The sequence below is a fragment of the Panthera onca genome, chromosome F2 (genome assembly GCF_046562875.1).
Source record: "Panthera onca isolate mPanOnc1 chromosome F2, mPanOnc1 haplotype 2, whole genome shotgun sequence".
In the NCBI taxonomy this organism is placed as follows: Eukaryota; Metazoa; Chordata; class Mammalia; order Carnivora; family Felidae; genus Panthera; species Panthera onca.
This window is the reverse complement of record NC_138356.1, coordinates 21,541,959-21,830,316: the sequence shown is the minus strand read 5'-3', so window position 1 is coordinate 21,830,316 and position 288,358 is coordinate 21,541,959. Positions and strand designations below refer to the sequence as shown.

Here is a 288,358-nt window from a genome sequence, read left to right as displayed (position 1 = left end):
ACCAACATACCAAGGCCAGATGAAGATACTACAAGAAAGGAAAATTACAGGCCAGTATCCCTGAAGAACATAGATTTAAAAAATCAACAAAATATTAGCAAACAAAATTCAACAGTATTTTAAAAGGATAATACACTATGATCAATTAGATTTATTTTTGAGATACATGGATGATTCAACAACTGCAAATCAGTAAATGTGATCTACCATATTCAAATTAAGGATAAAAATCATATTATCATCTTAATAGATGTATAAAAAGCATTTGACAAAATACAACATCCTTTCGTGATAAAAACTCAACAGATTAGGTATAAAGGGAATGTGCCTCAACGTAAAAGTCATATATTACAAGCCCACAGCTGACATCATATTCAACAATGAAAAGCTGAAAGCTTTTCCCCTAAGATCGGGAACAAGACAAAGATACCCACTCTTGCCACTTAGGACTGGAAACATAAGACTGGATATCCTAGCTAAAGCAATTAGGCAAGAAAAAGAAATAAAAGGCAGCCAAATTGCAAAAGAAGTAAAACTGTCTGTTTACAGATGACATGAACATTAGTAGAAAACCCCCCAAAATGGTTAGAACTAATAACCTAATTTAGTAAAGTTGCAGGATACAGAATCAATATACAAAGATCAGTTGTATCACTAACAAGGTACTATCAGAAAAAGAAATGAAGAAGATAATCCATTTACAATAGCATCAAAAATAGTGAAACACTTAGGAATAAATTTAACTAAGGAAGTAAAAGATGTTCACACTGAAAACTATAAAACATTGAGGAGAAAAAATTAAAAAGACACAAATAAAGGAAAGATGGTTTGTGTTCATGGATTGAAATAATTAAGATTTTTTAAATGTCCATATCACCCAAAGCAATCTACAGATTCAATATAATTCCTATCAAATTTCCAATGGCATTTTTCATCAAAACCGAAAAAACAATCCTCAAATTTGTATGGAACCACAAAGAAAAAAAAATAACCTAGAGCCAAAGCAATATTGAACCAGAGAAACAAAGCTAGAGGAATCATATATTCTGATTTCAAACTATTTTACAGAGCTTTAGTAATCAAAATAGTACAGTATTGACATAAAAAGAGACATTGATCAATGAAACAAAATAGAGGGCCCAGATAAACCTATATCTACATATGGTCAATTAATTTTTGACAAAGATACCAAAACTACACAATGAGAAAAGGAATGTCTCTTCAACAAATGATATTGGGAAAACTGGATATCCATAGGCAAAGGAATTAAATTGGACCCCTATCTTACACTATACACATAAATCAACTCCCAATGAATTAAAAACTTGACTATAAGACCTGAAACCATAAAATACCTAGAAAAAAACATAAGGAGTAAGCTTCTTGACATTGGTCTTGGCAGTGATTTTTTGGATTTGATACCAAAAGAAAAAGAAATAAAAACAAAATAAACCAGTGGGAGTACATCAAACTAAAAAGCTCTTCACAGCAAAGGAAACCATCAGCAAAATGAAATGGTAACCTATAGAATGAGTGAAAATATTTGCAAACCACATATCCAGTGTGGGGTTAATATACAAAATATACAAGAAACTCATACAACTCAATAGCTATATAACTAACTAAATAACTAAATAAATTAAAAAAGTAACCTAATTTTAAAATGAGTAAAGTATCCAAATATTTTTCCAATGAAGACATCCATATGGCCAACCATTACATGAAAAGTGTTCAACATCACTAAACATCAGGGAAATGCAAATCAAAGCCACAATGGGATATCACCCCACAACTGTTGGAATGGCTATTATCAAAAAGGGATAAATACATATGGTGAGGATGTGGTAAAAAAGGAACTCTTGCACACTGTTGAGGGGAAAGTAAATTTGTGCAGCCACAATACAAAACAATATGGAGGTTCCTCAAAAATTGAAAATGGAACTACTGTATGATCCAGAAATCCCACTTCTGGTCACATATCCAAAGGAAAGGAAATCACTATCTCAAAAAGATATCTGCACTCCCATGTTCATTGCAGCATTATTCATGATAGCCAAGACATAGAAGCAACCTAAGGGTCTACCAGTGCATGAATGGATAAAGAAAATGTGACACAGGGGTGCGTGGGTGGCATTTAGTTAAGCATCTGACTCTTGGTTTAGGCTTAGGTCATGATCTCATGGTCATGAGATTGAACCCCATATCAGGCTCCACATTGGGCATAGCACCTGCTTAAGATTGTCTGTCTCCCTGTCTTTCTGCCCCTTCTCTGCTCACACTCTCTCTCTCAAAAACTAATCAATTAATTAGTTAATTTTAAGAGAGAAATTGTCACACACACACACACTGGAATATTAATCAGCCTAAATAAAGAAGGAAATCTTTCCATTTGTGACAACATGGAGGGCATTATGATAAGTGAAATAAGTCAGGCAGAAAGACATGGTATCACTTATATGTGGAATTAAATTGAAAAAAGTTAAACTCATAGAAACAGAATAATTTGGTGGTTTCCAGGGGTTGGAAGGTAAGGGGCATGGGAAGAGGTTGGTAAAAGAGTACAAACTTGTATTAATAAGATGAATAAGTTCTAAGGATCTAATGTATAGTATGGTGATTATAGTGATAATACCATATTTTATAACTGAAACTTGCCAAGAGAATAGTTCTTAAACATTCTCACCAAAAAAAAAACCATGACTGTGTGAAGTGATAAATATATTAATATTAATTAACTTAGTTGTGGGAGTCCGTTCACAATGTATATGTATATCAAATCATCACTTTGTACACTTGAAATATATCATAATTAAGTCTGTCAATTTAACTCAGTGAAGCTGGGGAAAAATAAAAGTGTCAGGAGTGCAAAAAAAGTAAATGAAAAATATTTTGGAAATTGTTAATGTAATTATATTTAGCATTCAGATACTATTACAACATCACAAACATCATAATATCACAACATATTGTAAATACTATCTCCTATCTGTAGTTATTAAGCCAACTAAGTACTTTGTGTTGCCTGTTGAGTTTGGCTTTGGAGTACCCCTTACATGTGTGAGAGGGACAATCCGAGAAAAAAAGAAAGATGATTGTTCCTGATGCAGAGGATTAGAATAACTTGTTGCAGCTCAGAAAGGTGCCCCTTGGAAAGGAGGTGGGAGATGTAAGCAGTGATGAACATTTGTTATGAAAGATGGAGAAGAACGTGGAGGAAAAAGCCATAAACTTGAAAAGTGTGTGAGTGTTTTGAGATATAAAGATTAGTACCAAATTTTTGACTTACAGTAAATGACTATAGGAGCGTTTGGAAGCGGCCCACAGGGGAAGGAGAGAGAACAGGGGGGCCCACAGGGGAAGGAGAGAGAACAGGGGGGCCCACAGGGGAAGGAGAGAGAACAGGAAACGTAGAGGAACACAGTAATGATAGAGGGCAGTGCTTGGGCAGAGTAATGGGGGAGAATTGCCTGGAGAAAGGTTATTTCGATGCAATAGGTGAAAAGTTATATGAATAACTACCTAGAGAAGATCTGTGTAATGGCCTCTCATGATGACATAGCAGTGGTGATCATAAAAGGCATAATTAATGAGTTTAAATCCCAATTGCATAGGACCCTCCATTAGCTTTACGTCACAGAGAAATGTTCTTTACACTAGAGAAAATATAAAGGTGAAAGTATTCCAAGATGGGAGGAACATTTATGGATGATGACAAGAAGGCTAAAATGAAAGACTGTGTGGTGTTTACAAATTCAGCAGAGGTCCAAAGGAATTTTTAAGCCGTTTTGTGATAATTGTGGCAGACCAGTAAGAATAAGACTAGAGATTGTATTGTGATTGAGTAAATGATACACACACACCTACACATGCAGATATATGTGGGTATGTGTTATGTACATGTATGTGTACATGTGTCAGTGACAGAGACAGAGAAGAACATGTAGATGTCAAGAAATGCGTGGTTTCATTTACAGTATATCATGTCTGGAATATCTGCACTAGAATTAACCTTAGAGATCATCTCATCCAACATTCTGTGTCATAATCCATGAACCCCTCCTCAACATTTCACCGAGATGGTTGTCTAACTGCTGCCTAGCATTGTCTGCTGAACATGAACTCATTGGTTTTACAAGGCAGTCCATTCCATTGTCCCTAGAAAAAAATGAATAAATGTGGCGGGAAACACATTTTTCTCTGTCCTTGTGAGACTCACCACTCTAGCTCATCATTTTGTCTTCTTAGGTTATGGGGCAGAAACCCTGTGTCTTTGATCTAGATCTATGCTGTCTAATGCAGTAGCCACTAGCCACATATGGCTACTAAATACTGTAAGCCCCAAATTGAGATACACTGTATACATCAGATTTTGAAGATTTAGTGCAAACAAAAGAATAAACATATTTTATTAATAAGCTTAATATTGATTATATGTTGAAATAATAGCAATTGGGGTATATTGGGTTTATTAAAATATAGTAGTAGAATTGTCTTTAAAAATGTGGCAATTAGAAAAATTCAAATTAGACAAAATTACATAAAAAACTTAAAATTATACACATTATATTTCTGTTGGACATTGCTGGTCTGCATCATATTTACAGCCAGTTCTTTTGTTGGCATATCCTCTTTTTTTCTTCTAAATTCTAAGTTTCATCAGGTGACATGATTAACACAAAACCTAAACGTACAAGTTCTTTAATTTCTAGCCAGACTTTAATGGCCCTAGAACGACTTTCCTGTTCCCTAGAGACTACGTTATTTAGGTCAGTGTTTCCCAAACTCACAGGATCACCAGGTGGCCTGGGTTGCTTGCTGAAGTTGTGCTAACTATATGCCTCTTCTGACTCTACTGAATCAGCTTCTCCTGGAGCAGCCCTGTGGCAGCCATGTTTGGTAAACTCTGCATTAGGGAAGATTCTACAATGGTTTTCATTTCCGTAAGACAAAATGTGAACATTTTTTAAACCTTTCACAACCAGTTAAGTCCTATCTTTGCTTGACTGTCCCCTTCTTCTTACCTCATTCATACCGTTATCCAGCTGCCCTGACCTACTTACTACATTCTTTCCTGCCTCGAGTTTGAATTTGTTCCTCCACTTACCTGATATGCCTCCTCCCTGACCCCCCCAAGGCTTGTGCGCTCTACTCACTTTTCACGACTAGCACCTGTAAATAGCTTTCCTTCACATTCTCCCCATTCTTGGCAAAGGTAAGTGCTCTCTACTCTGTTTTTCTACTACAAGAATAAGCAAAGTAAGCTGTACATTTAAATCACCTGGGAACTTTAAAAAAACTAGTGAAGCTCTGGTCAAATCCCTAAAATTTTGACTTACTTAATCTTAGGAGGGTTGTAGAAATTGGAATTTACTTCTAAAGCTCCCCAGGATACCAGTTGAGAATCACATTTGGTGGTTTGAGCACACTCCTGCTTCAGAGCTTTACCGCACATTATTGTAATTATTTACTCACATATGTCTCTTCATCCTAGACTGAGCACTGGAGAATATGGCTAACATCTTGTTTTTTCTGTGTCACAAAGAAAAATGCTCACGTACTTTTTGAATGAATAGTTTTGTGTACTTTACTCATGTGAGTTGGTGAGTACATGAAGGAGGAAACAGAAAATAGCATATGAGGGAAATCATTTAAATGTATTTTGAAAAATCTTAGGAGAGATACTTCTCTAAATCCATTTGTTAATAATATGGAATATACTTGCAAAAACATGATCTGGAATATATTTCCCATTAGAAAATGGGCTTACTTATAGGATTAGTTTATTTACTAAAAGGAAATTGGATATGCAAATTGAAAATTACCTTTGTATAATTAGAAAAAAATAACTGAAGTTAATTGGACAAACAAGAAGGATTTTAATGTTTATTTATTTTGGGGAGAGAGAGAGAAAGACAGAACATGAGTGGGGGAGGGTAGAGAGAGAGAGAGAGAGAGAGACAGAATATGAAGTAGGCTCCAGGTTCTGGGTTGTCCGCATAGAGCCTGACATGGGGCTTGAACTCACAAACCATGAGATCATGATCTGTGCTGAAGTCAGACGCTTAATCAACTGAGACACCCAGGTGCCCCAAACAAGGATTTTGACCCCGTAATATTATATATATATACATATATATGTATATACATATATATATATATATATTTTATGAGCAGTATTGGAAAGACAAATGAAAATCATAACTAATCTCTACTCTTAAGATACTATGAATAATACAGTCTTTAACATAAATATGATAAAAACAGTAAAAAGGGAGAAAGAAAAAGAGCGAGAATATTTATATTTGAAAAATCAGTGAATAGTTTAAAGGATTCATTGAAACAAAAATAGCAAAAATAAAGGTATAAATAGTGAGCTCATGTATACTTAGTTTAATATGGAGAAAAGAGAATCAAATCACATTCACAGATGTTTTAGAGTTTTATGCTGATGAAGACAATGAAGATCAGTGTGGCCAATTTGGAGAATTAAAACCCACTACTACAAAATTGTAAGTTAAAATAGTTGAAAATGTGTTGAAAGCTGGTATAGATACAAAATGAAGAGGAAATAATTGAGTTAGGTACAGGTTTTGGAAAAATGAAAAGCAAAAAATACAGTTAAAGAAGTGAAATATATATATAGGGATTTGGTCACATCATTTAATTCTACAAGGTTTTTGAGATTTCTCCAGCAAATTTCAGTTAATGGGAATTGAGTTACGAAGCCAAAGGGCATGTCATAATGAGCATGGAAAAACATTGGGAGAAGTCCCAGACTATGTCAGAGAAATGTGGAAAGTGTCTCACTAAGCCTAGAGTAGGAAAAGGTTTTTGAGCTATGTCCCCTCCCACACCCAAAAAAAGTCTCTGTGAATGTAAGAGTATTAGACAAGCTCGTCAGATAAAGTCATTGTTTTGGAATCTTAAAGCTGGAGGATACCATTGAGATATCAATTTAGCAATTTTACAGATGATAGGATCACCACCAACAGTTGGTGACAGAAACAGGATTAGAAACCAGTCTCACTAATCCCAGCCTCGTTCTCAAATAAGCAATGGTCAGTGAGCATGTGACTGATATCACACTATTTAGATGCTAAGTGAACACATCTGGAAAGCGTGAAGAGAAACAGGGGAGAGTGATGACTTTCTCCATGACTGTGTATATGATCCCCACAACCATGACAGGCATATGAGAAACCAGTGTAATGCTGGCCAGGAGAAAGTGATATCACATCTGAGGGTGAGTGAAAACATAAGATGATGTTGCAGTGCTAATAATGAGTCTCTCTCTCTGTTCTTTGTTTTACCCAGGTTGCATTTAGTAATTTACTTCAAATACTTTTTGGGGAGCTTGTGAGCCAATCTATTGACTCCATTGTCTCTGTACATACCAGCCCCTTCTCACCTTTGCATCCCTCCTGATCTAGTTCAGCAACCATTAAGTCATCATTTTAATAACATTCTTGCTAGTATTGTAGAATCCTCTTGCCCTTCTTTTATGTGTGTGTTTTGTTTTCTTTTTTCATCCATCTAGCTAAATCCTACCCTTGTAAACCCATCTAATCCATTATCTTCTTGCCTCTGTGCTCCACGTATGTTATTGAGTTCCTTCACTACTAACATCGTCATTTTGTATGTCATAAAATGGCACTTCAAACTCAACATTCGCAAGATTGACTCAAGAGCTTTTGCTCTGAACCTTCAAGACTTTAAGTCCTCCAGACTTCTTTATCTTCAGTGTAATTCCCACTTATGATCCAGTTGCCCAAGTGCCTAACCTTAGGGTCCATCTTGATACTACTTCATTCATTATTATCCATATCCAGTCCATCACTAGGAACTTAATGCTTTTTGAGTTGACTAAAGGAGCTTTGAGTAGGTATATTTGAAGCAACATAATCCCTAATAGCCTTCTTTAGTAGTATATTCAATAGTTCTTGGTGGTTGATGGAATATGGCTGCTGATGAAGAAAGCGTATTTTCAATATGGAAAGTAATGGACTCTTAAGAAGTCTTTAGAATTGCAGTAAGGGTTTAGGTGAAAAGACAACAACAAAACTACTGAATTCTTGTCCAAATAATTAATGTTGAAAGTGTCAGGAAGTACCATTGTGATTCCTAACATGGGTGTCCTTACAGACTTGAGGAGAAAAATTTCAAAGTCTGTGTCCCACCTCAGACCACATAAGTCAACACGTAAGAGTTTTGACCTGATAATCAGTTGTTTTCTTATAGTTCTCAGGTGATTCAAATGTGTAACCAGGGTTGAATACAACTGATGAAAGCTTTTTAAACTTCCATTTTCTATGCTTAAAATACCTTTTTGTTTATATCTTCTAGTTTGTCTTGTATTTTTTTTTTTTTTTTTTTTTTTTAGTTTATTTCTTTTGAGAGAGAGAAAACGTGAGCACAGGTTGGGGGAGGGACAGAAAGAGAGAAGCCCAAGCAGGCTCAACACTCAGTGCAGAGCCCAACACAGGGCTTGCTCTCACACATGAGATCATGACTTGAATCAAAATCAAGAGTCAGATGCTTAACTGACTAAGCCACCCAGGTGCCCCTTTATTACTTTATTTTTTTAAGTAAAATTTCAATATATGCAGCTAGCACAAAGAGTCACTCCCTATCCTGAATACTGCAATATATGCACAATTAGGCACTCACTCCAAGTTTATAGTTTCCAAATATTGGATTTGGCTTTAACAGAATAGGAGCCTATAATTAAGAGGTAAAATGAATCAAACTCAAGTCCACGACTAAATAAGGGTAAAGCATCCTTAGTACATATGCTAATTGTTGGTGAAACAATCTCTTGTTTGTGACTTGATATTGGAAGACTAAAACCTTCATAGATCAGAAGAGGTAATTAATAAAGATGTGTCCACTCCACCAACCGACAGTTTTCCAGATGAGGAACCACACAATAGCTTTCTCTGTAAAAGGTAAAGGTATACAAAGATATATAGAAATGATTTTAAAGAAGAACCTCGATTATTTTTTACTTTTTAAATGTTCATTTCTGAGAGAGAGAGAGCAAGAACGTGTGGGTGTGTGAGTGTGGGAGGGGCAGAGAGAGAGAGGGAGACAGAGGATTGAAGCGGGCTCTGTGCGGAAAGGGGAGATCCTGATGCAGGGCTCGAACTCCCCGAACTGTGAGATCATGACCTGAGCTAAAGTCAGATGCTAAACCAACTGAGCAACCCAGGCACCCCAAGAAGAACCCTGATTATAAGAGTGTAAAATAAGGAAATTTGGAAAAATAAATAAAAAAATATTTCTAGTAATCCTGTAACCAGGTTGATGTTTCATATATTTCTTTCTAGGGTTACGTCTATCTGTGTGTATGTGTTCTTGTGCATATATAACTTACAGATTTGTCTCCTATCAAATATAGCTCTATCTTATGCTTTACTTCACAACATTTCACATGTAATTAAATATTTTCTAAAGATGTGATTTTAAGTCGCAGTGTAATATTTAATCCATTTGTACCAAATTTATAAAGTGTTCTTCTATTTTTTGGATATTTTGGTGGTTTTATATGTGTGCTATTACACTTATTCCTATAATGAACATGTGTACATTAGGAATTAGTCTAGATGTGTGATTACTAGATTCAAAATTATGTGTGTTTTGAAAGCTATTAAAATTTAGCGCCAAATCACATTCCAGAACAATTTATCAATTTATATCCTCCTCATCAGTGAACAAAACTATCTGTAATTTCACTGTACCCTTACTCCATTAAAAATATGGTTTAAATTCTTCCCAATTTAATGTGTGACGATAGTATTATAGTGTGCATTTCTCTGATGATTCATGCAAATGAGCATTTTTTCCGGTTTACTGTTTGTATTTTTTCTTTTGCATATTTTTAGTTCACGATCTCTGCTTACTTGTGAAATCATTTTAAGGAAATTGAAAAAAAGCCTTAGGGAGACGTAATTCCATTTTTATTTATACATTTGCAGTTATAATTTTGTAGTGAATCCAATAGCACAGATTGCAATCTCTACCCTGCTGAGGTCCTCTGTGCGCATCTTTGTAGTTCTCTTTGTATGTATTAGCATCGAATGGCTATGAATTACCACCGTTTAATTCAATGCAATTAGATAGAACTTCTCCTACAAATGTGAACTGAACAATAGAAGTGCAGATTCAGATTAATCCGAATAGTCTAGAAGTGCAGACAACGAGGGATAGTTGAGAACAAGTGTTATTTTACTATGGGGTAATGTCGGTCATTGTGAAACAGTTCCAGTGAGAAGAGGAAATGTCACGAAATTCACGGAGCGCACGTGGGGAGGCCTTTTGAAGAGGTACTTCTGGCCTTTTGCAGACTTTACAGTTGCTTATATTTCAGGCTTGTTAAAGAATAGATTGGAGACGATGACAGGTTGCCATTTAGCAATAGTTTAAAGCAAGATATATTTAGATTGATGGAAAGCTGGAGCCCCCAAAGAGGTGGAGGGCCCGGTGGTGAGTGACTGACAAAAGATAAAGAGGGCTACGGACTTTTGTAGTGGAGAAAGCAAAAAATCTGGGCCTTTCACTGTGCCATTCTGTGTAATATATGTAATAAGACAGAGTGACCAATAATGAGGTTTCAGAGCATGTCAGTTCTACCAAGCGCACAGCAACGTAGATGCTGATTGCCTATTTTTTTTTTTTTTTTTTTTTTTTACTTTTGATGGCTATGTTAGGTAGATGCTCAGTGCCTGCTAACTAAGAAGAAATTCAGCTTATTATCAAGTTAAACTGTTGCTTTCAGATAAGCTGCAAGTGGCCCGGACAGGAACATTTTAGAAAGACCCGCCAAAGAAAGTATACTGTGAAATACTTTAGCATTGCTTTTAACTTCTGAATGTCTGGGGCAAAAGCCATGCCACCAGCGATCAGTGTTGCAGAGGTTCACTCTGAACGAGCATCAGGTAGGTGGGAGACAAAGCAGTAGAGTCAGAGATAACCGCCAGTCCTACAAACAGCAGCTGTCATCGTAATTCGACATTTTTAACGTTTATGTTGAGTGCGGAGTGTCATCATAATTCGACATTTTTAACGTTTATGCTGTCTTCTTATCCACACTTGCAACATAATACAAAAGAGCTAAAGTTTATCATGGGCTTCAATATGGAACTTTCTTGAGGTAGGGGGTATACTTTTTAATTATTTGAACCTGAGAGCCAATGGATGTTTAATAAATAATAGTGCAAAATAGAGCGTTAGATGGTTCATGTAATTCTGAAGACTTTTCAGAAATAAAGCCAAATACTTTCTAAATATATATATATATATATTTATCACGTTCTCATGTCTGATACTGATGTAGTTCAAGCTTACCTGTTTCGGTCAATTGTATTGTCCTTGTGTGTGTTTCTAGAAAGGAAATGAGTGAACTGAGAGTAAAAAGGAGGTTATGAGATCAAATGAAGGCCTATACCACTCGCATATTTCTTAATTTTCTGAAAAGTTTAGACTGATTTGCAATGGCAAACATCTTAAAGCAAAATACACAGTCAGAAAATGAACCTAAATATCAGTTTAATATTGTTACTTAAAAAAAGAATCGGTTCCTAATGTTTACATTCTTACTGGCATTAGATGTCAAGCCAGACAAAAATATCATTTTGTTTCAGCATATCCTAAGGGTAAATCTAAAACATTTTACTTAACCGATAGCTTTTTTTGAAAAATGTTTCACTGGATACCCAGTGTTTGATTTTCTGTTAATACAAAGTCTCCATTTCAGCTACTGATTTCAGCTTCTGTTCTGTTAAATCACTACACAACATTTAAAAGCCAGTCTCTTTTCTCAGCACGAATCATTCGGTATAGTCACAAACAATAGAAGAGCGAATATGGATGATGGTGGATTTTCAATTGCTGAAATCAGCTAGATTCTGGAAGCTCGTTCAGAATCTCTCAGAACACACACGCATAGGCAAACACATACGCACATGCACACGCACACACAACATAAAAAATAAAATAAATAAAAGCAAATAGAAGTATTATACTATCAGCAATGCTAAAACATTGGGTTATTTGGTGAAAATCTGGAGACTTTTTTTGATAGAGTCTGATTTGAGTTCCATGTCTCTCCAATCTCACACATGGTTTCAATTAACATCTCTAGCTCGTGGAAAAAATATTACATTTTAAAATTGTACTGAAAGCTACACATTTTCCACAAATAGATTGGTAACGGCCATCTTGAGGAATATTTTTCTAAAGATTGTTTTACTATCACTACCTCTCACAGTGTAAAATCTGGTTGATGGGGCAGATAGTCAAATCCAACTTCAATGGTGACAGGTATGATGCTGTCTAAGAGGAGAAGTCCGGATGTGTAATTCTCTCTGACTTTTCTGACTCTTCTGTGTAGATCTGGGCTATGAGCAAAGACCAGCTGGTTCTCACCTCCTGTCAGTCCTGTGTGGCAGCATCTCCTAGCCTCACATCTTCATCTTAGTTGACTAAATTCTCAATGTTGGGTTCTCTATCCTTAGTACCAAGATCTTTCTTGGTCACTGTCTCTGCTCCCTTTTGATCAGTGATCTTGTGCTCTGTTCTGGCAAATGGTCCTTAATTTCTGACTGTACTTTCCACCCTTGAACTAACCTCTCTTGTTGGCCCTCGCTACTGAATCTGTGTTCCTGTGTGTCCTTCCTTAAAACAGTGAATGCTTCACTGGGCTTGTGTTTAGATCCAACCCTGGAGGTCTATCTCTACTCCCATTCTGATTTATTTGCTCATAAACCACTTCTCCTTTGTTAGAAAGGAATGTTGGCCTTTCATTCTGTGCTTTGAAGAGAACTCACTTATGTATATAAGTCACCTAAGTTGTAGTAAATTAATGTGATAAGAGTCACCTAAGCATAAAATGGGCTGAAGAAACACAACTACTTATTCTTCTCCTTGAAAATTAATACAGAAAAGCAATCATTCATTTAACCAGTAGATATTTGTGGCAAACACAGTTCTGTCACATATGTAGAAATCCAGGTTATAGAAGCTTTTGGCATAAAAAAAAAGATTGCGTGTCTCATCTTCCTAGAGAAAACAAACAATCTCGTTAGTGTGTCTAGAAAGCTGTCTATTTTCTCTCCAAAACTTTAATATTCCTAATTTTTTTTTAATTCTATTTTACCTAAGGACAAAACTTAAATGAGATGTTAAGAAATCTTTTACCAAGGGGTCTCAGAATTTGTCTGAGGGTTTGAGGAGGGACCCAGTGGGAGTTAGAATAAAGTCATTCAGGGGTATGTCAGTGCAAACACTAAATATGGACACACAATTTACTTTGGAGGATGGGCCTGGGGGCAAGTGTCCTGGGAAATAGAAGTGCCAGCTGAATGGGCACTGTGTAGGGCTGTGTGTGAACATTATAACATGGTTTTCTTACAGGTGCATAGTATACAGTAAAAATAATTCATTTCCCTCAAATCTCTGACTTGTTTTGGGCCATAGGTTTTCCTCTCTAAGAGTTATAGAACTGTCCGTCAATTGTCCCAGCCTAAAAATATCTTCTTACCTCTCTATCCTGAACCTTTTTCTTGAAATTGTGTTTTAATACCTAGCATGCTATTCTGTTTCTTTGTGGCAGATCCTACTATAAGTCACCCATCTAGAATAGTCTAGTAGATAGCTGGGTTGTTGATAATAATTGCTCTATGGTACATAAATTCTAACTAGTTGAGAATATATAATCTAGTGCCCTGTAGTGGTTCTCCTTTGGCTGTGAGCATAAAGCATGGGGGAATAAAACATAAGCTGTAATACAGATTTAAAAAAGTATTTCAGAGATAAATCATTATGACATCTGTATTGGCCATGACATGTTAAATGGGTACACATGTTTCCACTTTGTATATGTTAGCCCTGTGATTTTGGTCAAGCAGTCTCAAATATCTCAATTTATTTATTTGTAAAATCATGACAGTTATAGCTTCAACTGCATAATGATATTGTAAAGATAAACTAAGTTAACACACACGGAACCCATAGCAGAGTACCTACCAGAGTACCTAAATTAATACCCAATAAAGCATAAATTGACAATCTATCAATTCCAAAGTTTTGATGAATGTCAGAAAGTGTTTGACTTTCAAAATCAATACAACCTTCTTCATAAAATGGTCTACATTGTATTATAGCTATCCAGGTAAAGAAGCAGACCCAGAAGCTACATACATCTGATAGATTTCTGAGATACAGGTTTACAGCTCAATCACTTTGTAGTCAGACGTTGAGAAGGGCAGATGTATATATGTTATGATAGCTTATACAAACACGAGACTAAGATTCTGTATCTAGGGAAGCAGTTCAGTTGCCTCAGGATTCAAATGTCTTCAAGAGAAAATGTCTTTTTCCCATGAGACCCATTGATTAATGGTTCAGTCTATTTCCGCAGAGAGCTGTTGTGAGAATTAAAAAGATGGTACATGTAAAGAGCTCAGCGCATTGCCTTGCTCATACTGAGAGCTAAATAAACATTAGTGATTACAATTTATCTCACTTTCTCCCCATTCACAACAAACTACAAGTGGGCTATTTTATTACATTTAATTAAATATTATAAAGATGATACATGGACAAATTCATTAACTTGTCCATAATTGCTTAGTTATTAAGTAGAGGAGCTGGGTTTTGGATCCAGAAATGCCTCACTTAGAAGTCAATATTCTTTCTTATTCTCTGTATATATACTCTACTATGTCACTCCAAGTTCATAGATTGAAAGCCACGGTAGGGGCTGCTTGAGCAAGATTGCTCCGTTACTGTTCCACTATTGTTTCTATGGCAGACAGATAGAAATTAGCCTTCCATTCTGATTTGGGTGATTTTAATGTTCTTTTCTATGTATGTGACTCCAAAGCAAATTGCAGGTGTATCTTTGTCCTCACTACTCTCTCTCTGGCATATACACAATATTAACCTCATATGAAAACTCCCATTTGTGACTGTGATATTACAGTTCATTGAATACAATACAGGTGATTTAGGCCCCAAATATTGGAAGTTCCTTTAGCTCTTCCCTCTCCTTTGTGTATATATACTTGGGTCTCTTTTTCGTCTTATTAGTGGTTTTGATAGATGCCAGAAAAAGTCGGACTTTCGTAATCCACATAACCTTCTCTGTAAAATGGTCCGCATATGGATTTAAGTGGGCTTCCTCCTAAGCTAACCATCTGTGTATCTAGAGGAGGGTGCTTTTAGTTTGTTCTCTCCATGCCCAGGGACCTTAACAGGAACTTGCAATACATGGACTTGGTTCTTCTTTTCTTCTCATTTATACACTCCTGGTTTCTTTGTTATCTTTTCCCTGGGCAACTTTAACCATATTCACGTTGTTAACTACCACTTAAAAGCCCGTAACTCGGGCACCTTGGGGGCTCAGTCGGTTAGGTGTCCAACTTCGGCTCAGGTCATGATCTTATGGCTCGTGAGTTCGAGCCCCGTGTCGGACTCTCTGCTGACAGCTCAGAGCCTGGAGCCTGCTTTGGATTCTGTGTCTCTGTCTCTGTCTGCTCCTCCCCCACTCACACTCTGTCTCTGTCTCTCTCTCTCTCTCAAAAGTAAATAAACATTAGAAATAAATAAATAAAAACCCATATCTCTAGTGACATCCAGACAGAGATGACCAGCAGGAACTTGTATGAGCTCCCAGTTCATATCTGGATACCTACCGCATATCCTCACCTGCAAATCCCACATTTAGACTCAGCAGGTCTGAACCTGAGCTCATCATCCCCACCCCTAAACCTGTTGCCTGCTTAGGTGTTCTCATCTCAGAAGATGGCCTGGTCTTGATATGGTGGCCCAAGACTTGACACTTGCCATCCTGTATTCCCTTGTACCATTTCCCATGTCTACTTAGTGATTGAATCATTTTATATGACTTCCTCCAAAACTCCTCCTCATTATGTCCCCTTGTCTTCGTATACACCAGCCCTGCCCTACTTCAGTCCCTCATCACATCCTCTCCTTGTCAAAGAGCTTCCAAAATGATATTTCTATCAGCACTGCCAGAACAGTGTTTCTAAAGCACAAAACCGATCATGTCATAATCCTGTCATCAAATCTTCCAATGGCTTCCCATGGTTTTAAATATAAAACTCAAACCCCTTAGCTTAGCATACAGGTCCTTTTGCATTTTGGCTTCTACTTTCAAATCTTCAGCCTCCAGCCAAGAGAGCAGTCCCTCTCTTGTTGCCTCACACCTTCATTATTTTCACAGGCTATTTTAATCTGCCTCAAATGACCTTCTCCTATTTCATCTAAACAGAAAGTGCCTACTAACACTTCAGAGTTCTATACCAGCGTCTCCACCCCTGGAAGGCATCTTTGACTTGGCTTACACGGTCTCTAAAAATAATAAGGATAATAACTAACATTTATTGAGGACTTAATACATGCCAGGCTGTGTTCTAGGCATTCTTCATGTCTGAATCCATTTAGTGTTCATAATTACCCGGTGAGATGAGTGTATTCATAAGCAGAGCTAAGACAGAGCTGGTTTAGTGGACGAGCTGAGAATCTGCCTGGTCATTAAGCATAACACCACTGGCAATACTTTAGTACTTGCAGGTGCTTAGTGAATATTTGTGGAATGAATAAATTAACAAATGTACTTGAAACTGAGTTAATATTGTTATGGATAGGATTGACACACTCCACTAAACCTTACAACTCTGCTTCTGTGCCATTGACACCAGAGTGAATGGTAACCCAAGTAATTCCATGAAGGCAAGAAGTGATCGAGCCCAATGAGTATTTATTGAATGAATTCATTGGAAAATATGAATCTATCCTGAAGTATAGTTCCCAGAACCATGGGCAAATGGAAAGACATTTAACGGCACTCAAGGTCCTGGGATACCAGCTCGATGACCAGCATCCCAATTAATACATAACTGTCCAACTTTAGCTTAGAAAGCTACTCCTAAGTTTATTATATACCCCCTTTTCCAACTTATAGTATGTGGAGTAACTACTGGGTCACAATTTTTCCCATTCAGTGGAGGCCAAACAGGCTCAAAACTCAAATCTTTTTTACTCAAGGTTTTACTCCCAGACTCCAGGTTTATTAACTGCTCTGATCTGTAAGATCCATGAAGACATCCTTTGCACCTCAATATACAGATTTGGCTCTTCCTTGCAAGGTTGGTCACACTGTTATATATATTGAACCAGAGATTTGTCTTCTGACATTCTCCTTCCAGCCAGAGCTCTCACTATGGCTAAGCTAGTTTCAGCCACATCCCTGTGTGTCCTATGCCCACGGCAGCTTCTCTTGGGCCAATTATAACACTTGGACCCTCCACTGGGATGCCCCCTTACCTCTCTCTATCTGTATGCACTTGCCACAGTCCAGACGTCACTGTAACAACCCTCACATCCTCACGAAGTCACCACCCATCATTCCCTCTGTGTTGATGAACCCTGACAGCACTTCCTGCCTATTTCACTCATATTAATCTTATTAAATATTTTAAGTATCTATAATTCTTTCTTGAGCTCTTATGATTCTTGGGGACAAGAGTTTTGACTTATGTCTATGACCTTCTTCAGTGTCAAGCACAACGTTTGAATTTACTTACTTTACTTATGTATTTACGTTATTTATTATACATCAATCTATAAGTCATTTAGTTCATCATAGAGTGTGTGGTTGTAATCAAGTTGGTTGGTTATGAGTTGCACATAATCTTACACATTTAAAAAATCTGTGCATTATCATATATATTTTAGAGATGGTCACACTGAGATTTCAAGGATAAGTCTCAGGTTCCTAGTAATGAGACTGTTCTTTCACAAATTTGTTTATGGTTTTAAAGCTGGCACTAGGGAGAGCTAGAATTTGAACTCTGCTCTTTCTAATGCAGTATACTGATATTTTAGTAGAGGGAATAAATAACACAAAAATATGTACTTGAGCCACTAGAACTTAATTTTTTTTAATTGTGCTAAATATAAAACTATCCCAATATAAGAAATCCTCACTGATACAAGAAAACAACAGCTTTCCCTCAAGCTAATGAACATTTTAAAAAATATAAAACATTGGCAGCTTAAAAGCATATTATATACTTGATATATGTACATATATGTATATGTATATATGTGTACATGTTTATGTATATATGTGTGTGTACATGTGTGTATGTGTATGTGTGTACATGTTTATGTATATGTGCGTGTTTATGTATATGTACACATGTGTATGTATATGTGCATATATATGCGCATGTATATGTATATGTACATGTGTATATGCATATATGCGTGTACATGTGTATATGTATGTGTACATGTGTATATGTGTGTATATACATGTGTATGTATATGTATACATATTTTTATATATGCACACCCGGAACTAAGCATAATATAAAATCATACATATCATAACTATAATACTTGAAAATGCACCAAAGACAAAATATAACATCATCATACTATTTATTGAAATAGCTTACAAAAGGGAAATAATGTGGTTAATTTTAAAGTCCCCCTGATGAGAGGTACTATATTGGAGTCGGGATGACCTCTCCTTTATTAGTGTGAATTTCCCTTCAAGGCAAACATTTTTCAATCAGCACTAATTTGCATATAATCTATCAAGAGAGAAGTGCAAAATAATTTTGTTTAAAGATTTCCCTTTGTTTTAAGTGTCATTAGCAGTCCCGACTAATTCGATTTTTACAATCTCATCAGGCGCTTTTAGAAAATCTCTCTGAACTCATCTGGAGGATGCATTTATTCCTAAGTGTCCCATATTGCATTACAGCACCGCGGAGAGGCACAGCCACTACAGATGTTTATGTGAAATGCAGTTAACACTCTGCCAATTTAGTTTTTATAGGGACACAATCAATTTTTATTCATTTAAAAACCAGAATGCTTTCTTTTATTGTGCGCAGCCTCTCCTGATTATAGAGCTAAGCAAATTATTTCTCTGTTTGTACTAAATGGTACTATTGGGGAAGGGCAGTGGCGTGGTATAAGTGTACCATATATACATCAGGCAAATAAATAACGGATCTCTCTTAGGGGTATGTTCCTTGCAATGGATTCTTTAAAACTTTTTTTTTTTTAGTTTTACTTACTGTAAATACACAATCCCATGAAATGTAAATCGTGCGTTGGGTAGTGTGTGGGCTGTGTCATTTGATCTTGCATTTCCACAGAGTTTTATAGCTCATAAGCTCTTCTTATGTATATTATCTTGTAACACTTAAGATGCTTAGGTTCTGTTGTCAAGACTTTGGAATATTCAGGTGTTTTCATTGTTTTGCCAAAAGATTCTTCGAGCTCTGTAGATTTATTGCACTACAATTTAAAAATGCTTTATTAAATCTATTTTTTTTTTCCCATTTTTCTTTCACCAAGAGAACCAGTGCGAATAGCTTTTCAGGTTGAATTAGTGCCATAACTTATCTAAATGTATAAACTTTTCCTTCTGCAAAAATCTTCTTATCGCTGAGGTAATGTGCAAAAAATGTCCCCTGAGAGACAGGTTTACAGAAAACTGAAATGCTTTGTTCTATTACTCATGCATGATGCATTATTGTATTTATTAAGGAAATGTTGGAATACCTATATTGTGAAATTGTGTACTAGCTGTTCAAGCATATCACTTCTCAGGGTTACAACTTGTAACCTAAACTACTACCCAGAAAATTATTAATATCCCTGGGAGTAGTAGGCATGTAAATATTTAAATATAAATTTAATGGCAACTCCATCCTTCAGTTGATTGCCTCCAAAATCTCAAAGTTATCCTTGATTCTGCTTTTCCCCTCATACCCCACATCCAATCCATTAGCAAAATCAGTTGAGTCTCTACAAAATACGCCAAGAATTGACCAATTCTCAACAAATCCACTGCTACAATTGTGGTGCAAGCCACCACCATTCCCCAGTTGGGTTCCTGAAATAGCATTTTAACTGCCTACTGCATCTGCTTTAGTTTGTTTTCCAAAGCCAGAAGTGTGCTCCTTAAAATGCAAACCAAATCCTGTGTTTCCTCTGCTTAGAACCCTCCAGGGCTACTCGTATCATACAGAATAATAGCCAATGGCCTTCAAGACATTGAATGATTTGGCCCCAGGTACCTCACCAACATTACCTCTTACTCTTCGGGTCTCACTGACTCTGCTTCAGCCTTGCTGGCCTCTGTGTAGTTCCCCCAGACTCACCTAGCACACTCCCACCTAGGGCCTTTCATTTGCTATTTCTTTTTTCTGGAATATTCTTGCTCCCCAACATCGCTGTTGCTTGTTCCCTCTTTAGTTTCTGGCCTTTGTTTTGTTAACATGGCACTTTCTTGGTGAATCTTTACTTTCCCTTTCTCCATTTATTTATTATTTATTGTTTTAATTGTTTAATTTTTATTTTAGAGACAGAGTGTGTGAACTGGGAAGAGGGACAGAGGGAGAGAGGTAGAGAGAGAATCTCAAGCAGGCTCCATGCTCAGTGCGGAGCCTGATATGATCTCACGACTGAGAGATTGTGACCTGAGCCTAAATCAAGCACTCCCCAGACTCCCCTGCTTCCTCTCCATTTCCATTGCAGCTTTGTAAGTTGCCCCAGGGAACTGTCCCTTGTATTGTACTGATTACCATCTAAATACTGGGTATTTTCCTTGTTTCTTTGGTGCATCTCTTCCTATTTAAGAAAATTTTTTAATGTTTCTTTATTTTTGAGAGAGAGAGCCTGAGAGAGAGTGAGAACGAGAGTGAGAGAGAAAGTGGGGGAGGGGCAGAGAAAGAGAGATTCACAGAATCCAAAGCAGGCTCCAAGCTGTCAGCATGGAGCCTGACGCGGAATTCGAACCCATGAACTGCGAGATCATGACCTGAGCTGCAGTCAGACACTTAACGGACTGAGCCACCCAGGAGCCCCTAAAGATAAGCTTCATGCAACAAGCATTTTGTCTGTTTTATTTAAATCTATCCAAGTGACATTGGAGTATTTTCTACTTACTTAATTTCTAATATTAAAATATTCTAGAAACTCTTGAAATCTTCCCATTCTTTTTTTCTCTATTCAAATCTTTCCCCCACTCTTTCATGTGTACAATAGACTACTATTTTCCAGATACCAGAAATCTGCAAAAAAAAAAAAAAAAAAAAAAAAAAAAAAAGCAAAACTCTAAGGGAAAATGTCCAAATATATCTATTTCATGCTTTCAGAAGCCACAGGAGCTTCAGCTAAAGGAGTGCGTCCTGCACAGGGCAGGCAGTTTGGTGTTTGACCATGTGGCTGGTTAATCCTAGCAGGAATATGAGTCTCTTTAAGCTTGCCTTTGACTTACTTGTTTCCTGAAACAGAGAAGGGAATCACTTTTAGTTTCAAAAGCTTTATTACCAGGCACCAGGCATTACTCTGGAGTAAAAGATAATATAAGTAAAAAAAAAAAAAATCTATAGCAACTAAAAAATGAAAACTCAGAATAGTGCCATGGTAGCTCCTCTAATGGCAAATTGTCTTCCTTCAGTCTTTGTTCAGTCTCAGTCTGGTTGGTTCCACACATTTGAATAAGTGTTTCAAAAGCATCTATCCTAGGCTGGATTATGCCCAACCCAAATTAATATGTTGAAATTTTAACCCTCAGCCCCTCAAGATGTGACTGTATTTGGAAATAGGACCTTTAATGAGGTAACTGAAGTCAAATGAAGTCATCGGGGCAGCCCTAAGCCAATTTAACTGGTGTTCCTATAAGAAGAGGAGATTAGAACACAGATAGGCATAGAGAGCACACTGAGGAAGGACCACGCAAGGACAGAGCAAGAAAGCAGCCATCTTGCTCAGAAAAAAGCCAAAAATGCCTTGATCTTGAACTTCCAGCTTCCGGAAGTGCAAGAAAACAGATCTCTGATGGCTTAAGCCATCAGTTTGTGGCATTTTGTTATGGTGGCTCTAGAAACTAATACCGCACCCTGTTGATGAATGCTACATGAGGATGTATGGTGGCCACAGGCCCTTCCTTCTGGGATAAGCCACTCTGAATACACACTGCATCAGCCTTCTTGTTAAGCAGTTGCTGGGCAAACAAGCTTTGCTGGATTCTAAAATGTAATTGTGTATATTTACTTTTTTCTTTTTATTGACATATTTTACATTTCTTTGTAGAGCACTTGTTCCAGGTCCTAGAGATACAAATAAAATAAAATAAAACAAAACTGAAACCAAACATATTTTTTAACCTTGAGAGGCTTACGCTCTCTTAAGGAAGACAGAATGTGTGTCGTCCATAGAAATAAATGTGGCAACAATTCAAACAAGGAAGCAACTATGAGAAACTCCAGTGATATTTAAGCCAAATCTTTTTTAAAAAATGTGTGAGACCAAGACTAGTGCAGTAGTTAGAATCGTATTCCATGAAATTCAAATAGCACACAAATGTGTGGAGGCTGATAAAATCTAGAAAATCTGAATAAATCAGACCAGTTGAATGGCAGGGACATATCTCCACAGGTTGTCCCATTTAGACTTCATGAAGTAGTCATAGAGGAGCCTCTGAAAGCTGTGATTAGGTGAATGATATATCCCAAATAATATTTTTGGAAAAACAATATGGTAGAAATGTGTGGGATAATTTTGGAGAGGGGATTGGGGAGGCTAGCCTTTGGACTCCATTTCAGTAATACAGGCTAATACTATCCAAAGTGATATCTTGAATTTCCTCAGAAGAAAAATTTCCTCAAAAGTTGGGGCACCTCGGTGGCTCAGGCAGTTGAGCGTTGGACTTCGGCTCCAGTTATAATCTCACCGTGTGTGAATTCAAGCCCTGCATCAAGCTCTCTGCTGTTAGTGCGGAGCCCACTTTGGATCCTCTGTCTCCCTCTCTCTCTGCCCCTCCCCTACCTCAAAAATAAATAAACATTTAACAAAAAAAAGAAGGGACTAACAGTTAAATAAGTTATATGGTGGGGAGTCTGGGTGACTCAGTCGGTTAATCCTCCAAATCTTGGTTTCGGCTCAGGTCATAATCTCACAGTTCCAGGGTTCGAGCCCCGCAGCTGGCAGCACAGAGCCTTCTCTCCCCGTCTCTCTCTGCCCCTCCCCCATTCATGCTGTCTCTGTCTCTCTCAAAATAAATAAATAAAAACTTAAAATCAAAATGGGGTTGGTAGAGTCATGCTTCTAAATATCCAATTGAATTAGTCATCCACTGACTAAGAATTAGTTCCTAACTAGGAATTAGGAACTTGGTTTGTGGGCCCAGACTGGAGTGGTGGAAAAAGGAAAGTAAAAGAAAAGTATTGGGTTCAAGAGACATTTTTTTTTATTAAAAAATTTTTTTATGTTTATTTTTGAGAGAGAGAGAGAGAGAGAGAGAGAGAGAGAGGAGGAGGGGCCGAGAGATGAGAAGACACAGAATCTGAAGCAGCCTCTAGGCTCTGAGCTGTCAGCACAGAACCTGATGTGGAGGTCAAACTCATGAACAGTGAGATCGTGAGCTGAGCCGAAGTCAGATGTTTAACTAAATGAGCCACCCAAGTGCCCCGGGTTCAGGAGACATTTTAAAGGAAAAGCGAGTTGATGTGATCTCTTCTACATCAGGTGAGAGGGATGCTCATTGAATGATGATACAGTTTGGAGGAAAGGAGGCAGGGAGATTATTCTCCCCTTCCTAACCAGAATATAAACCCAAGGAGCAATGACTGTCTCTAATTTCCTTTCTCTTTGTCTTTGTACTTAACAGAGAACTGAGAACATGACCCACATACAACAAATAGGTATTAATAGATTTCCTGTAGTATCTGAGTTAATACTAGGAAGAGGACTATTTAGACATTACATTCCAAGCTAGCCATAACTATCAAAGCTAGACTAAAAATCCTTATATCTTAGAGGTTTTGGCATGTCTACCTTGACTCTGCAATGGCTTTATCCACTTAATGAAAACCAAGTTCCCATGCTCCATGGTCTTCGGCTCTGCAGGTTTTGTTTCTGGGTTCATCTTCTCTCCCAGTTTATTTCCAACTATCCATCTTTTGGCTGCTCCCTGTATTCTCCCGCTTCACCTTTTGGCTCTGATCTTAAAATGACCTAGGTAGCGCTCTACAAGGACTCTGTTCTCGCCCTTTGGCTTCTCCGTTGCTGGCCGCTTCAGGAGCCTTTGCAGCCCCAGCCCCAGTTGGTTTCAGGGATAACAACCCCTTGGCCAGCATCCCAGATGGGCTGGCTCCAGCCTCCCCCTAAGGGAATCAATTATTTACCACAGGTTATTTCTAGGCATGACTCAACTGGATGTTCTTAGCCCAAATCGGGCATGATGATGCAGGGCACTCTTCCAAATAGTATTGATTCATGCTTCCCATCTTATTCTTATCTCTCCTCTTTCTTCGGATTCTAATATAGTTTCTCAGTATTTATTTACCTAACTTATTCTGCTGTCCTCCTGGATTCTCAGGATCATCTTTGTACTCAAGTTTGGTTCACAGGTTGCAAATAGAGCCTTGCAGCCCTGCTACTGACCGCCTGTGTGACTCTGAACAGCGTGGTAACCTCTTTGAATATCACTCTCCTGCAGCTGTAACATACGGATAAAAATGATCTTAGATGATATCTCCCTGATGGGGACAAGAAAGATCAAATGAGGTAATAAATGTAAAGGATTCAGCAGAGTTGCCGGTGAATAAGTTGTTTGCTAAAGGTCGGTTATTACTAGACCCCTCAGAAAAGACAAAACCTGTGAGTTAAAGTTTTTATTATAGGATTAATATGTTGGAAGTAAAATATATTTATTTCTTTCGAATTCATACGTAGCTCAAGCCTTACCAAAAAGCCCTGTTTCATGGGTATTTTCAAGTTATTTTTGCTAGCACTAATTTACTTGCGTTTTAAAGCCTGTCTGTCTCTCTCTATGTATAATAACGCAGTCATTGCAAAAATAAATGATCCTTTATAGATTTTAATCTATTATATGCAGTTTAATATTTTAACTTTAATATGTATAATCCTATTTTCATAAGCAATTCCCGTGGAACACTTGATCATATTGATAATGCCAAAATGAAACTACAGTATGGTTTTTGCCCAAATGATTAAAAAAACTTAACCTGGGAAGTACGAATAATTGCCTTATTTATAGTTCACTACTTTTTTATCAGTAAGAATATGATAATAGCCGTAATACATGAGAACCATCTTTATGCAAAATATCTCATTCACAATATATATGTGTATTGAATCATCACACTGTATACTTTAAGCTCACACAATGTTATATGTCAATTATATCTCATTACAGCTGGAAAAAAAATTATCCTAAAAGGATAAATTGGGTAAGGAATCAGAAATCCTCTCGGAAAATTCCTGAGTCGCTTTTCCATAAAATAAAACGATGCATTCTTGGCTCATCACCTCTACCTGTCTATTCAATAAACATGTTTGAGGGCCCAATGTTATTGAGAGCCCGCTATGAGTCAGGCTTTGTTTTTCAAAACATTTATGACATTTTGAACAGTTGATCATATCAGGTAACTGATCTTTGACAAAATTCTACTTTCATACTGGTATTGATGATTTCTTTGCTTCTTTTTCAACCACAAGATAATTCTACATTTCTCTTATTTACAGGTGCTTACCAATATAGTGTATTCTTTTTTTTTTTTTTTAATTTTTTTTTCAACGTTTTTTATTTATTTTTGGGACAGAGAGAGACAGAGCATGAACGGGGGAGGGGCAGAGAGAGAGGGATACACAGAATCGGAAGCAGGCTCCAGGCTCCGAGCCATCAGCCCAGAGCCTGACGCGGGGCTCGAACTCACGGACCGCGAGATCGTGACCTGGCTGAAGTCGGACGCTTAACCGACAGCGCCACCCAGGCGCCCCCCAATATAGTGTATTCTTACCACTCGACCCAAAGTATCTAAAATACAAAAAAAAAAAAATTATTATAGAGATGTATTTGGCAACATTCTTAAAATGTGCTTAAAAATATAATTTTTTTCAAGTCAGCTTAAATGTGCGCTTGCATGATTAGACATCTTTAATCACTTACTAAAATGAAAATAGTTTGGCTATATTTAAATGCAATTTATTGGTTAAAATCTGATGGGTCTTCCTATATAAGTCTGTAAAATATTTCCTATTTTTTCAAGGAACTAAGTATTCAAATTCCTTTGTTAATTTCAATGGGCTAATGATTTCAAGAAAACAAAGGAAATGTTTAAAAAATGATGGCTTTGACATTCAGGACAAATTATATATTCAAATGAATTTGGTGGAACGAAGCCATCTGAGGCATTGCATTTCAGCTGTTCAGAAGTGATTTCTCCTCCTATAGAAGGTGACCAAATACTTCCATCAAAGGGACTAATACCAATAACTCACTTTCAAGCTCAGTTTTCCTGGGCCTCCCTGCAGACAGGAGCGAAGGCCTCTGGAGTATTCGGGTTCAGTGAAACCTAGTTGAATAATTGTAGAAAATAAACACCCCTAGGAAGTATGGAAAAGGTGAATGGTAGTAAATGTTATTAAACTTAGAGATTTCAGCTTTCTGCCTTGTTTCTCCTGGCATTTTTCAAAGGAAATGCCACAATGGCTCTGAGGTTTTTTAAGTCACATGCAGAACTTGCAATAGTATTAGAAAGGAAAGCCATTGTGAAATAGAAAAAGAAAAGAGCAGTTAGGACACTTTAATGAAGACTTGAATGCACCTCAAATGAAAACCAGATGTTCTTTGTTAAATTTAACAACGTTTCTTATTCTGATTTGCAGTAACTGGACGAGCCAGTGGGGTAGAATTGGCTACAGCAGGATCTGGTTCTAGGAAAGTTTGTGTATTTCTTCTTGCTCCATACAGAGTATTTCCCCCATTTGTTTTTGTTTTTGTTTTTGTTTTTTGTCATTTAGATAAGAATGAGCCTTTGAAAGTAAGTCGTGAAGATTGATTTTATTCATGTATTTTGCATTACTAGTTATTTCTATACAAAGGAAGCTTGGTACATTTTAAATTCATGGGATAGTTTTAGTTTTGTTAACTTTTGCATAAATCTTATTCTGGCATTTCATTAGGTTTTTTTTATTCATCATTGCCACACAGCATGGTGGGTTAGTATTAAAGTTTCAGAGCAGTAACTGATGTTATACGAAATACATTCTAATTAACCCCCATCCACATGGAAATATATTTATCCACACCTCCCCATTAGCCTCACCCTCCAAATAAAACCCCACTAAACAGAGCTTTTTCTGGGCAATCTATTTCAGTCCACCGATCAGTGGTACTTTCTTCTGTGTGCCAAAAATTTGCTATCCTATCTTAACTGATTCATTCGATGGAAACACGGTCCGAAGCCAATGCAGACTCACCCACATGACCATTTCCTGAAAGTCATATAAATTATATAGCTACTCCAGCTTTCACAATCTTTGAGATGCACTAGGTTTCCCTGACTTTTGTTTTTGGTGCGTGTGTGTGTGTGTGTAAGTTTAGTGTATATATTGAACTATGCCTGGCATTCTACGTAACCATATATGTGCCAAAGACTACAATGATGGAAAGCAAGAAAAAAATAGAGACAAGGAGAAAACAAATTGGGGGTGGGAGGAAGTATGGATAAATTATTCAGTGTACCAACATGTTATTAATTTTTAAGTCAATGAGTGACCTACTAGGAATTGTATAAGGTGTAAGAGACGACACAATCTTAGCCCACAACGAGATAGGTATGTGATTTATTCAGTCACCTTCAAAGAGACAATTCAAACTGAAATCAGTTGCTCTGAATGGAGGTATCTTCTTAAGCATTCCACGTCTTTTTGTGTCTGTGTATATTTTGGTTTGACGCAAGGGAAATTTATCCTCTTTTGTTTTGAATCTTTATTATTTAAAAAGAAAACCCTAAACGAAACCATAGCCAGGTCATCAAGCAGCAGGGGAGACAATAGAAGGAGCTATAAGCAAACAATGTAGGAAGGAAAGCATCCACAAGCTGTTGTAGTTAGGCAGGGCTCGCCTTGAGCAGGCTCCCATCTGAGCAACACGAAGGCCAACCTCAATATCCAACAAGAAATGGGAAAAAAAACGCAAAATATTTGCAGTGTATTGAAAGGATAAAAATCATAGCTGCAGAGCCACTTCTAAGTTTCCATCAGTCACGCTGAAGAAGGGAAAGGGAAAGATAGTGCTTCAAAGGAGACCGGCTTGATGCTGTTAGACATCACATACGTTTTCAGGCTGTGATCCTAAGTTATACTATGATACAATCCATTTCATGCAAATATTAGCTCAGGTCTGCAAATCTCTCATTCCGAGTCTTCTTTCTGTTCATTTTCTTTCCTTCTTTAGACTTAATAGATAAATTCGGTGTTTTAAATAGTATAGAATTTTCGGTCATACACAGAAAATAACTTGTCTTAAAAACAACTCCATATTTGAGGGAAAAAAACCAATAACAATAAATCATTAAGAGCCCAACCATTGCAATGTTGAAGGAGATTCGATTTGGGAACCAGTATTTCAAATTTATAAAGGAAAATGATAAGTCATTGATCTTATAGATCATGAAGGCTTTTATTCTTGAGTCAACCATATCTGTACTTTGCAGACCTAGTTGTTTAACCTGGGTTAGGGGGGTTGCTGGGGAAGCTAGGAGACAAGGGGGAATAGATCTCAAGTGTCCCACGTGGGTGTTTACCTCCACACCTCATCCCCCTCAGTCTCTAAACTCGTCCTTTCATCTGAGCTCCTGTGAGATTTCCTTGGCAAGATCCTCTGGCAAATGGTAAACCTTGTACATCAAATCCATCTTGTTTATCTGCTATCCTGCCACCCAGTTGTGATTCCTTCCCTTGCTTAGCTCTTACAATCTAAGGAGGCTTCGCAGGCAGATGTTAACTCTACTCTTCTTGCTAATGTCTCCACGTGAGAATGAACAGATTGCAATGAAAGTTATCTTAGAAGTTACACAATCACATTATTAAGAGCTACTGTTTGCTTCCCATGGTTAAATTCACAAGTTACCTACGACAGTTTAGGCAATGCTAAAGCATTTGATTAACTTTAAATGCGTACTTTGGTTATTATTTAACATTATGAAGTATTAACCAGAATGGACGATAACATATTTCCTTTCTTAGTCTCATTCCCCTAATCCAAACATCCCGGCAAAACAAACATGAAGTTGTATCATCAAATTCAGCCTTACGAGGTCTAGTTCGCTTTCATCACATTTCTGCCCTTTCAGGCCTCCATTTAGCCTGGAGCTGTTTGTCCCAAATTTCTTTTTAGATTATTTGCACCTCATTGGCAGTGCCTCCTATCAGTGCTGGCCTGTCCATCAATTCCCTGGAATATGGTCCTTCTCTCAGCCTGTTCTAGCCAGCATGCTTGCTTAGAGCTAGAACACTAAGACCAGATTCCAGGGATACCAAGCAATAAGTACATTCACCTACACACACTCACACACACACACACACGAAAAATATTTTTTTATAAATTAAAAAAAAATTTAAGTTTATTTATTTTGAGAGAGAGAGCGAGCATGCACACGCACACAAGCAGGGGAAGGGCAGAGAGGGAGGGAGAGAGAAAATCTGAAGCAACCTCATGCTATCATCACAGAACCCAGTGCAGGGCTCTAACTCAAGAACAATGAGATCATGACCTGAGCTGAAATCAAGAGTCAGACACTTAACGTACTGAGCTACCCAGGTGCCCCTAATGGAGAACTCAGTTTTTTAAAGAGGATACCCTTGTATGATCTAAAAATATCCGCATCTGGAAAGGAATGAGGTATTTGTGGATTTTAAGCTCCTCAGAGGAGGGGCATTTCCCACTAATCAGTTGTATACAGAACATACTTTTCCCTTTGTGCATGTATTGTGAACCTCATTTCAGAACATGTAATAATTAAAAGTGATTCTTATGTGATGATGATGATGATTATGTGAAAATTTCACATGCTTATTGAGAAATAAGGATGTCATCGTTTTTAGATTTGTAAAATTCATTAGCGTATTTTGTTTTCACAGTTTGTGTTTTACTGTTTCAAAAGTCATTTGCTTTCTCAATGGCTCCCTCATCAGAATTTTTTTTTAAGTATGCATTCTGGAAACAATACAAAAAAATGACTCAAGAAAGTCTTTTCTTCCTCTCTGGAGTTCTACAGCGTTTTCTTTAAGAGTTTTGGTGACAGTTCCTATAGAAGCCTGTGTCCCTGCTCCCAGTCAAGAGCCTAGGAAGGTATGGGAACCTGGCAGCCATAGGAAGCCATCCCTCAAGCCAGGGCAAGAATAGACCCCCAGAATGTCTCAAAAAACTACTTACCTTATACAAATTAAAATGAAGAACCTTAACATAAGGGCAGAGAGTTCAAAGGGAACGAGCATCAATCCCGTAGAGCTGAGGAAGAAAATGTACATACTGCAAACATACTTTTCCTGTGCAGGTGACATTTGCCACTTCTGCCATCTTGCATGTTCCCAAGGAGAATATTTCTGTCCCTAATAATTTTTTTTTTCTCTAAATGGGCTTCACGTTATATGAAGGTGAGTCTTGGATTTGGAGAAACTTACATTTTCATGTAAATATACCTTATACAACAGAAGTTCGTGGATTTAAATACCCGAGATTCTTCCTAGGCAAAGCATTTTAAAACATCTTAAGTACAATGGTAGAATTTTAATTTTAGAACCAACAATCTTGCCTATTTTATGGTATTCCTTATAAATATTGACTGAATCTTGATTGTGAAGGCCTAAGTATATGGTAGGACTGAGTATATTAACCACAGATCATGAACCTCTCATCGTTAGAGAAAATCTGACTGCTTATGATTCCCAAGAATCATTCCTTGGTAACATTCTACTACTGAAAAATCTTTGGGTCTGGAATAGGTGGTGCTTGGGGGGTACTTGTAACAAGCAGGTGGTGCGTATCTTTTAGGTACTTTCGTCAAACTTTTTGTTTTATATTTAAAAACAGCAAGAAGCTTGCAACTTCTGTAAGGAGGCCTTTTTCTAAATATATGGGCTGTTGCTTGACATCAGCCTAAGGTTATCAAAGAAATAGAAACATTGACAAAAGAGGGGAGCAACGTCCAAACAGTTCACCTTGCTAGAAAGCCATCTGAAGCTGTTACCCAAGACCTGTGTCTATTCAATTGCTTTCAGGTTTTGCTTCATTCATTTTCTGGGAACATTTGTACTGTAGACAGACATATTTGGGAATGTGTGCCTTTGAATCAGGAGTTCTCGATCATTTGCTATTAACTATTTTATGTAAAAAAAAAACATTGTAGACGTACAGGAAGGAAAATAATTTTATTAGACATTTTCAAATAGTGACATTGTATATATATTTTTAAGGTATATTTATTTTGAGAGAAAATAGAGAGAGAGAGAGAGTGAGCAGGGGAGGGGCAGAAAGAGGAGAGAGAGAGTCCCAAGCAGGCTCCGCACTGTCAGCACAGAGCCCCACAGGGACTTGAACTCAAGAACTGTGAAATCATGACCTGAGTCCAAATCGAGTCAGATGTTTAACTGAATGAGCCACCCAGGGGCCCCCATATATTTGAAGCACGTTAAATGAAACCACCAAAGGAGACATTTATTCCTTTCTTTACCTGTCATGAGCCACTAATCCTATATGCAGAGATGCAATCTGTAACAAAGAAAATGGAGTGAGCTAAATAAAAGGCAAGGAAATGCTATATATTTGTCGAAAATTATTGCTATTATTTGGATGTCCTAAAGAAATAAATTGAATTTAGTTAAAGATTTCTCTTGCAAATTTGAAGAATAAAATCAGATAACATTCCATTAGAATGGGATGGATCATATAATATAAAGACAAACACATTTCAAGAACAGTCATAAAAGCAACATTCTAATTAGGAACATTGAAATGAGGGACGATCCTGTTCGTACTGTTGATGTTGGGGAAAATGATTTCAGATGTTTAAAACTGTGCTATTGTCACTATCTAAATCCAGGCTTTAAGAATATTTTTGTCAATCTAGTTTTGTCCTGTGGAAGACTAAACTTTGTTATTGAGCAGAGACATACCCCTCTCCCCAACCACAGTGTAAAAACATAAGACTTTTCCAAAAAATAGTATTTTATAGTGTCTTATAGTCAAGGGGAAAAAATACCTTAAATTAAAGTTTCTGTAAATCTCTGAGTTTAGAGTCTTCATGTGTAAAATAAGACTAATCATACTTATAGTATTCTTTTTTTTTAATGTTTATTTCTTTCTTTCTTTTCTTTTTTTTTAAGTTTATTTATTTTTGAAAGAGAAAGAGACAGACACAGAGACAGAGAGTGGAGGGGTGGGGGCAGAGAGAGAAGGAGACACAGAATCTGAAGGAGGCTCCAGGCTCTGAGCTGTCAGCACAGAGCCCGACACGAGGCCTGAACTCACAGACTTGCGAGATCATGACCTGAGCCAAAGTCAGGCGCTCAACCGACTGAGCCACCCAGGGACCCCATTATAGTATTATTTCTACTAAAGGGAGGTGTCTACCCTGCGAATGCACTGACACCCACAGTCAAAAACAGCCCCTAATTGTGAATGGATTAGGGGTGAGTCTGCCTAGGGCATTGTCCTTACTGTGCCTGAGAAGCAGGAGAAGCAAATTTTCTGCCACCCGGATACTCCTATTCCCGTTACCAAAGACCAATAATCAATTTAGAAGTTTTGGAGAGAGAGTAGCCCTAGAGAATAAATCCCTTAGTGTCCCCAGAAGGAGAGAATATATTAGAAAAGTTGCTCTAAATATATTCTGCCTTTCCCCGCCAAAAGCTCACCAGATTATCACTGACTTCTTTGTAAACAGAACAAAATAAAGTTGGGAAGCTTCCTTATCAAAGCAGAGTAACCTTTTTTTTTCCAGTCATTCAAAAGAAAAGATAAGAAATTTCCAAATAGAGAAGCCCCATCTTTACAGTAAGTGAAGCCAGACATTCAGACAAAAAATATCTGAAAGGAGGTATCTAATCACTACAGAAAAATTACCTTTTTTAAAAATTGAGAATTCCGGGTAATTACTTGTCTTATTTCTGCCCAACATACCTACAATATTGATGCAGCGCTTTTCAAATCTCAGGATCCCTTTGCTCCCTGTCACCCCCTCGTCCTGCCACACACCGTGCATACACGAACGTACGTGGACAGCACAACCCGTTGTTCCTTTTTGCAGGTGCAGCAGCAGCAGCTTTTGAGAGCGCACTGGCTCAGTCTCAGGTACCTTTTCGACATCCCATAAGTCTTCATTGAAGGTTAGAGGGATGGGAGGAAGTTTGGGGGAGGCCAAGTGAGGAGCCGGGTCAAGCCAATTCACGTATTTGTGTAACCTACGGTTGACCGCCACCCCATCAAACAGCTGTTCAAAGAGCTGAGTCATTAATTTCCTCAACTTTTTAGGGCTTTCTCATCCACACATTGCCCCTTCACACACACACACACACACACACACACACACACACACGAGCTTGTAGCGATCAATACAGATTTTGAGAAACATTATTATGTCACGATCATGAAGAAAACTTCTTTGGCAGGTTTGGCGTAGCAAAAACAAAACAAAACCTAGCCTGGCACTCAGAAAACCTGGATTTTCTGTTTAGTTCCACCTTTAAACAGTTGGATGGTCTTGAGGAAGTCACCGTTGCTGGCCTTTAGTTTCCTCATCGTAAAATGAAGTGTGACTAGGAGGTGTCGTAATTCTATGATAAATTCCCATCCAGGAGAAAGATGTGTCAAAGTTTCAATGGGATTCGTGGCAAGCAAGCCAACAGGAAAGGAACTGATTGATCACCCCTGGGGACTGAAGCAGTGACCACGACTCATCCATCTCCTTCTCCCTGATGAAAACAAGGACTTTCCCCGTAAACAAGGTGCCTCTTTTCTGAGACTCAGGGAGCCCCATGACTCAGGTTTCAGGGGCTAGACCATTTGTCCAAATATAGACCTACTACTCTGAGGCCATTGGGGTTAGTGCTGTGCTGTTTTGAGTATCAGCTTGGACACAGTCATCACAAGAAGTTCCGTTTAACTTGTTAAAAAATCAGGAGTCTGCATGATCTGTACGTTACGTTTGTTATCTGCCATGTTATTGGTAGAGACAAAAAAAAAACCTGTCCGGAACAAACTGGCTCAAATTTTGTGGTGATTGCACCTTTACCTCTCATAAAATAATGACTTTAAAAATAATATTTGGTAGAAGAATGATGCCTTTTATCATTCATATTAATTCATAACTGATCACCTGTAACTGAGATAACTACTTAGACTACATTGTCCTATTCTAGTCCGGCTAAGTGCTTCTGGAGACTTGTAGCACAAAACTCTGCTCACTCAAAAAGCTTGTTAATGGGTCCCTCATGACTCAGCTATCAATTTTTTTAGTCTCAGATATACATGCTGTATCCATTATTACTCTCACTGAGAGCCAGATCTGACCTGACTGTACAGCAGCTTATGAGATTTTCATTTATTTTCATTTTAGTAGTAGATCAAAAGTAGAAATAATGGTGCCTAGAAAAATGTGTACTTTGATAAGAACTTCCCGTGTGATATTATACATGTATTTACTTTGTCTTCTAAAGGTCTTTTTAATTTTTTGCATGTTTTCTACCTTTAACATATCCTAGGTTGTTTAAATGTGCTTTGTAAGCAATGATAAAATGACAAGTTATCATTGATCTGTCCTTTCTTCCATCTCAGAGGGATTCATTAAATAATGCATGCACCCCTGTGAATTACCTTCTTCACTATAGTATCCCCAGACCATTAGCCAAATATAGCAACATTAGCATCTTTCAACCCTTAGAAACCCTTTTGGCTTTCATTTAATTAAATTATCCCATTATGAAAACTCTTATAATGAGATTAAATTTAATTATTTATTAGACACTTATTTGCACTAGGGAACCTATCAATTATGCATGGTTGAGCTAAACATTTTTCAATCCATCACCTTTTCTTTTCAAGGAAGGTGCAATTTATTAAGTACATTTGGGACACTGTATCCTGCAGGCCTTAATGGGAATAAGTATTTGGCCTTCTTAAAAGCTACTATAATAGGAATTAAAATCACTATGTCTGAAAAACAGACAAGAGAACTGCTGTCAGATATTTTAGTGCTGCAGAGTTCCAGTTTTGTGAATCCTTGTAATATAGTTTGTAAGTCCACCTTAGAGGATTTTTCTACTATTATGCACTTATCAACTATCTCGTACATAGCTGAAATTTTACCTATAGGAATAATTAATGGGACTAGAAAGGTATGCATTTCAGTCCTACAGTTTTGAAATAATCCTATATTGAAATTTTAACATTAATATCTTAAATGGTGAGTTTTAGAAACTTTTATGAAAAATTTCAAAATATGCAAAAGTGGTGCAAAGAACCACCGGACGGACCATCTCTCAGTTGCAACAGTTTGGAACCCATAGCCAATCAACCGTCAGCTTCTATCCCCTTCCCCCCAGAAGCAAATTCGAGACCTGATACCATCTTGACAATCTTTATGAAAGGAATATTAAGTGTCTCAAAGGTGAAACTTTTTTTTTAATAATAGAGGTGTGGAGTTTTTAGTGAATGCTATCTGTGGTAATAAATGTCAATTCATGGCATGGGTCTTCCTATCAGGTGTCACCAATATGTAATCGATTAGTCTTCTGGTATGATTTGTGCTGTATCTCAAGTCAGGATAGTAGGAAGAACATGGTTTTATAACTACTATATATATGAAATTGATATATGGGTATATAAATATATAACTGATATCCCTACATATAGGAAACTATTCTCAAAATCTTAATCTGGAGATGACAATTACATACTGCTTGAGTATGTGCACTTTATAACTGTGTTGGAGTGTGTGTTAGTTGATATCATATATATGTGTATGTGTTTTAAAACCAATACGTTGGACTATTTTAATAGCGCCCTAATTGGCCTCCTTACTTCTACCCTTGCTAAATGTTTGTTTTCCACACAGCAGCTACAGTGTGGGAGGAGCTGTTATATCACGACCCGCTCAAAATTCTCCAAGATTCTTTATTTCACTCTGGGTAAAATAAAAAGTCCCTGTCATGCCTCCAGAGCCCCACATAATCTGATTCCCTAACCGATTCTCTGGTCTCCTTTCCCACCAGCGTCGCCTCTGCTTACTTCGCTCCAGCAACAATAGCCACGCGGGTTCTCAGACACCTGAAGCATATTCGCACCTCGAGAGCTCCCACCTGCTCTTGCCCAGACATCTCCGTGGCCTACTTTCCCACTCGTTTTCGCTCGCTGCCCAATTGTTATCTTCTCAGAGAGGCCTTTCCTGAACGTGCCATACAAAACACCACCTCCCTCCCTTGGCTCTCTATCCTTAGCCCTGCTTTGTTTGTTTTCATGCCACTCATCACCATGTGACACACATATTGGTTTATTTCTGCCTCTGCGATCGGGAGACGATTTTTATGAGAGAAGGCACCTTGTCTTTATGTCGCTCTCTCCTGCATCCCCTACACCTAGAACAGTGCCCGGCGTATAAGCAGGGTAGGTATTCAATGAATATTTGCCAAATGAGTAAGAGACAATAATCTACTCAATTTTCTGAGATAATGTATATGTTTGAATATTCATTACAGTGCCATGTTTCCAGGTAGCACTTTTATATGGAGAGAGGAGACGATAAAGTAGAGGGGTAAATTAAGACCAGTTTGCATCACCAGCGTTGTAAGTCAAATGTAAGGCTTTTAGATGTTATTCTGTAAGTCGAAGTGCTTATGTGGTCAAGGCAAAAATTAGATTTAGGCACAACGGGAGGTGGGGGCAAACTGAAGAACTCATGACCCTTCAAAAGAGAGTGGCAGAAACAGTTTGTATGAGACTCTGGGTCTAAGGTTGATCTACTTTGTAATTTTTTTTAAAGTGGAATTTGAGGGGCGCGTGGGTGGGTCAGTCAGTTAAGCATCCGACTTCGGCTCAGGTCGTGATCTCGCTGTTCATGGGTCCCAGCCCCGCGTCGGGCTCTGCACTGACAGCTCAGAGCCTGGAGGCTGCTTCGGATTCTGTGTCTCCCTCTCTCTCTGCCCCTCCCCCGCTAGTGCCCCCCCCCTCAAAAATAAATACACTTAAAAAAATAAAAACAAAAATAAATAAAAGTGGAATTTGATGTGAAATTTCCCAATTAAAAACAAAACAAAACAAAACGGTGTGAATCAAATTAATCATATCCAGGAGTTGCTATTTTGCAACTTTGACACTAAGTGTTGGGGACCTAAAAAGAATGACTCTTTAGGTGGCAGAATGGGGAAGACATTTGTCCTTAGGAAAGTGAGTCAGGTATCGCTGCGAAGAGTGGACTCGCCTGACAGGAGCCGAAGAGTAATAGCAATAATTTTCAACAAATATATAGCATTTCCTTGCCTTTTATTTAGCTCACTCCATTTTCTTTGTTACAGATTGCATCTCCGCATGTAGGATTAGCGGCTCATGACAGGTAGAGTAAGGAAAGGAATAAACGTCTCCTTTGGTGATTTCATTTAATGTGCTTCAAATATATGGGGGCCCCTGGGTGACCCATTCGGTTAAGCATCTGACTTGATTTGGGCTTAGGTCATGATTTCACAGTTCTTGAGTTTAAGTCCCTGTGGGGCTCTGTGCTGACAGTGCGGAGCCTGCTTGGGACTCTCCCTCTCCTTCTCTTTCTGCCCCTCCCCTGCTCACTCTCTCTCTCTATTTTCTCTCTAAATAAATAAAATAGGAATAATAGTAGTACTTCATTTGGTTATCACGAGAGTTTATTGAACCGATACATTAGAATTGTATGTGGCACGTGGAAGGTCCTCAGTGATTATTAGCTTTGTTGTTGCTTCGTAAGGTCGATAGCTAAAGGCTACTGTGGTAGATGAGGTGAAAATGATGGAGACGTGCGTGGTCGTGGTGTCAGAGGGGGTCGAAGTGATGAGATTTTCTGAGCAATTGGGTGAGGTAAAAGGAGGCATTCAGGATGACTTTCTGTTCTCCAGCTTAGGAGAGCCATGGCCTAGACTTAGAGGCTGATTTAGGTCTGGGAGGGATGATGGTGATTGGAAAAAGAATGTGATTTGAGTTACATCTAGACACAAGATAGAGCTATCTTTTAGGCAGTCAAGATAAAATGGGTCACGGAGGTAGGGCTAAAGGAAGGTTTCTGAACCTCAGCCTTGTTGACAATTCTGATTAATTCCTTGTTGCGGAGGACTGTCTGTACGTTGTAGAAAGTTTAGCAGCATCTCTGGTGTCTCCCCACTAGATGCATATGGCACTTCTCAGCTCTGATATGTCACTAAGCATTAACAAATGCGCACCTGAGGGGCGAAAATCATTCCCAGTTAAGGAGGACAGGACTAAAGAGGTAAACTTTGGACCCACAATGTTTGTCAGGTGTTTTTTAAATTTTTACATGACTGCGATTAACTGGGGACATTTTAAAATACGGATACTGATTCAGTAGGTCTGGAGTATACCTGAGATATTGCATTTCTGTCAAGATCTCAGATGATGCTGAGGTGCCTGAGTGGCTCGGTTGGTTAAGCGTCTGACTTCCGCTCAGGTCATGATCTCGCTGAGTTCAAGCCCCACATCAGGCTCTGAGCCAAAGAGCCTGGAGCCTGCTTCAGATTCTGTGTGTGTCTCTCTCTCTCTGCCCCTTCCCTGCTCATGATCTCTCTCTTTCTAAAAAATAAAAGCATAAAAAATGTATTTAAAAAATAAAAAAGATCTCAGGTGATGCTAAGCCTGCCAGTCTGAGGACCATATTTTGAGTATAAGATTATAGATGAAATCCTGGGATCACCCAAGAAGATTGGGTAGAGCAGACGTTTTAACCCCAAAAAAGTGGACTTTAAGGGGGATATGAATTAGGCCTCCCAAATGACTATTTTCTTCCTCTTTTTCAAAAAAAAATATTTTTCTTTTACATCTCCAATATTTTTGTTAGAGTAGCATTGTATCCTTTTACTCCGGATCACTTAGAGTCCCAGCAGAAGATAGAATTCCACTCAGATGACACAACTGAAGCGCATTTCATAAAGGAAGTGTTTCCACAGATGTAGGCAAGGTTAGGGAAACCCATAGGAATATTGAGGCATCAGAAAACTGGAAACATTGAGGAGGCCAAAGTGCTTTGACGAAGGCCTACTGAGGGGGCACTGTAGTCCTGGGAGGGTGCAGCCCCTGGCAGAACCAGACACAAAGCAGGAGGGAGCAGGGAAGAAGCATCCCTACTTCTGTCTCCTCCCGCTCTCTGATCATCTTATTGGTGCTTCCTGTCGGTAGAGTCCAGTTTGAAGCCTGTTGGCATGGGAGCCTGGGGGGTGCAGTCTGTAGAGACCAGCCTCCTGAGGCAAGAGAGAGCAGAGCGGAGTAGAGAATAACTAACGCACACTCCAAACAAGTACAAAATGTACATACCCAAGCCACGTGTATTTGTGGCCCCCACAATATGCCCCCCACATTATGGTGCGAGGCATAGCTTCATACACGTAGGGATTAAATGAAAGCTCCTGCGATTACGAGCATAGAAATTTGGCCTTGTTTGTGTTGGCTCCAGCTTTAGTCTAAAGACATCAGTGAAAAAAATGACAGAGCTCAGCTATCTTTGGTTCTGCTTTCATTGCTGACCCTGCAACAAGGAGCCCCAGGGCTTTGTGGACGAGCCCTGTCTAGGGACGCATGAAGTCAACGAAGCTAAAAAAAAGCAGCTTGTGTGTGTCCCCCTGAAAGCGTACCACGCGAAGCGGAATTCCTTGATGAGAAGGAGTCTCAATGTTAAAACATTGGGCTACCTCCCAAACTGACGTTTGTCCCCAAAAGATGGGCCAACTTTGAAGTCTAGCAGTAGCGTCTACGTGATTCCAGGCTTCCTGCTTGCCAGGCCTGTGCATTTAGGCTAGCTGTTTAACATCATCCGGTACCAATTTTCTCGTCTGTATCAATGAGCATCTCTAAAATAGCAATAATAGTAGTACTTCATTTGGTTATCGCGAGAGTTCATGGAGATGCTACATTAGAATTGTATGTGGCACATGGAAGGTGCTCGATGCTGTGTTGTCGCTCCATGAGGTTGCTTGCCCTGTATCCAAGCAAAGGTTGTACACCTCAGTGAGAACTTTACATTAAGTGCTCTGGAAACGGTCAGAGAAGCAGAGGAAGAAAACTGAAGTGGTCTCTTTGTCAAAGGATATCGCCTACAAAAGAGCCTCTGATATTCATCTAATTCCCTTCAGCGTGCCACTGGGTAAACCTGTGACGCCTGTCAGGCACCCAGTGTTTATGGCATTAAGGGAAAAACAGCAGAAGGGCTTTCTCTATTTTTTGTTTTTTTGAGTACCCAAATACCTGAAGGCCACAGGTATTCGAGGGATCAAGGCTTTTAAGCGCTTAACCGTGATATATGGACACTTTATTTTCCCTGAGGGATTCTACCCTCAGAATCTTTGACCAACGTTTTGATGTAGCTTGGCTTACTGTGTGGACAATTTTGAAATACACGTTTGAGGTGAATATTTCGATTCAAGAATCTGAAGGAACTCTTAACAACGCAGGAAATTGGGCTCCCTCGCCTTTCTGGGAGAGCGGACGGCAGGTGGGCTTTCGTGGGGAACTTTGAGTGCCGAGGGAGCGTGTCTGGAGGCTCAGACGAGAGTGAGAAAGTTCTAGCCGTTGCTCTGCGGTCAAAATGAGAAAGACTGCACACCCTGCGAAGATGAGGTCACACGCTTCGTGACCTAAACTGATATATGAGTATAGTGGCCCAGCTTCTGGCCCCAAGTCAGGATAACGCAGAACGCTACCCTCCTTTAGGGGCAAGATCTTTAGCCCTAGTTATTAGCTCCATGAAAATGCAAAATCGACTGAGTAGCCAAAAATGACACAGACATACTAGATCATGAGCCGCACTGCGATTTTTGTCAAGCTAAACAAAAGCACTGACATTTACTTTTGAGCACGATTGGGTTGCTTTTTATTTTGCATCTACAATATACACGTTTCCCTTTTTATAAGGAAAATGGCTATTTTTTATTTGTGACATGAAGATTGTTTTACGTCTGCATATTTGAAATAAATTTCCAATGCAATAAAATAAATGGCATACCAAATTTTGTGCGTAGGTGTTTATGGGCATTTTATCCTAGGGAAATGGCCCATGCCTTTCATCGGATTCCCACAAGAGTTCATGACCCAAAAAACGGTTAAGAACAATTGGTATAAAGTAAAATGAGAAGCAGAGCTAGGATAATATACTGAGCATATGGAAGGCACTCAAATACTTGCTGAATATCCAGAGGCAACTGGAGTTGCTAATGCACGAGGCTGAGCAGTTCCTGTCAGAGTAGCAGGCTGCTGGCCCGAGGTGACACCTGGGGCTGTCATCACCACCACTATACAGGTGCGGGAGACTCCTGAGATCAGAGATCCAGAACCCACTTGTATTGACATTTTAAAGGTAATCTCTTTGATTTTTTTGCTTATCTTTGATACTCTTCTACTCTTTAAGCTCCAAACTACTCCCTTCTTTGTCTTTCCATTTTTGTCTTTCCATTTTGGTCCTTGTCTCATCCTGTAGAATCAAACTATAGTTCTTTTACCTATATAACATTGGCTTTGGACTATGATTCAGTTTTTCTCAGCCTGACTCTGCTGCCTTGCACAGGTTCCTGTTACCCTCTTAATTTAGTCCTGGAATCCCCACCCTAGCGTTGGTCCCCAAGGAGTATTCCCACCAGGCTTTGTGATAAGGACAGAGGAGGTAGAGGAGAATGAGGAGAGAGGTGACCTTGAAATCAAGTGTGAGATTGCCAAGACATAGGGATTAGCTAACAGGGTCAGGTACAACAGGAATCCTGATAGCCACTTAAAAAGATGCCCATGAAGTCAGCCCATTTGGTTATTGGTGACTATGCCCGAAGCAGTGTAAGTAGGATGTTGGGGGATAGAAGCCATGCTTCTTTTGAATTTTTTATTATGGAATATTTCAAATATAACGTGATAAACCCCTATGTATTCATTACTCAGATTTAACAGTGATCAGCTTAAGGCCTTGTCTTATAGAAGACTCCATCCTTTGTTTTAATTTAGAACACATCTCAGACTTCGTGTTGTTTTATCCATAAATATTTCAGTATGTATCACTAATAGATAAGACCATTTTAAAAATATACAATTATCATACTATTATTGCTCCTAAAATCAATAAATAGAATTTCTTTGTATCATCAACATATCCAGTTGATGCTAATTTATATAATTGCCATTTTCCATAATTTTGCATAAATGTCATAAATTGCTTTTTTAGAAGTTTGAGTCAAAAAAGGTCCATGAACTGAGATTGTTTAACATTTTTAAAAGCTATGTTTACATTCATCTCTTTCTCTTCATTTATGGGTATAGTTGTTAAATTGAGTCATTTATTCTGCAGAACTTGCCACAGTCTGGATTTTGCTGAATGTATTCCTGTGCCGTCTTGTAATATTTTCCTCTGTTGACCATATTTCCTGGAAATTGTGGTTGGCTCTAAAGTTTTGATCAGGGGAAATCGTAATTTAAGAGTCAAGGAATGAATGAAGTTTAGAGAAAGAGGAGGAAGCAAAATTTGACTACTTTTACAGAAAGTTTGGCTGTGATAAGAAGGAAAGAAATAGCTTAAAAATTTGAGAAAAGTTTTCTTCTCTTCTTTTTTTTTTTTTCTTTGTAAAGGGCATTTGGAAAGTTTGTACATGCTTGTTGAATAATAAAGGGAAAGATCCAGAGGATAGAAGTTTAAGATACAAAGAAGATAGACACTTATGAAGCAAAGGCCTGTAAGATAATGGAGTTGGAACTTAGCAAGTGGCTCAGCAGGTATTCACTTATTCACCCATTCCAATTGTTTTGCCTGCTGTGTATCAGACACAGTACTAGGTGCTGGGGGAATGCAGACAAGTTAAGAAACAAAACTTACCCTACATTTAAGGCCCTTCTTTGCTTAGGTGCTAGAAGAGAGAGCACCATGCGAACTGGTAAAGAAATGAAGTGTTAATACCAATTTTGTAGGTGGCTGTACCAAGAACAGTGGGTAGCTCAAAGGAGGGTGGCATCCAGTCTTGAACTCTGACTGGTCCCCTTTCTGTGTGTGTTAAAGAGATAGCCACCCAGAAAAGGGCTGGAGAGGAGAGAGTAGGGATGAGAGTCAGGAGAGCTTAAGGAGCCATTGTTCTAAATGCAATCTCTTGCTGAGAAAAAACCAAAACAACACAACAAAGAGCTGGCTTGGAATAAACAATGAGTTTTTTAAAAAGTGAAGGTAATAATGATAGAATATCCAGTCCTGGAAGAGGGGGCCTATTTAAGATCATTTGCATTCCTGGAATGCCTCACAAAATAGCACGTTGGCACCTATCCACTACTCTTATTAATAAGAATTGGCCTACATCCTAGTTTTGTTCAGGCGTCTCAGACTAGACTCTAACTAAAGAGGTGGAGCCCTGGAGGTGGGTGTGGCCGTGTAAACTAAGGGGAAGTGTAAGATCCTTTCATTTTCTAAACTTCTGGACCTTGACATTGTTTAATTCTCTCTCCCTTTACTTTGCAATCTATCAGTTGATGTGTTCTGTCAGCTCTACCTCTAATAACAATAAACTTGCTTTAAACATTTTTAATTGCGACCCACAGCTGGAATTTTTTTTTTTTTTTTTTTTTTTTTTTTTGCCACAGTCCAGTACAAACCCATGTGTATATATGAATGAATATCTATATGTCTGAAAAGCATTTATAGAGTGATACCTTCACTTATTAGGGCTGATGCCCTCTGATGTTTCATGTTCTATTTCCTTTTTCAAAAACGTTAACAAGTCATTCAAGTCATTTCAAGGCCCATATTATATACTGTGACCAACCAGTGGTTCGAAAACACTACTCCCGTATTTCTCCTTTCTCTTCTTGCTGGAATTTTTAAAATAACTCTCTGGGGGCGCCTGGGTGGCTCAGTCGGTTGAGCGTCCGACTTCAGCTCAGGTCACGATCTCGCAGTCCGTGAGTTCGAGCCCCGCGTCGGCTCTGGGCTGATGGCTCAGAGCCTGGAGCCTACTTCCGATTCTGTGTCTCCCTCTCTCTCTGCTCCTCCCCCGTTCATGCTCTGTCTCTCTCTATATCTCAAAAATAAATAAACGTTAATAAATAAATAAATGAATAAATAAATAAATTAAATAAAATAAAATAAAATAACTCTCTGATATGGACACCTCCAAAATCTCCAACTCCTATTCCGAAATGTTACTGTTGGGGCACCTGGGTGGCTCAGTCGGTTAAGCGTCCGACTTCGGCTCAGGTCATGATCTCGCAGTCCGTGGGTTCGAGCCCCGCGTCGGGCTCCGTGCTGACAGCTCAGAGCCTGGAGCCTGTTTCAGATTCTGTGTCTACCTCTCTCTCTGACCCTCCCCCATTCATGCTCTGTCTCTCTCTGTCTCAAAAATAAATAAACATTAAAAAAATTCAGAAATGTTACTGTTATTTATTTATTTAATGTTTATTTATTCACTGTGAGAAAGAGAGAGTGGGGGAGGGGCAGAGAGAGATGGAGAGAGAGAATCCCAAGCAGGCTGCACACTCAGCACAGAGCCCAATGTGGGGTTCGATCCCATGACCCTGGGATCATGACCTGAGTCGAAGTCAAGAATAGGATGCTCAACCCACTGAGCCACCCAGGCGCCCCCCCAAAATGTTACTGCTTTTTAAGTGTACATTTATTATTAGGTCACTTTCTTAAATATAAGAAATTCCTGATAGAGCTGAAGTATATTAGTCCTTTATAATGTGGACCCCATTGCCATTTTCAGTTTGTCTTCATAGTGCTTCTTCCTTCCCAATCACTGTGCTGTAGTCAAACTGACTTACAACAATAGGTTCCCCACGCAAGTTTAAGAAATGATACAATCCACACATGCTTAAAGAAAGAATGAGTAACCTTCCCTCAACCTCCTTCCATTCCCATCCTCTTGAAGTAACCAGCGTTAATAGCCAGAGGTGTATACTTTCTTTTTTCTTTTAATAATTTTTTAAAGTTTATTATTGAGAGAGAGAGAGAGAGAGAGAAAGAGAAAGAGCACGCGAGCGCAAGCTGAAGAGGCAGAGAGAGAGGGAGACACAGACTCTGAAGCAGGCTCCAGGCTCTGACCTGTCAGCACAGAGCCCAATGTGGGGCTTGAACTCACAGACGGTGGTAAGATCATGATCTCAGCCAAGGTCAGAGACTTAACCAACTGAGCCACCATGGCTCCCCAGGGGTGTATACTTTCATAACTTTTTCCACCCTTTTTTAAACAGACATATTTATGAGGTTTTATTTTTGTTTTCAAAAATGGTATTGTAGTATGCACATTACCCTGTAACTTGGTTTTTTTATTTAAAAAAATTTTTTTTACATTTATTTCCTTGTGAGAGACAGAGCACTAGTGGGGGAGGGGCAGAGAGAGAGAGAGAGAGAGAGAGAGAGAGAATCCAAAGCAGATTACAGGCTCTGAGCTGTCAGCACAGAGCCCAACGCGGGGCTCGAACTCAGACCACATCGCGAGATCATGACCTGAGCCAAAGTCGGATGCTCAACCGACTGAGCCACCCAGGTGCCCCTAACTTGTTATTTTACTTGAAAATAGATATCCCTTCAGCTTTAGAGATATGGCTGTATTTTATTCTTTTTAGAAAAGGCATGTGATTATTTCGTACTTACAATTTACCCCTTTACTTCTCTACTAGTAGGTGATCAAATAGATTCGATTTTCGCCATTGCCAAAAAATTATGCTGTGCAAGCCCTTTACGTAGTAGTCCCTTTTATTTCAATAGGGTGCATTCTCTTTTTTTTTTTTTTTTTTTTTTTTTTTTTATTATTATTATTATTTTTTTAATATATGAAATTTACTGTCAAATTGGTTTCCATACAACACCCAGTGCTCATCCCAAAAGGTGCCCTCCTCAATACCCATCACCCACCCTGCTCTCCCTCCCACCCTGCCCTCCCTCCCACCCCCCATCAACCCTCAGTTTGTTCTCAGTTTTTAACAGTCTCTAATGCTTTGGCTCTCTCCCACTCTAACCTCTTTTTTTTTTTTTTTTTTTTCCTTCCCCTCCCCCATGGGTTTCTGTTATGTTTCTCAGGATCCACATAAGAGTGAAACCATATGGTATCTGTCTTTCTCTGTATGGCTTATTTCACTTAGCATCACACTCTCCAGTTCCATCCATGTTGCTACAAAAGGCCATATTTCATTTTTTCTCATTGCCACGTAGTATTCCATTGTGTATATAAACCACAATTTCTTTATCCATTCATCAGTTGATGGACATTTAGGCTCTTTCCATAATTTGGCTATTGTTGAGAGTGCCGCTATAAACATTGGGGTACAGGTGCCCCTATGCATCAGTACTCCTGTATCCCTTGGATAAATTCCTAGCAGTGCTATTGCTGGGTCATAGGGTAGGTCTATTTTTAATTTTCTGAGGAACCTCCACACTGCTTTCCAGAGCGGCTGCACCAATTTGCATTCCCACCAACAGTGCAAGAGGGTTCCTGTTTCTCCACATCCTCTCCAGCATCTATAGTCTCCTGATTTCTTCATTTTGGCCACTCTGACTGGCGTGAGGTGGTATCTGAGTGTGGTTTTGATTTGTATTTCCCTGATAAGGAGCGACGTTGAACATCTTTTCATGTGCCTGTTGGCCATCCGGATGTCTTCTTTAGAGAAGTGTCTATTCATGTTTTCTGCCCATTTCTTCACTGGGTTATTTGTTTTTCGGGTGTGGAGTTTGATGAGCTCTTTATAGATTTTGGATACTAGCCCTTTGTCCGATGTGTCATTTGCAAATATCTCTTCCCATTCCGTTGGTTGCCTTTTCGTTTTGTTGGTTGTTTCCTTTGCTGTGCAGAAGCTTTTTATCTTCATAAGGTCCCAGTAATTCACTTTTGCTTTTAATTCCCTTGCCTTTGGGGATGTGCCAAGTAAGAGATTGCTACGGCTGAGGTCAGAGAGGTCTTTTCCTGCTTTCTCCTCTAAGGTTTTGATGGTTTCCTGTCTCACATTCAGGTCCTTTATCCATTTTGAGTTTATTTTTGTGAATGGTGTGAGAAAGTGGTCTAGTTTCAACCTTCTGCATGTTGCTGTCCAGTTCTCCCAGCACCATTTGTTAAAGAGACTGTCTTTTTTCCATTGGATGTTCTTTCCTGCTTTGTCAAAGATGAGTTGGCCATACGTTTGTGGGTCTAGTTCTGGGGTTTCTATTCTATTCCATTGGTCTATGTGTCTGTTTTTATGCCAATACCATGCTGACTTGATGATGACAGCTTTGTAGTAGAGGCTAAAGTCTGGGATTGTGATGCCTCCTGCTTTGGTCTTCTTCTTCAAAATTACTTTGGCTATTCGGGGCCTTTTGTGGTTCCATATGAATTTTAGGATTGCTTGTTCTAGTTTCGAGAAGAATGCTGGTGCAATTTTGATAGGGATTGCATTGAATGTGTAGATAGCTTTGGGTAGTATTGACATTTTGACAATATTTATTCTTCCAATCCATGAGCAGGGAATGTCTTTCCATTTCTTTATATCTTCTTCAATTACCTGCATAAGCTTTCTATAGTTTTCAGCATACAGATCTTTTACATCTTTGGTTAGATTTATTCCTAGGTATTTTATGCTTCTTGGTGCAATTGTGAATGGGATCAGTTTCTTCATTTGTCTTTCTGTTGCTTCATTGTTAGTGTATAAGAATGCAACTGATTTCTGCACATTGATTTTGTATCCTGCAACTTTGCTGAATTCATGTATCAGTTCTAGCAGACTTTTGGTGGAGTCTATCGGATTTTCCATGTATAATATCATGTCATCTGCAAAAAGCGAAAGCTTGACTTCATCTTTGCCAATTTTGATGCCTTTGATTTCCTTTTGTTGTCTGATTGCTGATGCTAGAACTTCCAGCACTATATTAAACAGCAGCGGTGACAGTGGGCATCCCTGTCGTGTTCCTGATCTCAGGGGAAAAGCTCTCAGTTTTTCCCCGTTGAGGATGATGTTAGCTGTGGGCTTTTCATAAATGGCCTTTATGATCTTTAAGTATGTTCCTTCTATCCCGACTTTCTCAAGGGTTTTTATTAAGAAAGGGTGCTGGATTTTGTCAAAGGCCTTTTCTGCATCGATTGACAGGATCATATGGTTCTTCTCTTTTTTTTTGTTAATGTGATGTATCACGTTGATCGATTTGCGAATGTTGAACCAGCCCTGCATCCCAGGAATGAATCCCACTTGATCATGGTGAATAATTCTTTTTATATGCTGTTGAATTCGATTTGCTAGTATCTTATTAAGAATTTTTGCATCCATATTCATCAGGGATATTGGCCTGTAGTTCTCTTTTTTTACTGGGTCTCTGTCTGGTTTAGGAATCAAAGTAATACTGGCTTCATAGAATGAGTCTGGAAGTTTTCCTTCCCTTTCTATTTCTTGGAATAGCTTGAGAAGGATAGGTATTATCTCTGCTTTAAATGTCTGGTAGAACTCCCCTGGGAAGCCATCTGGTCCTGGACTCTTATTTGTTGGGAGATTTTTGATAACCGATTCAATTTCTTCGCTGGTTATGGGTCTGTTCAAGCTTTCTATTTCCTCCTGATTGAGTTTTGGAAGAGTGTGGGTGTTTAGAAATTTGTCCATTTCTTCCAGGTTGTCCAATTTGCTGGCATATAATTTTTCATAGTATTCCCTGATAATTGTTTGTATCTCTGAGGGATTGGTTGTAATCATTCCATTTTCATTCATGATTTTATCTATTTGGGTCATCTCCCTTTTCTTTTTGAGAAGCCTGGCTAGAGGTTTGTCAATTTTGTTTATTTTTTCAAAAAACCAACTCTTGGTTTCGTTGATCTGCTCTACAGTTTTTTTAGATTCTATATTATTTATTTCTGCTCTGATCTTTATTATTTCTCTTCTTCTGCTGGGTTTAGGCTGCCTTTGCTGTTCTGCTTCTATTTCCTTTAGGTGTGCTGTTAGATTTTGTATTTGGGATTTTTCTTGTTTCTTGAGATAGGCCTGGATTGCAATGTATTTTCCTCTCAGGACTGCCTTCGCTGCATCCCAAAGCGTTTGGATTGTTGTATTTTCATTTTCGTTTGTTTCCATATATGTTTTAATTTCTTCTCTAATTGCCTGGTTGACCCACTCATTCGTTAGTAGGGTGTTCTTTAACCTCCATGCTTTTGGAGGTTTTCCAGACTTTTTCCTGTGGTTGATTTCAAGCTTCATAGCATTGTGGTCTGAAAGTATGCATGGTATAATTTCAATTCTTGTAAACTTATGAAGGGCTGTTTTGTGACCCAGTATATGATCTATCTTGGAGAATGTTCCATGTGCACTCGAGAAGAAAGTATATTCTGTTGCTTTGGGATGCAGAGTTCTAAATATATCTGTCAAGTCCATCTGATCCAATGTATCATTCAGGGCCCTTGTTTCTTTATTGACTGTGTGTCTAGATGATCTATCCATTTCTGTAAGTGGGGTGTTAAAGTCCCCTGCAATGACCACATTCTTATCAATAAGGTTGCTTATGTTTCTGAGTAATTGTTTTATATATCTGGGGGCTCGGGTATTTGGCGCATAGACATTTATAATAGTTAGCTCTTCCTGGTGGATAGACCCTGTGATTATTATATAATGCCCTTCTTCATCTCTTGTTACAGCCTTTAATTTAAAGTCTAGTTTGTCTGATATAAGTATGGCTACTCCAGCTTTCTTTTGGCTTCCAGGAGCATGATAAATAGTTCTCCATCCCCTCACTCTCAATCTAAAGGTGTCCTCAGATCTAAAATGAGTCTCTTGTAGACAGCAAATAGATGGGTCTTGTTTTTTTATCCATTCTGATACCCTATGTCTTTTAGTTGGCGCATTTAATCCATTTACATTCAGTGTTATTATAGAAAGATATGGGTTTAGAGTCATTGTGATGTCTGTATGTTTTATGCTTGTAGTGATGTCTCTGGTACTTTGTCTCACAGGATCCCCCTTAGGATCTCTTGTAGGGCTGGTTTCGTGGTGACAAATTCCTTCAGTTTTTGTTTGTTTGGGAAGACCTTTATCTCTCCTTCTATTCTAAATGACAGACTTGCTGGATACAGGATTCTCGGCTGCATATTTTTTCTGTTTAGCACACTGTAGATATCGTGCCAAGCCTTTCTGGCCTGCCAAGTTTCAAAGGAGAGATCAGTCACGAGTCTTGTAGGTCTCCCTTTATATGTGAGGGCACGTTTATCCCTTGCTGCTTTCAGAATTTTCTCTTTATCCTTGTATTTTGCCAGTTTCACTATGATATGTCGTGCAGAAGATCGATTCAAGTTACGTCTGAAGGGAGTTCTCTGTGCCTCTTGGATTTCAATGCCTTTTTCCTTCCCCAGTTCAGGGAAGTTCTCAGCTATAATTTGTTCAAGTACCCCTTCAGCACCCTTCCCTCTCTCTTCCTCCTCTGGGATACCAATTATGCGTATATTATTTTTTTTTAGTGTATCACTTAGTTCTCTAATTTTCCCCTCATACTCCTGGATTTTTTTATCCCTCTTTCTTTCAGCTTCCTCTTTCTCCATAACTTTATCTTCTAGTTCACCTATTCTCTCCTCTGCCTCTTCAAGCCGAGCCATCGTGGATTCCATTTTGTTTTGCAATTCGTTTAAAGCGTTTTTCAACTCCTCGTGACTGTTCCTTAGTCCCTCGATCTTTGTGGCAAGAGATTCTCTGCTGTCCTGTATACTGTTTTCAAGCCCAGCGATTAATTTTATGACTATTATTCTAAATTCACTTTCTGTTATATTATTTAAATCCTTTTTGATCAGTTCATTAGCTGTTGTTATTTCCTGGAGATTCTTCTGAGGGGAATTCTTCCGTTTGGTCATTTTGGAGAGTCCCTGGCGTGGTGAGGACCTGCAGGGCACTTCCCCTGTGCTGTGGTGTATAACTGGAGTTAGTGGGCGGGGCCGCAGTCCGACCCGATGTCTGCCCCCAGCCCACTGCTAGGGCCACAGTCAGACTGGTGTGTGCCTTCTCTTCCCCTCTCCTAGGGGCGGGATTCACTGTGGGGTGGCGTGTCCCGTCTGGGCTACTTGCACACTGCCAGGCTTGTGTTGCTGGGGATCTGGCGTATTAGCTGGGGTGGGTAGGCAAGGTGCACGGGGGCTGGAGGGGCAGGCTTAGCTCGCTTCTCCTTAGGTGATCCACTTCAGGAGGAGCCCCTCTTCCGTGGGCCTCTCGTCTGCGCTTGACTCCGGAGACTCCCTTCTGCTAATCCTCTGGCGGTTTTCTGGGTTCTTTAGGCAGGTGTAGGTGGAATCTAAGTGATCGGCAGGACACGCTGTGAGCCCCGCGTCCTCCTATGCCGCCATCTTCCGGCACTCTCAATAGGGTGCATTCTCAACAGTGGGGTTGCTAGTCACAGCATGAACAAATTCTGATTTAATAAATACTATCAATTTACATTTGTGTAAATGTATATGTATATGTTGTGGCATTTTCTTTTCTCACCAGCATCATATGTGAATTTCCATTTCTTCATAACTCCACCAGCACTACCTGTTACCTCTTGCACACGTTTTGTTTTGTTCTTTTTTGTTTGTTTTTGGTTCATTTTTTTGTTTTGGTTTGGTTTGTCAGTAAAGGTGCATTTCTTTTCATATGTTTAGTGGCTGTTTGGATTCCCTTCTCTACTGTCTGCTCATATTCTTTGAACAGTTTTCTATTGGATTGCTTTTCTTTTTCTAATCAATAGATGGAGTTTTGCTTATTTAAGATTATTCACCCAATTTCTGTCAAAAAATTTTTCCAGTCTACCATCATCTCTGACTTTGGTTATGCCATACAATAATTTAGACCTTTATGTAGTCAATTATGTTAATCTTTTCCTTTACAGCTTTGGGTTTCCTGTTTTGCCTAGGAAAATCTTACCCACTAGACCTTGTACAAATGATATTCTAGTTTTCTTTTTAAATATTTTTTAAATCGTTTATGCTTGAATTGTTAATCCATCTGGAGTTAATTTTTGTGTAGAACGTACAGCAAAATTTAACTGGTTTTTTCCCAGCCAATTATGCTTCCACTGTTTATTAAATAAACCCTACTTTCTTCACTGCATTGAAATGTCACCTTGGTCATAAATTAATATGCACTTATACTTGGATTTATTTTTGGTTTTTCTTTTGTGTTCTACTAATTTCTATGTATATTCCTATGCCAAAAGCTTACTGTTTTAATTAGAGTAATCTTATAGTAACTTCTATTACTTAAAAAATTAAGTCCTGCCTTAGTCTTCAATTCAAAATTTTAAGGGATATTCTTGAACATTTTAAATTTTCATATGAACTCTGAAAAAAATTTAACCCATCACCCCCATTTGAGGTACTCTGCTTTGAATTACATTATTGTATATGTTAATATTTTTAAATTTTTATAATTTTAGAATATTAGGCCTGCTTATCTTTGAACATGTTATATTTATTCATGTGTTTGGGTCTATAACATTTCATAGTAGTTTAATATTTTCCATATAAAGCCTTATACTTTTCATAGTAAATATGTTCTTTGGTATGTTTTTTGTTGCTATTTTGAATGAAATTTTTTATTTCAACTAGGGATCACTCCCTTCCCCCATTTTCAGGTTATTGCTAGTAAACCCTGGACTGATTCATCTTTTTGAATCTGACAGAGAACAAGGGTACCAATAGTAGAGAAAAAAAAAAAAACCTTGCCTCTCACTGAGGTCTGGGGAAGTAGATCACAAAATATGGTTCACTGAGGAAACCTAAGAGGTAGTAACCTGACCATTTGCTACATAAGGTTTTCAGATGGCCCAATCCTACCGACTCTGTAGAACTTGGAGGGAACCTACACTGGTGGGCAGAATAATGCACAGCTGCCCCTGGTGTGGTGGAAAATGCCATTACTTTACAAGGCCAATCTGGGAGCAGTGACTATCTTCCAGTGCTTAACAGGAGGGCAATGATCGCATAGTCCTCAAAAACATAAATATTGACATCCATCGTTCACTCATTTGTCTCTACTTGAGAGACCTTAATAACCTCTGCATAGATGTTAACCTTTGCATAGATGTTAAGAGAAAGCAAAAGACATAAGCAGATAAAGAAAAAAATGTAATTTATTTAAGTGGGACTTAGTAAACCCAGGGAAGACCAACAAATTGAAATCTGTAACAGGTGGATCCCAATGAAGTACACCTTTAATAAAAAAGCAAAAAAGAATATCAGAGTTGCACTTGGAACATAGAAAAGACTTTATGAAATTCAAAGCCATTGTTAGTTGCTAAGAGGTAAACTGAAGAAGAAAGTATACACTTCTGGATACTTAATTAGTGGCTTGAATATCAAGTGCGAGAAGAATCTGACTACATAGGATAAAAATAGATGGGAATTATAAGGTAAAATTTGAGAAATTTTCCAAACCTCAGATATCTAATAAAGCAAAGTGCTCCTATGACAAAGCACTCAAATAGATAAGGAAAAAACCTTCTAGAAAAGGATATTTATTGAAATTTGATTACAGTGGGAAACTTTAATAAGCATCCTTCTAGTAAATAAAATAATAAGCAAATAAATAGATTATGTGAATCACATAGTTTGGAAATGTGAATTAGTAGAGCATATTTATATAAATCTTTTTACCTTTTTTATTTTCGTGGATTGAATACTTAGCAAATATTATATAATTGGCCACATAGAAACTTTAACAGAATAAAATAATCAGTTTTAAGTGTTGCAATATCTGATCATTATCTAATAAAGATAGACATAAATAAAAGTAGACAAAAAGTCTCAAGTATCAGAAATTAAGAATCCATTTTTAAATAACTCCGAAAGGAAATAAAATCAAAAGTAAAAATTATTAAGAAAGTAGTAATAGTGGGGCATCTGGGTGGCTCAGTCGGTTGAGCATCTGACTTTGGCTCAGTTCATGATCTCATGGTCTGTGGGTTCGAGCCCCACGTCAGGCTCTGTGCTGACAGCTCAGAGCCTGGAGCCTGCTTCGGATTCTGTGTCTCCCTCTCTCTGTCTACCCCTAACCCACTCACATTCTGTCTCTGTCTCTCTCCACAATAATTATTGAATGCTTACTCAATGCAAGCACAGTTTCTAAACCTTTTAACCTGGAGCATCTCAACCTTTAGAATAAGTCTTAAGAGTTAATGTATATTATTATTCCCATTTGCAGAAGAAACTGGGGCTTAAAGAGGTTAAGTAACTTGCTCAAGTGAAAGAGAGGACAAGAATTGAAATTCAAGGAATGTGCACTCTTAGCCATCATACTAGAACACCTTACAGCAAAACCTGTATAATAAGCTGATATGCGTATACTAATATGTTTCAGAAGGAAACCTATAGCTTTAAATAATTTTATTCTGAATAAAGTGTGAAAATAAATGATTTACTTGCAATAATGAGAAACTAAGAAAAATAAACAAAAGATACTGGGATGATAGTAATTAATAAAGGCTAAAGCTAAAGCTAAGAAAATTAAAGAGAATAACATTGAAAGTCTGCTTTTTGAAAAGATGAATAAAATAGAGAAAGTTTTGCTATGCCTGATATTTTTGGAAAGGGAGTTAAAACAGTAACAGTGAGATGCAACCACATACATGGAAGAAATAGACGTAAGAAAACATTTTGTTTGTTTTCTGTAAATGTATAGCAGTATGTTTGAAACTTTAGTAGAAATCAGCGATTTTCTAGCAAAATAGGAACCAAAAGTATTGAGTCAAGAAAAAAACCAAAAACCCTGAAAAGACCAAAAACCATAAAGCAGAGTAGCAAGATAAATAAAGGTCTGTGTTTTAAAGGTCATTAGTACTTCTGAAGACAACCAAGATGGAGTGAGCCAACTATGGCCTATCTCCCTCGCTGATTACAAGGGAGACTGGATAAAACATGAAGAGCAGCCATTTGGAACTCTGAAAAGTAAATAAAAGCGGGAAGATTGGAAAGGGTAGGCCAAAACTCAAGAAGTAAATTATATGGGTGTGAATCCCATTTTCTCTCTCTCTTTCTTTTCTCGGGGCTTTCACTTTGAGAGTGATCATCTAGCCATGATTCTGTAGCTACAGAGATATCGGAAGCAAGCACAGAGAAAAACCTCATCTTTCTGGCCAAAGAGGGTGGAGGGAAAACCTTCAGGATGTTTTTCTTCCTTTCTCTTTTTTCATCCCTCCCTCTTGATTGCAGCCCCAACGGTGAAGATGCAGACCACTAAAACGCAAAGAAACCCTGTCTTTCTGTCCAGAGGAACTGGGAAAACAGACCCCTTTAGTCTGAAAAGTCTGGGGGATTCCCTGTTTGTTTGTTTTGTTCTTTTTTTCTTGCTCTAATCTCTCTGCTTTGATTCATGGTTAGACCCCAGTCAAGGAGCTGCGGCTGCAATTCTGAGAGAAACTATCTTTTCAGCCAGAGGGTACGTAAAAGAGACCCCTGAGCCGTATAGCATGGTGGGATCTGAGGAAGTAGAAAGCTGAAAAAGAGGACTCCCTAATTCTGGGTATGAACTGCAAACACCCTGGGCTCAAACCTGAGCTGTGCATGCCTAGCAAAGACCAAAAAGAACATAGCAAAGGATTTAAGAATTGCTTTATTATATGACACAATAGCAAAGGCTTTGAAACCTAAACTGACTTTGGGACCACCACCCACAGAACAGAAGATAGAACTTGCAGTCTGAAATTAACCAGATTCATTGTCTCTTAAAACAAAAAAGAAATCAACATTCTCCCAGGATCCAAAGTTTCACAACATCATAATCAAAATATCCAAGACAGGGGTGCCTGGGTGATTCAGTGGATTAAGCGCCTAACTCTTGATTTCGGGTCAGGTCATGATCTCACAGTTTGTGAAATCAAGCCCCGCCATGGGGCTCTATACTGACAGCATGGAGCCTGCTTGGGATTCTCTCTCTCCCTCTCTCTCTGCCCCTTCCCTGCTTACGCTCACTCTCTCAAAATAAATAAATAAACTTAAAAAAAAAATCCCAAGACAGAATCCATAATCACCTGACATACAAAGAATAAGGAAAATGTGACCATTTCTCCACAAAAAAAGACAACCAATAAATACCACCTCTAAGTTGAGATATTGGAATAGTCAAGGATTTTAGGGAGGCAATTATAACTGTGTTACATAAGGTAAAGGCTGTTAAGATTAATGGAAAGATAGAAGTTCTCAACAATGTAATAGAAACTATTTTTAAGAAGATGAAAATTTTAAATCTGTAAAAAACAATATCTAAAATTTAAAAATTTACTGTGTTGTCTCAACAGCAGAATAGAGATGACAGAGGAGAGAATAGGTGAACTTGAAATATAAACCAATATGAAAAACAGGAAGAAAAAAGATAGGAAAAAAAACTAACAGAGACGTTTATGAAAAAAAATTTGATACATCTAGCATTTATGCCATTGGAGTTCAAGAAGAGGTAAGAGAAATTGGTGCATAAAAAAGAAATGAAGAGAAAAAGCACCATATGAAGTGGCTTTGTCTTTAGAGAAAGAATAATTACAATAATTTTAAAATATTTCACATCATGCAAAAAATGGTAATTTGTCCTATTCATTTTATGAGTTTATCATTAATATTAAAACCTAAATTTTAAAAAGGACAATTTGACCAATTTCACTAGTAAATGCAAGATTTCCAAATACTGAAAGGAATTTGATTAGGAAACCAAATCTAGTAATGTATTAAAAGCAGTGTACTCCCTTACCAAGTCAGGCTTATTCAGGAATTTAAAAATGTTTTAACATGGGAAATCTATCAATATATAAGTCATTAATCCAAATACTTAAAAGAGAAAAACCACTATGAATATATCACTAAATGCAAAAAAAAAAAAAGGCATCTGATAGAATTCACCAACATCTAAAGGATATATTAAATAATGCTACAAAAAATTAAGCATCAACTAGGGAAAAGATGTACGCAAAATATAGTTAAGTAAATAGAGGGATAGATTGGAAAATGCAGAGAATTGAATATCGGCCTAGAAATCTTCAAGGTTTCAAACTGCACTGTTGGCATTACAGTGTTAGAGAAGTCTGGTGGACAGCACGAAAGCCCTACAATGACCGGAGACCAAATGATTAGAATCTTGTACTAAAGGTGGCTTCAAAAAGATTTTAATGTGAATCTGTCACTCATACATGGGCCAGCAGATATTTTTTGAATCCGTTTTTTTTCCAGGTGTCAGTATCTTTTGTTTGAGGACTTTTTCATAACGTTGATTTTCCAAAGCCAAGCCCAACAACTGATTTGAACAACACTATAGAACAAATGGACCTAACAAACATATACAGAACTTTCCACCTAAGAGCAAAAGATCGCACGTTCTTCTCAAGCACCCACAGAACATTCTCCAGGATAGGCCACATGTTACGTCATAAAACAAGTCTTAACAAATAAGGTCAAAATCATTCTAAGTATCTTTTCTGACTACAATGGAATGAAAGTAGAAATCACTAACAGAAAATGGGAAAATTCACAAACATATGGAAAATAAACAACATACTCTTAACCATTGATTAAAGAGGATATTAAAAGGGACGTTAAAAAGTATCTCAAGACAAAGAAAACAAAAACATAACATACCAAAGACTGTGGGATGCAACAGCCAAAAAGCAGTACTAAGAAGGAAATGACTACATTGAAAACGGAGAAAGATTCAAATAAACAATCTAACTTTACATTACATCTGTTTGTAGATAACATGGTATTATATGCAGAAAACCCTAACGACTGCACACACACAAAAACTGTTACAACTAATAAATTCAGTAAAGTCAAAGTATACAAAATCCATATGCAAATAGCAGTCACATTCCTATGCACAAACAACAAACAGGAAATAAAGAAAATGATCCATTCACAATAGAATAGAAAGAATAAACTTCTTAGGAATAAAGTTAACCAAATAAGTGAAAGACTTGTACACTGAAAGTTATAAAACATTGATGAAGGAAATTAAAGAAGACATAGATAAATGGAAAGGCATCCCATTTTCATGGATTGAAAGAATTAATGTTACTAAAATGTCCATACTACTTCAGAGCAATCTATGAATCCAATATGACCCCTTTCAAAAGTCCAAAGGCATTCTTTACAGAAATAGAAAAAAAAATCCTAAAATTCATGTTCTGTTATAAATGCAAAATTTGTTATTCAAGATAAATAATTTCTGGAGATGTAATATACAGTAATCTGACTGAAGTTAGCAATACTGTATGATGTACTTGAAGTTTGCTAAGAGAGTATATCTTAAGTGTTTTCACCAAACAACAGCAACAACAACAACAGAAGGTAACAATGTGAGATGATTGATATCTTAATTAGCTTGATTGCTCACAATGCAGAAATACATCAAAATGTCAAATCATTTACCTTAAATATTTAAAAATTATGTTAATTATACTTCAATAAAATTGCGAGAGGCGAATGTCAAACCCAGTAAGAAAATGTGAAAACTCTAGATTGTCCCTCTTTGATAAAAGCTGCTTAAGGAATATGCAGTCTGCTTGTCCAACTCATTTTCTGAAAATCTAGCAAGTGCTCATGGTTATATCCAGAGTGTTTAATATGTTTCATTATAGGGGATTTCTGATGCATTATAGGTCTCATTTCACCTGTATAACTGTTTTTTTTAAATTGTTGTTAATAATTAATAGAAGAGAGAACATACACCCTGGCATTTTACTCTAGAGATTTAACCATATAATTACATATAATTTGCCCTATTTTAAAATATTTATAATATATTCATACTAAAGAAAAAGATCAAAAGTAAGAACTGTATGCTGAATGGTAAATCCTGCTAGAATAAAGAGAATAAAAACTCATGAGAGAGGTGACTGGGTGGCTCAGTCGGTTAAGTATCCAACATTGGCTCAGGTCATGATCTCACAGTTCATGAGTTCCAGCCCTGCATGGGGCTCTCTGCTGTCAGCCAAGAGCTAGCCCACTTTGGATCATCTGTCCCTTTCTCTCTCTCTCTGCCCCTCCCCTGCTCATGCTTTCATGCTTTCTCTCTCTCTCTCTCTTTCTCTCTCTCTTAAAAATAAATAAACATTTAAATTTAAAAAAAATCATGAGAGTTTCCTGGCAGAATTTTTTTCTCCTCATAAAGATGGGTAGGGGAGGCAGGAGAGATTTTGCTGTTTCTCTCTCTCCCTTTTCTTTTTTTCTTTCTTTTTTGTTTGTTGGTTGGTTGTTTTTGTTGCTTGATTGTCTCGGTAAAGTCCTGAGGAGATTGGCAGGCATCCTGGTGTGGAGAGGTGAGAGGAGCCCAGAAGAAGAATGCTCTACATGTTTTAGTCTCTAAAGGGACTTGTGTGTCGGAACTGGCTGGCTTCCCAAATCCCCTGGAACTAGCTGGAGGCTGTGAAGTTGCTAGCATGATTTCTGATAACCAGGACCAGTCTGCATAAGACTTAACATATAACTCAATTCATTTCCAAGCTGATTTTGACTATCATTCCCGTGCTTATTAAAATATACTTTCTCTGATCTGAGCTACTGTGCCAAGAAAGACCTGCTCACTTCCTCTTGCAAATGTGTCCTAGAGCTTCAGTATCACAGAGTGTCAAAGGAACTGCGTGTTTGTTTAATGTGGCATTAATTAGAAAATCGGATAGTATTATCGTTGTCTCTAGTTCCTATTCCTAAATAGCTGAGACTGAAGCTAGCTAGAGATGATCAGTAGAGTCCCAGTTCCAGAAAGTTTCTTCTATCTTTCTGCCTCTGTGTTAAACTATAGATTAACCATCATAATCATGAATACCTTGTAAAGTCCTTCATCGACAACTGAATACGTATGGTTGCCCTCGCCATCTAACCCATGCCAACCTCTGCTTTCTTTTTCTTAGCACAACCAAGCTCCTTTACATTTGCTAACATTTAGCATTCGCTAACTCTATTTCCTGTCTTGCCAATCATTCCAGACACTTAGAGTTTCTAGCTGTAATTACCAGTGGCCTTCCTCTTGCAAATTCCATGGACGCTTTTCAGTCTTCAACTTACTTGACCACTTAGCTGTATGACCTTGAGGATCACCGGTATCATGATGAAGTAGGAATCGTTCAAATTTTGAAATGTGGCAGGACTAGGTTTGAATTGCGGGGGTTTTAATTCCAGAGTGATCTGGAGCAAGACTGTACTTTTTTGGGGGATAGTTGAGTTTTATGACTCGAAGAGGAGTGCAGTACAAAGATAACTAACTTTAGGACTGTAGACAGTGTGTAAAGGTTTAGCACAGTTACCTGCTTCTACTAACTGTACAATACCGCTTATTCCCATCTTGAAGCCTCACCACATATTTTATCAGGTCTTCTACTTTTCTATTGATTTTTTTTTTTTTTTTTTGTCTAAGTTATGGTGTTTCCGTAGGCTTCCATGTTCAGTCCCTGTTCTTCTCATTATACACTCACTCTAAGTGTTCTCTACTGCGCTCATGCTTTAACCGCCACCTGATTTCTAAGAATTTTCTAAAGTATATTTTCAGCTTAAATCTTATCCCCAAGATTCAGACAACTGAAAATCTCCACTTGGATATCCCATAGGCACCTCTAATTTAGAGCATCACCTTCCCTAAGACCTGTTCCTCTTCTTTATTCTTGGTTTCTTTGGACACTACCACTATCTACACTGTGACCTAAAAGGAGAAATTTGTGAATTATTGACATTGCTTCTCCTGAGCTCTACCATTATATAAATCTTTCAGTTTAACAACTTACCTTCCTAATATTTTTCACATCTCCCTTTTCTTTCAAAGTGTTTTATCTCTCTCTCTCTCTTTTTTTTTTTTTTTTTTAGTCTAGGTCCTCGTGACTCAAATGGACAACAGCTGCAGTCTCATAGTGGTGTTTCTACCTTTTATTTGTCTCTCTTAATTCTATCCTTCACAGCCTATCAGGATGATAGTAGATGGCAACGTTCCTTCTTTTCTTAAATGTTGTCAATGGCTCACTGTACATTGCGGAAGATGCCATGTATTTCTGGCTTCCGTCCCTTTGCAAATGCAGTTTCATTTGTCTTTCCCAGTTTGCCTGAATGACTTCCATTCTTTCCATGTTTAGTTCTAGCATCACTTGCATTACGTAGTCACTGGCCATCATATTACCAATCCTCTATGGCCCCCAAATATTTTCCTATACCTCTCTAGCAGCCTTTAATAAATCTGTCACATTATGTGTTCTGCTTGCCTATTAGATCATGAGCTTTATGAGGGCAGGGAACATCCTTCATTTGTATGTGTTCTCAGCACTTGGCAAAATCTGGCCCACACAAGGGACCATAAGATATTTGTTGACATGAATTGAACTAAACTTCATCTGCCCGATAAATTCTATGTTAAGAATTATTTCACAAAGCCATTAGTAAAATGATACTAGATAGTCGGATTTACAATAAAAATTTCTGTTTACGGTTATTTTTTAAATCCTTATATGAGATTATCATGAAATAGAATAAGGTCGCATCTCTTTCTTTTTAAATTGTTTTATTCTTGGCTTCTCATCAACATTCATTTATGTTGGCATGAGCAAGCAATTTCTCCCTTCATATTCATTCTGTCGCTCACTAACATTCTAATTATGTTTATACCATCCTATATTTTTCTAAATTTACCAAGGAATTAGATTGTAACCAATGAAGGAAAACAGTCTTTCCTACTGAAATCTGAACCAACAGTATGAACCTTAGTGACTTTGGGTCAACCATTCTGCCTTTTAGACTAGAAAACTCAATCAGCAATTGTAAAATCATGGTCCACAAATACTGTCTGTTCGAAACAACGCTGGTCCATAGACTGTTTTAAAGAATATCTTTGGGGAGCTGGGCGGTTCAGTTGGTTGAGCAGCTGACTTTGGCCCAGATCAGAATCTCATGGTTCGTGGGTTTGAGCCCTACTCAGGTCAGGATATCATGGTTCGTGGGTTCAAGCCCCATGTCAGGCTTTGCGCTGACACTGCAGAGCCTGCTTCAGATTCTTTGTCTCCCTCTCTCTCTGCCTCTCCCCCGCTTGCTCTCTCCCTCTCTCTCTCTCACTCTCTCAAAAATAAATATTATGACAATTTTTTAAATAAAAAATTATCTTTAATTATAACACTGAAAAATCAGAAACTTTCTATGAACAAATGTAGATTTTTGGCTTTCCCCAAAACTTAGAAGATCTGGTAATAGTGAATGCATATTCCTGCTTAACGACAACCCATGTGGGTTGAACAGCAAATGACCCATTTGTGAGAGTTTGTACCACCCTATGGACCTCCCCCCACCCACTTTTCTTTTACACATAGTCGTTCCTGAAAGCATTGCAATTCTCTAACCAACCTATTTTTCATAGGTGTTGACCTTGGTCTGGGAGACGGTGCTGATCTTAGATGCATGGAAGTTTCTAGATTTGTGAGCTCAGGAATTCAGAAGGTGATAAAAAAAAAAAAAAAGAAAGAAAGAAAAGTATGACTGGAGAGTTTGATCAAATTGAGAGAATTGGCATCCCTGAAAAACAGAAACTTCTAAGTGGTGTGAAAGTAATACAGTTAAGCATATTTTTTACTATAAAACCAAAACAAGTAGGAATATACTTGATAGCCACCTAAATGGTGAAAAGTTGAGGACAGATTTTCAAAGCATTAAATGGGGATTTATCCACCTGATCTCTATTAGTGTTAATGAGAACCACACTGCTCAGTGCTTTGAATATTCCTTGTAGGTGTTTCTCTATGAATATTTATGCAATCAGAGGTAAAATGCACAGCTAAGTATAACCCAGATAGATATTATTGAATTATAGCAGAGTTTCAAAATTTTCCAAATTCCAGTTTAATTTAGAAGCATTTCTTTTTAAGTGAAAGAAAATTGAGGGAACATTATAGTGCTGCATTTTGAAGAGATTGGATTAAAAGTAAAAATGTTAAGTTTCACTTCTGACACTTTGTCCTTAGCCTCTCTGAGCCTCAGCTTCTTCATCTGTAGAACAGTTATATTAACTGGCCTTTCTAATCTCAGGATTGTTGTGGGACATCTGTGAGATTATATGAGGGAATGTGTTTCATAAATTTTAAAAAAGCATATATAAACTCTAGATTTTGCTATTTAGTCAGTAGACATTGTAACAGATATAATGCTTTCTCTGCTTATTTTCACAGCTCTTGTCTTCCTCTGTACCTACATTTCTCCTGTTTTCTATGATGGCTAGTGAGGGATTGACCCTTATTCTTTTAGGGTTGTGGAGTGTTCTATCATACTGAAGCCTGGCCTCATCCACTCGACCACTAGCCTGCGCCTAGATGTCCTGAATATGTTTCTCATCACTCATTTTGATTAAATAATTCCTAATTTACTTTTATATTTGAAATTGAGTGCTCACATTATATCTAGAAACCATTAGCTTCACTCTTCAGGTACTAAGTTAGATCTTTTGCAATGTATTTTAATAATTTCAATCTAGGAGGGCCTATTGGCTACAGTTGGATATAGAGGTAGATAGTACTGACTTGAAATTACTGCATCAGTGAGCATGTCATTCTGAGGACTATTAATTATCAGATCAAAGCACTGTGAGTCAATGTGCCTTCATGGTCAAAACTTGGATTTAAGAGTAAGTCGCGTTTCTTACTCCAGGAGAATTGCCATCTCCTAAGAGAAGTATTCAATGCTGATATTGCCCTTCACCTTTCCAAGACACAAAAACACTGTATAAAGTATAATACTAGTGGAAAAAAGATGGATGCTGGTGTTTTACAGTCTTTCATTTACTTATTCATCAGCAAACACTTATCAGGCAAATATGACTGTGAAAGGACCACGAGGAGGCAAAAGCAGAAAATAGTTGCTGCTTTCAGGAAGCTTATGTTCTAGGAAAGGAGATGGAGTGTCCATCAGAACAGCAAGGGGAAATATTCCTGATCCAGGGATTTGGGGGAACAAAAGAAATCCCATGGAAGGACCCCAACCTGGCTTTGGTTGGTAAGAGAAGACAACCCAGGGTAGGTGCCACCTGAGGTAAGTCCTGAAGGGTGGGAAATCCCAACCTAAATGGGCAGTGGGATCTGGGAAAGGATAAGTTAGCCACATTCTGGATCTTACAATGCTTAGAAAAGAAGAAATCTACATGGAGCGGTTAAACTCTTTAAAAAACTCTAAAATTGATTTGATGGGAAACAGACACACCAATCCAAAATATGCGCAGGCTGATAATTAAGCAACATGAAAAGAATCAATTACCATGTCAGACAGTGTATCATCAGAGGTCTAAGCCTGTCTCTTAGTAAGGTTGGGAAATCGGATACAACTCTTAAAGATCTAGAGATTATCAATGTGGAAAACACTTAATATTGTAGTTGCTATCTCTGAGATGCAGTGAATTTTTAAAATTAAAGTGTAATTAACATACAATGTCATATTAGTTTCAGGTGTACAATATGATGATTCAACATTATAAATTGCAACTCTAAAGAATTAAAAAGAGGTGGCTCTGTCAGTCTGGCGTCTGACTCTTGATGTCAGCTCAGCTCATGATCTCACTGTTCATGAATCTGAGCCTTGCGTTGGGCTCTGTGCTGACCTGGTGGAGCCTGCTTTGGAGTCTGTCTCTCCCCCTCTATCTGCCCCTTCCCCACTTGTGTGTGCCGTGTGCATGCGCACGCCCTCTCCCTCTTGCTTTCACTCTCCCTCTCAAAATAAATACACTTAAACAAAAAAAGAATTCAAAAGAAAGTAGCATAAAGTAATACTGTGTCCTGAAATACATGTGAAGTGAATATAAAATTAAATTTAATATACTTACAATTTAAGATGGATACTTTATCTCTGACATAACTTTAACCATTGGGATGATCGGGATACTGTTTAATTTAATTTCTGTCTGTTGAGGTAGCGAATCTTGAGACATTTTTTATGTAACAATTTTGTGTATATTTTAACAACTTGTAATGCAAAGTAATTCAATACTCTGCATAGTAATTTGTTACCACCGTGTAAGTACTATTTCATTTCAGTGTAATATAATTTTAATTATGAAAATTAAGCTTTTATCTACTTTCATCTGGTTTTCATTTCTTCATTTTTATTATGAGATCCCTTCATAAATATTATGTAATTCATCTGCGGTGCCACTAAAATGTCTAGTTTTCCTCTAACAAATGGAAGATCAGATGGTAGTCTTAATATATGCATTCTGTTTCTTCTCATCTTGTATGTCATTAGTGAAAATAAGGATGGTCGTGATGTATAATGAAAATGCAGATTCATGACATGATTAGCTTGATGTAAAACAAATTTTAAAGTGCCCCAGGCTTTAAAGGCATTAATCTGGATCTGTGCCCGTGTTGTGTATACAAAGTGCTTTTTATATTATAAGAGCCTAGAATCAACCTGTTAACTAAAATACCCATAAATCCCCGAGTGACACATAGAGGAAGACAATTATAAATGGCGTCTGCATACCAGAGCATGTGTGGTGGGGGCAGTGTATGAGTGTGTGTGTGTGTGTGTGTGTGTGTGTGTGTGAAGAGAACTAGAAGGGAGGAAATATTCAAAGCAATTTTACAACCAAAGTGTCAATGTGTGTCTGCAGGACTAATACTCACAGGTGTAGAACCTTGGCTCTGGAGATAATACCATAAGAATAATTTTTTTTGAGAGAGAGAGAGAGAGCGAGCATATATGTGAGCGGGGAAGAGGCAGAGGGAGAAGGAGAATCTTAAGCAGATTCCATGCCCAGCATGGAGCCAGACATGGGGCTCAATCTCATAACTGTGAGATCATGACTTAAGCTGAAATCAAGAGTCCGATGCTCAACCAACTGAGCCACCCAGGAGCCCCAAGAATAAATTTAATAAAAGATCTTTACCTTAGCCCTGATAAAAATGAATTCCAGTTTTTTGCTACCTTTCAAAAAACCCAAACCTTACCAATCTAGTTGCTCCTAAATCACTGTGCCTTGTCCCAGGCCTCAACCTGACCCTTTCTCTTCCTTCTTTCTCCTGCATTTTCCCAACATCCTCATGTAGCCAATTTCCAGGCCCGTGTAAAATAGCACATGGGGTTAAGGGAAGTTTCATCTCACGGCAGGGAGAAGATTGAGCAATCTTATGGACTGGGGATAAAGCAACATTGGTGGTAGAAAGAATTTTCTTTCCTTCTGTTTTCGTTCCCACTGAAATTTATCTGAAGGTATACTATGGCCCTAATTTGCTCTTTTTAAATTTGGTATCTAACTGAAGATTTCAAGGACATTTCCAATGACAGCGACAACATGAAAAAAGGCGTCTTGAGGAAAAGCATGTGTGTCCAGGGAAACTATAGGGCGTTTAGGGCTAGAGCGTAAAGGGCAAGCAGGTGGTCCTGGGGGACAAATAAGAGAAGCAGACTTCAGGCTAAGAATATGAGTTTTCTTGGTACAGATTGCACTTGAAGTGTTTATGGACATAAGATTATGAGAGGAGGGGGACCAGGGTGATGCTGAGCTGAAGTCTTATAGATGGTAGGAGGTGGAAATTCCAGGAACAGGGAACAACACAAAAATGTGAACATGTAGGTTGGGTTTGGGAACTACTTGCATCTCTGAACGGCTAGAAGGAAGCAGGTGTATGCAGCAAATGAGGGCTCCAGGCTGGAGAAGGAGGCTTACGCTGGCCCATCCAGAGCCTCTGCGAAAAGCTGGAGAGTTCAAATTCCACCTTCAAATCTATGAAGAATTTTTCAATGACAGAGATGATGAAATTTACACTTTATGAGGACAGTCTGGCAGTATGGTCAGTACCATGAGTAAACTGAGTTTGGAGCCTAGAAGATGTCATCTGCTAGGGACAGTGCTGTTACAATTGATGCACAACTCCGAGGTGAATTCAAAGTTGACTGTATCTTCCATAACTCATTATATCCTGCTTCCAAGCACATAGTAGCAAGACAAAAACTAACAACTACAACAGCAACAACAAATATCTCTTAGATAAATAGATGATCCTTTCAAGGCATAAGCCCCAACAGATGGTTTGAATTCTGTGGCACTCCTTTGCTTCTCCCTGGGGTGATCTATGTGCCTGGTGGTCTATTCACATGCCAACTTGGCCTTTGGGTAGGTGTAGCTATTGCTTCTCTCATACACGTGCCATGCTGGGTGTTGTCTATAGCCCATGCAGAGATGTCCTTGTCCTCTTGATCGCTATGAGCCCTGCTTAGAAGGGGGCCCAGGCATGGTTGGTCCTGTGTTGTCCAGTCCAGCATCATGCTAATTCCTTCTCTTCAAGTGGTTCATCCCCACAGTGGCCTCCAATCTCAATGACCCATCTGTGGCCTCTTCATTGTCACAAAAACCTCTACTTAGCCCATCAGGTTTCTCAGCACTTTCACGCCCCCATTGGAGACCCAGGAATTCTTGGCTGCCTTCTGTCTGCCATATGGGGGTTGGTTTTCATGCCTGCGGAAAAGGCTTTTGTATATAAGAAGCAATTTGCATATTCCCTTGTGTTTTAATATAGTGGTTTATCACACACTTTACAAACCTTATTTTACTTATGAATCTGCTTATTTGTCACAAAATAAGAAAAGTTACTTTCGCTTATTTGTTTAGTTTAATTAACTCACAGATTTAACCAGTTGGATCTTATTTAAACATTAACTGCTCTTAATTAAATTCCCTTAGCCATTTCAAATTATGATCTCTGGTCTATGATTTTAGGATGTGGGAAAAGTTTCTGAAATTCTAAAAAGTCAACAAAGAATATGCAGAGCAGCCCAATGATAATAAAATACCTTATTTCACTGGCCTTCAAATTTTAAAATATTAACAGTAAAAGCTTCTGATTTCTTCGTTTCTTAAACATTTTGTATTTTTATTGTAAGATCTAACCCCTATATACTTATTTACCTTTTAAAATGGATTTTTTAAATTCCTGGAGTTATGATAATCTTACTAAATCCTAAGGGAATTCCAGGCAAGGCTACTGGTTCTTGGTTATTGACAATTTGACAAATTTGGTTGAGGCATGGGACCTAGTTCTACCTTCTAAAAATTCAAACCTGAGCCTGTGATTTAGGCTTGGTCCTCCTTCTTAGACCCGTCTCCTTTTGAGCCTGAAAAGCCTTAATGAGTTGCATTAATTTCCATTTCTAACAACGAATGCCCAGAACTGGAAGGCTTTTTTCTCTTTCCCTTCCTGTCCTAAAGGGGCTTCCCTTACATCATATCTTCCCTTATCCCTAGCCTCAAAGTAATCTAATGGGAGAACGACTTTGGAGAGATGAAGGAAGCCACAATTGCTGAGAACGGAAAATTTATCAGGACCTATTTCAGGCTTCTAAAAATAGGTCTGTGTTATCAGAGATGGTGCTTTGGTTATCACTGCATATAGATATATAGTAATTGAAGTATAGAAGGGAATGAGGTCGCACATGAGAAAATGTCTGAGAGAACATGGAGTTTAAGAGGAAATGGAGTCAGTAGAGAAAAAGCAGCCTTCAAAAGTGACCAAGATGAAAGAGTGAGACAAATGAAGGGAAGAGTATCAAAAGAGAGTTATGTGGCAAGGGAGAGCATTTCAAGGAGGAAATGTGCAGCAATGTGAGATGCTATAACCAAGACTAAGCTAAGATGCAACACTCATCACACAAAAAGAAAAATATTGCACGATTCTACTTATATGAGGTAACCTAGAAAAGTCTAATTCATAGAAACAAAGTAGTAGAATGGTGGTTGCCAGGGACTGGGGGAAGAGAGAAATGGAGAATGAATGTTTAATGGGTACAGTTTCAATTTGGAAAAACAAAAATATTCTGGAGATGGTTGGTGGTGATGGTTGCACAACACAGTAAATGTACTTAATGCCACTGAATGGTACAACTGGAAATGGTTAAAATCACAAATTTTATGTTATGTGTATATTACCATAATAAAAAAATATGCTACAGTTAAGACAATTAAGATGAAAACAAAAATGTGTGCATTAGTTTTGGCAATATACATGTGATTGGTAACCTTTGCAAGAGGAGCTTCAGTGCAGCAATGGTTATTTATTGCTGTATTACAAACCATCCCATCATTTCATTTGCTCATGATTCTGTGGACTGGCGAGGCCCAAGCTGGTGGCCCTTCCACTGGTACTGCTTGGAATCTCTCCCAACTACGGTTATAATACCAACAACATTTTTCATAGAATTAGAACAACTAATTCTAAAATTGGTATGGAGCCACAGAAGACCCTGAAGAGCCAAAGCAATCTTGAAAAAGAAGAGCAAAACTGGAGGTATCACAATCTGAGATTTTAAGATGTACTGCAAAGCTGTAGCAATCAAGACAGTATGTTACTGGCACAAAAATAGACATATAGATCAATGGAACAGAATAGAAAGCCCAGAAAAAAAAGCCCACAATTAGATGGTCAATTAATCTAAGGCAAAAGAGGGAAGAACATGCAGTGGAGAAAGATAGTCTCTTCAACAAATGGTGCTTTTGGACAAAAGCAACAAATGGAAAATTGGACAGCAACACACAGAAAAATGAAACTGGACCACTTTCTAACACTATACACAAAAATAAACTCAAAATGGATTAAGGACCTAAATGTGAGAACTGAAACCATAAAAGTCCTAGAAGGGAGTACAGACAGTAATTTCTCTGACATCAACTGTAGCAACATTTTTCTAGGTACGTCTCCTCAGGCAAAGGAAATAAAAGCCAATGTGAAGTATTGGGTCTATATCAAAATAAAAAGCTTCTGAATAGCAAAAGAAACTATCAACAAAACTGTAAGACAACCTACTAAATGGAAGAAGGTATTTGCTAATGTCATATCTGATATAGGGATAATATCCAAAATATATAAAGCACTTATAGAACTCAACACCAAAAAATCAAATAATCCAATTTAAAAATGGGCAGAAGACATGAACAGGCACTTCTCCACAGAAGACATACACATGGCCAACCAACACACGAAAAGATGCTCCACATCACTCATCATCAGGGAAATACAAATCACAACCACAATGAGATACCACCTCACAACTGTCAGAATGGCTAAAACAAAAAACACAAGAAACAAGTGCTGACAAGTATGAGGAGAAAGAGAACCCTGATGCACTGTTGGTGAGAATGCAAACTGGTGCAGCCACTGTGGAAGACAGTATGGAGGTTCCTCAAAAAACTAAATATAGAATTACCATATGACCCAGTAATTCCACTACTGGATATTTACCCAAAGAATACAAAAACACTAATTCAAAAAGATATAGCGCCCCCCCCCGCCATGTTTACTGAAGCATTATTTATAATAGCTAAATTATGGCAGCAGCCCAACATGCCCATTGGTAGATGAATGGATAAGGATGTGGTATATCTATCTATCTATATATCTGTAGATATATAATGGAATATTACTCAGCCATAGAAATGAATGTGGTCATTTGCAACAACATGAATGGATCTAGAGAATATAATGCTAAGTGAAATAAGTCAGAAAAAGATAAATACCATGTTATTTCATTCATGTGGAATTTAGCAAACAATACAAATGAACAAGGGGAAAAAGAGAGAAACCAAGAAACTGACTCTTACCTATGGAGAATAAACCATCAGAATAACTGATGGTTACCATAGGGGTGGGGCATAGGTGAAATAGGTAAGAGGATTAAGGGTACACTTAAAAAAAATGGTGGCTGGAGCTGAAATGTCCAAGATGGTTTTGTTCTCATGTCCAGTACCTTGGTGGGATAATTGGTAGACTGGGACTTCTTGTCCACCACATGGGTAGCTTGGACTTCCTGAATGGTGGTTACATCCAACGAGTCAGCGTTCCCAGAGGACAAGCCCCAAGGTGCAAGTACAATCCTCTGCTTGCATCATCCTTACTAATGTTCCATTTGCCAAACCCAAAATTAGTCTTTTGGGGAGGCATGGTTCAATGGGAGCCACCAAAGTAACAGCCTACTATGTTGAGACAGAAGCCAGCCATAGATGAGAGGTAGGCTAAGAAGAAAAGAGGAGTGAAGACACTTACATAAGGCTGGTGAGTATGCAGAAACATGAACGAATATACAGCCACAGGAGTGAACATAGCATTCTGGGATGACAAAGGAGGCTGGTGAGGTGTGAGTGGGTGGGGGAGGGGATGTGTTACATACTTTGACTAGATAGTAATGAAAAGACTTTCAGTTCACTTTCTATTATTTAGATTGTAATTATTCAGGCTCTTTGTGTTTATGTCATGTTATTGTATGAGCAAGAAAGCAGAAAGAAGAAATGAATGAAGATGAAAGTCAAATCAGTGGTGTTTATTGTTTATGCGGAGAGACTGGAGTCATCTTTAATTTCTTTCTTTGCCTCAAACCCACATCCAATCTGCAAGTCCTATTGGGTCTAATTCAAAAATATGCCCTAAATCTGACGACATATCATCATCTCCCTAGATAAAACCCTAGTCTAGATTACCACCACTTCTCACCTGGAGTATTGCAACAACCCCCCTTTGTCTCCCTGCCTCTCTTCTTGCTGTCCTCTTGTCTTCCCTCCACACAGCAGCCAGAGGGATCGTTCTTAAATGTAAATCAGTAAATCAGACACTGTTCTGGTCAAAACTCAATTATAAAATAAAATAAAACAAACAAAAAACATTGCTAGTAATTTTATATTATGCCAAGAATAAAATCCGAGCTCTTTAACTGGGCTACAGTACCCCATGCTCCATACCCAACCCGGGTCCTGGTCTCTCCTTCTTGTCCACTGTCCTCCACAATTCTTTCTTCCCTGCTACTTGTCAAGCTTGCTCCCTTTGAACTTGCTGTTTCTTTTCTGTGGACCACATCCCCCCCACCTCAAGTTTTTACAAGTCTATCACATCTTTTTCTTTTGGAGTTTTAAAATTCATTTTGTTTCATTTTAATTTTTATTCAAGTAAAATTGATACACGGTGTTGTATTAGTTTGGGGTGTACAATATAATGATTCAACAATTCTATATATTATTCAGTGCTCATCCTGAGAAGTGCCCTCTTAATTCTCTTTATTTAGTTCACTCATCCTCCCATCCCCACCTCCCCTGTGGCAACCACTGGTTTGTTCTCTGTATTTAAGAGTCTGGTTTTTTTCTCTTTTTTTTTTTTTTTTGGTCTCTTTTTTTTCTTTGTTCATGGTCTTAAATTCCACGTATGAGTGAAATCATATGGTATTTGTCTTTCTCTGACTGACTTATTTCACTTAGCATTATACCCTCTAGGCTTATCCATATTGTTGCAAATGGCAAGATTTCATTGTGTGTGTATATATATATATATATATATATTCATATATATATTTCATTGTGTGTATATATATATTCATATATATATTTCATTGTGTGTATATATATATATATATATATATATGTATACACACAAAATTGACTATTGTAAATAATGCTGCAGTAATCATAGAGGTGCATATATATATTCAAATTAATGTTTTTGATTTTGGGGGATAAATACTCACTAGTGGATTTACTGGATCATAGATAATTCTATTTTTAATTTTTTGAGAAACCTCCATACTATTTTCCACAGTGACTGCACCAATTTACATCCCCACCAACAGTGCAGGAGGGTTCCTTTTTGTCCACATCCTTGTCAACACTTGTTTCTTGTGGGTGTTGTTTTTTTTTTTTTTTTAATTTTAGTCATTCTGACAGGTGTAAGGTGATATCTCATTTTGGTTTTGATTTGCATTTCCATGATGATGAGTGATGTTGAGCATCTTTTCATGTGTTTGTTAGCCATCTATATGTCTTCTTTGGGGAAATCCACTTAGGTCCTCTGCCCATTTTATAATTGTGTGTGTGTGTGTGTGTGTGTGTGTGTGTGTGTGTGTGTGAATCATATAAGTTCTTTATATATTTTGAATATTAACCCCCCTTCAGATATATCACTTGAGAATCTTTTCTATTCAGTAGGTTGCCTTTTGTTTTATTGATGGTTTCTTTCACTGTACAAAAGCTTTTTAACTTGGTGTAGTCCGAATAGTCTAATTTTGCTTGCATTTCTGTTGCCTGAGGAAACATATCTAGAAAAATGTTGCTATAGATGATGTCAGAGAAATTACCTTCTGTCCTATCTTCTAGAATTTTTATGGTTTCGGGTTTCACATTTACATCCTTAGTTCATTTTGAGTTTACTTTTCTATGTACAGTGTAACAGAGTGGTCCAGTTTCATTCTCCTGTATGTTGCTGTCCAATTTTCCCAGCGCCATTTGCTGAAGAGACTAATTTCTCTATTGTATATTCTTGCCTCCATTGTCATAGATTAATTGGTTATCTAATCAAAGGTTTAATTCTGTGTTCTCTATTCTATTCCATTGATCTATGTGTCTATTTTTGTGCCAGTACCATACTGTTTTGATTACTAGAGCTTTGTAGTATAACTTGACATCAGTAATTGTGATTCTTGATTTGGGGTCTTTTGTGGTTCCATAAAATTTTAGGATTATTTGTTCTTGTTCTATGAAAAATACTGTTGGTATTTTGATAGGAATTACATTAAATCTGTAGATTGTTTTGGGTGGTATCAACATTTTAACAATATTTATTCTCCCAATTAATGAGCATGGATTATGTATTTTTTCTGTCATCTTCCATTTCTTTTATCAATGTTCTACAGTTTTTGGAGTAAAGATGTTTTACCTCTCTGGTTAATTTATTCCTGGGTATTTTATTATTTTTGATGCAATTATAAATGGGATTGTTTTCTCAATTTCTCTTTCTGCTGCTTCATTATTAGTATATAGAAACGCAATACGTTTGTGTATATTAGTTTTGTATCCTGTGACTTTCCTGAATTCATTTATCGGTTCTAGTAGTTTTATGGTAGAGCCTTTAGGGTTTTCTGTATATAGCGTCACATCATCCATGAAAGTGAAAGTTTTACTCTTCTTTACACATTTGGATGTTTTCATACCTTTTTCTTTCTAATGACTGTAGTTAGGACTTCTAGTACTATGTTGAATAAAACTGGTGAGAGTGGACATCCTTGTCTTGTTCCTGATCTTAAAGGAAAAGCTCCTAGTTTTCCACCATTGAGTATGATGTTAGCTGTGGATTTTTCATATATGGCCTTTATTATACTAAGGTATGTTGCATTAGGTTTGCTAAGATTTTGTTGAGGATTTTTGCATTTGTGTTCATCAGAGATATTGGCCTGGAGTTCTCTTTTCTTGTGTAGTGTTTTTATCTGGTTTCGGTGTTAAGGTAATCCTGGCCTCATAGAATGAATTTGAGCATTTTTTTTCCTTTTCCATTTTTTGGGAAAGTTTGGGGAGAATAGGTATTAACTCTTCTTCAAATGTTTGGTAGAATTCATCTGTGAAAGCATCTGGTACTGGACTTTTGTTTGTTGAAAGTTCATTGACTACTGATTCAATTTCATTGCTGGTAATCAGTGTGTTCAAATTTTCTATTTCATCTTGATTCAGTTTTGGATGGTTGTGTTTCCAGGAATTTATCCATATTTTCTAGGTTGTCTAATTTTTTGGCACATAACTTTTCATAATATTCTCCTATAACCCTTTGTATTTCTGTAGTGTTGGTTGTTATTTCTCCTTCATTTCTGATTTCATTATTTTTTTGAGTCCTCTCTCTTTTTTTTTTTTTTTTGATAAGTCTGGTTAAAGTCACCAATTTTGCTTTTGTTTTCAAAGAACTGGCTCCTGGTTTCATTTATCTGTTCTCTGTGTGTGTGTGTGTGTGTGTGTGTGTGTGTGTGTGTAAGTCTCTATTTCTGCTCTAATCTTAACTATTTCCTTTCTTCTACTGACTCTAAGCTTTGTTCTCTTTTAGTCCACCACCTTTTCATTATCTATGCCTCAACTCACGTGATGTCTCCTTAAAGAGGCTTTCCTCTGCTAATTAACATAACGCCCACCTCTTCCCCCATGTCCTTTTCTACCAAATTTTACCTGAAATATTTCCTAGTACTTGTCAATAAGTAATATACATACAAAGGATTAGGAAAATGCCTGGGGGTTTTTTCATTTTTATTTTAATCAAAATTATATACAGATAATTTTGCAAGCCAAATAATCTATAAAAAATTATTGTGGAGAAGAGAGTCTTCTACTTAACTTTCATCTTTCTCTGCCTTTCCCAGATAAAATCACTTCTAACTTTTCAGCTGAATCTTGCTATATTGTTCCCTGTTAATTTTTTTTTTCATTTTTAGTTGTTACCTATTGACTTGTCACTGTGGAAGACGAATATTGGCTCCTTTTTCCTGGCCCTCCCACCCAGCATATACAAACAAAAACTTTGCCAGTTTTGCTATCCTCCCAATATGGATATTTCCTGATTTTTATTAGATGACTTTTGACATTTACATCACTCCATCTACATGTATGCTCTGTACAACAGCTGTATGTAGTATTCTATAATGTCTTTTAATAATTCAATTTCATATTCTCCCAAGATTGTTAAACTCTTCTTTCCATATGTTCAGATGTATCAACTCTTCTATCAATTTTTTCATCTTGAAAACTCTTTTGGTGCCTTCTGACCTCCTCTTTGGACCGCCATGCCTGGGGCAGAGCTATGATCCTAGAAATTCTCTTTATTACCAACACCAGGGATTCGATTCTTTCTTTTTCCTGTTTGGTTTATTTATTTCATAAAGGAGGTTTGGCTCCCAAGTTTCAATAGAGCCTATTTTCTGTTAGCTTCCTGGGAAAAGATAACGTGGGAAATAAACTTTTTAAGACCCACATGTCTGCAAATATCCTCAACTTGATTTAAATGCCTTCAATTTTCTTAGTTGTTATAAAGTTTTTTAGGAAAAAAAATTCTAAGTTGAGAATTATTTTTCCTTAAGAAATTTGAAACCACTGTTCTATTACCTTCTAGAAATACAGGTTTCAATTAAGAAGTCTGAAGTCATATGATCTATTTTGTCTGCGATCTATTTTTTTCTCTTTGCATGATTGTATGGACGACCCTTTCCCCAAGTGTTTTGAAAGGTGTCAAAAATGTGCACTGTCTTTTTAACAAAAAATTCATTTTGTTGGGTATTCATTGAGCTCTTTCAGTCGGAAAACTCATATCCTAGGAAATTTTTTTCATAATATTCTCTTATTTTACTGTTAATTTTCTCTGCTTGTCTTCCAAAACTCCAGTTATTTGGATGTTGGACCACCACAGTTTCTTATATCTCCTCATTTCCTTATGGCATTTTCTGTTCTTCTCTCCTATTTTCCAGCTCTTTTGCTCTATTCTCTGTGAATCTTCCTCAGTTTTATTTTTTCAAACCTTTTGAATCACACATTTCTGTTATTCTGCTTTTTATTTCTAAAGGCTCTTTTTGGTGGTTAGATGTTTCTCTTCTTTTTTTAAAAAAAAAATACCATTATTGTTACTTTCCTATCTTGTTTCCTATTTTATTTCTCTTCTGGATATTAATGAGGGTGTTTCATTTTTGTTTTTCTTGCTTTAGCCTGACCTCTGTTTCTTCAAGTTGCTTTTCTATGTTCATTTGGTTTCTACATTTCTTGCTAGAGGCTTTCCTCAGACACAGATAACCCTTGACTGTTGGCTCCTATGTGCAAGTGGGGCGCCTTAGAATTGTCCATTGTCTGGGGACTCATAAACTATAGTTTTTACTGGAGGGCAATTAGGCTGGGTCCTTTCTTTGAGAGACCCCAGGTGTAAGTTTCTCAAGTCTTTCCTCTTTGGCTGGTTAGAATTCCTAGTGAAAGTCTCTTTTTATCTACTGCCTGGATAACCTAGATTTAGCTGTTCTAGGAATCTGAATGGGAAAAGGTTTAGTGGAGGGAAACAGGGGCAGTTGTCTCAGAATCCAGTGTGTCCCAGCATCCAGCATTCTGCAAACGGAATCCACCTGTTTTCAACACGGTACCCCTTCCTAAACACATTCCAGGCCTTCTCTGTCAGTCCAAGTGTGCTTGTTTTACTGACTGTGCAGAGTGGCAAAGTGAATCTAACTGCTTCTTACACGGATTTGTACCCTCCTCCTTTTTGTGCTTCTTTTTACTTCTACTTCCCAAAGTACTTGGTACCGCTAATTCCTGAGACGTCAGGGACTTTGGTGGTGCAAATTGGATTGCTTTTCAGCTTTCCTCACTGCCAGCTTGGGATTCAGCTTTCTTGGATCTGCTAAGCCAGTTACTAATGGCCTGCCTATTTTTTCACCTCTAATTTTTTTTTTTTACTATTTTCTTATTAGCTGCCCTCCTCATACTTTATGCTTTATGCTTTAAAAATTCCATTTACTGTTGCTTTAGTAAAAGGAATTTACTAAATGTACTAAAAAATTCCATTTACTATTGCTTAGTTTATAGAAAAAAAAGCAAAAATGAATGTATATGCCCAGTTGGCCACCTTTTAATTTATTTATGCTCTTTTATGCACACATGATAAGTAGGAATTCTCTCTGCTGGTTTACTGCTTCATCTCCTAGTGCCCACAGTACCTGGAACATGCTAGATGTGCATGATAAATATTTGCCCAGTAACTGACTGGCTGACAGGCCCACTAACTAGCTTGGTTAGTTAAATTTCGGAACGGCCTACAATCCCCAAAATTTTAAAATGACAATGTTGGAGCTATATCTACAATGAAGTATTTCTGAAAGGCAAAGATGTAGGATTTCTTTAAAGGTATTTTAATTCTATTATGTATCCCTTTAAATTTTTTTATTAATCTTTCTGGATTTTTCTATTGAGAATTCAAAAGGGAAACATGAACTGTTTTGGAGTAAAGTGTACTTTGGGAGGAATATGTTAGGTAAAACTAAATGTGTCTATGATAGCTTCTTTTTAACTGAAACTTGACTTTTGATTTCATTTTCCTGTCTCACTCAAACATATAGGCTATGTGGATACAGTGGTTTCAGGTCTCTTCTAATTTCTTTTTTTAACGTTTATTTATTTTTGAGACAGAGAGAGACAGAGCATGAACGGGGGAGGGGCAGAGAGAGAGGGAGACACAGAATCAGAAGCAGGCTCCAGGCTCTGAGCCATCAGCCCAGAGCCCCACGCGGGGCTCGAACTCACGGACCGCGAGATCGTGACCTGAGCCGAAGTCGGACGCTCAACGACTGAGCCACCCAGGCGCCCCTTGGTCTCTTCCAATTTCTTAATTTCCTTAGAATTTTGTTATTTGCTATTGACAGGATGGCAAATTCTTGGCACAGATTCAATGACTTGATTTTGTTCTGTAAGGTATTTTAAATATATTTTGAACATGAGAATGAGATTAACTCCCCTGTGATGATAATGCCCTGCCAGTCCACTTTAGAATTTCTGGGGGGGGGGGGGAGGGGAGGGGCAAATATAATAATGTGTAAGGAAAATAAGGAAAAACATAGAAGCAAAAGAAATTCAGGGAAATCATTTTTCTTGTACAAACCAGGGCCATGTTCTGTCAAGTAGCCAAATGTGCTTGTATTAATTAATTTGAGTAACATTTACTGAGCACCTGCTTACTATGTGTACCTACTTACTTTATGTACCTACTTATTATGTGTACTGTGTTAATATTAGAAACCCACCATGCCCTCATTCTACACTTGCTTAATAAATTGATTTGAAATTCAGTTTTCTTTGCTATTTTACTATCCATGGGAACTTTACCCTTGCCGTAGGTGCGTGACCTTCTTAAATCCATTTCATAGGTAGCTTGTTTACAGATTATAAGTTGAGAGTCTAACACAGAGGAAACCTGTGCTAAATGTAGAATTAGAACTTGAATCTTCAGTGCATTTTTATTTTTTAGTCCAGTGAGTAGTACCCTTAGATACCAATAGATAAATTTTGGTAGTTCTACAAATTTAAGGAAAAGCACAGCATTTAAACTTTGAACAGTGATAGATATAAAACCCAAAAGTACAGAATGATGTGGCATCTGGTGCTTCAGGAAGGTCTTAATGTGAAATATCTCATTTACAATATCTTTTTTTCAAAATAGGTCATTCATTGGTTAGTAATAGGCATGATTTGGAGAAACTGTAAATAGAGAGCTGAGTGATGTGGGTCTTCCTTTTAAGTAGTCTTTGGTTATTCATCATGAATCAATTTATTTGTGGTGAATTAGGTTTGTTTTGTTTTGTTTTTCGTTATTTTATTTTTAATTTTATCGAACGCAGTGACTCCCAAAAGAGACGTATCTACTAGTGATGGTACTGTAAATTTAAAACATAAAATCTGCATATCTAAAACATGCTCTTTTTCCTTTAGAATTTCTAAGTTATAGACACTCATTCTTTTAAAAAAGCCTGAGATTCTTGAACTGGTTTTCTGATTATTGTCTCGAATAATTTCTTGTTTTCCTTCTTGTTTTTGTCTTGTCCCTCCCTTACTTCCCCTTACCCTTCTCATCACTCTCTGGTGGCGAGGAAGATCTGTCCTCTCAGGCAAGGGCGGGAAGGAAAGTGAACAGCTCTCCCAGGAGGCCAGAGCTAATGGGAGTTTTGTGGATCTTTCAGCAGGGCTGGTCAATGATAACCACGCTGTAGAGGTCTCTCCTACTGTCTCTCTGACCTCTTGGTAAACTATTTGTTTTTCCTTGTATTGATTGAAACACACACACACACACACACAACTAGCCACCCAGTCTATAGCTCCCTATCACCCAGGATATTGTTTTTAAGAACTATACACATTTAAAATACACGAATTCAGAAAACTCCAGATCCTTGACTTGATTTTACTCTGCAATGCAGGTAAACCGATCACTGATGATGTTCAAACAGAATCCTTGAAAGAAGCAGTGGATGCTTCCAGACTTCTATTTTTTGAAAGAACATGAATCACAAATTGTTAAAAATCAGTAGAATACTCCAATTATTAAACCATGTGAAATGAGTATTCTTATTAATTGTGACCGTCTAAAGACTAAAACACGTTCATCTTTCTTACCATGTTGGTCCTTAAAAGGTACTCTTTTTCAGTATTTGAACAAACTGGAGTTATTGCTTTCCTTAGTATATAATGCAGGATCTATTTTTTTTTCCTTACCATACAGCATTCTAAAGTAAAATTCAAGGATCCAAGGCAACTTGATTGCCTGCGGGTATGAATCTTTACAGTAGAGAGAAACCTCCAGGTTGTATACCTATTGACATTGCTTAATAAAAACATCTAGAATAATGGTGCTTCTGGTTGTGTTTCCAATAGCAATGTGATTGCAGCACAGTGTGGATTAGGTTACGGCTCCTTTGAATTCTGACCTTCTGTCTAAAACAGCTTTAGAGGTTACTCTTTTTTTCCGATTTGGGAGACTGGAGGGGGAAAATGTTAATGCTGCTTGAAGGAAGAAAAAAATTCTCTAGGTTATTAAGTTTTGGTTTTTTATTTTTCCCCTTCCTGGCAATTCCTTTGTAATAATAATAGAGCTTCTTGATTCTGGATACTTAAACTATACCTCCAAATGCATAAGGACACTTGGAGTACATTTCGAATGTAATTATTTCCTCATGAACAAATCAAGTGTTTATGATGTAATAGCTATTAAGATCAAAGCATATCACATTGGATAACTGAAATTAGGAATACAAAGGGAAAGAGATGGATAGAACTGTAAAATAAGTTGTCCATGTAATTGCTTGTGGTAGACTCAGACTCTTAGTGTCTCCTTTTTATTATAAAGAAAAAGTGGGGAATATTTATAATTCTTATTTTAGAATGGCAATTCACCTTTTTTGATAAATATGAGGACACTGTATCTCCTGATTTGATCATTTCAGGTTTAAGGATTCATCATATTGTTTTCCCTATTGGTCACTTAATGTGTTTTTATTTTCAAACCTGCACCCTGACTTGCAATGTATAGTTGTGCATAATCATATGTTGCATAGTGATTGTATCTATTCTATATTGAATGTATCATTTCGATATATATATATATATATATATATATATATATATATATATCATTTCAACACATGACACACCTTTCTGGATTTATTAACTTTATTAGGTGTCCTTTTGCTCCAAAATGATGATACAGCACACAACACACCGATGTCCCAGTTGCCCAGTGTTTAGTGGGAACTTTGATGGGGTTAGAGAAGTGAGGCAGATTCTAAAACAAATACCAGGGAGAGGGCATATTTTTAAAACACAGGATTCATACAGATAAACTGTCACGTTATTTGTTAAAATAAATGAAGAATGTATATAAAACGCCTCGCATAGCGCCTGGCGTGTAGTAAGCGCTCAGTAAATGTTAATTTCCTTTCCTGTTCCATGAGATAGTCATCGTTTCTGAAGAATTTAAAAACTGTGAACTCAGCTGTCGTGAAACCTGGAAAACACAAAACAAATTTCCAGATCCTCTTACATGTATTGGGAGGTGCTGACAAGATTGGTTTTGCCCATGGCTTTGAGAAAAAAAAAAAAAAAAGGTTTGAAGAGGAGACAAACCTGGGTTTTCTAGGTTACTTCATGTCAACAGAAATCCATTTTGAAGTGTGAGAAAGCAAAGGAGTTTATTGCTGAGAGTAAGCTTCCAAAACCAATTATTTACCTATTTTTGGCAGATGGAAGAAAAAGTAACTCCTTTTGCCATTTCAGAAAATCAGTTGATTTGAAAATAGGAAACCTGGTATGTCATATTTTTTAAAGAACCTATATCATCCCATTCCCTTAAAAATCTACCAGTGCCCTTGTTATCATTATTTGTTTCAATAAGTGCACCTCAAAGTTTCTATTAAGAATAATAATATTTTAAAATAACATCCTATAGGCAGTCATTACTACATAGGATAAGTTTCCCACCCTACATAAACAAATTGTGATTATTCATATGTAATAGCCAATGTACTTATTAGAGGACCAGGAAATAGATTATATTTCCACATTGTGTTGTTATAAAGACTAGAATATTTATTAAAATAATTTTCCATGGTACAGTGAATAGTTAGTAATTGCCTCCTTAAATTTACTGTTAAAAGCTATTCATGTTGGAGTTTGAATGGAAAACATTTAGCAAAATACTGGTTGACATTCAGTTTGGCGGATTTAATATCATTCTTAAAATAAATAGAGGATGTTTTACTTGGTCGTGTTTCAGCAGAAGGCTACTGGGAGCAGGGCCCTCATTGTAGGTCTCGTGCCAGTGGGGAAAGAGGAGGTCATGGAAGTGACCACTCCAAATGCCAGCAAGGATCGTAACGCCAGCCATCCAGACATTGTTCCAATGGTTCCATAAAAAAGCCAGGAATGTAATGCCATGGCATGGGCCACGAGAAAGGAGAGTTATTTGGAAGCAAAGGGACCAGAAGTACAATATTTTAGAATACTCTGCCATTCCACTTTAAACAGTCTGAATCACAAAATGTTGATTTTATTGATCAGATATACTTGATTTTACTAATGTGGAAGAAATAATAACTAGGATTTCACGTTTGAAGAGAAAGCATTGGTCTTTAAATGCTAATGATGTTTTCACAACTTACTATACCATTATTGTTGAGAAATAATCTGCTGAGAATGGTAGAAACGGAGATAACAGATGGTTGATAGTAAATAGCGTGCATCCTTAATTCTAAAATTATTAAAAGGTAAACACGAATAAAGGAAAAACAACTGCTGAATACCTCTCTTATTGGAAACTTCACAATTACTCAAGATCTTTATTGTTGTTACGGGAATGGAAAGAGCAAAGGAATACTTGTCTTCATTCATTTTCTCTGTTCATTTGTTATATTTAATTTGATTAATTAACTGCTTACTCGTGTAGTTTCAGAAAAGTTCAGTTACCTTTTCGATTGTTCTAATGAATTCCTTATAACTGCCCTAGTCTTTTTATTTTTTTTTAATTGGGGTCATTTGTTTATTTTTGTAACCATGGCTTTATTTAAAATTCTGTTAATTGGGAAGCAATAACAACTTCTCTCAAAATTGAAGACTTGCCTATAACCAGGTATGCATCTAGGCAACAGCTTGTTCTAGAAGATAAAACCTGTTTGGAGAGACAGCTTGTGAAAGACATTGTCTCATTGAGGGTACTCAAACACTTTGTTACAGTTGCCTATTACAAGTGTTTTTCTTTTCCAAATAAAATGATATATTTATTTTTTGTTTTAATGGGAAAAAGGCATATTAGAATTTCTTTACTCCTATTCATTTGTTTTTGTGTTGAAATTTCTTCAGGAAATCTCAGAATATAATGCTTTCTGCTATTACCTCTACTATTTACTAATGGCAAATTTTCAGCAAATGTTTCTAATTTGTAACGTATATGACTTTTTTTAGGGGACACCTACGTCCTTAAAGTATATGGGTAGGTTATATAATTATAGTTAGTGAAAATTTAGAAATAGGAAGTCAACAGTATACTACAAACTGGATCTTATTAGTAATGGCTTACATATTGGCTATTTATCAGAGAATCACTTATTTTTGGTGTAAGTTGTATGGTTGTTATTGCATACTTGATATTCAGAAGTAGTAACCAGACACAAATCTATGGATAAGCATGTGATTGTTTTTAATCCACCTAATTTTGCTTTAGGAAAAGGAAACCATTTAAAATTGGTATATCTGCACACGGATATTTCTTTTAGCCAATGACTAAGCTCTTTGTTACATAATTATGAAGCATGACCTGTGTCATATTAGTGGTCATATTACCTTCATCATGCTTTTCATAATTTTCTTCATAATTACATGCATCATTTCTTTAATGGTATCATGTTTGGTTAGTTATATAAATAAGAATAATTGAATTTCAATATAAAAACTAATGTAATATGATAAATTTGATTATAATACAGGCAAGTAATTTATATATAAAAGTCAGATACTTTACATGATATTCCTGCTGTTCTGACTTCATTTAGTTTGTGTCTTCTGGATTTGCAAATATAATCTCCCATGGATCAGAAAACTAATATTTTACCCTTTTACATCTAGAATAATTTTTCAGCTATGGGAAGCAGGGGTACAATAGCTGAATGTAAAGTTTCAAGCAAGGTTGAATTCTCCAACCAGCACCTCAGATTTTTATTTGATGAACCTTAGAAATAAATATGATCGCAAAAGCAGTTACTATGTGGGTGCTTGACATCATAGATAGAATTAATGTAACATTACATTTTATTTCACAGCACTAGAAACCTCCATCATGTGCTGTGTTTTATTTTCTGCATCTATACTTTAGTATATTGAGTAACTGACACTTCTGGTTTGAGAAAGTGCTGTAGGTGTAATGTAATTCTATTTCTGCTGCATATATGAACAGATCCAATAGCCATCAACTGCTTTTTGACCTAGCTTCCCAAATATGGCAGACGACTAGCCCATGATTCCTTGCTGGCACCACACAAAATGAAATCCTAGGTGAGTTTGCAGTTTAAGCTGCCTCTTAGGTTTGACAAAGCGTTCCTTTCTGAGGAATTTCGATTGGCACCTTTCAGGGGGCAGTAAGGGAGACAGTCCATACTGAATTTTGTTCCTTAGAAGCTTTTTGTTGTGGTTGCATCAGAATGGTGCTTTCGTGTACAAATTAGCAAAGCAAAGGTAAGACTGTATCTGTTTTATTAGTTGATGATCTGGAAATGTATCATGAAATCATTCAAGAATTTGCTGTGATTTTAAAAATGTTCTTTCATACCAAAGCAAGAAACTTTTAAAAGAGGTGCTTTTTACTGTTAATAAAAGACCAAATACGCAGAAGAGTATTTATTATCGGTGATGACAAAACAGTTTTAAAGAAAATCCAGTGGGTATAAAGATTTTACTTTAGAGTACAGAATTGGTTATGATGCGTGAGTAGTACCAAAATAAACATTTGTATCTGAACTATGGTAGAGAGCTGGGGGGGGGGGGGGGGGGGGAGGAAAAGACAAAAATATAGAATAGGCACATAAGTGATACCTCCTTTAAATATCTGAAATCAATGTAACGGTTATCACCGATCTAATAACTGAAGTCCTTTATTTGTCTAAAACACGAAAGGAAGTAAATATCTTAAACTGAAGTTGCAATTTAGTCATAATAGTGGAGAGCTCAACTCTCCAGAAGTGTTGCGGATTATCATGCATAGATTCTGAGTTTAGTTAGAATTTTTTAAAAGAACAAAATGTAAAGAAAGAGTTCTAGATGAAATCAATCTTTTCCCAAAAATGATTTTCAAATATCAACACCCAAATATTATCAGGTTCATATCCCCCCCCCCCCCCTCCATTGCTCACGTAACCCTTGCCCCTCTTAGAAATCACTGCAGAATCATCATTCAGGCTTTCATTGTTAAACTGATAATAGCTTACACGTTTGCTTGTTTTCTCCCTCTACGTGCTTAATATATAAGTTGCCATTCTAATTCTTTTTTCTAAATTTTCCCAGACCCGTTAGTTGTTGCACTGGGGGGGGGGGGGGGGGGGCATTGCAAAGTATTGATTCCCCAAGTTTCAGGGCCTGAAAAAAGTTTTGGAAAAGTATAAAAGATAACGTGTAACTACTCCCCAAAGCTCGTAATTGGTAGCTGCTGGAGCAGGAGATGTGTGTCGACAGTGTCTCCGAGAACTTACTCTCACACAGCTGTTTATTCAGATAGCGTGGGGCGCGTTCATTTACATAATAAATTTTTTTTTTTTTTTTTTTTTTTTAAAGCAGCAAGGTTGAGTCAGACGGAGCAGTGCTCCTCTCAATTGTTGCATTTAAACCAATAAGGTTAGAACAAGAGAATAGCTGTGGTTTGCGTTGCAAAAACAAAAAAAAAGCCCCGAGGCTCCACGGGCAGACCTACAAGGCTGCGCAAACAAATCGAGGGATGAGATTCTGCCGTTTCTTTGTCTAGGGTTCTCAGATGCTATCTGCCGCCGCTGTTTGGTGGGGAAAGAGCGCAGGGCTCACAGCGGCTCCTAAACAGATCGGTGGGAGCTGATGGCTCCGAGTTTGGGGCGAGGTAGAAACTCTCCAGTGCCACTTCCGACTTTAAGCCTTCCTGTTGCCGTCCACTGTGGCGGTTTTCTTGCTGGGGAAAGCGTTCTCGCTCAGTCGCTCGGCAGCCCGAGCCTGCAGCAGCGGCCAGGCGGCCGTCCCCGCGGCCGGGCTTTCCCCTGCAGAGGCGCCCCGCTTCCAGCAGCGCGGGGCTCCGCCGGGAGCGCCTAAAAGCCCGCACGCGTCCTTCCCCGGGAGCAAACCTACCCAAGGAATGGAGGTCTGCTAAACCAGAACGTTCGAAGGAGCACGTTAAAAACTGGTGGACGCAGCAGATGTAAGCGCTGTAAGTACAAGCTGACGGTTTGAAAAATTGTAGGGACTGACAACAGCTGTCCTGTGGGCAAAGCCCAAGATACCAGGAGCGCCGTGAGTAATTGTTTGGATTTGTTTTAAACTAAAAACATGAGGGCACGGGCAAGATTATGACACTTTGGACCTGGGATTTTATGAGCCACAGGGTTCCATCACAAAAGTAGAATTCTTAACCCCCCTGTTAGCTCCGCGACTGGCATCATTAAGAGACAATTACAAATTAATTGTTAGCAATTACTGTGGTTGTGATCTATGGAAATAGAGTACACGGCTGTATTCTTGCAGGGAGATTACTTCATTATCTCTCCTGAATTGCTGCACAAACCTCAAATATTCTTGAGCGATATGGAACAAAGCGATAAATACCTATGCGTAATCTCCATTGCAACACAGATAACTTTTCCTCCACACCTTAGGTCGATATGAGAAAATGAGGGAAGAATTCACATTTTGAAAGCACGACAGATAACAAAAATAAATTGAGACCACTTTTTAAGGAAGGAAATCCTTTCGCTTCAATAAACAAATTTCCCCCACCTTATATGAAACAGGCTCGTCTTCTAAAGGTGAAATAATAAACATTTGCTAAATTAATATACTTTTCGCTTATTGACACTTTAGATGACTGGAATGGACCTTGAAACTTAAAAGAAGATTCTTCAACTTTTGAATTACCATTTAAAGTATTTGTCATTCAAAATCACTATATTGCTAATGGCTCATGGGCTTATATTTCTTGGGAGGAGTTTTTGAACACATTTAAGTCTAGCTTTTGCAAGAATTCAATAAATTCAGACCTGCCATTGAATTTAGACAAGTGTTTTCATGTTGCATTTCTTAAAAAGACAAGGGTACAAAAAGTTGGTGGTTAAGCACAAAGTGTAGTTTTATAGAGTTGGGATTGTGTTTTGTTTTGTTTATGCATCTTTCAAAGTAGCTTTTATTTTAGGCTTCTGTGAGTGTTTTCGCCCACCATTTGGGGTTTGAGCACATGCATACATGAATAGTCCTGCATTATCAAATATTTGATATTTGACTTTCTTGCTTGCTTGAGTTCTCCTAAGGCCCAGAGTGTTCAGTAAATGAACAAACAGCCATGGGTTTTCAATCCTGAAAATTCTTCGTGGTGACAGACAGAGAAGCCTGATTGAGCCACTGTTCAGTTTTAGAGTGCCAAAAGGAAGTCAGCTGCTATGTGAGTTTCGTACACATGATAAATGATTTTCTCAAAAGAAAATTTCCATTTGAATGTGAAAATTCCTATTATAAGAATACACTGGGAAGAGGAAAAAAAAAGACTTGCAGTGAGAATAAAACCCTCTCTTCCATTTAATCAGATAGCAAAGGCATTTCATTCAACATTTTCAATGAGTGCTCATTTTGAAATCAATCTTTTAAAACTATGGTGGCATCAGTGTCATTTAAACACTTGTTTTTGTTTTCACGGGGACTCGATGTTGTCATTTTCTTCAAACGAGGTATGTCAAAGAGGAATACAGCCTACTACATTAAGTTCGGTAACAACATTGGAGCATTCATTTTATGGAGTCTTTGATAAAGAAGGAAATAAGTGTTAACATTTAAAAGACATCTTCGTCTTCTAGGAGTTCATTTTGATTTTACGTTTAGATTTTTATCACAGCATTGACACCGGAGTTAGAAATATTGATGGAGGGAGATTTTACCAAGAATATACTCTGATGAAAAAGCAGATCTATGCCTAAGTCTCCTTCTTATAAAATACATTCTGATTAGAAAATTGCCATTGTCTTTCAAATTTGGGAGTACTCAGGTTGATCTGGGGGCGGGGGGGGGGGGGGGGGGGGGGGCAGGGGGGCGGGTGGGCAAAAGCAGCCTGCCTGCCAAGTCTATTTATTTAGATAAGTTCAGTACTTTCACTTTGAAAATGTCTTTTTAGTTTTTTGGGGAAAAAAAAGTTTTAAATTATAGCCATTTTATAAAAATTGCTTCTAGCAAGCAAAAAAGCCTATGGAAAACCCATAATTGAGACAAGTACCTACATTTTATTTGCTCTGTGCTGCTGAGATTTAGAACCCCTTTCCATTTACAGTTTACTTTTCACAGAACATTATTAACTTTTTGGCTTCATACATGATCTTCTGTCAGATGCTTTTGATTTGTAATTTAGCAAAGTATAATAAACAGTGCAAAAGTCATGAATTTTGCTCTGCGTCCTGAGCTCTGTGGTAGGGAAAATGTGATAAAATGTGTACCTTAAGTCTTGTTTGATGATCTCTCAAAGCAAGTTTGCCTTCTGGAAATAATTTCTGGGGTTGAAGAGCATGGTATTAACAGATTTAATGTGGCTATTCAATGGATTGGCGAAGTACTATGTGAGGTTTAACAAAATGAGAGAGACAAATTGAACATCAACAAAAGTTACATCTGTGAAGAATTATAAATTTAATTAGAAAAAAGGCAAACTTAAAAGACCTCATTAACTAATCAGAAGTCAAAGTTACTAGTTTAGGATTCTTGAATTTAAATTCTACGACGTTCTGCTATCTTTTTTCCTCTTTGTATTTCTGCAACTCTCAGTATGTATGCTGCTGTGGGTATTCTATACAAAGAGTTTTAAAAAGCATTAAAGTGAAGTGACTTCATTGTAATATAAGATGACTCTTTGTAATGGTAGGGGAAATATTTTTGTACTCATAGGAACATTTGAATTAAAAATACCAGATTAGAAGAAGACAAGAAACGTATTAAGTTTATGGATATGAAGCAGAAAATATGAGCTTACTGAATGCCTAACAGCATTTTCCTGAAAACCATGAAATAATTTTTTTTTTTCTCTTTTGAGTGGAAATCTGCCTAATGAATGATTTTTGAAACACACTATGCTCTTGGACCTTGAAAACACAGAAACTTCCAGCGATATTGTCAAACATAAGCGAAAATCAACACCAATCAGAAATAGGTGTTCTTTTTAGATAAGTCATTATAAGAGCATGTTTCCTTACTGGCCTGTAATCTTGTACTACACATAAAAAACTAAAAGCATGTGAAGTGTAGCATTTTGTAAACTGTAACTAATTTTGCTCACATCTGTGTCTAATTGTTGTCTGCATTCGCATTCTTGAGAGTAGATTTATTTTTCCTGGACCACGATGTGGATTCAGCTGACCAGCCTAAGTGAGGATTAGTTGTTTTAAAGTTATTTTGATTAAAGAGTCATTTTTAAATACAGTAACACACAACACATGGTTTAAATAATCCTTGAGACACAAAAGAATATATCTGAAGTATACTTAATGAAATGAAGATCATGGATATGGGCTTTCAAAAATTGTAGTATATGAAAGTACAGTAGAGACTGAGTCAGGGCAACAATAAAAAAAAGTGCAAATGCATTTTTTTTCAGTGAGAAAACGTGGTAGAAAAATTCTTATGTTGAAGTGCATTTTTAAGTTTGACTTTGCAATTTAATGATAGGTTCAACCACAAATATAAGGATAATCAAACTTTCAAAGTATACAATGAAACCAAAATTATATTTCCAGGATTATACTATCTAGCCAATGTTAAAATAGGAATGTATTTTAACATTTAACAGAAAGTGTGTTTTACATACTCTTTCCCACAATTAGGCCAAGAGAGTTCTTAAAACTAAGCTAGTTCTCACCTATAATTTATTCCAGGTGTATAAAAGCAGGGGGGAAAAAAAGGAAAAAAATTTATCCTCGTAGATTACTGCAGTTTCTAGAGGAAAACATTTAATCTTACGTGAGAACGTTAACAAAAATTGCAGCCGCCTGCTATCACAAAATGATATATCTGCAGGAATTGAAATTAAATTTTCACTTACTACTCAGGCGTCTGTTAATGATTTTCATCCTGCATGTACTCTAGAAACACATACCTAGAAATTTCACATAATGTTACACCAAGGGATCTAGACTTCAACAGTGCACTCTTCGTGCCAAAAAGGTAGAATTCCTCAATTTCATAAATCATAATTAGAAAATAACAGGACTCAATGGCAGAAATTTGCTTGGATCACTTTAATGCCATTTGAGATGCTTCAGTTCTCATCTTTGTTCTGTAGCCCTAATTGATGTCAGTTCAGGTTGAATGAAAATGCACATCAAAGATTTGGAATTCGGAGTCATTTTAAGTGTTTTCCAGAATGCTCTCTACTGCGAGGCGTTAGTCTGAGCTTGTAAACCAGCAGCCCACCCTCACCTGAGCTTATCACCTGCTGGCAGTTTGCGCTGCCTCTGGAGGAAGGGCAGTAGCTGGCAGAGCCTGCCTGTGAGCCTAAGTTAGTTGGTTCATCTGGAGACAAAAGGCACCAAAATGCTGGCTCCCTGGGACATTGAACTGATGATTAAGCTCTCTATTCTCTTGGTTGAAACGACAGACAATTAAACGGAAAGCTGACTGCTTTTTCTGTTTTAGCAGGCGATGGTGCATAAGCAGTCACTGAATTTCAAATTTGCATGAGTACATGAGCACACGTCACTCAGTGATGTGATTTTGGGGTATGAAAACTTGCCTTTGCCATTTAGAGTGACATTTTTCAGCATTGCCTGAAAGTTGCCCAGAAGCTGTTTCAGTAAATGCTACATGACGAATAGTAAATATAGGAGAAACCACCATGGTAAGGAGGAGAAACTGTCAGGAGTCAGGGGTGGGCGGGAACTCTGTTTCAGCTGGTGATAGCAGAGAATGGACGATCTTCCGAGGGTGCTGGAGGGTTAATTCTTGAACTGCTGTGAAACACACTCATTTTGCTAATAGCTATTTTTCTCCAAGCACCTTTTCCAAGCTGCCTGGGCAAGGCTGCTTTGCATGTTGATTGGGGGAGGGGTAATCCCGTTTGCAGCTGTCATAGGCCAGTGATGAATCACTATCCCGTCATTTGGCTGCCTTCCCCCTTGACAAGGGGAGGAGGAGGGGAGACCTGCAGGAGGAAACAACAGTGGAGACCTCAACTTCAAGACAATATGCCTTTCACTGCTGCAGTATCCTCCTTTTTCTCTTTCGGTTAAAAGAGAGCATTGTCGTTCTCAGCCATGTGCTCTGTATAATTAAGAGCTGACACTGAAGCAGAGTAACAACAGCTTCTAATTTCTTACCCCCGATCACAGGTGCAAACATCTCAAACCAGTTCAGATGTTGCTGTTTCCTCAAGTTGCAGGTAAGGATATTTGACATTTTTAGAGATTACCTTTCTGTGACCCATATCTATTTTTGTCTAGTATTTCTTAATTATTTCTATTAATAGCAACAGCCTCTGTTGGAAATTACTTAACAATTTGTGTGTGTGCGCGCTTGTAAAAAAATTTTAAGTATGTAGAAAGGGAATAGGAGCCTGGGTTTGAAAATGATTATGGGCTATAGTTTCTGGTGTTAGGTAAACTGTGAATGTGTAATGTGAATTAGGAGAGAAAAGTTGGATTGTAAGCCATTTCTAGTTTGATTTAGAAGATTGGGGAAGTAAAAACTCACTTTAGAAGTTACAGGGTTCATATTAAGCTGCTTTAAAAACTATTTACAGTCAGTCTAAATGCAACCTCTAAAGTAAAATAACTAGCTTTTATTAACCTGGTAGGGGGAGGAACACTCTTCACTTCAATGGAACATTAACACCCCCCTCCTTTTTTTTTTTTAAGAAAAATACATAGGTTTAAAATAAAGTGAATGGGCCTTAGATTTTTTTTTTTAAAAATTGGCTGTCAGAAAACAGAAGGGTATCTAGGTGTGGTTTTAGTCGCTTTAAATAAGCCCCCCTCCTCTCTATGAAGAGAATATTAAATATACGCGGATAGCTCTGCAATTGTGAACGTGAGTGGCGGCTTTACCATCATTTTATAAAATCAGCAACTACTGAGTCTAAGAACTTGGGGGCAGGGGGGGAGTATTTAACCTTTTATATGGTAAAAATGCAAAAGTGCAGCATTGAGGTAGAATTGTTATTTCCCTGAATAAGTGACAGCTGAGGTATTCCAAGCGCTAATGCTCCCAGGGCCTCACTGTATGTTGGCCTTATCCCTTTTCAATTGGGCACGCTGTATGTAATCCACAAAGCAAACAAGTGAGCCGACATCATAATGTTTTAATGCTGCATTTGTTTCAAGGGAAACAGAGGAACAATTAAGCAGTTTGCCAGAGTAAACACATGCATCAGGACTATCTCTTTCCCTGTCACTGCACTACGGGCCTCAAGTGTTTTATTTGGTTTGGAGACCCATTAAATTACAATTGGGTGGTAAATTATAAGGGAGTACTGGTGCTAATTTATGAAACAGATTCCATAGACAGTGACGCTTCGTCCTTTTATACCTGTTTACATATTTGTCTTTTACAGAAATAACGCCTCTGTTTTTTCAATTTAAAAAGAAAAGCATGACTGCATTTTTTTTTTCTTTGGAAATTAAACTTGACGTAATGGTCTCACTGTGATTTGATGAGCTGTGTAAGAAAAAAAGATTTTTCAAAGCGCCATGTGAATATTTGGTTAGCTAGGTAAGGCCAAGGACACCTTTGAGCACCGCATGTTGGGAGAGCATGACTGAAGGTAAAATGTAAGGTGAACTGTTTGGAGTCTAAGAAAACAGATAACAATGGGACTTTTGTGTGAATGTGTTTCAAAGGTGTCAAGTCGTTAGCGCATTAAATACTAGTGTTATGAATTTGGTACATCTGTCACACGGAAGGCTTCTTGTCTTTAGGTCTATGGAAATGCAGGATCTAACCAGCCCGCATAGCCGTCTGAGTGGTAGTAGTGAATCCCCCAGTGGTCCCAAACTCGATAACTCTCATAGAGATAGTAATCCCATGACTCCCAATGGCACCGAAGGTGAGTGTCTGCCTTCTCGCTATTTGCTTTGCACCTTGTTTCTTCGTCCGCGTATATACTTTGTTATATACAAGGGGGTTATGATTTCAGTTGTCAAACCCATGAAACTACTGTTCTAGTTCCCATTTGGGTCGTTTGACTTGTGAATCAGTGTTCATCCTTCAGTTAGGAGCTGCACAGTACTAAATTATTGTAACATTAACAGACTGGTTCTATTTGGCATAAATGGACACACACGTATATGGATGGGTGCATAACATTTTTAACCTTTGAGTGTTTTTTAAGCTTCTTGTTGATGACTCTTCAGAGTATAGTATTTGCATTGTTCTCTGAGCAATGAGAATTTGCAATTACTTCCTTTCCCTTTTGATACTAAATATAACAAAATGGGTTTCAATGTAACATTGGACTGGATTGTTTCTAAATACCGGTAAAATTGTGTGCCTGATGTTCTTGTGTCTCTGACCATTGAGATATAAGCAAATAACAAAACAAAACAAAAAGCACCCTTGTTTACAAATATACAACCTTATTTGGGAGCTACATGAAATTTATTGTCTTCAGGATTAGATAGTATACCTGAATAGTTGTGTTACAATTATTTTGTAAATTAATACATATTAATATTTATGTAAATTTTATGTAAACACCTACTTTAGTCCATAGATTCCTCAGTCTAAACAAGTAAGTAAAGCTATCCGTGTGCATTGTGAGCTGTTCTGCACATTTATTTAGGTATTATGTATAATTTTAAAACTGTAACATATGCAAGTATGTGTTACATATTGTATTTATTTCTACTTTAGCCTGTTGAAAAATTGCTGCTTCACACACGATATTTTTGCTTATTCCTTACTAAGCCTCAGGACCTTAATGAACTTACAGCATAAGTTTCACTAGAAGTTCAGTGAATTATCCATGTTAGAATTCCATCCATCCATAAACAACACCCTTAACCATCATTTCCCAATCGCCATGGTGATCTTTTATCACAGTTCTTAAAAATAAACAAAACTAAATGCCATATAATTGTTTGGTGCAGTATTCCAGCACGTATTGGTGAAGCCTTTTAAAACTAGGAATGTTAGGACATTTCTGATCCTAGAAAACATATAAAGTGAATTGATTCTGATATTAGATACCTTCATTTCTATACCGACAGTGGTGATTTTTAATGTGTAAATAGTCTGTATTTTGCTTTTTGAGTAAATACGTTCGTTACCAGCGTTGCTGAAAAATGGTCACTGTCAAAAGTAGAAACTCTGCTGATCGAGCAAAAAATAAATAAATAAAATAAAGAAAAGAAACCTCTGAATGAAGTTGGCTCTTCACCTCAAACTCTTCCCATTTTGACAGGCAATCAAAAAGACACTGAAATTATTTTTAGGAAAGCAATTCTGGTATTGAAGTAGGTTTCGTAGAGCAAATAAAAAAAAATTCCTTTTTTCTCTCCTTTGGGATTTGGCTTCAGGTGGAAGTGTGACTGCCACACAGTGTAGGTTGGGCGTGTGCAGTCTGAGTGTAGGTCCTTCGGGTGGGGGGCCCCAGGCCGGTGTCCTCGTGCAGGTGGCTACTGACAGGAGAGTCAGAGGGGCCACAGGTGCAAACCTTAAATAGTCCTCATCACTGAGAAGTCCAAATAAGACCATCATTTAGAGTAACTTAAAAATAAAGAAGACTATGTCTAATCATTTTTGCTGAATAGAATTTACTAATACGTATCGGTTGGAGTAATTATGAAATAATGCATAGTGGTAGTTCACATACGTATAGACAAATGAGGTGGGGGTGAGGCATTTTCATTTTGTCATCATTTACTGGCAGATTGTCTCCTACAAAATAAGAACCATGTAATACTGAAACAGTCTGTGATGGGGACCGCCCCCTAGGAAGGCTTTGTGTGAATGACGTGTGGTTTGTTTTTTAAGGACATGTGGAGTGGTTATATCTTTCTAACAGTTTGTTTACCTTTAATAGCTTGATATCAGGTCCATATTCAGGAATATGTGTCTTCTACCATTTTTGCATAAATGGTTCAAAAGAGTACGATATTGTAGGTAATTGTGGAATCTGCTGAGGCAATCTGGCAAATACTGCGAAATTACCACTTATCCAGAAAAATTCTTAATGATCTTATGTTTTAGAAATGAATTTTTTAGACCTATTTCAGACAAAGGCAGTTACGCCTTTCGTTTTGTTTTCAGGGATCTTACCTGGGTTTACTTTGTAACGGCTATGGTAGTTAAAGTGGAGTTAGAAGGTACCAATATAAAATAAATTCTCCAAAGAATAAAGGGAATTTTCATCATTCTGCTTGGAGATCCAGTTTTATTTTCATATATAGTTTGGAAATACGGTTCTAGACTTGCTTTATGATCCATGTTGCATGCCTGTTTAGATGCAGACTCTATCAGAAAGTTCTGAGTTAAGTTTGTGACTCAGTTCATCAAGCTGCTTACGCGTTCTGTAACGCATTTGTTTCCTTACCCCCAGTCACCGCTAGAGGAGTGAAGGTTAAAATTAGTGAGCTCCTAGTGTCTGGCAAGCTTCCCTGGGATATAATCCTTATAGACTTTCCTAGTCCTTCTTTGAAAGTCTTCTTTCGAAACTAGTACTGTTTACCAATGAATTAGAAGAACGAAAAACAAGAAATTCATTTAAATGTAAGAGAGCATTTAAAGTATCAATCATCTCCCCTAACTCCATGACAAATATTTTTAGCTCTATATGCCATGATTTATATTTAAGTGACTTCACTGCAACTGAGTTGAAGCTATTCTCCTTAATGAGGTCAACAAAACTTCCATTGAGTTGACACAGTTGTTGGCTTTGCCCGCGTTTATATAGGTTGTCTTCTCAGAGCCATTTTTTACTTCCTGCCCCCACTTGTCCCTATAATGAGGCTAAGAAAACATGAAAATCTCCTGTATCAAAAACCATAACTTCATCTGAAGAACAAACAAGAAGGGAAGGGAATGGAGAGGCCGAGATATTAAGTTTCTTCTTAAGTCGGCTGCCAAATTATCATAAGACTCAATGTTTGTAGGTTCTGTACTCACAGGCTAGTGCCTATTTTCATGGTTCATCTAAGGGATAAAGACAGACAGACACTGAGCTATAGCCTCAGATACTGGGCTTTTTTATTCCCCAGATGAAATGTTCTTCAGTTAGGATGGTTGTTTACTGTTTCATGCTTCCAAAGTTTCAACTATTCGTATTTTACATTCTATTCCAACCTCTCTGTGAATCGTTACCGTGGTTAACTGTTGGTTTCTCACAGTTTATAAACCTTGGAGATGGAAAGCCTAGATAGGTAAAAAAACAAAACAGCATAAATGAATGCCTGAGTTGCACTGAAAAAAAAAACAAAAACAGAAGTGATATGTTTCCAAATGAAGTAATAAATATTTTAGTTACTCTTAAACAATTACAATTTGATTTGGAGGAGACTCATGGATAGTTATGAAAACTATGAGCAACTGTGGCTTTCTTTTAACTGTTTGGCCTATTTTGGGGGGTGGGGGGCAGTTAGTTTTCCAAGACAGGATTGAAGAGAAATTTCTTATTAGATTGTAACAGCATAATTTTTAAGACCTAGGCTTCTTGCTGGTGGTGCTCGCATTAGATCTATATTAAAGCACCGAATCTGAGCGGATTCCTAATGTGTGGATATATGTCAAGCCTGTTGACGTCTGTGTTGTATAAGCGTGCAAAGTTGTTGGGAAACCTTCCTTTGGAAGGATTCAGGGCCGTAGCAGTAAAAGGAGTTTTATTTACGTACCCAATTAAGGCCTTGTTTGCAAAGCAGTGATTCTTTCCATCTTTGTTTTTTCTCGTTGTCTTATTTCCATGGGAGCCTAAGATTGGTCGGTTCATATATTGCTAGTTTGAGTGTTTATTTTTGCTTGTCTGGGGAGGAAGAGTGGGGAAGGGCAAAAAAGAAGCGTGAGCGAGTGGAACTGAGAGCTCTAATTCTGAGTTTTTGCTATTGTGAATTCAGATTCAAAGTCAAAAAGAAGCTTAAACTTGTCTTAAAGCAGATGAATTTGCCTTTAAGTGACATAACACCAGATGCGGTTGAAATCTTCACTACAAACAGGGTTTCAGGAATTCTGATGGTAATTCAAATAGTAATTTTGAATTGGTATATCAGATTCCCAAGGTGATAAGAGATACAATCTTGAATTAGGTGGCTAAATTTTCTGCATTTTAAAAATGTATTTAATTGTGTATTGCATATTTTAGGATGATAGCTTAATTCAATTTTGTATTACCAGGAGCTATTTTAATGTTGTTTTATCATTTCTACAAAGCTCAGAACACCAACAAATGATCTGAATTTGTTTTTCTCGCTGCAATTTGAATTTAGTGAAACATAGTTATATGCAACTGGAATATTTTTAAGAAATCTTATTTATAAGAAATATGTAAGCTGGAGCGAATGTGTATAAAATTATGGTTTGAGGCTGCATTTTAAAGGCCTCATTTGTATATTTGTGGTCAAATATTCTGTTGTCAATAGAAACATGGTAATCTAATTTTATTATTGTTTACATTCTGCACATGACTTACTTTCTGCAAGATTAAGGGACATTGTGAGTAAAAGGATTTCTAAATGACATTTTTAAAGTTTGCCTGTAGCCACATAATTGGTCTCTTATAAATTGTTCACAAGGAAAAGCCATGAAAGGATGAACAAAATAATTTTAGGATTTAGTATTTGCCTATATTGTGTCCGAGAAGAGTTTTCACATGCCTGTTACTAATTAATAATGATAATGGCTAATGTTTATAAAGAACTTAATGTTAGTCTTTATGCTGACCATTCTCCATGATTTGTTTCATTAATCTTCAGAAAATTCCTGACATCCCAGTGTGATGGTTAAGACGCTGGGTTTGACTCCCAGCTCCACGATTACTAGCAGGGTTAGCTTCTGTTGGGCTCAGTGTCCTCGACTGTAAAATGGGAATCAGAGCAGAAAGCTCGCTCAGGCTTGCTTTGAGGATGATAAGTAAAACCTGGGGCACACTTGGAACTTCCTAAGTACTCTGTATTTATTAACTTCTGTACCATATCTAGACTTGTATGGTACTATTACTGTTTTACATACAACAAAACAGAGCGTTACAAACTTCAGTGCCAAGTTTAAAGGCACAGGGCTTATAATTGGTACCACTAATAGCTGACCTAGTATTTGAATCCAGTTCTGAGTTCAGAGCTTGGGTTTTAAAATCTCTGTATTAGTCTGTGGAAAGAATACATGATTCCCATCCCCGGCCAGTGTCTTTTCTGACACCTTTGTACTAAACACTGGTGCCTTCCCCTTCCACATGGATGCCTTCTCAACTGGAGAACACCATTCCCTAGCAAACAGTGGAGCTGTAAAACGGCCTATGGCAGAGGCTTTGATGACGAAAGGACTTCATTATGAGGCCATGTCCCCAGGGCAGTTATATTCTGGTCTTTAAGTTCTTGTGTGCGTGAGTGTAGGAGATTTCTTCTTGGTGCCACGCGTGCAAAGCATATTGCATCAATAGGTTAAGTTTTAGGGGATTGTCTCTTACTAGTTTTCAAAGCTTTAGAATTAATTATAATTCCATCAGCCGTCTCTCTCTGTTGGCTTCCCTGGGATCAAACAGAGATGGGAAGTCCTCTCTGCTTTTCATTACAATAGTCATTATTATATGCACATTTGGATTGGAGCAGTATTACTGTGAAATCTAAAAAGCGGTCACAGTTTTGCTACTGCTCAGAGTAACCATTTTCTACCTCAGAAAATATTCTTAAGTGGATGGTAAATTTGGTCACATTTCTCTTAGAGAACCAGGCTGTGTTAACTAAGCAAAGCTCAAAGAAGCAGCTTAAGTGGCATTTGTTGGGGGTTCCATAGAAACAGTGGTTACGGAAGCCAGGATATGGGAGCACGGGTGCTATGTTCTAGGAGCAGCAAGTAGCCGTTCAGGCGGTGTGGCCGGGGGAGAGAGGTTGACGGGGTATAAGAGGCGAAGTCACAGGATAAAGGGGTGACATGTGTAGGGCCTTGCCCATTGGCAGATGTACTATCGCTCATAAATAGCTTTGGTAGGAAGAATAGGAACTCCAACGCTTATTGCCTGAAACTGTGCTCAGAGTACAGAATCAGGCTTCTTGATAAACGGACTCTATGTATATAGTATTCTCTTCTTCCCCAATACCTCACAGTTCAAGAGAATCCGAGTTCTATGACATCTCTTCTCTAGCTGGGCCAGAAGTTAGGTAGCATCAGCAATCTGTACCTCCCTTAGAACATCCTATCTTCTGGGAGAAATTCCTGGTTCCCTCCAGGGAGATTGTGTGAACCGTTAGTGAGTCCTAGTATTTAGGCTAATTCTGAATTCTTCACTCATGGATTCCTTGCTTTAAGTGATTCCTAATTTCTTTTGATGGCCAAAGATGCCTTGGGGGTGAGCTGTATATAGATAACGTGATGGGTCTGTGTGTGCCCACTTTGCTTACTCGGAGTAAGTCTAAGAGTGACTCATTTTCCTCTTTTTGGCTCCAAGGGTACAATATAATAGGAAAAAAGACAATTACAAATTTTCCGATTTTATTTTGGGTAGGCAAAAACATCTGACACATAGCTGTCTTCAGTGACTGCTGAATAATCAAGGACTTAGGCTGAGGATTTATGTAAAGTTTTAGGACCCCTCTTATAAGTAAAAGGTTGTTGTTACGTTTATGGTAATTTGTTGGTTTTGTAGATTTTTTTAGTTTCATTTCATGCCTGAGACATCTCATTATACCGAAAAAAGGTGGATGAACTCTAGCAAACACATTCTAAGCTGATTTATTTATGTACTCCCTTTAAGGCCAATTGGAAACATTATTTTTCTATGAAATGAATCAAAATCTAAAATGCTTACCTGTTTTATCATTGCATTGATTACTGATCAAGGGAATTGTGAGTGGAAACAATACTTTTTTAACAAAATGAGGACTATGAAATGAATTGCCTAAGTTCTTACTGTTTCTTAAGCATATCAAGAAATAGCATACCTGATTTTATCTGCAAAAGAGTTAACTTTTATGTACCTAATTTCAAAGAGTTTAAATAGCACAGTACTGTGCTGGAGAAGAGAATCAAAGGCACGTCAGACCGATCTCAAAGCTCACATCCTTCACGCTCTGAAACATGGGCTCCCTGATAGCCAAATAACTTGGTCCTTACTGACATAATTTATCTGCCCTAAGAAATTTTATGTTACCCTGTCTAAGTGGATGAGTCATTGAAGGAAATACATCGGTTTATATGTATGTTTCACTTAGTAGAGTCTCTAGGTTCCTTAAAGGCAAGGATAAACCTGTTCACTACTGTGTTCTCGGCATCTAGCAGAAGGCTTGGCTGTGATTAAGCAGTCAACACATATTTGTTGAATGAATGCCCCGTATGACTAAGCAGATAATGCAGGAGAGTGATTATAAGAGACAAGAGTCACTCATTTTATTTAAAGGCATTAATAGATTCAATAAGTATCTAAAGCCTCGTTTTCAAAGTTTGAAAATGATGATTTCACAGACCAATTTATATAGTAATTATACAGGCCATCCATTCAGAGAACATCCACAGTCAACATTGCTGCTGGTTTTTAATTTGATCTGTAGTAACTGACTTGCATTTGACCTGTACTAATTAATTAATTTATTAATGACAACTGCTCTTGGACTTCATAGTATTAAGCAATGATGAAGCAACTTCCCCATAGTCCAAGAAACACATGAATTATATAAAGATCAGACAGTTAATACACTTAGATTTAGTATCTTTACAAGATGGTAAGGTGTCATGATTGGAGCTGAACATTTTATTTTTTTAATTAAAAAAATTTTAATGTTTATTTTTGAGAGCGAAAGAGAGAGCACAAGGAAAGGGCAGAGAGAGAGGGAGACACAGAATCCAAAGCAGGCCCCAGGCTCTGAGCTGTCAGCATGGAGCCTGATGCAGGCCTCGAACTCCCGAACTGAGAGATCATGACCTGAGCCGAAGTTGGACGCTGAACTGACTGAGCCACCTAGGTTCCCCATAAGAGGTGAATGTTTTAAAAGTGAGGAAAATTCTGGGGTGCCTGGTGGCTCAGTTAAGTTTCTGACTTTGGCTCAGGTTGCGATTTCACAGTTGGTGAGTTTGAGCCCCATATCGGGCTTCGCTTGCAGAAGACAGTGCAGAGCCTGCTTGGGATTCTCTCCCCACCCCACCCCCTCCCCTGCTTGCATGTGTTCTCTCTCTCTCTCTCTCTCTCTCTCAAAATAAATTTTAAAACTTAAATGTGAAGAAAACTTGCAAGGACAAGGATATATACATACTGCAGTGAAAAGTCTCTATGTATGTATATATGAAATAAGAATATATATCACACTGTATATCCACCATTACATCATTCACTCAAGAAAGATTTCATGATTTGTGTCTAGAAATTTACCAGATATCATCTTGCCAAGGAGAAGTTTACAGTCTGCTGGATTTGCAGACCTATAATCAGATGACCCCTATACTTTATCAGTAGGGCTATATTCTGCAGAGAGGTGGGGTCCTAATTATGACTGGGGTGATCGAGGATGGTTTATGCACACAGGTAGTACTTAAACGGAGTCTTGAAGAAGAGGTGGAAAAACACTGGGTGACAAGCCAGGAAGGAAGAAAGAGCATGGATTGTTCAGCTGTAGCAAAGACATCCCTAGTCCCAGGGGTGGGGTGTGTGTGTGTGTGTGTGTGTGTGTGTGTGTGTGTGTGTGTTTAGAGAGGGACATGCACGCAGTGCGTGCCATGGGGCTAAGACAGTAATCACCCAAAGCAGAGGAGGAAGAGCCTTACGTCTGAGGTTCAGGAGTTTGAATTCAATCCTGTGGGAGCTGGATGATTTGGAGGCTCATGAACAGGAGCGTGATATGATTGAGTCTATGCTTCAGAAATGCATCGAATGGTATCTTGAAACTGTATTCAAGGGATGGTGGATGGTGAGAAAAAATTCTGGGTGAAAAGCTAGGAGGACCTTTTTGTCTGAAATAATGTACTTATTTATATGCTATTATTTCAGTTCAAATTTACATCTAATGCTTGCCTTAAGTGGAGAATGCATAATATTAAAAGTATTGAAAAGCAGTATTGCATGGTGGTGAGAACGTGGGTTTTGCAGTCAGACTAACTCTGGCCAAAAAAAAAATTCACCGTTTTGCTATTTACTAACCATGTAACGTGGGTTTTGAGAGGCAGCAGAGCAGGGGTTTGAGAGAGGGCTCCGAAGCCTTGTTGTCAGCTCTGCCACTCACCAGCTAGCTAAGTGTGATGCTGAATAGTTACTGAACCGCTCTGTGCCTCTGCTTCCTCGTGGATAGTAATAGTACCTGACTGGGGCGCCTGGGTCGCTCAGTTGGTTAGGCATCCGATTCTTGATTTTGGCTCGGGTCAATGATCTCATGGTCTGTGTGATCGAGCCCCACATTTGGCTGTGCCCTGAGAGCGTGGAGCCTGCTTGGGATATTCCCTCCCTCCCTCCCTCCCTCCCTCCCTCTCTCCCTCCCTCCCTCCCTCCCTCCCTCCCTCTCTCCCTCTCTCCCTCTCTCCCTCTCTCCCCCTCCCCCCTTCGTTTCTCTTCCCCTCCCCCGCTCTTGTGGGCATGCACCATCTTTCAAAATAAAGATGAATAAACTTAAAAAAATAATAGTATGTACCTGTAGGTCTGCAAGGATGGTTAAATTAATCGGTGAAGCACTTAGAACACAATGTGACTCCTAGGAAGTGCTTAATATTTACTGGTTATTATTATTACCATCATCCTCATTATCATCTGTGATCTCTGAACCTCTGCTTTGTAAAATGGAGATTGTAGTTTTATCATGGTATTATGGCAATGTCTACTTAAAATACTAAGCATAGTCACTAGCATCTACCACATGTATTCAAACACTAGCAGCTATTATTAAATAATTATAAATGTTCCATTAAAAAAAAACTCTACTGGGACTGGCTACTGGGTCTCCGTGGGTGGGAGAGGATATTTTCTCCTCTTCTGATGTCCCTCACATTATCCAATGGCTGTTTCAGGTACTCTGAGTACCTGGGTTACCTAATAAGTACTTGCTCAGTTAATACGTAATAAAGGTAGGGTTTATGTCTGAGTATCCCTGCAAATGGGTGAAGAATGGGAAAATATAGGGGAAAAAACATAATCTGAGATGTAAATTTGGTAGGTTGATTACATTTTAGGCAAGTAAACCATTTTTCCAGATTGATATGATTGAGGTTCTGAGTCCTAGCCAGCTCATCTGCTTCCAATCTTCATACGCTAGTTTATTTTACCATCCGCTAATTTGCAACATACACTGATACACTTTTATTCAATGCCCTGGCATTCTGGGACTTTTCCTATGGCTGTGCTGCTTTTGCTGATTGTTCAGATTTCCAGCAGAGCGATGATTAAGGATGATCAAGGCCTAATTAGAAAATGTTTGACTTTGTACTTTGCAAAGATTTCGTGAAAGCTATGGTAAGTCAAAGAAATTTGAAACTACTTGCGTGACCTTGGGCTAGTTGCTCAAACACCTTGAACCTGCAGTTTCCTCACCTTTGAAAGGTGATGATTATCATATTTCCTAAAGTTGCCATGAGGAGCAAAGGAGGCATTGCTTGTAAAGTACTTAGCACAATGTGTGACCTATAGTAGGTACTCCATAAACATCAATTTCTATTTAAAGTCTTCCTTTTTTGTTCTGAAACTCTACTGAAATATTGCCTAGGTCATTAATTGAGAATTCTTAATTGAGAATCTACTGAAATATTGCCTAGGTCATTAATTGAGAATTCTTAATTGAGAATCTACTGAAATATTGCCTAGGTCATTAATTGAGAATTCTTAACTGAGAATCTACTGAAATATTGCCTAGGTCATTAATTGAGAATTCTTAACATAAGGGCAGTCTTTTTGTACTGTTGTGCCATGCTCCATCAGTATAACACACTAAAAATAGATCCCACTTTGGAATCTGAATGTAGGGATTTGTTAAAAGTCATTAAATGACACGTTTCAGGTCTGTGTACTTCATTATATATAAATGTTAGTTAACAGAAAGAAGAACCAGAAACAAATACGAATTCTAGCTAATGGTGTGAATGGTGAAGTATTGAGAAGAAATAGATGGTATAAGCAACTTATTTTAAAAGCACATGAAAAATAAGATGGTTTTATGAGAAATAGGTATGGAATAGTAAATATAGTAATATGTGAATTATGGGATTTAAGCTGTTGGTTTATGGCTGTTCACTATATACTTCTTTTAACTTTTCTAGATGTATGAAAAATGTTATAATAAAACATTCATGAAAGAAGTGAGCCTACAATACTTAGGAAGGAAACATTTATTTATTTATTTATTTTTCATAAAGAGCTATTCCAGATTCTAACAGAAATACAAAGAAGTAAACAATACTACTGCTGACTTAAGGAGTTCACAATGTAGGTGGAGGAGATAAGACTTTTTGAAAACTTAGCCCAAACTAAAAGGTCCTAATATGTCAATTGGATTATGAAGCTGAGAATTTTCCATGTGTGACTTAGCCATCTCCAGGAGTTCTAGAGCTCGTACTGAGGTCAGCAAATTCTTTTGTGCCAAAAGCGTTGTCTGTAAGATGAGGAAATTAACAGGCCACGTATATAGTTAATTCTTTTCACACGGGACCTTCTATTTATTAAAATGCACATTTTCAGGTCTGAAATTTCACAGTGGGTTTTTGTCATTATGCACTTGCTCAATCAACAGATTAAAAATAGACTGTCATTCGTGTTCTGAAATACTTTGGTGTTAGAAAGAGGGCTTCATTCTCAAGAAGGTTAGAAGCCACTGATCCAAACAAAAGTGCTCTCAGAGTTTGGAAAAAAGAGCTCTTCAGCTTGCTGAGGTCTGGCCAGGCTTCAAGAAGGAGGTGGAATCTGAGCTGAGTGTTGGGAAATGGGTAGAATTTGAATAGGTTGAGAAGAGATGGAATGCATTCTAAATGAGGGACCAATCTGAACAAAGGTAGGATAGTTTGGGAGACCGTGAGGAGACCAGTTTAGCTGAAGAAGGAATTGATCGTAGATAAGGTTGGAAGGATCAGCTGGAGACAAACTGTGGAGGACTCTGAATACTAGACTGAGGAATTTGGACTTCATCCTGGAGCCAGTAGAGAAGCCACAGAATATTTTGAGCAAGGGATTGATATGGTGAAAGTGTTTTAGGTACTAATCTGGCAGCAATTTCAAGGATAGATTGGAATGGGGGAGAGATGAACAGTAGTCCGGAGGCTCATGCAGTCTGCCCAGATTTTGTGTGTCAGGAATCTGAGCCTGGGTGGCAAGAATGAGAGTTTCAGGAAGGGAAAGTGAAGTTTCAGGAGACATCTCAAAGGAGCCGCCCTCCTCTACCATGTGGCATTTCTTTTACTAAAAAGAGCCAATGGGTCTAGACCTCTACAGAAGCCGTTGCACAGTGCTGCTTCAATATGGTACACATGTCACACTTGCTGTGAATAACAAGTTTTCAAATTGACTAACATTTCTTATTGGCCATGTATACAGTCAAACGCTAAGTTTAGTCTATGGGTGTTGATTTGACTTTCCTGAGGTTGTATAAGGTATGATATTTTGAAAACCTAATACTTTTTCTATTTTCTACCCTCTTTTAGGCAAAAGAGGATGGCCCTAGCTTTAAAATTTTGGTGATCACCAGATGCCAGACTGTAGAACCAATAGTCACACCTAAAGGCACACCTCATTTTCCCAATGGGAACTAACTAAAGGCAAAAGCACTTGTTTCATGGACATATACGTTGTTAGGTAAAGAACAAATAGTTAAATGGCTACTTACAATATTTAATTTATTAACTCAATTCTGTGTCTTTGAAGTGTCATATAAAATCTATAAATTTTCAAATATTACTATTTCCCACTTTCATATTTCATGTGGTAATTTTATTCACTCTCTTCACATAGGCCTTTGGTATCTGGTATCCCTTACTGCCATCTTTTTCAGTCATTTGACCTAGTTTCCAAAGACCTATGTGTCCACTTCTGCCTCATGGTTTGAGTAAGCATACTCATTAAATCTGTGAGTGATACAGCCATTGAATCCAAACGATACCTGAACATTATGGTGGCTGTGTATTTATTTTGTCCCACGAGCTTATATTTGTTATCTGTACAGCATAGTCTTGTGCAGTGTAGCTTTTAAAAGAGTTCTTTTAAGGCCTATTTATAGCAATAGCTAAGATTTGCCTTTGGGTGGATATGCCCCATGCATTATTGTTAATTTATCGCTCTTTCGAAGGATCCAGGCAGGGTCCTCTTTTAATATACAAAAATTCCAATGGTTGATACTATTTTATGTTAGTGTGTCTTCTCCAAAGAGTACTTCATTCAAAATAACTTAATGACGTGCATCCTGCAACTGAGAGGCTTTATAAGCACCTGCACATAAGTTGATTGAGTGATAATTTGGGAGGAAATAAATGTCTCCTTATGTTTGAGCATATATAGTATAAATTGCCCTATGCAATGTGTCTAGTAGTATGAAGCCAGTTGTAAGTCAGTTGTACATTTTTACCTTTATTTATTCCCTCAATGAATATTGAGTTCCAACTATGTGTCACACATTGTATCAAGTTCTGTAGAGCTACAAAAATATGTAGTTCTTACCGTAAAGACATTTATAATATATTAAAATGGATAAGACTGAAACGTAAAATGAGGTAGAATAGGATGTATTTTCTGAAGGAGGTATAAATTCCCATTTAGTAGCTCATGGAAAAGAAAAATCAGTCCAGAGTAGTAGGTCAGGCAAGACTTCACAAAGCAGACAGGACTTTGGTTCAACCTTTAAGGAATTGTGTAATTTAGTCAGATGGAAGTTTTATAGAATGTTTAATGTTGGAGAGAAAGACATTAGCAAAACCATGGGTTTGAGGATGCGTTAAGGATCTCAGTAGGCCAGTTTGGTATAAATGTTGAATATATACAGTCCTGTGATTCATGACCTGTAAAATGGGATAATGGTGTCACACAGAAAAGTTAGGACAATTAGATGTAACCATGTATTTTATAATACTTTTATATTCTTGTAAGTTAGTATTTGTTAAATAGAGAAGTAAAGCCAAAAAAAGGAAACAGCTTGGTGTTAGAGTGTAGGGGGGTGGGGCTTAAAAACATGAGAAGGGAATGTAACTTAATAGCTTAATTCAGGAGAACATGGAGAGCTAAAGACCTCAGAGCAAGGAGTGACTCCCTCAAATCTAAGCTATGGAGAGATCAGTATCTCTGCTTAGAGTAGAAAGAGCAGGGGCTGAAAGGCCAATTATCAACTTTTACAGGAGAATAGATATAAGATAATTAGGATAGTGGCTGTGAAATTAGCAAGATGATTGGGAAAGATTATAGAGTGGTGGCAATTATAGATGCGGCAATAGGGTGCAAAGTGAAGGGATCTGGGAGAAACTGGGGTGAAAAGGAAACTTTCATTCTAGATGACATGACCATTACAGAGGGACAAAATGAATATTTTATGTTGGAGTAGGTTGAGTTTCACCCTGATCCAGATGAGGGTGTTCTGTAATTGGGATGTGGTTCCCATGAAAAAGATGTGCAGGTAGATAGATATTTGGGAGTCATGTACATGAAGATGATTTTTTTTTTTAAATGTGTGGCAAGGAAAGGCTAGAGAAATAGGTAAGAATGGCATAGAATTATAAAACCACAGAGCAGGCAAAGGGAAGAAGATCCAGAGAACAAGAGAGATACGAAGGGGAAATGGGGGAATGTTGCGTGTTGTATTGGTCAATGAAAAAAAAAAAAAAAGAGGAAAGCCTATTCTGTGAAAGAATTAAGGAAAATCAGAATTGGGAATAGTTTGACCTGGGCAATTAAAAAAGTCCTTTTAGTAAAATAACAGCTATAAAGAAAGGGATGATGGAAAGGACTAAAGACAGAGTAGATGATCCAGATGATCTACTCATCCAGAGTAGATGATCCAGGCAAATTTGTAGGAAACTTGGTGCTGAGAAAAGGGAGAGAAGTCTCATGGTTGAGAAAAGCCTTTTAAAAATTAAGGGAAACCTGCTTTTTTATTATAGTGGACATATCATGTTATATGAGTTTCAGGTGTACGACATAGGAATTCGACAAGTCTCTACATTATGCTGTGCTCACCACAAGTGTAGCTGGCATCTGTGACTGTACAACACTATTAAAATACCAGTGATTATATTCCCTGTGCTGTACTTTTTATTCCCCTGACTTATGTATTCCACAATCGGAAGCCTTTATTTCCTACTCCCCTTCATCCATTTTGTGCATTTCCTTACTCCCTTCCCCTCTGGCAACCATCAGTTTGTTCTCTGCATTTATGGGTCTGTTTCTGCTTTGTGTTTTTGTTTCTTCTTGTTTTTTAGATTCCACATGTGAATGAAACCATACAGTATTTGTCTTTCTCTGACTGACTTATTTCACTTAGCATGATACCCTCTGGGTCCATCCATGTTGTTCCAAAGCAAGATCTTGTATTTTTTTTTTATGAGTAAGTAATACACACACACACACACACACACGTATATACACATACATGTATATATACACACATATTTATACATATATGCAGTTTTGATATGTGTGTATATACACATAATGTATATATGCATGTATGTATAACACATAACACATCTTCTTTATCCATTCATCTATCCATGGACACATGGTTGCTTCCGTATCTTGGCTGTTACAAATAATGCTTCAATAAACATAAGGGTGCCCTATGTTTCGTGTTTTTGCTTTCTTTGGGTAAATACCCAGATGTGGAATTACTGGATCATATGGTATTTCTATTTTTAATTTTTTGAGGAACTCTCATACTGTTTTCCACAGTGGCTGCACTAATTTAGATTCATACCAACATTGCACGAGGGTTCCCTTTTCCCATATCCTCGCCAACACTTGTTATTTGTCTTTCTGATTCTAGCCGTTTGGACAGGTGTAAGGTGATATCTCAGACTTGTCTGTCTTTGTTGGTAGAAGAGAAGTAGCCTCCTGAGATGGAATTATTGAGGATTCTGGGAGATCACATAATGGAGTTTTGTGGCAAAGACAGTATGGAAGTGGCAGTAAGAATAAAAATGTAAAAGGTTAAATCCTACTACAGGAAAGGAAACCTCCACTGAGATTAGCCAGTAGGAATCAGAGATGTTGCAGGAAGACCACGGAAAGATTGAATGTAGCTTTAACATGCTTTGTCAAATAGTTGGTTAGGGTCATGTACTGAAGAGGATGGGGCATGAGGTGAGGATTGGAGGCTTGAGGTAGGTAGAAAAGACTCCATAGAAACTATTTCGGGCACAATAAATGGAAAAGGGATGGTCAAGAAAAAGGATGAGTCAAAGAACATGGAAGGCATACATGTTAGCAAATTTGGTCAGCGGGCAAATTGTGGCCTCCTCTTCCATGCTCCACAATCCAGAATAGCAGTTGAAGAATGAAAAATAAGGACTTGCCAAAGCGAGGATTAAAGCCTGGCGAAAAAGATGCTTGGTACGAGATAACACCGGACTCTAAGGTAGCAGCTCTTGGTTCCAGACCGGGCTGGTGAAGTTGGAAAGACATGACATTCTCATGAGCAAGTCTAGTACCAGTGCACAAATGAAAAAGGTAGTAAGGATCCATAAAAATTAATGCAAAGTACCTGGTTTAAAGTAGGGGCTGAAAGTATATCTGCCATCATCATCAGTAGTAGCTCCAAATGCCTTTCTCCTGGGAATACTACCAGGGAGCTATCTCAAATGAAGACTGTTAAAAGCACCAGCTTTGGAATTATCAGCTGAATTTCAATCTAGCTTTGTTATTAACAGTATGAAAAGTTATTCAACTTCTGTGTATCTCAACTTCCTCATCTGGTAAGTGGGGGAGAACATAGGAGAGGGTAAAAAAAAATGCTTAGAAATCATTTAGCTAGGTCCAGAGGTCATACTTTTGTAGTCACTTTATCATTAAAGTGTCTCTTTTAATTAGGAGAAATCAAAGTCTTATGGGGTACAATCTATTATATATGAGCTTCACATTAAAGTTAAGTTTATCCTTTGAAAACTAAATTAAGGATATAAAGTCAAGCAACTTGCCTAAGAGCCAACGCAAGGCCATTTTCCTCAGGATGGCCAAAATCAAATTCAATCATACAGTAAAATCAAATCAAGGTAACTTGAATGTAACTTAAGAAGGCAGGACTAATGATGATTATAGGAGAAAACTTACACAGTAGTCCCTCCTCATCTGTGGATAATATGTTCTAAGACCCCCAGGACATGCTTGAAACCATGGACCGTACCAAACTCTACATACATACTACGAATCCTAACTGCATTCCTGTAATGTAGGGGTCATTTAAAAATTTTTGTATGTGAGATAATTAAGATCAGAGCTCAAATAACTTTTATAAAGTCTTAAAGCGGATAACTGGATTCTTTGACTCCAAAACCAAAGCTCAAAGATGTTGATAGATGAGAGTTTGTGGCAGCCCTGGAGGGTAGCACATTGCCCTGTACAGTACAGGCCTAGAGAACATGACTGAGCAAAGGAGTTGCAGGGGGGGAGGGGGGCAGGGGGTTGTGAAGATGAAAGAGGCAAAGGGGAGTTTCTGAATAATTAGAGAATATTTAAGGACTTAGGTCCTTAAAGTATCAGAAGATTGAAGACTGGAGTGATGAAGACAGACTCTTGAATGGGGGCAAAAGAGAATAAAAATTGCTGTTTTCTACCAGACTGAAATCCTGTAATGAAGGAAAATGTACAGTGGAGATAAAAGAATCCTACAGTTACTTAGAAGAGAACAGAGGATTCATAGATTTTTCTTTTCAGATAGGTGGCTTAGATGGGATGATTGTTCTCAGATGTGACACTACCTTAAATCTGTAAGAGTTAAAAATTTCAGGAGGTGGTATTTAAATCTCTAGGAGTTAAAAAAAATTGAGCCTTGGAGAGGTGATCTATTCTGTCATCTATGGCATATTTATAAATCCGATAGCGTGAGTGAGGATGGGTAGTTTGGTGGCTGGAGATCCCTCTTGTCTTTTTAACTTTCTGGAAGGTGTATGCTTGGCAACAACAACTCGGGAGGTGGTCTCTCTTTATTTGGCTTTCACTCAGAAACTATTTTACATCACAATAAATCTTCAGTCTCTTTAGCATTGGGTCCCTGGTGATCAAAGTATTCAGTTCCAGTACCTGATAAAATCATGAGTATCTTGGTAGTTACTTTATATACATCCTCTTCTTTTCAACAGTGAGCCTTTTAAAAAAAATTGGACTCATTAGGAAAAGGGAGTCTTTATTCCTTAGTATATAGATGGGTATATTTGAACAATGGCAGAAGCTAATGTACTTGGGGCCTAAAAGAAAAAGTATCCTCCTCCTTTCCTTCTTCGTTTTAGTGGAATTTCAAGTATAATTTAATGTGTCTCCTGGGAGTGAAAGCTATATTCGATCAAGCTAGTAATATGGAGAATAGCTAGAGTAAGTCTTAGGGGTATAAGAGTGGGAGTGGTTTTGGTATAGTAAGCTCTCGCCAAGTAATTTTATCATCCAATCTGTAGAATCCTAGATCTTAGATTTGGTAAAGATTTCGAAGTAATGTGGGCTAACACCCTATGCACTGGAAAATTTTTTCTTCACCATTTTCTCAGGCAAGTGAATGAGGAGCTTCTACTTGAGATCCCCTAGTGAGTGCATTAGCCTGGGAGTGTTCACACTCTAGGAGGATCCGGACTGCTGGGGTTTTACTTCCCTCTATATCCACCATGTATGGCACTGTGCCTCAATTTCCTTGCTTTGTTGTAGAGTAGTGCTAATTGTTGAGAAGTGCCACATATTGTCATTTCTTCAAGCCTTGGGATTGAAAACATGCAAAAATAATTCCCATTTCTGCCGCTTACTATGTGACTTTGGACAATTTCCTAGTCCCTTTGCTTTCAATTTTTGCATGTGAAACAAGGAGACAGTACCTAACTAGGGAGCTTGTAAATTGTGCTCTGAGACCTCCTTGGAGAATTCTTTAAAAGGATTAATCATGACGTCCATAGTCTGACAGTAGGAGGCACTTCATATGACCTGTTCCCCTTGGGCCTGATTGTAGTCTTTGATCAGTATATGGTATTTGATTTGGAGTTCAGATCCCTGTGGTAATCTGTCCAGTACAGAGTGAAATAGAGCTATTGCTTTATAGGTACAGGGTGCTGTATGAGTTGTTCTTTCAGGGAGGAAAGCTAGGATGTGGACAACTGGGTAGGAAATTTTGGAGCTGTGTACCAGTAGTAGAGGACCTACTTTCCACAATCTAGGGGAGTATAATGGTTATGAAGAACAAGATCATTAGGTTGCCTGGAGGTGTGAAGAGAAAAGGGAAATACAGGCCTGTGTCAGAATTTAATAGCATCAACTAAGACTTCTAACCCCAAACAACTGGTGGAAAAATGAAAACTTCAGTGACACTATTGTTTGGTCTACACGAAAACAATCCGTTGCAGTGATTCCCATTAGACTTCCTGGTTTTATTTTTCATGTGTTTAGAAGCAGCCTAAATAATTAATTTTTTGTAAGTGACTATCTACTGCAACTATTTATGTTATCTATTTGAAAACCACTCATTATGTATTAGTAAAAGATTCAAAGGTCAAAGAGGGTGAATTTGTTATTTTCCTGATGTTTATAAGAAATTGTTAATGTTGAGAGAAGGAAAAGCTGCATTTTCTCCATCATTCTTCCCCATTTCAGAATGTTTTTACTTCTAAGGGAAGCCACCCCAAATATTCTCTTGGTAGGACCTTCGTTTTGGGAAACATGTTATTGATTTTTAAGTAGCCCCTAAGGTCTTCTTGCCATTTTTCTGGAAACCCATTAGTGGGGTTGTAAAACTTCCACAAAGTGGGCTAGGCAAATCTCAATGATAGCACTTCACTAGCTGTTTCTAAGGAAAGCAATAATAGTCTCTCTTCATTTTTTTTTTTTTTAAACCTAAATCTGAGGAAAAAGGCAAATGTTCTGAGGTGTCTGGCTTATCTGTTTGATAGGGGTCAATAATACCATGACTATGTCAGTGGAGTGGATTGCTTTCAATAACTCACAGCATAAGTCTAAATGTTTTTAGTTTACAACCCCAAGGGGCTTTACTAAAGATCATATATGTTTTTGACAAACGGTCTGCAATTGGTTTTCTTTTAGAATGGAAAACTTAATTTCTGCTTCATTTACATTTAGTGTGGTTTTGGTACCAAGTACATCAGATATTGATAAATTGGCAGCCAGATACGACTGAGTGGTTGTAATGATCCATTAAATTGAGCACTCTGTTTTTCAGCTATACTGGATAACTAGGAGTGTGTGTGCGTGTGTGTGTGTGTGTGTGTGTGTGTGTTCACACACGTAAGCATGTGCCTGTCCTTGAGTATCATGGCTTTTTGGCTCTGTTTGGTCAAATGGCTATATACCCAAGGAAATAACTTCATGTCCACATCATATAAATGTTAAGATATAAGTTATTTGTTAATAAGCATTTCAATAAATATGTAAGGTAACACATTTAGCTACTTTTAAAGTGTTTCTGTTTTTAAAGGATAGCTTGACACAATGGATTGTTAACTTAAGGAGAAAACAGTTAACATGCGTATGTTTTGTAAAAATGCTATTACAAATATTAATCTGAATTACATTCAAATACTAAAAGACTGGCTTTTAGAGTGATTTTCTTGTAACTATTTTGAATGTTATAACTTCTCCACCATGCCTTTACAAATAACTATTAATTGGATATATGATGTATGTTGTTTATTTTGTAGTTAAAACAGAGCCAATGAGCAGCAGTGAAATAGTTTCAACAACAGCAGACGGGTCTTTAGACAATTTCTCAGGTTCAGGTAAGGAATATATATTAGACTTTCACATTAATACAAAACATAGTTTTTCTTAGTTTATTGAAACTGTTAGATATATCAAGTATATATCTGTGTGTATATGCATGTGTGTATGTATTATATAAATGTAATAGAGCCTTATGCAGAGTCCCATTCTTGTAATTCTCTTTTTATCCAATGTTATGAAGTGTTTGCTGAAAATATTGATATCCTATCAAGAAGACAAAATCAAAAGGGGTTTTGTTTCTTTTCTCTTCTACTAAATTATCTTTAGGTTAGTGACTCCTTCCCTTTTTCTCTCATTTGTATGATTTTTCTAATCATGCATATTTAGTTAGGCAAAATTTTGCTTCTGATACTCTTTAAGGAGTCTTAGAAACTGTCCTCCTGTCATGTCAACTATAGATCTAATTAAACACTTTATAAAGCAGCTTTCAATCCTTAAGTTAGTTTTGATCTCTTTCACTTTAACAAGGCCTGCCTCCAACAAACAAGTTTCACATCTTTGTTAATGAAATTACTGATAGGAAAGTGATTGTGATATTAAAGTAACTGTGAGGTTGTGATTATGTATTTGCCAGATTACCAGATTGGACTATTTCAATAAAGAAATTATTTCTATCAGAAGTAATTCTTAAATTTTTAACCCTTTTTATATTATCTGCTGTGTTTTTAAAACCTCTCAAATGGAGATGCTATATACTTACATAAATTTGTGATTGACTTACTCCAGCTCTCAGGATCACTTATTTAATACATACCACAACTAAAAGGAGTTCTACATAGATATAGCATGAAATACAAATGTATAACTTTTATACTTAGGATAGATACCAGATGGAAGCAATAAGGAAATAACAAAAAGGTGTTATGCCCATGAGTTCTTTTACAAAACACTTACTAGAATCCAACTTAAACCAGAGAATGTGCTTGGTGCCATTATGGATTCTTAGGTACATGAGGGTGGCCCTGGTTTGAGGCTTAGTGAGGTGAATAGGTAACCAGATCATCACATTACAGTTTGATTTCCAGAGGGAACCCAAGAGATCCCCAAGAACACCTAGGAAGGGACCCAACAGAGACAAGGTTGGGATGAGGTGGGCAAGAAAGGTTTCCTGGGAGAGATGATGGCTTCACTCAGCCTTAAAAAATGAGTAGGAATAAAGCACATAGGGTAGGGGGAGGGAGAAAATATGAGGAGGGGGAAGCTGGACAGATGGAACTCCATGGGAACAGACCAAGACACAGAGGCACAGAATTTAGAATTGCCAGTGGTTCAGCATTCCTGGTGTGTACAGTTTGAGTGATGATAGCATGCTGGACAGGGTCAGGATAGAGTCTGACCAGGCTTGCGTGTTCCACATGATGTTTGCGTTGTGTCCTGAGAGCAGTAGGAGACATCAGAGAAAGGGGGTTGCATGGTTGTGTTCCCATACAGAATCCAGACTATATCAGGAGTGAGGGGGGCTTGAGAACTGAAGTGGAGAGACCAGATAAAATCTTCTGGCATTTAATACCAGAGAGGAGGTGCTGGCAATGGTGTGGACAAGTGATGCATTAAGATGTATTTGTGAAGTAGAATTTATGGCTTAGTAACCAATGAGCACAAGGGGTGAGGGAGGCAGAGACAGGTTAAGGTGACAGAATGCAAGACAAGCATGACTGAGAAGGAAAGGTGGTACCTTCCCTCTGGGGCATGTCGAGTGGGAGGTAACATCCACTCAGAGATGTTGGAGCTTGGGAAAGATCTAGAATGGAAATTTTGGAAGCGTGCAGAGAGTTAAAGCTAGTGGGCTGAAACAGCATTGAAGACAGAATCCCGGGAAGACCAATATGGAGAGATGGGCAGGGGATAAAGTGAAAACACTGATTTTTTCAACTGGGGAAGAAGGAAGAGGATTGAGTTGCAAGTGAAGGCAGGGAAGAATTTCAAGGAAGTGCTGTCTATGTGAGAGATTTGGATACAGCTATTAAAAATAGGTTTGAAAAAACTGAACGGCATGAGGAAATGTTAACTATACCAAATAGGTATACCAAGCAGGTTACAAAAGAGTAACAAAAGGTTTTGTACCAAGCAGGTTACAAAAGAGTAATATGCTCCGTATAATCCATTTATTTTTAAACATTATGTGTCTTTGTACATGGGTATACAAATTAATGGTGGTTTTCTCTGGATAATAGAATATAATTTGAATTTTATTCCTTCTGCTTTTTTTCAAAAATATATTACAGTGTATGTGTATAGCAGTCATACTTTTTAAAAGTAGTAATTTTGAAGTGCAAGTTTAAAGTCATGTACTGGAATGAGAGAAGTTTGTTTTTAAGTATCTGTGGACAATAATATTGCATTGCTATTTTTCCTGATATTGATAACCTGTGATAAAGGACTAACTTGTTCTTAAATATATACACTGAGGTAGTAGCAAAGGGGCATCATTCTGCAACTCCAAAAAAAAAAAATGAGATATACATATTTATACACACGCACTTATATAATGAAAAAGGGACTAGAGGACTAAACTACTAAGACGTTAGCGTTTAGGGAATTGTGGTAAACAATATCTGGAAAATTTTTTCTACTCTATTTGCAACTTTTCTTCAAGTGTCAAGTTATGTCAAAATAAAATCTCAATGAGAAGGGCACCCGGATGGCTCAGTCGGTTAAGCATCTGACTCTCGGTTTTGGCTCAGCTCATGATCTCACTGTTTACAGGATCAAGCCTTGTGTCGGGCTCTGCACTGACAGTGTGGAGACTGCTTGGTATTCTCTCTCTTCCTCTGTCTCTGCCCTTGTCTCTCTGCTTCTCTCTCTCTCTCTCTCTCTCTCTCTCTCAAAATAAATAACCTTTAAAAATAAAATATCCATGAGAAACATCAATAGATTTAGCCTACAGCAGTTTCAGTGAGTAGTGATTTACTTCCCCTCGTGCCCACTTGCCTGTATGCCCCATTTCTGTTGCCAGCTTAGTTCCTAGCAGATCTAGGTGGTCATAAGTTCAGGGAATAAATGGATGATTTAACCAATAAGGTGAGGAAGTGGAGACAGGGAGGAGAAAAGTGTCTTTCAAGTACGTAAGCGGTGAGAGGAGAAGAGAAGGTAGTCCATTAGAAAGTAAGATACGGGGCTGAGGAGGACATTTAGAAAGTCAGAGTGGTTTTGGCTGCCGACACAAACTTTACAGAGGTAGGGGTGATAGGTTGAGGCAAAATGGGGGTAACTGATGGAGGTCCCTGCTGGGACCGCAGTGGCTTAAATCCAAAACAGAAGTGGATCGCCTTAGAGAAAGGAATAACTTTTCCACAGAAACATCCGGAACAATGGAATGGAAGTTAACGTGCGTGAGTTTGAAGTGGAGGACGGGACACTACGTTAAGGGAATTCCTGTCTGATTCTTCTGTTCAAACCCTCCAGTAGCTCCCATTCATCTCTGAGTAAATGCTGATTCTTTGTAATAGCGAAGAGCCCCATCAGACCTATTGCCTGCTTCCCACTAGTCCTTCAACATGCCAGACATGCTTCCAGTCGGTGCCTTTGCCGTGACCGTCCCTCTGCCTGGGGCACCTCTCTGTACACCTACCTGCCTGACTCCTTCATCACCTTGTCTTTGCTCTCATATCACCTTCTCTATAAGGCACCCCGACCACCCTACTCAGTGTTGCAAAACTCTCACTGTAGGCTTCCAGTCTCTCTAACATGCTAACCACCATAACACAGCCCTTTGCAAACTGTATCATTTACTTGTGTATTAGTTTTATTGCTGGCTTTTCACCCCACCAAAATGTAAGCTTGTGATGGCGAAGATTTGGCTAGCTTTGTTCATTCGTATCCTCAACACTTAAAAAGTTAGGCACTTAGATATTTGCTAGATGAATGAATGGATGAATGAATGATGGCTTCTACTTTTTCCTCTGAAGCAACTCATTTAGAGCTACCAACTCATTTGATAGTGATAGGCTTGTGAGCTTGAAAAGATGAGAAGAATGAAATAGATGCCATGAGGAGTTGGGAAGCCCGAGGCTGCTTGGAATATAAAAGAAGGTTGGCAATAGAGCCCGAGTCCAAACAAAGGTAGAACGATGAATGTGGAGCCTTTATGGCAGAGCAGTTTTTCTCTACAAGAGTTTTGCTGCTCAGGTAAAAATGATATTTAAGGATTTTCCGGTAAGGCAGGGAAGAATGTGGAAGTAAAAGGACTGGTATCAGTAAGAGTTTAAAATAATTATTCATGTAGCCTCAAAGTTTTTTTTTCTTTTTTTTTAAAGCAAAGGTAAGGGATAACAAATTGAGAGAAAATAGGCTGTCGAGGGGTCCTGCATCTGTGATAATGTTGGAGAACAGATGAGACTAGAGGAAAGAAAATTCTGGAAGGAGAGGATGTTTCTTCCTTAATCTCGAAACTCAGTGAGACCTCTACCACATGCTTCCGTAGTCAGTCCTCTGTACTTCCTTTCTTCAGCCTTCATCACTACTTTTTAAATTACTTTGTATTGTCATGATCTCACAGACCGTGAGTTCGAGCCCCGCGTCGGGCTCTGGGCTGATGGTTCAGAGCCTGGAGCCTGCTTCCAATTCTGTGTCTCCCTCTCTGTCTGCCCTTCCCCTGTTCATGCTCTGTCTCTCTCTGTCTCAAAAATAAACGTATAAATTACTTTGTATTATCTTTCCTCCTGCTAACCCATAGCACTATGAGAACAGAAATTTTATTTGGCTTGCTTACAGTTATAGTCCTAGCACCCATCATGGAATTGAGCACATGGATGCTGGTCAGTAAATGTTAAGTAAACAAATAAATTGGTTGATGCTGTTGTGGTGCAAGACTGTGGAATGGGGGGGGGGGGGGAAGGTTCACAATGTGGTCTTGAGCTTGATGGTTGGAGTAGAAGACTAGAGTTGAGGCCTAGATGGAATGAGAGAAGTGTTGGATACATAACCCAAGACAACGTTGGGACTTGTTAGCGGATATAGTCAAATATTAAAGTTTTTGATAAATGTGAGGCCACGTTTAGGAGGTGGGTCATTCATGGAAGTTTTTAAGAATTGCCATAAATCTTAGAAAAGGAAGGCCTTATGGGAGAGCAAACAACAACGATTTGGAAGAAAAAGCAGTGAGGATATGTTTTTCAGGTCTCTTGTAATATCTGGAATCTGAGAGAATGAGTAGGATCTACTTGGAAGAAGCTCTGCAGGAGAAGCAAGGTCCTTGGAAAAAGGCTTAGCAGAAGGTGAAAGGAAAGTTTGGTGAAGAGACTGAAGCTATAGGGGATCTTGTTTTCCATAGACTGATTCTCCATGTCGCACAATGGAGAAGGGGATGGAGTACGCTAGGGATTTTTTCCTTCCTTCTTTCTGTCTTTCTTGAGTGAAAATGTAAAAATCATGGCCTGCTGGAGCAGTTGTGAATGGGACTTAGGGTTTATAAGAAAAAGAGAAGTCTGGAGAAAGCGATCTCTGAGCATTTGACTCCAAAACGGTCTTCACCCTGTGGTCACTACTCCTGCTTCCTTCTCCATGATGACTTCATTCACATCTCAACCTTGGGTGTCTTGAGGCAATAGCAAGGATAAAGAGGAACTGGAGCCATGCTGACATTGGTAGTAGCCGTCTCACCTCTGTGCCTCAAGGAACCTGAGCATCTTAAAGCATTAAGGAGGCAATGAAGCTCCCGCTTTTCCAGGGGAAATACCCAGGTATCCTTATATGGGGAGACCGGAGGAGAGCAGGTGATTTTCAAAGGCATGTTGCCGAATTGAAAATGGCAAGGTTACTATGTTTTTAAAATTCAATGATGTTCTGCCCATTTACTACTGACCACTGAAAAGCAGTATTTTAACGATCTAAATGTATTAAGAGCAATTGAGGTTGAAAATAATGTTTTTAGGGATTACAAAATATCTTTGCCGTCTGTTTCTTCCATTTCCACAAAGTCTAAATTTGTTATTAATTGGTTAAATGAAGTGCCAGTTGATAATATTGATCATATAATATAATGTTGATCATATAATCAAATAATCATGCAATATAATGATCATATAATATAATGGTCATCAATATAATGTTGATGTCTGGTAGTGTTTGAAAATTAGAAATAGGAACAGGAATGCTTCTAGAGGAGAAAGAAATGTCCTGGATGAAAAATAGGATTTCTTTGTCTTTTAATTGCTCGTAAAAAGATGTAACTTTTTGGGTCTGACTCCTTCATTCAACAGTTATGTGTGGAGCACCTACTGTATAGGAGGCAATGTTCTAGGTGGTGGAATTAAGGCAGTGATGAAGTAGATGAGGTCCCTGCCCTCAAGGAGTTTTCGTTCTGTGGGTGAGGCAGGTAATAAAGAGCTAAGTGGTAGTGAAAGTAAGTAGGCTACAACAGAAATGAGAGCAGATCAAAGCATACAGCGAGGAGTGGCTGGGGGTCTCTTTTAGAGGGACGGCCTCTCTGAAGGGTGGGCATACGAGCAGAGATCTTAGGGAATAAGTTCGAGTTTATGTATGTATGTATTTTATGTAATTTATTTTTAAGTTTGGGTTAATTTAAATGTAAGAGGATAATGGGGCTTAGAGTTGGGGACAGTTGTGACATGATCCAATATATGTTTTTAAGAGATCAGCATTTGTTGTGTGGAAAATGCTTTATGGGAGAAGAGGGGAGAGGAGGGTAAATAGAAACAGGGAGACCGGTATGGCCATGGCTGAGAAGAGAGAGGACTGTATTAGCCCGTGTCCTTCTTAGAAGAGCCACAGAGGCGGGACTAAATGTGCCAGGATTCCATTAGGGGAAAGGAGTGGAGGAGAAAGAGAGGAGCGTGAGGCTGTGGGTGGGGAAGGGGGTTCCTGACCACCATTCCCCGGTAGCCATCACATTGATAATTGCAACAGGGTGGTAAACGAGAGCAGGGAGAAGTTGTCAAGTAGAGGGCATTTTCTGAAGGGAGAGCTGGCTGAATTTATGATGAAATGATAGGAGGAAAGAGAAGAGTCAAAACTTTTGGACTTTCAACTTGTCCATCTGAGTGATGTTGTTAATGAGATGGGAGCAGTGAAGGAGGAACTGCTAATTTGGGGATTTCTGTTCACCTTCTCAGGAGATTCTCAAGCTTAGGTCCTCCCCTCCCTTCCCACAACAAAGATTTAGGGAGGTTCTTTAACTTCTAGGTTAGAACAAAGAGAAATAATGGCATAATAGGAAACAAATGTACTAAAACAGAGGCATTAGTTGCCCATACATTCTCAAGGCTCTGGCATGTGTAATTTGGAGCTTACTAATGGTAAAAGAACCATTTTATTTACCTTGATGAATGATCTGGGAGCGTTCTTTTTGCTTTAGGGTGTTCTGGTCCCATGAAATTTAAAAGTAATCAGAATTCCTAAATTGTTTAAAAAGTTAAAGGTGTTTTAGGCAAGTAAGAGGAAAAGTACTTGAGGTATGACTTGGAAGATTCTGGACTTTAGTCCACACAAAATTGTAGGGGGCTCGGATTTAGGGAAATCCCCCAAAATAGGGCTTTATTATATGGCGTTAAATATTTAATCATTCTAGGGGCACATCGTTAGGTAATTAGTAGCAAGATACCCAGGCAACATCACAGCTTCTTATTCACATGTGTTTTGTAAAGGGTACTATTCACAGGTGCCTGGGTGGCTCCGTCGGTTGGACGCCTGGCTCTTGATTTTGCCCAGGTCATGATCTCATGGTTTGTGAGATGGAGCCCCGTGGCCCCGTGTTGAGCTCAGTGCTGACAGTGTAGAGCCTGCTTGGCATATTCTCTCTCCTCCCTCTGTCTCTCTCTCTCTCTCTCTCTCTCTCTCTCTCTCCCCCCACCCCCCACTTGTGTTCAGTCTCTCTCAAAATAAACTAAAAAAAAAATACTATTCACTCCAAATTATATTGCCAAAGGACTGAATCAGATTTATTTTGTATGTTTACACATAACTGCAAAAAATTTAACCATCCTTCACATCATCAGAGTTTTAAAAAAATCTACTTTGCTTATGACCTATTTCTTCACATTCTTCATATTGTTGATTGATTTCTTCCCACATGCCAGGCCCTGTCGGGTGCCAAGGAAACAAAAGAGAGCAAGGGGTCCTTGGCCCCAGAAGCTCATGGTTAGCAGAGGAAGTGAACATCTATACACATGTTAACTATAATGCAGCGTGGTTAAGTGCTACATGGCCAATGTTTACGGCACTTCAAAAAGGTACAGAGAAGAAAGATATTATCCGAAAGAGAAGATGATGTTTGAGTCCCACTGGAGGAGTGTTTGTCAGGCGGGGAGAAGGCCTGAGAGGGCAGAGGGTCTGGTCTGAAGAGCCCCCCGAGACGAAGATGAGCACGCATGGCATGTGTGGGCAGTCCTCAACTCCAAGGAGGCTACATATTACTAAACCCAGGGGAGGGGGGATGATTGAATCTCTGGACTCTGCCAAGAAATTTGGAACTTTTCCTAAGGATAACACGAGCACAGTTGAGAGCTCCTAAGCTGGAACATGGACATAAAGAAGTTTCCATTTAAGAAAGATCACTGTGGTGGCAGTGCAGTATTGCGTTCAGGCCCGCAGATGGGACACAGGGAACGTGGCAGAGGCTAACGAGAGCCGGGAGAGGGGAGCGGGGATGGCGTGTGCAGAACAGCTCAACAGGCAGTATCTGGATTTGGGATGGGTGACTTGTGACTCATGAAATGGAGGGAGGGAAAATGAGATTATTCTGAGGTTTCTTGTTTCTTCACAGGAGGTCAGGAAATAGTATGTTTTGATGGAAGGAGTCAGGCAGTCGTGGGTTCAAATACCACCTTTCCCATTTATTTGCTCGAATGTGTTACTTAAGTTCTATGCCCCATATGTAAAATGGGGACAGACAATCGTGTTGTGTGGACCAAGATCAAAGAGAAGAGTTGGAACTTCAGTCTGAGCCAAAATTAAATTCTGATTCCAGAACCTGTGCTCAATTACCACACGCTGAGCCCCGCCCCCCCCGAACCCCGATCTCTTTCTTCATGTGTACACACCTATCCTCTACATTCAACCTTAAAGCTTCACGGAACTCACCGCACCCTGTGTAATAAGCCTGATACAGTCTCTTCTGTTATTCTGTTTACCTGTGAAAAACTTCTGGGTGCAACCTGTGAAGCTGAGTTTGTGATCATGGGTCCTGACCCATAGTTTGAAAAACCCAGGGAGAGAGCTGGGCAAGAATAAAAGGGATTTCTGTGGCTTCCACCATCCGGTTGCATTGCGTTTTTGTTCTGGTTTAGTTATTTATTTTTTAAAGTCGTTTTGAACTGTGATTGTCCAGGGAAGGTATTCCTCCTCCAGCTACTCTGCCGGGTATATCTACTTTGCCCTTGGTCTCTTTTCAGGCTTAGCAAAGGAGAACAGGAAAGGCTGTAGTCGAGGATGACCTGGGCGGGTGGTAGTCCTTGTTGTCCAAGTGTGCTCGCACTAATCCCTCCCTTCTATAAATTGCAATATTTAACTAATCCCCCCATGGCTATTTGTGTGTCAGCCTCCCCACATGTGACAGAACTTGTCTTTGCGTGTTTGCATCTGCGGCATCTAGCTCGGCGGCTGGTGCGGAATAGTGACTCAACACGTGCCCGCAGGTCGGGGCGCACCAGCTGAGTTGGCCTGCCCTCGCTTTAATGCGGACCCCGACTCTGCCAAACTGAGAGCCACGTGGCTGAAGTCTGGCAGCTGGCATGCAGCAGTGGTATGAATCTGGATCTGCGGTCACTGCGTGAGGCCGGCTTGCTTTACAAGGAAAGGATCATTCCGGATCCAGATTCTGGTCCAACTCTACTGCTGTTCTCCCGAACCCAAATGGAAAACTGAGCTTGAGAAGTATACGTGGACTGATGTGACGTTATGAAAAATGTATCAGACTTTGAGCGCATGGAAGCTTTTGGAAGGATTTTAATACGCAGCATAGTTCATAAATAATAGAGCCCCTGAAGACTGTGATTACTACTGGAAGAAGAAGATGAACCTATTATATCTTGTAATTGTACCCAAAGACTATACATCTTAGCTAGGTAGAGGGTAGAGGATAGGGGTATTTACATATATTTATATGTAATACATGGAAACACATAGAGCTGTGGGTATATATATGTGTGTGTAATATATATTGTACATAAAATCGCCCCTATTTACAATAAAGCTGAGAACTACCATTTTAAGGCCTTATGTTAACAAAAATGGATTTTTGTTTTAGTTCAGGACGAGTGTAAAAGAATGGCAGAGTTTAGTGCATTTCTGAGACCTACTGAGTAACGTATATGTGATTAAAAAGAAATGAAATTCTGCTTGAATGTTTGAATAACCTCTTTAAATGACAACAAAAACATTTTATTTTTTTAACTTAAATAACTGAAGTTAAGCACGTTTCACTGAAAAAGGCCCAGGAACACTGCCTCAGTACAAGAAAGATCAGGCTTCGCTTGCAACTTGAGAAATTTAAGAGCGCTGTAGGAATGCATTTTTACTAAAAAATGTTGCTAAATTCACGCAGGCAAATGAGGAGCGGCCCCATTTCTGCTCACCTGGGAGAAGATTAGACTGCGTTTCCCGTTAATCCAGGGTCAGGTGTGTGTGTGTCCCTGAGCGCACACAATAGGCCAGGTGACCTTTTGGTCCCGCCCAGCCCTGCAAATTCACCCTCGTCCCCGCCCCCCTTTGAGCGGGCCCTTCTGCACAGTGGCCAGGACTCCTTGTCCTCTTACCCTGCAGCTGCCAGCTATTTCAGATGATTGTGACCACTTTCTAAGACCTACTCTAAACTTAGAACCACTTCATCAGTTCCCAAAGGTTGTTCCGTAGATTTTCGCTTGGGTTGATTGCATGAAATTGCCGTTTTGGTTTTTTTTTCAGGCCCAAAAGGTTGAATGCTGGCCATTTCGTATGGGCTACCTGTCGTTCAAACTAGATCAGCGCTTTATGCTGATTTCGTATTTTGCTTTGACTGTTATGTGTTCTTTTTCTTTTTTTTTTCCAGCAATTGGGAGCAGTAGCTTCAGCCCAAGACCAACTCACCAGTTCTCCCCACCACAGATTTACCCTTCCAAGTAAGATGTATTTTCTCTCAATAAATGCCTTTTCTGAGTAGTCTTTTACCTTATTTCAAGTCGTGTTTTGTGCCCACATGTTACATCTTGATTTAAACTAAAGTGCATTTCACAGAGCCGTAAATGTGTTGACACAAATTTCTTTTGAGCGTCACCTAGAAGAGATACTGAAGTTTTTCAGTACTTTGTGTATTGTATTTGGAAGTTATACTTGAAGAGACTGTCTTTAACTGCAATTTGTGATATGGTTGTTAATCAGTTACCTTGCATGTTTCCATCTAATGCATGGGCTTTCTATTTTCTGTCATTTCTGACAAATAGCAGACCATACCCACATATTCTCCCTACCCCTTCCTCACAAACTATGGCTGCATATGGGCAAACACAGTTTACCACAGGAATGCAACAAGCTACAGCATATGTCACATACCCACAGCCGGGACAGCCGTACGGAATTTCCTCATATGGTGAGTAATCCCGTTACTTCAGTGGTGGGATCTAATGGGCATACCTGTGTGGGGGGGCAAGGTTCATAGGAGTGGTACCTAAAGACTGCCATCTTGGGCCGCTTTAGAAGGTGTGATCACCTTTTGTGTCTAAATTCTTCATCTGATTGTTTTCAACGAGCCTTGTAAGAAGCGGCGGCTACTTCTCTGGAAGTCGTCAGTGGCAGATAGATTGCGTGGTTCGTATGCCGTCTTGCTCTCCTTCCCTCCCCCCCCCCCCCCATTTGTAGCTCAACTTTTAATTTGCTGCTTGAGCACTTGGTTGTGGAATCCAAAGCATTTTAGTGCATATTTGAGATAAAACTTCTGTGAATGAAGTCTTTTAGGGTAAAGATATGTTTCCTATTTATCAGATACCTAGCTATGATTAGGGAAGTACAAACAGAATTCAACAAATCCTTGCTCTGAACGTGAGGCTGGTAGTACTTTTAAATTTCAGCATTATCAACCATTAGGAAAAGTGATCTATATATCACAGCTTGGGCTGCCCTTTGAAGAGGCAAAGCAGGAAACCTTTAAAGCTCACATCCCTATTTGTTCCTTCCCACCTGGAGATTACCTTTATCTTGGTGTAATTTAACTCCATTGTTAAAGGGTCAATACCTGTAAATTAAAAATAAATCCAGCAAAACCCCAAAGTTTAATTTTAAGAAATCTTAGAATTTCAAGATACCTTTTCTTCAATTGAATTGCAATCGCAATGTTAAACACATTGCACTTTGTTTGAGTAGGAAGAATGTGAATTATTAACATTTCCTTAAGAAAAAAATCTAGCGATCAAGAAAACATACATGGAAGCTTGGAGGAAAGGACTGATAAATATATCTGTGCTTATAGCAGTATATTGAAAGAAATAATGTTCTTTAAGCATTTCATTAATAATTAGAAGGCAAATTACTTTATTCCTTCTTATTTTCTACCTTTACCCCAAACCAAATCGACTATATATAAATTTCTTATAAAATATACCGAAATTAAAATGTAAATTATATATGATTTCACCCTTTATGGTTTCATTTCAAAATTACCCAGAACTGAAAGTTATCTAGCTAGGTTTTTTTTTTTTTTTTTTCCCCTAGCTAGGCATTTTTAAGCCAGATTTTAGAAACAACCATAAGATGGACTTCCTAGAATTGCCTTGCATTTCTATAACTTTTATGCAAGATTTCTGAAAATAATGGTAGATATAGATCAATTTTATCTGCCATCAACTCTTAACCAATTCTTGTGCTAAATGAGGAAAAAGGACCTCGGATTTGAATTACATAGCTTCAACACTATGATGTGAGTTGAGGCAGTCCCCAGTTTATATTCTCAAAATGTATTTGTAACCTGATTATTTGAAGTGTAAATGTATCTTCTGGTGCAAACAACCTGAAAGTGCTGGAGGCCTACCAGGCCTGCCAGGAGAGGGTGCCCTTCATGCCATTGCCTCGACTGCCACTCACACAGCAGCTCTCTTGTTCCTTCTGCTCTCCATTCAATTATGGTAGGGCCCTTTGCCACTTTCGGGGCTGTGGTCTAGGACCCTTCCAGTACTGAACCATCAGTGGATGTCCCTATTGTCTGAGATAATTGTTCCAGGAGCAGAGATTCTGAGGTTCAAATCAGACCTGGTAGAGTAAGGATAGGGATTTTAACGGAAGAGGTGGGGGTCGGGAGATGGTAAGGGCAAGGCTCCATGTCGAGGGCTTTGACCCCAGGGCCATCTGTGCTTATAAATCTCCTGAGTCCTCAGCATTTTCCTGATCACTGTCTTCCTTCTCTTTTGGGGCCTTGAGTACAAAGAGATGCTCCCAGTGCTTCTGACCAGGCATTCTATTTTTCCTGGGCCAGCGCATTGAAAAGTACGACCGCCATCTCCCCTCTGCTTGCTTGTGAAGGAAGAACACGTAGGTCAGGGTTTTTAACTGCTGATAGTCAAGGTCCAGATGGTCTTAGAAGACTTTCTCCCAGGACTTGTGCCCCCTGGCTTTTTACTTAGACCCTGTAAGAAAAGCTAGGCAAATCTTATCATAGTGGGAATAATACATCAGTGGAGAAGAGAGCTTAACGCTCTTCTCTGGATTGGCATAGAGCCGAGCAGTATGATGAGTTTGCAGGCTTGTGGGTGGAAGCCCGGGAGACAGGTGCAGCTGAGGGTGTTTTCTACCTCTTCCTGCTTTTCCTTATCTGTTCTCATCACAAAGATTGAGCCTCCAGGCTAACACCAGAGGTGGTACAGGAAGACTCAAAGCAGATTAATAGAACCCCCAATGGAGACAGAGCAGGGGGAAATCCCTGTTGGTGACCACATGGAAAGAAAGGGAGTTTCTTGAGCCATCAAGCCACCTGGCCGAGTCAGGTGTCTTTCCAGGGACCATTAATAAGGACGGGTTTGGGATTGCCTGTGCGGGGAAAAGTCACATTTTGTTAAATGTTAAGCTTCTCTTAAGACATAAATGTTAAGATCATCATGAGGCTATGTAGAGATACGCCAGGAATTACTGTAGGCTCTCTCAGCCAAGAGTCAGATTCTTCCACTGCCTCAGGAAAGTTACCTAACTTCATTCTACTGATGAAATTCCCCTAAAATGGAAATAAACTGTGAGACTACTGTGTCTTCTAGATCCCAAAGATATCATTTATCTTAAGTGCAAAGTGAAATTATTCAAAAATGTGGATTCGCTTGGCAGAAGACTTGCTCTCTTCCTTCTGTGGAAATTAAGGACCCTTGTTAACTTTCATGACTGTCTTTAATTACAATCCAGCGCTGAGCCCTGCACAACAGTACTGCCAAACCCAAGTCCTAAAATTCGGATGTCAGCCTGGCATTCTGGGAAGTATTTGGAGGCCACAAACACATGATTTTTATATTACAATGATAAAAAAGAAAGCGTACTTTAGGCTACACTTAAAACAATAATATTGGAATAAATACTTGAAACTATCAGGGACAGAAAGGGAATTATTGGTCAGCTTTACTTGTTTGTAAATCACTATGCTGTTCTATATGATACAGTCCTTTAATATCCTCCTAGCTTCGTGCTTACTTTCTGGTGGGATCGGGTGTTTGGGAGGAGATTTTCCCCTGTGTTGCTTAGTTCTGTGCCCAATATTGTTTCCTCTGACTTCAAAATGAATTGAGTGCTAAAATCATCTTTGTGGCAGAAAGAGTAAAGAAAAAAAGGAAAAAAATGCTGTGAGGCTAAAGACTCTAATCTCCTCTTAGAAAAGAGAATTTTGTGCTCCCCGGTATGTCATTGCTGTGTCGGTGCAGGTAGGGGATTGAGCTCGAGCTAGCTCGAATAAAGGCTCTTTTGCTTTTGCATCGGACTCGGCCTCTGGCAGTCTTTGGGGATCACGAATTCTGGGCATAACATTTGGGGGCTCGGCCCGGGATCCCCAAGACCCCCGAGGGACCCCTGACCCGGAGAGCCTGACTGGCCACGGTTAGTGTCTGTTCGTTCTGTCTTTTCTGTGTGAGCTCATTTCTGGAGTTCTGGTAGTGCTCGACACGGTCTAAGTGGACGCACTGGAGGACCACGGGCCGGGAGTTTCGGAAGACGTTCCGATTCTCCCTTCTGGAGGGACGTGGAATCCCCTCATCGGTTTTGGAGGGATGTGGAATCCCCTCAAAGGTCTAAGCTAGGTTTCAGTTTTGCTTCCATGGAGTTGGACAAAAAAAAAAAAAAAAAAGAGAATTTTGATTTTTGACACTAATCTACACAGTGACTTTTAGAACAATCTAGTTGAAGTTTAATTATGGCTATTACTGGATTCTAAAGGAGATCATCTTTTAACCTCTTATAAAACAACAAAACTAAATCTAGAAATCGTATCACTGGAGTTGAATTTTATAGAAAAGGTAAATCGGAAAGACAAAGGACAATGGGAACAGTCACTCAAATCTGTAATACTCCTGTTTTGTTTCGTTTTGTTTTCATTGAAGTTCTAGGTTAGGGTATTGCACTCTAAGCTTGCATACCTTTGGTTATTGAGATAATATTGGGAAGCATCTGTGACTGAACAGTTGTGGGAGTGTTTGGGGGGGGGTGTTTACCAGCTTTTGAAATGAACATATAGATAAGCTGTCATTAACTGATTTAGGTGCATTGTGGGCAGGCATCAAGACTGAAGGTGGATTGTCACAGTCTCAGTCACCGGGACAGACGGGATTTCTCAGCTATGGCACAAGCTTTGGTACGCCTCAACCTGGACAGGCACCGTATAGTTACCAGATGCAAGGTCTGTATACACACTGACACTAGCCTTTTCATTAATCCTGGAGTCCAGTAGTCACCTTCTAAAGTAGAGCCCTGTGTTCTGTGTAGGTAGTAAATGATGATAGAAAGCGACTGGACTTAGAGGCAAGATCCCTGGTTCTGCTTTGGCTCATCACTTACCTATTCTCTGGGCCTAAATTTCCATATTTATAACCTCAAGGGGTCAGACCGAATCGTCTCTGAAGTTCTTTTCAAAAAGCTCTAACATTCCCTGTGACGTTGAAGTTTTCTGCCTCTGCCTCTATCAATTTTAAAAAAGGAATGACAGGGGCGCCTGGGTGGCTCGGTTGGTTGAGCGTCCGACTTCAGCTCAGGTCATGATCTCACAGTTTATGGGTTCGAGCCCCGTGTCCACAGAGCCCAAAGCCTGCTTCGGACTCTGTGTGTGTCTCTCTCTCTGCCCCTCCCCTGCTCATGTTCTGTCTCTCTCTGTCTCAAAAATAAATACAAACATTAAAAGAAAAAAAAATTTTTAAATAAAAAAGGAACGACAAACCCAAAGTTATGATGTAAGAGGCTGGAGTGTGATACGTGCTCAAACCGCTGGGGCGTGGCATCACCAGCCAACCTTTATAAAAGGGCTGTTTTCTTCACTGTCATTATCGTAGCTCTAGAAGTACAGTATGTGATATGTGTTAACTCAATGACCTACCAATGACCAAGAGATTAAATTGACAACCACTCAATGCATCTTCAAGATACTGCTTCCAAAGACCAGTCCCTGGGCTCTAAGTTTGAAACTATAGACCAAACATACCGCAAATGCAGGGCAGATCAAAGAAGAGCTGAAAGTTTAACGCTGTCAATACTGTTCTCAGGAACACACAGGCATAAATGTAACTGGCAGATTATTGTCATGCAAATGTGTCTGTAAAATAATGGAAGTTCTTATAATCTAAATATTCTCCTAATATCTTTTCACTACAAATCAATTTAATCCCATTCAACCTCTTAATGATGGTGCCAAGCCACAATTCAGTTAAATCCCTTATCACTACTTTTTGATTGAAGGCATTCTTTTTGTAGTTTTTATCTCTTTTATATCTTTTATTCTTCATTACGTTAAAATAGTTGTTTATTGCAAATAAATTAGAAAACAAGAAAAATAATGTTTCATATTTACTATTATGACTTTAATATTCTTCCAGATATGTAGTATTGGACCATATTGTATAATATAGTATTGCAACCTGTTTCTTTTCAGTAACAATATATTGTAAACATATTTTCACATCAGTAAACTCGATTCTATAGCATCATTTTAATGATTGCATCGTTTCATATATATATCTTATTTAATAATTCCCATTTTGTTAGAAGTCCAGAGCAATGCCATGAATATTTTATGTGCATTTTTAATTATTTCCTTTGAATAAATTTAAGCCTGAATTGCTAAGTAAATTTTTAGACTCTTTTACAGATTTGTTATGTATTTACACAAGGGCTGTGTATTAGCATGTACACATTGGGTAATATCTTTCTTTTTTTAATTTTTCTTTTTAATGTTTATTTGTTATTGAGAGACAGAGAGACAGAGCACGAGCAGGGGAGGGGCAGAGAGAGAGGGAGACACAGAATCCAAAGCAGGTTCCAGGCTCTGAGCTGTCAGCACAGAGCCCGACGCGGGACTCGAACTCACAAACCGTGAGATCTGGACCTGAGATGAAGTCGGTCACCCAACCGACTGAGCCACTCAGGTGCCTCTGGGTACTATCTTTGTAAAAATTGTCATTTTAGTAGGTACAAGATTTTATTACTATCGTATATATTTTGTAATTGAGAAGATAATCATTTTTTCTTCCATGGCAGTGTTTTTCTTTGTCTTATTATTTCTTTTATTAAGATTTGTAAACTTTTATAATATTTCATAGGTAAACTTCCAGCTTCTCATTTTTTAAACTAAAACGTAATGGGACCAGATCTATTAATCTTTTCATACTTGTTTTTGCCTTTGGTATAAAAATACCTGAATTGTAAAATTCTGATATATTTGGTAGCTACAAAATAAAAGCTGGCTTACCCCAGATAATATGTGTTGTTAGAGGGATGTTACTTATATGCCAGATTCCAGAACTTTTAACTCTCCTCAAAGGAAGAATTATGTTCCTGCATGTGCTGATTATTTGAGTAAAGGGATAAAAAGAAAAAAAGAGTTGAAGAGATCGTGTTAATGAATTCAGTAGTCCTAGACTGTAGTAATGAGATGAACCATAACGCAGACAAGGCCTGTTTGCTTCTGGAGCTTGCGTTTGTCAAGAACAGAGTCTTCTGAGAACTATGGGAGAAAAAGATAAGGCACCACAGCCTATTCTCCATAGAGAAGCAGGTCCTAAAGGTCGGAAGGAGGCATGTGAGGTTTCTCGTGAGAGGAGAGCTTCCTCAGTGCGTGTGGTTCCTGGGCCCAAGCCCGTCTGCAGCCTCTTGGTTACCCATCCCCAATGAGCTGAGCAGAGAAGTTTTAAGTGTTTAGAAACTTTTATCGGTCCATAGTAAATCTCAGGTTGGTTAAATCAGGTAATAATTCTAAGAAATGGGGCTTACACTCTCTCTCGTTTTTTTTTTTTTTTTTTCATTTCATTCCATTCCTTTGTAATACCTTACTATTGTATTTTGCTAAATTATCAGTCCTGGAAGGATTAGGGGGAAAAACTAGTCTTGCAATTTCGGAGAGTTTGAGAGATAACATCCTTGAAAGTTATCTTTATTCTTTCTCTAAGATCAAAAGCTTATACAGCCGAATGAGTTCCTAAGAGGACTAACCGACTGTCAGAGTATGAACATAGTGTGAGAATAGAGAGAACGTGGAAATGAAGGAGGAGGAAAGAAAGTTAGTTTGGAGAAGGAAAACTCTTGATTTTAAAAAAGAAAGAGGAGAGCCCGGGTGCCTCAGTCGGTTAAGCTTCTGACTCTTGGTTTCAGCTCAGGTCGTGGTCTCACAGTTCGTGAGTTCGAAATGCACTGACAGCACAGAGCCTGCTTGGGATTTTCTCTCTTCCTCCCTCTCTGCCCCTCCTTCGTCCCTCTCTCCTTCCCTCTCTCAAAAAAAGAAAGACACGTGCAGTACCAAATATAGCATTGCCTCTCTACCCATATTTTCCATTGCATCTGGGCATATTGGATATTGCATTAAAACTTCTTTGTGTTTTTGTGCAGCCTTTGGTGGGATGGCCTTTCCAGGGGGATTTCAGAACCCATTTTCCATGAATGAGATATTATTTTGTATGGGTATTTCTATAATGGCCCTTGACTCAATTTTAGATGATTAGATATAATACGACTTCCACATATCAAGCCAGATAATTATATGCTATTAACTTGAAACATGCTAGTGTGGCGATGGTAATGATATATAATATGCTATAAACCTCTTAGGGCCAGATTTGGATAAATACTGAAATTCTGATTAATATGTATTTTTATAAGTATCAAGTGTATTATGAAAAATGCTTCACTATTATTAAATGATATTGTGTATCCAGTTGCGGGAATCTATTAGTCTTTGAGTGTTTTTTCAGTACATCTTTTTTTAATATAAAAATTTTTATAATGTCTTAAATTATTTTCAACATTATCCCAATTATTTGATCCTTAACGAATAACAGCGATTTCTGCTTAGATCAGTCTTATAGCTATTAAACATTCTTAGAATCCTAGGTAAAACTATATGTATTTTAGTGGTTTGGGAGTGTTTTACCTAGCTTTTTTCCCACGATCTTTTCACCTTTAAAATATAAGGTATGATCATCAGTTATTCAGAGATTTAGCTACTAGGGTTTCATGATATTAAAATTTCATAATTCTAGAAGACATGTTCTAGTAACTCAAATGACTCATAAACTGAAACGTGTTATGCTTACTGTGTTATGCTGATTCATTGAAAGAAACTATGGTGATCACCTCTTGGACAGATCTGCCTCCATCAGGCATAAAGGGCTAGACTAAAGGCACGGTGACACCTTGCCGTCTGGTTAATGGAGTAGGTTCTAGGGGCACCTGGGTAGCTCAGTCCGTTGAGCATCTGACTCTTGAATTCACCTCAGGTCATGATCTCATGGTTCATGAGTTCGAGCCCCACATCCGGCTCTGCGCTGACAGCGCGGAGCCTGCTTGGGATTTCTTTCTCTCTCTCCCCCTTCCCCCACTGGCTCTTTCTCTCCCTCTCTCACAATAATCAAATAAACTTAAAAAACATTGTGTAGGTTTTAGAGTCAGGTTGCCTGTTGAAGAGCCCTGCCATTGCTGTCTGTGGGCCTCCACAGGGCTTGACCTCTCCACATCTGCCCTTCCTCTTCTCTCGGGTGGCGATGATATTATATACTCTAGTAGTGGTGGAGTGAGATTTAATTGGGATTATCCAGGTAAATCACTCTGACCAACATGTATGTAGCACATGGTAAGAACTGAAATGGTTGTTTTCATTGTTACTGCTCTCATTGTGGTGGTGATGTGGTTCCTATTTATTACTTACTAGTGGTGTTATTATTTAAAAAAAAATTTAATGTTTATTTTAGAGAGAGAGTGCAGGGGAAGGGCAGAGAGAAAGGGAGACCCAGAATCCGAAGCAGGGTCCAGGCTGCTGCCAGCAGAGAGCCCAACGTGGGGCCCGAACTCACAAACTGCAAGATCATGACCTGAGCTGAAGTCGGACGCTTAACCAGCTGGGCCACCCAGGCACCCCAGTAATGTTGTTATTACTGTCCAGCTTTCTCAAATACTTAAATGCTCACTCCCATTTGCAGGAGAAAAAAAATATATGTGCAGCCATATATATATAGTATGTATATAATATACTAAAAGTATGTATATATGCATATATAAGCATACATATATATGTGTGTGTATATGTGTATATATTATAAAACCAGCAAAGAGAACTCTAAGAACCCAATAACCATATAAGCATAGCAAAAAAAAAAAAAAAAAAAAAAAAAAAAAATCCAGATCTAGCTAATGTCCTGGCAAAAAGGAAAATCACTATCAACACAGATCAGGCTGTTTGTACATGATCCAAAAATTGGTGGAGAGACCAGAAGAAACAGCCAGGAACCTGAAGAAGAAAATCAGAAGAGAGAAACGGCTGTGCTGCTGACGTGGGTGGCAGATGTCAGGGAGGAGAAGCAGTGAGTGCACAGAAGGGCTGCTGTGAAAGACAGGAACTTAGTTCTGCAGCGGTGGGAAAGAAGGAGGCATCATCCAAGTGCTCACGCCTCTGTAATCCCTCAGTCATAGCTCTACTTTGAGCAAGAAGAACTGGTAGAAAAAGAAGAGGCAGCCGCCACATGAACGGCAAATTGTTCAGTTCAGAAATCAAAATGAGGAACGAAGATAGGAACGTGACATTCTGCTACACAGAGCTGGAATACTCTAGTACCCGTGCAGCAAAACGGTTAATGTTCACTCTGCAGGGATTAGTGCTGAGGGCTGTTGTCTCCATCCATGTGAGGACCCTGAACGATGACTTTAAGGGATAAACCTGAAAACGCCAAAGGATGTGTCAAAATGGAGAATGATTTTAGAACAGTCAGACCCTGCTATGTTGTAATGCACTTAAATCATAGTACCAACAGGGAAGCCTCTCAGAGAATGCTACAACAATCTAAAATATAGTTGCCTATAGTGTATATATTCTTGAGGACAGATTTGCTCTTTAGATAATTGAGACCTTGTGTCACACAAATTCATGTATAAGTATATACCAGCTCTAGGAGAAAGCTTTTTAGAAAGTACACTTCTGAGTGCTATTTGTACTTGAACACTTTTATGACACTTGAGGAACAGAATTAGTTGGTAATTTGTGGGTATTTGCCACTTCCAAGCCTTGGGAAGTATGCCATACATGCTGCCCATGTTTGGTCCAGGGGATCCTTCTGGATCCTTCCAGCTCCAGTGTTCAGCACTTCTGTCGTGGTAGGCTTCTGTGGATCCTGCATGTGCCTCATTTTAAGACAAACAAGGGCTGAATTTTTGTTTTCTTTTTGTTTAAACTTTTTTTTTTTTTTTTACTATTTATTTTTGAGAGAGAGAGAGCATGAACAGGGGAGGGTCAGAGAGAGGGAGACACAGAATCTGAAACAGCTCCAGGCTCTGAGCTGTCAGCACAGAGCCCGACGCGGGGCTCGAACTCACGGACCGCGAGATCATGACCTGAGCCGAAGTCGGACGCTTAACCGACTGAGCCACCCAGGTGCCCCTGAATTTTTGTTTTCTATGCACTGATACTAATAGCCCATGAAGTAAAACCTCATGGATTGGGAAGTCTGATTGCTTTCCGTTTTGCTGTAAGGTCGCTAGAAAATTCTGTTTCTGCTTTAGTGATCTCTTTTTGTACATCCAGTGAAAGTTTGGAAACAAGTTTAAGAAAGGACAAGAAAATGTTTCTGTTCATAGACCACTATAGGGTTCACCCCGAAGAGGTAGAATCCTTGCTTTTAGCGTTGATACTTCCCTGCTCCCAGGGTTAGCCTTCGTGTTTCTGGAAGACGTTTTGGAAGGGTGTGAGGAGGTTTCCCTTCACAGGCCATTGACAAACTTTATGCAAATGAGTTAGCCGAATGGATGAATATGTATGGAAAGCAGGTCCCTGGCGACCCTGGGTCAGTTGTGCAAGTGGCATAGACAGTGTTTTCAATGCTGCTGGCCAAAGGGCCCCGACAGCCAGAGTGAGGCGTGGATGTTGTGTGTGTGTGTGTGTGTGTGTGTGTGTGTGTGTGTGTGTGTGCGTGCGCGCGCATATGCGTGTGTGAGTGTGAGTATGGATGAGTGTGTGTCCATGTAAAAATCCTCTTAGAAGAAACTGCTTCAGCCTTTTATTTACTGACCACTTTCACAGAATATCTGCCCAGTTTGTCACACACTAGTTTTTATTCACTTTTTACAAAAGTTTTATTATTTCTTTGTTCTGAGAGGGAAAGTATGAGCCGGTGAGGGGCAGGGAGAGAGAATCCTAAGCAGACTCCATACCAGCGGTGTGGAGCCCTAAGTGGGGCTGGAACTCACGAACTGGGAGATCATGACCTGAGCCAAAACCAAGAGTCGGACGTTCAACCGACTGAGCCACCCATGTGCCCCATTGACATTTTATGTATAGGAAGCAACTGACCTGAAATCAAACTTTTACTTAGATTTTTTTTAATGCACGTTCCAGAGCTATTGCTGGCACCACCTTTCATTTACCCCTGCGTTCCACACAATATAGGCTCCTACTTCCATCTCCCACAGAAAACAAGAAACTGTGTTCGTAATTGTGAGGCTGAGTCACATGAAGAAAATGACATTTTGTTTGGCAATTTATTTAAGGTAAGGACCCACTAAAGACTTTCATGCACGAAAAAAAAATAGATTGGGGTAGAATTAGCTGAGCCTCAGCTTTGAGGAAAACCCAGCATCCCATAATAACTTAGTTCTATTCTAGATGGTTGCAAGTAGTGATCCTCTTTACTCATCTCTTCATCTCTGGTGTCTAGTAATAGGTCTAAAATAGATGAATGTTTTTTTTAAAGGTGGAGGGGTCGATGCCACAAAGAAGGTTAGAGATTAAGATTCATCAGGACCCTAGTTCCCTTCATTTGAAGAAGTGAATTTGGAAGTTAGCCTAATAAAAATCTTGGTTGGTCTATGATCATAGTTTGTTCAAAGCAGTCTTCCTTTGTGTTCATACTTCTAGAAGGAGCCGGTTGAGGGCATCCCAGAATGGGAGGTGGGGGCATACAGTGCCTTTCTGAGTGTTTCTGAGTGTTTTACCGCCCCCAAACAGCAATTCAGTGTGGTGCATTCCTTTCCTTCTGCACTGGATCTGCCATGATAGATAGGAGGGGCCACGCAGACACACATGCACGGAAACTAGAAGGCTCTGGAAACTTCGCTTTGTTTATTTTCCTTAGGCTTTATTGCTCTCACTTAGAGAGGAAGATAACACAAGTTCTAACTGCCTTTTTGTATATTATGTTGTTTGTTCTGTTAAAGAGATTGGGGTTCAAACCAGTGAGAAGACACAAAGGAGGGCAAGCGTTGAAGAGTGTATGGCAAGGGGGACCACTGTGCACCTCTCTATGCCTCACTTCTCTGGGGCTCATGATCCAGTGGAAATGATCTAATAACAACCCAGTCAGCGAAACTGTCCTTATTTCCTTTGTTCTGCCTGTGCATAGCTTCTCACATATACAGCCGAAGTGTTTCCGTGTATGAGGCATTTAGAACCTCAGAATTGCTTAGCAAAATGTTCTCTGAAAGGTTTTTTCATTGTCTGTAGACCTGACATTTTTCACAAGGAAAATTAGCAAACTCCAAGATGCATGACTTTCAGAAAATGAATCTTAAACCTTTTGTTACAATCTGCGTGACAAAGCACTTGAGATTTGTACTTCTTGACATACAGTGACACAATACAGTTCGAACTGAAGAATCACTCTTGTAGCCTGCAGCGATGTTCAAAATTTCTCCCTGACGACTTTGCCGGTCTACTCACATTTATATTTTAGTTCATGGCCTTTTTGCGTTCTAGAACTTTTTTTGTGCCGAAGGTGATTTTTTTTTTTTTTAAGTAATATTCCATTTCGTTTCTTTTGGCATCTTGTGTTATTTCAGCTAATGGGTACTGAAAATGGTATCAGATTTTTTTTTGAAATCCAGCTGCAGCAGTAATCAGTGGTCAGCACCAAATGTATTTTCTATAGGAACTGTTAGAGGATATAGAAATAGATCAAGAAAGGTAAACGTAAAGGCTCTGCAAGCTTTATTACCTAAGTGAAAAAAAACGCTCTTCGGAATATAAAAACTATTACCGGGATAAAAAGGAAAGCTTGGTCACTTAAAATCCTTCTTGTAGGAAAGGGGGGAAACTTTGGTTTTAAATAACCCATCTGGCCTTCAGAGGCTTTTCCCCAGGGAGTTGCACTAACTTCTGCCACATAGATCGTGCCCGATGATGGACATAGCCCATGGCAAAGAGGCCAGGGAAGGAAAGCAAATGGACTTCTGTGAAAATACACGAGGGACAAAGAGCATCCTGCTCGCGGAGTAAGTGCTAGGAAACACTCTAAAACATGGGGAGTACAGACAGGCCCCAGCAGGTTCCAGCATTCTTGTGTGGGCTGGGATTCTGGTTTTTAATGTGAGTCCTTGTTCTCTGTGAAGTAGACCTTTGACCTACACGTCCCCCTTTTCTTTCTTTCTTTTTTTTTTTTTTTTTTAAGCGTTTTGAAGTTAGAGCGGGGCAGTGTTCTCCGGTGAAATCACACAGAAAGCTTCGATTTCATATTTTAAACCATGGCCTTTATCAATATGAACTCTAGTCTTAATATGCTAAAGTAGTAGGGATTTATTAACGAAGGTTCTGAGAGGTTGGCTTATTTTTCAAATACAGTTGCTTAGCACCTATAGAACTGGGTGGCCCACACAGGGTCTTCTAGCAAGACTGTTTCTTGTTTTTTACGGTTGATGAGACCACTACCCTTTCTCTGTAGGAATCCCTGACAAGATCAAGAGGAAAGCAAAATCTTTGTGATATACTCTCTATGGGCAACGTTCTATAATTTGCTTTTAAAATGACTTCCTAGCCTAGAAGAGAGCTATACAGAAGAAGCCTTTTAGAAAGGAGGTATTTTGATTGCACGTTTATCCGTTAAATGTTTCAGGTACCTTTGTCCCAACCATTGGTATGTCTGTGATGTTTATGTAACCAGAAGTTACACCCACTTTTTGTAACCTACGATTCGCTCTTAATGCATTTCAGTCAGAAAATCTAAAAGGTGGATTTGGCGTGGTAGAGTGGAAGACGGTGACCTGAAAGTGGAGACAGTTGGTCATTCCCTTAGAATCCTTGTCCAAGAGAGAAAGCAGCGTTCACTCTGCTTCTTGGAAAATGAGGAGGATGTCTGCCTCAGCTACCTTATGAAGCGATGTTGGAAATAACCAGAGATGATGGAGGTGGAAATGCCAAAATATAAATGGACTATTAAAAAAAAGAATATTATTGCATTCTGAATATGAAATTTCTCATACGCAAGCGAGACTCTTAATTTCATTAACATACCCACAATATGCCAGTACCTGAGCTCACAGCAGCCTCTTAGGAGGCCCATATCTGTACTGAAAGGTCAGGGTTTTGTCAGGATGTCCTTGTAGTATGTATAGGGATGGGATATTCTTCTTCCATCTCTGTGATCCAGTAAGATTTTATGAGGTGTTCCAAATCCATGATGCTGAATCAGTTTAAAATCTTACTTGATGTAAAATTCTGGATTTTCTTTTTGGAGACTGAGAAATATTTTACATCCTTCCAGAAGAGTGCTTATAAGTCCTGCAGTTAATTTTCTTTCATTTACAGTAGTGACTGTAATCTAGTGTTTGAAGAGAAGTCTTAGGAGCGCCTGGGTGGCTCAGTCGCTTAAGCGTCCAACTTTGGCTCAGGTCATGATCTCACGGTTCGGGAGTTCGAGCCCCGTGTCAGGCTCTGTGCTGACAGCTTGGAGCCTGGAGCCGGCTTCGGATTCTGTGTCTTCCTCTCTCTTTGTTCCTCCCCCGCTCGCACTGTGTCTCTCTCTCTCAAAAATAAATGTAGACTAAATAAAGATTAAAAAAAAATTTAAAGATAAGTCTTTATACATCATCTAGTTTAAAAAAAAAAAACAGTACAGTGTGTATTCTCCAGATAAAACCTGAGAAATAAGCTATTATTTTTTTTTCCTTTCCCTACTCTTCTTTTTCATCACTGGGCAAGTGAGGAAGTTGAGAGACTTTTTTTCTTTTGTGATGTCTGTTGGACTTCAAGCTGCCCTTCCAAACTGCCCGCAATCGCCACCACCAACAAAAAGAAAAAAAAAAAAAAAAGACTTATTAAAAGGTTTCCATCTGTTCCTACATCTGATTCTTTAGGTCAGTTCTATTATTACTGGACCCTTTGGTCACCACCCTGGATGAAAATTCTCTAGCGCCAGTTCTGTCTCCCACTTGAGCCTAGAGGAAACCCTTCAAAGGCATGAATCAGCCATGGTTTTTCCATCTCCATGTGAGGCAGCAGGATAAACACAACACAGGAATCTAAGGAACGTAGGTCAGGATGAAAACAAGACTAAGGAAGAGGCAAATTATGTGGCTTCAGTTAGTGAACTGGAATCCCCAGAAAGGGAAATCGGTGCAGAGAGGAATAGTCAGGGAAAGCTTATTGGAAAGCTAGGACTTGAGCCAGGTCTTGAAGGATGGGAAACGGGGACTGGTAGAGGGAAGCATTAAATAAGAGTAGCAGGAATGAGTCTGTTGTGTTTCCAGGATCACAGGGACCCCATCCTGAACTAATATGGCGGACTGTGGATGGGGGAGCTTGGGCAACGGTATGGGCAGCAATATCCTTCCCTTAGCACATCTGTCCCAAACTCCCATCTCCTTTCTGTAGGGCCAGTTACATACACATATATATCCTTGAGTTTATGACCACTTCCCCCCACCTCCTCCACCCTTTAACATTTCCTGTGTCCCAGTATGCTCCTATTGGAATGTTCAAAATTTAGATTCTTGGGTTTTTTGGTTAGAGAATGCCATTTCTTTTTCCAAACTGTTATTCTTTTCTTAAATGATTGAGACACTTCTCTCACCTACCTTTAGTCCCTCACCCTGCTTTTCTAAGAAGCGTTCACTCTCGGATCTTCTCCTTGGGGCAATTTGTCCTCACTGCCTGCCAGGAATGCACTGCTTGCTTTTTCTGCACAGTTGTGTTTTCCTTCCCAAACTTACCAGGTGTTTTCGCTTCATTCACTTGAGCAGCTTTGCCTCTTAGAGGTATTCTGAAAGGAAAAATTTTTTTCAGTGTTCTTTTCTTTCCCCTCCCTGACAAAAAAAAAAAAGAAGTATTGCTATGATTTTTTCACAATAGTAAACTATTTAAATAGAGAAGATTTTCCTCTTAACGACTGGGTAAGAAGGTTCCCCCGCCGCCATCCTGCTTGGAGCGTAAATTCCAAACTGTACCAAGAATAATCCTGGGCATTACTGGAGCATCACTTGCACCCCCTCCCTGCCAACCTCCTTAATTAAGAAATAATGAGTTCTAAGTGGGAATTCCTTCTGCTTTGGAGAATTTTTGTAATACTAACATAAAATATAAAGCATTTTATTACAGAATATTTCTGCTTTCTCCTTTACCTAGAGGTGACTTTTCATGTCAAGTCATGTGTCTCTAGGCAGGAGAAAACTTCTACTTTATTTTGATAAAGGAATTCTGAATATTAAGCCTGATTCTGTGACCTAAGATGAAAGTGAAGACTCCTAAATCAAATAGAAACTCTCTGCAGATTGAACCTAATGGACAAAGGAGGTCTGTTTTTTTGTTTTTGTTTTCATTTTGTTGGTCGCGTCTTGCCCTCCCTCGCCTCCAGCGTCCGTGTTCAAGCCCGCCATACGGCAGCCCTCGACACAAATGTGCCTCTCCTGCTGGGCCTGCCCCGGGTAGGAAGGGGGTTTTGCGGCTACACACCAAAACTTTCTTGGGAGCACTGTGGTTGCGATTTTGCCTTTGTGGTGTTCTGAACTGGTGAAATTCATCTGGCGGTGTTGGCACCGATCTGCATCAGATCAGCTATCAAGGTGGGACCCTGTATTCCCTTTACGAGCTTTAGCACAGCTTAAGGACCCCAAATGCCCCAAACAGTCTCTGCGAAGCTTCCATTCTATAAATGCTTGACGAGCGTGATTACTTTCTTAGTGGAAAAAGAAAGGCTGTCCTGGTTACGTGTTTCTGAAGTAGCTGTGAAAACACCTACTGAATTGGAACAAAATGTAGTGGTCCTAAAAGTCAGGTACTGTAGGCGTTTGATAAACCTGTGGATTTTCAGGGTAAAACCCTCCCCTTTCTCCCTCAAGGAGACAGTGATTTCATGTCCAAAGAGGGGCCTAGATGTGTGCTTTTTTAACAAGCGTCTCCTGATGATCGCGTGGCAGTTAGTTAGCCATATGTTCAATATGTTGGTTAAAAAAATTCTTTTTAAGATCTTGCCCCCAACGCCCCATGCCAGCCCCGATTACTTTGTGCACAGTACATATACTGTAGAGATTAGGAATTTCGACACTGGGGCAAGACAGCCTGGGATCAAACCCCAGCTCCGTCGTGCCCGTTTATGTCTTCTGTAGTTTGTTCATCTGTAAAGTGGGACGTAAGCGTACTCACCTCATGGGGTGGTGGTGAGGGCCCAGTGAGCTGTAACATGTAGAATGTTGTTTTGGGGGCCCGGCTCAGAGTTACCACTCAGTAAGTTTTAAGTGCTATTATTCTTATTATTTGCTTTTCTTAATCCTATAGAAAACGAGAATGAATTTCAGAACTTCTCACAAAGCAATAGAAAGTAGGTAAGAGAGGACAAGAGAGCATTGTGTAGACTCTAAAACCGCACAGAGCTATTTTTGAATTTTAGTTTCACCCCATGAAAGCTGTATTATTTTAACCTAACCCTGTGTGTCCTTATTTGCAAAATGAGAATATTAATACTCCCTATAGGATCAAGGTGTGGTAGGGTGTAGATAAAGCAGGTAAAAGATGAACACATTCCCAACACACAGTAAGTGCTCAGTGGACGTTGTCTTTAGTGTTACTGTATGGGATAATACTGGGGATATTTGTATGGGTTGACTACAAATAATTAGTTATATAAGCTCTAAGTTTCTCTTTAGCCTATTTAATAGGGAAAGTACTAATGAGCTTAAACGTAATTGGTATTTGTTAATTTGTATCAACTTGCTAATTATTAATTAGCTTAAAATACTGATTCATAAGTCATGATACTATAAACATATTTGTGTACATGTTATATAAAATTACAATTTCTCTAAAAGTATACATTACAGAGAAAGCAAGCAAGCAAGCAAGACTCAGTAATCTAGCCTTAGGAGGAAAGAGAAGAGGGGAACTCAGGGAAGGTTTTTCTGAAGAAAAGGGTTTCTAGTCGCTGTTGAGTTATGAAGTTGATTAGAAATTAGGACCGAATGGGGAGGAAGTAAGAGGTGCAAAGAATAGCCTTAAGAGAACCACATGTTGCTTCATTTGTGTCAAGTCAGGCTGGAATGTGTATCTGGGTGAGTTGGGTTGAGGTTACTGGGAAGAAACCAAAGAAGTCTAAAAGATAATCTGGAGCCAGACCAGGGTCTAAGAAATAAGCTCTGGTAAGGAGTTTAAATTGTATCCTGAGGGCAATAGGAAGCCACTAACAGTTACTTTTTTAAACAGGGAGGTGAGAAGATCAGATATGCTCATTAGAGAAAGTATTCTACCTTTGTGGAAAATGAACTGGAGGGGGCCAGAAGATGGGCAGGAAACCAGTAAAGGAGGCTGTTGCAGAAATCCAGTGTTGGTGGCCTGGACTGAAAGTTAGCAGCTCTCTTTGCCTGAGTCCTCCACGAAGGCAGGTGGGGCAGCCCTATAGATCAGATTCTGGTGGTGAAACGTTCATATTGCCTGAGCCCGATTCTCTGGTGTGTCCACCTCTCCCTGAAGTAAGTCAGACCCTTTTGGAAGTTGCATTAAGTCTCGGAGGCCACAGGAGTGCCATTAAAGCCTGTTTCAGCATACTAAATGGAATGGAATCTCAGCCTGCAGTCAGCCAGTAAATGAATATAACTTATGTTGAATTCCAGCTAATGTACAGTCTTAGAAGTAGCATTAAGTCTGGAAAGTCACTTGGGTACCATTTCAAGTACTGAACTGTGATTTACTTGGTCATACCTCAGTGGCCAATACGTGCCAATATAGCTTCCATGGCCCTTTCTACTTTGTTCCAGGGAATAACTTATGGAATGAAAACATCCATTTTTAAAATACATTTTCTATATCTCACTTTCTTGGTGGATAGGGATTATTGAGGTCAGTATTTATTGTTCAAAAATGTGTAGTATAAATGAAAGTAACAAGTCATAACCCCAAGTAATGTTTCCTATTAAATGTATATAATAAAGTCAAAAAAATGGTATTGATATTCACACACTTATCCAGAAGAAATTGAAATTTTATTTTACAAGGAATGTTTTAAACTCTCGTTGTAAGTTTATATAATATATATATATATATATATATATATATATATATATATATATATACTTTATATATAATATCAATATTAATGAACTGTTCACTGATAAATACCTAAATAGTGAGCCACATGCCCATGTAGCCCAGAGCTTACAAAAACAAAACTGATGTCGTCCTGGGAAGCCCTGTAAGGTCCCAAGTATGTCCTAGTCATCCTTTTATCCCCCTGTAATTATCACCATGAGTCCAGTATTTAATATACGTTTAAACCTTTGTGATTGTCACATGCTAATGAACATTAATATAGAAAGCTTATCTGAGGCCCCGATTTTTGCAGTGGAGTCGGTATTAGGAGTGTGAGAGCTCTCTGCTTCTCCGTGTTAGATGTTATGGGAACTTTGAACAATTGGTATTCCTGAAAGGCACAAATAAAGAAACCTCAAATATGAGTCTGTGTGATACTAAATGTGAAACTATCTTAGGAAATATTTTCCCTTAATAAAAATAACAAAGCCTTGGATCAGGTTTTCAGAGTTCAGAGATGTTTGATAAGTAAGTAGGAAAAGAATTTTAGATATGCAAAGAGATCGAGTCATATTTAGCTAGTTTGGGAAAGTGAAAAGATACATAAATGCAGTGGGGAATTTTAGAAATGTTTACTGAAGTAAACAATAACTGTTCCTAACACTTGTGTGGTGCCGTAGATTGCTCATTGTACTTTGCAATCTGTGCTTTCCTCATCTGATCTGTTGAAGAACCTTACGAAGTCTACTTTTCACAGTTAGGGAAATTCTGTCTTAGAGGGGTTAGGCGATTTGTCAAAGTCCAAACCGCTCATAAGTGATGACGGGAAACCCTGTTTTCTGACTCGTAAGGTAGTACTTGAATGTTGAGTAGGAAATAAATCATTGGCATATCTTCACTACCACATCATACCTGAAGGCGTCTGTGAATACTTAGTTCACACCGAAGACTTTATCCTTGAACTGCCAGCACATTTATTGCCTATACCATTCACTTGCCATAAAATTTTCATTTTTTTGAAAAAGGTTTTTCTGTTTACAGAAGCACCACAGCTTCTGGGTAGGAAATTTTAAAATGTGCACTGGCTTCACGAACATTATGTGGCCAATGGTTACACCCTCCCATGGGTAACAGTTCTGAGATTTTTGTGCTTTTAAAAAATTTTTTATGATTTTAAAAATATTTCACATGAACTTACCAAGACATTTTTTGTTTTCGTTTTTACGTTATCAAAATAATATGAAAAAATTGTCCATGTAATTCAGCATTATTGTAATACCATTTCAATGTCTTCAGAGGGTTCTGCTTTCTGAATCACACCTGTTAGGGACATAAGAATGCTTTCTAGGTTTTGTTATTGGAAACAACACTGAAGAACATCTTTGCTAACTATCTCTTTGTATAAGCCCACGTATTTTTTTATCATAAAGTGAATGGCAGTACAATTGCTGTTCAAAAGTTACTTAAATGTTGACCAGATAGCCCAACCAGAAAGGCTGTGCTTATTTAGATTCCCATTTTGCAGCCTATGAATCGCATTTTTTACACATTTTCCAATCCCTGATCTTTGCTAATATCACCAAAAATAGTATATTGTTGCTTTGAATAGTTTCACAGTAAGATGGTAAATAAAACGAGGGAGGGAACTGAGGTTTGCTTTCACGTTTGTATCCTGCACGGTGACAACTATTTATTGTTGAGCACATCTACGTAGATGTTCTGCAAACAGAATGTTACCTAGAGAGCACACGGAATACACAAAACATTGGTCACCTTCCTCTTTGATTCTTGTCTTATGAAGGACTTCAAGAGTTGCCATTGTTCTTTTGTGAAGTGAAATAATCAGCTTTTTCGGTGGGCCATTATAATGACAAGAACAAGTCTGAAAGCATTTCAAGTTCTCGAAAGTAGCATTGTTGTTTTTGAGCTTGCAAGAACTTTCAAGATCATTTCATCAGATCCCATCATTTTACATTATGTATATTTAAAGCTATGAAAAAATCCTGGTGCGTTTTACAAATTGAAATGGAAAGTTCAGTGACTAATATTTTTGCACAAATGTATCATTTTGTCCACAGTTTATATGTTACGTCCTCAGAAATTCAAACCTCTTTACTCTTTAATCCTTTGCAGTACAGTGAAAGTAAAATTGTCAACTATTTCAAGAAACAATTTTGTCATGGCGATGGATTCTGGTTTTAAAGATAAACCAAGTGTGTTTGCAATGAACTTCAACTCTGTTTTATCTAAATAATGATTTCTTATGGGCACATTATTCTGCATAGTTCAGTCACCCGTATTTCTTTTCATTTTGTTTTAGGTAGCAGTTTTACAACATCATCAGGATTATATACAGGAAATAATTCACTCACAAATTCCTCTGGATTTAACAGTTCACAGCAGGTAATTTTAAAAGCCAGTTTAACTTCAGAAAAAAATTTTTTTTAATGCAACAGATGATTTTCTTACATAAAGAAAGATCTGTTTATAGTATACTGTGAGGGCTTACCTGAGCCTTTTAATATATGTATTTTTTTTTTTTTCTTAAAAAAAAATCTCTTTAGCAGTCCTATATGGTGAGTGTTTGGTTTTCAGATTTGTTTGATTTTACCTAGCACTGCATCATGGAATCGAAGAAATAGGAAGAGCGGACCTGATCTTACATGCAATTTGTTTGCACGTCGGGACATTTGAGTCAATGGGTGCTCGTGTGCTCCTCTGTGAATTCAGAGAAGACCCAGAAACACAATATAGTTGCCCTTTGGAAAGTAAGAAATGAGGAGCAATATTCTGACAGGTTATTCTCGTGTGGTTGGTTTGGTAGGACTATCCGACTTATCCCAGTTTCGGCCAGGGTCAGTACGCACAGTATTATAACAGCTCACCGTACCCAGCACATTATATGACGAGCAGCAGCACCAGCCCAACCACGCCGTCCACAAATGCCACTTACCAGCTTCAAGAGCCACCATCTGGCATCACCAGCCAGGCAGTCACGGATCCCGCAGCAGGTAATTACGTGCGCTTTATTAGTCCTGCAGGCTCTATTTCTGGTGGTTTAAATGCATTTTTCTATAGTCATATACGCATGTAGTGGTTTCACAGTTTGGGCAAGTTTGGGCATGGCCTAACTATAAGTCAAACATCATGATTGTGGCATTAACTTTATTTTTATTTGCTGAAAATTTTTAGTGTAAATTACAGAACTTCAAAAGCACCTGAAATTGAGGTTCCTTTCATTGTAAATATAGTCAGTTTTCAAGATACGTATATAACATCTTAGATAACTATAGATATTTAGGTGGAATTATTAACTATAATTACAAACATTTGTCCACAGATGGAGTATGAAAATAAGTGATATTACCTCAAATTTAATGTTGATTATCATTAAATATTTAATGTTTTTCCAAAATCAAAAAACATCACAGTTAATAATCGAAAGCAGTGATTCCCCTGGCCCACCCTTCTCCCCCATCATGGCCTACTTAATTTCATAACTGGGCATGAGCATTTTCATACTTCTGCACCACCCTTGATAGGCCCTTCCAGATGAAAATCTCTCCACCTCTGGAAATTTTCCTACTGTGTCCTTGATACTTCTTTCCCTCCATTAGTGTTTTCTGGAACTCTTAATATTGTATATTTAACTTCCTGTATTGGTCTTTACCTGTATTTCTGATATTTTCTCTTGTACTTCTCACCTTTGTCTTATTAAAAATGTAGTGTCGGGGTTCCTGGGTGGCTCAGCTTCTGACTCTTGGTTTTGGCTCAGGTCATGATCTCACAGTTCCTGAGTTCAAGCCCCATGTTGGGCTGTAGACTGACACCTGCAGAGCCTGTTTGGGATTCTCTCTGTCCCTCCCCTGCTATTCTGTCTGTCTGTCTGTCTCTCTCTCTCTCTCTCTCTCTCTCTCTCAAAAATAAGGAAAACATCTTTTAAAAATGAAAAGAATAGTGCTGTCTCCTGGGGCACCTGGGTGGCTCACTCGGTTAAGCGTCTGACTCTTGCTTTCAGATCAGGTCATGATCTCACAGTTTGTGAGTTCAAGCCCTGCATCTGGTTCTGTGCTGGCAGAGACGGAGCCTGCTTGGGATTCTCTCTCTCCATCTCTTTTCTCCTCCCCCACTTGCTCTCTCTCTCTCTCTCTTTTTCAAAACAAATAAGTAAACATCTTTAAAAAATGTAGTCTCTCTTTTCATGGATTATGAGGTGAGCTATGATCCTCAGTCACAGACTTTTCTTCCTTTTGCCTTTTATTCTTAGAGCCAAAGCCCACTCTTTGCTACAAGCTAGGTTCAAGTGGTCTCACACTGAAAAACACTTCTATGATGAGCTGGTTCTGGTTGGTTATCCTACACGATGAAAAAAATTTATGGAACAGGTACTAATTTCAACATTTACTATAGCTTTATCTTCCCAATATTAGCAGATGCCCCCCCCCACCAAAAAAACCCCAAAAACTTCAGGTTTTTAGTATTCCACCTTCTTCTTAAATGTAGGTGAGCACTATTTTGTTTTCGATTAGGAAGTTAGAGCATTCCTAAACTTGTACCCTCACTAACTATGAACGCTATTTCTGCTGCACAGCTCAACTCCAAATATTTTTTATCTCTGATTATCATATTCCATTTTCCTTCACTTTTTTAAAACTAGCTTGCTATATTCTTCCCGCAATTCACACGTCTAAATACAGTATTCACAGAACCTAGTATACAGGGCTTTTCATTAGATGTAACATCTATACGATCGCTCTCAAAATAAACTGTCATGGAAGGTATTGGATTTATTGTGGAAGCTGTTGTACAATTTTCCTCTCTTCCCTCTGTTAATTTCATAGAGGCGTCACGAGGAAAGATAATGGCTTGTCCCAATTTCAGAGAGATCTCCTGTTTTCCTATGAACCATCTGGGTCATGCAAACTTCGTGAGGACTAAAAGGAGCTTTGAAATCGGATAGCTATGTGAACAAGTAGAGAAATGCTTTAGGATCTGTGGAAGAATAGAATGAGAAGACGGAGTGATCTTAATTAATTCATAACATTTTGACAGTGAAGACGGTGTAAAACAAAGTAGTGAAGACTTAACCGTGTTTTTTAAATTACGGGTGATGGGCACTTGCTAAAAAATACCAATATAATTGTACAGAAAAGTTGGTCTCTGGACCGTGCCGTTATTTTAAGTGAATTTTATTTGTAAAAGGGATGCCGTGTGCAAGACTGGGGAGATCACATAGGAAACAGCACAAACCTACGATTTTTTTAAGCGTCCAGACGATTTTAAGGTTAAATGATCTATTTTAGATTGTATTTGAATAAATGTTTAGTGTGTCAGGTACTCATTTCAATATTCAGTATCTTTCTGGTTACAGAATAGAAACCGATTGGACTGGGGAGAAAATAATATTTTTCTGATCTCTTCGATTCACCACCTCCCACTAAAAGACAAGTGTACAGGTTAGCCTTTCTTGTGTAGTTAGAAGTGGAAAGTTCAGTGAGTTTCCACATTAAAAAGAAATGTGGATTACTTGAGAAATTTAAGGAAGATTTAGTCTGGTGTTGGTTGGTTTGTTTACATTTGCAGTATGACTGTGGACTCAGCCGGTTTTTTGGTGTTCATTTTCCTATTAGTCGTATATAAGATTATAGACTTGCCTGTGATGAAATGGAAGTTTTGAATGAGAAAAGTACATAAATTCATTAAAGAATTGGAAGGAATGATTTGTCACATATAATCTAATGTTTTTGTTTTGCAATCGAAATTAAAGAATAGGAAAAATAGTGTCTATTCTGTTGAAATAATTTCAGGTTCTTTTCTCTTAGTTTTAGTAGTCAATTAGGTTTAAAATCCATATTTTCTACACTGGACTCTAAGTCAGACTCTAGTTATTATCTGATCTAATGTAGAACAATTCAGTTTCCTGGAATTCTAAAGTACAGAATGAATATACGGTATATGCAGCTCTCCTCCCATACTTTGTAGTATCTGTTCTTGTATTGTTCGTGAAATTGTGATGTCATTATAAACATATAAAGATAATCTTGCAAGGATTTTTCACGCCAAATATGTAAGGACTCATTATTTGGTATTATATTTTAAGAGAGTACAAGCTGGGGAGGGGCCGAAAGAGAGGGAGGGAGAAACCCAAGCAGGCTCCGAGCTGTCAGTGCAGAGCTCGACGCAGGGCTCGATCTCACAAACCATGAGATCACAACCTGAGCCAAAACTAAGAGTTGGGTGCTTACCGCCTGAGCCACCAAGGCATCCTGGTGTTATGTATTTTTTAAGTTATAAAGAATAGCTCTCTTTTAAGTTCATGGTATTATGCAGTATTACCTATACACATGTCACTCCTCATGAATCTTAAGTTCAAGAATTATTTTAATGTGTTTATAATTAAATACTGAAAGCTATCTTATCCTTTGGATAGATCTATATAATACATTAAAAAATGTAACTTGAACATGAAAGTTTTATCTCAAAATTTGCAATCATTTGTAATTCATTTTTTTTTAATGTTTATTTATTTTTGAGAGACAGAGAGACAGAACATGAGCAGGGGAGGGGCAGAGAGAGAGACACACACAGAATCCAAAGCAGGCTCCAGGCTCTGAGCTGTCAGCACAGAGCCCGACGCGGGGCTCAAACTCACAAACCGTGAGATCACGACCTGAGCCGAAGTCGGATGCTTAACCAACTGAGCCACCCAGGCGCCCCTGTAATTCATTTTAAAAACTAAAAGCAGTGCCTTTGTATTCATGTTTCTTTTTATTGAGATATAATTGACATTTAACATTATATTAGTTTCAGGTGCACAAAATGATGAGCTATTTGTGTGTATTGTGAAATGATCACCATGGTGAAGTCTGGTTAACATCTACCAGCATACGTGGTTGCAGATTTTTTGCTCTCGTAATGAGAACTTTTAAGATTTGCGTTTAGCAATTTTTAAATCCTTTGCATTCATTTTTAGAAACGAGTTTGTTAGTCATGTTTTGACTATCTTAATAAAATAAAAGTTACATCATCTGGAAATAGAGAAGTATTAATCCACTTTGGGAAATACACTGAGGTTTATCGGGTCATTTAGAAAAATTGTAATTTACTTGTCTCAAAAAATCGTACCTACTCTTCAACTAGTAACGCTAGCCTCCTCCTGCCCAACTGAAAGCCATCTTGATTGCTTCTAATTTTGGCAATTATAGATAATGCCACTATAAATATTTGTGCTCGGACTTTTTGTATAGACATAAGTTTTCAACTCACTTTGGTAAATACCTAGCAGTGTGACCACCGAATTATAAGAGTACCTTTAGTTTTATAAGGAACTGCCAACTTGTCTCCCAAAGTGCTGTATCATTCTGTGATCCAACAAGCAATGAATGAGAGTCCTGTTTCTCCACACCCTCGTCAGCATTGGTAGTGTCAGTGTTTCAGACTTTGGTCATTCTAATAGGTGTGTAGCAGTGTGTAGTTGCTTTAATTTGCATTTCCCTGATGAAATACGATGTTGAGTATGTTTTCGTATCCTCATTTGCTCTGTACGTCTTCTTTGGTAAGGTGCCTGTTCAGATCTTTTGCCCACCTTTTAATCAGGTGGTTTTCTTACTGAGTTTTCAGAGTTCTTATCTACTTTGGATAGAAGTCCTTTATCAGATAAGGTTTGCAAGTGCTTTCGCCCAGTCTGCGGCTTGTCTTTTTTGGCTCTTAACAGTGTCTTTCAAAGACCCATCGAAAGATGTCTTTTGATTAGGATGAAGTCCATCTGAGCAGTTTTTCTTCCATGGAACGTGCTTTCGGTTTTGTATCTAAAAACTCATTGTGAAGCCCAAGGTCACCTAGGTTTTCTCCCATGTAGTGACCTAGAAGTTTCACAGTTTTGCTATTTAGATTTAGGTCTCTGACCCATGTTGAGCTAATTTTTGTGATAAGTATAAGTCAGTGTCTAGGTTCCTTTTTTTTTTTTTTTTTTTTTTTTTTTTTTGGCATGTGGATGGCCCTGTTTTTGCACTGTTTGTCGAAAAACCTATCTTTTGCCACGTTGAATTACCTTTACTGCTTTGTCAAAGATCAGTTGACTGTGTTTGTGTGGGTCTATTTCTGGGCTTTCTATTGTCTTTCATTGATCCGTTTGTCTTTTCTTTTTCCAACGCCACATCGTCTTGATTATTATAACTTTGTAGAATAAGTCTTTAAGTATCACTCCTCTGTGTTCTTCAATATCGTGTTGACTGTTCTGGGCCTTTTGCCTTTCCACATAAACTTTAGAGTGAGCTTGTCAGTATCCACCAAGTAACCTCGTCAGATTTTGTTCAGAGTTTCATTGAATCCTAAAGATCAAGGTGGGAAAAACTGAAAGTATTGACTCTTGACAATATTGAATCTTCCTGTCCATGTACTTGGAATATCTCTCCATTAGTTTACCTTTTTAGTTTTTTTCATCGGGGTTATGGAGTTTTCCTCATATATATCTTATACATGTTTCTTAGATTTATATTTTTTTGGTACTAATTAAATCACATTATATTTTTAATTCAAATTCCAATTTCTCATTGCTGGTATCTAGGAAAGCAATTCATGTTTGTATGTGATCCTTGGATCCTAAAACTTCACTATAATCATTTATTAGTTCTAGGAGTTTTTCTGTTGATTCTTTGGTATTTTTTTTTATTTTTTTATTTTTTTAACATTTATTTATTTTTGAGACACAGAGAGACAGAGCATGAACAGGGGAGGGTCAGAGAGAGGGAGACACAGAATCTGAAACAGGCTCCAGGCTCTGAGCTGTCAGCACAGAGCCCGACGCGGGGCTTGAACTCACAGCCCTCATGGACCGCGAGATCATGACCTGAGCTGAAGTTGGCCGCTTAACTGACTGAGCCACCCAGGTGCCCCGATTTTTTGGTATTTTTGAAGAAAATTTTTTAATGTTTATTTTTAAGAGAGAGTGTGAGAGTAGGGGAGGGGCAGAGAGAGAGAGAGAGAGCCGGTGGGGGGGGGGGGGGGTTGGCACAGAATCTGAAGCAGGCTCCAGGCTCTGAGCTGTCAACACAGAGCCCAACACGAGGCTCAAACCCATGAACTATGAGATCATGACCTGAGCTGAAGTTGGACACTTAACCAACTGAGCCACCCAGGCACCACATTGGTTGGTATTTTTTTATACAGTTATGTCATTTGTGAACAAAGGCAGATTTATGTCTTCCTACTCTGAATATCATTTGTTTCCTTTTCTTATCTTATTGCATTAGCCAGGACTTTCAGTACAGTGTTGAACAGGAGTGGTGAGGAGGCATACTTGTCTTTTTCCCCGATCTCAGGGAACAAAAGCTTCTGGTTTCTCACCATTAAGTGTGATATTAGTTGTATGTTCTTTGTAGGTATTTTTTTGTTATCAACTTGAGGAAGTTTTCCCCTGACCCTGGTTGGCTGAGAGTTTGTATCCTGAATGGGTGTTGGATTGTGTCCAGTGCTTTTTCTGCATCTGTTGATATGATCATATGATTTGTCTTCCTTAGCCTGTTGATGTGATGAATTACATTAATTTATTTTCGAGTGTTGCACCAGATTTTCCTACCTGGAATAAGTCCCACTTGGTCATGGTGTATAAATCTTTTAATACATTGTTGGATTCAGTTTTGCTAATACTTTAAGAATCTTTGCATCTCTGTTCATGAGATCTATTGGTCTGTGGTTTTCATTTCTTATAATGTCTTTGTCTGGTTTTGGTATTAGGATAATAGTGACCTCATAGACTAGGAAATGTTTTCTCTGCTACTATTTTCTGAAACAGATTGAAAAGAATCGGTACCATTTAGTTCCTAAATATTTTGTATAATTCACCAGTGAATCAATCTAGGCCTAGTGCTTTCTGTTTTGGAAGGTTAATTATTGATTCAATTTCTTTAATAGATATACACCTGTTCAGATTATCAATTTCTTCCTGTGTGTGTTTTAGTAGATTATTTTTCAAGGAATGATTGATATCATCTAGGTTATATAATGGGTGGGCTTAGAGTTATTCATAATATTCCTTTATTAGTCATGTAATGTCCCTGGGATTGTTAGTGATGGCCTTTTTCATTTCTGACACTAATGTTTGTGTCTTTTTTTGCTTTTGTTATCCTAGCTAGAGATAAATTTTATTGACCTTTCAAAGAGCCAACTTTCAAAAAAAAAAAAAAAAAAAAAAGAGCCAACTTTCTGTTTCATTGATTTTTCTTTATTGTTTTCCTGTTTTCAATTTCATTGACTTCTCTGATATTTTAGTATTTCTTCTGCTTTCTTTTGATTTAACTTGGTCTTATTTTTCTACTTTCCTAAGGGTTGAAGTTTAGAATGTTGATTTTAAATGTTTCGTATCTTTTAATAAATTCAGTAAGTGTTGTAAAATTCTAAGTATTACTTGTGTTGCATCCCACAAAAGTTGATGTTTTTATTTCTTTGTATTTAGCTCAAAATATTTTTATTTTCATTATCAAAACCCTCCTTTTTATTTTTTTAAGTTTTTTTTAATGTTTATTTAGAGAGAAAGGGAGAGGGAGAGAAAGCATGCGAGCAGGGGAGGAGCAGAGAGAGAGAGAGAGAGAGAGAGAGAGAGAGAGAGAGAATATCCCAAGCAGGCTTTATATGCCCAGTGTGGAACCCCATGTGTGACCTGAGCCTAAATCAAGTCAGATGTTCAACCAACTGAGCCACCCAGGCACCCCAAAACCTCCCTTTTAAAGAGGTGTATACTTATAAACATTTTATTTGAGAAAAATTTTAGAGATTTGATGATGTGCAGTATGTATCATTCTTAACAGTTGTCCAATTTTTCACATCTTCCCAATTAAATGGCTTCCTGTTGTTAGAGGATGTGTTCGGTTTCTGAAGAATACTTCGTGGTAAATGCAGATTCCACTACCTCTAAGAGAAAATTTTGATTAGAGTCAAGTCTTTTTTTTTCTTACTGAAATCTAAGACTGTAAGCCAATATCGCAGTTAAATCTGTGGTTACTTTAAATTTTAAATGATGGATTTCATTTAAAATTTTTTTTTAAAAACAATTCTTTACGAAGTCAGTGGTTTTCTTTTAGGTTCAAAAACACACAGAGATAAGGAAAAAAAGAAAAGGCCATTTTGGGATGTTTTCCTTTTGTGATAATAGCCGAACTTACATATTATCATCTCTTAGCCACTGACATCGAAGACTGTTATTTTCTCACATTAAACACTAAAATGTTAAGGCATATTATTATCAATATAACCAAAATACATTTCTTCAAATAAGCGATAGAAATGATTTAACTACCACTTGAGAGGAATTTTCCTGAAGGAATATTTTAAATTGACTTTCTTCGAAGAGTACTTAAGCCATTCTTTTAAAAATGTTTTTATCATATGACCCCTATATGTGTAATCAAAATATGAACTCATTCGTAATTCACTTACTGTGCTGTACTTAAACAATGTGTCTTGATCACATGTTTTTGTCCAAAATCTCTTAGAACATCTTAGGATAATTATGACAGTTACCATAATAATAACACATAGTAAAATGTAATTGTTTTTAGAGGCTTACGTGTAATCTTATAACCACCCCCCCCCCCCATGAGGTGTAGTTACTATTTGGCCCATTTTACAGATGAGGAAAATGAGGCACATAGCTCTTAAATACTTGGTAAATATGAAGTATTAAGTTAATCAAGAATTTTGAGGCCAAATTCTTGTGAAAGGAAAAGTTACCTACATCATTGTATTTTTGAAGTAATACAAAGCCATGAGAGAGAAAAGAGTAAATGGTGACTAAAACATTTCAGGTTAACGCGAAATAAAGCTAGTCATTGTTCATTAGGAATGAGTTTTAGTAGGGATGCTACAGAAAAGTCCATTTTTCAAAGTGTTTCTTCATTTGAATTCTTACCAACAAGGTAGACGTTGCCATTTACCTTTCCATGCTCTGACTGCGTGCAGACAATTTACTGGTTAAGGTGATGTACGGGAATCTGGCCAATATTAAATTTCAAGTGACACAGGAAAAATCAGTATAAGAGGGAATTCAATATGCATGGGAAACCATTTGTTCCCTCTGCTTCTTTGATCCTTGCCAAGGCACACGAAAGTAGAGCAAAGCGCCTGAAAACCGGGAACATTCTTGTGCAAAGTAGCAGAGGAACTCTGAGCTCTCCCAGGAATTCAGTGTGACAGGATGGAAAACTAAGCTGCCGGCCTGTCTTCCTTCTAAATGCAGGAAATTTGGGCCACGTCTGTACTACCTAATGTGTCTACATCTGTTCACTGTGGAAATGATCCTGACGTTTGCAACAGCATGCATCTCGGCCGCTACGTTTTACCGAGCGAGCGATTTTGAAAACCTTTAGGCCGTACTAGCTCATTTTCACTGATGCCTTGTGGACTTTGGAGAAGTTTGCAGTTTGTTCAGCTCAAAAATAAACTATGTCAGTGAAACAGTTTTAACTAGCATTCTGGAAACATTTGTCGGCAAAACAAATATTTGTGTCTAAAATAGTCAGGCCATTAAGATGTGAGAAAACAAAACAGATGTTTGTTTGGGGTTGTTGGGTTTGTTTAGCTTGATGGGATTGGTTTTCTTTCTCCACCCCCCCCACCCCCACCCCAGAGAAGATACAGTGTTAACCTTAATGAGATTATAAAATTCTTGAAAGTAAAGTTCACTTTTTGTTTTATATTGTCAGGCATGTCTTAAAAATGAGTTGCCTTATTTTTGAATTTTGGACTGTGTTTCCAAGAAGTAAAAAATTCAGTGTTTTAGAATTTTCCCGTTTTGTGCCTCATTACTGGTTTGACTAATTTTTTCAGTTCATTGTCTGGAAGTCAGGATGCTTGTGAAGAGTCCATTTTAATATGCATGAATTCAAATATGCAATTCTTTGTTATATTTATACTTAACATGTGATTTCTATATAAATACTCAAAACAAGAAAGCATATATTACTGAGCTATCTAAATTAGTTTACCGTCCCTCCCAAACATTTATTACTTTGTCCTCGTCTGTAGCTAATTGATTCATTGTTTCTGTAAAGCATTAAGCGTCCTATGGGACCAACACAAATCAACGTAGTAAGTTCCCTCGTTTAAGATGGAGGACGTAAGTATTTACTGATAGAATTTTTTAATTGAAGAGGGTTGAGAAAAGAACTTACCATCCCTCCACCTCACGTAATTTGGATCGAAAGGTTTGATGGATACGTTTTGGATTAACTTTTATTTATTTTCGGGGGTGTGTGTCAGTTTATTTTATTTATTTTTATCGAAATACAATACACAGTGTTATGCGAGTTGCAGGTGTACAATGTAGCAAATTGACAAGTTTGTACGTTAGGCTGTGCTCACCGCAAGTGTAGACACCGTCTGTCACCATACCACTGATTATACTCCCTATGCTGCGCCTTTCGTCCCCATGGTTTATTTGGATTAATTTTAAATAAAGGTAGGATGGATGGATTAACGGTTGCCAATTTTAGTCCTAGTTCGCCAGCCAAATAAGTTTGATGAATGTTTTAAATTTACTGAATAAGAACATTTGAGCATGGGAAAAAATTATAAAAATATAGAGGGTTTTACAGAGAAGAGTAAAACCCCCTTCATCTGCGGTAGCCAATTTCTTTCAGCTGAGTTTCTTGTGTATCTTTCCCGAGATATATGTTGTTTATATGAACCTATACAAAGCACTTGCCCCGGGACACTTTTTTCCCCCCACCTTCAAGTATGTATACTTTCTATTTTTTTTTCTTAAAGATAATAGAATACTGTACACACTGTTGTATATCCTACTTTTTTTCACTAGATACACGTACAGAGAAAAATTTACTAGGTATTTTCGATGTGAATTTTATATACGAGTATAAAAATAGCTGATTCTTTTGAGCACTCGCTCTGTGCAAGACACCATTCTAAGCACTGTTCACGCATGATCTTAGTTCATTCCCATTCAGCTGCGTGCGATAGGCAGTGGTCTCATTATCCCCATTTTACAGAGAGAGAAGCTAAGGAGAGGTCAGTGACAACCTGGGGATTTAACTCCAGAAGCTTGACTACAAACATGAATTCTTAATTAGGCAAGCCTGCTGCTTCTAGGAAGCTCGGTGTTTGAAGTTTTAAACAAGCAAAATAATGTAAACAAAGAGAGGCAGTAGCGATCGGGTGTTCAGTTTCTTAAGTTATTCCAAGAACTCAGCAAAGGCATGTATTAGCAGGTATTCAGCTAAATATATGTTAAATAGTTGAATGAGCTCTATTTGCTCGTAAAATTGTGCAGGCCTGAAATTATAAGGAAGTAAATATATAGTATATTTAAGGTTATCTTATAATTATCTTGTAGTTCAGTATTTCCTGAATTAGAGGATCAGTCCAAGATCAATATCTTAGATAATCCAACAACGAGTAGGACACTTCCACTTTCCTGAATTTGCTGTGTCCCCCCTCCCTCCTTATCCTACTTAATAATGACCTGTCATGGAATTGTGTAGGGAACAATTTTTCACAGCCTCTCTACCACCCCCTACCCTTCTCTGAGGACCTGGTTTTCTACATTGCCAACTTCTCTGTTCCTTTCTTTTTTCTTTATTTTTCCATTCGCACCTCATGGTTGATGAGCACTAAGAGTAGGGGTGATGATACTCTCGTCTCAAGGAAAAAGAAGCCATCGAATTTAAAGTGTACGTGGGCATCTTAATCTAGTACAGTCACCTTCTAAAACTTTTGAAAATACTGATACCTCTGCATAAAATGGAAAGTGCATTTTCTTCAGCACCATTGGTTCTGACAGATTTTACTGTTGTTCACTTTTATGTAATCGCTGCTGTTTGAGTACAATTTTCTAATACTTTACATTGTATGTGTGCAGTATTCACCTGGATTATTGATTGATTTGATGGTCATGGGTTGGTTTAGAAATCATGCCCGCCATTGTTTCTATGGAAAATAGCTTCTGAGTTTCAAGCAGCCGATTTGAAAATATGTGGAATAACGTGGATTTGTCAATTGACGACTCTCTCACATCTACAGGTCTACTTGTGCAATTTCAGCGTGAAGCCATTGGGCAATAGGAATTTTAAAGTTAGAAGGGACCTTATAGGTTCTTTTGCTGATGAAGACCTTCACTTTACTGATTATGAATAACGAATCCAGAAATACTACATCTTTTCAAAGCATCTTGGCCTGTCATTGTCAACATCTCTTGGTGGCGGCCTTGGGAGAAAGCATGACGTAGTCTGGCCTTTCCCACACTGCTCTAGGCCACACTACTGTGTACGAAAGATGGGACAGAGATCCTCTAATGAGTTTCAAAGCAGGAGAAGTTAGGGGGACAAACTGTTAGCTTTAAAGTTAGCAGGGTTCCTGTACCTTAGGTCTTTTCTGATCCTTTGGTGCAGTCATAGGCAGTGAGAATTGAATCTAGTGTATAGTATTTCTCAGGCGTACTTGGCTGGGACCCCCCTTCCCCCACCCTGGCAGGGGATTTCTATGAACTTGGGCACCACACTCCCTCAGAATATAATTAAGAAAAAGGAGTGGTCGCTAAGGATTTGGAGTTGGGCTAACCTGGGTTTGAATCCTGGTTCTGTTATTTACTCTGGGCCGTCACTTAGCGCTTCAATGTGTCCATTGTCTATGAAATGAGGATAATACCGCTCGTGGTCTATGGGATGAATGTGAGGACGCCATTATGTAAGTGGCCAGCAAAGTGACACCTACTAGGCCCTCAAGCGTTCACTTCTTCCGTGCATGCCTTTAGCAGGTATTCATAAATGCTGGTTGTGTGCCAGGTGCTGTGCTTGGCCCAGGGGATATAGAGGAGATGAGAAGGGCAAGGTCCCTGACAGTAGGAAGCCAGTGTGTTTTCTTCCCTCTTGAAGATTATTACTGTGGTGTGCTGTGCATTGTGGTTGTTTCAGACACCGAAGCCCCCACAGTGTGGTTCACCAGTTTCCTTCCCATGGTATCTATGACTGGGAGAGGTTTAAACCAGAGGTTGAAATGTTTGAGGATGGATGATAGAAGTTTCTATGAGGTTGTCTATGAGGAGGTAATGGCTGTTCTCCAGGGATGATAAAGCTGTCTTAATGTAGTTACTAGACCTTGCTGAGGAACTCATTTACCTGGGAGACCTCAGTCAGTGGTTGTGTGAAAAAGAATTAATGGTTATGGAATATAGATAGAGAAGTCGAAGCAAGTCTCTAGTATGAATTCAGTGAATATTTGTTAATCTCTGACTTCTGATTAACCCTGTAGCACTAGTCAACAAGTCTACTTGCATTTAGTTTATTTTACACAAGTTTTTATGGGAGAGTTCTGATACCTTAAAGTTATGAAGATTCCTTTAAGTCTTCTCCTCTTTGGTAAGGTGGAATATTCACTGAGAATATAATATAATACAGTTTATTCAAGATCTTGCTGAGGTTTTTGGTTTTGTTTGTGTATTTGGCCAGGACAGAGACAACTCCCACTTAAAAAATCTCCCAGTACGAAATGATTATAGTCGTACTCTATGGCATGTAACTTTGAAGGCTTCGTCCGTCTACGAGAATCCCAAGCAGCTTTTTGAGGACTACCGCGAGCCTTCCCTCAGGGCTGTGTCCTTCCACATGGGCATCTTCCCTGGTTAGGTCCCTTAATTTTCATAAGACAATATCCTTTCCATTCTCAGCACAGGTAACTTGGTAAAGCGTATGGGTCTCCACCTAACCAAGCAACCAATAATAACTCCACACCAAGTAATTTATTAGTATAACCTTTTACCTCATTGCTTTTTTTCTTTTGAAATTTTTAATGTTTATTCATTTTTGAGAGAAAGACAGGGCGTGAGCAGGGGCGGGGCAGAATCCGAAACAGGCTCCGGGCTCTGAGCTGTCAGCAGACAGCCCGACGTGGGGCTCGAACTCTCAGACTGCAAGATCATGACCTGAGCCAAAGTCGGACACTTTACTAACCGAGCCACCCAGGTACCGCTTACCTCATTGCTTCGTAACACTCACGGCTCACTCGCTTCTGTCAACTACCAGAAGGGCACATAATGGCCTCATTCTTCTAGATGTTTTAAACTTTATCCTTAAAATAAGCAAAGTGCCCCACCTCAGTGCTCTGCAATCTGAAGTACTATGGAGTCCACTGTGGTCAGCCTGAGAAGTGAGAATCCTATGAAACCTGCTCTTCTATATATCATGAGGGTATGTTCCCGGCATCATACAACATCCCCTCAGTGAGCAGTCCTGTGAGGCATCTCTGTCTTGTCTCTGTGCTAGAAACACCTGTGTTTCCGTAGAAAAATTGATGTCTCGTTATACGCACCCTACAAGTATACAACTATTCGTGCCCTTGACGGTAGACCTTAGGGCAAGCCGACCTCCGCTGACCACTGTCTCTCCTGGCTTTCTTTTACCTTTCCCGCTTTAATGTCTTTTCTAATGTACTTGTTAATTTTTTAATTGCTATGTAGTTATTGTGTGCATTTTTGTTGGGTTATCTTAAACCCATTTTAGAGAAAGGTAAGATACAAATTATCCAGAAAACACAACTAAAAACTCAAATGTTTTATTCAACAAGACTAGGAGCCAGAAAGTAGATTCACGGCCTCCATTCCATATTCAGGAAGCAATTATTTTCCAGATTTTACATTATAACCACCGTCGTGAAAGTCACTATTTTGGTTAATATGTGCGCAAAAACCTCTTCAAGATTCTCATAATTACAGCCTCCCAAGAGCACACACCTGCCCATCTTTCCTTCTTTTTTCTTGAAGACCCAAACTACCGTGTCTAATAGGCTTGTTATTTGTTTCAATCCAGCTAATTTATGTAAAAAAGCACATTGCCAATTGTAAAATGCCTCCCAAATGTAAGAATGCATTTTTCTCTACCACTGACAGTGTTTGCAACTTCTGCAGTTTGTTTTATTTTCCATCCCCGATGACATTTTGAATGTTCTCCCTGTAAGAATTCTAAGACTGTTCTTTCTGTGGAGTCTCTTTCCTTTCCAGTTTCCCATTTCACGTTTTCCCTAAAGTGTCTGTTTCAGTACATTTGTTCATCTAATTACCTCCCTTGACTCACTTTTAATATTGATAAAGGTTATTGAGGAAGCATGTTTCTCTGGAGACTTGTTTCTTAATCTTGCTATTAAATTTCATTGCACTGTTCCCTCATTGAAGGAAAGGCAGAAATCATGGTTTCTTCTCCTTTCAAATGTGAATGACAGTTTGACGATGTTCTTCAACATGCCATTAGCTATTCAGTGAGCACCTGTTAGTTACAAAATTATCTGAGGTTCTGCAGGGATCTAGAAAGCAAGAGGGTTATTCAGTGTCCTCGCGGAGCATTTTTCTGAAGAGCCAAACCTAATAAACAAGAAGCAGCAAAGCGCTCTGAAAGAATAGAGGAACAGAGATTCCCTATATAAGGTGTTTGGAGAAAAAACTAACAACGGAGATGAAATTTATCCTCAGCATGTAAAGATGTAAATGAGGGAGGCCAGAGGGATGTACCCCTTTAAGTGGGCTCAATGGTGGTATCATTTCCATCAGAAGAAACGTACACTATGCATAAATTTCACTGAAGAATGAAAGCATTTTTGAGCTGAAAGATCACCTTGTGGTCATCTTTATGAGTAAGATAGATGACTTAGAACAATTCACTTCCCGCCACCACAGTAACATGTTTATATGAAATGCTTTAGTATGCATTATCTTAAAAACAAACAAACAAACAAAAAAGTGTATTTTGAGAGAGAGAGAGAGAGCGTGCACGGGTGGGGGAGGGAGGGAGAGAGAATCCCAAGCAGGCTCCATGCTGACAGAGCGGAGCCCCATGAACTGTGAGATTCTGACCTGAGCGAAAATCAAGAGGGGGACACTTAACTGACTGAGCCACCCCGGCGGCCCAGCATGCATTCTCTTACAGAATCTTCACAATGGTCCTGTCCTCCTTTTCCCATTGAGGAAATCCAAGTACAGGTAATGTCAGGATAACAAATGGATAATAAAAAGTCTGTGCCCTCAAGGAGTTTATGTATATTATTTATATCAGCACATAGGCCACCAGTGAATATAAAATGCATCTGGTAGTCAGAGTGCCTGGAAGGACGAATTGGTTTGTAAAATAAGTAGAGTTAGGGCAGATAAACTATTTCAGAAGAGTGGTCTGGCAGGGTAACATCTTAGCAGAGACCCGAAATTAACGAGTAGAGAGCCACCTCCAAATCCAGGGGAAGAAGGTTCTGGGAGAGGAAATGGCAGTTCCCCAGGCCTGGAGGGGGGACCGTGCTCGGTGGACGGAAGCAGCAGCAGGAAGCCAGTGTTATTGGAGCACTTGGTGGAGGGGGGAGGAGTGGGAGGGGGTGAGGGCAGGGAGGGAAGAAGCCAGATCATAGCAGGCACGTGGGCATGTGGAGGACTTTGGATTTTTGTTTTATTTTGAATGAGGCGAGAAGTGTTTAAGCAGAAAAGTGACATGACATCATTACGTTTAAAAAGAATCTGCCTGGTTGTTGGACCAAGAATGAGCTATAGCAAGATAAGAAGGGGCACAGCAGGCAAGCAGGAGATGGTTCCAGTGGCCCAGGGAGAGGTAACTGGGCCGGGCGCTAGGGGTGGAGGGTAGCTAGGGGTAGAGAAACTGGCAAGTAGAGCTCTCAGGATTTGTCAACAGATTGAACGTGAAGAGTAAGAAGAGCGGAATCATGGGTAACGCCATGGTGTTTGGCCCTAACAGCTAGAAAAGTGCATTTGGCATTTATTAATACGGGGCATTAATGTGGCAGGAAGAGAAGGTATTGTTGGAGACATCAGGATTCCTGTTTAGCATATGTTAAGTTTGTGGCACCTGTTAAAATTCCAAGGGGAAAAGGCAAGTGAGTTGTTAGAGAAGTAAGTCTGATATTCATGGGATAATTGAGGGCCTAAATTTGTGAGTCTTCACAAATGCCATTGAAAAACCTTATGTGCCTGGATGCGTTTGGCCAGGGTGGCGAGCATAAATACAGGAAGGGAGAGAGCCAAGCACGGAGCCTGGCCTTGCCACCAAGAATGGGGCCTCCCAGAGGCCAACGGAAGCAAGCGTTGCAGACAGAAGGAGTGATGGGCTGTGTGCCAGGCTGGTGAAGGTTTGAGAAAAGTGGAAATTGCGACTTGACCATTGGATCTGACAGAGTGGGGGTCACTGGTGATGTTGACCCAGGTGAGTGGTAGTGGAATGTTGGAGAGAATAAAACCTGATGGCCGTGGTCTCAAAAGGGAGTGGAGGAGAGGAAACTGATGCAGCAAATATTTGCGACTCTTGTAATTTTCACTTTGTACTGCAAGGTAACGGAGACATGGGGCAGGACCTGGAGAATCCGGGGTGTGTTTTTTAGGCACGAACTCTACACAGCCTGCATGCGCGTGCAAGTGGTCCAGAAGAAAGAGGACGGTGGGTAAAAGAAGTGAGGGTGGGCTGGGATCTCATGCCTAAAGGAGGGACTGGCAGAAAGGTCACCCATATAACAAGAGGGAAGGCAGACTTCACTACGAGCACCAGTAGGTGGCTTTTCCTGGGCATGGAGAGTGTAGAGGGTGAGTGCTTCTGTTTTCTCAGTGAAGGAGAAGCCGGGCTTCTTGCTTGTAGCTCTGAAATAGGCGTGGTCATGAAAAACAGCCCAGCAGAACATCTGGCCAAGTGCGGGGCCCATCTGAGCACACGATGCTGGGTGACTGCATTGGTCACACGTTCAGAGGCTGGGCCACGATACAGGTTATCAGTTAAATCTGATTAGGCCAGCAAGCACAACCGTGGTGGGCAGACCAGGGGCACTGGCTGGAGACTTGGCTTCCTGAGAAGAAAGCATGACACAGTCACCTTTCAAAAATTTGAGAGAGATCAAATCCAAACAAAAGCTGTCCTGTCTTCACAGATTAACAGAAATGGAGGGTGAGGAGTGACAGAATGCGCAGAGAATGTATCAGAGCTACTTAGAAACGTTTATGACCACCAAAAAAAAAAAAAAAAAAAAAAAAGAATTACTCGTGGTGTCTCCTGAGTGGACGTCCGTAAATCAGTAAATCCCAGTGGTGGGAAGGGTGAGGTTCCTCAGATTGCAGTCTGTTGTCACACAGATGTGGCATTCATGACCATTGATGCAACGATGTGAGAAAATCTCCCCTAATCGTCCCCCAAACTCCAGGAGTGAAGGCTATGAGTGGAAGATTAGAGCCAGTGTGCAGATGACTGTGACTTGATTTGCTTCAAAGATTCAAAACACATATATGTCTATATACGTGTACCCACGCATATAAAAAGGCCTTTTCAAAGGTTGTCAGCTTTCCCTGTTGTGTTGTCTGCGTTCTCTCTCTTGTCCGCGGTGTTGTGTGCTGTCACGGGAGAATTCAAGCAGGAAGTTTAGGCCACGGCTGGAATTTCTCCACAGGTTTGAGAATAATAGGAATTTCGGTTTTCAGCTCAGAGTCTGTCTGACTACAGAGGCTCGTGCGGGGCGGCCTTACAGGAGAGGAGAATCCATTTTACAAAATGTCAGCGCGCTGGAGGTAAGCCTGGAAAAGAATGCTTGTCAGATTCAATTAGAGGAGACTGCAAGTCAAGGAAAATCCAAGTGCCCCTTGTCCATGTGCCCTTTCGCCTACATTTCCTCATTCTCCTCTGTAGTGAACAGTGTGGCTTAACCGTGGCGGGGCATTTGGCTTCTTCTTAGCTTAGCACATCACCCAGCGTCACTGGTGTGCTTGCCTGCGTGTGTAATTTGTGACTGTGCCCTCCGGAGTCGGTCAGCTACCGAGAGCCCCAGTAAAAAAGCGCCCCCAAGGCCACACACGTGGAGCGGTGCCCACGTCCCACGGGTGCGTGCGTAGAGCCATTGTGTCAGAGATGAGAACACAAAAATCGCTCCCAACGTGTGTGTGCGTGTGGGGTCTGCATCAGCCCGAGGAGAATCTGTCGTCTATTTTGCATGTCAGTTAACTGTGTTAATGAGAAAAGTCCTTGTTTGCATATTCAAGGTAAATACATTTTGCTCTCATGGTGGCCACACTCCCTTACCGCCTGGGATAGGGCCTTTAAATAAGTACACATTAAGTCCCTTTTCTACTATTGTCAGTTCCCCCAAAATTAGCCCCTCGTTTTGGTCCTTGTTCTTCAGTTAAGCAACACGTTTCACTTACCACCTTTATCACAATGTTAACATTTAATGTTCGCAGCGGTTTCGAAGAAGCGGTGTCACCCGGGAAAGTAAGGTGGCAGTCACTTAAATCTCATAGTCACGGTGGACTCTTTCTTGAATCTCATCTCATCAGTTACTTTAATGAATACAGTTATATGCTCCCACAAGCCAAATCTGTTTTATAAATAAAGTTTTACTAGAACACCGCCATACTCCTTTAATGACACACACTGTGTGGTTGCTTTTGTGCCGCGTTAAGTCATTGCAACAGGCCGTCTGTCTCACAAAGCCTAAGGTATTTAGTATCTGAGTTTTTATTTAAAAATGGCTGATCTCGGGGCGCCTGGGTGGCTCAGTCGGTTAAGCCTCCGACTTCGGCTCAGGTCACGATCTCGCGGTTCGTGAGTTCAAGCCCCGTGTCGGGCTCCGTGCTGACAGCTCAGAGCCTGGAGCCTGTTTCAGATTCTGTGTCTCCCTCTCTCTCTCTGACCCTTCCCCATTCATGCGCTGTCTCTCTCGGTCTCAAAAATAAATAAACGTTAAAAAAAAAATTTAAAAAAATGGCCTATCTCTGTGGGTGAATTGGCTCATGCTTCTCTGGGTATCTATGTATCCCGCCGCCCTACCAGGTGGCTCCACTGCCTTTGCACCTTACAGCGTAGATATTTGAGAGAAGATTTCTGGGCAATTTTATTTACCTTAGAGTAATCAAAGGCAGCTTTACAGAGGAGCGTTTTCCCTCTGAGGAAAACCAATTTAAAAAAATTATGAGCAAAAAAAAAAAAAAAAAATTATGAGCAGATTTAAACCCAGTGGTTGTATGTGATTCTCTCGGCCAGTAGTATCAGGCTTGGTCCATCTGCCTCCCTGTGGGGACGCCCAGGGTAACTGGAATAAACCTTTCCTCGCGATGACTTCATGCTTTGTCTCAGTCTTCCTGATTTGGGCTTGGTGCCTCACCTTTTAAGAGGATTTTGCTTTGGAGAGTCTCAAAGTTTGGGGGCGCCACGGTTAATGTCACTTGCTGTCTGGCATCTTCACATTCACCTGTGTAGCAGTCCGGGTACTTGAAGTCGTGAGTCTCAAACATGACAATCTCTGCTTTTGGGGACATGGGCTACCCTGTTCTTTTTATCTGAGTGCCCCCATAGCAAATAGAATGTAATTATGGATTGTTATGTCTCATGTTCATGAAATTCAGATAATCTTTATAAGGATTTCCCAACAAGCTCTGCACTTCCTTTTGTCATTGGGATCGCCTTGGCGTAGATTCAGGGTCTAGCCAGAGACAGTAGCTTCCCTGGCCTCAACCCAATGCTATTATATATGTGGCAAGAGCTTCCTCTCCACCAGGAGTCTGGTTACTTGACTCTGTTTCAGGGGAATAATCTTTCACCTCGGTTAAACTTAGAAATGGGTGAGGAAAGCCTCTATTCTCCCAAAGCACAGAGAAGCGAGCTCACAGGATGCCTGCCTTCTACTTCCTTTACAACTACCACTGGCATATATAGTCCCAGGAGTGTAAAGTTAGATCAAAAGTTCTCTGCTCTGCTTAGAATAAATGAGAATGCTTATCCCTAAATCTTCAAGGAGCCAACCAGGCCAACAGGCTGTGCAGCAGGACTACATAAAAATAAAAAAACTTCTATAAAGGAAGACATAATTTAAGACAATATCAGCATAATTTAAGGAGCTCTCAAGAATGGAAAAGTGCCTGCAAAATGAAAAAGAGGTTAAAACTTTTATACTAATCAGTAAAGGAATATAAAAATTTTGCAGAAGATTGGGACAGTTCATAAATGGAAATAGACTTTTTAAAGCACGTATCTGTAAGTATCTCCAGGATGTCCCAATGAAAATCACTACTGTTCTACACCTGATAAAATAGCAAGGACTTCTTTAAAACCGTAATAACCATTACGTGTAAGGCTGTAGTAAAACTGACACAATTCAAATTGATACAATCGTTTTGAAAACTGCTTGGCTATATGTATAGGAAAGGAACTAACATGTGGAGAGACAACATGAGAAATAAAACTAGGTAAGGAATTTGTACAGTAGGCAGTAAGCCCTGATGGATTCTGAGTTGCCAAGGTATTTTAAAATTTTTTTTTTTTCAACGTTTATTTTATTTTTGGGACAGAGAGAGACAGAGCATGAACGGGGGAGGGACAGAGAGAGAGGGAGACACAGAATCGGAAACAGGCTCCAGGCTCCGAGCCATCAGCCCAGAGCCCGACGCGGGTCTCGAACCCACGAACCGTGAGATCGTGACCTGGCTGAAGTCGGACGCTTAACCGACTGCGCCACCCAGGTGCCCCGCCAAGGTATTTTATACAGATTGGTCTGAAAGTGACTATTTAAGAGGGAAAGACTAAAAGCTAACATTTAGGAAGATTTGGTGAATACTGTGCATCGTAGATGATAGAACTTTAAAGTTAAGTAATCTAGGTTGTGCCCTCAACTCGACAGACCAGGAGGCTGACAACTAAAAAATAGGGAAACTTCCCTAAGACCCAAGTAGGAGTTATGAGCTCAGAGGGACCAGAGGTGCCAAGAGGAACTAAATGGAATCTTCGAAGTTCCAGCTCTGTTTTTCTTTTCAATATTGAAGGATTTATGGAACTCTTCAGTAATACTTACAAATGTAGAATTTTAATGATCTTATGTATATTTTAATATTTTATGATTCAATATGTAAACATCAATGTTTAAATAAGCTTTAAAAATAATTACAGCTATTTCTCAGTTTTAAAAATTTGGACTTGCTGGTAGGAATAATTAGGTAATCTTCATAGATTTAATAGAGCAAAAGCCAAGCTTGAGAAACCCTCAGTTTGTTCAATCATCAGTTTTTTTAACATGTACTCGGTGCTCTAGGCTCTAACTGCATTCTCAGAATACAAAATAAATACCACCAGCCTCTGTCCTCCAAGAGGGGGGTGATGGACCTTTGTTCAAAATAACTCAAATTATTATCCACCATGAACATAAATGATTGCAAAAATTGTATAACCCTCTAACAAGAACTCAGATTTAGATAGAAAATTCACAAAGATACTTGATCTTAAGGGGTTAATAGGAATTTCACAGACAGACCAGGGGAGGGGCTGTAAGTATTGAGAAAAGCATTCTAAGAAAAGGAAACAGCATGTTCAAAGTCATGAAACAGCCTGACAATTCAGAGGACTGAGATAGGTGGGTCTGTCTGAAGTATACACTGTGAACGGGAGAAAGAAGTTGGAGGTAAGGCTGTCTGTGAGTGACTCGGTGGAACTTCTCTTTTTTCCAAGTAGCAAATGTCATGGAGTGTTAGTGCCATGCCCCAGTTCCAAGTACCTTTACATGCATATTGGTTTTCTTTTATCTCATTTGTTACCATGTTACAGATGATAAAAGTGAGTCAGAGAGAAGGTAAATACCTTGCACAGTCACACTGCTAACAAGCAGTGGGATTGTGATATGAAACATGACACTTGAGTCCACAGCTCACTGTCCTAAAATCAGACTGTCCTTCCTGTTCCACGCTGGGATTTGGGAACACTGAAGAATTTTAAAGGTTTTTGGCATGGTGGTATAGGCCAGAATTGGAAGGTTGTGGGTAGCAAGTTTGAAAACAGCCTGTTGTGGGGTGCCTGGGTGGCTTAGTTGGGTTAAGCGTCTGACTTCAGCTCAGGGCATGATCTCAAGGCTTGTGGGTTCGAGCCCTGCGTCAGGCTCTGTGCTGACAGCTCGGAGCCTGGAACCTGCTTCAGTTTCTGTGTCTCCCTCTCTCTCTGCCCCTCCCCCGCTGATGCGCTCTGTTTCTCTCTCTCTCTCTCTCTCTCTCTCTCTCTCTTTCTCTCTCTCAAAAATAAATAAACATTAAAAAAATTTTTTTAATAAAAATAAAAGAAAAAGAAAACAGCCTGTTATAAGAATCAAAGAAAGGGCTGATAAGAGCCTGGATTTAGAATGAAAGTATTCAGAAGGTAAAATACACAAAACTTAGTCTTGATTTGATGGGGCGAATAAGGAATTTCTGGCTTGAAAACCTGAGTGTATGTTGGTACCTTGAATTAGACACTTTAAGAGAGAAGGAGGCTCTATTTGGGGACAACTTTAGTTGTGGTGCCCATGGAAAATCAGGTAGAGAGGTCTAGCAAATGAGGATATTCAGGTCAACAGATCAGGAGATGAAGCCTTAGAATAATCAACCTGGAGGTTATCATTGAAATCCCTCTTATCAATACTACACACTGCTGAGAGCTTGTAGTGAGATAAGAGGACCGTGGAGAAAATTCCAGTGTATTTGCTGCTCATAATATAGTCCACCAACTGGCTGTCTACCCACTAATTGAGTATTACATGAGGATTAATCAACTGCATCCCTAGGCACGCTGTTTAACTTTTCTTTTTAATCTTAGCAAGACTTTTGATGAAGGAAGCATTGCATTAATTAACATCCTGAAGCTCCTTGTTTTGTCCCAGATCAGTACTTTGAGTATCACTAATACAAAAAACACTCACATTTAAGCCTTAGGTAGAGGAAGAGGTCTCTAACGAGACAGAAGGAATAGCGTGAGTGCTAGGATGAGAAGCAGAAGAAAGGGAAGTCAAATTACTCTGATGTGTTCACAGGTGAGAGGGGCCAGTGGTCAGCACGGTCACAGAGAAGTGAAATACGATGAAGAACTTCAAGTAATTGAATGTGGCCATTTTAGGGTCTTCAGTAGTATGTCAGGAGTTTTAATCCCTGTTTACTCCTGTACCTTCTGAGCTCTCCTTTTTAATCCCACCAATCTACCTCCTAAATACTTCTCAAATCTGTACTTTGCCTTGTGTGCCAAGATCTTAACTGACTCTAAATCCAAAGTTCGCTTGGATTCAATGTTCACTTTACCTTATCCCTTGGCTGATCTGAAGTTATTGATCACTGTCTCCTTCCTGACCCACCCTTTCTTCTACAACACACTGACCTTGGTTTTCCTCCTCACCCCGCACCCATTTTTCCCTGCCCGTCCCTTCTGCACAGACTCCATGTCTTTAATGGCAGCCATTTCTTTAACTGCATTCTATGTGCCATCAATTTCCAAACCTAAACCCATCCCTCATGGGGCAGTCTAACAGCCTGCTGGACATCATGAATACCACAGATTCTTCAAGCTCAAGATGTCCAAAGCAGACTTTAAATGCTCATCCACACACTTCTTTATAAGCCCTTCTTCTCAAATCCCAGACCTCATGGTTATATTCATCTTCCCAGTTGCCAACCCACTGGTATGAGCACCTCCTCCTCCCTTATCTGATTAGTTATCGATTTCCCTCTCAGTGACACTTCAAATCTGTAGCTCTCCCTATGTCCACTACCTGCATGGGCCGCTAACACCGTCACTGAATTATCCTCCTGGCTGGTCTCCCCTTCTCAGTCTTCACTTGCCTCCACTACCTCGCCACACTGGCTAGAGTCCTCTATCTAAGGTGTAAATTTGCTCCCATCACTCCCTTGCTGAATTCTTTGCCTGTAACTCCACCTCTTCTCTGTACCCTTCCTCTATAGAGTCAGTCAGATTGGTTGTTTTTTGGTTTTTTGTTTTTTGGGTTTTTTTCAGTTCTTCAACATGCTCATGCGCATGCTTTCTCTCTCTTTCTCTGTCTCCCTCTCTCCCCTCTCCCCACCAACACACATGCTCATGTGCCTTTCTGGAGAACATTTATACTCCATTTTTACTGGTAGCTTTGTCTTCCATCTTCAGGAAGCTTCTATAATCCTGTAAATCTGTGTTGTATAGACTTGCCCCGTGGTCTCTCAGCATTCTACCTTTCCCATGCCATAGCCCTTTCTATGTTGTTTTCTAATCTCTTATTTTTGTCCACAAATCAGTGCCTTCCTCTGAATTTTAAGCTCCAAGGAGACCATATCTATATAGCACATCATTATACCTCAGCCTCCTAGTACAGTGCCCGGAAGAGTGTAGGCATGTAATCATTGTTAGAGGAAATAAATGCTCTTCTGAGTATTTTTACATTCATTATCTCGGTGGGGGTAAAGTTGAATAATTTTGAAAGGGTTTTAATGAAACATGAGATGTCAGTGGATTAGAAGATTAAATTATTTGTTGAGTTGTTTTGTACTAATAGAAGGAAAGAGAATAGTTAGAGTCAGCAAAGCTGGTTAGGAGAGTAGAAGCATTTAATCCCACCTCATAGAACAAAGAGGAAGAGATTTTTTTTTTAATCTGGCTTGCATTATTAAATTTTATCTTCCTTCTAATAAGTTGAGGCCTGTAAGGTTGTGTGTGTGTGTGTGTGTGTGTGTGTGTGTGTTAATATTTAAAGGTATCATATTGTTCATATTTTAGAGCTTTTTCTCCACCTGGAAAAACTTTAGATAAGATGATTTAAGAATCTACCTGTATACTTTACTCATTGAATTTCTTTTCTTTGGTAGGGAGGTTTATAGAAGTGAGTGATCAATTTAATTATCACTTGTTTCCAAAAAAGGGGGGATGGAATATTATTTTTTAAAGATTTAAATGGGTTTAACACAAGGATAAGGAAATACACACCAAGAACTAAAGGAATTGGCAATCAATAGGAAATCTAGACTGAGAAAACCTAAGTAAGGTCAACTACTTGGAGGACAAAATTAACCCTAAACTACCTGGAAGTCAAGGCAAGAGATAGAATGTGATAAGATGTGTTGTTTGATGTCTTTTAGCTTCTTGTCAAATATGAACTTCAAAGGTTGGAGAGCTCACAGTTCAAGATGGACTTTGCAGTCAAGTACTCGAAATACGAGTCAAATTTAGATGCCAGTTGTGACCGTTGAAAGCAAATGCTCTGCTTTGACATTACTATAGAGAGATTGGCATGCGTTCTGTCTTAGATGGTGGCTGTCCAGGTTCGCACGGAGGTGTAGTTACAGAGTTGTCAAAGAAAAGGGAGGTCGAGACTTTTTCCTCCAAACACAACTTCTAACTCACTGAGCTCCTTAAAAATACATATTTATTTGGAGCTCCTAATTCTCTATAAAACTTGGAAGACAGATGCTTGGTTTGGAAAATTTTGAGAAGATGCCACAGTCATCTGCCTCTGCCAGAAAAAGATCTAATGTGGATTTCGAAAACATTAAACTGTAACCAGCCAGCACTGTATTCTAATAGTTCCGTAAGGTGAGTGAGTTAGCTCAAAAATGCATCCCTTGTAACTATGTATGTCGACCTAGGGAGTGGAGTTGTTCTGGACCTTCTGGCCATAATTAACTGTGCCATTATGGTGGCGTCTTGGTACAAGGATCCATGACTGGTCTATATGAGGAAATTTGCTGTCTTGTTTGCTATTGCAGAGGACATAAAGTCTCATCTAAAAGTGATAGGAATCTGTTGAGGTTTTAAAATTAAACAAGAGGTATAGGGCTGTTCCATGTGATTTAGAAATGGAATCTACTCTGTCAAAGTCCATTCCTATCCATCCAGACTCGTAAGGCTTAAACTTGGAAGTAATACTGAGACCACATGGTTGGACACGTGGCTGGCCTTGTTGGTACAGTTGAGGACGATAGTACAATAACAAAGGCTACCAGATATTCACTTGTCCTCAATACTTTTCTATTTGCTGAGATTTAGTATCAACAGCATCTCAGTGAGAATTACCATTCCTCATACTAGCCTGAGAGATTCCAACCCATATCTAGGAGAGAAATCTGGCAAAGAGTTTGGGGAGGAGAGGCAACACACTGGGCACATCTGGAATTTGGGAGGGGGAGTAGAAATTGTCTGATGTGTGAACATCAGATAAAAAAAAGTATTAGGGTTTTTGTTGTTATTGTTGTTCATTTGGAAATAGGGTAAGAGTTCCCCTTCCCCCAACTCCACAGTCACTACTTAGCCATTCTTCTAGCTGGTTGGAAGTTGTTCTTTATTTTGTATTTTCTATGTAATTATTTCCATGGTTTCTCTGAGTTACCCAGGTGAGCAATTTGAATGTGCTGTCCGTTTGAGATTTTTGGTTCAAAGAGACTGAGACAGATGCTGTGCAGAGTATGGGCATTGCCCATATATCTATTCTTCCTTATCACTCCCTTGTTCTCACATAAAATGAGGGGAAAAAAGGAGATTTTTGAAATTTTCAAAGAAAAATCTGCCTGGTGATTTGGTTTTTCCTGCCCCAGAGCTGATTTTTCTTTTCTTTCTGTGAACCAGGAGCCTTTTTGTAGGTGGGAGAGCGGTTAGTAAGGCAAATGTGTGAACCTCTCAGCATGGCCAGACACTGTTTGCGGAATGAGAGAGAGAGATGGATGTGGAAATAGGGTTGAGGGAGCATTGTCTACTCCCTTAGTGGAGAACCACTAAGAGAAACTAGGCAACTAGTTTTCCACCTGCTGTCTTCCACACCTTCAATTAAATTTTATTCATTTCTGATCACGCGTTTCTTTCAAAAGAGTGCATTCTTGGAATCAAGTATCTCATACATTTTTTATCAGTGCAAGTAAAAGGTAATGAATGTGAGCAGAATGAAATGCGCTTTGCTCTTCAGACTTCCCCATGAGTTGAAACAAGGTTGATCTTGACACCATGGTAATAGAACCAGAAGATAAAAGACCTTCCTGTATTTCTGCAGAGTACAGTACAATCCACAGCCCATCAACACCCATTAAAGATTCAGACTCCGATCGATTGCGTCGAGGTTCAGATGGGAAGTCACGTGGACGGGGCCGAAGAAACAATAATCCTTCACCTCCCCCAGATTCTGACCTTGAGGTATGTCATTGACAATGACCTAGTAAATAACAAGGTATCTTGGTAGTTAAATGATGGTTCTGTACACATGCCATGTAAATAGGCTGTGATCAAGATACCCAAATGCTTTTGTTCCTGCTTTTTTTCCCTATGTTAATTGTAAGTAAAGCATTTTTTTTTCCTCTTTCGTGTTGATTGTAAGTAAAAACAATTATTTCTGTTTTCTCTTCCATTTTAACTACGTGCAAAGCATCTGGTTATTTCTCTCTAAGGAAATACAGTAAAGTATATAATTCTGCTTGAACAAAATTCTCTTGTACTGCTCTATATCGTTGCCATTTCAGTTAAGTGTCATACTAAAAGTGATTAATAAAATCCACTTTGAAAATTAAAGACACACTTAGGTATATGAGAAAGGAAAACCTGGGATGTTCTAAACTGAAATGGCAATTGTCTTATGAGACCTGTTTTGGTGGAGTTCAAAAGCAGGAGGGATTAAATAAAACCTTAAAGGGTAGATTTCATAGCTTTGAATCCACTGCAATTAAGTTTCTGGGTTTTGCCAAGTGAAAGCTGATGGTGGGAAACATGATTATTTTGGCTGAAAAGATGAAAATTTCCCAGCAGAACCTATGTGTATGAATATATACTGGTGTGAGTGGAAAGGAGAAGAAGAAATGTACGCTTCAGAAGCCTTTGTGGCATCTCAAAGACGTTTTTGAAATGAATTCCTTCAAATCCAATTCCAAATATCTCAAGAGTGTGTTAAGAGCACATGTGATGTGTCTGCCTAAGTTTTGTAATCTGAAGAAAACAGGCAGGAACAATATATAACCCAACTGCATGATAACAGTCCAAAGGTAGCATAAGGTGAGTAGATGATGTGAAGTTTTAGGTTTTATGTGCATTTTTTTTAACAGTTGGCTTGACAAAAATGAAACCTAAGATTTGTTATTTTAACACTTTAATAAGCAGAGAGAAGAGATAAGAAAAAGAAAAATGGAATGATGTTTGACTGATTGCCCCCACTCTGTCTCAATAAGTTGTGAACAGACTAGTTTTAACTCATTTTTCATTTTTTCAGAAGGGAGAACTGTGAATCTTCAGTTCAGAAGTAGAAAGGACATACATTATTATTTCTTGCCCATGCTTGTATCGATGTCACTAATATAATTGTTCTACACACCATCTGAGGTTATAACTGGAGAAAAGCTGGGAGATACTCTTTGGAAGAGTTGTATTTTAAAACATTTTTAAAAATTCAGATTTTTCTTTTGTCTTCTATTTCAAGACTGCTTATTTATGTTGAAGTTAACTGAATCACAGGTTTCTCAACCAAGGGAAAGACATCCTGATTTGGTTCTTCCTTTGTAGAGGGTGTTCATCTGGGACTTGGACGAGACAATCATTGTTTTCCATTCCTTGCTTACTGGGTCCTATGCCAACAGATATGGGAGGGTGAGTACCGAGAGACATCAGTTTTTAATTTCTTTAGAGTATATATGTCTAGAATTGAACTTTTATCCAGACAGGGATGTGGTTTAACTTTAAATAATAAATTTAAAATATGAACTGGAGAACAACTGAATTTATGGATACAGATATATGTGTAAGGCAAAAACATATAAATGAGCAAGAGGAGATCGTTTTCATATAGGTTATATGGAAAAATATTTTGTTTTATATTTTTTATGTGAGTCATTCAATTTTGTTGGTTTTTATTCGCAACAACATATTCGGGGGAGCCAGTATTTCACATGTTCTTGTCTTCAGTGATTAGCCGAGTTAGTATTTTATTTTCAAAACACCTGTTAAGAATGTCTTTAAAAGTCGCTTTGCTATGAGCTAAATCTATGTGAATGGTATATAAAACTGGGCCTCTGAATGACAATAGGACCAATACATCAATGTTTAAGTTGTTACAATACTTACCTCTGGTGTGGTAGGTAAAAAATAATATTACAGACAACCTTCCGTGAGTAGAAATTCAGCCTCGGTGTTCTGTTTTCGGGTTTCCCCAAATCCTTGGAAATTCTTTTTGATCTCTTCCTTGGTGGCTTCATGAACCTTTCCCACACCAAAACCATGTTAGTTAAAGTGGCTATAGGTAATTGAATATGTGAATACGATATTTCTCATTTTTTTCCATCATTAAAGAAACAATATTACAGGTTTTAAATCTGTGAAGATATCGGTTCAGAGCCTTAGGAACTGAATTCTTGTGTCTTGGTGACTCTGGTTGTTCATCGCAATTAAATGTTAAAACACAAAACATGCATCATGCTCTCATTACAGATTTTATCCCGGTACCCATTCTTTCAAACAATACTTATTTCAATAAACGTATATTGAGTGCCTGCCCTGTAGGTATAGTTTGACAGTGAAATTTGATGAACTATCCATTGAGCGTTATAGTGAAGCTTTCCTTCTCATAACCCTGAAGTTACATATACCACCCCCCAAAAAGGCTGGAAAATATGCACGTTTGTAAGAGCAAAAATATTCCAAAATATTCCACCCTTTGGATTTCTATTTAGAGGGGCGCCTGGGTGGCTCAGTCAGTTGAGCGTCCGACTTCAGCTCAGGTCATGATCTCACAGTCTGTGGGTTCGAGCTCCGCGTTGGGCTCTGTGCTGGCAGCTCAGAGTCTGGAGCCTGCTTCCGATCCTGTGTCTCCCTCTCTCTCTGCCCCTCCCCCAGTCTCACTTTGTCTCACTCTGTCTCTCAAAAATAAATAAATATTAAAAAAAAATTTAGAAATAAGATATCTGGGGGCACCTGGCTGGCTCAGTAAGTTAAGCGTATGACTTCGGCTCAGGTCATATTCTCATGGTTCGTGAGCTGGAGCCCTGTGTTGGGCTCTGTGCTGACAGCTGAGAACCTAGAGCCTACTTAGGATTCTGGGTCTCCCTCTCTCTCTGCCCCTTTCTGACTCGTGCTCTGTCTCTCCAAATATAAACATGAAAAAATTTAATAAGAAGAAATAAGATATCTGTAAAACACAATATGCCCCATCTTATGGTTAGAGTTTCTATGAGAAGAAGACAGTTAACAAAAATATAGTATAATTAAAAAAAAAAATAAAGCCACAGAATTAGTCATTCAAACAAAGTCTCTGCTTTGTGGCCAGCACATAATAGGGATTCAGTAAATATTAGCTGTGGTGTTTTTTTGTATTATTCCCTCTATGAGTACTATTACCATTCCCATTTCTACAAAAATTACTACTTAAAAGCTAAAAATTAATAGATGAAATGTCAATGTGTGGTTAGTAGGAAGAATCTCAAAGATTTTCTTAACTATTTTAAGGTCCTTCCAACTAACTCCTAAGGAAGAAAGCTGGCTCCTGGAACTCACACAAAAGTATTGAAAAGAGCATCCGCTTAGAATACCAGCATTTGAAAACCATCCAGAAAGTCTCCAGTCTTTAAGAGCTTTCTCAGTAAAGGCCAAATTGATAGTTGACTTGATCAAGGCTTTGTTCACCACTGAAAAGGGCCAGCTTAGGGCAAGATGGTGAGCATCCCGTGACCTAATGACCTCATGTCAGTCCCTGGCCACAAATTATTGGTCTGCGCATTCACACCTAACCTAGAAACCCCTGGCAGCTTAGACTTTCTTATTCAGATTCTCAACGATATCTAAACAAAACAAGTACCACAAATTTTATTTTTAAAAGTGTCAACCATTAGTATTTTGAGGCTGCATCAAATAGTACTTTGTTAGTTTGTATAGTTTTCTCATACTAAGGCATGTGATGAAAAGTTTTATCTCCTATAATTTCCAAAAACCAAGTGTCTATAGTCTTTATAGGTGATCTGAAATATTTAAATATAAGTTAACAGAGGTCAGGGAGAAACTAATTTCAGGAAGCCTGGTTGGGGAAGGTCTTCCTGAGCATGACTTTGATTTGAACCTGAGGTCCAAATGACTAAAAGGCTGGTTGGTAATGTGACCGTCACGAGAGAGTTCTAAGCAGAGGAAGCAATGAAGGCAGGGCAGGAAAGGGTTTGATGTTTGAGGGACAGAGGCCAGGTGGCTGAGCTCAGTGATGGAGATGCCGAGTCAAGATGTGGGCCGGGATGAGGGCAAGCGTGAGCCATGTCAGGAGGGTCAATGTCGTTACACATGGCATATGAACTCATTGGAGGACTTCAAGGGAAGACATGGCAAGATCTGATTTAGATTTTTACATTATTTTGGCTGCCTGTGGACAATTAATGATGGGGAGAGAAGACTGGGGAACAAAGTGGTTTTGGGGGTGACCCGATATACTAGCAATAGAGATGGAGAGAACTCACTGGATCCTGGATTCTGTTGCAAGTAGAGAAATAGGATTTGCAAAGGATTTGGTTTGGGCTGGTGCACAGTAAGTAATAAAGAGGAGTGAAAAAATCATTCCCAGGTTTTTGTTTTTGTTTTTGTTTTTCCCTGAGCTGCTGGGCAGCTTAGTCATGTATTTGTTGAGATGGGGAAGACATCCACTTGGATCAGGCAAGAATGTGGATGGAAGGTGAGCCTGGGACACGAGGAAATGGACAGGCCTTCAGATGACAGGCTTAGTGACAGTACACAGCTCAGGATCAGAAGTTCCTCAGATACTCTCAGTGTGATTTCATCCTAAATATTTGTGAACACCCTCTTTGTGCTAACCACCTGTTGTCTCGATGTCATGTGGCATCCCTTCTGAAGACACATTGCTGAGGATGTTGAGTTGTAGCCTGAGGCATGCAAAGAAGCTTGTTTATTCTCTTTATTAGAGAACTTTACAGACGGGAAGATTTTGCTCTCAAATCTGGTAATCATGCCTTGTAAAACTGTGCGTTTCAACAAGGATCCTTCCAAACAGTGATAATAACCAAGCTCATTGGAGAACTTTGCCCCCTTTTCATTCCTCAAGGCACTAGGGAGAGAAGTCTTAAGGCAGTTGAAGGGCAAGCCTTCTTTCTTGGAACATAGTTTCAGTGGCGTCCCCAAGCATTGTGAAGGGAGCGTGTGGTTGGGCCTTCCTTACTCTACAGGCATATAAAGAAATGAATGCCTGACCATGTGATAGCTTTTCTGTCTCTATGGGAACCAGATACTTGAGAAGTAGCTTAGTCACAGTAGCTTAGGCGACCCAATGAGTAGGCCATTCAGTAAGGGGATACAGGATCTGGTTGATATAATGCAAAATTAGGGCATGTTACAGCAATATGTACAAAAAAAGTTTGAGAATGTCCCACCTTCCATGTAATTCTAGCTGTGGGAAGCAGGCATGTCGGGCATTATAAGGAAGTGTTTTGTAACAAAGGTGATGGGAACAAAAAGAGGCTGCTGGGTACATGACAGGCCTGGCTAGGGAAGAGAAAAGCAAAAGTGTAATAGCAGGAAAATGAAGTCCCTGGTATGTGACCATACATTCAGCTGTTGTTAAAAATATCCATCCTGGCTTTTTTGTTGTTGTTGTTGTTTAATGCGTTTTTCAAAGTTGCTTTCAAACGAAATCCATACTCCTCAATTTCACTGAAGAAAACTAGTTTTGATTTTTTTTCGTTGAATGCCCTTTTAAAAATAGACAGTATAGTCCTATTGTTAATACTGAACCACATACCCCAAACTTACATTTCAAGTAAGTGTTGTGTTGATGTCCCAAGCATGATTCCACCTTGTGGGAGGACTCCCCAAGATACCTATAGCCAACAGCTTCATGGTTTCACTACTTTATTTTTATTGTTTCTTAACACCGGTGTCTGATATGGATTTGGGCTAGAACAGGTCCTAAAGACATTGAGCTTTACTCCACATTGTACACAGAAGCCTAAACATGAACACTTAAGACAGCATAAAGCTTAGCATTTTCAACTGGAGGCCCAGCTTATTAAGAATTTCCTGTGTACCCCATACTTGTTTAATTCAACATTAGAACTCTGAAACTGCTACTGCCAAGCCCATTTTACGGATGAGGACACTCAGTCTTGGAAGAGGTTAGAGACCAAATGTCTGGTATAAAATAAATACTAATTCTATTGTAACATAGTTGAAACTTGACGGTCAAAGCAACAACCACCACAAAACAAAACCTCGAATCCTGTGTAGTGGCCAAGAGTAACGTGTAGAAATACCTTTAAATTTATGAAGTACTGGGAGCCCGAGTGGCTCATTTGGTTCAGCCTCTGACTCTTGGTCTCAGCTCAGGTCATGATCTCATGGTTGGTGAGATTGAGCCCCATATCAGCCTCTGCACTGACAGCACAGAACCTACTTGGGATTCTCTCTCTTCCTCTCTCTGCCCATCTCCCTCCTCTTTTTCTTTTTCAAAATAAATTAATAGATATGAAAAAATAGATTTATGAAGTACCAATAGGAGATCTGCCTATGGTGTGATAGAAAGCATCAGATTTGAATTCATACAGATCTAGCCTCAAACCCAAGCTCTGACTTTTCAGCTCTTTGAGCTGGAGTAAATTGTTTATTCACACTGAGCCCTAGTTTCCTCTTCTATAAAACTAGCCACTTGACTTTCAGAATTGCTTTAAGAATTCAGTTGTGTCAGTTATATCTCAGTAAAGCCAGAGGAAGAGGGATCTAAGTTGTGTCCTGAACTTAAAGGGCCCAGCTGTATGTCTTATTAATAACAATGACTCAATAAAGAAAACAGCATATGTCACTGATTGATCTTGTATATGCTGTCTAAACATTAGTTATATACTGCACCAGGCTTCTAGAAGGATGCTAGTTGCCAGTATGAATTTAGGTCAGCTAAGCCTCCCTAGTGAGTAGATACTGTAATCATTCAGGACGTTGAGCAGGGAAAACAGCTCTGAGCCCATTTCATTAGAACACTCCCACTAACCGGTAAAGGTTGCTCTTCTAAACCCTGTTTCGGAATGAAACACGAAACTCCAAAATCTTTTGAGGCATGATCTTCTTCCATGGTGGCTGGTATACATGTGGAATTCTTGGCATGGCACCAAAGCAGTGGACATCTAGTGTCCTCCTTGGGTTATAGAGGATCTGGGTACGGAAACAGAGTAATCTCTCTATTGGAAGCTCCACACCAGAGGTTGGCAAACATTTATTACCTGCGCCTTTACCAAAAATGTTAAAGGGTCAAGTAATAAACATTTTAGGCTTTATGGGCCATGTACCTTCGTAACTGCTCAGCACTGCCCTACTTGTGCAAAAGCAGTCACAGACAATAGACAAATAAATGTATCTGTATTCCAATAAAAATTACACTTCCAAATTGGAATTTCATGTAATTTTCATATGTCATGAGATATTTTTCTTCCTGGGGATTTAAAAAATCTAGACCAAGGGTCTAGGCTAGGAACTGACAGACCATCTCCCATGGGCCAAATCTGGTTTATGGCTTGTTTTTGTAGGTCTTTCAAGCTAAGAATGTTGTTTAAATTTTTAAAGGATTATGAAAAAGAGAAAGGATATGTGTCAGAGACTTTATATGGACTGCAAAGCCTATAATATTTGTCCTTTTAGAGGAAGAAGTGTGCCTGCCTCTACTCTAGATCCTGCTCTGAACTTTGTGTTGATTCATTTTTGCCCCTGCCCCCAGGACACCAGGACAATTCAGTGACACCCACACTTTGGCCGACTAGATTGTAAACTCAGTGCAGATCTTGTGTGTCTGTATCTGGGCCCCCAGTGAAGCACAAGCCAGCACAGGAATCTGTTAGGGTAGGTGAAATGGCTGTAACAAATAGGCCCCATATGCCATGACCACAGAAAGGGATCTCTTTCTTATTTCGTGGTCTCAAGTGGATTTTCCAGGTGACTTGGTTTAGGCAAGGTTTGATAATGGTTGTGCCATCTCACGTCCAGCTTCTGAGGCTTGTGTAATCACTGTCCTAAGCTTTCTAACCCACAGGGAGAAAAAAAGCAGGAGGAGCATGGATGGGAGACTAGATGGACCAGGCTTTCGTGGCCCGGTGCAAAGGAGGCTGGGAAATACATGTAGCCTAGCTGTGTGCCCAAGAAGAAACAGAGAGTGTGTTGTGGTGACAGGGGGCAGCAGCAGCAACCACAGTTGTCAGGGAAGAACTATTTGATAAGTGAGCGAAACCCAAAGCACACTTCCCACCGCAGCAGAGCAATGCCCGACGACTGTGTGACCCGTGTGCCCAAGAATCATGAGTGGCCAGTTCAATCCCAGAGGAAGGTTTCCTGATTTTATGTTTTCTCTGCATATCAAGTGCTGAATTAGATCAAAATGATGAAGTAATTCATGGTTTCAAGTATAACTTTTGCTTACTACAGAATGACGTGGAATCTAAACTCAAAAAAAAGCTTTTTTTTTTTTTTCATTTTGCTTTCAGCTTTTCATTGGTCTCAAAAAGACAGTGTTGTTGACTATCAGCTGAAAGATCCTCCTCCATTCATTTCTTCGTCCTTATCTTGACGGTGTTCTCTTTCCCTAACTGCAACCCCCTTCCGCTGTCAGTAAGTGAAATGTGTGTTCCTGCTCCCTTATTGCATATGGCCTTGTTTTTCTTCAGGCCTGTGAAAGAGAATGCAAGGATTGAACATAAAGCATCACAGCTTCCCAACCATGATGACCAGCCTGCCCCCACTAGCTTGGGACCTCCTTTGCTCTGTGGCCTCAGGAAAAGCACCTTGTATCTCTGAGTCTCACTCGGTTCATCTTAATCTTCCGTCTATAGGATGAAAGCAATCACAACACTATTAGGAGAACTATGTAAGCCACATAGAAAAATACTTACAAGCACTCCATAAATAAGAGCTTTTGCTTACTGTGGGGATTCAGAGAAGGGAGTGGGCAGTAAGGAATACAGCGTTTTGTTGTTGCAGGAAGCAGAGAGACAGGTGGAAGCAGAGCATAACCATTGAGGGAAATGGCTCAGAAAAATTAAATGATTGGCCCAAGGCAGTACATCTAGTAACGGAAAACATCAGGAATACAGGCTAGTCTTGTGATTGGTCCATCGCCCTCAAAGGAGTATCACAGGGAACACTGAGTGTCCCAATTTTGTGCTGTAGGTGTGGGGATGCCATGAACAGTATTAAAACAGTGGAGTGATATGATGGAATTGTACAATTTGGAAGATTAGCCCGATAGCACAATAGATTATCACAGTCCTCCTGGTAGGAAATAAAAAGAGGCCTAAGGAAATGGCTGTAACACTAGGAAAGAGAGAGATAGGAGAGTGGTTACAAATGAAATCTAGATAGGTCTTTGGATTGGATTAGCTGTTTAGGCTTTCGTTGGCACTGCGTGGGTCCCTATGTGTTGAGGCCAATTTGGCTGGGTCTCCTATGGTTTTATTCTTCTCCCTCCCACTTTGTACCACTGCTTGGCTGTTGTCCCATGTTTGGGATTCATTGGGCTTTCTCCACAATCAAAATTAATCTTCGGAATGGTGAAGCTCTTTTTCTTATTTTCCACGTGGGTATTCTTTTCATGATGTTGAAAGAGAGTCTCTGAAGTAAAGAGAAAATTAAAGCAGTCGGGTGTCACATGTCTAATCAGTAAAAATGACCTGATTAGCCCCACCACAAGTTGGAGTTTGTTTTTTTTTGTTTTGTTTTGTTTTGTTTTGTTTTAATCATTCAGTCAGTAGTTCAACCGTGGTTTATTTTTCATGTGTACACACTCTCTCATGGTAGTCCACATTATTCTTTAACTGGCATCAAAACTACACCCAACTCTTAAAACTTGGCATTTCATGTCGGCTGCTCAGGGATAGGAGCTTCTAAAATTACAAAAAGTTAATATTCCATTGGTCATATTGATGACGTTAGACAGGTGGAAAGAAGACAATGAAAACTTTGGGTCTCACAGGTTGTATATATCACTTACGTAACACTTCCAGAGATATTTTTTTAAAAGAAATAACATTTTTGCATACATTTTTCGCTTCTCTCAGGTAAGGAAGCTCATTTTCCGAATCTTATCTTTCATCCATCCCTGATGAGCAGCCAGCATGGGGCCCTGAAAATAGGCCCCTCTTGTACTCAGAGTGCCCATTCCTGTTTTTCAACTTCTTTTCCCCCAAAACGAAAGATCCTGAATGAGAATTTATTTTAAATGACATCCAGGCCTTGTTTGTGGTTGTAATGTTAGCATTCTAAATAAGGACTGGTTGAAGGGCTCCAAAACAGGTATTTTTGCCTTCATTTGGCTGATGCTGCCCAAAGATGTGTTGTCAACTTGAGCATACTTTATAAGATTTTCACATTGACCAGCAAATCCTCATAAACCTGCGCGCGTTGTTAACATCACACCTCACTGGGCCACTACAACAGAGTAATTGCTGGCCGGGGGAGGCTTAGCTGCCCACGTAGGATCAGTACAGATAGAATTTAGGAACCTTATCCTTTGTTCTACAACCTCAAAATGCAAGTACCATATCCTGAGGAACTAGTTGTACTTTTGAAATCGTTGAACCACCTTGTAGTAACTCTTTCTAGCCCAAGATTAATTCTTTAAACAGCAGTTGTTTAAATAGGATATATCTTTTTTTGATCCAAAATAGAAAGGGGTTGTGTAGATTTGATCTCATAGAGGTAAGGAGTGTGTGTAGATTTGATCTCATAGATGTAAGGAGCGTGTATAGATTTGATCTTCTAAATGTAATGGGGTACATATTGAAAAAGGAGAGATACAAAAGATGTTTATCACGTATTTAAAATGTGCTTATGAATTAAAAACAGTAATAGATTAAAATTTAAAAGTAATACTATTGTTTTTTTAACTTCCCCCAAAATAAATCCCCAACACAGTATGTACTTTGTAGAACCCAATTACTAATTCAGAATGCTGTAGCTATCTAAAAGTGGAACAGTGACTTAGGTGTTAAAATATTTCTTAAAGGTCTCAAAGAATTTAAGTTGGACAAACTTCAATTGCCTTTGTGTTTGCTTGGTTTATTTTACCATTATTATTTTTTTCTTTTCAGTTTAGAAAAATAAGATAGTAAAAGAAAAGGAATAAAAGGGCAAAATATACAAGAGTGTGTCAGTAGGAACCAGAGTTACATTAAAAATAGGAACGATTTTTTTTTTCTTACTGCTTTACCAGTATATCTAAGCAATAAAAAGAAATTGCTTCCTTATTAACATTTGGTATGATTTTTTTTAGTTGTTCTTATAGTAAAATTGAAGTGACATGGTTATTCTCTTTGGACTGTACATGATCTGATGTAATATTTGGCATTTGTGGCATTTTTAAAACTAAAAATCTAGGGATATATCTTTTAACACAAGGAATGTGTTAAAAGGGATATATCTTTGACATAAAAGGAAGGGATATTTTTATGGTTAGGTGAATGGCTAGCTTTAAGATTTCTAGGGAAAGAAGAAAGCATTTTATTTTTATACTCAGAAAACATTCTAGATCCTATTCAAAAGTCCCAAGAAGAGATAAATAGGTTTTCTTTAAACTTTCTATTTTGAGGCTCAAAGGACCACGGACTCTCAGACACTCTGAAAAGTACAGTTTTTGAGAAAGTAAATGAAAATAGGTTAAGAAAATAATTTTGAATCAGACTCTGTGTGAGAGAGAGAGAGAGAGAGAGAGAGAGAGAGAGAGGTGGGTATGGGGATGGTTCATGCTTGGCCTTAAAAATAGGTTAAATTGCCATTTGAAGCTAGGAAGTGAGAATTGGGGGATGAGTGCATATGACCCTTCATATATTTTTTGCAGTGCTTACTTAAAAGATAGTTAAGATCAAATATCATATACAAATAACGGAACTAGCAAGGCAGATGTAACTATTATATTTCTCCACCTAAAAGGGCAACAAAATAATCTGAGAAGCATGAACTTCAACCTGGTCCCTGGAATAAAGCAAAAGTCATGTAGGAAATTACCCACTGCTGCCCCCTCCCCCCACAACTAGGAGCAGGGACCTGGAGGAATTCAGCCTGGTGTCCCTATTGGCTAAGGTACCCTGCTAATACCACGTGGTCTCCATGCCAGGACCACCCCAAATTTAAGACTCTATCAAAAGAACTTGTCATAATAGAAGGCCTTCAGTCAGTACGTTATCCTTATAGCACTAGTTTAGTTGTGAGTAATGATCACTCAAAATGTCCATGAAGTAATTCAGAAAACTGTACTACCAAATGGCACCCTTCTCACGTTGCACACACAAAACCTCCCATGTCATATGGGCTACAGTACGCAAGATACACACCTGGCCACCCACCCTTTGTTTCCTGGCCTGACATTAACAAGTCATTCAGAAAGTCTTTCATAATTTATTGAACAATGATTGTATATTAGTATAGTGGTGCTAGCCACAATTCCTGCCTGCAGGGAGCTTATAAATTAATGATGGAGGCTATTGATGGAGAATGAGTGAATCTTCAACAGTAGTCTGTCATCGGGGCAAAATCGTTCTAAACTAATGCCACTATAAATCCACAAAATTTATGTCAAACCACAGAATCTCCAAAGGAATAACAATATTAGGAAAGAAACAAGTCTCCTTGTGTTAGTCGTGACAAGCATTAACTAGTAGTAAGAAATAGCCAATAGTGGAGTGCCAAATGATAAAGCTAGTACTGTGGATGAGAAAAAAAAAAATCAGGATCCATGGGAGCCATGCAACCAAAAAGTAAATGCCAGAGGCCCTAAATGAGATGCTTCTAGGGTTACTGCTATTCTTAAATTACACTGGGAATTCTCCTTTGCACCAGATCAGCATGCAATGTGACACCGCCAGTCCTCAATGTATGAGACATAGGTCCTGTGGCTTCAATTACAGATGTAGGAGCTTCCTGGTTTTCTGGAAAAAAACATCTCATGTGATAAAAATTAATAGAGCTAACACAGGCAAAGCAGTGTCTGACATAGATTCTGTGTATATTCTAAAGATCACTTAAGCCTGGGTGAGGATTACCAAGCCAGTCATAGCACCTTCTTTTCAATAAATGGTAATACATGGAGGAACTTGGCAGGCCATTTGCAATTTTGACTTAAAAATAATTTTTTTTGACATTTTAAAAGTATGGTTTGAATGTGCCTTACATTTTCAAAATAAATACTCATAGTTGCACTATCCAAAGACAACCAATCATGTCTTGGTGAATATTTTTTATATGTTTAAAAAAATTTTTTATACTAACTTCTAAACACGAAAGTAGGTGGGATAGCATAATGGAACTCAGTGTCACCTCTAAACTAACAATTATCAAATCCTAGTTAATCTTATTATACCTGTAACCTCACCACATCCCTCCCTTGCCCTGATCTCTCCTATGATTGTTGAAAGCAGATCCCAGATATGTTACTTGATTTGTATATATTTCAATATGTATTTCAATATGTATTTAAGACTCCATTAAAAGAATTTTTTAGCTGGAGGCGCCTGGGTGGCTCAGTTGGTTAAGCATCCGACTTCAGCTCAGGTCATGATCTCACAGCCCGTGAGTTCAAGCCCCGCATCGGGCTCTGTGCTGACAGCTCAGAGCCTGGAGCCTGCTTCAGATTCTGTGTCTCCCTCTCTCTCTGCCCCTCCCCTGTTCATGCTCCGTCTCTCTGTGTCTCAAAAATAAATAAAAACATTTAAATATTTTTTTAGCATAGAAATAGTAGATAGTACCCAGTACTTTAGCTATCTAGAAAATTAATAGGAATTTCTTAATTTATTAAATGTCTAATCTATAGTTACATTTCTCCATTTCCTATTGATTTCTATGTTGTGGTAAAATACATATCATGTAAATGCTACCTCCTTAGTCATGTTTTAATTTTAATTAATTATTAGAGAGAGAGCATGTGTGAGAAGAGGAGAGGGGCGCAGAGAGAGAGAGAGAATCCCAAGCAGGCTTCAGGCTCAACATGGAGCCCCACGTAGGGCATGATCCCACAATCATGGGATTATGACCTGAGCCCAAAATTAAGAGTTGGACACTCAACTGACTGAGCCACCCTGGCGCCTCTCCTTAGTCTCAGTTCAGTAGTAGTAAATACATTCACGTTGTTGTACAACCCTGTGTCCAGGACTCTCTTCATCATGCAATACTGGAAGTCTGTTAAACAGCTCCCCCTTCTCTCCTTACCCCCAGCACCTGGCAACCACCATTCTGCTTTCTGTCTGTATGATTATGACCACTAACACCTCATACAAGTAAAATCACACAGTACTCATCTTTTTGTGAAAGACTGATTTCACATAGCATAATGTCTTCAAGATTCATTGGTATTGTATGCATATGTCAAAATTTCCTTCCTTTTTTAAGGATGAATAATAATATCCCATTATATGGGTATACCACATTCTGGTTGTTCATTATTGGATATTTCTTGGGTTGCTTCTACATCTCCGCTATTGTGAATAAGGCTGCTGTGAATATGGGTATATAAATACCTTTTTCTTTTTTTTTTTTTGCTTTATTATTTAAGCTTTTGTACACCTGAAACTAGTATGTCAACTAAACTTCAATTAAAAATTTTTAAATGCAAATATCTTTTTGAGACCCTGCTTTCAGTTATTTTGGGTATATACCCAGAAATGGAATTGCTGAATCACATCATAATTCTATGCCTAAATTTTTGAGAAACTGACATACTGTTTTCCATAGCCGCCGTAACATGTTCTGTTCCCACTAACAGTGCAGAGGTTCCAACTTCTTTATATGCTCATCAACCCTTGTTATTTTCTGGAGTTTTTTGTTTTTGTTTTTGTTTTTTAATCATAGTCATCCTAATGACTGTGACATGGTACCTCATTGTGATTTTGATTCATCTTTCCCTAATGGTTAGTGCTACTGAGCATCTTTTCATTTGCTTGTTGACTCTTTGCATACCTTCTTTGGAGGAATATCTGTTCAAGCCTTTTACCTATTTTTTAATCAAACTCTTTGGGTTTGTTTGTTGTTGAATTGTAAGAGTTTTTTTATATATCCTGGGTATTAACCTCTTATTAGATATATGAGTTGTAAACATTTTCTCACAACCCATAGGTTCTCTTTTAATTTTGTTAATTGGGTTCTTTGATGCACAGAAGTTTTCAGGCATAATCTTGTTTTTATATTGTTGTTTATACTTTTAGTGTAATATCCGGGAATGTCATGAAACTTTTCCCAGAAGAGTTTTATACTTTGACTCTTAATTTTTAGGTCTTTAACCCAATTTGAGTTAATTTTCAAATATTATGTATTGAACAAGGTAAGAATCCAACTTTATTCTTTTGGATTTGGATATCCTGTTTTCTCAGAACCATTTGTTGAAAAGACTATCATTTCCCCATTGAATGGTCTTGGTACCCCTGGTGAAAATCATTTGACCGCATGAGTAGGAGTTTATTTCTGAAATCTCTGTTACATTGCCTTGTTCTGTATCTCTGTCTTTATGTCAGTACTAAACTGTTTTGATTACTATGGCTTTGTAATAAGTTTTCAAATCAGGAAGTATGAGACCCAACTTTGTTCTTTTTCAAGACGTTTTTGCCTATTCAGAGTCCCTTGAGATTCCGTATGCATTTTATGATGGATTTTTATATTCCTGCAAAAACTGCTATTAAGAATTTGATAGGCATTACATTAAATCTATAAACCACCGGGTACTATTAACATCTTAATATTAAGTCTTCCCTTCGTGAACATGGGGATGTTGAATATCTTTACATTTATTTGGGTCTTCTTTGATTTCACCAACATTTTGGTAGTTTTCAATGTACAAGTACACTGTGTACAAGTCTTTTGCCTATGTTTATTTCTAAGTTTTATTCCTTTGGTGCTATTGTAAGTTGAATCATTTTCTTAAATTCTTTTCTGGATTGTTCATCATCAGTATATAGAAATGATTTCTGTGTATTGGTTTTTTATTCTATAACTGTGCTGAATTCATTTGTTAGTTCTAACAGATTCTGTGTATGTATGTGGAATCTTTAGAGTTTTCTACATAGAAGATCATGTCATCTGCAAACAGTTTTACTTCCTTTTCTATTTGGATGCCTTTTATTTACTTAATTTTTACCTAATTTCTTTCTTTTCCTTTCTTTTTTTTTTTTTAACCTAAATGCACTTATAGCACTCTATGAAGTAGAAATGTCAAAAGTGGGACATTCTTGTCTTGTTCCTGATCATGGAGGAAAAGCATTCAGACATTCAGACTTTTATCATTGAATATGCTGTTACCTGTGGGCTTTCATTTATGGCTTCTGTGCTGAGATAGTTTTTTTCTATCTCTGTTACTAGTTTGCAAAGTGCTTTTCTCCAGTGGTTTTATAATTTTTAACAGTGTACTGTATGTCTTTCAAGTGTCTTTTAATCTGTAGATTCTCACTCAATCTTTTTTTTTTCTAACCTTGTGTATTTCTGTTGAAGTAACCAGACTGTCTGCCCTGTAGAGTTCCTGGGAGTTTGGATTTTCTTGATCGCATCTCCATTGTGTTCCTTTGTCACATACTTCTTTTCCCTTGTATGTCCTACAAATTAGTAGCTAGATCTAGAAGCTTAATTAGATTCAGATTTGATTTGTGTGTGTGGTGGGGGGGCGGGGGGAGAGGGTCAAGACTTCATAGATGGAGATATCCTTCCAGTAAAAGGTGCATAATTTCTGGTTGCTGCCATTTTTAAAACTTTAGTATTCTAGTTAGACAGTCTCCTTTCACAATCCATTATACAATGTTCTTACTTATCCTGTATATCCTTTCTTCTTGGCTCAAAGACAGTTCATTAGGAAGGATAAAACTTGAGTTGTATGTATGTGTGTGTATGGGGGGGCGGTGGTGATGGTAATTGAACCGTAAGTTCATTAATTCAGCAAGTATATGCAGATCAACCACAGAAATAAAATGATTGACAGCTTTTGTGGCAAATAACTAGACCATAGCTATTCTTGGTGAGGCAAAGTTTTTAGGTGAATCTAAACCACTTCCTTAATTTTGAGATTTTCTCAAATCTCTCTTCTTGAATAGCTCTCCAGTATTACTGAAGATGCTTGATTAAGGCTTTCTGGTCACCTCTAGTGGACACATAGGTATCCTCAGTAGCTCATGCTGAGTAAACTGGGAGTTGCCATATTTCTGTATTATTTTTTCAGTAGTATAGTGAATTTCAGTTTATCAGACATAGTTGCAGTGTGATTAATCTATAGATGTGCTTGATGCTTGGCGGCTTATTTTAAAGGTAAGTCCAGCTGTCTTTTTGAGACTCGAGTCTAGCCTTAGGCATTTTCTCTGCCAGTGCTTTCCTTGCCAATCTCAGTGTGAGAATAACATTTAACAGAGGTTTATGTATAATGTGTATACAGTGTAATCTTGACTTGGAAGTAATTAGCTATTTACATTAGGGAAAGAATGCTGTGCCCACATCATGGAGCTGAAGAATGGAATACCTTTCTCCTAGGAGTCAGTCAGATAACTCCATCAGAGTTTCTGTTTGTGGAAAAACTGAACGAGAAGACCCTACTTTTCTTTCTTACTATGATACCTGATAATTTCATATTATTCTGATAATCTTAAAATGCTTCCACATTCTATCTTTTAACCCTACCGCAAACAATAACTCTGTAAAATTTTATGTTATTCTTGAAATGCTAGGGTACAGCACCATTTTGTGAGCTCTGAAAATTTTCAGGGACTATGTACATTGAAAGTACTAAATTTGGAATATACCTCAGTAATTACTGATTATTGCCATGTATCAATACCAACCATTTGCTGATAAACTGGGGCAGGGTCAAGATTTTGCCAAGATCTATTCTCTCAAGTCATTTGCTAATTGGCTATAAGCAGTGGATTTGGACTATACTTAAGTGCATATTCACAAAGTCTAACCTATTAATGATTAAATGGTATGGGCTAACAGGTACTTGTGACTAACTCAGGATCACACTGCTTGACTATGCAAGTGATGTATGTGGGTTTTTTTTTTGTTTTGTTTTGTTTTTGTTTTTTTAAGAACACCTCTAAGTTTCAACTGATAGTGAATGACTCTATCTCCTACTCAGTTCCTAGATATTCAGATTATGGAACATCTTTTGCTGGTTTCCTAGTGTTGGGTCATCTTTCCTAGTGATAACAGCCAACTTTGTCCCAAAAAGCTTAGTTGCTATTTTTGGGAGAACAATGACAAGCCCTCCTGGGAGTAGCAACACTGAATGTATCTAGTTTAGCTTCCATGCAGATCAGCTTTACTAATGACCGTGCTCTTGAAAACATGGTCATCTCAAAATATTGGCATGGGGAATTTACAGTTGCCCTTATTAAATAGCTTGAACTTCACATGCAGTTTGAATTCAGAATATTAATGCATCTTTTTATGGAAGGACATGGAGTCCTATGTCTAGATTGGCCTACAGCTATTGGTGGAGTAGTAGTAGTAAGAATAGAAATAATTCCACTACTGCCAGTTGTAGTAGCATCAGCAGCTTTCTACTTGCGAGGTACTGTGTTGAGAATTTCAAATAAATTACCAAATTTAACCTCTCACACATGCTGGTTTTGCTCCCATTTTACTAATGAGGAACCTGAGGCTCAGAGGGTAAGTAACTGAACCTGACCACCACCACACAACCCATCAATGGCAAAGTTTAGAATCCCAGTCTAAACTCTACGACTGCAAAGCCTGTGGCATGACCATTATGAAAGTGTGCATTTTCAACATTTTTCTGCCCTTGTGCAAGAGCTCTTTGCCCACAGGCTGTGAGCAAAAGTGTTTTAGAAGAAACTTGTGGCATGTAGTGAAAGAGTGGTCCCGAGAATGCCTTGTGTTAGACCTAGTTAGTATTAGACCCAGTTCAGTCGAGAGGTGAGCTGGATGGCTATGTCGTAAGTGCCGTGTACAAGGCAGTTTCATTACTAGTCATCCCAAGAGGATTCCTAGACTGACGTGTAGAAGCAAATGGAACAGCCTCGCAGGACCAGCAGTGTCTTCATCTGGTTGCTGAGTCTCAGGAAAATCAAATTTCTGAATTTCTATGGATTGCATATTTAATGACCCTTAAGATTTATCATATGCCATGAAGACAGGCGACAAGAGACCATATCCTCATCTTCTGATGTTCCCATACTCACTTGTATTTACAGGCACTCTTTTTTTCAAAACAGATTATAGATTTTCAACATGTGAATTCAAGACTGCCAGACCTAAATCTCTCTACAGGCTGAATTTAATGGCATTTCAGCATTTCTGTGTACTAATTTTGTCTAGAATTTCTTTTAACTCTTTTAAGCATTTTTATAACATGGTGATCTAGTAGACTAGTGATCAACCTGAAAAAAAAATTAATAAAAGGAAAGAAATGACAATGGGCTAGGGGTAATGCTGGTGATTTCAGCATAGAATGATAATAACTTGAGTTTCTGTGAGCATTCTGTGTTCTGGAAACAGGAGGAAAAGATCTTGAGACCATGGGATAATGAAAGATCACTTGATAAAGGATGAAAGCAAAACAGTTGTTTTAGGTCTGGGTCTGTGCTCAGCAGATTTCATTGTTATTTAATTTTTCAACTAAATGTTGCTTTCTGTTCAGTAGACATAATTGCCTTTGACTTAACAGGCAACAGCCGTGGGTAGCCTCACATTGCATCAAGTTCCTTCACTTTATTTTCCTGACTTCAAGCAGACATTTGCAATTTAATATCCTATCAACATAATTTAGGAGCAGGGTTAAATTTCAGTTCTCTGTGTGTATGTGTGGTGTTGGATGCTATTTGTGTTGCTTTGGTGAGGAACATCTTGAGAAGAAGGTCTCTAGTAGGAGAATGTCCTGGGCAGAAGAGCAATAGTAAATTGACACTATTTCTTCATTAAAATAAAGAAAGATGCCTAAGCATTTGATTTTATTTTCTCTGTCTGAACCTCTTCACTGTACTGTCTAATTTTTACGAAGGAACTAAATTGTAGAGCACATAAGAACATATTTTGCTGAATGTTGTAATGCATACCACTACTGAATTTAAAAAATAAACAATTGCGTGCTGCTTTTATGCTAAGTTTCTCCACTTCATTAAGCAGATAGGTAAGGCTGTATAAGCAGTGTTCTAAGAATGGGCTGCTCTTTCATCAGGTACAAATTAATCTTGCATTTCTAATGAATATGTTTAATTCTATATTATGTAGGTAGAATCATTTTAGGACTAAAAAGTGCCCCCCTCCCCCTTAGGTAGGTATCTGTGGATTTTTTTTTAACCAATACTGAATGCTAACAACTAACTAAAGGTCACATTTAATATTTTTTATTGGAATTATTTGAAATACCCTATTTATTGCTTTTCATTCATTTATCCCTCCGCCAAACTTTGGGAAAGCCCTGTGCCAGGCGTATAGTGCTAGGTCCCAGGGATATAGAGATAAGGATGTAGGGCTATGGCTCTGCCCTCCTTAGATGATAACACACCTACTGGCCCAGCGGCCACTGAGCCAGGCTGGAAAGAGTCAGGGATGAGACTCTTACCTGATGAAGAGGCGATGGGAGAAACTGCAGGAGTTCAGGGCATGCAGGTTCAGTCAGAGACCTCAGCATACTAATGTGGGTAATCAAGGGAGACTGATCCTTTACCCTAGGTTTTTTAAGGTCCCTGGTGAGAATGACCATCAGAGTCCCTCGTCTTTTACATAAGGCCTCTGCCTAAGTCATCTTTTGAAGAAAATATTTCATGACAAATTAGTTTGAAAAACTATAAATTGGTCCCATATTAGGGAGGTAAGGAACAGTCAGACGTTTATGGGCTTTTTGTACTTGTTGAAGTGTTTAGATGTTTCCTAAAAGGGATAGGAGAGTGAAATTGTCCTAGTGAGACCCTGGACATAGAGCCCTGGGAAGGAGGTGATTGCAAATATTCACATAGGAGACACGTGGCTGGGGGGGGAAAGTGGCAGTGAATATATGGAAGGCATGAATTCCAGATCCAAGTGGCAGGATGTCATGATTGATTTGATGTAGGGTCAAAAGAGGCCGTTTAGAAGAATGCCAAGGTTTGGGGCTGATAGGTTGCCATTCACCTAAAGAAGGAAAACAATAGGTTTGCAGGGGAACTGTGACAAATCCAACTTGCAGCACACTGAGTTTCAGATGCTATATGGGGCATCCAGCTAGAAATGGCCAATAGGTAATTGATATGTGGGCCCAGAGTTGAGATCTAAGATCTAGCAGAAGGGAGCGGCGTGAAGGTTGAAGCCGTGAGTGTGCTGGGGTCTGTGAGGCAGGCACCCACAGTGAGGGATAGATAAAAACAGTCCCAGGGACCCACATCATTGAAGGGATAGATGATGGATACTCAGATTCTAGAAAGATGCCCAAAAAATATTGATGGTGTTACAGGCACCGGGAAAAGAAATGTCAAGAAGATATTGAACAACAGTGGCAAGTGCCACAGAGGGTCAAGTTCAAAAAAAAAAAAAAAAAAGAAAGAAAGAAAGAAACATTTGGCAACAATGTTTACTTAAATGACATGTTTCTTTGAAGTGATACAACAAAAAATGGTTTTACAAAAGCAACGATTTTATAACTACAGCTTTGGAATTTGTTATTGCAAAGCACAAGAAAAGATTAAGCCAAAGATGTGGTGATTTTAATGTCTCAGTTTTGGTCTAAAAAAATGTGGGTTTTTTTCTTCCTCTAAATATGCCAAAATAAGCCATCAAGCTATGACTAATTTATTAACTGTTCAGTGTTAGCTTTTGTCACATTTGACTTGTTTCAGACATACTTGAAAAATGTGAACGTATTAAAAGATTCTTATGAAGTGAAATTTAACCTCATTATGAGGACGCCAGTGTAAGCAAATCTCTGAACGCAGTTATCTATTTGCCTTTCTGGTAGTTTCCTTTTAGGTAAACTACTTGGGGTGAGGTGGCTCTGCACCCTGACAGCTCTGACCATAAGCAGATCACAACACTGCTGTGACTCCATTTCCCTGTCCCTAAAATCAAAAGTGGGTATATTCTAGAGTTCTTCCCTTCAAACTGTAGATCATGATACATTAGTGAGCCAGGAAGTGGGAAATTATCAGAGTGCACTACTCCACACAGCGAGTAACGTCTTGTTTTGACAAATTTACATTAAAGCTCTTTGGGAGAGAGGGAAAGAAGGAGGGATGATGGGGGGCGGGGTGGGGACGGGGAGAGAGGAAGAAAGAAAGAGAATGTGTGTGTGTGTGTGTGTGTGAGAGAGAGAGAGAGAGAGAGAGAGAGATTACTAGCTCATTCTGTAAAGTGTATTTTTAACTACAGACTGTGGTTTTAAACTTTTTGAAAAACACTGCCCTCAACTAGAGCCCCTTCCTATTCTAAAAATCTCTCATTCCAGTTGTCTGCCCAGTTGCTCTCTTGGTGTAGTAAATGTTTGAGGACAATACTGTGGAGTGGCAGGTATAAAAACTGTTAAGGTATGACCGCTAATAACAAAGGAGAAAGACATTAAAAGGTAAATAAGGCCAACATCTGTGTTGTATTTGACCACAAGACTGAACAAGCCTTTAAAATTTATTGGTATTCCGACTAGCAAGTCATTACTGTAATTTATGAAGTAAAGTTAAAATATGCTATATATTAACAAACAATGGAGTAATTCTTTTGATGGTGGTATAATCTGCAACCGTATCGAGGAGAAATAAAGCTTTTTCAAAAGTAACAATACCGGCACGTAAATTCCCAAATTGGCAATTAAATAAATGTGGTGAGGCTCTTCCATCTTGCCACATAAAAAGATTCATTGACATGGTTATGAGACAAGTCAGTGTATTTTTATTGGCCTGAACTAGAGGGAGTAAACACCTTGGTCAGGTGTTTTGTTTTAGAAGCAGCTGTTTGAACTTCTCCTACTGGTTATTTCTGCTCTAGGGTATATTTGAGCATTTGCTTTTTCCAGCGCACTTACTGATTTAGAATTCAAGTGAGTGAGCAATTTCCTATAAAACTAAGATTCAATGGAAGTTTCTCTAGACTTACGGGTAAACTTTTAAATTCGTCTACAGCCTCCGGAATTTCATAGACTTTAGGTGGTATTAAACAGGGACAGTTTAAAGAATGCTGAGGAATATGAATCATCAAACCGGAAATCTGAGGGACGTGTTTTTATTTGTCCTTCCCTACGCAGCTCTTAGACATTCCGTTGGTCTCACTTTCTTTCTTCTCTGCCCTGTTACAAACCCTGGGGTGTTTGCTTTGCCCCTTTGCCAATCTAACCCCTGACTCTTGGCAATACTGTGCTCTCTGCCTCCTTCCCACTGTCAGTCAGCCGGCGGAGAAGGCCTGGGGAAGAGAGCAATTGAGACCAGCGAGGTCATCCTGCCATATTTTCCCAGACCCTTCGCTGTCGGTCCTCTGGGACTCCAGAAAGGTAGACTGATGGAGGGGGCATGGTGGAGGCAGTGCTAGCAGAGGGGGTGGGGCGGGGCGGTGTTGACTCCACCTCCCTGGCCATAGCTGATTGGCCTGTGGCAGGCAGCCTTTGAGTCGCTGCCCCATCCCTCCATCCCAGGCCCCTGCTCTCTCCACTGTGTGCAAACGCATCTAGCAGTGCCAGATTAAGAGACGAGAATTTTTTTTTTTTCTGCGTGAGAACAACGTGTCTGCCAGTTAGCCATCCGATTTATTAGATGAGCAAAGTAAGGATCGGTGAGGTAAGGGCCCCAAAGTGGGAGAGCAAGGTAAGGCCTGGCCCCTGGGTCTAGGGCTCTTCCTCCAATGCTTGAGGCTCTTTCCCGAAGCGCTTGTAGAGACGGGACTTGAGATAAATACTCAAGAGCTTGGTAGACTATAGAAATATGGACAGTAGGGAGTAGACCACAGACTTTGGAATGAAGATGCTGTGTTCAGAAGGCCGTACAGAAAACGTGCAAGTCTTATGTCAGAGAGTATAGACACACAAAGTGTACCCCAGTAGGCAGGTGACATATGTGAAGGCATAATTCTTCTACTTATAATTTCCCTAGTTAAGTGATGATACAGGTGGACTCTGTACGTACTCCAGAGGCTTGATGTAATAATGAAACAGGCTATCAGAAATTATTGCTTGAAAACATTTAAAATGTCGTACGTGTAACAGCCAACATTGCTGTTAGAATGCCGGTGAAACCTTCCAAAACTCTCATTACAACTTTGTAGACTTTGTGGACGTGTTTTCTTCCTTGGTTAATTATGCAGGGTCTTCACCAAGAACCATGTTGTTTCCTGGATGTGCTACATTACAAATACAGTGACACCATAAAAACTGCAACTATTTCCATAGCCCCTGAATTCATCTCAGTGCCCATAGATGTCATGCGGATATGGAGTGTATGAGACAGCCTGATCATCAGTAGCACCCAAGGCTTAAGCTTTGCATGTACATTTCAGGATGCTGGTCCTCCCCCCCCCCCCCCACCCCCCACCAACCCGCCCCCATGCCTTTGGTATGGTCCTGGCTGTCTGGTAACTGGATGGTGTTGCATGAATGCCAGGATCAGCTCTCTGAGCTGGGCATAGTGCCCGGTGCTCAGAGTGGCTATAACTTCCTACTGTGAGTATACCCCAAATTGGCCGACAGCCCCAATAAATAACAAATAATGATAGTTATCATCTGGAGTAAAATTAGTATTTATTACCCTTCTGAAATTAATCTACATTGTACCTATTTTCTGGTATTTGTGGCAGACCTGTTAGATACTCTTGGTTTATGGCGTAACATACACAGTGTCTTCTCCAGTCCGTGAATTTCTTGCTCCTGACACACACCTGTGAAGATAAATTTCCTCTACTCTATATGCCTAAGTAACCCTAGATTTTATATTGTTGTAATATTTGAAGCAGCAAATTATCTCTTCATTATGCAAAGTACCAACAGCATTGGGGTCACTTGTTAAATAAGATAAGTCACTGAAGTTTGCACACAGAGTGGATCACGTCCGCCAGGAGCAGCTGGAGGCCAACCTTCCCCGATGAGTCCCTTGCTCTTGGCCCTTCCTTGCACTGACTCCCTCTTCTTGTGACACTGTATTCCATGAACCTGAAGTACATATGTTCTTGACCTGAAAAATTCTTCTTTTAGGATCCACCTACATCAGTTTCCCTTGGACTGCGCATGGAAGAAATGATTTTCAACTTGGCAGACACACATCTATTTTTCAACGACTTAGAAGTAAGTTCTGATTATTGTATACACACTTCACGCTGCATGCCTGGAAGTCGGTGAGTGGTCTTGCAATAACAGATATTTTGCGACTATCTGACGAAAATAAGGAGATTCCATTCATTACTGATTATGTGGTAATATGGTTGCCTTCATGGTATTTCTGTTTTGCTTTACTTGGGCTGTTGTGTTTCAAGGTTAGATTCCATGTGACCCTTGATAAGGATTAAAACTTGATGTCAAAACTCTTAAATATTAAACTGTGTTGATATCCTGTGCTACAGATTTCTCAGCTACGTAATTACCACTGAGACGGGTAACCTTCAGAATCCAACAGAAGGAGCAACACTGACCTACTCTCTCCTTGTCAGCCTCTTATCCTATGGAGTCCTATGGTTTTCTATGATTTCTATGTCGTCCTCTTATCCTATAGAATCCTATGGTTTTCTTTCCGGTTGGCCCGATTGTATAATATTTTAGTCAGGCCTCTGCCCTTTGGACTGCCAGGATTTCTTACGTCAAACTGCTGATGATTTTATTTGTCCGTTGTAATTTGGGGAGGAACTTCTGTAAGATGGTTAATTAAACTTGTTACAGGCACTGTCTAACATGATGATCTCGATTAGCAGAGTTTTTAAGCCTAGAGAATATTGTTTCTTGTATCACCGTTAGGAGAAAACATGACTATAACTACATTTCACCCTCTTCTTAATAGAGACAGTTGTTTATTTAAATCCTGCTGTTAAGCAAGCTTGTGGTAAGGCTGCCAACAGGCATTAATCATCAAGTTGTTGTTTTGGTAGATTTTATAAATGTGTGTTATTTCAGACAGAAGAATCTGAGAGATTCAAATAGAACTTTTACTGATCAAAGTTAATGGGCAGCAATTGGCCTTTAAATATTTCCTGATGTTTCCCTTTTCGAAATCAAGCAAAACACACCTTATTTAATAGATGAGCCAAAATCATTTGAAAAATGCCAGTGTGACAGACCTTAAATGCGGTTTGTTCAACATCTGTCCTGTATTTTGATTTCTTTTCATCTGCAATGAAACTACTCGTAGACGAATTGGCAACTTTCGGTGCAATAAAATTATTTAAATGTGCTTCATTTTTTCCCATTCCTTAGTGAAATATTTATTTTTACACTTAGGGTAAAATACAATTTTTTTTCACATTTTAAAGTATTTGCTTTTCTTAAGGAAATTACATGTAAGGCATTCCTATTTTTTGAGGTAGAAATATTCCAAGTGAGTGACAAGTTCAGAGTTGCCTTTAGAAGAGCTTAATAATCATTCTTATTTTCAAAAGCTGTTTCTGATTTATGGTTGTGATTCACTTCATAAGAGAACAGCACAAAAAATTCCATATTTTACTGGTATATTAAAATTCCTTCCCTAAGTTTCCATTTGTTTCTAATGATACAGACTAGGCTGATATTTTGTCTTGGGCACAGCCTTGTTACTCTTATTGATGTTAATAGGTGTTAATAGCACCCATCAAGAAGAAATTAGCAGCAATTTGCTATTGCTTTCAAATTTTACCTTCTTACAAATGCCAAAGCTTGTCTATGCAGTGGCAAAACTATTGTGGTGAAAAGTGAGAGGTTAGCCAAAGCAATATTTCGGTATCATATAGACCAAAAACTTCCAAACTTGGTTTTGATATAACATAGCTGGATTTTTATTTGTTTACTGACATTATTCACAGTGAACTGTATACAGAGTATCTAAAATGGTGCACAAATCCATGGAAAGTACATCTTGAAAGTTCTAGTTTAGAGATGTAGGGGATATAGTTTTTCCATAAGCCCAAACTGAGACAAAAAGAAAATGATGAACTGGGGGTGGATGCAGTCATTAAAATGTCTGATTCTGTTCTTGGCGTAAGGACTTTCCCTTATGTAAAGCAGAGAAGGGAATAAAGATATAATTCAACCAAATATACAAAGCAACAGTAGAAAAATGAAGCTTACAACCTTACAAAAGTTAGTTTTAAGTTACTTTACTTAAGAGTAATATAAAGGTATCAACCAAAGTGTAAATCAAAGATCCATTTAACCTCCCTCTTTGAAAATTGTTTACCTGCTCTAGATTTGCACAATATTTTAAAAATAAATTGGTTCTTAAACTTATTTCAGTATTTCATTTTATATTTTGGCAATTCAGACCTGGGGCTGGTCATGGCAAATATTAGTTTCTTTCAAAATAAAAAGCAGAGTTATTTCCTGGGAAAAACAAATGTATTGGCATTCTATTTCCAAGAAAACCAAAATTATCTCATCAGGCAGAAATGGTGTGGTAATGCCTAATTTCACACTCTAATGAGCAATGTGGTGCAGTAAGAGACGCGGATATTTTAATATATTTAAATTACATGTTTTTAACATTTTAAGATCTCTGATACAGGTAATTTCAAGGAGATTAATGATCTGTTGTTTAGCTGGAAGTGTGATTTCCGAACTCCAATTGTTGACATGTGGCCTCATTTTCTTTTAACAAGTTAACTTTTTTGCCAGCCACCCCTCTGTATAATTTGATTAGTTCACAGTTTTGGCTTATAAGAGATTCTGAATAAGGAAACACACTTGTGAGAGGCTTCTAGTAACATTTTTTGTGTTATCAGAGTATACGTTTCAAATCGTTCTGGAGATACTAGCAAATTTTAGGGTATCATTTTAAAGCAATTTAGAAATGCCTTAATTGTAGTTGAAGAACTAAAACCGTCAATCATTTTAGTTTTAAAAGTCTTGTGTGTCACCTCATTTTGTGACAATTTTTAATGAAAGCAGTCACAATTTAAATTAATTGTGTTGACACTCCGGCGGGGGGGGGGGGCGGGCAGGGCAGGGAATTAAATGGAGAAATTTTGTGGGTTTTGTTTTGTTTGTTTTTTGGTACCATTGAAAAATATTTGACATGTTAAGGAACATGAGTGACAGGGAGACGTAATTTTCAAAGGAAATAATATCCCCCCCACCCCCAGAGAAAGGTTTAAACTTTACTTCCATAGTGTACTTCTGACTTTCCTCTTTCTAAGACTATTTAACGTCCCGCGTATCATTTTACCAAAGGGTCTCCGCGTGCAATGTGATGATGCTTATATGGAAGTCATTTTTTATGAATGACAGTATGGAACTAGAGGTTTGTTTTTTTTTTTCTTCAGCTTCTTTAGCAAAGTATGACTCCAAGTGAATGGAGAAAGAGTTCTTTCTGTTGGGTTTTTATTGAAAGGCAACCTGCAGGCAGAGTGAGGAAAGGCCTTTCGTGTACGATGACGTTTCAGTTTAACTTGCTGTTGGTCAGTTCTCCCGCTAGATTTTTTTCCACAGTCAGGGAGACTGTTTCATCAAGATGGATATAAGTCAACTAAAAATAAGGTGTAAGCCCATGGTGAACTTGCTGTCTGTCAGGTGTGAAGTTGTATCACTGCGCTGGCATTACGGTTGCCATCCTAACTGGTGGTGGTGACGTGGTGGCCTTCACGGGCCTCTGCTCCCAGAGCACACTCCCTGACTGCAGGGATCAGGGTTGGGAAATAGCAGGAACGCTCCTCATCCTTCTGTCTTCACGTGAAGGGGTTGTATACACCACACTTATCTAGTTAAGTGTGGAGCTCCATTGGAGCATTCTCCCTCTCCTAGTGTGTTGCATACTTGAGACAGACCAGAGGATTCCTTAGTGTCAGGATTCACATGAATGCCTCAGTCCTTTCTTGAGTCTTTGCCATGTAGACTCCTGTCCTAGATCTGTCGTTTAAGTACCTGCTTCTGGTACCCCTTTGTTTTTACCTTTTCTACAAAGAAAAGGCTTGGGATAGGGGTGCCTGGGTGGCTTGGTCGGTTAAGCATCCGACTTGGGCTCAGGTCATGATCTCACGGTCCGTGAGTTCGAGCCCCGCGTCGGGCTCTGTGCTGACAGCTCAGAGCCTGGAGCCCGTTTCAGATTCTGTGTCTCCCTCTCTCTCTGCCCCTCCCCTGTTCATGCTCTGTCTCTCTCTGTCTCAAAAAAATAAATAAACATTAAAAAAAAAATTAAGAAAAGGCTTGGGATAGAAAGTTCCGGTCTCCGTAGAGGCTAGCCTGAGTTTGGTGAGGCAAAGGTTGTGGAAGGCTGCTGAAAACAGTCTCTAAATAATGCTGTGGTTTAAAGGAAGGGAGTTGTAATGATTTTTCTTATAAAGCAAAGAAATTAGTTTGCCCCTTGGTTTCATTCAGTCTTTAAATTTGTAATAATATTTTATGACTCTAACCCTTAGGGTATCCTCTGTTAATTATTTTAGTATATAGTATTTATAAATTTGTATTTACCTACGAAAAAATCTTTCTTCAAAGTATCAACTATGCCAATGCTCAATAGCTTTGATTTCACGTGACATGTTTTGTAGTGACCTAATGCCTATGTTGCCGAAAGTGTAAAATTTTAGCTAATTCAGAGGTTGATTTTTTTGAGTTGAAAAATACAATTCACCTAGAAAGGGCCTTATTCTCTATAAATAAGTAGGAAAGGAACTCTTGTGCCCAAAGTCCAGCTTTTGTGGTGGGTGCTGGAAATTCTGGTTCTCTGCTGCTGCCTGAGAAAGCATCTCATGGATGCTTCCAGAGAGGACGCTTCGAGAAGAGCTTTGAGCTGTTCTCTGTTTTCAGTCCCTTCCACAAGCCAAGAGCAACTGTATGAAAATGTGCGTGCATATCAGTATTATATTCCAAATGTACCCATACACATATACACATATGGCAAGTTTTCAGCTCTGTACAGAGGCTTTGTGCTCTTATTTTCTCCTTATAAATTTGGCAAACATAAAGTATCATATTTTTTTAAACTCCTGGTAACATCTTTCATAACAACCAGAATATCGCCTTCAACGTTTTGACCATTAAATGACTTAGATTGAATTCTTATCTGTTATCTTAGAATAGAATCAATTTCTATTTCCTCCCCCATGGAAGAGAGTAGAGAGTTGACTTTGCCTTCTTTGTCTTTATTTTTGAATAGGAAGTTCATCTATTTATTTTATTTAAAAAACATTTTTTTTTTTTTTTAATTTACATTCAAGTTAGTTAGCATGTAATGTGCAATAATGATTTCAGGAATAGATTCTAGTGATTCATCCCCTACATAGAACACCCAGTGCTTATCCCAACAAGTGTCCTCCTTAATGCCCCATGCCCATTTAGCACCCCCCCCACACACACACACGCACACACGCACACAACCCCTCCAGCAACCCTCAGTTCATTCTCCGCAGTTAAGTCTCCTGTGTTTGCCTTCCTGTGTCTTAAGGTAAGTTGTTTGGTCTTGTCCATTTCCTTGGTTAACAAGATTAACAGCAAAAGTCTGAGTTTAGAGGGCAAATTACAGTTTCTGAGTAACAAATGATTATTAGATATAATAAATGAATATTGAATTTAACTATATCTAGAATTCTAACTCTAGAATTCTAAGAGAATTGATGGCTGAAAAGAAGCAATGTCGTATTTTGTTATTATTATTAATGAGTAATTTTAAGTGTTCTTCCTGTTTCTTCATTTCTTACAAGATTCTATATTTTTCTTTTATGTGAAGTAAGAAATAGATATATAAAAATCTATTCAAGGACTTCGTTAATTGTGAGGTTCATCAGAAGGTTAGTAGTCAAAGTATACAGCTGCTTAACATGATAAAAGATATTTACCTTACACTGACAGCCAACATTGTACTTAGCAGTAAAATAAGAGAGACACATCGTCATTACAAAAGGAAAAAAAATTAAATGCTCTCTGTCAGGACTATTATTCAGCATTATTTTAGGAATCTGGGGCGCAGTAAGACATGAGCTATAACTAATGAAATGAAAGCGATGGAAATTATTGTTTTTGCAGAAAATTTGATATATATAAAAGCTAAAATAAACTTGAATAGTCTTAGAATTTATAATAAGCTTCAGAAAAGTGAAAGATTATAGAATTAAGTTTAAAAATCAATAACTTTTGTATTATAGTCAGACATGCAGAAATTTTAATTATAATTTTAAAGTAGCAGAAACTGCAACACCAAAATGAAAACAAAATTAAAAGGAAAAATAATAAGTAACCTATACAAGAGGCAATTGTAAGAAATATATGGATAAAACTTTGACATCTTACTGAGAGATCTAAGGATTTGAATAAAAGATTTTTTCCTTTTCTTTTTGTAACACGTTTGAACAGTTTTACAAAATTGTCCATTTGAAAGGATAAGCAAAAATACCTAAATTTTTTTGTCAGAAAGTGGTAATAGTAAGCATCCAACTCAACCAAATAGTAAATCTCTTAGAATTCTATAATGATATGAAGATTTGTGTTGGCCTACATTGGCATTGGACTAACCAGGGGGAGAAAAGATCATTCAAACACAGCCCCAACTTCTAGAAAACTTTTGTATGTGTTAAATGAACACACACATATAATACGATAAGAAATCGATGTCAATTCATTAAGAAAAAACATAAAGAAATAGCTCAATAGAAGAAATGAGCAAAGAACATGGGACAGACTGTTCACAAGAGGAAAACATTCAAATTGTCCACACACATAAAGGAAAAATGTTAGATTTCACTTTTGGTGATCAGAAATGTCAGAGAGTAAGTGGTCAGCCCCTGCCCATTACACCAGCAAAGATTTAAAATCAGTGATGTGGTCTACAGTGCAGTAAGATAAACAACTTGTGTCCACTGCTGATAAGGATGTGAATTGGTACGAGTTTTCAGAAAAGCAGTTTGATGATATGTATTCAGGAGCTTAATGTGCTGATTTTTTTACTCAGTAATTCCACTTTTCGCTTCTATTCTGAGAAAAGAGAATTGTAGACAGATAATTGATAACATAGTGATAAGCAGTCATTGACCTTGTCCTAAATACTTTACATACATTATTCCACTTAATACCCTGAGGTTTCTATGATAAAAAGCACTATCATTATCTCCATTTTGTGGAGGAGCCTAGCAAATCTTGGAGGATTAAACCAAAATTTGTCTAAGCTCATACAGCTACTGAATGACACACGCTAACTCAAGACAGGTACTTTCTAGAAGTTCTCTCAGCCCACACTATATCTCCCCATGGCCTTTTTTTTTTTTTTTTAATTCTGAAATACAGAAATGTTTTCAATACCCATAAAAAAAGAATGAAATAAATTATAGCACATCCTCATTGGAGATTGTTTTAAGACTATATTAAATAGAAGGAAAATATTCATGGTCCGTTGCAAGTGTAAAATATAGGCTATACAGTACAGGGTAACTTAATGTTCGAAAGTATGCCCTATTATCTGAAAAGGTTATAGACTGGATGATTCCAGTGATTTAACATTCTAGAAAAGGCAAAACTATGGAGACAGTAAAAAAGTTCAGTTGGTCGCCATGGGTTAGAGGGAGGGAGGGATGAATAGAGGGAGTTCAGAGCATTTTTTAGGTAGTGAAACTGTCGTGTGTGATGCTGCAATGGTGGATACCCAACATCGTACTTTTGTCAAAACCCACAGGGTGCACAACACCAAGAGTGGGCTCTCTTTTTTTTTAATATGAAATTTATTGTCAAATTGGTTTCCATACAACACCCAGTGCTTATCCCAAAAGGTGCCCTCCTCAATACCCATCACCCACCCCATCTCCCTCCCTATCCCCGTCAACCCTCAGTTCTCAGTTTTTAAGAGTCCAAGAGTGAGCTCTAATGTCAATGATGGACTATGGGCGATAATGATGTGTCAATGTAGATTCATTTGATCGTCACAGATGTAATGCTCTAAGATGTCCGTAGTAGGGGAGGTTGTGCATGCATGTAGACAAGGTACACATGGAAAATCTCTCTGCTTTCTGTTCAGTTTTTTTTTGTAGGTCTATTGCTTCTCTAGAAAACAAAGTTTAACTTTTTAAAAAAGATTATGGCATATTGAAAAAAAACTGGAGGGAAATATATTTTTTAAATATGTTATGACATAAAATTTAAAAATAAGTCTACAAAATAAATCATACTACTGTTTTTAATGTATACAGTATTAAAAACTAGCTAGAGGTAAATATATTAAAAAGTTGCCAGTCTGGATAATGGGTTTACAAATGCTGTTTCTCTGGGACGCCTGGGTGGCCCAGTCAGTTAAGTGTCTGACTTCGGCTCAGGTCATAACCTCACAGTTCGTGAATTCGGGCCCCGTGTCGGGCTCTGTGATGCCAGCTCAGAGCCTGAAGCCTGCTTCAGATTCTGTGTCTCCCTCTTTTCCTGCCCCTCCCCTGCTTGAACTCTGTCCCCCTCTCTCTCTCAAAAATGAATAAACATTAAACACGCGCACACACACACACACACACAAATGCTGTTTCTCTGTAATGCTCCAGAACTGAGATGCTCATAGCATTTTGTAATCTCTCTATATCGTGTGGCTGCTGCCTTTATTCAGTAGTTAATACATATTTATTGGGCAACTATTAAGTTCCAGGCATAGTGTTCTAGATGCTGAGAATACAGTGATGATTGAGTTAAGGTTTTACTCATGGAATTGGCACTCCGTAGAGGAAGTAGGAGATAAACACTATGTAAATAAAATAATGTCATGTAGAAATAAATATGAAGAAAATGAAACAGTAATTGGATAAGGGATGGATCAGCTGAGTTGGGGCATCTTTAGCTGAGATGTTCAGGAAGAGGTATCCCTAAGGAAAGGACATTTGTGAAGAAACCAGGAAGTTGGGAGGGAAGCAGCTACAACTACAGAAAAGCATTCTGGAAAGTCAGTGGCAAGTGCAAAGGCCCTGAGGTGGAAATGTGTTTCACTCCTTCAAGAAATAAACAAGACCATTATGGCTGCAACAGAGTGAATGGGGGGACAGTGACAGAGTCCAGATCATGAAGGACCTTTTAGACTGTGGTGAGAAAGTTGGATGATTTTTCTAATTGTAGTAGAAAGCCATTGGAGAGTTTTAAACATGGGCATGTTAAAATGTTTATATGCTTAAAAGCTCAGCCTGATTAGCGTATGAGGAAAGGCAAGACTGGAACCAACGCGACCAATTAGGAGACCGTTGAGCCAGCCAGATAGCCTTGGGCTGAGATGGCGGCAGTTCTGGACATGGTGAGAAGTTGCAGGATTTACAGTATAATTTGGTGGAAACACTGACAGGATTTGATTAAGGGATCAGAGGTTGGAGGAGAAGGAAAGCTGAATGAAGGATGACCACTAGTTTTGACCTGAGCAACCAGATGGGTGGTAGATTATCTGAGATGAGAAGGAGTGGTTTGGGGTGGTAAGGGTGGGGAAGGAGTTGTACTCAAAAATTCTGCATTGAGCATATTAATTTGAAATACATACTCAACATCCAAGTCAAGAAATTATGTACCTATAGGTTTGAATCTCAGAGGAGAGAAGCAAATTTAAGGATATCATTTATTTAAAAAAAATTTTTTTTTACATTTATTTATTTTTGAGAGAGTGAGACATCAAGTGAGAGTGGGAAAGGGGCAGAGAGAGAGACAGGATCAGAAGCAGTCTCCAGGCTCTGAGCTGTCAGCACAGAGCCCAATGTGGGGCTCGAACCCACAGACCGTGAGATCACGACCTGAGCTGAAGTTGGACGCTCAACGGACTGAGCCACCCAGGCCCCCCTTGAGGATATCATTTTAAAAGTTATAAAGACCTCTTCTATGGGAAAGAGTGCCAGTTGAGAAGAGGGCCTAAAATTGAGTATTAGACACTCTAATAATCAGAAACAGGACCAAGAAAAAAGAACTTTCAAGAGATGTGTTAAGCAATAGACAGTGAAGGGGGTGGAAAAGTATGGGGTATCACAGCAATGTAGCGAATGGCATTTCAGGAGCAAGGGATGATGTGCTGTGTCCCAAACGCCACCAAAGGTGAGTAAGATGAGAACAGAGCAGTAGCTTTTGGATTTGGCAAGAATCTTGGTGGTTAATGACTCTGATAAGCACCATTTCAATGAAGCAGGAAGACAATTGGAGCGGTTTGAGGAGAAGACCAGGGTTGACAAAGTGAAGTCAGGAAGGATTGAGTGTCTACAGTGACCGGTTGTAGAGAGATGGGTTGGTGTATGGAGGGGATCAGAGGATCAAGGGAGGTTGTGGAGTTTTTCCACGGAAGATGTTTAGACATGTTGGGCCTCAGTGGGAATAATTCAGTGGAGGAGAAAAGATGTATGGTAGCAAAGAGAGAGAAACTGTGAGAGTGAAGTCCTTGGGTAGCAAGGGAAGATGGGTGGCATCCGGAACACAAGATAAGAAGAAAGGCAGAATTGGCAGCTTCAGAGGCGGGCAGGCAACTGGGGTTCGGTAGTGCTAAGAGGAAGCTGTTCTCACTGGAACAACACCTGCCACTCTATCACTAGCGTTTCCTGTCTGCTGCTCTTTGTCCCCAACTAGGGAGTCCCTTAAGGGCAGAGACCATGATTTGTCCGCCTGCATCCTAAGCTTCTAGCACAGGACTTGGTGCATGGAAGGCTCTCATATGTTTTTTTAGTTTTTTCCAAAACTTTTGAATTAAATAGTCTACAATGAGCACGCCTGCTTTTATATTTTGCAAAAGTTAACTTCTTACAAGTAAATGATTAATCACAACCTTGAAAACAATTTAGATTGTCCAAGATGTTAAATTTTGATGCCCCTTCCTTAAAGTCATATCTTCAAAGTTCCTGGGGCGCCTGGGTGGCGCAGTCGGTTAAGCGTCCGACTTCAGCCAGGTCACGATCTCGCGGTCCGTGAGTTCGAGCCCCGCGTCAGGCTCTGGACTGATGGCTCGGAGCCTGGAGCCTGTTTCCGATTCTGTGTCTCCCTCTCTCTCTGCCCCTCCCCCGTTCATGCTCTGTCTCTCTCTGTCCCAAAAATAAATAAAAAACGTTGAAAAAAAAAAAATTAAAAAAAAAAAAGTTCTTAATGCCAAAATACAATAGACATGGAAGAGGTATATTATAAATCATATACAGTGTGCTTCCAGTTTAAGGTTTAAAAAAATAAAAGGTATTTACCTCAAAAAAAAAAAAGATACAGGGTTTGCTACATTAAAAATGTTACAGATGCGCCAGAGTGGCTCAGTCGGTTAAGCATTTGGCTCTTGACTTTGGCCCAGGTCACGATCTCCTGGTTTGTGAGTTAAATTCCCACATCAGGGTCAGTGCTAATAGTGCAAAGCCTGCTTGGGATTCTCTTCCCCTGCCCTACTTGTGCTCTCTTTCTCTCTCAAAATAAATAAATAAACTTTGAGAAAAAAAAATTACAAAAATATTTTCTACAATAAAAAAAGACTTATTTCCAAGTAGTGGTCTAATACCATCTGCCACCAATACAACAATATGTTTTATTCATATTTTTATTTTCAATAGTTAATATTTCTTATAATTAGCCAATTACGGACTATAGTCAATCAGTGACTCAGCTATTCCACCTTGACTCAAAGCCCCGTATTTATGTGATTTGTTCTCTTACGGTGCTAGAGATAGCAGAACTTGAACTCATGAATTCATGCATTCGTGGAGGAACCCCTCTGTGCCTTAATTTCCTGTCTCTAAAATTGAATGATGATAGTACACACCTCACAGGGTCCTTGTGAGGATTCCCTACTTCTATATCATTAAGGGCACAGAACTAGCACCCGCCCACAGGAAGCAGTTGAAGAAATCTAGGCTATTACTGTTTACGGGTATCTTCTACGTGTCAAACCCGAGACAGTAGGGCTATGGAGGAAGAAGAGGGAGTGACTTCAGGAGGGGTTAGGGAGTGAAGGAAAAGAGAGAGTAGCTGGTTTGCTGCCATAATCCCCATGCAGAATTCCAACACTGATCACACCAGAGACGATGACGACAACAACAACGAAACTGCCAGTGTTTAATTTGCAAATGCAGCTGGTTCCAAGCACATCACACAGTACTTCTCTTGCCCTTTCTTCATTCGTAGCCTCCTCCCACCCCAGGTCCACGAGAGGAGATTCACTGCTGGCAGTTAAATAGCTACTGTCTCTGGCTTCTGTCATGCTGTGCCGCTCCTTTGTAGAAGACGAGGATGCTGGCTTTGTGTCAAAAAGACGCGTGTTTCTTTGCTCGTGCTGATCAGTTTTCCTTTCCTTGTCCAATTCCGGATCGTGGAAGGATTGAAGGATGGCTCATGGAACTTTCTGGTAGTCCACAGTGTGGAGCAGAGCCTTGCCTTGTTTGAAGTCTCCTCGCCAGGCAGAGCAAGCCTGTCCCTGGGTACGTCCCCATGGTGGCAGTGGGGATGCACTGTTGGGCTCTGGGTTCTGGTCCTCCCTTGGTCAAGAAAGACAGGAGAGCAGCAAGCTTCAGGGAAACTCCTCCCGTCAGTAAAAAAAAAAAAAAAAAAAAAAGCATTGACTTCAATTCTCCCTCAACACTGTGAACTCCATCTTACCATCTCCAGTTTATATATGTGGGAAATTGAACTGAAGTGATTTTTGCCCAGAGCCACTTTGGTAAAGCCAAGGTTGAAGCCAGCGTTTCCTGCCACAGCTGTCATTGCACTAAAACCTGTCTAGCTGTGTCTCCTAAGCTGACCGTTGCTCTTTAGCAACATAAAGGAGGTAGAGTATTCCAGTGCTGTCACACCTTGATGTGATATGGCAAAGCCCAATAATGGCATTTTCTCTAATGTATTCTTTACATTTTTTTAATATTATTTATTTTTGAGAGAGAGAGAGACAGAGCACAGATTGGGGAGGGGCAGAGAGAGAAGGAGACACAGAATCGAAACAGACTCTTGGCTCTGAGCTGTCAGCACGGAGCCCAAGGCAGGGCCCGAACTCGAGAACAGCAAGATCATGACCTGAGCTGAAGTCGGACGCTTTTAACCGACTGAGGCACCCAGGCGCCCTCTGTTCTTTGAAAGCTTTGGTTCTCACTGTCTTCCAAACAGTAGCTACTCAAGCAACCTAACATCTGCTTTGCGAAAGTTGGAAGATAGACAGGGAGGTAGATAAATAGGCAGGCAGTGGACAGACATTTGTAAATTCCTACTGTTAAATAGACAAATATTTTCCTGCCCCTATATTACAAAGGAGAGCTGATATTACTCCTGCTTACTCCATTCTGGACACTATACAAGGCATAGAGGAGAAGAGATGAAATTTATCACTGCCCTCGAGGAGCCCAGATGCTATGTGGAGACGGAAAAGCAAAAGCACGATTTTATCACAGAATGATATTCCCGGTGATGGGGATTTGTAAGGATATTACAAGAGTCCAAAGGCAGTATGGTTCACCCAGATTGAGGGCAAGGTGCCAGGGCTGTGTGTGTCAGAAAAATGATTGCCCAAGGAAGTGATCTTTGACATGAGAGCATGTGGCATTTAGGCACTTAGTTCGAGTAGGTATAAAGCACAGAGTGCATGCAGGGCGGTTGTGAGGTAAGAGGACAGAAAGGGAGACTAGAGCCAGGTCACGGAAGGCTTTGTACACCCTGCTAAGGAAGCTGGATTTCATATGGAATGCCAGTGGTAACCGTTACAGAATGTTTAGCATTACCATGGGCATGAATGGCATTGCGAGGTCAAGGGCGTCAATAATCTAGGTGGGAGATCACCAGGGTTTGCCTGCGAGAACAGAATACAGGGGCAGATGCGAAAGCTAAGAGTGTAGTTTGGAAAGACTGGGGATTATGTTCAATGTCGCGGGGAGGGAAGCAAGAGTCATACCTTCTGGCTTGAGTCATCAGATAGAGGTTTAAAACCCCAGGACGGTTAGCTGGCTTTGGCAGGAAGATGCTAAATTCGGTTTTGAGATGTGGGATTTGAAGTGTACAACATCCTGCAAGTGATCGGCATGCAGGTCTGCAGCCCAGAGAACTGAGCTTGAAGCCATCGCCCTTGCAATTGGTTAAGATTTGCCAAGAAGGAATGCACTGAATAAAAAAAAGTTATCTCAGAGGAGCGGTCCCTTTGTGAATTTTTTGTTTGGAAACCCAGAATCCGAATATAGATTGAAGATTCCTGATTCAGAAAATGGAGTGACTCCTGTGAAGCCACAGTGGTGATTCTAGCAAACTGATGGTCAACCTGCCCATGACATAAACGGCCTTCCTGGTTTTGCCATAGTCTCTCTACTCGGAGGACGAAGCTGTGGGGAGGTGGTGTGGTCTGCGGAAAGAGTGAACGCCTCAGAGATGGAGAGACCCCGAGTTCAGTCTTCATTTCCGACCGATGTGTGACCTTCACACAGTCAACCTGACAAGCCTCAGAGATGACCCGGGGGCTTATTAGGAAATGGCAGAATCTAGAGCTCCAGCCCAGTGCCTGCCGTTTGTTGGACCTCAGTCAACAGGAGGACCACTCCTTCCTGAGTAGAAATACCCCATCAGCTTGCCCGCAGTTGGCCGGATGGCTGTCAGTCTATTTAAAAACTCCCGTGAAATTGACCTGTTGGTGTCACACAAGACAGCCTTTTCGTGCAGATTCTTGATTTTGACAGGTGCTTACCAATCTTCAATCTGGGGAAAGAGTCATTGTTTTGTGAGGTCTGATTTTACTAATTTACTTGCATAGGAAGTTTGTTTAGTCAGAGAGGAATTCCTTTTTTTAGATTGACTAATGCAAGAGAAAGCCTGTAACTTCAACTTCCCCAAAATGTGTCTAAGTTGCAGTCCCTGGGGACTTCTCCAGTTTCAGTGCAGTTACAATGGAGCCTCTATGCGAACAGCATTTCTAAGGAAACGCTTTCTAAATCCTGGATTCTTCTCACTGCTAATTGTGTGCTACTCCTTTGTAAGGCAGGTGGAGGGTCAGGGCAGGGGAGAGGATGCCATGTTTTTATCAACATTATTTTGCAGATTTGTTCACCGCCTCAAAAATAATTGACTGAGAATTATCTCCTGGTACTGGCATTTTGTCAGAAAGCTAAAGGGAGCTCTTATGTGCAAGATATCCCTTCAGTTGGTGGGAATTGTTTGTTTTAAACACATAATTGCAACCCTACTAGACTTGGAGATCAGCTATATCTGTTAAGCAAAAAATCAGTACCTCAGAAAATAACAGTTGAAAGATCGTGTTTAGCACGTATGTAGTAAGAACATGTAGGGTTGGGGTAAAACACAAATATTTTCTCTTTTTTAATTTCATTTATGTCTTTTGAGGGAAAGAGTGCAAGTGGGGGAGGGGCAGGGAGAGAGGGAGAGAGAGAATCTCAAGCAGGCTCCCTGCTGTCAGCACAGAGCCCAACTCGAGGCTTGACCTCAGGAACCGTGAGATCATGCCCTGAGCCTAAATCAAATCAGATGCTTAACCGACTGAGCCACCCAGATGCCCCGAATATCTTCTCTTTTTAAAGCAGCAATTATAACATTTACTTTCTTTAAACTATACCAAAAAATATTTAAATTACAACTGACAGAAATGAATATTTCATTCTACTTATAATCGCATACCTGTTAAAATGGTCTTAAGCAGAAGCCCCTCCTCATTATTGGCCAAGGTCCTTGCAGCAATTGCCAATAAGGGCTCTCTCCAAATCCAGGAGAATATTTGAAACTTTATATCTGAGGCAAGACACAAATGGATTCTGTAAAACTATTTTTCGTGATAATGGCAAACAAGATGAAGCTATTCCTGTTCTCAAGGAGCTTAGAGTTCAGGGAAGCCCAGAGGAGGGGGGTGGAGTCAAGCACGGGTGCTGCTCAGAAATTTGAGGGTGACTCACACACTGATGGAAAAATTAAGGCTCAGCAGAACTGCCTGGGGTGGGCTTTGGAGAAGAGTGATCTAAGCAGCAGGTGTATAGTAAATGAGCCTCTGAGTGATAGAAGTTATCAGTTGAGGAAAATACAGCCTAAGGAGATAAATGAATGTCATAAACTCGTTGACACACATCCTTCACACTGGTCACTCGCTTGAACATTTATTAAGCAATGACCGTGCTATGCGGAAACATGATTTTAGGCGCTTAAAATAGAATTGTAATGAGGACTGACAGTTGTTGCCCCACTGAAGTTAACGGTCCAGAGGGAAAAAAAAAAAAAAAGCTGGAAGTGAGCAGCCCTTGCCTGGTTAAAAGAAATATGAAACACGCATAAAATGGAATATTAGGACAGTTTAAAAAATAACACAGATGATTAATTAATATAAAAATATCTTTATTACATATTGTTGACTGGAGGGGAAAGAGGCTACAAAACACGTATCTGGTTGTACCTGCTTTTTGGGTGTGTGTCCCCCAATGAAAATGTAAGCCCTGTGGAGAACGGGAGGAACTTTGGACAGTTGAGTCAGTAGGAGGGCAGGAAGGACAGTGGAAGAATTTAACAGTGGTGACTTCTGAAGGATGGAACTAAAGTTTCTTTCTTTTATACGCTTTTCTGTTTTGCATGAATTTTCTACACGGGTGTGTGTTATGGTCAGACAAAATAAATTTCTTTTCATAAAACTACTTTTTAACACTTCTGTGACATAATGCAGCAACATTATCACTTATCTTTCGGTTGGGTCATCGATTCTGTCATAACTAATTCTGTCAGTCGGGTCGTTGGAAAGGTTCAGTGTCATCCGTGTGCTTGGTCCACATCAAAAAGAAATAGTCAGAAATAGGGTCCTATTTAGAAAACAGAGAGAAAAAGACCCATGAGAAGTTCTCTCTTCCTTCAAAGAGTTTATTATCTGGTGGTATACTTATCTGTCTATTTCCTTATCCATCAAAAGTAGATAGAGCTTTGGGGAGGATTAGAAATAACACCTAAAACATAGTAGGCTCTCAATAATTGTCCTTACTGTCATTCAGTGGGTTACAGAGCATACATCAGAGGTTGGAAAACATAAAAGAAAACAAACAAAAAACAAAAAACCCTAAAAGCTTGACAGAGGAATTAATTGCCTTGGCCAGGAGAGAGAAAGGGGAGGCATGCCAGCAGACGATAGACACAGCTATTGCCTGTGAAAGGGGAGTAGAGGTCCGGCACAGAGTGTGCAGTGGGCTGCAAGGGGTAAACAGGCGGGCACGGCCCTGGATAGCCGAGGTTAAGGTCATTATAGAGGCCCTTGAATGCCCAGCTTCATTGGAATCTATTGTTTCCCGTTTAGTTTTTCCCAAGTACGGATTGACCACCTTCTGGCTAAAAGGCAGAGACGGACAGAAACAGAAGTGAAATGTATTACCCACTTCCAAGAAATTGATATCGCATGTTGGAAATTGTATTTTCAGGTAGAGCAAAACCTACATTGAGAAAAATGTTCTGAAGGTGAAGGTTGAAAAGAGAGTCCCAGCAGTATGATGAATTCCATTTCATATTCTCAAAGCTCTGTAAGAATTCTAGTTCCTTCCCTGGGAGAAAATTATAGTGACCCTCCCCTGCACCCACCGCTCTCTCCAGCCCTGTGATGTCTATCGAGCCTTACTGGCAATATGTGTATCTGCTTTATTTTTGTATGCTTGGTGCCTGGTATGATCCCTGGTGTATAAATAGGCAATCAGTCATTAGTTGAATGCATGACAGCCTGAACAAAAGAACAGAGAATGTGTGTCCTATATATTTTCTAGAGATATTTCCACAATTAATATATAACATAACATAAATGCTATATTCATGGTATATAATATTTTCCTGAATAATACAAACAACCAGATTTATAATGAACAACCAAAACGTGATTATCTGTTACTTTAAATATTCATGGAAAAAGAAAGGGCTGGTTTTCTAGGGAGTGAGAGTATGAGTAAGGATGAAAATTTTCCTTAGTTTTCCTTTCAGGCACCCACTCCTCCCCCTCCCGCATTGACACCCAGTGGTTGGGGCACACCAGAGCTCCCCATGCTGGAGGAAACCACAACCAGATAGAACAGTTCACCCCCAAGTAATGAGGCTTAAATAATTTAGTCCTAAGCTGAAGTCTTTGTCTTATAAAAGCAAATTCAAAAGGAATGATTTCAGGGGGTAGGATTTCAGATCATAATACTTGGAAGAGAGGAGAGAACTTTTGAGTAAGAAAGTGCACTTGAGAGGTCCTCACTTCCCCGTGAGAAGCTAACAGGCAAGTGACATGGAACCTTCCAGTAACTCACAGAACCCTTTTTTTTTAAGTGCCGCTGTCCGCTTCTGCATACTTTTCTCTCCAGAGTCAGTAATAACTCTATGGCAAAAGAAATCGGCTTGGAAAATTTTTATCAACTTACTAACTAAGGATGTTATTCCGAACTACACATTCCTCTACATGAAATTGAGTTTTTACTGTTAAAAAATTATCGGTCCGTATGATGTGTTAAATTATTAAATTGAGCTCTTTTAAACTTTCAAGTTTCACTCCCCACCCTTGCATAAAAGGGTCGCTTAAAAAGCCAGTTACGTTCAAGTAACTCTTTAAAAGCTGTCCTGATGTGTGGTTTGCAGTTAAATGAAGATGAATTGATAGATACAGAATGGTGATAAACTGGAACTAATATTTATTGCAAATATTTAATTTTAAAGTAAAAATTGCTCCAGAAAAAAAAAAAAAACTCCTAAAACATGACCTATTTAATATTACAGCTTTTGTTCCTTGTTTGTGTGTGATCACAACAGACATATTCTGTGTAAATTAAAACTTGTAGTTAAAGGCTTTGTGAATAAATTAGTATATGATTCACTTTCCTCAAATGGCAACGAGGACTAAAGAACGTGACTGCAGCAAAGGATAAAAGGGCTCCTAGTTGGAGTATCTTTCCGTGCTTTTGGCAACAAGTTTGGGATAAAAAGAATGATTTTTATGAGAATGTGATTATTCACAGCAAGATGAGGGTTGGTGTCACTATGAAAAATTCTTCTTCAGGAGACGGTCTCAGCAGGAATAATCTAGAAGAAAGGCAACAGGAGTTACAAAGAACACTGTTGCCAGTGACAGATTGTGTTTGCAAAATGATGAGCAAACCCATTGAAAATTGAGAAACGGTTCAGCAGTAAATCAAAGGCTTATTCGCAAGAGAAGTTCTGACTCACCATTCAAAAGGATGACACTTATGTTAGATATATGCTGTTTTCTTTTTTTTTAAGTTCTGAAATATTTCATAAATTAAGTCTGCCTTTAATCTTTTAATACATGAAAAATCACATGATACAATTAAAAATATGGATGATATTTTTAGGATAAAACTATAATGCAGTTTAACATATTTTCAGACACTATTGCACAGTGCTATTTTGTATTTGAAGATGTGCACCCTTTTCACTGGCTCCCACACCAATTTGTAAAATACCTCAACTTCTGATATTAGCTGAATCATAAATGAAGCTTTTAATTCGGGCCTAAGCTTCTTGTGTATAATATCATGGGGTAGGGGTATAGAACGCGCGGGGCATCATGAAAAATGGATCTTGCAGCATTCGGTATAAAGTATTCACTGCATCCTTAACTTTTTAAAAAGTAATTATGTGTTGAAGTCATTAGACCAAGTGCCATGGATTCCATAGTTATCAATGAAAGGAACCCATTGGTTCCGTTTGAGCAATTTTAAATTAGCCCGTTTTATTTGTAAAGAGCTTATTTTCAATTCTTTCTGGCTCTCTCTTTTCTGGCCTCTCTTTTTCTCATGCTAACATTGAGAGTAAGAATAGAGACAAATACATTTTATATAGTCGTGGGGTAAAGAAGGTATTCATAGTGAGACAGAAGGAGCTGCAGGGAGAGTGAAGCTGGCATATCAGATTTATTAACACTGCACCACTCGCTAAGAAGGAACTCTTCATGCGATTCCTGATGATGACATCTTATTTTTAACGAGCACGTTTGAAAAGAAATTAATATAGAAAAATATTCTTAAATGTTCTTTTTTTATTTGTTGTTAACCATAAGCTTGAGATTCCTGTAATTTTTTATGTCGTGATCTGAAATATTTAGCATACCTTTGTACGTCTACAAATAACATTACTTGAGTGCTTCATTTTATCTTTTGCCTTAATATGCCATCTTCAGGCACTTTCGGTAAAGATTTTATTCTCTAAATAGTGTGTGAATATTTATCTAAACAGAACCAGATTGAAATAGTTAATGCCTTCTTACCTTTGTTGAAACTGCTGTAATTCGCATCTTGGGTTTCAAATACAAGTACCTAGGTCTCCTAGCAAATGGAAACAGAATTCTAGTAAAATCTGTGTCTCATTCTGATAATCTCTACAAGATACTGTAACATTAAATATATTAAAATGCTGTTTTTATAAGTAAGACACAATAGTTAAAAGCAGTGTGTATCTTTACAAGTTGTGTTTTATTATCAAATCTCAAAATTGGATGTTAAAATGCCTTATTAGTTTCTGAGATTTGAAACTGGGTCTCCTCCCTCCTCCCCCCCCCCCCACTGGCTGCTATTAGTTTTGTCCTCCTGTCAAAACAGATAGAGGGACATTTAGATATTGACTTTTAATATGCATTGGTGCCTATACTATGCTGAGTGCATATTCTAGAGTGAGAATTTAAAGACGAGTTTGTCTGGATATGTTCTAATTCCTTAATGTACATTTCCCAAAATTGGCAAACCAAATGAGGCCAATTTCAAAAAAACTCCTTCTCCTGTGCCTTAGCCACAGGTAACCTGCACCCTTTTCTTCTGCAAGGAAGCGCTGTGGTGGGAAAGCGAGGGAAATGGGAGGGTCGTGAGGTGTTCCCCAGACAGGCTTGATAGGTCCAGACCACCTGCACATGCGGGACTGAGGGGCTGCGAATAGCACACCACACCCCATTTCCACATGGCCATGCTGCAGGCTCGCATCTAGCCCTTGATGGTGGGCACAAGGGCACAGCAGCACTTAAGCTCTTTATTATGTCGATTTAAAAGTGCAGTGCGGGCTTTGACACACCTTTAGAAAAGCACATTGCAATCATATTATTCCACATCACTAAGTTTAAATACACAGTATGCTGATTGGGCAGCCTCCTTTTTGCAGAGAGAATCGTGCAAGTAAAAACCTGGTTTTTGCAAATTTACTAACTCACGGACAAAATGCCTAACCCACAGAGACGGACGTACTCAATGCGGATGTCCGTGAATGAGAAACAGCACTCTTCACCTCTCTCCCATCCGTTGGCATATTCCTGGACCGCCCCTTCCCCCTGAACTTCTGAATCACAGAGAATCTCTAGAGATGATCATTTAACCTCATTTTTTCCAAAGAAGTTATAAAAATATCTAGGGAGTCAGGGGTTATTTCCAAAAGCCGCTGTGGAAATCACTCCCTTAAAAGCTCTGTCACTCGAATACTCGTCACCCTGTAATGCCACCTGTACGCTTTAGATTTTCTGTTAGAAAGAAAGAGGGTAGTGTGGACAGATCCACAAAGGGATGGTTTTTCCCCCTTTTTTCTATCTAAGGTACTCCTGGTCACTTGTCAAGATAAAACTTTCAAGACAGTTTGTGTGTTTGTCTCTAAAGTACGGGAAATCCTTCCGTACTCTGTACAGTTAAACATTTTCGTGTTCAGAAATAAGAGGGAAACTTCTTTCTAGTAACTTGTAGGTGTCTATGGTACCGAGCGAGTATCTATCCTGTTCAGTGGGGAGGTGGGAGCAGTGGATGTTAATTGCCTGATGACGGGAGGGGACAGAGGACCCAAGGATCCTTTCCTCTGCCGTGGCTAACTCCGGCTGGTCTCCATTGGCACGCCAACGCACAGGCACAATGAAAATAGCCCGTTCTCTCATGTCTTTTTTCCTTTCATTTTTCCTTTGTAAAGGGAGGTATTGAAACAATTAGTTGGCAGTCTCGGGTTAGTTTTCTCACGGTAAATTTGGAAAACGGAGTGAATGTAGCCTCGGTCAGCAGAATTTGGGCTCGTATAACTCAACTTCTCCAAAGACGTGTTTGTAACATTTTTACATTGTTCCCTCTCACAATGTGCAGTCTGCCTTAGAGTCGTCTTAGAGTCTATTTATTCAAAGAATGTAGGTTTACTTGGAGTTTATGTTTCTGGTGTCGAGTTCAGAGGTACAGTGCCTCAGCAGGCCGGTTATTACATCACTGTGCTTGGCATAGATAATAAGACCCATTGTAACTGTCTTAATTTTTTTTATTAATTTTCCTAAACTAACTTGAATGGTATGGTGTTTTTTTACATAATTATGGCACAAGTGAAAGGCTTGGAGGAAAAGTACAACCACTATGGTATCAAAGCAGAATAAATATTTGCAGAAAAATTCTGCCATAACTTAATATTTTGCATATGAGCCCCTGTACAAAATCTGAGTTATTCCTGGGGCTTGGTCCAAAAGAACATGTCTGTGGCCCGACCCTGGAAGGCCAGAGATGATGACGGATCAGAAAAAGGTCAGTTTGAGTTGCAGTGCCAAAAATAATGACAGAAGGGACCAAGAAGGCAGAATAACAGTGCAACCAGAGTTCTGAAAGGGAATGTGCCTTTGCCGCATGGCTGTTGAGATCGTACCCCATGTGGCTTTCTTCATACTCCCAACACCAGGACTGGTGCTTAGCTGCTTCATGTGTTGGCAATTTTCCCCAGCCATCCATGTGAGCATTTCATAATCCAGCCCCACGAGTGCTTAGATGTCTGCGAGCTGAGGGCCAGTAGTAAGTAAAGCTTGCTAATTTTATTTATCTTACTACTCTGTGAAGCACATGGGCCATGGAACATAAAGGGAAGCTAGGCAAGGGTAAACTCTGGTCCTTTGGTTGGTGGTGTTTATCTGCAAGATGATTGTAGAAACCTTTTGTGGAAAACAGAGGTTGCAGACTAGCACCTGTGGGCTCAACCCCGTGCCTCTCTGATTGTTACCGTCTGCCTTCATTCACCTCCTCTCCCCTGGTCAGATCCTTGTTCCTGGGCCTCCAGCCTTCTAGCTGTGTCAAAGCCACACTAACACCTACACTCTCACCACCTACTCCCACCCCCTGGCAAAGGCCCAGTTGCCACAGTGGCTCTCCTTCCAGGGTGATTTTAGTCATTTGACGGCCTACTGGTGAGATGAAGAGCTGGGGTTTGTCCCGGGGGATGGAGGACTCCCGTCCGAGCTCCAGGTTGGGAGAGGGGGCCGTGGTGACAGACGCTGGGCACAGTAGGAGTGGGGCAGGAGAAGGGGAGGGTAAGTGTTGGAGCCGCAGTCCCTACACTCCAAACAACCGATAGGCCATGAAAGATCCAAATGGCGGCCACCATGAGGAGTGGACACTGGTCTGCATCGTGTGAAATTGCGGGGCATGGGAAGAGCCGGCGAGTTGGGAGGTCAAAGATGTAGTGTCTCTGTGCTTACGTTATATAACTTCTCTGACTCTTCATTTTTTGCGTCTGTGAAATGAGTTATGCCAGTAAATACTCTTCTACCTTCATAAATCAGCAACACTCATTCAACTCAACAAGAAGGACGAATATTTGTGAGGGAGGGAAACCGTGTGCCCGCCCCCGCAAGAACTCTACGGAAGTAGAAGAAAGGACTTATTGAAGTAGGTTGCCTTTACTTTAGGGAAGGAGGAATATACTCAAGTGATACAAAGAATCAAACTAGGACATTCTGGTAATCAAGTGTCAACAGATTGTGTCTCCTCTCTGTGCGTTAAGATTTCTGAAAAGGGGCAGGCCAACCTCACGTCGCTTTAGCAGTAATCCAAGTTCGGTAATTAATTGTCAAGTGTTCCTAGCAAAGGATAGGCACAATTTTGCCTGGCACTGGTCCTGGCTCTTGCTTAGAATTTGTGCTCTGTGCATGTATATGAAAATTGGTCCAATGAAAATGTTAATTATATATTCCTCTACTATTGCCTTGATATGGAGCCTTTACGCACAAATGTGGCTGATTTGGACATCCCTTTGGAAAGCCATGAACAAAAGATGACTCTTTTCCCACCTCTTGATCCCTTGCCGGCTCCCATAGCAATTCTTGAATGTATGATTTCGAGGGTAACACAAGCCATCTCCAATAGCCTTCCCTTAGGGGGACCTGCTTTCTGGCTCCCCAAGCGTTTTCTTGCATGTCTGGAACTATTTCCCAGAGAGAGGGGATAACTTGCCCAATAAGCGCCACCTCCCCCCACCCCGCCTCACCACCACGCACAGGTAGATGTCTGACATCAACAGTCTGGGATCCCAAAGCTATGTTTTGTTTCTGTTACCCAGCTTCAGTGACTACGAACTATCTCTGGCAAGTTCGCCCTGTATCTCTTTACCTGGTGCTGTCCCTCCCCGAGCTGGGAAAACAGAGTTTGAGTTTTCAGACCTCAAAAGCTCTTCTGGACTAAATAGAATTCAGCCATTCAGCAGGGGCATGGATGTTCCTTTGAATGTTCCTCAAGGCGGTTCCGCAGCATTTGCTACAACTATAATTTATCATGTGTGTAGTTAATTAACTTCTGTCTTTCCTGCTGAACTGTACATGCCTTGAGGGCTGGGGCTGATGACTGGATGCTGCTTCCAAAGCCAACTCCTTGCTGTCACCTGCTAGCCCTTGTAACTCTTCTCGCCTGACCTCCTCCTTGAATGATGGGGTTTGGGGGATGATGGTGGGGTTCAGAGCTGATGGCCAAAGAAAAGAATTCTTGAAGACGTCTTTAGTGCAAAAAGATGATTTTATTAAAGCACAGAGATAGGACCCGTGGGCAGGAAGAGCTGCGCGGGGGTTGTGACGGGTAACTGATTATATACCTTCAGGTGGGGAAGGGGTTAGGGATAAAGTAAGTCTCTAAGGTATTTTGGAAGCAAGGTTTTCAGGACCTTAAAGGGGGTACCTGTGGTTAGGAAAACATCATTTATTACTGTTTAGTAAAACCTCAGTCATGAGACCCTTCAGATGTATAACAGGGAGCCATAAGCCTAGAGTGTGATTACTGACATATATCTTAGGGGAGGTGGGTAGAGATAAAGGAAATTTCCAAAGGAATTTTTAAAAAAATATTTTTTAATGTTTATTTATTATTGAGAGACAGACACAGAATGTGAGCAGGGGAGGGGTAGAGAGGGGGGAGACATAGAATCTGAAGCAGGCTCCAGACTCTGAGCTGTCAGCACAGAGCACCACACGGGGCTCGAACTCACAAACTGCAAGATCACGACCTGAGCCGAAGTCCGTCACTTAACCAACTGAGCCACCCAGGCACCCCTCCAAAGGAATTTTTATGTGTCTAAGGAGACTCACAGGATCCAGGGGGGTCAGGATGCTGTTAAGCCAAGATTCCCTTTTGCCCGTAGCAAAGTGTCATCATTGAGGCAGCTGAGCTTCTAGAGGGAGGTCACTCTGCCTGTTTCAAGGACTTGTCACTACTGGGCTGTAGGCAGTAAGGGAATTTAATTTTTCATTTGCCTTTGTTTCCCACATAACCTGATTGCTTTACCCCCTTACACTTAAACCCCCTTACATCTTCATAAGGGTGATGTTAGGGCTCCAGGAAATAGATTATAGGTTTCTATAGTCTATAGAGATTAGTCTATGGGTAAGGTTGCCTTTTTCTTGCCGTTAACTAAGTTTTCTGTAAACTGAAGGAGACTCCTGTCCTGCATGACTGTGATCTCTATCAGTCAGCCATTTGCTTTTGTCCTTTCCCCTGTTCTTGGGCAGCCGAGAGTGTCTGAGGAATATCACACATATCCCGCCTGGGAGGAAGGGGTGCGGTGCTAGCTTATACTTTGCCCTCAGCGTGCCTTATGTTCCCTCATCACTTGTGCCTTCCTCCTGCCACATCCTCCAGCACACCAGGGTTCTGCTGCCTCGGGGCCTTTGAACATGCTCTTTCCTTGGCCTGCAAGGCCATTCCGGAGACCCCACACAGCACTGCATCATTTCCTTGCCTGCTATACTTTTTCTCCTTAGCAGTTATCACCATCTAACACATTGTACATTTTGCATATTTACTGGTTTGGGTGTTTCCCCCACTGTGATGTTAGTTCCAAGATGGTACGGACTTTTGTCTGTTAAATGTTGTGTCCTTAGCATCTGGAATAGCGCTAGAACATAGTAGCCCCTTTATAAATAATAGGACACATGAATGAATAAATGACGATCTTTCTAAGCTAAGGCACCCATTAGCCGGCTCAGATGAGTGTTGAGTGCAAAATCTATGAGAGGTCATGAGAATTGCTACCTTCTCCCCAAATGAGGCCCCCCGCGAGATACCCCAACGCAACAGGGGTACCTTGGGTACCTGCACCCTCAACAGGACAGGTTAATGCTCAACTGGCTGAACTGGCAGTAATGTCCCTTAGACTTGTGAATGCTGGCCAAAGACTTGGATTCAGTAATGACTCCGATGCTCTAAAACCCTACCATATACATTTTGGAAGTTTATTTCAAAAATACATATTTTTTTACCACATCCAGTCTTTTTGGAGTAAAAACTTATTTTCCCATGGAATTCTTTATGCTCAGCACTCTGTGTATTAAGCAGTAAACTAGGGTTCTTAGGAATATATCTTGGTACCTGGAAATAATGGGAAGCTTCCTTTCTTGTTTTCTGTGTCTATAGATCCTTCCAGGGGGCTTTTAATGTTGTGGTGGTGTTTCAGTAGGTCCGGAACCCCTGCTCCCCTCCTTCAAATAACTAATTTTCTGAGTTTCAAACAAATTTAGAAACTAAAAAACAACTAAGTCCAGAACGGAAAAAAGAAAAGCTAAAATTAGGCTCTTAAACAAAAAGCTAGATGGCTTCCAGAAAGTGGGGGGAGGGGAGTCTCATCGTAATGGGGGAGGGGAAGAAGAATTTCAGATGTTGGAATGGGGGGCGCTGCAGTTTCTGATTTGAGAGTGGATGCACTTAGAAAGCTTCACACATTCCACGTATATTAAGATATTTCCATATTTTTATATTCTCCATTCTTTGAGAAATTAAAATTTGTAATAGGTAAGCATCAAGATAGTAATAGCAATAGCATAATTTTCATCAAAATAAAAACATACAGAGCATATTTCCCCAAATATTTCTACAATTATGTAGAAGCTCATACAAAGACTTACAGGTATTTACCTGTAAGTCTTATATATACCTTATCGATACAAAGTTCGTGCAGTAAGGTATTTTTCTATTGTTACGTGAAATGAACAATTCGCAAAACATATTTTACAGGGACGTTTTAATGATTTCTTTCTATTCCTGGGGGTGCTAATGAGGCCCTTTAAAAAAACGCTCCTGATGTTTGCCTCTGTTTCCATTAAAATCATTCTACAAAAAACCCTCCTGATAAAGAATGAAGATTTCCTTGTTGCCACCACACTGGAGTTGATCAGATCTCTGTGAAGCGAGTTTAGGGTCTGCAGGTAGAAGCTTGGAGCTGTTGACACTCAGTGAGAGCTAACCAAGATATTGAACAGCGGTTCAGATGAGGGCCTCAGCCCTGGGAACAAAAAGACCTGGGTAAAGCTGGCGGGAGAAAACAAATACAGGATGTGGGGGGACAATAGCAACAGTGGAGTCATTAACAGTCATTGGAAGATAACTGACTTCTCCATGGTCATGGAGATTTACAACTGCTTGCATTTAAGAAAAGCCTCTTAACGCCCTGCCTTTGGAAGGAATTCTTCCCGCCCCTAGAGTTAACTAACTTTAAGTCAGCTCTGATTCCTTGAATTAAATCCTTTATAAGGTAGCCTTTTTCCTTGTACTCACTCACCTTCAACCTCCTGTTTTCTCCCCCAAGAGAAAAATCCTCCACCGTGGCATTCAGGCTTTGGGGTTTTTCTGGTTTTGTTTTGTTTTTGTTTTTGTTTGGGGGGGGGTACACTTTTTGGTTTTGCTTTTTTTGTTTGTTTTGTACACTCACCGTGCACCCTAAAAGAGTTGTTTACCAACAACACAGAAAAAATGTATTTCTGGCTAGATAAATGGCAGAAATGTCTACTCATGATTTCGTCACTCTTTAAACCCGGGATGAGTACAGGGTTGAAAAACCACTACTGTCATTCATCTTCTGAAATATGATTGAATTAATAACTCTGAGAAGTCCCCAAACATGTATTCCAGGAATGATCTGTTTTTTAAATGTTAAATTCACAGTCCACATGTGAGGCCTCCTGGACTTGCTTTTCCTCTTTCTTATCTGAGGTTATGGACCTCGGGAGAGCAGAGGGGGGTTACAAGGTCAAAGTCTTTTCCTCCTTGGAACTTGCTGCTTGCTGGGAGAGGGTTGCCTGGAAAATAGATGCTTTGGAGAAGGGGTTGGGGGGTCACGATTTTAATTCTGTTAAGCAACAGCTGGTTTGAGTTTCTTTCCACTTCTATCTCCTGCCCCCTTCCTCACAAATCCGTGGAGAGAAAAGAATTTGTTCAGAAGGGACCTGCAACATAAAAATACACCTTGTCTTACTGTGGCACTTGATGTATGTCATCATTGTTCCAAACTGAATGTCAAGCACTATAGGGACAGGCTAGATTTTATCAAGTTAAATAGGAAATACAACCAGAGCTTTAATCAGAAGAACCTTTTAAAATACAGGATACATGCCTGGAGATCTTTTAATAATATTTTTAAACTAACACTTTTAATGACAAGAAGTATAATAAAGACCTCTGGGGTATTTGGAGCCTGACTGCAAAGAATCGTAACTGAAATATTAAAGCATTGCCCACTGTGGGTGACTTGTTTCTGGAGGGGAGACCTCGTTGTCGGCCTCCAAATTCGTACGCCTTCCTTTGGCAACAAATGTTTATTGAGTGTCTGCTTTTCACTCGACTGTGCTAGGGACTGGGGATGTAGCCATAAGATGTAGGGGTTCGTGGATGCAGACAGGTGCATGAACATCAACTCAGTCTAGTGGAGCTTTAGCTCAAAATCACAGCCTCCTATTCTAAACAGTTTACACGCGGTTTGGGCTTTAAACATCAGGTCTGTTCAAATAACATTATTCTATAATAAATTAATAAATCCAACACTTATATAATAATAAAACAGTAAAAAAAAAAAGTGCAAACTACCACATGGTTTGATTGTTTTTATTTGGGTTTTTAAGTCTCCCATGCTTTCTTCCTCCTACGCACACACACATGCACACACACATACACACACACACACAGAATAAAACTCACATCTCTCAAATCAATGGTAAACCAGTACCAGATTTTTTCGTCTGGGCTCCTCAGTGCACTGGCCTCAGGCTCTGTTGGTGTGTGGCTCAACAGCAATCAGAGGTCATAATTTCATTGGCAGTTAGCATCAGGTTTAATTTTTCTAGCATGTTACATTTACCGACATGTCTGGTTTCAGTTATGCTCAGGCACTGACTGAATCAGCTTTGAGCAGCATGATGTCTTCAGGTACCGGAGGTTTATGGAACACACATGCTAATTGTTTTCAATCCCTTTCCTTTCTAAACACAAGAATATATTTTCTGAAGCTGAATAACAGTAGTCCTTAATGGCATTGCTCATTTTTTTATGTCAAGAGAGGGCCTGGAGTAGGTAAAAATATCAGCTTTTCACAAGACTGACACCTACTGATTGACATTGTTGAGAGACGGACCAATTAAAGTTGTGGGGTCTTTTTAAACAGCTGTGTGTGGTTTTTCAAAAAAAAAAAAAAAAAGGTGCTTCTCGAAAATGAACACGTATCATTTTTAATTGCATTTTAGGAATGTGACCAAGTTCATATAGATGATGTGTCTTCAGATGATAACGGGCAAGACCTGAGGTGAGCATGTTGAAATGTGAAGTGATTTTCTCCATTTTACAGTTTAATTGCTAGGCTAATTAAGATGAACTTTCTGTCTGGTTAACTTTGGGCTTTTCTTGCATCTAAATAGCACATATAACTTTGGAACAGATGGCTTTCCTGCTGCAGCAACCAGTGCTAACTTGTGCTTGGCAACTGGTGTGCGGGGTGGTGTAGACTGGATGAGAAAGTTGGCTTTCCGCTACAGACGAGTAAAAGAGATCTACAATACCTACAAAAATAATGTTGGAGGCAAGTAGCTATCACCAATATCTTACTGGATTATTAAGCTAGTCTGGCTAAAATTCTCAAAGTACGACTCCCTTTCACATCACACTTTTTGGGATGTAATAGCTTTTTTGGAGCAGTTTCATCTAACCGGGTGATTATCGTGCTGTGATTTAGTGACAGGAATATTATCCTTCAATGAGGTAGATGTTTGTGTTAGTTCTCATCTTTTGATTGTGCTTCAGAATGACATTAGCATACAAGGGAATATGTTGACTTAATTAAAAGTTTAGGGGTGGTGGTGTTTTGCAGCATGGCTAAATCTACATGCTCTAAAGACGACATCCAGGATCTCTTGCCTGTTCTTTCCTTAGGAGTTATTCTAGGTCAGTCCCTCCCAAAAGGTGGCATAGGTGACCAGTGATAGATCCACGTTTCTATTCTATGAGCTTAGCACCTCTGTTGGGTAGAAATAGATCTTTCCCAATAGATTCGGCAAAGGTTCCCAGACTCACTTGCACTGGCCAAGCCACGGTCATACACCTACCCTGGGAGCCAGAGGGGGGTTGGCTCTGCCCAAACTCCATGGTTAGAGGAATGGTGTGAGCAGACTCCTCAAAAAGAGATGACTTCTATAACCAGGGTAATGCAAGCTAGAAATGCAAAATCAGTAGGTGTTCCCTACAGTGCTAAACAAGTAGGGAACCAATGGAGGCTCATGTGTGAAAAATTACTTCACATACTACAAAGCCTCAAGAAGATATTAGGAGTAGTATTAAATGTTGATTATTTATAACGCTGAATAGGAACTTTGGTAAGGAGGGAATTCGTGTGCTTTTAAATCCACAGGTCTGCTTGGTCCCACCAAGAGGGAAGCCTGGCTGCAGCTGAGGGCTGAGATTGAAGCCCTGACGGACTCCTGGTTGACACTGGCCCTGAAAGCACTCACGCTCATTCACTCCCGGTAGGCTGCTGTCCCCAAGTCACCCCGTGGTGCTTTTGCTGGAAAACAGCCTTTGCTCGTGTTTGTCCATTTTGGAAATTCATTTTCAACAGTCTTTTTTTTTCTTCCTTTCTTTTTTTTTCTTTTTTTTTTTCTTTTTTTTTTACTTTCTGTTCTCATAGGACGAATTGTGTGAATATTTTAGTAACAACTACTCAGCTTATCCCAGCATTGGCGAAAGTCCTGCTATATGGATTAGGAATTGTATTTCCAATAGAAAATATTTACAGTGCAACAAAAATAGGTGAGCTGCTTTTGTTTTGTTTTACAATCAACTCTTCTCCTTCAGGCTAGCAAAAATGAAAGGCAATATTTGAGACTTTTTCATAGTACTAGATGTCAAAAAACCAGAAGAATTTAATTTTATTATGTCAGAACTGCCATTAGATATCAAGAGAAATAAAAATCATAACTCATGCAGCTTCATTCAAGACATTTTACTTTACTGACTAACATTAAGACCTATGCCTTTTACACCTGGGTGGCTCAGTGTTAGGCATCCGACTTTGGCTCAGGCCATGATCTTGTGGTTCATGAGTTCGAGCCCCGCGTCCGGCTCTGTGCTGACTGCTCAGAGCCTGGAGCTTGCTTTGCATTCTGTGTCTCTGTCTCTCTCTGCCCCTCCCCCACTCATGCTCTCTCTTTTTCTGTCTCTCTCAAAAATAAGCATTTAAAAAGACCTACGCCTTTTATCTATAGTCAATTTAGCATCAATTCTAGATTATTATCTTATTTTTCTTTTTAGCTGACATCAACAAAAATATCTAATATGCTAAAACAAACAGTAGTATAGAGATACACAAAGTAGAAATGAAACAACTCTAATAATATCTTTCTTTAAACTGTTATCACTGGAACTATTTTTTTTTTTTTTGCTTTATTTTAATTCAACATGTATAAACAGTTGGGCTCCCATTTTTGTTATGGGGATACTGAAAAAAAAATTAAGTTCTTGAAAGAAGGAATCATAATTGGGAAAGAAGAGTAATGTGAAATTTCATGAGAATAGAAACCAAAGCAGAATAAAAGTGAGATAAAAAGAAGACATGACTCCTGTTCTTACAGAATTCACCATCTAGCAGGGGAAGCAGACATCTAAATAACTGTAATAGGACAAAGCGGTATGTAAATGAGCCTTTATCACATATTTAGTAGATGCCCAGAGCTGTTCTAAGCATTTTCCATATTAAAATCAATCTTTGCAACCTTTCCATTTTACAAATGAGGAAACTAAATCTCAGAGACTTAATTGTCCAAGTTGATAGCCAGTAAAGACAAGAGTCAGACTAGGTCTGATTCCAGGGTCCAGACTCCTTTCCATACCCTATGGAGTTCAACCACTAAATGCCTGAATTTCCACTTGAATGAAGAAACATTTACTCCCACCCAAGAGGAGGAAGAGGGCAAGTGTCCGTGAAAATTAAAAGGAAGAAATGGCATTTGAGCTGGATATAGAAGGCTAACTAAGAGTTTTGTAGGCAGATGTGCTAGTGAGAGGAAATAGAGACATTGAAGTGTGTTCCCTGCTGAGAGACTTCTCCAGTAGTCCTGGGTCCTGGGAAGCTGATTCTGGAAACGTAGACTTAGGTCTAGTCCTAGGTGGCCTCGTTTACCACCCTAATGAGATGTTATTTTAGTGAGTTCTGGGATGGAGGATGAGGATCCTAGTAGGTGAGAAGAAAGTTTTTGTGGCTGCTCAACTCTATCTAAAGAAAAAAGAGTAAAAATGGAATCTCATTTTCCATCTGACTACACTTTTATACTTCCTGTACTTTTCCTTACTAGCATTTACTAAATTATTGTTAAAGAATTACTTTTATAATTGTTCATAGTCGGATCTTTCCTATAAGAGTGTAGTACCTTTGATAACTGAACCTGTTGCTCACCATTGTAGCTATGGTGCCCAGCACATAGTAGGTACTCAATAAATGCTTGTTGAACAAAATGAATAATAAACAGTTGTTTATTCTGAAGAAGGCTGACACAGAGGTTCCTTTTAAACACCCGGGTCAGTAATGACACTGTTAACTGATAGGGGGAAATCAGGTTTGATAGTAAAGATAAGAGTTTGATCTTATCCATGTTGAGTATGAAGAGCCCGTGGGATATTCAGATAGCCTTGTCAAATGGAAATAGCTGGAGGTGGAGAATGACTGATGCCTCCTGCTAGAAAATACTTACAAAGAAAAAGGAATGTACCAAATAGAATTCCTCGTAGCCCAGTGTAACCAAAATGTTTGATTGTTTGCATGTCCATAAAAATAACAGTTTACATTAAGTCAGGTGTTTATGCTCTCCATAACAATAAAGAGGAATCATACCGTGTTTTGTAAACAGTGGTCCATGGTAAACGTTTACCAGCACAGGAAAGAACGATTTCCAAAGAAGCCTATAGAACAGAAGGGATAGTACTTAACTACTTCCCACAAGGAAAGAACAAGTAGTTTATTACCTGTCATGCACATTGAACTCCATTCCCAAATAATTTAAATAATTTGAAAATATTAGGATGACAGAAAATTATAATAGCAAGTACATATTAAGTATTTTTAAATGGGCGTTTTGTTTGTGATCTTGAACTTTAATTTTTATCAATACAAAATAAAAAATTAGAATTAAAAAGTGGTGGCAGAAATTACCTCAACCTTAGAGGTAGAATTGCTTTTCTGGGGTATTTTTAACAAGCAAAGTAGAGATTGAAACTTGTAGTTTTGCTAATTTTGCCATCAAAAGAGATACAATTTGGGAGTCAATGCAGAAAACCCAGGAGTTTTCCTTGTAGGCAAATGACAGTCATTGGAGGAGAGGACTGGTATCTCATTTTAGCAGAGCTGTGACGTTCTTTCAGACAAAATGGATTCATCAAAATAAGAAACTCCATGTAGGAGCTCCAGTTAACTTCTAAAAGTCAGCTTCAGTTTCTTAGTCTTTATTATGGAAGACGTCTATATGACCCAGAATTCACAGCGAAGCCTAGAGGAGACAGGGTACAGGCGAGAAATTTTTTTGTCCGATACAGCTTTACCTTGAAATAACATTGAGTTTAATTACCTTCCTTTTCCCATGAAAAGGAAACTTGGCAAAAACACATAAACATTTCCCTCTAAGGAGGAAAAAAGTTTCATGACATCTAAGTTTTGGGTTGTATATTTTTGCAGTGAAAGCTACACTTTGTATTTGTTTCTCAAAGTGATTTAATATTTCACAGTTTAGTGGGCAACCAAAGAAGCATTGAAATTACATCCTTTGAATAAAGCTGGCCCGATTTCGTTCTGTCAGATGCAAACCAGAGATTTTAGTGCAAAATACAAATATAAAGCAGACATTTGTTTAAGCAAACAAGCAATTTGTTCGTGAGTATATCTGATCCTTATTTGAAAGAGATGCGGGCCTGCTCAGCCATTTACATTTGAAAACTATAAACTGTCCCATTGTCCATGAAAATGACCTTATTGGCAGCCTGGGACTTGGAACACCAGTTTCTTCTCTAAGCAGCAACAATGGCTGCATTAACTGCAAGGATGTGCCTTCAGAGAACCCAAATGAAGTCTTGACATGGGAAAGATAATAGATAGATAAAGGTATTCTGTTACCTTTATCCCGCTTTTCTTCCAGGAAAGTGCTTTACTGGACATTAGATGCCTGGGTAGGGTGGGCATGATCTCCGTAGTGCCCCAAATTACCTGACATTTGTTTCAGAAACAGTTTTACCAGAATATTTCAAGTAAACACATTAGGCTTGGCGAGGGGAGGATGGAGTTGGGAATCCCAACTTGAAAATGAAGGAACAAATGAATTCCACTGTTTGATTTCTCTTACTATAACAAAACCAGTCTCAGGGTGGTAGTTGTTTTTTGTTGTTGTTGTTTTCTTGGGTTTTTTTTTTTTTTTCTTTTTTTTTTCATCCTTCTCAATAGACGTTGGATCAGACATTATTTTCAGAGTTTGGTATATCATGAAACATTTTTTAAATCCAGTTCGAATATGTTGCCAGAATCAAATGCCTTTGTCAAGTCTTGGCTCGTAGGAAAAAAAGTACCGCTGTAAAACCGTATTTTCTCCCAAATATTATACCGTGATCGACTAGATCCTCCTTTTTAATAAATGAGTTCTTAAGAAAAAAAATATCAAAAATTGACCATTTCCAAAGGACAGAACACCACATGGATAATTTACGGTTTCTGGTTTACTGTGCTGTTCCCCATTCTACCCAAATGGCATCCAAAAGCACTCTTTTCCAGTTTGTGCAAGTAGGATAGAGTGGAATCAGGAGCATAAAGGAAGGTTTTGTGTAAAAAGTTCAAGCACTATCGTGCTGAGTTACCCCAACTTTCCATTTTTTATAATCTATTTTTGTTCATCAGGCAAGGAAAGCTGTTTTGAGAGGATAATTCAAAGGTTTGGAAGAAAAGTGGTGTACGTTGTTATAGGAGACGGTGTGGAAGAAGAACAAGGGGCAAAAAAGGTGAGTGTTCATCGATGGGGTTTTTACACCATTTAATTTTTTAGTCCTCAAACTGCTCATTCCTGGATCACTTAAACACGTTCAGTGTCTCTGAAACAAATTACAAATGTGTTCAGAACTGTAAGCAGTGAAAAAGGACAGTCGAATTAAATAAATATGATCTTTTTGAAGAGTGCCCTGTACAAACTCAAAGGTCATGGATGGTTGGTCTTCATAGAACATAGACTTTTAAGCAGAAAGGAAGGTTTAGTGCTGTAGCCGTCACCCGAGATGAAACACTTGTGGTGTCCATGTGAGCATATCCCATTTGGCCGTGGTGGCAGACATTGCCAAGTGATTAAAATCTGCCTGAGCCTGGATCCAGCCTAAGAACCTTCCAGATATTACTTCAGAAAGTCTCTACCAGTTAGTCGGAGCTGGCTTGCCAAACCATTTGCTGTCCTAGAGTACAGTGTCTTCCTTTTATCACAAGGTGAGCACCTCCCCTCCGTTGGGACACTTGGAGAAGAGGAGAGGGGTGGGTCCAACTATGGGTCCCTCGACTCCCAGTTTGTCCATCATACGTCTTTCTATTCTTCTGCATCCCTGCAAGTGTAATTCTGCCGTTTCCCTTAGCAAAAGCTTTCTCGTTAATGTCTTTCATTGCATTTCAAAGAGAGCGGAGGAAGAGGGGACCACATTTCTTCACTCAGGGACCACTCAGGGTCTTTAGTCTAGTACAGCCCACCTGTGCAATCTTCCTCACCCCAGCACTTGACATTGTGGCCCCTTCAGCCATGCGTAGCTCTTCCTCCGGGCTTTTGCCTCTGCTTGGAATGATCTTTTCCCCAGTGCCCTACTATTGCTGTCTTAATCATTTTTCAAAATCCAGTTCGTGTACCACCATTTCTATTACCCTTGTTTGTAAGAGCTTAATTATTTATAGTAGTTCTCACTCACACTTTAATTGGAAAAGCTGTTGTAAATAGCTTGGATTCTAGAGCAGACAGCCTGCCTTTGAGTTACAGCTCCACTGCTTACCAGTTTTCTGACTTTGAGAATTATGTACCCCTCCTCTTTTTCTTTCCTTTTCTATAAATGGCGATCATAACAGCATCTAGCTCCTTTGGCTGTTTTAAGGATTAGATTTAGTTAAGACGTGAAAGCCATAAGACAGCCTGATACGTAAAAAGTGTGCAACAGAAGGTAGCATTGTTATTAAGTAGTTATGGATATGCCTGTTGCAGCAGTAAAATGTGAGCTCAAGAGGTAGGGAACTTATTCTGCTTAGCCTGTTGCTTGAGAATTTGTTTTCAAAACTTTTTTTACAACTCTCTACATCTTGACGCATAGTCTGTAAATATTTTTTTTTAATTGAAGAGATTTATTTAATTAAGTATTTTACAAGGTTAACCAATGCAACTGTTTCCCCTTCCTTTCCCCCACACACTCACTGATAGACATCACTATATAATTCCACAACAGATGCAACAATTCATCTCTTCTGAAGTATTCCAGTATGCAGTGGAAGCGATGCAGAAAGTCACCAGCATATAGACGCAGCATTCAGCATGACACATGGCCAGCCTTCTTATAGAGTCTGAAGATGATTTAATTCACCTTCAGTGCCTCTGAATTCTAACAAAACCGTAGAAAGTGACCCGAATTCTGTAAATGATGGCTTATTTCGGTTATACCCATTGATACACAGTTGTGTGCCCAGGATTACGCACCCCCTGAGTGGGATTGGTGCGGATGGAAACCCACACACAATTCAGATCCAATAGAGGTTTGCCGAGCTGCACGTGCAATGTAACGGCTCGTTCTGACATCCCAGGTTCACCGGTGGGCAACCACCATGATGGTTACGTACATCTGTCGGCCCTTCAGGCTGTTTTCATAAAAGGAAATTTTTCCCAGACTAAATTAGAATACCCCAAACTCAACCCTGGAGAGTTAAAAGAGGTTTGATGGGAATCCAGACTTTAGGTCTTTTTAGCAAAGCCTCTGGAATCCCCACGCCATTCCTAGACAGGACCTCCTCGTGGCTAGTGGGATAGTCAGGAGTGTCAAAGTGGAGAGCAGCGTTTCATGGCCCCGCGGCCCAGGGCCAAAGATGTGAATCTGCACCCCGCACCCCCACCAAGGCTGGTCCTTCTTCCTCTACCAGTCACCAAAAAGTTTTAATTTTAAGAGAAGGTTGCCAAAACATGGCTTGCTAGCTTGTGGTAGACCGAACGATGCTTGTAAAAGTGGTGACTTAGAGCACCGTGGAATCCCGTGGGTCCTAGCAAGGCTTCTTGGGGTGAGTCCCTTGCTAAACCTTTCAGAGTAGCATGTTTCTTAGATGTTCATCACGGGTGAGCATAACGTGGAAAAAGTAAAGGAATTCTTGGTTTAATGTTACAACTGGAAGTATTACAGTAATAGGGCTAAGAGTATTTGTTCTCTCTGCAGAACAGTTAAAACTGTTTCCACTGTTTATCTTTGAACGTGTTGTTCTTTTTACTTGGGACAAACACACCTGTGCCGAAAAGAATTAGGCAGCTGCCCGTGAAGAACAGGCTCTTTGAATTTTTTGACTGTGAATGAATATTCTTAGCTTCAGTTTTCTGTTTTGATTTTGTGGGATGAGTGTAATGTGGTAAGGGTCCAGTACTATCTGTTGTGAACAAACTCTTGGCACCTTGAGACCCGCCAGTGTGGGAATTCTAACAAAACCGTGACCATGAGTTACAAGACTGTTTATGTGTATATGTACAAGGCACGGATTTTTCAGAAGGTTCAGATTCCTGATAACCTTGCATAAAATTCAGATGTCATCAATCCTCCCCAGTGACAAATTTGACTATTCCTGTCTTATATTCTGTCTAACCTTATTCGTTTAACTAGTATTTAAATAGTAGTACTTTGTGGGGTGCCTGGGTGGCTCAGTCGGTTGAGCGTCCAGCTTCGGCTCAGGTCATGATCTCACGGTTTATGAGTTCGAGCCCCACGTCTGGCTCTGTGATGACAGCTTGGATCCTGGAGCCTGCTTGGATTCTGTGTCTCCCTCTCTCTCTTCCCCTCCCTCGCTTGCACTCAGTCTCTCTCTCTCAAAAATAAATAAACATTAAAAAAAATTAAAAAGAAATAAGATGGTTATCCATGCTGTAGAAAGATTAATAATCATAATGGTAAAAGAATTACTATCAATTATATAGCCCTTATTATGTCCCAGACTCACTCTCAGGCACTTCCTATCCATTATCTCATTAAATCCTCACCATCATTCTGTGAGGAAGGAGTCCTTAGACCCACTTTATATATGAGAAAACCAAGGTTCAGGAAAGTAAATAATCTGGCCAAGATCACAGAACTTGGGAGTAGCCAAACTAGGACCATGAGATGTGGCCCAAAGTCCCTTTAGATTAAAAACTTTATTTACATATCTTAAATATGATTTGATTCACAAAAAAAGAATTTTCATGCTTATTTTTTAAATTATTAGAATAAAGTCTGCCATGTTTGCTTTTTTTTTTTTTCCTTTCAGGAGGCAGATAGAACCATGTTCTCTTTCTCCCAGGTTTTCTTAAAATTTTAAGAAAAAATCAATTCTGATACAGTTTGTGAGCATTCTAGATTATTAAATAAAATAGCGAAGCTCTGTGAGTTTCAGTCGGAAAATGTTTTGCAAAATCAAACCATTTTGCAGTTCTTCTAAATCAATTCTGACCATTTAGCTTGTCTCTCTTAGTTTTCTAAGTCCTTTTAAAAATCCAATACACCTCTCTAAATAATGTTCTTTTGCTTGAGGTAGTTCCTTTTTTCAAGCTCAGAAATGAAACCAGTTAAGGATTCTGCCCATTGCCGGTTTCCTGATGGTCGATTGAAGTCCGAAGTCTGTTCTGTCACCTTTGTTCTCTTTGCCAATATAGTCCCAGGGCTTTCCTCAGTAATTTCATCTAATTCTATAATTCATATCCTGAGAACACACCCCCTCAAAGAGAATAAGTTAAAAATACCTTTGTTTACTTAAAGGAACAACTGTATTCCAAAAAGATCTCTTACAAGAGTTTTCTGCCAGGATCTCTTTGTTCCTAGAAAGGCTTCAGAGAATGTGAGAAGCCATCTACCTCTGGATCCCTTTTTCTGACGTGTCTTTTGTTGTCAAAATCTGCCAGGCTTTCTTTCTGTACCATAGAAATCTATGTTTCCCTAATACAGTATACAATAGTAGGCATATGTATGAATGAAAAAAAAAAATCAAATGTAACGGTCTTCTGCATACCGACAGCAATTTTCATTCCTAGAGTAAAAGTGGCGTTGTTTTATAACTCTACAACTAAACTTGCTTTGCTTACTTTTCCGAGAACTACTTAAAATTAATCACGTGTGAACACCAGAGAGAAAATGGCAAGCATCCATTATTGCGTAATGGCAAAGGCTTCATCAATAAATGTCCATTTAATTTATTTGTTTGTTTAGATTTTTTAAGTGTAGCTGACACGCAGTGTTACGTTAGGTTCGGATGTACAACACAGTGATTCCATAACTGTATACATTATTCTGTGCTTCTTACGAGTGTAGCTGCCATCTGTCACCATGCAACACTATCACGATACCATTGATTAGATTCCCTATGCTGTACCTTTGATCACCACGACTTGCTCATTCCATACTCTGCTTCGTCCGTTTTGCCCATTCCCCCACCCTTGTTCCCTCTGGCAGCCACTAGTATGTTCTCTGAATTTGTGGGGCTGCTTCAGCTTTTTGTTTCTTTGTTTTATGTTGGTTTTTAGATTCCACGTCTAAGTGAAATCATATGGCATTTGTCTTTCTCCGGCTTATTTCACTTCGCAGAATACCCTCTGGGTCCATCCATGTTGCCACAAATGGCAAGATCTCATTTTTTTATGGCTGAGTAATAGTCCTTCGTATATATACCACATCTTTTTTTATCCATTCATCTATCAGGGGACACAGCTTTCTTCCGTATCCTGGTTATTGTAATAATGCTGCAATAAATGTAGTGATGCATACACCTTTTTGAATTAGTGTTTTCATTTTCTTTGGGTAAATGCAATTCTTAGTGGAATTACTGGATGCAGTATTTCTATTTTTAATTTTTGGAGGAAACTCCATACTGTTTTCCACAGTGGTTGTACCAATTTACATTCCCACCAACAGTGCATGTGAGGGTTTCTTTTTCTTCACATTCTCATCAGCACTTGCTTATTTTTTGTCTTTTTGATGTTAGCCTTACACCAGTAGGTATAAGGTGATCATTGAGGTTTTGATTTGCATTTTCCTGATGATTAGTGATGTGCTGAGCATCTTTTTGTATGTCTCTCTTTCATCTGTATATCTTCTTTGGAAAAATGTATACTCAGGTCCCCTGCCCATTTTTAATCAGATTATTTGTTTTACTGGTGTTGGCTTACATAAGTTTTTAATACATTTTAGATATTAACCCCTTATCAGATATATCATTTGCAAATACCTTCTCCCATTCAGTTGGTTCCCTTTTCATTTTGTTGATGGTTCCCTTTGCTGTGCAAAAAGCTTTTTATTTTAATGTGATCCCCATAGTTTTGCTTTTGTTTTTCCTTGCCTGAGGAGACCTCATCTAGTAAAATGTTGCTAAGGCTCATGTCAAAGAGATTACTTACTGCCTATGTTTTCTTCTAGGACTGTGATGGTTTCAGGTCGCACATTCAAGTCTTGCATCCATTTTGAGTTTATTTTTGTGTATGGTATAAGAAAGTGGTCTAGTTCTTTTCTTTTGCATATAACTGTCCAATCTGCCCAGCAACATTTATCGAAGAGACAGCCTTTTCCCTACTGTATATTCTTGACTCCATTGTTGTAGATTAATGGACCATATGCATATGGGTTTACTTCTGGGCTGTTTTGTTCTCTTTATCTGTGTGTTTGTTTTTGTGCCAGTACCATACTATTTTGATTACTATAGCTTTATAGTGTACCTTAATATCTAAGACTGTGATATCTCCAGCTTTGTTCTTTCTCAGGATTGCTTTGGCCGTTTAGGGTCTTTTGTGGTTCCATACAAAGTTTTGAATTATCTGTTCTAGTTCTGTGAAAAATGCTATTGGTATTTCAGTATTGATTGCAATCGAATCTGTAGATTGCTTTGGATAGTATGGGAATTTTAACAATATTAATTCTTTGAATCCATGAGTATGGAATGTCTTCTCATTTATTTGTGTCATCCTAAATTTTTTTCCATCAGTGTTTTATTCAGAGTATAGTTCATTCATCTCCTTAAGTTTATTCTTAGGTATTTTATCCCTTTTGGTACAGTTGTAAATGGAATTGTTTTCTTAATTTCATTTTGCTGCTTCATTATTACTTCTAATAGTTTTTGCATGGGTCTTTAGGGTTTTCTATGTATAGTATCATGTCATCTGCAAATAGTGACAGTTTACTTCTTTCTTCCCAATTTGGATGGCTTTTCTTTTTCTTGTCTCATTGCTACAGCTAGGACTTCTATTTTATGCTATTATCTTTCATTTCTAATTATTCTACATCAAATAAAAGTGTAAGAGTAGAAATTCTTGTCTTGTTCTTGATCTTAGAGGAAAAGTTCCCAGTCTTTCACCATTGAGTGTGATGTTTGCTGTGGGTTTATATCATATATGGTCTTTGTTATGTTGAGGTACGTTCCTTAGAACCTACTTTGTTGAGAGTTTTTATCACAAACATATGTTAAATTTTGTCAAATTTATTTTCTGCATCTATTGAGATTGCAAATTGAGATCATTTTTATCCTTGATTTTGTTAATGTGGTGTATCACTTTGATATATTTCCAGATGTTGAACAGAATAAATCATACTTGATTGTGGTGGAAAGATCCTTTTAATATATTGTTGAATGTGATTTGCTAATTTTTGTTGAGGACTTTTGCATTTATGTTCACCAGGGATATTTGCCTGTAATTTTTTTTTAAGTAGTGTTTTTGGTTTTGGTATCAGGGTAATGCTGATCCCCTAGATTGTATTTGGAAGCTTTTCTTCCTTTTCTATTGTTGGGAATACTTTCAGAGAATAGATATTAACTCTTCTTTAAATATTTGATGGGCTACTTACTTCAGCAGCACATAAACTAAAATTGGAACAATAAATGTTTAACAGAATTCACCATCTGGTCCTGGACATTTTTGGTTTGTTGGAAATTTTTGGTTACTGATTTAATTTCATTACTAGTAATTGGTTTGTTCAGATTTTCTATTTCTTCCTGATTATGTTTGGAAGATTATATGTTTCTAGGAATCCATCCATTACTTCTAAGTTGTCCAATTTGTTGGCATATAATTTTTCATAGTCTTTAATAATATTTTGTAGTTACGGTGTAGGTTATTTCTCTCCTTTTATTTCTGATTTTATTTATTGGGGTCTTTTTTTTTTTTCATGAGTCTGGCGAAAGGTTTATCAATTTTATCTTTTTTTAAATGTTTTGAGTGTGAGAGAGCACAAGTGGGGAAAGGGCCAGAGAGAGAGAGAGAGAGAGAGAGAGAGAGAGAGAGAATCCCAAGCAGGCTCTGCACTATCAGCACAGATACTGACTTGGGACTTGAACTTACAAACTGAGACCATGACCTGAGCTGATATCAAGAGTTGGACACTTAACCAACTGAGCCACCCAGTCACCCTAATTTTGTTTATCTTTTCCATGATCCAGATCTTGGCTTCATTGGTATTTTCTGTTATTTTTAAATCTCTATTTTATTTATTTACACTTTGAACTTTATTATTTCCTTCCTTCTAGTAACTTTGGGCTTTTTTCTTAAGTATAAGGTTAGATTATTTATTTGAGATTTTCCCTGTTTCTTGAAGTAGGCCTGAATCACTGTAAATTTCCCTCTTGGAACTGCTTTCACTGTGTCCTAAAGATTTTGGACCTTTGTGTTTTTATTTTCACTTGTCTCTTTGTATTTTTTGCTTTCTCTTTAATTTCTTTGTTGACCCATTAGCCTCAACATCTTTGTGGGTTTCTTTCCGGTTTTTTCTTATAATTGAATTCTACTGTCATACTGTTTGGGTCTGAAAAAATATTTGAAATGATTTCACTCTTCTTAAATTTTTAAGATTTGTTTTGTGGCCCAGCTTGTGATCTGTCCTCAAGAACATTCCAAGTGCACTTGAAAAGAATGTGTATGCTATTGTTTTGGGATGGAATGTTCTGTATATATCTGCCAAACCCATCATGTCTAATGTGTCATTCAAAGCCACTGTTCCTTGTTGATTTTCTGTCTGATTGATCTATCCATTGATGTAAGGGGGTGGCTGTTAAAGTCCTCTCTTATTATTGTATTACTGTCATTTTTTCCCTTTTGTTTCCATTAATAGTTGTATTATGTATTTAAGTGCTCCAATGTTGAGTGCATAAATATTTACAGTTATTACATCCTCTGGTTGGATTGATCTCTTTATCATGCAGTACCCTTCTTTGTCTCTTATTACAGTCTTTGTTTCAAGTCTATTTTTGTCTGATATAAGCATTGATACCCCAGCTTTTTTGTTTATTTCCATTTGCATGGAATATCTTTTACATCCCTTTTACTTTCAGTCGTATGTGCCTTTAGGTCTGAATTGAGTGTCTTATAGGCAGCATATAGATGGGTCTTGTTTTTGTATCCATTTCATCACCCTTAGGTCTTTTGACTGGAGAATTTAGACCATTTAAGGTACTTATTAATAGGATGTACTTATTGCTATTTTGTTAACTGGTTGCTGGTTGTTTTTGTGTTCTTCTCTTGCTCTCTTCCTTTGTGTTATACTTGGTCCCCTCTCTTTGTTTCTTATGTATCTGTTATTGGTTTTGGGTTTGTAGTTACCATGAGGTTCATATATGATATCCTAAATATATCGCAGCCCATGTTAAGTTGATGGTCACTTAAAAACAAATACATTCTAAAAGAACTTCATTTTTACTTACATGTTTTATGCACATGTGGTCATAGTTTACATTTTTTTATTTTGTGAGTTCTCTTAACTAATTTTATAGGTGTAGTTGATTTTATTACTTTTGTCTTTAACCTTCATAGTAGCTTTATAAATGATTGTTCTACTACATTTACTGTATATTTACTTTTACTCATGAAGTTTTGTCCTTTCATAATTTTCTCCTAAGTATAGTTTTTTCTCTTCCACTTGAAGAATTTAACATTTTTTGTAATGCCAGTTTAGTGGTGATGAACTCCTTTAATTTTTGTTTTGGGAAACTCTCTCCTTCAATTCTGAATGATAATCTTCCCTGATATTCTTGGTTGTAGGTTTTTTCCTTTCAGCACTTCGAAAAGACCATGCCACTCCCTTCTAGCCTGAAAAGTCTGTGCTGAAAAATTAGCTGATAACCTTGTGGGGACTTCCCTTATATGTAACTAATTACTTCTGTCTTGCTGCTTTAAAATTTTTTATCTTTAAATTTTGTCATTAATTATTACATGTCATGGTATGGACTTTATTGGGTTCATCTTGTGGGGAATTCTCTGAACTTCCTGAACCTGAGTGTCTCTTTCCTTTCCCAAATTAGGAAAGTTTTCTGCCCCTCTATTTGGGACCCCTATAATGCAAATATTTGTTTGCTTGATGTTGTCTAAGAGATCTTTTAACCTATCCTCATTTTGTAAACTTTTTTTTTTTCCTTTTGCTGTCCAGCTTGGGTGGTTTCCATTACCCTTTCTTCCAAATCACTGACCTGTTCTGCATCCTGTAATCTGCTGTCAATTTCCTCTAGTATATTTTTCATTTCAGTTTTATATTCTCCCACTTTAATTGGTCCTTTGCTATATTTTATTTTTTATGTTGAAATTCTTACTGAATTCATCCACTCTTAAGGCTAGCAAGCATTTATAGGACCATTACTTTGAACTCTATCAAGTAGATTGCTTACCTCCGTTTCATTTAGTTTGTGTTCTGGGGTTTTAGCTCGTTCATTTTTTGGAGTATAATCCTTTGTCTCCTCATTTTGCATGACTTTCTATGTTTGTTTACATGAATTCAGCAAAACGGCTATTTCTCCTAAATTTGAAGGAATGATCTTATAGACTGTGTATGTCTGGTAACTTTGGCTGGACTGCTGGAGCTGTGGCCGGCATGGACTTGGGGTCAGTGCTGGGGCTGCCCTCGTGGGATGACCAGAGCTTAAGTAGGCATAGGTCAGGGTGGTCCTGGTGCTCTTTGTGCAGAGCCTAGCAGGATAGCTGAAGTGGGTATAAGCCAGTGTATCTCAGAGTGTTTTGTGCAAGAGTGCCCTGGGCAGCTAGAGCCAAGGCCGGCATGGGCCGTGGCTTCTCAGGGTCCTATAGGCTAGGGTGCCCTGGCAAGTGATCTGCAGCAAAGTGGTATGTATCTGGAGTGTTTTGAGGTGCTTTGTGCTGGTCTCACCTTGGCAAGATGACTGGAGCTATAGTGAGCACGGGTATACCACCATGAGAGTCACCTTAGTGGAACAGCTGGGGCTCTGGTGGGCTCACTGAGGTAGTGGGTCCACTATGGTGCCCAGACCCTGCCCTGGTTCATACCGTCAAGGTGGAAAGAGAACATAAATTGCGGGGCTTGCCAGCCACTCCAATTTAGAGAGATTTTCAGCAGTTCCCTCACTGGTGGAGTTCTAGGATTGGATCCTTTATATTCTAGTTGCCCTTTAAACTGCAACTCTGTTTCGTGGCCCAGGAGAGACAAATATGTTCATGGTTTCTTGGTACTATCCCTCCCTGTTGCAATCCACAGCATTGGAAGCGGGGCGTTCCTGACTCTGTTTCTCTTGCCATTCTCTACCTGGTCTTTTGTTTTGCAGAAGCTGTTCAGTCAACCCTCAGTTCTTCAGGAGATATTGCTAAATACATAAATAAGTGTATATTTGGTATATTCATGGAGGAGGTGGATTCAGGGTCTTCCTACATTGCCATCTTGGACTAGACAAATTCAAAAAATGTCCATTTTAAATATGAACTCTAAAATTTGCTCACATCCAAGATGCAGTAGAGAACGTGATTACTAATGTTCAATTCTAAGTCTATTCAGAATATGAGAAAAATGAGAGCTGCTTTTATTAAAAAACGGTAACACTTTTTGCAGATTTGAGACTTCCTAACACCAAGTACAGTAAATTTTGTTATTCTAAAGCCATTAATTTTATTTACTGCTTAATGAGCATATTATATATGCCAGATCTTGAATTGGATTTCATCTTTGTTCTTAAAGAATTCACTTCTGTCTCGAGTAGAAGCAGATATGCAAATACTAAAAGAGCAATGCCATGCAATAAATTTCGTGATGAATTTTTAGAATAATCTATCTTCCAAGATCTTTTTATTTACAATTTGAGAAGTATTTGTACCTCCATATGCCAATCTTCTAGAGATAATACATGCATATGAAAGCACAGTTATGGTCTTTTTTTAACAATGTATCCTGGCATTCATTCCATATCAGTGTATGGAGTTCTGCATCTCTAATTTCTTTACATGGCTGCGCTATACTTTAATAAGTTCCCTGAGGCTGAACATTTAGGTGATTTTCATATTTACTATTACAAACAGTTCTGTAGTAAATGTTCTTTATGTGATTCACGTATGGACAAGTGTATCTCTGGGGAAAATTCCTAGAAGTACAATACCTAAGCCAAAGGTTATGTGCTTTTATGTTTTTAAATATTTTATTAATACATTCTTAGTAATTCAGCAAAATTCAATTTACACATGAGTGTCCATGCACCCAGCTTTTTATGTTAATAAGTGCAAAATACTAGATGAGGAGGAGAGGTAGCATAAAGGGATTTAGAAAATTGCACACATGGACAAGAGGAGCAGGAAGGAGGTGTCATTTTCCCATTATTCAGGGAATAGTTTCTAACACTGTAAAAACTTGTACTACTTTCCAATATTTCGGCTTTGGAATCCATTATTCTCAAAAATGCCTGATCTTAATAAACTAATAATATACTCACCACCTATCATTTCTGTTAATATTTGTGGTTAGCTCTTTTCATTCCCATGGCTCCAGTTAAGTGATGGAATATCTCCATTTAGTCATTCTGTGTCATTCCATCTGAGTATCAGCTGATGAACTAACCCAGTTCACCCACTCGGATTTGTTTGGTGTTCCCCTCCTCCAGCCCATGACCAGGACACATGAATTGTTTCCTCATTTGTGTCCCGTCCATTGTACCCACTCCATTTCTACTATCCTTCTGCATACTTTCTCTGCTACTGGCCAGCCACACCTCTCTATTCCATCCTTCCTAGTTAGACATTCCAAGTGTTTCTACCTGGAAAAATGTCCTTCCTCATTAGTCCTTATTATGAACATATCATCCAAAGCTCATCACCTCCATACTAAATTTTCTGTACATCCCTCCTATCAGCCTTGTCATAGACTATATCCTGACCGAGAGCCCTTTCCCATCTACCTAACCCGCTCTGCCCATTCTTCAAATTCAGTGCAGGCTCAACGTACCCTCTCCAGCTTACAAGTGAGCTTTCTTCTCTCTGAATTTATTCATTGATTCTTTTTTGTTTTATTGAGATATAATTGATAGACATTACTATTTAAGTTTGAGAAGGTGTACAGCATAATGATGTGAGTTACATATATTGCAGGGTGATTGCCACGGTAAGTTAATATCTATCATTTTAGCTACAAAAAAATGAGAACTCTTAGGATTTACTCTAAAGCAGTGTTATTGATCTTATAACCAGAGCTTTATATCTTTCAATCACCTTCATCCAATTCCCCTACTCTTTGTGTCTGGTAACCACAAATTTGATCTCTTTTTCTAGGAGTTTGGGATGTTTTTGTTTTTTTTTTTTTTTTAGATTGTACATGTAAGTGACATCATTCAGTATTTATCTTTCTCTCTCTGACTTATTTTACTTAGCATAAGGTCCATCCATGTTGTTGCAAATGGTAAGCTGTTTTGTTCTGTTTTGTTTTGTTTTTTAATGACTAATATTCCATCGTATGTGAATACCACAACTTCTTTATCCACTCATTCATTGATGGATATTTAGGTTGTTTCTGTGTCTTAGTTATTGTGAAGAATGCTCTAATGAACATAAGGAAACAGATATCTCTTTGACAATGATTTTGTTTCCTTTGGATAGAAACCCAGAAGTGGAATTGCAGATCATAGGGTAGTTCTGGGTTTGTTATTGTTTTACATTCCCACCAACAGTGAACAAGGGTTCTCTTTTCTTCAAAATCTTGCCAGCATTTATTACCTCTTGTCTTTTTTTATGATAGCCCTTCTCAGACATGAGGTGAGATGTCACTGTGGTTTTGACTTGGATTTTCCAGATTAGTGATACTGAGCATTTTTTCATATACCTATTGGCTGCCAGCATATTTTCTTTGGAAAAATACCTATTTATTGTTTGCTACTGATTTGTATGAATTTATTATATATTTTGAATATTAATCCCTTACCTAATATGTGGCTTACAAATATTTTTTCCCATTCTTTAGACTTTTCATTTTTTTAAATTTTTTAAAAATGTTTATTTAATTTTGAGAGAGGGGCAGAGAGAGTGACACAGAATCTGAAGCAGGCTCCAGACTGAGCTGTCAGCACAGAGCCCGATGCAGGGCTTGAAATCACAAACCGTGAGACCATGACCTGAGCTGAAGTCAGATGCTTAACCGACTGAGCCACTCAGGCATCCCTAGATTGTTTTTTTCATGTTAGTGCTGTGCAGAAGTTTAGTCCAATGTAATCCACTTGTTTGTGCTTTAGGGATCCAAAAATAATCATTGCCAAGGTCCATGTCAAGGAGCTTTTTTTCTGTTTTCTTCTAGGATTTTTCTGGTTTCTGGTCTTATATTTAAGTCTTTAATCCATTTTGAGTTAATAGTTGTGAATGGTATAAGATAGGGGGCTAGTTTCATTGGCTTACATGTCTGAAGCCAATTTTCCCAGCACCAATTATTAAAGAGACTACCTTTTCTCCTTGAGTGTTCTTGGCTCCATTGTTAAATGTTATGTGACCATATATATACATGGTTAATTTCTGGGCTGTTGATTCTATTTCATTGATCTATGTGTCTGTTTTTATGTCTGTACTATACTGTTTATATTACAAGAGCTTTATAATATAGTTTGAAATCAGGAAGTGTGATGCTTCCCATTTTTCTTAGGATTTTAAATTTCAGGTTTGTTTTTTCTACTTCTCTAAAAACTGCCATTGGAATCTGGATAGGTTTTGCATTGAATGTATAGTTGGTTTTGGATCACATGGACATTTAAGCAATATTAATTCTTCCATGAACATGAGATACCTTCCCATTTGTATATGTCTTCCAAGTTCTTTCATTAATGTCTTACACGTTTTTAATGTAGTTATTTTCCTTGATTAAATTAATTTTTAAGTATTTTAGTGGTCTTGATACTATTGTAAATGGAATAATTTTATTTTGTATGGATAATTCATTTTTAATGCATAGAAACACTACTGGTTTTGTATGTTAATTTTGTATCCTGCAACAGATCTAACACTTTTTTGTGTGTGGAGTCTTTAAAATCATGTCATCTGCAAATAGTTTTACTTCTTCATTGTCAATTCTGTGCCTTTTATTTCTTTCCTACTGATTCTTGTCAATGGGGGACGTAGGTCATGCAGAGTATTTTATACATCTGCTGTAGCTACAATACTAAAGTCATAGACTTTATTTATCTGTAAAATGAAGGTTTAGGGGAAATGACTCAAGAGTGCTTCTAGGTTTAATAAACAGAGTCCAGAAAACTATGTCATAATTCAAAGTCACATACCTAATGTCAGAGTTGAGAATATAACCCAGGTCTCCTCATTCTGGCACCTGATTTTTTTTTTTTTTTAGAAGAAACATGTTTCAGGCTTTCTACTGATGAAGGGAAAAAATGGTTGTCTTTGCACCCACTTGTGCTGGGAAGCTCTTGTACATTCATAAAATCTTTACATGAGTATGTGGCTAGTTAGGGAAAATATTATTTTGCAACATTCTCATTATTTGTTAAGAGGAGTTTGAGTTTCCTGTCCTCTCCCTAGATTCAGTCTTATAATCACTCACTTAATGTTAAATACACATTTCTTAAAGTAGAAGCCCTGTAATTTTTGTGAGAATAGGACTGCTGATTATAACAAAGATCATTACCTTCATGTTCTGAATTAGTCCTGAGGGTGGAGTTGCAGTCCTTGTGCGGGGGTCCCAGAGATCACCTGTTCCCTTTCAGGTACACCTAAGGGTTGCCAGTTATCATTGTAAAACCTTTTGCATTTTTACTCAAATCAATGACCCCATCGTCACTGCATCGTGATGCGTTGTGTCCGTAATATACGGCAGGCATATTCCATCTTTTGAATTTGTTTCAGGGTGCTACTTGATATGTGGTTCTTATTGATACTCTGTACAGGAAGAAAAAAGCCATTAGTATTTCATTGGCAGTAAACAAGCCAATCCAGGGCTCTTTGTGAATAACCTCACCTTTCCGAAACTTGTTTTAAGAATGGTTTAGAACAGTTTAAAGTAAATGTGCTCTAGACTGGCATCATCTCCTACACCTGTAAAGATAAGACGTATGACCATTTTTTTACTTTGTTTACTGTGGAATTAAATGCCTAATTTATATCTTAAGCGTGTACCAGAGAATCAGCTGGATTTTTTTTCAGTTCCCTTTTCAATTTCTCTGCCACGCATTGCATTCTACAGTACGTACTGTGATGTGTTTTGTTGTCTAGGGGAAACATATCTAATTTCAGATAATCAACATGTAAAAGAATTTGAACTTTGAAAAAAAAAGCATTCCATTTCTTATAGAAGGACTTTTATATGTATTTACGAAGGTGGTCGTCCTGAAAGCTTCTGGATGGCTATCTGAAGAGCCTTCGTCATTTTCTGCTACATCCTGAAAGCATATTCTGTGACAGCAATAGAACTACTCTGTAGCTTCCTTTATTCACTTGTTTGTGAGAAGCAGCTTTGGGGAGGGGCACCTGATCTCTGGCAAATTAGAGAAAATAAGACCAGAAAGAAAGTAAGAAAAATACACAAGGATATGACAATAGATGCCAAGTAAATGGTTAAATCTGTAAGAATACTTGAAAACTTTTGATGTAGTGGAGGATTTCCCTTCAAAATGATGTGTCAAAAATGGACTTGATATTAAGTAGTAAAATGAGTAGGGTGCAGAGCGGTACATATTATATACACACTATTTCAAATAGGAGTCTGCACATATATAAAATATAGAAACATGTTTGTGGGGGCTATCTGGATAGTAGCATTCGAAATGATTTGTATTTCTCTATAAAACGAAAGCTCTACATTTTACAAATGTTTTACAGTACACATGAATTTTTATGCCAATGAGAGAAAAAGGACAGCTTTCTGTGTTGTAACTGATCAGTTTTCAAATCTGATGTGTATATCATAGTCACTCAAATTTTTCAGTGTCGCTCACTCAGAACTTGGAAGGGAGTGTGTGTGTGTGTGTGTGTTCAGCTGTATACTGTGGGGCTGATAATTTACACTGCTGGATTAAAATGCCATAGAGAACAGTTAGGAGGCATTTCAGCATCTGGGCTTCAGATTCAGGGCCGACCTGGTGTGAATCGCATGTTCGATCCTTGCCAGCTGTTACTTCAACCTCTCTGTTCCTCCTCCAAGTCTGTTTTGTCATCAATGCAATAGTGATGGTAATACCTATCTATCCCTGAGGTTAGAGAGACGTTTGAATCTGCGAGGCTATGAGAAGTGCTGAGGAGAGTGCCTGACCCTACAGCTGTCATTATTACCAACAACCTCCTTGTAAGCCCTGCTGCATGTGGCTCCCGCAGCCAATTGTGTCTTTCTCTCACTTACAGCCAGTATCCTAACAATGGAATTCTTCATTCTCTGCCGCCGAACACACACAGCTAGAAAGTGCTCTTCTGAATGATCATCCTTTTATACCTGTCTTAACGATGACCTCCTCTTACCAAGTATTTCCCCATCTCTGCAGGCAAAGGGAAACTGGCCTCTTCCTAGTCCTTTTATAAAACAGAGGTTGTCAGGCTCATCTTCTACACCATCCCTGCAGACGCAAAAAAAAAAGGAATAAATGAATGCAAAGTAGCACACTCTGGTGCTCTAGTCAAAAATTGCCAAGTAGATCCTAAAACTTTGAAAAGAGATCTCTAGTCCTCAATGCTGGACTATTGTTATTGAAGGACGACAAAGATATGGAGTCCATTTGACATTGGACTGTGCTCCATGCTTTTAGCTGGTTATTTGGGACAAAGACCTTGTTAATAAGTAACTTAATAGTTTCCATTCCCAGAATACAACATCTCTATGATCTACATCAAAATAGTTATTTGCTTCCATTTTACCTACACATAATACCCCCCCACACACATGCAAAAATTAACTTAAATTCCACTGTTTGCTTCCGTGCAAATTGATACTGATTTTTTTTAATTCCTTAGAACTGTAATTGAAAATTATACTCCAGTCTTTGTGCTATTTTTTAAAAGCTGTTTTTCTATAGGCTAAATAGAATATTGTCCTCTAAAAAATGATGATTATCTTTCTCTTATTTAAAAGAGATTTTGCTGATGTGTAGGTACTTACTATAGAGCTTTTGTACAATGGCAGTTTATAATCATGTTCTCATCCTTGATGGATGAGGTAACCTCGGTTGTTTTCCTGTTTTGTTTTTTTTTTTATCATCTCTGGCTAATTCGGGTGTTCTACAAATAGTCTCATCACTTAAACTAGACGTCTTACAAATATTCTCATTTAAACTAGATTTTTAGATTGATTTTTTTCAAATCAACTACTAAAAAAAGTTCGTTTACAATTTTCCCATATGGCAAAGCCACTTTAAGGTCAGTGCAAAGAATGCCTAATGGAAATAAATGAAGAAAAAAAAAGTTGCTTCTGACATCAGTCAAGTTTTGAAAAACGTAAAATACTACCAACTTAAGGAAAACTTAAACTTTCAGCATCAAAAAGTCCACTGGATCCATGTTTTGAAAGGTGACTGCTTTTGACAAAGTTTCACGCACAGCTACTGTGTTTTGGAATTCGTAGTCAATGACAGTGTAGATCAACTTAAGAAATAGCCATCCCTTTCTTAAACAGACTCCAGATTATATGTTAAAGTGCAGTCCAGTATTCTTAGGGGAGGATTAAGTTTGGATTTTTGTTTTAAACAGACGTGATATTAAGATCGTAACTGGCCGTTCTCACAATACTGCAAAAAGGGGGTGAGCATCGTAGCGAATTTCCAAAGCAGGTCTTAAGGCTTCTTGCTGGGAGCGCTGTCTGGCCTCACCATGTGTCTGCTCCTTTCACAGCACGCCATGCCCTTCTGGAGGATCTCCAGCCACTCGGACCTCATGGCCCTACATCACGCCTTGGAACTGGAGTACCTGTAACAGCCACCTAGCACTTTGAAGCCGCACAACTGCCCTGCGACCAGGAACAAACCCAGCAGGCCTGTGTCTGCACTGGGATACCCGACTTCGCGATTGCAACTCGTTGACACACAGCTGCTGTCGATCTTCACCTCTGCCCTTGTGGTCAACGAAGGGCCACACCTATTTCTTCAGAACAGAACAGCTGTTGACTCTAGTACTGTGAAGCCAATGAAAATAAGCCATGAGAATGTTCTAGTACAGTGTAATGTGGCTTTGCCGCATTAACTACATGGTTCAAACCTGTGAAGAAAGGACCTGCAAACGCTTACGTTTTTCGCATCTTCAATGTGACTTAAAGAGCTTCTCTGATACAGCAAACTTGATTGCACAACAAAGACTGAAATGTGTTCCCTGAAGACTGGCGAGGGGATTTTTCTTGTAAAGAAAGTTTACTTTTTGGTGTCTCATACCCAGGGTAACCTGTACATCTCTACTTATTTATGAATAGACTTTAAAAAAAAAAAAAAACAGCTTTATGGAGGTATGGCTCAAGCACCGTCCAGTTCACTCGGCCAGACTTTTTTGACAGCAAATAATTGAAGAGACAATAAGCGATTAAAGGCCTTTGCCTCACGACACAGCAAGTACTTTGAATTTTAGCACATTGCAAAGTAGTTTAAAGTATGTCTAATTTAAACGTGTAATATGTACATCACTGAGACAATCATGTACAGAGAGAATTTTGGGTGTAAATTTGTAATAATGGATGATTCTTTTACATATCGTTTAGAAAGTGATACTGAAAGGTAGCGATGCCTTGATCGTGAAGTAAGAGGCAGTATGTGCACAAAGTCATGCGCGGTGCCTTATCGACGTACTGGTTATAAATATGTAGATAATGGATTTTTTTTTTTTAGATAATGTTGTCAAGACCAAAAGCATGGATGTTAATAGGATTTTGTTTTCCAAATTGTTCTTTCCATCTTTTTTTTTAATGCTGTTAGGAGGACCTTGGTAAAATAACACAGCCGTGTCTTAAATCATTTCAAAAAATAAAACAGTTCCTCCTACCACCTCATCTTTTCATTTTCAACACTAATGTATTATATGTAACTACTTGAAAAAAAATGATTATACAAATGCTTCTTCCCACAGAAAGAATGTAGATGATCGATAGATATATTTTATTAATAAGATGGCTCATGAATTGGAGACTAGCAAACTTTTGTGTGCTCAGACGATAGGGTCTGCATCTTCTTGATTAGATAAAGGAGGACATTACCACGTCTCTAGAAATGAGCAAAACTTTTTGATTGTTGCTTCTGTTTTCCTCCACACTTTTCCCCGATCCCCACCCTCCCTGGAAAGTTCATTGCGGGCAGTGGACATGGCCCGATCGTCCTCACGGAGGTTATTCTTAACCTACAGTGTGTATAAAGCATAAAGCTGGGAAATAAAAATTGTCACCTTTGTTATGTGATAAGACAGTTTCTCCAACAGTGATGAGTTTGGGCACTAAAGACTTCCATTATTATGACATTATTTTTTAGATGAACTTTATTACATTGGGGGGAAAAAACACCAGCTTTAACCCAAAGTAGCTAAAGAGCTACTGTATCTTTTTCTGAAGTTTCATGCTGCTGCTAGAATTAGTCACTCATGAATTTTCCAAACTGCTTAAATTAATCGAATTTGGGTTTTTCTTTTTTGCTTGAAACAAACAGAAGTTGACAATTTTTTAGCCTTTCCATTTTATGTTTTTGTACTCTGCAGATTGGAAAGACAAAGTTTATCTTGGCTTTACTGTATAAAGGTGTGTTGTGTCCACAATCGTGTACAGACTTTTTCTTCAATAATTTTGTGTTTAAATTAATAAAATTGATTTGTGACATACTGTAAGCTCCTTGAATATATTTTCTTATCGCGCATTTACAAGAAACAGCAGGACCTGGGCTGCATTAAAATGCTTCTGGTCTAACAAAAGGAAGTGGGATAAAGCCATGGTAGTCATAATGGCTTTATCAGTCCTTCAGGGGACTAAACTAGAAAGGGAACAGCTGTTTCTTTGATCACTGGAAGAACAGAAGAGCTCTATACATCCTCTAAAACTATATAAACTGGACTCTCAACTTTACCATAGACCAGAACTCAGCATCAAGTATCTTGGATGGCAGAGCACCGATTTATCGACTTAAACACCGAGGGGACAGCAATGGAAAGCAGTTTCATCTATAAAGAACACCCACAACATACACCTCTAAAATTTGGCCAGATTGATTGCGGACAGCTCTAAATCCTGGGATTTAATCTTAGAAACACAACATCCATACATACAAACACATGAAAAAGCAAACATGCAGTTGGCTGACTCAATTATTGGGCCCACGATGTCCATTTTTAACAGGCACACACCCAGCCAAGGGGCTTGAGTAATGGAGTGTTTGAGCATGCTCAGACACCCCAAGAATAAAAAAGTTTGGGGTGGGGGTAAGTCTTCAAAGAGAGGCAGGAATGGGGGGGGGGGTGTGGAGAGCTTTTTAAGTCTCAAGTAAAGAAAATAAGGAAAATGTGCAAAATGGAGGGTTTATCCTCAAAAGATAATTTTTTGAAGCACTGCTCCTAACATGACACCCCCCCCCGACCAATATGTTTAAAGGGCTTCCCTTTGACCATTCATTGGAGCCCAGGTGCTTCTACTTGGCATTCCAGAGTCTCCAAATATAGTACCTACTTTCTCCCCAACATAATCTCTCGTTACCGCTATGAACAAACCTTCGGTAAGCATGAACTGGACTCTTTAATGGGCCAAACAGCCTATAAGCATCGCTCCCTCATCTTTGTTCAGAGCATTCCCACTTCTGTCAATGACTTCCTCCACCCTCAACCCACCCACACCATGTCCAGCTTTAGTGTCTTCTTTGTTGCAGAGCCTTCTTTCCCATCATGGGACACAGTGTTCGTTCCCTCTGCTGAATTTCTCCCACTCAATGTCCATAGTCTCATTGGAGTTCATATTATTCCCTTAAAGATTTTCTGGGCCCCCACCATGGGGAGCATTGTCCTAGGTGCTAATGAAGCAGTGCCCTGCTCCTGAAGTTGGAGTTTTACATTGGAGTAGGTGGGAAGAGACAAGAATGAGTTAATGAATAAGATGCATTCAGTCAAAAACACTCTTGATGAAAAGACAGGGAATATGAGTGACGGGACATAAGCTTCTTTGGACAGGGTGGACAGAACCATACTGTATGAACTGAGGCCAACTGCTAAGATACAGGCAGCATATGAAGATCAGGCAGAACACACAGGCCGAGGTCCTCAGAGAAGAATGCTTCTACTTATTGTGTTCTAGGAGTGAGAATCGCACCCATGGGTCCAAGAAGAGGCCAGTGAGAATTGCACCCATGGGTCCAAGAAGAGAGGACTTTGGAAAGGAAGGGAGACCAGGAAAGCCTCGAAGTCGTGGTAAGGGATTTGTATGTCCTAAATGGAATGGGAAGCCATTGAGGGTTTTACACAGGAGTGTGGCCAAGCCTGATACACTCTTTGAAATGATCACTGTGGCTGCTGGGTGGAGAATGGGCTTTGGAAGCGCAAGAGAAGTGGGAAAACAGAGCCAGCTCCTTGACTGCACAGAGCATTTATCAGGGCACTGCATTATTCTGGCTTAGTTAAAAAATAAGATGAAAATGACAGTCCCATCCCAGTCCCTGACCTCAAGCATTCAGATGGTGATTTAACAAGAATCAATTACAATTACGAAACAGGCTTCCATGATCAGTAGGGATGCATGTGAAGTGGGACTGGTTACAGGCACTAGGGGAAGGCAGAACGCTTCCTGCAGAACTGACGTCTAAACAGAGACCTGAAGGCTAGAGTTGGCCTGAGCAGCAAGAAGGGGAGAATATGAGAGCGGCCTTGAGTGGAAGGAATGTGGCAAGGGAAAGAGAGAAGAAAGGAAAGCCATGGGACTATGGGACTGAGCACTGTTGAGAATAGAAGTGGCCAGGAGAGGGAAGGATCAGGGATTTAACTGTTCTTCATCTCAGACTAAACTTCAGGTGTTAGTGCTTTTATTATACATGAACTTAACTCCTCCCCCTTCACAGGAGAAAGAAAAGGAAGGGGATGTGAAGAGAAATTTCAGTCAGGCTCCTGCATTAACACACGAAGCCAGAACTCTTCACCGTGCCAACGATTCCACATGAGACTTCAAAAGTTAGGTTTAAGTCGTGTCCAGTGGAGCCCCCTTTAGAGATTATGAAACTTGGGTCAAATGCTTTGCATGAGGTCACAGCCAAATAAGGCAGAATCATGACTCCTTGGATACAATACAGAATCATGGAGAGATCATGAGTTCTCAGGGCAACAAATGTTGGCTTTGCCTCCCTGCTCTATCACTGCATTCCAGGGCAAGCATGGGCAGCCCCTGTCAGTTTTCAAGGCATATTCAGTGTCCTGTCCACACAGTTAGTACAATTTCCAAATGATGAGTGATTTTTTTTTAATTTTTTTTAACATTTATTTATATTTGAGAGACAGAGACAGAGCATGAGCGGGGGAGGGACAGAGAGAGAGAGAGAGAGAGAGAGAGAGGGAGACACAGAATCCGAAGCAGGCTCTAGGCTCTGAGTTGTCAGCACAGAACCTGATGCGGGGCTTGAACCCACGAACCATGAGATCATGACCTGAGCCGAAGTCGGACACTTAACTGACTGAGCCACCCAGGTGCCCCAAGTGAGTGCTTTTTTAAAAAAAAACCTTAGCACCTCAATTTGCATGTCAATCTTTCAGAAGTTGATTTAAAATCTGTCTTCTAGGGGTACCTGGGTGGCTCCGTCCGTCGAGTGCCCAACTCTTGATTTCAGCTCAGGTCATGATCAAATAAATGGTGGTGGGATTGAGCCTCACTGTCAGTGTGGAGTCTGCGTGGGATCCTCTCTCTCTCCCTCTCTCTCTGCCCCTCCCCTGCCCTCTCTCTCTCTCAAAATAAATAAATAAACTTCAAAAACCTAAAGTTTGCCTGCCAGTATCTACAAATGTCAACTTTTAGCAGTAACTTACAAAATTTGCTTTTAAATTTTAAAGAGGGCACTTGTTGGGATGAGCACTGGGTGTTCTATGTAAGTGATGAGTCACTAAATTCTACTCCTGAAACCATTATTACACTATATGTTAACTAGGATTTAAATAAAATTTTAAAAAATTAAATATTTTAAAGAATAAGTATTTGAATATGACCCGGACGTTTCCCAATTGAAATGAATATAAAGGAGGCCATTTGCTAAACAGAATGTGGAAGTGATGCCACAGATGTTGTGAGTTCACATAAGACATGCAGGAAATCTTCCAGACCCTGGAACTTGCCCACACTACACGCAGTTATGAAAGCTTCAACTGGAATTGTCCCGTCCATCCCATTCAGGATAGTTTTTTGACAACCCAAAAGGACAGAGGTAGTAAAAGCACTTCTCTCAGTGTCTCTCAGAATGTTTCCATTTCTCTCTATTCTGTGCAATTACACAAACTGACAGGATAACTTGTGGCAGAAGAAATGAAAGGGTTTGTAATTTAGGAAACCTTTGGCCCCACTGACTGAAAGCAGGTTGTTTGTAAAAAGGAAATCCTGACCTCAGCTAACTGGCAAACTCTGTCAGAAGCAATAGAAGGGAACGAAGGAGAAAGAACAGCGCCCGGGATTTTTACTGGCCACAGAAAAAAAACGGATGCTCTGCCAGAGGAAAGCCCTTCGAAGAGAACTCTCCGGTGGGGGAACAAGACATGCTCAGTGTTACTGAGTGTGTGACTGCACAGTTGCATGGCGGTTCTGTTCTGGTTTTGTGGGCTGGTTTGACTGGAGGAGTTTGCTGCACAGGACTATAGCTAGACTGACAAGCCCAAAGATGGTTTCTTCCATTTAGCTGGAGGTGAAGGGAGTCCTGCTTCTCCTACAAGCACTCTGTGGCCTGCCCTATCTTCTGTCTCGGCTTGACACAAAGCTCCAACAAGCACAATGGAGTGTGCCCCAGGTGTGCAAGAAGATAAGCTGCACAATGTTTTTCACGTCAGTGCTGTCCAGCAACTCACCCCCCACTAACTTCCTTCTTCCATGTGCTATTTGTTTGGCAGGACTCTGCAGTGACTTCTGGGTAACTCCATAAAAAAGGAGGTCTCTGCAAGTTCTAATTTCCTTATTCCAGTGGTTTTCAATTAGCTGCCCATTGAAATCACCTAGGTGCTTTGAAAAATACTCATGCTTGAGCCCCACTTCAGAGATCTAATTTGCCTTGGGTGGGGCTTGAGCGGCAGCCAAGGTAAGAAGCCATTGTTTCATGTCAACCAGGTGTATGTGAGAGTGACCTCCACTGTAGTCAATTCCTGGCAGGTCTGGACAATTTGGGAAGTGTGTTTTCCAGTTTTCAGTTTTTCCTTTCCAATCCAGTCTGATCGCCATTTGGCTATGCCTATATTTCTGAAACCCTTATGACTCCAACTCAAGCCAACACCTGGGGGGTTCTTACTATGACTAAAAAGTTCTGTCCAATGCCAGGGGTGTCCCCAAAGGGCTGGCCATCTGGTGGAGAAAGAGATATATGCTAAAAGGCAGACCGTGATGAAGGCCTCACTAGATTGTAGAACACCTGCAACCCGTGGGTGCAAAGGCTGCAAAGAATTTTAATTTATGATGGAAGCCCAGAGGGTACAGCAGTGAATGTTGGCTGAGGAGACAGAAGAAGTCTCACTGAAGAGCTAATATTTTTGCTGGCTTAAATGGAAAAAGAAAAATAATTCTGACAGACTCCTAAACCAGGTCCTCCCCTGGATTAACAAGAGAAATATATAGTAACCACAGGCTGAAAGACAGTGGGAGGTGGCTGCAATAATCCAAACGAAACGTAATGAGGATCTGTCCTATGGCAGCCCCGAAGACAGAAATATGGAACCAACATAGTAGATGTCCCAGGAGCTGTGCTAGTCATGAGTGGATGGGGTAGGCTTCCAAGATGCCTTGGCTACCCCCACTTCTACACCCCAGACTGCAAAGGGTCTGGCTGGGAAAGTGTTCGTTCACTCTAAATCTTCTCTCCAATACAAAACTAGGAGACTTTGCTCTTTGGAACCAATTTTACACAGATCTTCCTTGACTTACAATGTGGTTACATCCCAATAAACCGGTCATAAATTGAAACTATTAAGTCGAAAATGCATTTAATACATGTAACCTTCAGAACATCATAGCTTAGCCTAGCCTACCTTAAACATGCTCCGAACACTCACATTAGCCTACAGTTGGGCAAAATCATCTAACACAAAGCCTATTTTATAATAAAGGACTGAATAGCTCATGTAATTTACCAAATGGTATACTGAACGTGAAAAACAGAATGATTGTATGGGCACAAACTGATCATAAGTGTATCCGTTATTTACCTTTATGATTGCAAGCCTGACAGAGCGAAAGCTCCTGCCCAGCATCAAGAGGGAGTACCACACTGCCTACCGCTAGCCTGGGCAAAGATCCAAATCCAAGATTCAAAGTGCAGTTTCTACCAAATGCATATTGCTTTTGCACCACTGTAAAGTCAAAAAATTATAATTTGAAACATTGTAAATCAGGGACAGTCTGTATATGGTTGTGTGTGTGTGTGTGTGTGTGTGTGCACGCACGTGCGTATTACAGAACCGTTTAGGGTGAGCATAGCCACTGGTTTCCCTGATGGTTCCAGAAAGTACAGTAATCAGGCTGATGCCCTTTACATACGATTGCGAAAATATCACTTATCCATTTCAAATAGGGGAAAGGTACTGGCTGGCTGAAGGAGATTACAAAGATGTTAAACCTCCCTCAGGAAGTCCCTTATTAACCACTCTCTAAAAACATAATCTGGAGGTGGTCGTGGTGGTGGAGCACCCTGGCCCGACTTCAACGGTACCTACATGGCTTTTGTAGCATCTCCAGGAGACATGGGTCCCTACAAATGCTCACTCCTCATACCTCCCATTAAGGGATGCTGCATTCTTTGAGATGAACCAAGTAGCCAGCGGCTGCCCCAACGTTCCTAATACAAAATCCCTTTGACAGTGTCCCTTGCACTTCCTTGTTTATAAGCACAGAGCCCATCTCAGACAAACAGCAAAGTGTTAAAGAAGAGAAAAAGAAAAGGAAGAAAGAGAAAAAAAAAATGTGGACAAAATCAGGGGGAAGGGTGACTGTGTCAGTGTGGACAATGAAAAAGACTAAACCATTGAACAGATTCTCCCTGTACTTGCTCTAGCCCTGATGTGCAGGAGGCCTGGCCAGAAGCCACCCGCTGTCACAGGGATCAAAGTCCTCATGAACGCCAGTCGAGACAACCCCCGGGACGGAAGAGGAAGGAGGAGGGGGACTGAGCAGGAGGAGGCAATGCTCCCTCCGCTGGCTCTTCAGAAAGGGCCTCTTTCACCGCCTCCCCATGTTCCTGTCTGTACAAACCTCTCACTGAGAAATCACCACAGGCCCCATCACCTAGCCTACTTAGTGGTTCAAAAATACCAAAGGTTTTGTGGAATTTCCATTCTTCCCAAAGTAGTTAAAATGCAAGCGGGCGGGAGAACGAGCTGATGGAGGAAGCACACACCCTTATTGGAACAGTCTTGTTTTGAAAAACTTCTGCCCTCTGGGGTTGAAAGCATTTCTTGGCCCGGTGGAATCAAGAGGTGCCATGATAGCCCCAGAAATGCTTCCAGCCCTTGACCTTGATATTTATTTGCAAAGCCTTACAGGAAATCAGTTCTATGTGTTCCATGAAAAACAAAGGAAAATGCAGGAATCAGGAAAAACAACAGACTGCTCCAAACAGCCTTACATGAACAGACTTTAAAGAAAATTAGATGTTCAAAAAATAGTTCCCTTTGACACGTAATCTTTCAACATGTACCAAAGACCCACTATGTGCTCAGGCCTCTGCTAGATGCTGACGGGATCTGCGTCCTGAGAAGTTCATGTTTCCCAGGGTGGAGTAAGGAGTGCTGTTGGATCAAGGTGGTGAGTGGGCGATTGGAACCTCTCCACTAAAGGGCAGGATGAGCTGAAGTTTTCAGGAACAGAGGGGGAGAGAGACATGCTCTGAGAAGACATTTAATAAATGCAACATTTAATTTGTACTGTGAAAAACAGGTAGGAGTTTCACAGATTAAAAAAAAAAAAGAAGACAACAACAGCCAAACTAGGGAGAGAGCCTAAATGTTGATGGGCTGATGAATAGATAAAGAATATGTGTTATATATACAGGATGGAATATTACTCAGCCATCAAAAAGAATGGAGGGGCACCTGGGTGGCCCAGTTGGTTAAGTATTTTACTCGATTTCAGCTCAGGTCATGATCTCATAGGTTTGTGAGATCGAGCTCCCTGTTGGGCACTGCACTGACAGTGTGGAGCCTGCTTGGGATTCTCCCTTTCCCTCTCTCTCTGCCCTTCCCCCACCCATTCTCTCTCTCCCTCTCTCTCTCTCTCTCAAAATAAATAAATAATTTTTTTAAAGAAATGAAATCTTGCCAATTGCAATGACATGGATGTAGCTAGGATGTATTATACTAAGTGAAATAAGTTAATCAGAGAAAGACAAATACCATATGATTTCACTCATATGTGGAATTTAAGAAACAACAGATGAACATATGGGAAGGTGGGGGAAGATATGCGAGGGAAGGAAACCACAAGGGACTCTTAATGATAAAGAACCAACTGAGGGTTGATGGAGGGAGGCGGGTAAAAGATGGGCTAATTGGGTGATGGGTACTAAGGAGGACACTTGTGATGAGCACTGGGTAGTATATGTAAGTGATGAATCACTGAATTCTACTCCTGGAACCAATATTGCACTGTATGTTAACTACAATTTAAATTAAAAGAAAGTAAAAAATAAAAAATAAATTAAAAAAGAGAAAGATACAAGGAAAGCAAATAATATCTAAAACAGTTTCAGAAATTGAGCCTTAAAATTGCAATAAGTATTAAGTATGACTTTGGAAGACCTGATAGGCATTTGTAACCATTTATGGAACGCTTTCTACATGTTGTGAGAAATTCACAGAACAGCAAAGAAGATGTGCCATGCACATAAATGCCTAGAATTGAGTTCACCAACAGTTGCAAACTCAAATGACAACAGGGGACACTGAGTAATATAAATGAGTGAGTGGTACAGGCCTAGTATGCAGGGATCCTCTTTTGATAGTGACAGGATATCAGAAAAATATTCCTACACTATAAGAAAAACAACAGAACAAGCAATAGGAATTCATCCTCAGAGGAGAGGAGGCAGGAGACGGCGATATAGATTGTATCAGGCAGAAAAGTACATGGCCCTCCAAAGAGGACAGCTGCTTCTTGACTCTGAACAGTTGTTGCCACGTAGGAATGCTGGCTCAGGTATCAGGTTTTCCAGTTTTCGAGAGAAGTCAGATACCCTGATATTGGGAAAAGTTGGTTGTGGGAATCTTAAACTTTGTAAAGTATGGATCAAAATGAATAATGGTGTAGATGGATTCAAATAAGACTGTGGGCACAGTTTACAACATTCCGATAACGGGAAAGATTTGCGTGGAATGTCTAGCAAGACTTCGTGGAGGAGTTGCTGGTGAAGCTGAGCCTTAGCGAAAGTTATTGGCAGAACTGACAACCTCACATAGGAGGTTGAAGGGCAAAAGGGCTCAAGTGACAGTATCATTCATACTTTTGCAACTCATGTAATTCAGAGGTTCCACACTTGGCTACATACCAAAGTGAACTTGGGAATTTTTGTCGTTTAATGGGTACAGAGTTTCTATTTGGAATGATGACGAGTTTCTAGGGACGGAGAGTAGTGATGGTTGCACAATATTTTGAATGTACTTAGTGCCACTAAATTATATACTTAAAAAGCATTAACATAGTAAAAAAGAAAAGCTTATGTAATCCAAGTCATGTATTCTTATTATAAATATTAGAAATAGAGTATAGGAAAAGGTGATTTGGATAAAGAATTTTGGTTCACAGGCTGCTGCAAAATGAATTTGCAATGAACCAACAAATTCTTCCCATCATTCCCCTCAGAAACTACTAGGAATTCATCCCACTGGGCTCCTGCATCTCAATATTGGATATTTCACAGGCAACAATCCCAACTATTTCCGTTAGAATCATCCTGGGCTTCACATGCATTGAAGAAAGAGAGATGACAAAAAGCAGGTAAGTTTCACATTCCCCAGAAAATACAGTCATGCGAATGCCTTTATTTGTGTGAACATTTGTGTGTAATGTGTGTGTGCATGAGTGTGTTTACCCATATTGGCTTATTTTACTTAATTTTCTGCGACCTAATTTTTTAAAATGTTAACTAACTTAGATATCTTTCCACTTCAGTACTTACAGATTTAGTTTTTCACCTTCAGCAGCTGCCTAATGTTCCACTATATGTAAGAAGCTTGCTTCTTCCACTGAGAGAAATTGAGGGAGTTTGTTATATATATTTTCCTTAATGAATTGTGCTATAATAGATACTCTTTTATATGCATTTATAAATGTGCACAAATATTTCATATAAGTTAACTTTCTAGATACATAGTTGCAAGGTCAACAGGTATAACTATTTAATGCAATAAAATTTGTCCAATTATTCTGCAAAAACAAAGATTGCATCAATTTTTATACTTCCACCAAAGGTGTTGTGGAATCTAAAAGGCTTTTTAGACTCCCAAAACCCTACTCCCAGAAATCCTAATGCAGTAGTTCTGAGGTAGGGTCCAGAGATCAACATTATTTAAAAACTCTATAGGTAATTCTAATATTTACCAGCTTCTGAACCCATTTATCAAAGCACAAGATGAACACCAAATTGTCTATTATCTAATTGCAACTAAAATCTAAGAACTAAGAAACATTGTTGACAGAAATTGAAGAACTCCTAAATAAATGGGAAGGTATACTATGTTCATGAATTCGAATACTGGATATTGCAATTCTCAAATTGATCTGTGGATTAAATGTAATCACAATCAAACAGCAAACAGAGAGAGAGAGAGAGAGAGAGAGAGAGAGAGGACACAAGCTAATTTTTTAAAATACAGGAGGAAGACATACTAGTAGGTGTCAAAAACAATCACAAAGCTATAGCAATTAGACAGTATTGTACTGGTACTAGACAAAAAAAAGAAAATCAGAAAAGCATAAAGAATAGAACATACATTATCATCGGTAACTAGGATGAGAGTACAATGCAGCAGAAAAAGGATGGCCTTTTCAATAAATGATGCTGATCACTTGTATTACCTTTTGGGAAAAGAATGAATCTTGACCTCCTACCTTCTACCATACACAACATGAAATTATGACAGATTGTAGGACAGATGTAAAATAATAGAGATATTAGAAAACTACATATGAAAATATCTTTATGACCCTCAGATAAACAGAGATTTTGTAAGAGGACACAAAAAGCATTAACCATTTTTAAAATGATAAATTGCACTATACTACATTAATATGTTCTGGTCATCAAAACGTACCATTAAGAGAGTAAAAAGGCGAGCCAGAGTAAGAAAGATATTTATAATACACATATCTAACAAAGTTCTCATAAAGAGAATATATTTTTAAAAATTCCTACAAATCAATATGGAAAAGATAAGAAATCCCAAGATAAGAAAATGTGCACAAGATTTGAACAGACACTTCATATGAAGAGGACATCCAACTGGCTGATAAATATACGAAAGTTTCCCACCTTCACTGCCTGTCAGAGAAATGCAAGTTAATAATATACCTTCAGGGGCCCCTGGGTGGCTCAGTCGGTGGAGAATCTGAATTCAACTCAGGTCTTGATCTCACAGTTCATGGGTTAGAGCCCTGCATCCAGCTCACTGCTGTCAGCACAGAGCCCACTTCGGATCCTCTGTCACCCTCTCTGCCCCTCCCCCACTTGCACTCTCTCAAAGATAAACATTTAAAAACCAATAATGTGATACCTTTATATACCATCCAAATGACTGAAATGAAAAGAAAAAAAAAAGATAATACCAGTATGTAGTGCTAGTGGAAATAGAAGTTGGTACAGACTCTTTGTAAAGTTGTTTGACAATATCTACTAAATTGAAGCATGCTTCATTTCTCTGAATTACTGAGGAAGATAATCCTTATGCTATTTAGTTAGTATTAACTGTTGCCTTAAAAAATAATGGTTGATTGTCACATATGTATTTCTTAATTCTCTCCTCAGCATTTTAAAACATCCTGGAGCAGGGAACAATGCCTCATTTCTTTTTTTTTTTTGTGTGTGTTTATTTATTTTTGACAGAGAGAGAGAGAGAGAGAGAGAGAGACAGCGAGAGTGAGCATGAGTGGGGAAGGGGCAGAGAGAGAGAGGGAGACACAGAATTCGAAGCAGGATCCAGGCTCCAAGCGCTCAGCATAGAGCCCGACATGGGGCTTGAACTCACAGAGTGCGAGATCATGACCTGAGCCAAAGTCGGACGCTCAACTGACTGAGCCACCCGTGCGCCCTTTAATATGCTTCATTTCTTATGGCCTTTTGTAGCAACGTGGATGGAACTGGAGAGTGTGATGCTAAGTGAAATAAGCCATACAGAGAAAGACAGATACCATATGGTTTCACTCTTATGTGGATTCTGAGAAACGTAACAGAAACCCATGGGGGAGGGGAAGGAAAAAAAAAAAAGAGGTTAGAGTGGAGAGAGAGCCAAAGCATAAGAGACTCTTAAAAACTGAGAACTGAGGGTTGATGGGGGGTGGGAGGGAGGGCAGGGTGGGTGATGGGTATTGAGGAGGGCACCTTTTGGGATGAGCACTGGGTATTGTATGGAAACCAATTTGACAATAAATTTCATATGTTAAAAAAAAATAAAAAATAAAATGCCTCATTTCTTATACCAATAGATTATCTAGTCCTTCACATGGTATATATGCAGAATGATATGTTGAAGGTGCCATCAATTTATATTGTCGATTAATAAGCACATTTATATGTTACAAAAAAAACTATTCATTTTTTCTTTGAGATCTTCTACATATTAAACAAGCTAGTGTCTTATTTTCAATTTTTTAAATCTGCTGTAATTGCATTTCTAGGAATTTATTCACAAGAATATTATCCATGATTTCTTTATCTACCAGAAGCTGTGATAGTCACTGAGGATAAAACAAGGAGTAAAACAAACACCTGTCTGGGATAATCATGACCAGACCATAAAAATGAATGGTTGGGTTCCAGTTTAAGAGGATGCTATAGGAGGATATTGAACTCACTTCCTTCCATGGGTGCACTGAATCCATAGATATATGTGAAACAACTCGCTCTGGGGGAAAAGAAACAACAACCTAAAAACTGTCTGAGTGACTCCTACACATCAGACATGAGAGAGGCCTCATGCTGAACCAGGTAGGAGGGACTGGGACACAATCTTACCATAAACCCCGTCTCTGATATGGCAACCCACAATTGGGAGAACTCAAAACCTAGACTTTTCCCTCAGGAACAAAGGCTTTAAGTCTCACAGCAAGCACCCCAACTTTTTTTTTAAATTTTTTAACGTTTATTTATTTTTGAGACAGAGAGAGACAAAGCATGAACAGGGGAGGGTCAGAGAGAAGGAGACACAGAATCTGAAACAGGCTCCAGGCTCTGAGCTGACATGGGGCTCAATCTCACAGACCACGAGATCATGACCTGAGCTGAAGCCGGCCGCTTAACCGACTGAGCCACCCAGGCGCCCCACACCCCAACTTTTAAGAGCTGCACCTGACAGACAAGTTCCCAAAACATATAGCTTTGAAAACCAACAAAGCCTGTGTCCACCAGAGCCACAGGCTACAGCAATCTGAGAAATGACTCTTCAAGGGTTCACACATGGACCCACCTGTCCCAGAACTTAGTGCAGAGACAGGGGATCAAGAGGTAGACAGACTATATGTGAAAAAGGCTCACTGGCTAATCGTAAAGCATTGGTAAAGCTTTACGTAAGGTAAGGCTTTACGTAAGGCAGGCTAATCGTAAGGCATCGAATTTAATTTGCATCTAGAGGCCTTTTGGCTGGCAGGTAAGTCACTGGTTTCACATTCCAGTGACTTACTTGCACTCTCCCTTTACTGTGCTGCATCAGGGGCACCCCTGCATCAGCCGGCTCTGGTGGCTAGTGGGGCTTATACTCATAGATCCCACAGAACTGTAACCAATGGAAAGATGGCTCTAAATGGCTACCATTCCCAGGGCATACCAAGAAGAAACAGACTCAGGAGCTTGGTCTGTCTGTAAAAGAGGACTGTTAGATTATCATCATCGCTGCAGCCCAAGGGGCAGGCTTCCAATTAAATCCACATCTAAAAACTGACTGGAATCCCTTCCAGAGACCTCAAAGGGTGATCACTCTCTTCATATTCCCTCTCTGCCATGCTCCAGAGTGCCGGTATCTCCCAGAGGGGAGCTGTTACATACAGCTGGTACACTGGGTTTTACATCTGGCGCCTCAGTTTTTGCACAGCCCTTTCATTGTCTGGCTCTGGTGGCAAGGGGGGAGACTTGTGTTCCTGGAGCCCATGGTACTGTAACAGCAGAGAATTCTTGACTGTCATCCCCAGGCGCTGCTCAGAGAGCAGACTGAAATACACCCCCAGTCTTTCTGTGAAAGAGGCCTATCCGCTTGTCCCGGAGCTTTGGCCCGAAGGATGGGCTTCAGATTTGGCACGTATCTAGGGGGGAACAGAAGTGCTCTCAGAGAATAGGCTGATGGAATGCCATCTCTGTGTTCTCCCACTGCCTCCCTACAGCTCACTGGTGTCTCTAGATAGGAGTTTATACACTCACTGGGAGCATCACTTTTTGCATCTGCTGCTCAGGGGACATCTCCAGATCACTTGGCTCTGGTGGCCAGCAGAGCATACACCTGTGGTTCCAAAGGATTGTATATATTTGCAAACTTTGAAAACTGCTGCTGACGGTCTGGCTCCAACTGGCCTGGATCTAGTTGTTGACTGAGATCTTCCCCTTCGGGAAACTGACAGGTCTTGAAACACTTTCAATTACTAGGCTATCTTTTTCTTTAATTACTTGCATATAAAGATACCAATGTTTCTTATTTCACATGATAAAAAAATGTTAAGTATTTAATAAGTAATGAAAATAAATTTATTGAAGGGTAGCAATGACTAAAAAATTAACACTACCAAACACTACCAAGTCAGACAAATAAAGGCAAATACCCTATGATTTTTCTAAACGTGGAATCTAAAAAAACCAAAACAAACAAATAAAAAAGCAGAAACAGACCCATAAATACAAAGAACAAATTGATGGTTGTCAAAGGATGGGGAGATGGGCAAAATAGGATGAAGGGAAATGGGAGCTACAGGCTTCCAGTTATGGAATGAATAAATCATGGAGATAAAGGACACAGCATAGGGAATATAGTCAATGGTATTGTAATAATGCTGTATGGTGACAGATGGTGGCAACACTTGTGGCAATCATAGCATAACATACAGAGTTGTCAACTATGTTGTACACATAAAACCAATGTAATATTGTGTGTGAATTATACTTCAATAAAGCAAAAGAGAAAAAAACCAGGCTCCTTGGACAATACAGAGATTTGAGAGACAACCAAAGCTAATGCAGGGTAAAATGATGGAATGCATCTCCTGAGGCCACTACTTTATCTGGCAGAAATGGCTCTTTTATCTAATGCACAAATCCATACATATTGTCAAGGAAAATGAAGACACATAGGAATATGTTTCAAATGAAGGAACAAAATGTGACCTCAGGAAAAAAAAAAACTTTAAAGAAATGGAGATAAATAATAATGTACTTGGTAAAGAGTACAAAATAATAGTGATAAACATGCTCATCAAACTCAGGAGAAGAATGGATTAACACAATGAGAACTTCAACAAAGTGTTAGGAAATATAAGTGCCAAATAGAAATCATAAAACTGAAGAATACAATAACTACACTGAAAAACACACCAGAGGGGTTCAATAACAGACTAAATTAAGCAGAAAAAAGGATAAATGAACTTGAAGAGAGGGCAGTGGAACTCACTATCAGAGAAGAAAAAAAATATTCCTTTAAATAAATTTTTAAAAAGTGAAGATAGCATAAGGGACTTTCAGGGCAACATCAAACAGATTAACATTCACATTATAGAGGTCCCAGAAGAGGAAGAGAGAGAGAGAGAAATGGGCAGAAAACTTATTTGAAGAAGTAATGGCTGAAGATTTTCCTAACCTGATGAAGGAAATAGACATCCAGATTCAGGAATCCCAGAGAGTTCCACAGAAGATAAACCCAAAGAGATCTACGCCAAGAAACATTATATTTAAAATGTTAAAAATTAAAGGAGAGAATCCTAAAGGCAGCAAGAGGAAAATAACTTGTTACATACAAGGGAAACCTTATAAGATTATCCACAGAAAATTTGCAGACTAGAAGGAAGTGGCACCCTATATTCAAAGCACTGAAAGAAAACACTTCCAACCAATAATTTCTACCTGTCAAACTTATTCAGAACTGAAGGAGAGATAAAGAGTTTTCTAGATAAGCAAAAGCTAAAGGTATTCATCACAAATAAACCAGCCTTACAGGAAATGTTAAGAAACTTCTTTATACTGAAAAGAAAGAATGCTAATTAGTAACAAGAAAACCTATGAAAGTACAACTCTTGCTGGTAAAGGTAAATATATAGTGAAGATAGTGCATTAACTACTTATAAAGCTAGTATAAAGGTTAAAAGAAAGAAGTAGTAAAATAATTACTACAATTATAATAATTCATTCAGGGATACACAAGATAAAAAGATGTAAAACGTGACATCAAAAACATAAAATATGGTGGGGGAAAGTAAAAACATAGAGCTTTAGAATGTATTCATACTTAAGTTACTATCAATTTAAAATAGAATGTTATCAATACAAGTGGTTATATATAAGAATCATGGTAATCACAAAACGAAAACCTGCATCAGATACACAAAAGAGAAGGGCAAAGAAACCCAAGCATACCACGAAAGAAAGTAATTAAATCACAAAGGGAGAGAGCAACAGAAGAAATGAACAGAAGAACTACAAAAGAGCCACAAAACAGTTAACAAACCAAGATGGCAATGTTTTTCTGAAGTCACCTCCTCCATGGACACACCAAATCTATAACTATTTATAAAGCAGTTCCTCCTGAAGAAGAACTATGGGGCTGACTAGACAGCTTCTGCACAAAAAGATAGAGAGACCGCATAGAGAAACGGGGACACAGTAATGAAGGGAACCTGTACCCCTGAACCTGCCAACTGTAGTGGGGAGGGATAACTGAGGAACTACAAAGAGAGTCATCTGCTCTGGTGCACAGAAAAAAGCCATGGCTTAAATGGGCAACTAGAACATAAAGAAATCAGCCCTGGAGCCCTGCAAAATGGCAGGAGAAGTTAGAATTTTCCATGGGTTGGAAGGTGAACTCCACAGTTTATATTCCCCCTCCACCTTGATAGCCCAGATGGGAGCAGAGTCCAGGAGCTATAGCAGGCCTGCTGTTCCAGAGAGTCCTGGACCCCTAAGCCCACACCAGTCTTGAACATCCCAGTGCACAGAAAAACTCCAGATGACTTGCCAGTGAACCACTGGCTCAGAGTGTCTCAGATCCAGCTGCTCTACCAGGATGGTTCCTGCACAGAATACCCTGGGACCACCTGGCCTGTGCTCACCTCAGCTCCAGCAGCATGGCCAGTGTGCCCTCTACATGAAATGTCACAGGACACACCAGGTTGCACCCAATTCAGATTTAGCTCTCTTGCCAGAGTGCCCTTTGCATGGAGAGCCCTGGGTCTCCCTGGCTTACATTCACTTCACCTCCAGATGTAATCTCAGGGTATACCCTTATTGTAGATAGTCCTGGGATCACCCTGGCTCATGCCCACTTCAGCTTCAGCTCTTCTGCCAGGGAAACCTCTACACAGAGAGCTCCAGGACACCCATCTTTCACCTACTTCAGCCTCAGCTGCCCTTCCAGGGAACATCTTGCATAGAGAGCCAAGGGACCAACCCAGCCCATACTTATTTCAGCTCAGGCAATACCACCAAGGCAATCTCAGCACTGAGTGTCCTGGGACTAATGGCCCATGCTACTCACAGCTACAGTTAGCCAGCCAAAGTCACTAGGGACACACAGTCAACACAGGGGATGACCATACAAACACCACTCCTTTAAGGTTAGAAGAAATAGCTGTTCCACCTAATTAACAGAAATTAACATAGAGTCAAGCAAAATGAAGAAAACAAAGAATATGCTCCAAAGGAAAAAATGAGACAAAACCTTGGAAAAAGATCTTAATGACATGGAGATGACCAATCTACATGATAAAGAGTTCAAAGTAATGGTCATAAAGATGCTCACCAAACTGGAGAGAACAGTGGATGAACTCAGTCCAACAAAGAGACAGAAAATATAACAGAGAACCAATCAGAGTTGAAGAATACAATAACTGAAATGAAAAATACACCCAAAAAGCATCCAAGCTGAATAGCAAAAGCAGAGAATTACTGAAGAAGGAGGAGGAGGAGGAGGAGGAGGAGGAGAAAGATTAAAGGATTAAAGGATCTCTTGGATAACATCAAGCAAACACATTTTTGCATTATAAGGGTCCCAGGAGAAGAAAGAAGGAAAAGGGCAGAAAACTTATTTGAAGAAATAATAGCTGAAACTTCCCTAACCTGGGCAAGGAAATAGACATCCAGGTTCAAGGAGTACAGAGAGTTCCAAACAAGATGAACCCAGTGAGGTCCATACATGATAATTAAGATGCCAGTGATTAAAGAAAAAGAATTCTAAAAGTAGCAAGAAAAGGGGTGCCTGGGTGGCTCAGTCAGTTAAGCATCTGAGTTCAGCTCAGGTCATGATCTCATAGCTCATGGGTTTGAGTCCCATGTCAGGCTCTGTGCTGACAGCTCAGATCCTGGAGCTTGCTTCGGATTCTGTGTCTCCCTCTCTCACTCCCTCCCCCACTCACACTCTGTGTGTGTGTGTCTCTCTCTCTCAAAAATAAAATTAAAATTAAAAAATTAAAAGTAAATAAAAATAAAAAGAGCAAGAAACACACACACACACACACACACACACACACACACTTACATACAAGGGCAACCCCATAAGGCTATCAGCTGATTTTTTAGCAGAAACATTACAGGCCAGAAGAGAATGGCATGATACAGTCAAAGTCCTGAAATTAAGAAAAACAAAAAACAAAAAACAAAAACAAAAACCAAGAATACTCTATGGGGCAAGATTATCATTCAGAATTAAGGGAAAGATAGTTTCCCACACAAACAAAGGAGTTCATCACCACTAAACCAATGTTACAATAAAGGTTAAAGGGAATTCTTCAAGGGGAGAGGGTGGAAAGGCCACAATTAGAAGTACAAAAATTATGACAAGACAAAATTTCATCAGTAAAAGCAAATATAGATATACTAGAGCAATCACTTATAAAACTAGTATGAAGGTTAAAGACAAAAGTAGTAAAATCAACTATATCTAAAAAATTAGTTAAGAGGACTCACAAAAAGATGTAAAATATGACAACATGTATGTAAAACATAGATGAGGAAGTAAATATGAAGTTCTTGCAGTATGAGTTCAATTTTAAGAGACCATCAACTTAATACAGACTGCTATGTAATTAGTATGTTATATATAACCTCATGGTAAGTACAAACCAAAACCTATAATAGATTCACAAAAAAATAAAGAAAAACAATGCAAAGTCCTCAATCACACACACACGCGCGCGCGCGCACACACACACACACACACACACACACACACACAGATCAAGAAAAAAAGGAAGAACAAAGAACTACAAAAACAACCAGAAATCAATTAACAAAGTGGCAGTAACAAATTTAGCAGACCTTAGTCCTGTGTCAGCACTGGAATACCCTATTCTTCTCAAACTACTCTAAACAATAGAAGAAGGAGGAAATACATTTTATGAGGCCAGCATTCCACCAATACCAAAATCAAAGAAAGACACTGCCAAAAAGAAAAAAAAAACCTACAGGGCAATATTCCAGATGAACATAGATCCAAAAATTCTCTACAAAATATTATCAAACCACATTCAACAATACATTAAAAGGATCATTCACCACAATCAACTGGAATTTATACAGAGGATGCAAAGATGGCTCAATATTAGCAAATCAATCAACATGATATGCCACATTAACAAAATAAAGGATAAAAGTAATATGATCATTTCAGTAGATGTAGAAAACGCATTTGACAAAATTCAACATTCATTTATGATAAAAATTCTCAACAAAGTGGGCTCACAGGAAACATACTGCAAATTGATAAAGGCTGTATATTATAAACCCACAGCTAACATCATAATGGTAAAATACTGACAGCTTTTCTTCTAATATCAGGAATAAGACAAGGGTGTCCACTTTTACCACTTTTATTCAACATAGTACTAGAAGTCTTAACCAAAGCAATCAGACAAGAAAAATAAATAAATAAAAGGTATCCAAATTGGTAAGGAAGAAGCAAAATAGCCACTATATGCAAATAACATGTATTATGCAAAGAAAATCCTAAAAATGCACAAAAACTGTTCAAAGTAATATACGAATTCAGTAAAATTGCAAGATACAAAATTAACGCACAGGAATATGTTATGTAAATTACACTAATAATGAAGTACCAGAAAGAGAAATTAAGGGAAAAAACCATTTACAATGGTACTACAGAGAATAAAATACCTAGGAATAAACTTAACCAAGGAGGTGAAAGACTTGTACACTGAAAACTATAAACATTGATGAAAAAAATAGAAGTTGCACAAAGATATTCTATGCACATGGATTGAAAGAATATTGTTAAAAAGTCCATTCTACCCAAAGACATCTACAGATTCAATGCTATCAAATTAAAACACCAACAGCATTTTTCACACCATCACAGATTCAATGCAATTCCTATCAAAGTACCAATAGCATTTTTCATAGAACTAGAACAGATAATACAAAATTTGTGTGGAACCACAATACAGTGAATGAATAGCAAAAACAGTTGAGAGAAAGAAGAACAAAACTGGAAGCATCAGTCTCCCTGATTTCAACTATATTACAAAACTATAGTAATCAAAGCAGTATGGTATTGGAATAAAAAACACATAAATCAATAGAACAGAATAGAAACCTCAGATATAATTTATGACAAAAGAGTGAAGAATATACAGTGGGGAAAGGACACTCTCTTCAATAAATGTTGGGAAGACTGCATGGCCACTTGCAAAAGAATGAAACTAGATCACTATCTTATACCATACACAAAACTTAACTCAAAATTGACTAAAGACTTGCATATAAGCTCTAAAGCTATAAAACTCCTGGAAGAAAAAGGGTTGTAAACTTCTTGACACCACTCTTGATGATTTTTTTTTGCATTTGACACCAAAAACAAAGGCAACAAAATAAGAAATAAACAAGAAGTACTTCATTAAACTAAAAAACTTCTGCACAACAAGAGAACTTATCAACAGAATGAAAAGACAACTACTGAATAAAAGACAATAAATGAAATCATATCTGATAAGGGGTTACTATCCAAAGTTTATAAAGAACTCATACAATTCAATAGCAAAAAGCAAGCAATCAGATTTCAAAAATGAGCAGAGGACCTGAACAGGCATTTTCCAAAGAAGACATACAGATGGCCAAAAGTTACATAAAAAGGTACTCAACATCACTAATCATTACAGATATGCAAATCAGAACCAGAAGATATCAACTCATACCTGCTAGAAAGGTGAGTATCAAAAAGACAAGAAATAGACTTCCTGGGAAGTTGGTAGAGTAGGAGGATCCTAAGCTCACCTCATCCCATGGATACATGTAGATAACACCCCCATCATCATAAATAAACCAGAAATGACCTGAAAACTGGCAGAAAAGACTCTCCACAGCTAATCGTAGAGAAGACACCACATTGAAACTGGTAGGAAAGGTGGTGACATGGTCAGGAAACAAACAGATGCATGAAGCTGACTGTGGGAGGGATGGACACTGCAATCACAGAGAAGGGAGAGGAGCAGAACCCACACCAGGCACCCCAGGCACAGGGGACCCTCACTAGGAAGACAAATCCCCATAACATTTAGTTTTGAGAAACAGAAGGGCTCAACTTTATGAGTTCTTACAATCAGTGAGGCCTAACACATGGAACTTTAAAAATCAGCTCACTCAGCTCTGGGAGAGCCAGGAGGGTGGTAGGAAACTGAACCGCAACCCTTAAAGATCCAGAAAAACAAACAACATCACAGAGATGCAGCATAGAAACAGCAGTTTGAAAAATGCCTGGGGTATAAGGGGAAAAGATTTATTTACTAGACTCAGAATGCACACTAGAAGGAGGGGCAAGAACCTTTAGGAAGCTTCAAGAACAAAATAGGTAGCAGGGCCATCTCTCTCCATAGCCCCAGCCTAGATACCTGATACCTGCAGTGAGGAGCACAAACACTCTCCATTCAGCTTGCTAACAATGTGCCCTGCCCTATGCTCTCCTCCCGCAGACCTGCCCCCTCCAAACCCACCTTGCCAGGAGTTCTCCATAGCCACTCCAGGTCCTTTCCCACAACAGACTGGTGAAGCCTTACAAACAGTGCACCCCACCACCACATTATTTTGTGGTGAAGGAACCACAAAACACCTTCAGCTCTTCTCCAAAACCGCTCTAGGTCCCTTCTGATAGCAAACCAGCACAAACATTACTGGTACGGCATGCCCGGTTCCTGCATTCTCCTGTGGATGCACCCACCCAACCCACTTTCAAAAGGAGGCCATCCAAAGCAGCACCGCAAACATGACATTATGCAAACACCCCTGACAGGGGCCAGCATCACTCCAAAGTGACTCATGCCCAAGGGGAGAGGGAGATAACCATACGCACCAGTACAAATGCAGCACCAGCAGTGTGCCGGGAGCACCTACTTGGTCTGACTGTGGGCCCTGCCTATCAACAAAAGCCTCTCATAGGACAACACAGAGATAGCACCTTGCAGTTCAGTGCAACCACAACGCTGGAAGACACCAGGCGTGATCCAACTCAAGCCCAGGGTGGCCTCAGACTAGTCCATTAACGATACAGGGACCAAAACCTACCCATAATAGGCAAAGAGAGCCATTGCAGGTGACTAGACATAAAGCAAATGTGGCGCAGGAACAGCAGCAGGGTACATGCAACACACATAGGAGACACCCCTGAAACTCCAGGTTCTAGGAAACAGGGGACATTGCACTTCAGGGCACTACAGGACCTGTTTTCATAAGGCCACTACTTTCAAGAGAAGGAGATAGAGCTAACTCTCCTCACACATAAAAACAGACACAGGGTTACATAAAATGAAGAGAGAGAGGCATATGTCCCGAACGAAAGAACAGGACAAAAATCACAGCAAGAGAGCTAAACAAAACAGAGGTAAGTAATATCCCTGATAGAGAATTTAATGGTCACAAAGATACTCACTGGACTTGAGAGAAGAGTGGAGGATTTCAACACGACCCTCAACAAAGAGATAGAAAATGTAAAATAGAACCAATCAGAGATAAAGAACTCAACAACTGAAATGAAAAATACACCAGAGGGAATAAGTAGTACACTAGAGGAAGCACAAGAACAGATCAGTAACCTAGAGGACAGACTAATGGAGAGCAATCAAGCTGAACATGAGAAAGAAATAAGAATAAAAAATGAGAATAGATGAACAGAACTCAGCAACATGATCAAGCATGACAATATTTCCTTGTTATAGAGATCCCAGATAAAGAAGACAGGGGAAAAGGGGCAGAAAATTTATTTGAAAAAAATAATAGCTGAAAACTTCCCTAATTCAAAGAAGGACGCAGAAATTCAGATCCAGGAAGCACAGAGAACCCCCAACAAAATCAATCCAAGGGGTTCCACACCAAGACACATAGTAATTAAAATGGCAAAAAGTAATAATAAAGAGATAATTTTAAAAGCAGAAAGAGAAAAGAGAACACATATATAGAAGGGAAACCCTATAAGGCTATTAGCTGCTTTTTTCAGCAAAATCTGTACAGGCCAGAAGGGAGCAGCATGATATATTCAAAGTGCTGAAAGAAAAAAATCTGCAGCCAAAAGTATCTATCCAGCAAAGTTATCATTCAGAATAGAAGGAAAGATAAAGAGTTTCCCAGGCAAACAAATGTTAATGGAATTCATCATTACTAAACCAGCTTTACCAGAAATGTTACAAGAGACTCTCCGAGTGGAAATGAAAGGAAAGACCACAACCAGGATTAAGAAAAGTAGGTAGCACAAAAGCAGTAAAATTAAGTATATCTGTAAGAATCAGTCAAGGAATTAATAAAATGAAAGGATGTAAATTATGACACCATATACCTATAACTGGGTGGTAAGGGGGGGAAGTGGAATAAAAATCTAACACTTTTACTTTTTTAAATGTGTATTTATTTCTTTTGAGGAAGACAGAGAGAGAGAGAGAGAGAGAGAGAGAGAGAGAGAACAGGAATGGGGGAGGGACAGAGAGAGAGAGGGATAGAGGGAATCCCAAGCGGACTTCTCACTGTCAATGCAGAGCCTGGCACAAGGAAAATTTAGCACTTTGAGAATGGGTACAACTGTAAGCGACCATCAAATTAATATGGACTGCTATATGCATACAACTTTATATATCAACCTAAAGATTGTGACAAATCAAAAACCAGTAATAGATATAGAAAAAAATGAAAAGAAAGGAAGATCACTAAAGAAAGCCAGCAAGCCATGAGAGAAGAGATAGAGGCAAAAGGAAGAGAAGAACTACAAAAACAATCTTAAAACAAGTAACAAAATGGTAATATCTATCAATAATTACTTTGAATATAAATGGACTAAAAGCCCCAATAAAAAGACAGTAACAGAATAAAATTTTTAAAAAGCAAGATTCATCTATATGCTGCCTACAAGAGACTCACTTCAGACCTAAAGACACATACAGATTGAAAGTCAAGGAATGGAAAAACATTGATCACACAAATAGAAGTGAAAAGAACACCAAGGTAGCAATACTTATATCAAACAAAATAGACTTTAAAACAAAGCCTGTAACAAGAGACAAAGAAAGACATTACATAATCATAAAGGGGCAATCCAATAAGATACAATTGTAATATTTCTGCTTCCAAAATGAGAGCATCCAAATACATAAAGTAGCTATTAACAAACCTTGAAAAAGTAATTGATAGTAACAATATACTCCACTTACATCAATAGATCAGTCATTCAAACAGAAAATCAAAAAGAAAACTGTGGCTTTGAATGACACTTTGGACCAGATGGATCTAACAGACATATTCAGAATATCCCTTCCAAAAACAGCCAAATACACATTATTTTCAAGCGCACAAAGAACATTCTCTAGATTAGATCGTGTTAGGCCAAAAACAAGTCTCAACAAATTCAAAAACAGTGAAGGCATATCAAGCATCTTTTCCAACCACACTATGAAACTTGAAATCAACCACAAGAAAAAAATCTGGGAAGAACACAAATCATGGAGGTTAAATAATATGCCACTAAACAAAGAATGGATGAACCAAGAAATCAAAGAGGAAATGAAAAAATACATGGAGACAAATGAAAATGAAAAAACAATGGTTCAAAACCTTTGGGAAAAGTAGGTCTAAGAGGGAAGTTTATAGCAACACAGGTCTACTTCAAGGAGCAAGAAAAATCTTAAATATACAACTTAACCTTACAGCTAAAGGAACTAGAAAAAGAACAAACAAAACCCAAAACCAGTAAAAGGAAGGAAATAGAAATTAGACCAGAAATAAATGAAATTAAAAAACAACAACAACAATAAAACAGATCAATGAAAGCTGGAACTGGTTCTTTAAAAAAAGTCAACAAAATTGATAAATCTTTAGCCAGACTCATCAAACAAACAAAGCAATGACTCAACACAATTAGAAACTAAAGAAGAGAAATAACAAATTGGATAATACAGAAATAGAAGGGATTATAAGAGAATATTATTAAAAATTATATGCCAACAAACTTGACAGCTTAGAAGAAATGGATAAATTCCTAGAAACATATAATTTTCCACAACTGGATCATAGAGAAATAGAAAATTTGAACAGACCGATTACCAGCAATGAAATTGAACCAGTATTCAAAAAATTCCCAACAAACAAAAGTCCAGGAACAGATGGTTTCACAGGTAAATTGTAGCAAACATTTAAAGAAGAGTTAATACCTATTCTTCTCAAACTATTCCAAAAAATAGAAAAGGAAGGAAAGCTTCCAAATTCATTCTATGAGGCTAGCATTACTCTGATACCAAAACCAGATAAAAACACTATGAGAGAGAGAGAGAGAGAGAGAGAGAGAGAGAGAGAGAGAAAGAAAGAAAGAAAGAAAGAAAGAAAGAAAGAAAAACAAAAGCCAATATCTCTGATGAACTTAGATGTAAATCCTCAAAATATTAGGAAACTTTATCCAACAATATATTTTAAGAAATAATTCACCATGATCCAGTGGGGTTTATTCCCATGATGCAAGAATGGTTCATTACTCACAAATCAATCAACATGATATATCACATCAAGAAGAAAAAAATGAAACAAACCATATGATCATTTCAATCGATGTAGAAGAAGCATTTAACAAAGTACAACATTGATTCATGATAAAACCCCTCAACAAAGTAGGTTTAGGAGGAACATACCTCTACAAAATATAGACCTTATATGAAAAATCTACAGCTAACATCATACTCAACAGTGAAAAGATGAGAGCTTTTTCCTTAATATCAGGAAAAAGACAAAGACATTCACTCTCAAACTTGTATTCCATATAGAATTGGCAGTCCTAGCCACAGCAATCAGAGAATAAAAAGAAATAAAAGCCATCCAAATCAGTAAGGAAGTAAAACATTCTCTATTTGCAGATAACATGTTATTATATATATATATATAACTCCAAAGACTCTACCAAAAACTGCTAGAACTGATAAATCATTCAATAAAAATCATAAGCTGTGAAATCAATGTACAGAAATCTGTTGCATTTCTATACCCTAATAATTAAGTACCAGAAATAGAAATTAAGAAAACACTCCCACTTACAATTGCATTAGAAATAATAAAATATGTAGGAATAAATTTAACCAAGGACATGAAAGACCTACACTCTGAAAACACTGATGAAAGAAATTGAAGATGACACAAACAAATGGAAAGATATTCCATGCTCATGGGTTGGGAGAATTTATATTGTTAAAATGTCCATACTATCCAAGTATCACAATCCCAGATTTGAAGATATACTACAAAACTGTAGTAATCAAAACAGTTTGTTACTGAGATAAAAACAGACACATAGATTAATAGAACAGGATAGACAGCCCAGAAATAAACCCGTGATGTTATAGTCAGTTAATCTATGACAAAGAAGGAAAGAATACACAATGGGAAAGAGACAGTCTCTTCAACAAGTGGTGCTAGGAAAACTGAACTGCTACATGCAGGAGAAGGAGGAGAAGGAGGTGGAGGAGAAGGAGGTGGAGGAGGAGGAGGAGGAGGAGGAGGAGGAGGAGGAGGAGAAGAAGAAGAAGAAGAAGAAGAAGAAGAAGAAGAAGAAGAAGAAGAAGAAGAAGAAGAAGAAGAAGAAAGAAAAGAAAGAGAAAGAAAAAGAGAAAAAAAGAAAGAGAAAGAAAAAGAAAAGACAAAGAAAGAGAAAAGAAAGAGAAAAGAGAAAAGATAGAGGGTGAGAGAAAGAAAGAAAGAAAAAGAAAGAAAAACTGGACCACTTGTTTTACACTATGCAAAAAAAAAAATAAACTCAAAATGGATTAAATGGACCTAAATATGAGACCTGAAACCATAAAAATCCTAGAAAAGGACACAAGCAGTATCTACTTTCACATTAGCCCTAGCAACTTTTTCCTAGATATATCTCCTGAGGCAAGGGAAACACAAGCAAAGATAAACTATTAGGACTTCATCAAAATAAGAAGCTTCCACACAGCAAAGGAAACAATAAACAAAATTGAAAGGCAACCTACAGAATGGGAGAAGATATTTGCAAATGACATGTCTAATAAATCAAAATATATGAAGAGCTTATACAACTCAACACTAAAAAAAACTAAATAAACCAACTTAAAAATGGGCAGAAGACATGATCAGACATTTCTTCAAAGAATACATCCAGTTGGCCAACAGACACATGAAAAGATGTTCATCAGCACTTCCCATCAGGGAAATGCACTTACCATCAAAAAAGTACAATGAGGTATCACCTCATACCTGTCAGAATGGCTAAAATCAAAAGCTCAAGAAACAACAAGTATTGGCAAGGATGTAGAGAAAAAGGAACTCTCTTGGAAAGTTTGGTGGAAGTAAAAACTGGCACAGTAACTGTAGAAAACAGTATGGAGATTCCTCAAAAATTCAAAAATAGAAGTACTCTATGATCCAGGGCTTGCCCTATTGGGTATTTACCCAAAGAATATAATAATACTAATTCAAAGGGACACATGCACCCCTGTGTTTATAGCAGCATTATTTACAATAACCAAGATATGGAAGTAGCTGTGTCCATTGATTGATGAATGGACAAAGAAGTGGTATATATAATTTTTTATAAATATATAATATATAAAAGTATATAAATGCTATTCAGCCATAAAAAAGAATGAAATCTTGCCATTTGCAACAACATGGAGTTAGAATGTATAAGACTAAGCAAAATAAGTCAGAGAAAGACAAATACAATATGATTCCACTCATATGTAGAATTTAAAAAATAAAGCAAATGACCAAAGGGAGAGAGAGAGAAAGAAACCAAGAAACAGACTGGTAATTATAAAGAACAAACTGATGGTTATCAGAGGGGAGGTGAGTAGGGAAAATGGATTAAACAGATTGAATCAAGGAATATATTTCTGATGAGCACCAGGTGATGCATGGAATTGTTAGACCATCATATTGGACACCTAAAACTAATATAACACTGTATGTTAATTAATTGGAATTAAAATAAAAATTTCAAAAAAGAAAATATATATACACAATGGAATATTATTTAGCCATAAAAAAGAACAAAATGTTGCCATGGCAACAACATGGCTGGACCTTGAGTGCATTATAAGTGAAATAAATCAGACAGAGACAAATACCATATGATCTCACTTATACGTGAAATCTAAAAACACAAAACAAAATAAAACAACTGAGTTCATAAATACAGAGAACAGATTGGTAGTTGGTGGTGCCAAAAGCAGGGGATAGGGAGTGGGCAAAATGGGTGAAGCGGTCAAAAGGTATAAATTTTTGTTTATAAAATTATTAAGTCATGGGGGAGTAATACACAGCATGGTGACCATAGTTAATAATACTGTACTGAACGCTTGAAATTTGCTAAGAGAATAGTTCTTACAAGTTCTCACCACAGGGCAAATAATTTTTTCAGTATGTATAGCATTAAATGTTAATCACTTATTGTGGTGATCATTTGAAATATATAAAAGTATCAAGTCATGGGGTGCCTCGAGGGCTTAGTCTGTTGAGTCTCTGACTCTTGATTTCAGCTCGGGTCATGATCCCAGGGTCGTGAGATCCAGCCCCACGTTGGGCTCCACACTGAGCATGTAGCCAGCTTAAGAATCTCTCTCTCCCTCTGCCTCTTCCCCCCGCTCACTCTCTCTCTAAAAAGTAAAAAAAAAATAAATAAATAAAATGATGCTGTATACCTGGAACTAATTTAATGTTACATGGCAATTATGCCTCAATAAAAAAAAATAAATGTTTGATGATAAATATGGAGGTACTATAAATTATACTTAAAAGTGCCAAAAAGCCGGAGACTTCTGGTTCTGTGTACACCGATTTGATGAAATACTATGTGACCATTAGAGAATGATGTAACACTCTACCCTAGTCACAGAAAGCTGCCCACAATATATTATTTAGTCAAAGGGAAAAAAGGCGCAGATTTGATAAGTATATACCAATACAATATATTCAGTGATAAATCTCAGAATGGTGGAATTTTGCAGGATTTTAGCTTCTTGGTTATGTCTTTATTTTCTGAAGCTACCAATAAGCAAATAATATACCTAAAATAATTTAAAAGCTATTTTAATGTTTCAATAAAATCTTCTCGATTTTCTAATCCTTATGTTTAGCAAGATTTAGCTCAAACATGGGATCTTCTGCAGAGAGGTGACTTCTTCCCTGAACCTAGGTGTTTTGAGGGCCACACCCGGTCCAAGAGGTGAAGTTTTCCATGATCTTTTCCATGATCTCATCCATCTTCCCAATCTGTGGGGTGGGAAAATGCTGGATCACCCAGGTAGGCCAGTCCCCTGCCACTGCAGGCTTGACTTGAACCTCTCTTTCACCACCAAAAATATTTACCCCTTCACCGTGTATTCAGTGAATATCTGTTCACATAGTCCCTGAATATCTATGCTAGATTCTGAACTAGACAGAAGGAGAGCATGGGGGATTGGCTGGCAAAGAGTTCATGCCTTCAAGGAGATCACAGATTCCCTGGGAGACAAGGTACACATATGCCCATGTGCACACACTGGGAGACAAGGTGCACATTTGCCCATGTGCACACACACCCACACTGAAGATCAGGGTTATCTTTATCCCACCTCCTCCAGGCCACAGTATTTGCCCTGTTCTGGCAATTGCTAGCTACTTACTCCTAGAAGCCAGTTTTGTTTTTACAGAATAAATTTATTGAAATGTGAAGAAAAAAAAAAAAAAAAAGGAAATCAGTGTCCCAATGACAGGAGACAACATTGACTATTGTTCCTGTTTTTAGCTTATTTAACTACATTTTAATATTTTCCGTTAGAAAAAGTGCTGGTGGTGGTTTTGAAAAGTACACAAAAATATGAAGAAACAATAAACTCATGCATGATTTTTCCATGTAAGCCATGAGCAGTGCTGATATTTTAACAAGTTTCCTTTTAACTCCTGTATCCTTCTTTTCTTACATAGTTGAGATCAAATTGCATATTCAATGTTGGTCTTGTTTTCCCAGAAAGTTTGTAATTAGTATTTACCCATGTCGTTAAACACACTTCCTAAATGCCATTGTTTAGGGCAGCATCATAATTCCTTATACGAGTACATACTATTTGCCAGGTGCTGTACTGAGTACTGTAGCAGCTGTAAGAACTAACACTGGGGCGTGTTAACCACTTTTCTAAGAGATAGCTAAGAAAATTGTTTCATTTCAGCCTTACAACTTTAGGAGATACTGTTCAGAATGTAAAAGAAAAAGGTCCTCAATTACAGAAATGTAAAGCACTTGATCAAAATCACAGACATGGTAAAGGGTAGAACTAAGATATAAAATTAGAAAATCTGACTCCAAAACCTACCTAACTGAACTATTATACTACCCCCCTGCCCGCATCCCCTAAATGGATAGTAATGGCTCATAGTAACCCATATGCCAGGCACTGGGCTAAGTCCTTTACATGCATTTAAGTAATTACCACAGTCATTCTCTTACTGTGTTCTTTTTACAGATGAGAAACAGAGACCTAGAGAAGACAGATAACATGCTAAAGATCATACAGGTCGGGATTGGTGGTCTTGAGTTTGAACCCAGGTCTCTGACTCCGGCCCCCACTGGATTGCTTTTCTCCACTTCGACATAAAACACAGTCTCATTGCCACGACCAACATCATGAAGTTTTTCCCTCTTCTAAGTTTTCTACTTAGAGTTTTATAGTTTAAGCTTTAACATTGAAGTCTTTGATCCGAGTTAATTTTGTATACAGTGCCAGGTAAGGGTCCAACTTCATTCTTTTGCAATGCGGATATCCAGTTTCCCCAGCACCATTTGTTAAAAAAGATTGTCCTTTCTCTATTGAATGGTCTTGGCACCCTTGTTGAAAATCACTGGACCACACATGTGAGCGTTTATTTCTGGGCTCTCTTCTATTCCATTGGTTTCTATTTCTGTCTTTATGTTTTGATTATTTTAGCTTTCTATTAAGTTTTGAAATCAGGAAGTGTAAAACCTCCAAATTTGTGGGGTTTTTTTCAAGGTTATTTTTATTTGTTTTTGTTTTTGCAATTTGGGGCTCCTTGAGACTCCATATGGATTTTAGGATGGATTTCTCTATTTCTGTAAAAAAAAAAAGTTGCTGGGATTTTGAAAGAGTCCACAATAAAGACATGCAAATCGATAATTATAATAATATGCTGTGAGTATTGGGAGCCACTAATCTTTCCCACTAAACTTCAAGCATCCAAGGGTAATCATTTCATATTTGTAATAAAAATGTGGTATTGAATCATGTGCTGGGTAGAACCCAATTAATGCCTCTGAATGAATCAGGATTACAGAGCATCAAATACTTATTTCCTTATCTGATAAGAAGCAAGATGTTTTAAGAACCGAACAAAACAAACTGAAAATAAACAGATGGCTTCTTTATGACCAGACTTCTAATTTCTCAGTAAAGTCAAACAAAGTTGAGGCCTGGCTGGTACAAACACATCATAATTTCCATTATGTAAGAACTCGGACAGGGGGCACCTGGGTGGCTCAGTCAGTTGAGCGTCCGACTTCGGCTCAGGTCACGATTTCACGGTTTGTGGGTTCGAGCCCCACATCGGGCTCTGTGCTGATAGCTTAGAGCCTGGAGCCTGCTTCAGACTCTATGTCTCCCTCTCTCTCTGCTCCTCCCCCACTCATGCTCTGTCTTTCTCTCTCTCTCAAAAATAAACATTAAAAAAAAAAAAACTCAGACAGATGCAAAATAACGTGTGGGTTTTTATTTCCTACAGTTTAAAACAAGTAGAACCTCTTCCTAATGGCACCTCCCACCCCCAGCCAGCTATAGCTTAA

At 38.9% G+C, this 288,358-nt stretch overlaps 1 protein-coding gene across 9 annotated transcripts; it reads left to right on the top strand.

Moving 5' to 3' along the window:
• The first annotated feature begins 85,724 nt into the window (after window positions 1–85,724).
• EYA1 (EYA transcriptional coactivator and phosphatase 1) lies at window positions 85,725–254,955 on the top strand. 9 transcript variants are annotated; one of them, XM_078441986.2, is made up of 18 exons: window positions 85,725–86,243; window positions 91,387–91,436; window positions 92,971–93,098; window positions 113,972–114,049; window positions 125,038–125,107; window positions 125,432–125,574; window positions 129,718–129,840; window positions 147,230–147,312; window positions 147,734–147,920; window positions 175,678–175,817; window positions 177,171–177,254; window positions 200,740–200,829; window positions 230,288–230,346; window positions 230,459–230,619; window positions 231,445–231,559; window positions 231,721–231,842; window positions 235,963–236,063; window positions 254,360–254,955. In XM_078441986.2, the coding sequence occupies exons 3-18, from the start codon at window positions 92,975–92,977 to the stop codon at window positions 254,438–254,440; spliced, it is 1,761 nt and encodes a 586-aa protein (XP_078298112.1). In that variant the 5' UTR covers window positions 85,725–86,243; window positions 91,387–91,436; window positions 92,971–92,974; the 3' UTR covers window positions 254,441–254,955. The 9 variants fall into 9 exon arrangements, with proteins under 9 accessions (XP_078298112.1, XP_078298110.1, XP_078298108.1 ...); XM_078441984.2 differs by having other exon boundaries at window positions 129,703–129,840; XM_078441982.2 differs by having other exon boundaries at window positions 125,429–125,574; window positions 129,703–129,840.
• The last annotated feature ends 33,403 nt before the right edge of the window (window positions 254,956–288,358 follow it).

Bases quoted from the DNA above. Each gene is read 5' to 3' on its own strand.
- EYA1 (XM_078441982.2), top strand. From the start codon at position 92,975: ATGGAAATGCAGGATCTAACCAGCCCGCATAGCCGTCTGAGTGGTAGT. The intron at 230,347-230,458 runs GTGAGCATGTTG...GCATCTAAATAG, and splicing joins GATAACGGGCAAGACCTGAG to CACATATAACTTTGGAACAG. The intron at 230,620-231,444 runs GCAAGTAGCTAT...TTAAATCCACAG, and splicing joins CTACAAAAATAATGTTGGAG to GTCTGCTTGGTCCCACCAAG.